This window comes from Brachypodium distachyon, chromosome 4 (assembly GCF_000005505.3).
Source record: "Brachypodium distachyon strain Bd21 chromosome 4, Brachypodium_distachyon_v3.0, whole genome shotgun sequence".
NCBI lineage: Eukaryota > Viridiplantae > Streptophyta > Magnoliopsida > Poales > Poaceae > Brachypodium > Brachypodium distachyon.
The window spans coordinates 7687912-7956412 of record NC_016134.3 but is presented as its reverse complement, the minus strand read 5'-3'; the positions used below and the strand labels follow the sequence as shown (position 1 = coordinate 7956412).

The 268501-nt window shown below is 43.7% G+C and overlaps 23 protein-coding genes, 3 long non-coding RNA genes, 3 other non-coding genes and 2 pseudogenes across 49 annotated transcripts; 17 read left to right on the top strand and 14 right to left on the bottom strand.

The window, feature by feature from the left end:
• Nucleotides 1-2208: 2208 nt before the first annotated feature.
• On the bottom strand, nucleotides 2209-3201 carry LOC100829841 (ribulose bisphosphate carboxylase small chain PWS4.3, chloroplastic). Its single transcript, XM_003577061.4, has 2 exons — nucleotides 2917-3201; nucleotides 2209-2797 (listed from the first exon to the last, which is right to left on the bottom strand). Exons 1-2 carry the CDS (start codon nucleotides 3058-3060, stop codon nucleotides 2417-2419), a joined length of 525 nt encoding a protein of 174 aa, XP_003577109.1. The 5' UTR covers nucleotides 3061-3201; the 3' UTR covers nucleotides 2209-2416.
• An 18806-nt stretch (nucleotides 3202-22007) lies between these two features.
• LOC112268868 lies at nucleotides 22008-22716 on the bottom strand. Its single transcript, XR_002960352.1, has 2 exons — nucleotides 22585-22716; nucleotides 22008-22467 (listed from the first exon to the last, which is right to left on the bottom strand). It is a non-coding gene; the product is annotated as an uncharacterized LOC112268868 (long non-coding RNA).
• Nucleotides 22717-27015: 4299 nt separating this feature from the next.
• LOC100833721 lies at nucleotides 27016-28395 on the bottom strand (annotated as a pseudogene).
• Nucleotides 28396-29133: 738 nt separating this feature from the next.
• Nucleotides 29134-37744, bottom strand: LOC100846752 (serine/threonine-protein phosphatase 2A 65 kDa regulatory subunit A beta isoform). 2 transcript variants are annotated; one of them, XM_003577037.4, is made up of 13 exons: nucleotides 37594-37744; nucleotides 36479-36891; nucleotides 35963-36209; nucleotides 35045-35157; nucleotides 34859-34938; nucleotides 34572-34713; nucleotides 34403-34483; nucleotides 33752-33856; nucleotides 33006-33188; nucleotides 31496-31588; nucleotides 29770-29909; nucleotides 29634-29700; nucleotides 29134-29538 (listed from the first exon to the last, which is right to left on the bottom strand). In XM_003577037.4, exons 2-13 carry the CDS (start codon nucleotides 36869-36871, stop codon nucleotides 29419-29421), a joined length of 1764 nt encoding a protein of 587 aa, XP_003577085.1. In that variant the 5' UTR covers nucleotides 36872-36891; nucleotides 37594-37744; the 3' UTR covers nucleotides 29134-29418. The 2 variants fall into 2 exon arrangements, with proteins under 2 accessions (XP_003577085.1, XP_010237336.1); XM_010239034.3 differs by having other exon boundaries at nucleotides 29134-29526.
• A 1555-nt stretch (nucleotides 37745-39299) lies between these two features.
• Nucleotides 39300-43309, bottom strand: LOC100844612 (FRIGIDA-like protein 3). Of its 2 annotated transcripts, XM_014902444.2 has the most exons (5): nucleotides 43102-43309; nucleotides 41714-42757; nucleotides 41431-41541; nucleotides 40679-40848; nucleotides 39300-39974 (listed from the first exon to the last, which is right to left on the bottom strand). In XM_014902444.2, the coding sequence occupies exons 2-5, from the start codon at nucleotides 42744-42746 to the stop codon at nucleotides 39561-39563; spliced, it is 1728 nt and encodes a 575-aa protein (XP_014757930.1). In that variant the 5' UTR covers nucleotides 42747-42757; nucleotides 43102-43309; the 3' UTR covers nucleotides 39300-39560. The 2 variants fall into 2 exon arrangements, with proteins under 2 accessions (XP_014757930.1, XP_003577079.1); XM_003577031.4 differs by lacking the exon at nucleotides 41431-41541 and having other exon boundaries at nucleotides 43102-43306.
• A 6898-nt stretch (nucleotides 43310-50207) lies between these two features.
• Nucleotides 50208-51219, top strand: LOC112272538. Its single transcript, XR_002966571.1, has 2 exons — nucleotides 50208-50702; nucleotides 50781-51219. It is a non-coding gene; the product is annotated as an uncharacterized LOC112272538 (long non-coding RNA).
• Nucleotides 51130-54891, bottom strand: LOC100840047 (coatomer subunit zeta-2). Its single transcript, XM_003577016.4, has 6 exons — nucleotides 54569-54891; nucleotides 53578-53737; nucleotides 52440-52587; nucleotides 52266-52343; nucleotides 51662-51746; nucleotides 51130-51560 (listed from the first exon to the last, which is right to left on the bottom strand). The coding sequence occupies exons 1-6, from the start codon at nucleotides 54584-54586 to the stop codon at nucleotides 51501-51503; spliced, it is 549 nt and encodes a 182-aa protein (XP_003577064.1). The 5' UTR covers nucleotides 54587-54891; the 3' UTR covers nucleotides 51130-51500.
• A 1676-nt stretch (nucleotides 54892-56567) lies between these two features.
• LOC100833418 (probable plastid-lipid-associated protein 2, chloroplastic) lies at nucleotides 56568-59954 on the top strand. Its single transcript, XM_003575540.4, has 3 exons — nucleotides 56568-57196; nucleotides 58262-58460; nucleotides 59409-59954. Exons 1-3 carry the CDS (start codon nucleotides 56733-56735, stop codon nucleotides 59718-59720), a joined length of 975 nt encoding a protein of 324 aa, XP_003575588.1. The 5' UTR covers nucleotides 56568-56732; the 3' UTR covers nucleotides 59721-59954.
• Nucleotides 59955-64637: 4683 nt separating this feature from the next.
• LOC100833105 (HSP-interacting protein) lies at nucleotides 64638-73129 on the top strand. 8 transcript variants are annotated; one of them, XR_002966568.1, is made up of 5 exons: nucleotides 64638-64939; nucleotides 65488-69881; nucleotides 71018-71091; nucleotides 71318-71389; nucleotides 71493-71527. XR_002966568.1 is itself a non-coding variant. In XM_010239031.3 (5 exons), the coding sequence occupies exons 3-5, from the start codon at nucleotides 67079-67081 to the stop codon at nucleotides 72850-72852; spliced, it is 3045 nt and encodes a 1014-aa protein (XP_010237333.1). In that variant the 5' UTR covers nucleotides 64638-64939; nucleotides 65488-65528; nucleotides 66999-67078; the 3' UTR covers nucleotides 72853-73129. The 8 variants fall into 8 exon arrangements, 5 of the variants coding, with proteins under 5 accessions (XP_010237333.1, XP_014757926.1, XP_014757928.1 ...); XM_010239031.3 differs by lacking the exons at nucleotides 71018-71091; nucleotides 71493-71527 and adding an exon at nucleotides 72683-73129 and having other exon boundaries at nucleotides 65488-65528; nucleotides 66999-69881; XM_014902440.2 differs by lacking the exons at nucleotides 71018-71091; nucleotides 71493-71527 and adding an exon at nucleotides 72683-73129 and having other exon boundaries at nucleotides 65488-65561; nucleotides 66999-69881.
• Nucleotides 73130-75889: 2760 nt separating this feature from the next.
• LOC104584877 (MLO-like protein 7) lies at nucleotides 75890-80561 on the top strand. Of its 3 annotated transcripts, none has more exons than XR_002966570.1 (14): nucleotides 75890-76074; nucleotides 76540-76755; nucleotides 76993-77109; nucleotides 77192-77252; nucleotides 77331-77419; nucleotides 77667-77741; nucleotides 78610-78698; nucleotides 78909-78961; nucleotides 79064-79104; nucleotides 79191-79325; nucleotides 79421-79456; nucleotides 79527-79608; nucleotides 79751-79811; nucleotides 79901-79973. XR_002966570.1 is itself a non-coding variant. In XM_024463656.1 (14 exons), exons 1-14 carry the CDS (start codon nucleotides 75937-75939, stop codon nucleotides 80078-80080), a joined length of 1359 nt encoding a protein of 452 aa, XP_024319424.1. In that variant the 5' UTR covers nucleotides 75890-75936; the 3' UTR covers nucleotides 80081-80561. The 3 variants fall into 3 exon arrangements, 2 of the variants coding, with proteins under 2 accessions (XP_024319424.1, XP_010238961.2); XM_024463656.1 differs by having other exon boundaries at nucleotides 78912-78961; nucleotides 79538-79608; nucleotides 79901-80561; XM_010240659.3 differs by having other exon boundaries at nucleotides 79538-79608; nucleotides 79901-80561.
• Nucleotides 80562-93442: 12881 nt separating this feature from the next.
• Nucleotides 93443-101893, top strand: LOC100836687 (flowering time control protein FCA). 3 transcript variants are annotated; one of them, XR_002966569.1, is made up of 18 exons: nucleotides 93443-93925; nucleotides 94639-94709; nucleotides 95219-95297; nucleotides 97521-97603; nucleotides 97684-97735; nucleotides 98025-98092; nucleotides 98274-98340; nucleotides 98423-98502; nucleotides 98575-98639; nucleotides 98767-98829; nucleotides 99160-99319; nucleotides 99399-99476; nucleotides 99567-100109; nucleotides 100314-100493; nucleotides 100576-100782; nucleotides 100993-101052; nucleotides 101138-101281; nucleotides 101388-101469. XR_002966569.1 is itself a non-coding variant. In XM_014902443.2 (18 exons), exons 1-17 carry the CDS (start codon nucleotides 93571-93573, stop codon nucleotides 101174-101176), a joined length of 2232 nt encoding a protein of 743 aa, XP_014757929.1. In that variant the 5' UTR covers nucleotides 93443-93570; the 3' UTR covers nucleotides 101177-101184; nucleotides 101567-101893. The 3 variants fall into 3 exon arrangements, 2 of the variants coding, with proteins under 2 accessions (XP_014757929.1, XP_003577055.1); XM_014902443.2 differs by lacking the exon at nucleotides 101388-101469 and adding an exon at nucleotides 101567-101893 and having other exon boundaries at nucleotides 99417-99476; nucleotides 101138-101184; XM_003577007.4 differs by lacking the exon at nucleotides 101388-101469 and adding an exon at nucleotides 101567-101893 and having other exon boundaries at nucleotides 93445-93925; nucleotides 101138-101184.
• Nucleotides 101894-103074: 1181 nt separating this feature from the next.
• On the top strand, nucleotides 103075-118805 carry LOC100832172 (annotated as a pseudogene).
• LOC100831472 (serine/threonine-protein phosphatase 2A 65 kDa regulatory subunit A beta isoform) lies at nucleotides 109513-117089 on the bottom strand. 2 transcript variants are annotated; one of them, XM_003576993.4, is made up of 13 exons: nucleotides 116936-117089; nucleotides 115789-116201; nucleotides 115340-115586; nucleotides 114465-114577; nucleotides 114280-114359; nucleotides 113989-114130; nucleotides 113823-113903; nucleotides 113221-113325; nucleotides 112411-112593; nucleotides 111542-111634; nucleotides 110119-110258; nucleotides 109980-110046; nucleotides 109527-109896 (listed from the first exon to the last, which is right to left on the bottom strand). In XM_003576993.4, exons 2-13 carry the CDS (start codon nucleotides 116179-116181, stop codon nucleotides 109777-109779), a joined length of 1764 nt encoding a protein of 587 aa, XP_003577041.1. In that variant the 5' UTR covers nucleotides 116182-116201; nucleotides 116936-117089; the 3' UTR covers nucleotides 109527-109776. The 2 variants fall into 2 exon arrangements, with proteins under 2 accessions (XP_024319423.1, XP_003577041.1); XM_024463655.1 differs by lacking the exon at nucleotides 116936-117089 and having other exon boundaries at nucleotides 109513-109884; nucleotides 115789-116181.
• A 238-nt stretch (nucleotides 118806-119043) lies between the features above and the next one.
• LOC100831875 lies at nucleotides 119044-125149 on the bottom strand. The gene is made up of 4 exons (XM_010239028.3): nucleotides 124056-125149; nucleotides 123728-123892; nucleotides 119686-122801; nucleotides 119044-119582 (listed from the first exon to the last, which is right to left on the bottom strand). Exons 2-4 carry the CDS (start codon nucleotides 123743-123745, stop codon nucleotides 119579-119581), a joined length of 3138 nt encoding a protein of 1045 aa, XP_010237330.1. The 5' UTR covers nucleotides 123746-123892; nucleotides 124056-125149; the 3' UTR covers nucleotides 119044-119578.
• A 6014-nt stretch (nucleotides 125150-131163) lies between these two features.
• Nucleotides 131164-139560, top strand: LOC112268743. 2 transcript variants are annotated; one of them, XR_002960166.1, is made up of 3 exons: nucleotides 131164-131175; nucleotides 132659-132660; nucleotides 139429-139560. It is a non-coding gene; the product is annotated as an uncharacterized LOC112268743 (long non-coding RNA). The 2 variants fall into 2 exon arrangements; XR_002960165.1 differs by lacking the exon at nucleotides 131164-131175 and adding an exon at nucleotides 131749-131765.
• A 947-nt stretch (nucleotides 139561-140507) lies between these two features.
• LOC100828828 (serine/threonine-protein kinase D6PK) lies at nucleotides 140508-145608 on the bottom strand. Its single transcript, XM_003576986.3, has 3 exons — nucleotides 145441-145608; nucleotides 144296-145250; nucleotides 140508-141610 (listed from the first exon to the last, which is right to left on the bottom strand). Exons 2-3 carry the CDS (start codon nucleotides 145147-145149, stop codon nucleotides 140761-140763), a joined length of 1704 nt encoding a protein of 567 aa, XP_003577034.1. The 5' UTR covers nucleotides 145150-145250; nucleotides 145441-145608; the 3' UTR covers nucleotides 140508-140760.
• A 4129-nt stretch (nucleotides 145609-149737) lies between these two features.
• Nucleotides 149738-157189, bottom strand: LOC100824530 (40S ribosomal protein S19). 2 transcript variants are annotated; one of them, XM_024454810.1, is made up of 4 exons: nucleotides 156967-157189; nucleotides 150212-150302; nucleotides 149924-150107; nucleotides 149738-149825 (listed from the first exon to the last, which is right to left on the bottom strand). In XM_024454810.1, the coding sequence occupies exons 1-4, from the start codon at nucleotides 157078-157080 to the stop codon at nucleotides 149753-149755; spliced, it is 462 nt and encodes a 153-aa protein (XP_024310578.1). In that variant the 5' UTR covers nucleotides 157081-157189; the 3' UTR covers nucleotides 149738-149752. The 2 variants fall into 2 exon arrangements, with proteins under 2 accessions (XP_024310578.1, XP_003577021.1); XM_003576973.4 differs by lacking the exons at nucleotides 149738-149825; nucleotides 149924-150107; nucleotides 150212-150302 and adding exons at nucleotides 155128-155486; nucleotides 155585-155768; nucleotides 155874-155964 and having other exon boundaries at nucleotides 156967-157184.
• Nucleotides 157190-157899: 710 nt separating this feature from the next.
• Nucleotides 157900-167268, bottom strand: LOC100831471 (SEC14 cytosolic factor). The gene is made up of 11 exons (XM_003576924.4): nucleotides 167046-167268; nucleotides 166876-166904; nucleotides 165383-165466; nucleotides 165247-165300; nucleotides 163238-163315; nucleotides 162896-162949; nucleotides 162623-162682; nucleotides 162439-162534; nucleotides 159421-159522; nucleotides 159194-159274; nucleotides 157900-158601 (listed from the first exon to the last, which is right to left on the bottom strand). Exons 1-11 carry the CDS (start codon nucleotides 167101-167103, stop codon nucleotides 158296-158298), a joined length of 1002 nt encoding a protein of 333 aa, XP_003576972.1. The 5' UTR covers nucleotides 167104-167268; the 3' UTR covers nucleotides 157900-158295.
• Nucleotides 167269-169307: 2039 nt separating this feature from the next.
• LOC100843393 (60S ribosomal protein L17-1) lies at nucleotides 169308-172310 on the top strand. The gene is made up of 7 exons (XM_010239026.2): nucleotides 169308-169427; nucleotides 169537-169573; nucleotides 169684-169724; nucleotides 171377-171607; nucleotides 171695-171797; nucleotides 171873-171940; nucleotides 172055-172310. Exons 1-7 carry the CDS (start codon nucleotides 169335-169337, stop codon nucleotides 172085-172087), a joined length of 606 nt encoding a protein of 201 aa, XP_010237328.2. The 5' UTR covers nucleotides 169308-169334; the 3' UTR covers nucleotides 172088-172310.
• Nucleotides 170373-170511, top strand: LOC112269071. Its single transcript, XR_002960658.1, has one exon. It is a non-coding gene; the product is annotated as a small nucleolar RNA snoR74 (small nucleolar RNA).
• Nucleotides 170639-170777, top strand: LOC112269072. Its single transcript, XR_002960659.1, has one exon. It is a non-coding gene; the product is annotated as a small nucleolar RNA snoR74 (small nucleolar RNA).
• On the top strand, nucleotides 170926-171064 carry LOC112269070. The gene has a single exon (XR_002960657.1). It is a non-coding gene; the product is annotated as a small nucleolar RNA snoR74 (small nucleolar RNA).
• Nucleotides 172311-177973: 5663 nt separating the features above from the next.
• Nucleotides 177974-185552, top strand: LOC100821242 (protein C2-DOMAIN ABA-RELATED 11). Its single transcript, XM_003576964.4, has 3 exons — nucleotides 177974-178297; nucleotides 179287-179382; nucleotides 184977-185552. The coding sequence occupies exons 1-3, from the start codon at nucleotides 178163-178165 to the stop codon at nucleotides 185262-185264; spliced, it is 519 nt and encodes a 172-aa protein (XP_003577012.1). The 5' UTR covers nucleotides 177974-178162; the 3' UTR covers nucleotides 185265-185552.
• A 2690-nt stretch (nucleotides 185553-188242) lies between these two features.
• On the top strand, nucleotides 188243-190874 carry LOC100831271 (cinnamoyl-CoA reductase 2). Its single transcript, XM_010239025.3, has 4 exons — nucleotides 188243-188639; nucleotides 188853-189007; nucleotides 189153-189338; nucleotides 190012-190874. The coding sequence occupies exons 1-4, from the start codon at nucleotides 188456-188458 to the stop codon at nucleotides 190558-190560; spliced, it is 1074 nt and encodes a 357-aa protein (XP_010237327.1). The 5' UTR covers nucleotides 188243-188455; the 3' UTR covers nucleotides 190561-190874.
• A 6785-nt stretch (nucleotides 190875-197659) lies between these two features.
• Nucleotides 197660-202039, bottom strand: LOC100845837. The gene is made up of 6 exons (XM_003576962.3): nucleotides 201693-202039; nucleotides 201031-201273; nucleotides 199709-199882; nucleotides 199389-199495; nucleotides 198810-199135; nucleotides 197660-198566 (listed from the first exon to the last, which is right to left on the bottom strand). The coding sequence occupies exons 1-6, from the start codon at nucleotides 201834-201836 to the stop codon at nucleotides 197986-197988; spliced, it is 1575 nt and encodes a 524-aa protein (XP_003577010.1). The 5' UTR covers nucleotides 201837-202039; the 3' UTR covers nucleotides 197660-197985.
• Nucleotides 202040-203493: 1454 nt separating this feature from the next.
• On the bottom strand, nucleotides 203494-209927 carry LOC100838511 (DNA-binding protein SMUBP-2). Of its 4 annotated transcripts, XM_024454997.1 has the most exons (8): nucleotides 209692-209927; nucleotides 208542-209554; nucleotides 207984-208267; nucleotides 206685-207279; nucleotides 206236-206603; nucleotides 205122-205290; nucleotides 204228-204385; nucleotides 203494-204056 (listed from the first exon to the last, which is right to left on the bottom strand). In XM_024454997.1, exons 1-8 carry the CDS (start codon nucleotides 209715-209717, stop codon nucleotides 203808-203810), a joined length of 2862 nt encoding a protein of 953 aa, XP_024310765.1. In that variant the 5' UTR covers nucleotides 209718-209927; the 3' UTR covers nucleotides 203494-203807. The 4 variants fall into 4 exon arrangements, with proteins under 4 accessions (XP_024310765.1, XP_010237324.1, XP_010237325.1 ...); XM_010239022.3 differs by having other exon boundaries at nucleotides 206236-207279; nucleotides 209692-209926; XM_010239023.3 differs by lacking the exon at nucleotides 209692-209927 and having other exon boundaries at nucleotides 206236-207279; nucleotides 208542-209353; nucleotides 209436-209554.
• A 2704-nt stretch (nucleotides 209928-212631) lies between these two features.
• LOC100823613 lies at nucleotides 212632-213397 on the bottom strand. The gene has a single exon (XM_003576971.3). The coding sequence runs from the start codon at nucleotides 213250-213252 to the stop codon at nucleotides 212869-212871; it is 384 nt and encodes a 127-aa protein (XP_003577019.1). The 5' UTR covers nucleotides 213253-213397; the 3' UTR covers nucleotides 212632-212868.
• Nucleotides 213398-219098: 5701 nt separating this feature from the next.
• On the top strand, nucleotides 219099-221891 carry LOC100830965 (GDSL esterase/lipase At4g26790). Its single transcript, XM_003575532.4, has 2 exons — nucleotides 219099-219547; nucleotides 221092-221891. The coding sequence occupies exons 1-2, from the start codon at nucleotides 219143-219145 to the stop codon at nucleotides 221767-221769; spliced, it is 1083 nt and encodes a 360-aa protein (XP_003575580.1). The 5' UTR covers nucleotides 219099-219142; the 3' UTR covers nucleotides 221770-221891.
• Nucleotides 221892-223851: 1960 nt separating this feature from the next.
• LOC100830654 (GDSL esterase/lipase At2g04570) lies at nucleotides 223852-230673 on the top strand. Its single transcript, XM_003575531.4, has 2 exons — nucleotides 223852-224911; nucleotides 230195-230673. Exons 1-2 carry the CDS (start codon nucleotides 223990-223992, stop codon nucleotides 230386-230388), a joined length of 1116 nt encoding a protein of 371 aa, XP_003575579.1. The 5' UTR covers nucleotides 223852-223989; the 3' UTR covers nucleotides 230389-230673.
• Nucleotides 230674-231515: 842 nt separating this feature from the next.
• Nucleotides 231516-240416, top strand: LOC100828729 (protein argonaute 16). Its single transcript, XM_003576917.4, has 23 exons — nucleotides 231516-231679; nucleotides 233509-233694; nucleotides 233796-233998; nucleotides 234727-234945; nucleotides 235026-235162; nucleotides 235245-235342; nucleotides 235477-235574; nucleotides 236033-236189; nucleotides 236294-236410; nucleotides 236487-236594; nucleotides 236670-236732; nucleotides 236817-236930; nucleotides 237036-237201; nucleotides 237276-237391; nucleotides 237495-237632; nucleotides 237789-237919; nucleotides 238051-238116; nucleotides 239025-239088; nucleotides 239168-239279; nucleotides 239354-239427; nucleotides 239703-239797; nucleotides 239886-239917; nucleotides 240012-240416. Exons 2-23 carry the CDS (start codon nucleotides 233509-233511, stop codon nucleotides 240182-240184), a joined length of 2667 nt encoding a protein of 888 aa, XP_003576965.2. The 5' UTR covers nucleotides 231516-231679; the 3' UTR covers nucleotides 240185-240416.
• Nucleotides 240417-243222: 2806 nt separating this feature from the next.
• Nucleotides 243223-268023, top strand: LOC100830348 (auxin transport protein BIG). 2 transcript variants are annotated; one of them, XM_010239020.3, is made up of 14 exons: nucleotides 243229-243584; nucleotides 245662-245768; nucleotides 246007-246172; nucleotides 246278-252318; nucleotides 252449-253066; nucleotides 253169-253349; nucleotides 254481-254715; nucleotides 254825-259363; nucleotides 259469-259691; nucleotides 259804-260202; nucleotides 262354-262497; nucleotides 262645-263670; nucleotides 263896-264399; nucleotides 267037-268023. In XM_010239020.3, exons 1-14 carry the CDS (start codon nucleotides 243368-243370, stop codon nucleotides 267829-267831), a joined length of 15195 nt encoding a protein of 5064 aa, XP_010237322.1. In that variant the 5' UTR covers nucleotides 243229-243367; the 3' UTR covers nucleotides 267832-268023. The 2 variants fall into 2 exon arrangements, with proteins under 2 accessions (XP_024318906.1, XP_010237322.1); XM_024463138.1 differs by lacking the exons at nucleotides 262354-262497; nucleotides 262645-263670; nucleotides 263896-264399; nucleotides 267037-268023 and adding an exon at nucleotides 261906-262267 and having other exon boundaries at nucleotides 243223-243584.
• The last annotated feature ends 478 nt before the right edge of the window (nucleotides 268024-268501 follow it).

Here is a 268501-nt window from a genome sequence, read left to right as displayed (position 1 = left end):
GCAGCCGGGCTTTCTTCAATCATATGAATGTGTTCTACGTGGGCCGCACCAAACACAGACTAGGGACCATCTCTTCTTCGAGTGTCCATTTGCACTATCATGCTGGAAATATATTTACCCAAATTATGCACCTCAAGTGTCCATTCACCATAACCTGGCTGAGATAAAGGACCATCTGCAATTACTGACGGCTGCAGCAGCTGGGATGCATACCCAAGGTGCAGTCCGCTGTTTGGTATCGCTGCATGGTAAAGCTGCAGCTGAGACATAGGGACGGCGACATGAGGTGGAAGAAGATGAGGAACGACGGAGGAGGAAGCCAAATTCTCGACGCTGCCCCCAAATTCCCCTTCTAGGGCCTCGGCAACGGAGGTGGCCACCCACGGATACGGCGGCGCTCAGCGCGCCAGACCTCATCTGCGTGTCCGCCTCAGCTGGAGCGGCGGCCGTAGAGCAGGGGCCGGCTGCCAGCTGAGGGGCGGAGCGGCGGCCGTAGAGCAGCGGGGAAATGGCCTGCGGCCGGCGGAGGGGCGGAGCGGTGGCCTGCGGCCGGCGGAATGGCGGCGCTCGAGAGACGAAAAAGAATCGATGGGAGAGAGGACGAGAAAGAGAGAGCGACGAGGCTGCAGCCAAAAGACGGCCGTTTCGGCCATAGCCCGCATGCAGCCAATTCGGCCCAATTTTGCAGCGCCGCTGCAGCCCACGGATGCGACCCAAGGAACCAAACGACCCAGCGTCTGCAGTTCGGGTGCGAGCCTACTGCACCCCAGGAACCAAACACGCCCATGGAAATCTCCACTCTGGTTGCATGGAGCATTTGGAAAATCAGGAATGACTACACCTTTTAAAATATTCAACCCAACCTCTGCAGAGATGCAGAAGGATCTTCAAGGATAAGATATATCGTATCTTTCACAGGGCAAAGAGAAAGACATACTGCAATTTTAAGACTTGGATTGATTCGTTAGATAGATTTTAGCTGCTTTCTCTTTCATTTTATGTGCATATTTTTTTGCTTAATATATTGACAGTAGGAAATTTGCCTACTGTATTTTCCTCAAAAAAAAGTTGCTTTGTGCCTGTGAATAACTTGCCAGAGCGTTGTAACCCAGAACAACTTGTCGGCTTATTCAATCAGTTTGGACCTCTGCGGATGTGGCTGGTCTCGTTGCATACTTCTGAGGCCTCTAGGGGCTTTAGGCACCGCGTGAAGACGCCAACGAAGCCATTGAAGCGCTCAATTGCTATATCCTCTGAGACTGTAAACTGCGAGTCGATTGGGCTTATCCTTCTGCCTAACAGATTCAGATTTACTGGTTTGTTTGTTCTTAATGCAAAATTTTGCATTTTTCTCGCAAATAAAGATAAATTTTCATTGCCTGCATTACAGTGGAGTACTGGAGTACAATTTTAACAAAAGTGCCTGCTCCTTATTGTCGATTACTGCCAGCTTGTTTGAGTCCAGCCATGGGAAATGTTTTTCTTTACTGAAAGGGCAGGAGCAATTGTTTTTGTTTTTTTATGCTAAGGTTTTACAACTCCTCTAAAATACAGTTTACAAATTTCGATTTGACGGTGGGGATTAGAATATACCCTTGTATATTAAAAAAGATACGGAGTAGTTTACTCTATTTACATGGTGAAAAGGGGGATAAATCTTGTAAGGTCTGGTTTACAGCACATCATGTGAGTGTGTGACTCACAAATCTCAAATTGCTTCTTCTGTGAAGCGTTGTTCCGTTCTCATCGATTTCTCGAAATCTCGAACCACATGTTTCAACAGAATTAGGAGCACCATGATTGGTAATAGCTTATTGTCATGCTAGCGGCAGAAGTTTCCGCAGTCAGAAGCGAGGCGTGCAACCTCGATCAGCGTCTTTGCGGATCCTGATGAGCCGCATCACCGGTTCATTCCTCTGCCACCGGCAAGATCGGATTTGTGCCGCATGATCTTAACGTTGAATTGTGGAAACGTGCCCTCCTCCGCGCATGGCGCCGCAGATTTCCCCATCTTGAACGTCAAGAGCTTTCCTGCAGTCTCGTTCGTCTTTGCACAACGTGGCAGGAGTCTGATCGGAGAGTCGACTATTTGTCTTTGAACAGGGCTACATGTGTGTTTGGGAAATGGGAAGACGAGTATGGAGAAGAACACAGTAATTGCCTAATGCTGTAGTGTTAATTTGCAGTATTTAGACAAAGTACTCTGTGTTATAAGAAAGAAAGTGATTTTCTCAACTCTTTCAAACTTTTAGGAATTCACATATGCAAGCTAGCTCCTCGATCGAGAGCCAGGTTGCTACACACAACAACAATCTTGGGGATGAAAAATAGAAAACTCAAAGCAATGTCAGAGTTGACAAAACTGAGCTGACACTTTATATATGGTCCATCTTAATACGGAGCTGTCCTTGGTTGTTTATGCCTTGCCGGATTCCTCGCAGCCCGGTGGCTTGAAGGCGATGAAGCTGATGCACTGCACCTGCCGGGTGTTGTCGAAGCCGATGATGCGGACGTAGGCGTCCGGGTACTCCTTCTTGACCTCCTCCAGCTCCTTGAGCACCTGCGTGGCGTCGGTGCACCCGAACATGGGCAGCTTCCACATTGTCCAGTACCTCCCGTCGTAGTACCCAGGAGAGCTGTTGTGCTCACGGAACACAAAGCCGACCTTGCTGAACTCAAGGCAAGGAACCCACTTGGAGCGGATCAGGTACTCGATCTGCTTCAGGAGAGACTCCACGGAGAGAGGGGGCAGGTACGAGAGGGTCTCGAACTTCTTGATGCCCTCGATCGGCCACACCTACAAATTAATTAAAACACATTTGCATTGACATTCATGTACACATTGATTACTGACGATATATGTAATTCTACATCTGCATGTAGTAATTTGGGGTTGTTTAATTAACATATACATACCTGCATGCAGCTGATCCTTCCGCCGTTGCTGACGCGGCCGAGGCTGTTGGAGGAGCGGCGGCTGAGGGGGAGGCCGGCGGTGGACTTGAGGCCCTGGAAAGGGGCCACGGAGGTGGCGGAGGAAGCCATCACGGTGGGTGCCATGGTTGCAAGCAGCAGGTAGAGCAAGCGAGAAGAGGCTGCTAGCTTATTGGGTTCGAGGCTGGGTCAGCATTGTGGGGTTATATAACGTACCCAAGCTTGGCTCTCCACCCAGTCCTGCTCTATCCTCCGCAAGATGTGGAAGGAGTGGCTGGTGTTGGCAGCTGCCGTCCTGATAAGGGCGAGAGCCACACATGAATGGCTGCCCTTATCCTTCCATACGACGAGCCTGGAATTGACGGCCGTACGTACGTGTGTCCCGTGCTTGTATCCTCATCCTGACTAGTAGCTAGCAGCATTTTCTCTTGATTGACTGGCTGTGCGTCTTGTGCCGTAAGCATGCTGAATTTACTCGGATGTTTTCCTCTTCATCAGCTATATAATATATCGTGTGATGTGCTGACATCGCTAAACATATATAGCTACTACTACCTCTCTGTTCCTAAATATACAGATGCTTTCTATAAACTTGATCGTACTTTAATTTTCTTTTTTTCTTAGATGAAACTATAACGAGTCGTTGCATTACTAAACATCCCTCTGACATTTTTGCACCCAAGACGTCTCAGACCTGCTTGTTCATTGACGCTTTTGCAAGTAAGAAGCGCAAGTGCTGGTAGACTTAGGACTAAAAAAAGTTCGTCACCAGTGACGTTTGTTTTTATCCAACGTCAGCCGCGAGAATGCTAATTTGTAATTTAGATCGTACTGAAACATATTGCAGCAATGAAAATTCATATTGATTTGCATACACGCTGCATACAATATCGAACTTCATCGCACTGCATACAAATCGGATACATTAATTTCATTGCACTAGATACAAGATCGAATACATTTCATTGCATTGCATACAAGATCGTGTACACGTAAAAAATGTCGCCAGCACCACGGAGCAGCTGAGGTGATGGATAAGAGAAGATCATCTGAAACGACGCACTACTACAAAACACAACATAAGTGGCGGGCGGGAAAGGCCCGTCACACTGATGAACATCATCAGCCCGTCACTAATGAACCTGAGTGACGGATGCATAAAACCCGTCACTGATGACCCCTCATCAGTGGCGGGCGTGGTACTCTCGTCACTGATGAACCCTCATCAGTGACGGGCGAGGAAAACCCGTCACTAATAGTTAGATCTGAAAAATCGCAAAATTCACTAAAACACACATCATTGGCGGGTTTTACATCTAGGCCCACCACGGATGACCCCTGGAGAGCTTTAAAGATTGAAAAAATCATAACTAATTAATAAAAAATCAGAAAAATGTCATTCTTTTTGCTAAAGTCTTATTTTTTTCTTGCTTATCATAGTGGAACAATAATATCATATGATAACATTGGAAAAATGATCTACATAGTACAATCTTGTTAGTTCTTATATTTGAACTTTAGGTTTTAAGCAAATGTAAGAAAAGTTAATTCTTTAGCATGGAGTCCTCTTATGTGTACTAGTTGCTAGGAAAATTGAAAAACTTGAATTTTGACAAATGTTAAAAAAAAACCTTCACAAAATGGACTATCATGTATGATGTTTATGTGTTCCAAGTCAAATGACCAAAATCACATGCCATGTGTATACCATAGTTCATGATAATGTATTCATTTTTCGTATATAGGTGGATCTTCTCATGTCAAACAATATTGCCAAAGAGATTTGTAAACTTGAATTTTGACAAATGTTCAAGAAACATCCTTCACAAAATGTACTATCATCTATGAAGGTTTGTGGTTTTCAATTCAAACGACCATAGTAATGGCCATTTGTATGACATAGTTTACGATATTGTATCCATTTTTGGCACAAAGGTGCATCTTGCCGTGATATACAATATTGCTAAAAAGATTTACAAATGTTTGGATAAAAAAGTTTATTTTCCATTTTTTAATGAAAAACCATTTTCAGTCCATCACTAGAGGGTTCCTAAAACAGAGCCCGTTATTGATGCTTTGTTGGGCCAAATAAACCATTTCAGGCCCAACCCACCTCTCTCCCTATAAAACCAAACCCTAATCCCTCCACGCCTATCTCTCTCCCTCCCTGTCTACCGCCGCCACCTCCCAGATCCCCCGATCTCCTCGGTCTCTCCCGATCTCCCCCCATCTCATCGATCTCCCCCGACCTCCCCCTTCTGTCCTCCACCCGCGCGCCCTCCTCTACGCGAGGCTTGGAGCACCCGCCCGCGGGGCCTGGAGCACCGGCGGCGGCGCCTGGAGCACCGGTCCACCTGGATCTGGCAACCGGAGGAGGATCTCCTCTCTCTCCCCCTGCCGCCGCCGGCGACGAGGATTGCGAGGAAGAGCCAGGCCTTGCCTCGCGCAGCGCCGCCTCCTCCCCTCGCGCGGATCCTCCTTGCCGCCACCGTCGGATTCCTCCCCTCGCATGGTTAGTTCTCTCCTCCTCTCTCCTTCTCTCCATCTTTTTCTCCCTCCCTCCTTTTCCCTAACTCTATCTCTCTCTCGCAGGTGCCGTCCCTGCCGTTGCCCGCGCGCGCGGTGGATGCCGTCTCCCATCCCCACCCCGACCCTGCCCTCATCCGGTCTGCCTCGATGCGCCCGCAGCGGATCCGCCGACCCAGCCGCCGGATCCCGGCGGGATCCGTCCTCCATCTACCCCACCGGTAAGTCTTTCTCTCTTCCTCTCTCTCACGCTCTCTCCCTCTCTTTCACTCTCTCTCCCTTTCTCTCTACTGCAACCATGGACAACGGCGACATCGAAGGTGAGCGGTGGTGGCGACATGAGCGGCGGCTGTGGATTTGACGACGGTGGTGCTATGTGGATTTGGGGCGGGCCAGGGGCCGGCCATGTTTTTTTTTCTCCAAATCAACATCAGTGTCGAGCGTTGTGGTGTGACCGTCACTGATGGAGCAAACATCACTCTCGGGCAGGCCGCCCGCCACTGATGAGGCGGACATCACTGGCAGGAAGTTAGTGACGGCGGCTTGCCCGCCAGTGATGTTGTTTCTTTGCTAGTGACGACCGCGGAGTAGCTGAGGTGACGATGGAGGAATAAGAAGAACACAAGATCCGTGGAAGAAGAGAAGCAAGCCGTGGAAGACGAAAGGAGGAGGAAGAAGCAGAAAAGATCCTTAGAAGAAAGAAAAGCAAGCTATGAAAGAAGAAAGCATGTCAAAGGAAAAAGAGTAAATTTCAAGGAACCACAGTTCTTCGGGTAGTTTTCTCAACGAACCACACATTTTTCTAATTTGCCCGGAAAACCACACTTCTTCAGGCTGATTGTCTCAAGTGGCCCAAAACCGTTGATTAAGCCCACTGTGAGTTGCAACGTCGGACGACAAACCTGACCTGACACTGTCGTACCAGTGGCCCACGGGGTCCCACTGATACGGGACGCGTGGGTCGCCAGTGACGAAGCCCCGTCAGGAAGGCCTCCCGGGAAGCGATGAGTCCGGGAAGCCTGCCTCAAGGAGACGGTCCTTGGTGAAGTTGAAGCTAAGGGCCAGGATATAAGAAGCCCCCGGGAACCCCGGTCTTGGAAAGCTGAGGAAACGCCTCCCGGCAACTAGCCGGGAAGGGGCACCCCAGCAACCCACGCTCGGGCATGCAGACGGGCCCCGCAGAACAGTGAAGACAGGACAAGACGACGGGTGCAGTGCATTTAATGCACCGACAAGAGTCTTATCAGCAGGCCTAGTCTTGCTTGCCAAGGCTAGGGCGACTACTCTACAAAGCATTTTTTTTCTACCGTGTGCAGTGGACCGGGCGCTGCATAGCGTCCAGCATGGATCAGCGGAAGTGTATTTCGTGTGGCTGTGACAGGCGTCTAGGAGACGTGTCACGCTGCATGCATTGGCACCTGTGGTATCCCCTTGTCTATAAAGGAGGACCGATGCCACCGATCAAAGGGTTTGATTCCGATCAGCCCTAGCTTGAGTCCTAGTTAGAGCCATCGCCAAGTATCTCACCGGGAACTCCCGGGACACCTTGTAAGCAACATATACAATCTTGAATACAACAAAAAGCAGGACGTAGGGTGTTACACCTCCGGGTGGCCCGAACCTGGGTAAATTCACGTGTCAGCGATCGCTTCGCCCTCCACCGAACCAAAAAGGGGGTGCTCGGCATCCTCGATGCCGGAGACCTGTGCTTTGACATCTGGCGCACCAGGTAGGGGGGCGTGTAGAGAGCTTCGGGTGACCACCGGCTTCTTCGTCTACGACATCTTCAACGACTAGCTCGCCATGCCGCCCAAGAAGGCAGACGAGCCCTGGGTCGACTTGCACGACACCCTCGCCATGCGCACTCGATCCCACGACGCCAGCACAAGGGGACCGAGGGTCGCCTCCACGGCAGCAGCAACAATCGCACCTGCCACCTCCGCCTCCTCGGCCGTCGGCGGACAACCGGCTGAGGGGGCTTGCGGTGCCTAGCGCCAGAGCCAGCCGCGCGAGCGACCACAACGTGGCGCGCGCCAACCAGCGAGTCCCCTCGTGGGCTAATGACGCGCAGCGACAGCTGCGCCACGACCACGGCGCATCATGCACGACGCCAGCGGAGTCTCGTCCCACACATCCGAGGGCACCGGGTGACAGGGTGGAGGGCAGCCGGTCGGAGAACGGGCAGCCTCCCGCCCAGACCTCGGCGGAAGCTATCATTGCTGCTTGTGTCATGGTGCACTACGAGCCACCGCAAGGTACGCCGGCGCATGACGCTTGGAGCGCGGAGCTGCACGCGCTCCTTGCGCTCGCTGCCCAGAAGCCGCAAGGCGAGGGCAGCCCGGCTGGTTCAGGCCGGGGACAGAACCAAGGACGCGGAGACGCGCCCCGCGTCTAAGATCACGGAGAACACCCTCCCCCGCCGAGAGGGCAAGGAGGCGAGGATCCCGTGGGGTCCTCGGACTCGTCACCGACCGTCACGAAGGTGACGCGCGAGGCGTCCTGAACGCCCGCCAGCAGGAAGACCTCCGCTAGCGCTTGCAGCGCCGGCGCCGGCGTGAGGCAGAATGCCAGCGCCCGGAGGAGCAGGAAGATGCTCCCATGGGCGTCGATGACGGCTGCGTCGTGTTCACTCGCGAGCTGCGCTGGATGACATGGTCCCGCAAGTGTCGAGCGCCGACGCTCGGGACATACGACGGGACTGTGAATCCCAAGGACTTCCTCCTGACCTACACGTTTGGCATGCACGCTATCGGTGCCGATGACAAGGTCAGGGCCAACTGGTTCCCGATGGTCCTAAAATGATCATCGACAACCTGGTTGCTCAACCTGCCCGCAGGGTCCATCGCCACCTGGGTTGACTTGGGCAAGCAGTTTGTGAACGCGTTTCAGGGTGGCTACAAGCGCCCGGGAACCATGACGGAGCTGCACACGGTGGTGCAGAAGCCGGGGGAGACATTGCGGGACTTCACCAACAGGTTCTCCAACCTCTCCTACTCCATCCCTGAGGCGGAAGCGGCCACCATCATCAACACGTACGCCATCAACGTCCGCGACCCGAAAATGCGTGAGAAGCTGAACATGCACCGGATCCAGTCCACGAGGGACCTCTACGCTCTCGTGCACAAGTGCGCGATGGCCGAGGAAGGGTGCTTGGCGCCCGAGCTTGCTGCCAAAGCAGCGGCAAACCCACCCGAGGGCTCCGAGAAGAAGGGCTCCCAGAAACGCGGAGGGAAGCAAGTGCTTGCCGCGGAGTCGGGGGCTCCCCAGAGGCCCACCAAGAAGGCAGCGTTGGCGGGAGCATCGGGGAGCTAGCCGGCAGTGGCCGCGCGCTGCCCCATCCACACCAACGCCACCCACGACATGCAAGACTGCCGCACTCTCCAGACCATCAAGGAGAAGCGCGAGCAGCGCCACGAGGAGCGCCGCACTGCCGGGGCTTGCTTCAACTGCGGGGACATCGGGCACCTCTCCCGGGACTGCCCGAACAACCCCCGCAGCGGAGCAGGCCGGGGCGCAGCCGGCAGCGACAAAGGAAAACCCGCGGGGGGTCGCGGTCAAGCCCGTGGCGGCAAGGACCGGCCTCCCCAGGGACGCGACAAGCCTCGCGCCGAACAGCGCGAGGATGACTGCAGCGACGACGCCGACGAGCGCGGCTTCCAGGAGCCTTACGACGTCGCCTGCATCCACGGGGGAGCGTACTCTCTCACGTCTCATGCTGTCGTGAAGCGGCTTACACATGAGGTCTGCACCCTCCTCCCCAGCGTGGAGGCGCAGCAGCCGTTGAGGTGGTCGCATGTGCCGATCACCTTCAACTCGGACGATCACCCGATTCGTCCCTTGGGGTCAGGGGTACTCCCCCTCGTGGTGTCGCCGATCATAGACAATGTGATGGTGACTAAGGTACTGGTGGAGAAGCTTCAGCTGCCCCTGGAGCAGATGAAGCCTGCCGACCCATTCCGGGGGATCAACCCCGGAGTGGTGCAGCCCATGGGGCGAATCACGCTCCCGGTGACCTTCGGTTCCCGGGAAGCGTTCCGGACTGAGCACATCATTTTCGATGTAGCTCACACCCCGTTGCCGTACAACGGGATCATTGGTCGGCCAGCGCTGATCAAATTCATGGCGGCAACCCATTGCGCCTATGGCGTGATGTCGATGCCGTCAACATACGGCGTACTCTCCATCAAGGGCGACCTGAAGGACGCTGCTTGGTGCGTGGGCGAGGTCGTGAAGACCTCCGCAGTGGCAGGTTCCGGCGACTATGACGTTGCCGGGAACGAGGATCCACTTGCGGGTGAGCACCCCGCACAGAAGAAGGCACGAGCCGCTCCCGGATAGGACGCCGGGGGCAGCTCCAGCTCCAGCCCGCGCGTTACCAAGGGCACGAAGCTAAAGGAGGAGGGCACCAAGGTCAAAAAGGTGTCCCTGCATGCTGGCAACGAGGCACACACCGTCTCCATTAGTGCGAGCCTCGGCGACAAATAGGAAAGCGTCCTCGTCGCCTTCCTCTGGGAGAACTCTGATGTGTTCGCTTGGGAGCTATCAGATCTTTCCGGAGTCCCCAGGGAGGTGATCGAGCATCGGCTGGCGGTGCGGCCAGACGCGGGCCTATCAAGCAGAAGGTTCGTCGGCAAGCACAAGAACGCAAAGACTTCATCCAGCAGGAAGTGGAGAAGCTCAAGAACGCCGGGGCGATCAGGGAAGTGTTGTACCCCACTTGGTTAGCAAACCCTGTTGTAGTCCCTAAGGCTGCAAATAAATTGCGCATGTGCATAGATTTTACTGATCTTAATCGTGCATGTCCTAAGGACCCCTTCCCTGTACCTCGAATCGATCAAATAGTAGATTCTACAGCAGGTTGTGAGTCTTTGTGCTTTTTGGATGCCTTCTCCGGCTACCATCAAATTAAGATGGCAGTCGAAGGCGAGGAGAAAACAGCGTTTATCACCCCGGTTGGCTGCTACTTTTACACGTGCATGCCTTTCGGACTGAAGAACGCAGGCTCGACATTTCAGCGTGCCCTGCGCGAGTGTCTGGGACCCCAACTAGGCCGGAATATCGAGGCCTACATGGACGATATCGTCATCAAGTCGCGGCGTAAGGACTCACTCGTCGGTGACCTACAGGAGACGTTCAACAACCTCCGCAGGATCAAGCTCAAGCTCAACCCCGAGAAGTGCACGTTCGGTGTGGACTCGGGGCACTTGCTGGCCTTCTTGGTCTCTCACAGGAGAATCGAAGCCAACCCACAGAAGATCGAAGCGATCGAGAAGATGGAGACACCCCGCAAGGTTAGAGACGTCCAGCGCCTCAATGGGTGCGTTGCGGCGCTTGGGCATTTCATCTCAAGGCGGGGCGAGCGAGCCCTGCCTTTCTTCAAGGTGATGAAGAAGAAGGGTCCAATCAATTGGACTCCTGAGGCGGAAGCGGCGTTCCAGGACTTGAAGCGATACCTGAAATCACCGCCAATCCTCCTCGCCGCCAAGCCGGGCGAGCCGTTACAGCTATACCTGGCAGCGACGGACCAGGTAGTGAGCTCCGTGCTCGTTGCCGAGAGTGAAGAGCAAGTCCCCGGGGCCGGGGGCTCCCAGCAAGCTGAAGGAACCCCAGGGTACCGCCTCTGCCCCTGAATCCGAGGGGCAGCCCATGCAGGCTGCACCCCGCAAGCGGCTAGTGCAGCACCCTGTGTATTTCGTCAGCACGGTGCTGCGCGATGCCCGGGTATGGTACCCGCAGGTCCACAAGCTTCTGCTTGGGATCCTGCTCGCTTCAAGGAAGCTACACCACTACTTTCAGGCACATAGCATCACGATGGTGACGGGGTTCTGCTTAGAGCGGGCCCTCACCAACCGCGAAGCCACCGGGAGGGTGGCCGAGTGGAGGATGGAGTTAGCGGAGTTCGGGCTGTGTTTCGCAAACACCAAGAGCGTTAAGAGCGCCGCTCTCGCTGACTTCGTCGCAGAGTGGACATCAACGGGCATAGAGGAAGAAGAGCCGGAAGCGAGCCTTCCCGGCAGATTGGATGAGGGGTACTGGGTCATGTACTTCGAAGGCGCCTTCTGCTTGCAGGGCGCCGGTTCCGGAGTGGTGATCGAGTCGCCCACTGGAGATCCGCTCAAATTTGTAATACAGCTTGACTTCGCCAACTCCACCAACAACACAGCAGAGTACGAGGGGCTGCTTGCCGGGCTGCGCGCGGCGATCGCCCTCGACATCAAGCGCTTGGTTGTTCGCGGGGACTCCCAACTCGTGATCAACCAGGTAAATAAGGACTACGACTGCCCTCAGATGGCAGCGTACGTAGAGGAAGTGCGAAAATTGGAGTCCAGGTTCAAGGGACTTCGGTTTGAGCACGTGAAGCGTAAGGACAACTTTGTTGCGGATGAACTGTCCAAATGGGCAGCAGAACGCAGCAAGGTGCATCCTGGGGTGTTCGTGCAGAGGCAGTCAAAGCCCTTTCTCGACCCCAAGACAGTTGCCGGGGAAGCTCCCCCGACAACTCAAGGTGACCCTGCAGCTGCGGGAGACCATGCCGCCAAGTTGGTGGCATACACTAGCCGGGAGACACCGCCTTGGGGGATGGATATTATTCGTTACCTCAGGGACGGGACCCTCCCGGAGGAAGACGTTGCCACGGAGCGAGTAGCCCGGCAAGCCAAGATGTACGCCCTGGTGGACGGGGAACTCTACCGGAGGCGTCCTAATGGAGTCATGCTCCTCTGCGTGCCCCGGGAAGAAGGGCGCACGTTGCTGGAGGATATACATCGAGGCACATGCTCGCACCATGTGGCCTCCAGGGCACTAGCTGGGAAAGCGTTCCGGCACGGCTTTTACTGGCCGACAGCACTAGCCGATGCCGAGCAATTAGTCAAGACCTGTGAAGCGTGCCAGTTTCACGCCAAGAAGAGCAACCAGCCAGCGCAAGCCCTGCAAGTCATCCCGTCCTCTTGGCAGTTCGCGGTCTGGGGGCTGGACATTATCGGCAAGTTGCCGAGAGCAATTGGCGGCTACGAGTACTTGCTCGTGGCCATCGACAAGTTCTCGAAGTGGATCAAGGTGGAGCCTGTCCGAGCCGTCACGGCGCAGGCAGCCATCAAGTTTTTCAAGAGCATTGTGTGCCGGTTTGGTGTGCCTAACGGCATCATCACCGACAATGGCATGCAATTCACTAGTGCGGTGTTCCATGCTTACTGCGAGGACATGGGCACTAAGATTCACTTTTCCTCTGTTGCTCATCCGAGGAGCAATGGGCAAGTTGAGCGAGCCAACGCAGAAGTGCTGCGGGGGCTGAAGACGAGAACCTTTGACAAGCTCAAGGGCTACGGGAAACACTGGGTTGAAGAACTCTAGCCCATGATGTGGTCGCTGCGGACCACACCAAGTCGGGCGACGGGTCAAACTCCGTTTACCCTCGTCTATGGGGCAGAAGTTGTGCTGCCCCTCGAGCTCAAGTATGGGTCACCTCGGATACGCGAGTACGGTGACAAGAGTCAATACACGCAGAGGATTGATGACCTTACCTTCATCGAGGAGATTCGATGCCGGGCTGTTGTGCGAGCTGCAGGCTACTAGCAGGGACTCCATCGTTATCATGACAGGAGAGTCCGTCCCCGGGGGCTCGAGGTTGGAGACCTCGTCCTGCGCCGGATACAAGGAACAAAGGCCGGGAACAAGTTGACTCCAATCTGGGAAGGCCCTTTCCGGGTAGTGCAGGTGACCAGACCGGGGGCTGTCCGGCTGGAAACCGAAGAAGGCTTGCCGGTGCCCAATAGTTGGAACATTGAGCACCTGTGCAAGTTCTACCCGTGAAACGGTGGTGCCTTACCCACAGGTGACGCTGCGGCAGCGTGCCTCTTTAAGCTAGTGTAGCCGGGCAAGGCCCAATTGTAATCTACTGGCACAAAGTTGAATAAAGATAAGTGTTGCTTCAATAAGTGTTGTGCTTTGCTTTTTAATGAGTGTTTTTGTCTCCTGCTCTAGGTGCACAGAATTGTCTCCTCGTCCTTGGCTGTGAGCAGGGGGCTGCCGGAACCCCGAAAACCAAGCTCGTTGCCGGGACGTCCCGGAAAGAGGCCTAGCAGTTGCCGGACCCGTCCGCAACGTGCTACGTGCCAGCAGGGCACCGTGGGCATATAAAGATGCTCACACCCAAGTCTGAGGTCGACTCTTCTATGCCCGGGGGTTGGAAGGCAGGAGGTTATCCGGTTTGAACTGTTTTTCGTGCATTTCGAATTTTTTCGCTATGCACCTTGGGCACTACAGGAATCTGACATGCAGGATAAAGATGAGGCGAAGGCACACTATGATGCTCGTGGGGTGGTTACGGGTGTCGTCGTCTTGTAAGTAAGTTGTACGTATATGGTAATTACTTCGAGGCTTGGTGCAGAAAACTGAGACAAGGCCAGTGCCTCCACGTGGCGACTGGTGGCCCCGCGCGTGTGGAGGCAAGGGCAGCGCTTCGGCTATTTAAGGAGGCCGGGGCAAGCGCAACACTAGCAACGGGCAAGGAAGCAAGAGATGTCGCAGAGAGGCGATGGTGGTGCATCCCTCTACGCTTGTCGCTGAGGGTGTTCCCACCATCGCGACCCTGCCACATCTCTTACGGAACGACACCAGAAATGGCGGTGCAGTGGGCGAGGGGCATCGCGAAGACGCTGTGGGGGTGCATGCCTCCGCGCATGCCGCTGGAGGGTGCACGGCCACAGCGTCCTTGCCACGGCTCTCAACGAGGTGCTACAAGACCAAAGAGAACGGAAAGCTAAGTACTTTGTCTTGGGTCCTTAGCTCTTCCTATAGTAACACTGGTTTGCTAAGGTAAGCTCAGTCTCTGTGTTGTCGGAGCGTAGGAAGGACGCTTGCGGGGTGAGGACGCCCCTCACACGTGGCTCGCGGGTCCGTCCCGGAGGCGTGTGCGCTGGGGTAGTTAACTCGCATGCGGAGTGACTAGCCGCTGCTGTTTGGTCCTAGGTTGGCACCGCAGGCCCATCCTGGGTCCCTAGTCTGGCCAAACATGTTGCTGGCGAGTCCCCGAATACGCAAGTCTAGAGCACAGGAGGAACAGAGCCCCTCCACGGCAAGCTGGTCTTAGACAAAGAAGCAAGTAAAAGTAGCATTGGATATATTGAAGCTTGAGCAAACGAGTTGACAAGTAACAACTTGCGATGATAAGAGAAAGCTAATATAAAAGGTTCTAAGGCGTCATGCGCCACTTGCAGGAAAATAAAAATAAAATAAAAACAAGCAGTTATGCAAGGGGTGCTCCCGGGGCGGCTGCGTCGGTGTCGGGTGCATCCTCGGCATCGGGGCTTCTCCGGCAACCTCCTCGTCAGCGGCTTCGGCTTCATCGACCTTGCCCTGCATCCGCGCCACCATCTCGTCCACAACGCCTCGCGCTGCTTCCCGGAGGGTCTTGGCCTCTTCCTCGTCCAACTAGGCGTCGAAGACCGACTCGAACGGGAAGTCGGGGCGGGCGGAGTGGACCCGGGTGAGAATTTGCCCGGCGACCTGCTCAGCTGCAAGGCCGACTTGCCGGTCCCCGAAGGCTGTAACGCAGTTCTGCAGGCCGCTCAGCCGGCCGACGAAGTCTGCGAAGAAGGAGGTGAAGCTGCCCATGTTCACCCCGTCGAAGGAATTCACCGGGATATCGAACCCCTGCAGCGCCTCCACCGCCGAGTCCGCCAGCTTCTTCAGCCTGGCCGCCTCCCCTGTCCTGCGGGCCCGCAGCTCGGTGCAAACACCGCAAGCCTCCTGGGCCTGCAGCTTGTGTTCGCGGCACTCGGACTTCAGCCTGCCGATCTCGGACGCCTTCTTGGTATTGTCGTCGTCGACCAGCCGGAGTTCCTGCCGCGCAATGTTGAGCTCGCCCTGAAGGGACGAGCTGGCATCTTGGGCGGCCTTGAGCTGCCCCACAAGCTCGCGCTCTCGGGAGCGAGCCTAGTCTTGCAGCTCCTTCTCCCGGCGCGCTGAGGCTTCGGCTGCTGTTGCAGCCGCCGTCTCCAGCTCTCCGACCTCGCGGCGGAGGCGTTGGATCTCTAGGGAGTAGTTGGACAGTAGGACCGTCTTCTCTCGGAGACGCCCCTGGAACGAGTCCAGCGCCGCCTGGTGCTCCTCCTCGCTCTTGGCGTGTGTGGCCTTCACCAGCTCAAGCTCCCGCTGGTGCTCTTGCTGGAGATCCCACAGCTGCTGGAGGACCTGTGCCTCCGGCGCCCCTTGCATAGCAGGCGTTGCCCCGGCTTGCCGCGCCTGCTGGAGCTCCTCCCGGAGCCGCTGCAGCTCGGTGAGCTGCTCCTCCGCCTCCCGTCGCGCTCCGCCCAGTTCCGCTACCACGCGGGCGTGGTGCTGCTGTGCGTCATTGAAGAAATCGACGAACATCCGCTGCTGCTGCTGGATGTTGTCGATCACTTGGTGTCCTTGCTGGAACACACTGGGGTCGAAAGTAATCCGACCCCATGTCCGCCCGACGAGCTCCCCTGCTCCCGAGCTGAAGGCGGCTCTGGCGGAGGAGGAGGAGGACCCCGCCGCAACCGTCTGTGATCCCGAGGGCGCGTCGGGATTTGACGACGCGCCCCCGGCCTGGCCAAGCCCTGCAGCCCCTTGCCCATCCAAAGGGGCGGGCTAGGGGCTCGGGGGATTCTCCAGAGCACCGCCGCCTGCTCCGGCTGGCGGAGGCTGCTCTGTGTCACCTGCCACAGATGGCGCCCCCTGCGTGGCATCGACTGCGGCAGCAGGCGCTATGGCCGATTGTTTAAGGGCTCCGGCGGAGGCAGTCTCTGCCGGAGCGTCATCGTCGACCTCACCGGTGAGGTCGATTACCCACACCTCGGTGGGCGTGAGCGCTGCCGGAACATCCCCGGCAACTGCACGAAGAGCACCTGCGTCAAGTATGGGAGATGGCGTGAATGTGTAAAAGAGATGTTGGGACTCGCACGTACCTGCCGCCGGGCCAGTGCCCCGTGGGCTCGAATCGAGGACCCTCGAGTCCCCAACGGCAGCTGCCGCCATCACAAACAGCCGCGTCAGCGGCATCTCGGTTGCCACCGTCCGATGCCGGGCGGGGCTTCTTGGTCGGGGCTGCCAGCGACGTGCTGGTCTGCCGCCCCCCTCTTCCTTGAAGAACTGGAGAACGCAAAAACAAGTTAGTCAGGCATGTGAAGAATTCACGAAATCTAAAGTGCTCAGAACAACATTGAACTCACCCTGCCGGTTTGAGCTTGAGCACCCTATCCGCCAGACTGCTCCTCGCCGGAGGGCCGCTCCGCGCGGGTGGGACTAGCGGAGCCACCGGCATAGTCGGGGCGGCTGTTGCGGCCGCATCGCTGCCGCCGGAGGCCCCAGCCCCCACGTCACCGTGAGGCTCCTATGGTTGCAGGCTGGCCTCCTGCCTGCTCACCCGCTCCTCCGCTGACTGCCTCACCAGGGGGACATCGTCTTCCTCGTCGTCCTCCTCTGGCGCGACCCCGCTGGCTGCCGGAGGAGCGTCGTCGTCGTCGTCATCGCCGTCGTCGCTGAGGTCTCCTTCGACGCCCAGCGAGGAGTCGTCGGAGTCCGAGTCCTCTGGCCTGGCGGAGGCCTGGCCTTGGCCCCCCTTCCCCGAGTCGGCAGCCGGATCCTTACCCCTGCGGGGCCTGGGCTGCTGGGGGGAAGGTTGCACCGAGGGGTCCTCCACGATCCCCCACTCGTCGCAGAGTAGGAGATCCCGGGCTCCCGGGTTCGGGATCCCGGCATGGAGCGGGTGCGCTCCAAGCGGGGGCAGCCGGTAGGCTTCGTCCTCGCCAGTGATGCCCTTCACCCAGAATTGCACTTCCTCCAGGAGGAGGTCTGTGCGCTGCAACCGGGTGCGGTCGCCGGACCCGGTGTACATCCATGCCGGATGTGAGCGCCGCTGCAGGGGAGCCCCGCGCCTCCCGATGAAGTGGCGTGCCACATTTGTGTCCGTGAGCCCAGCCTCACGGAGCGCCTTGATCTTGGCACAGATTGGGACCAGCTCCTCGTCCATCTGGTCGCAGAGCGTCCAGTCGTCAGAGCCCTTCGGAGGCCCGAGGGGCTCCTCGTGGAACTCCTGGAGCTCGTCGGTGCGCATTCAGCACTAGTCGCGGCGCCACTCGTGCTCCATCTTCTTCTTCCCCAGCTCGATGAACTCCGACTTGATCCTGTCGCGGAATCGGAACACCACTCCCGAGGATAGGGGAGCCTTCTTCTCCACCCTCGGGTAGTAGTAGTGGCGAAATAGAGCCACCGACGGCATCACCCCCACGAACGCTTCACAAAGGTGTTGGAAGACAGCCAATGTGAAAAACGACGTGGGGTGAAGTTGCGCCATGATGAGCCTGTCTCCATGATGGCTGAAAGGAAAAAAGAATGCGGCGGTACGAACCCGGCTAGGATTAATCTCCCGAAGATCCGGAAGTACTGCTGGTCGCGCTCCGTGCTGACGGGGAGAATCTACTTCGGCCTGTACTCGTTGTGCTTGGTGGCAAGCGCCAAGACCAGCTTGTCTACCCCCTCGCCGTTGTACCCGGGGGGAAAGAAGGCGAACTTAGCCCGCATTTTCTCATCCTTCCAGGCTCGGTCCGACAGCCCTTCTTGCTGACCTTCTCACGCTTTACCCCTTTGTTGGTGCTCCCCTTGGGACGGTTCTGGCTCTTGGAAGACATCGGCGAAGGTGGGGAGGTGATTTGGTTGGAGTTGGGGCGTGGGGAGCTTGGGAGGAGGCAATGGCAGGAGCAAGAGGCAGTGGGTAGTGCCCGCCACCAGCCTTGGGTATGTAACGGGGCTGGCGGGCTGCAACGGACACCCCCACGATCAGCAGTAAAGTGCCCTAAAGAATCGGAGATTAAGAGGAGGGTGCGCGACGTGGCCTTATCTCTCTGGTGATTAAGGGGGATAAGGCACGAAATCGTGCGCCCGACCGTTTCGCTCGGAGGAGTGGAACCGTAAATGCGGCCCGCGAGGCCGGGTGCCAGGTGGACTCCTCTTGGGACCCACGCGTCGGATAGGGCGTAGCTCGGCAACCGACCGAGGATAGAACTTGCTGGGAGCTTCAAGGCTGCCGGCCCATGCCCGGGGGCTACTGTCGTACCAGTGGCCCACGGGGTCCCACTGATACGGGACGCGTGGGTCGCCAGTGACGAAGCCCCGTCAGGAAGGCCTCCCGGGAAGCGATGAGTCCGGGAAGCCTGCCTCAAGGAGACGGTTCTTGGTGAAGGTGAAGTTAAGGGCCAGGATATAAGAAGCCCCCGGGAACCCCGGTCCCGGGAAGCGAGGAAACGTCTCCCGGCAACTAGCCAGGTGCGCTAGCCGGGAAGGAGCACCCCAGCAACCCACGCTCGGGCATGCAGGAGGGGCCCGCAGAACAATGAAGACAGGACAAGACGGTGGGCACAGTGCATATAATGCACCGACAGGAGTCTTATCAGCAGGCTTAGTCTTGCTTGCCAAGGCTAGGGCGACTACTCTACGAAGCATTTTTGTTACCGTGTACAGTGGACCGGGCGCTGCATGGCGTTCAGCATGGATCAGCGGAAGTGTATTTCGTGTAGCTGTGACACGCGTCTAGGAGACATGTCACGCTGCATGCATTGGCACTTGTAGTATCTCCTTATCTATAAAAGGATGACCGATGCCACCGGTCAAAGGGTTCGATTCCGATCAGTCCTAACTTGAGTCCTAGTTAGAGCCATCGTCAAGTAGCTCCCCGGGAACTCCCGGAACACCTTGTAAGCAACATATACAATTTTGAATACAACAAAAAGCATGACGTAGGGTGTTACACCTCCGGGTGGCCCGAACCGGGTTAAATTCACATGTCCACACTTCATGTCTATCGTCACGCCGGCGATCGGCGGAGCGATCGCTTCGCCCTCCACCAAACCAAAAAGGGGGTGCTCGGCATCCCCGGTGTCGGAGACCCGTGTTCCGACAGACACATCATCCCAAAAGTAAATGTTGACGCAAGTTTCATGGAAGACACACAACTTAGTGCCTCGGGGGCGATCTTGTGTGAAGAATCGCCAGAACCGCCTGGAGGAGTGGGATTCCTTGCTACGGTGTGGACATGGCGGAGGCCCAAGCTTCCTTCGAATGCCTCTCCACTTTGCGACACCTGATCAACAATCCTACCATCTTGGAAACCGACAGTCAGGAGGTAATTAACATGCTCCGAAACGACAACAACCACAGATCAGCGTTGGCCTCTGTTGCTGCTGACATCAAGGACCTCCTGCCTGCCCTCCCTAAGATGCTCTTCCTGAAAATTAGAAAGTGTAACAAAACTGCTCATGACCTTGCGAAGTTTGCAAGAACCTCAATGAGTGCGGGTGTTCTGATTGAGGCCACCACCTGCCTGCGTGCAGGCTGGCTGCCACAGTGATTGTAATGACTCTATGGTATCATGCGAGGACACCCATCTTAAAAAAAAGTTTTATTGTTTAAGTAGTTAATTAACATCATTTGTGAATATACAAGGGATTCGACCGAGGTGTGTTTTAGTCAAATAGGTGTACTTCCATTTGAGGTACATCTGCGGTAAGCACCTACAATAGTAGGTACCCAAGTTCTACTGCAATTATCATTTTCTAGAACAGGTATGTAGGCTATCTCTAAACATATATTGTTGCTAATGAAGTTTTAGTCATTCCTTTCGGTTTCAGTTGTAATCATCATCGAACTGCTCAGGTATAACTCGACTCTTGCGGGTAGACCATAGACCTCCTGTCATCCCTACGTGGCTACGTACAATCGTCATGCACAACAACACAGACTCACCAGTCACCTCACAAGTCCACTACTCCTGTCATCTCAGATCAAAATCATCATGTCACCAACTCCAACTCAAACTCCAACCAGTCTCGCAACACCCGGTTGCCAGGACTACTACTGACCGACACTCATTCAAATAGATTTAACCCTACAAGGGTGTACAACTTTACCCTCACGACTTAGTTACCCAGCTTCTCGCCGGGCCCAGCAACAACATTCGTGGGTGCATTTCTGAGCAACTAAGACAACCCCGTTCCGCCCAACTTGAATTAACGTGGGAAGCCACCGCTAAGAGTCTTACCCGGAACACCCCCGCCCCCAGGCACCTAGGTGGGATCCGGACTCGAAGCTTTCGTTCCCTAGTCGTGCCAGACACGCGAAACACGAGTGTACCTATCCTGTGGACCGCCTGTCCAAAATCCAAATCTCAAATCTCATGTCTCCATCTTGTGATCCAACAAACACTGCAACTAAACACCACAACTAAACACCTGTGACTTCCCCGTTAAGACAAGTAAGCGTACTAAGTCAGGATACCGCACATACAATACCATGAGGTTGTACGCTTGTGGCTTGGATCAACATTGCATGAATCTCGGTCCTTAACTGACCTAAACGGGATAAAGAACCAAATGACGGTACCCGCTCACTTCGGATTGATTTTAGTTGCCAATTTTAATTAGCCAACCCAAAATCGACCAATCGCACTAGTGGCACACTACCGACCCCACGTTCACTGGTGCTAGCCCTGACGCCCACTAGTCGATTACCTCAAGTGATACCGCGTACTTACCCCTGATGACTCATCGCCAACCTAACCGTCGGGTCTCAGCCTCGACCTAACCCTCGGGTCTAAGTCTCGACGCCCACTAGCTGATACTCCTAGACACCGATGTCTGATTGTCAACCCAACCCATTGCATACAGATGATCACAAGTGAAAAGTAGCAGCATCACAATTAATAACAGTAAACGTACGAATGACCAGGTTAAGTCGGGATCGACAGTAACCGAATCATACACCATGGCATACTAGAGTAAAGCAATAAACATGAACGATGTTGTTAAGCTGAAAACTACTCGATTGTGGTAACCAATTTGTCCACCATGACATATCAACAAAAATTATAAAGTTCATCCTGATCAGGGGTCTTCTCGGTTGACTGAGATATGTTGCAGGTACGCGCGAGAGGGTCCACGGGAAAGAACTCCTCGTAGGGTCGAGGGTCCTGCTGGTCGTTAACTACTTCGATCGACGTGGCACACAAGCAAACAATATAGATCATACAACCGGGCATGATGGCCAAAGAAGTAAACATGACATGCAAGTGTATATATTAAGAGCGTTGTCGTCATCTAAAGTATAATCGTTGGGGCTTAGGAAGGGGTTGCCCATTTTGCTTCTGGTAGGACATTTGAATATTTTGAAAACCCTCAAACCAAAACACACAAGTAAACCAACCTATGCATACATCTAATGGTGTTGGGATTGTCCCAAACCATATGCATGGAATTTTTGGTCTAACTATTTTCTCACACTTTAACTAATGATAGAAAGAGCTAGTAAATGAAATTAAATTCCTAAAGAAAAAATCCTAGCCGTTAGATAAGGAACAAGTGCGCCTCATATTTGCTCTATATATTTTGTAACCAATCTATCATGTTTGTTAAGGAGAAGGAAAAAATAATAATGAGAAGAAAAAATCATGCTGTGTGAGGCAGCACGGTGCCAAAAAAATTTGTCTCCTTTGTTCTTTAGCTTGTTATGTGAATCAGCTAGCTCCAACAATATATAGTTATACATATATTGTTTCATTTCTTATTGACATGTACAAAAGATTTTAGCATGACATCGTAACCTTGTATAAAAAGTCCACATCAAATAGTATATTCAGATTATCATTATCCAAGAGATAATAAATATACCGTGACACAACCGTCACTTTGGTTGACTCTAGAGCATATCAATATCCCAATTATAACAACTTAATCATGTGCAGTGGTAACTTGGTTCCTCAGGTTGTGGCCCTTGATTGTCTAGATCTAGTACAACAAGCGTCTAGCTAGCCCTTGTTGCATTCTTTAGGATAGCACTCGCAGTTGGCACCATAAAATAGTCTTTTGGCGCGGTTGCGACATTGTCCATCGTCCGCGCCATCTGCTATACAAGCATTCCTGCACCCTTCGTTGTTCACGCAACGATCGTTGCTATATTTCCAAAAGCAATTGTTCTCAACGGATAACACCTCATCTATAAATGTGTAGCACGGTTATAAATAAGAAGAAAACCTTAAATGTGCGAGCATACAAGTATACAACTACAAGACATGCACTAATAGCTAGGAGTTTAATAGATCATGATGCTTACATGAAGAAGCCGCAACCAAGACAAGAACTAGAAAGCCCACCGTGGTCTTCCTCCAAGCCTCCATGTTACAATATGAGAGGATATATACACCTCAACTGAATGAAAAATACTTTGAAATGCAACAATGACGATGGTGTCGTACTTGGTGTGGTTATTTGATTATATAGGTCGTGGGTCCCAAACGAAAGCAGGAGCCTGAAATAATTGAGGTCAAGCGGAGATATAGAGCTTGCGTCCACATAGATTATAGTGCTAGCTTAGACTTCCATTGGTTGGCTTTCGACATGAATAATCTAATATTAGCATGCCACCCTAAAAAAAGAAGCAAAAGATAGCGACCCAAAGCCAAGCCTAACCGCCGCCTGTTCCAAGCCACCCTTCCAGTCGGCCAATCGCTCAAAAGAACCACAAAATGTGTGACAAACACGACTTAAAACATACTCCCCCATTCTAAATTGTTGTCAAAACATTACATGTATCTAGACGCTTTTTAAGAATAGGTACATTCATATTTGGACAAATTTGAGTCAAGAATTTAGGATCGGAGGGAGTAGAAGGGTAGCATTGCCTGCCTAAACCACAAAGATGCCAGTGAATAGCCCAAGTACCAGGCTAGGGTTGTATATGCAAAAGACACAGAAAGTCAATAGGAACATTTTTAACTTCATCTTGTTGAGAAGTTGATGTTTGGGACTCCAAGCGTAGAGTGCGGCAGCAAGTAGAAGTTTTTCCCCACAAGGGTAATTTGGAGTTTAATATTGGAAGTCCTTGGGGAGATGTACTGTGAAGAATTAAACTTCTCACTCCTACGTCCAGTCAAAGATCTGCAAAAAAATTAAAAATATCTTGTGTCCCCAGCAAGATATCAAGGTGGTTGTCAGTCACAATGATACGAGACAAAAGAAATATAAAACTGAAATTAAACTAAAGTAAACATTCAAATAAATAACTAAAGTAATAGGGAAGCTAATAAGTAAATAATTGATAAATGATTTTTAATTTGGCTTTTGGATAATTGTAAAATCTGGACACAATATTATAATAGCAAAATAATTGTAAAAGTGATTGATAACAATGATTAAAGAGGTCCCAGGGTTAATAGGTTTGTTTGTCTACTCTCGCATAATTTTGGTGACACAAATTTAGCCTGAAGGATAGTTAAACTTAGCAACAAAAAGATGACTTTGATAATATTAAAATGGGCATCACGTTTCATAAATAGAGATTTATTAGCTACCCCCTAAAACTCAATTGGTAAAGTGAATTTATCTATCTAAACTGACATGAGTACAACATTAAGTTCTAAGCAACATGATGGTGAAAATCATCACAGTAACGGAGGGGCTTGGCATAAGTAATAAAGATTAACTTTATAAAGACGGAGGATAGTCAAAGTACAACACTTCCACCAACCGTCCGTCGGATATAACTAGCACACACACATCAGCACATATATCCAAGTAACAAAGGTAAACAAGGAAGAGGTAAACATGTGAATCTATTAATAATATCTAAGACAAATATGAGAATATGCAACTCATAAGGATCCACCAATAGATAATACAGAGATGATCTTAATCATGTCGGCAGCTAATTCCATGGACCCAAGGTCCAGAGGGGACTATTCCGTCCTCATCATGGAGATGATGGAGAGGGGCATGGCAATGATGGAGGCGGCCGGCGGCGACTCCGGCGAAGTTTTCCCCTCCAATTCTAGATCAATCTTTTGTTGTTTCTGTGTTTTTCCACTGCCGTGCTTCGGAAACGCGAAGGAGATTCAATTTATAAGCGTTTTTTAGGTCAGGAGGAAGGCTCTGGAAAAAAGATCTCGTGAAACAGAGCTCTGAGGCCCCAGGTTGGCCCCATGGCACGGCCTGCATGGGGACCCTCGCCATGGCCCCATCTGGCCCCTGGCAGCTCCACTCTTGGCGTCCTTTGCACACGGTCTTATTATAAAAATATTGACTGCCGTGAACTTTCAGGATTTCTGGAGTTATGGTGTTCCCTGCACGACAAAAACATTGAAAAGGGGATTTTCTGCCTCCTAGATCGAGTTAAATACAAATAAATGGGGATTATTAGGAAAATACACTAAATCATTAAAACATTGATAATAACATCCAAAGTGACACAAATATCGTGGAAATAAGGTAATAAACATCAAAGTTCATGTATGCTTTTTACATGCATCAACATCCCCAAGCTTAGTCTATGTTCGTCCTCGAGCATTTATAAGACGATAAAATAAACATGGACTTGTGTTTATTGCATTTAAGTTGCAGAGCTTAGTGATATGGTTGTTACTCAAAGTAAAGTAATGTTTTAAGTAAACAATCTCATGTAAAGCATTCAATAATACTGACTAAGCATATGAAGTCATAACATATCATGCACACTAATTTTTAAATGATAAATGAACAATGAAACAATTAAATGCAATATGCGAGATGCAAGCTCCTAAAGTTTTGTCTTATCATAGAATTTGACTCAAGTAGAGAGAGATAATCCTTCTTTGAAGGATGCATATATCAGATGCTTACCATCAATAACAGAGAATGAGAGTAAAAACTTGGTTTTATAAGAGAGGTGTAGCTCAGGTGTCGCTGATCCTGTCGTCTTGCGAGCAACGTGCTCATGCAGCCGACCGACGGCAAATGATTGCCGCGAGGCGGGCTTCCTAGACGGAAGCTTACGCCATTGAGTGCGGCCTGGAGGCAGCAAAGACACGGGAGGAGTGGGAACTCCAGACCGCGCTCCTGCACTCGAGTAGAGGAGCAAGGGAGGACGGCCGTCAGGGAGGACTGGGCTGCCGTTGATGCCATGCACACCGCCGAAGACGACGGCGCGGAGGATTCCAACGACGACGACGATGATGCATAACGCGCCGGCATTGTTTAGATATCAAGCTATTTAGCTTTTGTATATACTAATTACTAGCTAGCTATATTAGTTCTTTGTTTCTTTTATTTGTGCGGACGTGTTTTGTAATCAAAATTTGATCGCTCTTATGATCAATCAATATATGCTCTACAAAAGTGTCAGAGATCACCCCATGCACACCATTGACGCGTTCGTGGAGAAAAGTGTCAGATAAGTTAGATTCTTCTCTGACGCTTCTAGGACAACTACATGTCAGAGTTGTATCTTACGCTTTTTGTGCGAGTGTGTCAGAAATATGTTGTTGACGCGGTCTCCCTGTTGCTACCTTTGACATTCTTTATAAGGCGTATCAGAGGAGGGTAACTGGTCTGACGCGTTTTAGTCCAGCGTCAGTGGGAGTAACAAATTCTGTAGTAGTGAGATTACTTTTATATTTTACTTTATATTTCTTTTGCCTTATATCATTGTGAATGACAACCACTTGATATCTTACTGGGGGCACAAAATAGTTTTATTTGTTTTGCAGATCATTGACTTGACCTGGGAATGCGAAGTTTGATTTTCACACATCCCCGAAGAGCTAAATATTTAAATAAACCCTGAGTTACCCTTGTGAAGAAAAAACACTTGCTACATCACTCTACGTTTGAAGTCCCAACAAAGATACCCAATACAGATTGGTGCCATCAACACCTCTCGCCCTGCTTACTCCCCACAAAAATTTCTGGATGAGGGCATTGATACGACTGAACAATCCCCTTGACAGTTTGACGCAAGACAAAGAGTGGGATAGCTTGAACAACAGATTTGATTAACACTTCTTTTCCTCCTGCCGATAAACATTTTTTCCATCCATCCTTGAACCCTCTTTCAAAGTGTTTTAAATATTAGAACGAGCCGTTTTTTTATTTCCCAACATCCGAAGACAAACCAACATAGCGTTTTGTGAGAGACTCAATTGACACCTCGAGGATCTGTATAATTTCCTTACCAGTCACGCCGGGGATCTTCCTTCCAGGAAAAAATTGATGACTGTGCAAGATTCTCCCACTGCCCAGAAGCTTGGCAGTAGGTCTCTATCGTGTCCCGAATAATGCACCCCTCGAAAATTATCATCAAACTAGTAAGATGTCCGTGCATTGCTACGGAACAAAAAAAAATTGTCATGAACACAACAAACAAGGCACAGTGGTCATTGAAAGAGAATTATGTCATGTCAGCCACGATTTTGCCGCTTCCTCCTATGCATCACTATGTTTTTCTTTTCTTTTGTCATGCAATTTTCTCGACTATCGTCCTTGAATAAAAATCCGGATATTCTATTAACCAATAGATTGGGTGATAATTACTTACGTATTTTGGTAAACAAACCAGGCATTGCACACGGTTCTTTCTGTCATCCTAGAGGAGTTGTCTTTTCTCTCCTCAAAAAGTTATGTTAGCCGGGCACATCCGAATAAATCAAAACCGTGAGCACGCAGATATCAACTGTGGGAGTGGCACCAAGAATAAATCAATCTTTTTAAGTATTGTCACAAAACACTTGCCATGTTTGTCCTATTTTTTTCCTAGAATACATCCAAGCGGATGTATCATATATTGAAGGAGTACTGTAGAGCAGTTACAGAGCCCATTGGGTGTGGTTACAAGAAGATTACTCACGCCTACTCCACATATTACCCATTATACTATCATCCTCCTGACGCTAGAAGAGCCCGGCACTCCTCCAAAGACAAGTGCCGGGCTCAATTAGGAGTACATGCCGATGCTATGGCGTCGTCCTCCAAGCGGATGTATCATATATTGAAAGAGTACTCTAGAGCAGTTACAAAGCCCATTGGGTATGGTTACAAGAAGATTACTCACGCCTACTCCACATATTACCCACTATACTATCATCCTCCTGACGCTAGAAGAGACCGGCATTCCTCCTAATCACCATTTGACAAGTGCTACTCTCAATCACAAGATATATGAGTGTATCTCAGATTAATGCTATCTTGTCAGTCTCACTGCATCTAAACTGCATACTTAGCGAACAGTCAAACAGACCAAAGGGCAAACTCCAGAAAAAGAACAATCTTACCTCTTGTATGATCCGAAGCAGGGAAGCAACAATCTTCGACATCTCAAATAGTCAGTCAGTCTTCCCACTGCACGAGAAGCTTGTCGACCAGCTTCGGCAGCGGCATGGCGTCATCCAGGGCCCGTGCCTCATCGATCCTCGCATCTTGCAGCATCACGTCCCTCATCGCATCCCACATCTTCTCCGAGGGCCAAGCCCTGTTCGCCGCCATCTCCCGGAGCACGACGAGCGCACTCTCACTACTAGAAATCAAAGATAAGCCGGCGGTTTCTTTAAATTGCTGACAGACCGTTGGTAATTATCATGATGGCCGACTGTTCGATTTCACCACACGGTTATATAGATTTTTATAGCCGACGGTTTTAGTCATACCTGATAGTTTTTGTGTGGCCGTTAGCTATTCAACTTGACTGGCCAAAGGTTTCTAAACTACTATCGGTTATCAGATTATATGGCTAACGGTAGGATCTTGGGTACTCGAGCCTGAACACCTCGAATGAGATGTCGTAGGTGGCGCCGTCGGGGGGGCGCAGGGAGTTGGGGCTGCAGGGCCAGCGGAGCTCGGAGGCGGCGGCGCATGCACGTCGCATGGCTAGGAGGTAGCCGAGGAGCGGGGTGGCGAGGGGCATCGTCGATGGATGTACGGAGTGGTTGCGAAGAGTGGTGAGGAGGCGAAGGCCGAGGTGAGCATGGGCGGTGAAGCAAGATGGTCAGCGAGTGGGGAGAACGGGAAGTTGTCCAAGGAACCCGGCAGGAGGCGTCGCGGAGAGAAGGCCGCCGGTGGAGCCGAGGTCCTCAGAGACGAGGCGCGGAGAGGCTGGTGGGGTGAGAAGAAGAAAAAACATTTTGGAAGACGAAGGGGTACAGACAGTCCGTCCAACCGCTCTATCACCACCAACTGTAATTGCATAGATAAATACTTCTAACTCAAAACAGACACAAGAGAGACTCTCCGGTGCAACCAAAAGGAGATGCGGGGAGATAGGATCATCATGTGTGATTCCACGGGTGGGTTTTTACTCCTGTTGCTTGCCTCCATTAAAACAGAAAAGGAGATTGTTTAGACCCCATCAGTATCGCATCTGTAGAACTCTTGTTAATGACCAGCTTGATCATGATTGCATGTAAATAAATCCATTCTACCCGGTCATAATAGGTCTTCATCGTATCGAGCTTTAGAGCACAATAACCGTTCTTCTTGCTACAAGGTCGCTTCATAAAATCCATTTATGTGCACATATGCAGTTATAATATTGTCAGTTATTTGCCTGTCAAGACCGCCGGCTCTCAAGAAAGAACGCCAACTGCTCAATAATATCTGGATGAATAAGTTTTAACCAATTGCACAAACTAATTGGTCAAAACTGTCCGAGAGACGTTGCATTATTTACCTTATGGATTAGAACAATGGACGCACCAATCAAAAAATTGGGAGAATCTTCTCCTCGAATCAATCACGAAACCACCATGACCAAATCATCACCACAAATATCCCAGTTTCACTGGAAACAATGGCCGGTAAACCATTCAGCCCCGGTGCTTTTGTCAGGAAGATTTGAAAAACTTGCAAAAAACATTAACTCTGCGAATTGAAAGGGAGTCGCCCAACTCAACAGGCAATGGAAGCATTCAGTAAGATCACATGAGGTACATAACATCCTTGGACAGAAACAACGTCCAAACAACCTCGTAAATAAATACACAAAAGTACAGTATTAATAAAATAAATAGAAGAGAGTAATCCATTATCAGCATGGTAGCATAGGTCAGATACTGTGACTAGAAAGATCTCCAATCTAGAGGACAAACTACATGTACTCCATAACAGGACTAAGAAAGTAATAACTTCACAACAGGACAGTAGCCAGTTAGCTTGACATCATGATTTGATCACATGCCTGAAGGGCCTGGTTTGCGTAGTATCTTACATCGACATCAGGGTCCTCGCTAAGCTCGACAAGGCATGGTTTCACAGTCTTCTCGGCAACCTACAAAGTTAGTATTCATGATATTCCCCAAAACCCCATAACTAAACTATAGGACTAGAAAAATATGAGTACACAGAAAGAACTGAAGAACTCACAGATTGATCAATGATTGGTACAAGCGACTGCAGAACCTTTGCAACATTGAACTTGATGTTCGGCACTCTAAAATTAAGAAATACATCAAGAGATCTCCTGAAGAGATAAGTTTCAGTGATAAGTTATGTCACTCACCTGTCCTTTGAGGAATTTATGACGATTGGGAGCAGCTTTTGGCATGTTATTTCTGCACCCATGACAGGGGCTAGCAATGAGATAGCTTGCAGGATGGTCATGCGATACAGATAATGTGGGTTGTTTATCTTCTCCAGCACCTAGAAAATATAACTTGTACCTCTTAACATTGTTACTCGTTAATGAAGCCAGCCTTTTCCACTTAAAAAAAATAGAAATTAACATGACATCACAAGAGATATTGTACATACTACCACACCACTAAATTCTACCAAAGAAATTCAACCAACATAGCTATGGTAATTTGTTTCAATATGTACCTTCAGTAAGTCATATCATGTGCAAGTTAACTTCAGGAATTGTACATCCACAGCAAGCTAGTATGAACCAACATAGCTTAAGTGCAAAACGCTGCCACGCGGCACAACATGGCACAACATGCCCACTTCATTGCAATGTAGTAAAATTGTTTTTTTATGATTGGGCCCATAGTCGGTGTAATATATCTCCTAATATCACCAATCGCTGCCGCACCCAACCCAACAGTGGACTCCTAGAGTGGCTGAACACAAGCCTAGTCAACATTGGTACGTTGATCCCATCTCCAACATCACCAATGTTCAACCAAGACCACCTGCAGCAGCATCTGAAAGGTCATGTGCCCTCTCACAGTGCTGCTACGCAAGACCACCTTCCAGCAACTAAAAGACACCCACTACGGCATCCCCCTTTCGAGCTTGCGGGGTACATGATACTGCTGAAAGCACCATATACCAATCTAGTGTCATGCCGAGGTTGATAGCTTTGTTCTCTAGGAGAAGAGCATGGTCTGGTACTCTAAGCTCATGATAGCATGGTCTGGTACTCTAAGCTCAAGATAGCTGCTGGCACATCGAAGTGGACATAGCGGCTGGAAATTGAGTGCTCAGCCTAAGAGATCTATTTAATAGAAAAGAATTTCTCCACTTCGATGTGCCAAAGGATAAAACTGCAAAAGTGGGTTGGGCAAATCCATTGTGTGGGCTCAGGCTTGGCTTCAGTCTTGGGAGTTCTTGGATCCAATGTCAAGGTGTGCCGGCACAAGTTGGAGCATGCCTAATCAGGCTCGAGCAGTCAGTAGCAGGAAGTCGAAGTGGAGCCATGGAGGCGGACCAGCCAGTTGTGTGCAAGCAGCCCCCTGACCCTGAGGTGGAGGACGGGATGGCAGGCAAGCAAGCAACTGCAATAGGTGAAGGTAGTGAGCTCAGGCAAGCAGGACTAGAGATGGACATACAAGGAGACCTTTTTCTATGGCTTGTTGCCTCTTGCCACATTAATGTCAAGTGGATAGATTGTGCCACACTGGGATGTTTTGGACTAAAAAGGTAAAAAAAAAAAAAAAAAAAAAAAAAAAAAACTAGTGATACAGGTTTTGGTAGATAAAAATTTTATGCATTGTTACTACCTAGTTAACCGGACCAAACATGTTCAAGGATTATGGGTTCAATTTACTCAAATGATAATGTGTATTTCTTCACCTACACATTTTCTATCCAGGGTCTGAAACACGACATGTCTAATGCAAGTATTATTAGTATAAATCAATAGGCAATGATTCAAACTATCCTGACTGCATTGCCAATTACCAGAAACCATCATTGTCCACTGATAAACTGTCATTTTCACTGGCTTTAGTAGATGCAAAATAATGTCTTTAGTGTTTATATTTATATAGTAGATAAAGAACCTGAGGGATTATATACTGCATTGCCCAATCTGGACCAAACTCCTCCGCCAGGCGCTTCAAGTTGTTTGCAGCAGCTTCTCTTATAGAGAAAACCTGAAATCCATACTCTGGTTAACCAATACAATAATAGCAGTGAAATTTCATTAGAACTGTGGAATAAGTTTTTTTGTGAAAATAATGCAGCTCCTACATCAATTTTGAGCGAAATAAGTCCATTTTACCCCCCTGAACTTATCGCAAAGTCCAAAAAACACCCTAAACTCTGAGACCGGGTATTTAACCCCCTTGAACTTTCAAAACCATGCACCCAACCCCCCTCTGCCTGTTTGAGGCTGTTTTGCTGTGTTGAAGGTGGTTTTGACCCATTTGACCCAGCATCTTCTTCCTCTCCTTCCTCTTCTCTCTCCTGAGCCACCCTCCCCTTCTCTCACGCGCGCCCCCCTCTGCGCCTCCCTCTCGCGTGCCGCTCTGCTCCTCCTCTGGCGCCGCCACAGCTACTGCCTTTCGCGCAGCCCCCTCTGCTCCTCCCTCTCGCTCGCCCTCTGCTCCCCCTCTCGAGGAAGATCTGCCACGAGCCGCTGGAGGCGGCACCGGCCTAGAGGCGGGTCTTGACGACATCGATCAGGAACAGCCCGTGTAGGTGAAGGCCCTCGCCGTGGCGCCCGCCCTGATGGCCGCGGACGCGAGCGGGGTTGGCACCTGCTCCTCCGCCTGCGCAGAGCTGCAGGGATGTAGAGCGAGGAGGAGACGACTGCGTGGGAGGAGGAGGCAGGCGTGTGGTGGAGGAGGAGCGAGGTCCGGTCTGCGAAAAGGGGAAGTCCTGGAAGCAGCCGCCAGAGGAAGGGAGCACATGGTCAGCTTGGACGACGGCATCTCCGCTGGCCGCCGGTGCCGGCGCCGCCCGCATGCTAAGAGCAAGAGAGGAGTCAGGCTCGGGGAGGGGATACATGGACGACTTGCCAGCGTGGCAGTCGACAGGTCAAACCCACCTTCAACACAGCAAAACAGCCAGATACATGGCAGAGGGGGCTTGGGTGACCGGTTTTGGAAGTTCAGGGGACTAAAATGCCCGGTTTTAGAGTTCAGGGTGTTTTTTGGACTTCGCGATAAGTTCAGGGGGGTAAAATAGACTTATTTCATTTTGAGCAACAACTGGTATTACAGTTGCTCAATAAAATATTAAGTGCCTATAAACTAGGCATACTGCTATTTGAGAATAATAGTGGCAGCCTTTTCTTTATTACAGTATCAACCTTAACCAGAGAGAATACGCAAGCCAACTAAAGCATAGGGCACAAATGTGAAGCAAGGAATGACATGTATCGAGCTTTCACCAAAACTGAATATTAGGTTCATTGTATTCCTGGTAAATGGGAAAAATATGTACATGGGAGCTGCTTATTATCCAGTTCCTATCTGAACTTCATGGCCGGAATAGGATGTTTGAGATGATATGGCCAAATACTGATTTCCCACCAAAGAACTTGGATCTCATAATAATTGCACATACCTTATCTTCCAACCATTGCATACAAAGTGCCCCCAGCTTGTCATCAAAAAACCCAACACCTAACTGACTGGCCAGCAGAGGGATGTACTCAATTATTGCAAGGCGCACTCTCCAATGCCTATCCTCTGCAAGTTCTACAATGGCCGGCAATAGAGATTGAGACAGCAAATCAATTCCAATGACCTGAAACATCGTAATAGGGTCAGTCGCTAGGAGAAACCAACTTAAAGGATGGGGATAGTTGTTATTCTTACACTTCTGAATGCATGGTGTTTTAGAAAATACAAATCAATCAAGAGGCAGCTAAAAAGACTGTAATAGTATTATATGCCACTAAATACCTTTAAAGGTTGTGTGTTACTTCAGTCCATATTAATAAGTGGCATCAGAATAGCCAAAGGTAGGGACATTCAAGGGGGAAATCGGTGTAAAATTATCTCGAGAAGGTAGAATGATATGTATCTAAGAAAAAAAATCGAATGCCTGAATGACATGTATTCAGGAACGGAGGGCGTATTTGTTCCATTCTGAAGTGTTTAGACCAGTAGTAGTAAAGGTAAAGGCCTAGGGCAAGTGGAACAACACAGACTAATCCCACTTAATTGGTAGTTAATTTCTTGGACAGAGCCCTCGTATTTGTGGAAAAGGAAAGTGGTAAAATCCAACCAACTTACACTGCTGGTTAGTTTACTTGATCAAGTAACTGGGAGAGAAGGCAAAACAAAACAACAAAAACTAGCACTGACCTGATTGACTTGATCGAGTTTACTAATTATGTTGAGTCGAACATCAGGAAATTCATCCTTCAGCAAAGAAAGAAAAATAGGAAGAAGTTGTTCAATGGTAGCATCCTGTAGAAAGCAACAAGTCAAGCTCATCAGGTTTTCAATTGAACTTAACTGCTTATAGAAATTGCAATAAGGCCAGAAGCTAATGTCAACAGATAATTGCAGTATCGGTATCACACAGCTATATGAAACAATAAAATGGATTTGTAGCGAGAAGTGCAAATTGAAGGAAAAACAGTTGCATGCTGGGTCCAACATATCATCATCTCAAAATATCTACAGCAACTGGTAAATGGACAACTTCATATGGAACACAAAAAAAAAATCCAAATCTCACAGGAACCCCACCCTCTACATTGTTCAAGATGACATGATGAGTCTAGTAGAAAATTTTAAGTTATTAAGCATCAAGTCCCACTGATGTTTTAGTATAAATTAAGATAATGAACACAAATATTTATGGTATGTTGTGAAAAAATCATAGGACTAAAGCTGCTGAAACCCACCACATATATTCACTAGAGTGTAAAGAAAATTAACTTGTTTCTGTAAACATGTTTCAACACTGAAAGTAATTCATGAAAAATATGGTTGCATCATTGCTCGTACCTTCCCCAAAACAGGGGCCATTCCCATAATGACTGAAGCCAAAGCTGAGCGAACATGCTGAGACGAATCCGATGATAGTTCCTGCAGATGGAATAAGCAAGAGTTAACCTGTTGGCGATAACAGCAGCAAAACACAAATGATGTTCAATAACTGCTCTGCCCTCCCCACCTTGACACATGGAAGAATGTGCTGAATTGCAAGCTGCGGACTTAATATCCTACAGAACTTAGTAACTTTTCCGGCAGCTGCTATCCGCACTTCAGCCTCATTATCACGAAGAAGGCGGACATATGCAGGCACCAGGTCCGTTCTGTCACCAAATATATGAAGAAGTATGAATCAATCATGTCAAATATATGTATTGACATAGACATAAGACTCTGCCCCATGTATGTCTAAGTACCCTTTACAGATATGAAAGACAAGTATGCTGCAATTGTTTAAAGAGTACTAACCTAGTAGGCTCAGGGCCAACAGCCTCGCAGAGCTCATACAATTGATTGGCAACCATATAACGAACACGCCAAGATTTATCCTGGTAAAGGAGTTCAAGAAGCAATTCTAAGTAACCACGAACCTCTAACATTCACAAAATTATATCCCATTAACCTATAACACTTATAGAGATGGAGGTATCGTACCTGGGAGAAACTGACAATGACTGGAAGGATATGTCCTACACAATCTTGGGGTTCCAACAATTTTCCAAGAGCAGCACAGCCTTCAACAGCTAATAAACGTACTGAATCTTGATCTGAAAAATGAAGTCCAGCAACACTGTTAGAAAATATGTTATCAATATGCTTATAATGAGAAAAACATCGATATGGCAATATATGCAACTCTCAATTGGTTAATGTTGGACAAAAAAAACCAGGAGTCCATTTAGGGCATATATATTGACTTTTGTACATTTAAGCATAAAAAAATGGGCTGCAAGTTTTAAGAGTTCATTTCAATATCTTGAAGCATATATATGGGGTGGAGGAGGTCACTACACTGCCATCTGTTACTACTTAATACTATAATCCTGTATAAATAACCAGTTATAAGGAGAAATTGGAGGACTTCACCATAAGTCACACCAGAAACTGGCAACCTACTTCATGGTACTAATAAAAAAAATTAATATCTGCATTGAAGTTGGAAATAGGCCCCATGCAGTGGATAATAACTACGCCAAGTAAGCACTGAGAAGCAAGTTTAAAGCCATATGTAAAGGGGCACCACATTTATACAATATAACCATTGCACTTAGTTTAATCAACACAAGATGGTTTCATTTTAAATTATTTTTTCCCATGTTAAAGATTGTATCTAGATTGGTAATTCTAAAGTTCACTTAAATGGCTAAAGTTACTGGTTAATTGGATCGATCTCTTACACAGAACCCTTTGATGAGACATACCGTGGTTACAAACACAAGGCAAAAAATAATTGTGTGATAGCAAAATCAGCAATGTATATGTATTTATTCCACTTTTTGAACAGTTCAAACAGGGATTGATACATAACAACTGTTCCATTAAATAGTATGTCAAAGTTGCAAAAGAAAGTACCATCTTGGGTTAAATCATCAAATATCGACATGATTTCTGTCTTCAAATGGCTCTGTTCAACTGTCGCAGCAAACTTCCCAAGATTTGATGCAGCTGCCCTTCTGACCATAGGCATGTCATCTTGACATAACTGGCCATAAATGGTCCTAAGTTCTGCTTTCAACGGATCAGTGGCACTTGGATACGCTATATGGAAAAGACCACATGATGATACCCGAGCTGTAAACCATTCACCAGATGCTAGCCTCTGAAAAGAGTAAAGGAGTATGTTACTATATTTACTATATTCAGATGAGCATAGCATTATTTCTAGTGAACAATTGCATGGTGTTGGTTCGACACTACAAAACATAGTTAATTGAGAACCCAATAAATAGAAATGGCATGCAAATGTATATCCTACAAAAGAAAATATAATGATGAGGACAAGAAACACACCCACAGAAAAGAAGATAACCATACTACTGGCAAAAATGCATACTTCATAAAACTTTGCACTGCTTACAAATGGCTTACCTTTACAACTTGGATAAAGAAGTCAACAATGTCATTTTCCTTCATCTGTGCACCAATACGGCACAGCGACTCGACTGCTTTGTCTCGGACACAAGTTTCCTCCACCGTAGACAGTGTCTCCAATGGTGGGAGCAAAACATGAGCATGTTCTACACCCCCGACATAAGGAATGAACACGCCCAATTCTTCTGCCATTGCAAGAAGCACTTCATCTTCATCATCATTGTTTTCACTGAGAAAAGGAATCAGTTCCTTCCTGGTTCTTTCTTCCCCAAGTGCCCGTGCAATTGTGGAAAGTCTTCTGATGGAGTTCAGTCGCAATTGAATATCTTCATTTTTAAGCTCATCTATCAGTACAGCAATTGGATACAGAGGCTCATCGACCATAGCCATCAAGCTTTTCAAGAATACAACTGTAAAATCAGACAAAACATTAGGTGAATGTGGCTTATTACAAGTTTAGAACTAACATCACACCTTGTAATACAAAATTTGTTGTACAATCAAATTGATGAGCAAGTTAGAAAGGCAGACTACAGTTTCCATCAACCAGATCCCCACCTACTTTGAAATGTCAGACATATCAAAGATTGGTTTTAGAATTTCATATGACTGCAAATGTCTTCCTGGATATTAGCGTTCATGGTTTAGAAAGTTCTTTTCGAAACATAACCACCTTACTTTCTCGTCAACAGAGCTACAACCAATGCTTACAACATAGAACTTCTGCTGGTCTTGCCACTCATACAAACCACAATCGCATAATTTAACTGCTCAGGAATAAAAAGGGAGAGAGTAAATTCTACCATCTCACAGCGAACATATCCGGAAGCCAATAGTCTTCCCAATCATTCCAAAATCACACTCCGAAAAACGGAATCCACAAACCCGTCCCGATTTGAGCCGAAACCGGCGCATCCCGACATAAATAACGCAGATCTGAGCAGGGGAACCAAGGACACACCAAAACTAATCTTTCTGTAACTCCTGAAGGCGGTCGTCCAAATCCTAATTTCCCGGCAACCGCACCGGAATTTGTGATGGGATCGACTCGGCCCGCAGATCTAACAGCGGGATGGGAAAGAGGAGAGCCAGATGGGAGCGAGGGATGTCACCTGACGGGAGCAGATAGGCCAACGGAGGCTGCGCCGGCGCCGTATGGGGGACGAGGAACCAAAGATGTTGCCTGTAAATTGTTTATGGAACGGAAGAACCTGGAAGGCTCGTTTGGTCGTCCAAGACCCCTCCGGGATCCCCGTGAAATTACAGGGAGAATAAGCCATGGGCCAATCTGACCCCGGGTAGGCCTTCGGCCCATTTGGACGCCCTCGGTCCAGTGTTTTTCTGGCCCAATCCGCCACTTTTCCATGTGGAAACAATCCGGGCAAAAAAAATCCTGGTCCCTCTCTCGCAACATAGTGCCTCCGGGATAAAATGCAGTAACGGTCCTTGTACTTGGATGCATGACTTATTTTAATCTCTAAATTTGGGATTTGCATCTTTCAATCTTTATACTTGCCTAATGCGCTTACTTTAGTCCTTAACTACGCACGCGCGTGATTTCAACGCCATTGTCGGACGGTCAACGCCCACCATGGACAGAGAGAGGCGAGGGGATAGATGAAAATTTTCACTGAGAGGTCGAGTTGGCGCTGGACAAGTCTGGAGCGACGGTTCGGTATCCGCATGCCGAGCAAGCCCAAGGCAACCGGTGCCATTGCACGAGCTTGATCCTGCGTATGCGTATGCGTCAATGCGGCATGAGGTTGACTAGTGTGGAGAAATCACAATGACGACACGGCTAGAAAATAGCGGGCGAGGCGCATGGCGATGTAGGCGTTCTATTGGGTGATCTCCTTCAGGTGGTGTGGGTGGTATCCTGACAACGAGGATGAGGGCGCCCCGACACGGAGGAGAGCGATGGGTGGTCTCAGGCGAGGTGAGCGAGAGGTCGAGACCGCGTGTTGTGGAAGAACCTTAGGATGAGATGCAGCGACGGCACGGGCAGTCTAGGATCGTCGGTGCCATCAGTTCTGCCTCGTTCACAGCCATACCCTATGCCCCCAAACGAGCGATGATGCTGGTAGATCGTTTTCAACGTGGCACCTGATCTAACACCCTTAACAATGAGTTTTGGGCTACTTGAGAAGAGTTGCCTAAAAAACTATGGTTCGATGATAGAAATACCCTAAAAATTGTGGTTTTGTGAAATTTGATCTTTATAGCTAAATTAGACTGACATACCAAGTCTTGAAATGGTATTAATTTTGCACGAGCATGTAAAATTGATAGGAATAAAGAATAGCACTATTATGTGCCATTAGGATTGTGAAGTGTTTATTAACTTGGAATAATTAATGCTACAAGGTGCCTTATTTGTTTCGACTCGTTTTCAGAAGAAAAAAAATGTGTTTGTTTCGAATTTATGGGTGCACATTTGATTTCTGATTTTTCGGATTTTACTGTGATTTTTTCGTCAAAATTAGCTGTTTTCAGTAGAGAAAACGTGAGGCTTGGCGGTTGACCTCCCTCCCCTCGTTCCCTGCTAACCAAATCGACATTCCCGGCCGAGGAAAATCCTCCTCGTGGCCCTCGTCCCCTGCTAACCAAATCGACATTCCCGGCCGACGAAAATCCTCCTCGTGGGAGATGGGGATCCCAGGTGCTCCTCAAAATCCCTTTGTGGATTTTACACCCGGGATCTTTATTCCCTTGTTGCCAAATGAGCCCGATGGCAGAACCACCTATCTCTAGGGCGATGTCAGAAGCAGAAATAGAGCTTCATGTTAGTTGCAACCACGACCCAAACAGATTCATCATCTTGCAGAAAAGCATATATTCATCATGGGCAGAAGATACATAGATTCAACTAGACATTAGAATTAAAGTAATTGTCATAAGTCGTGACATAAAATTAACATATTTTCACAATAGCCACTCATAGCAAATACAAACACACAAGTGGTCCGACTATTTTCAGCTAGACAAACTAGCTAGGGAATGACTGATACAACTAAAACACAGCGGAAGGTTAAAAAGCTAGAGATAGTTAAGAAAGCGCGCATGCACCGAGCTCTCCCCATTAGTGGATATAAGGCACCTGGAACTGCATTGGATAGCCATTACCATAGTATGGTGTGTGGGCAGGAGTCATGGTGTAGGGAGCTGCGTTTATCATCGTGGGATGATGATGAGCTTCGGCGCTGTACACAAATTGCCTCTCATAAGGGTATGGGTGCCTCTCTGGGGTTGCCTGGTAGATGTTTTTATCACCGAAGCTGGTAACACGAGGTGCATAAACCGATCCATTGGCGCGAGGCCTCTTTGACTGTGGCTTTGCTGCTTCAACAGCCCGCCTCTTGTCTGCCTTCGCTTTCTCGAGCTGAATCACCCTTTTCTGAAGTGGATCCACAGGATATTGCTCCTCAAGTTTGTGCTCCTCGATACACTTGATCACAGCCTTGAGTGCAGACAGCTCACGCTCATTCATCTCATTCTGAAAAGGGAATGCCAGTAATCCAACAGAATATATCACATGTACCAGAAAGATGCATACCTTGCATACATGCACCATATGCAAGTCAATGAGTAACCTAACTGCTCTAGAATTTGGATCTTACTGTTTCTGAACAAACTAGCGAAAAAATCAGGCAACTAACTTCTCTATTGTTTGTAAGCTAGCATAGTCCTCTATTATTCTACTTCTCCACAACCTACCTCAAACTGCTGACATCAGCTGAACGGACTTACAATTTGGACCTATGTGATGACAGAAATCCAATACTGATGTATTTAAGGACTAAATAGAGATGGTAATTTGTAATCAGATATCTGACTGATACCAAGGGTGCTAGTGACTTAGTTCGTTATATAACAATTAGAGGATATGAAATCACAGCCTTCCAAATAAATTTAACCAGCTCGAAAAATGAGGCAGCACGATTTTTTGAAAAGGACTAACTGAATATCTGATTCTGCCAAAAAAATATTGAGGCCAGCAACATATGTAAGTTAGCAGAAGGGGTTAATTGGAGACTCCATGAAAGGAGAAGGCACTCAATAACCAGAAATGTTTACCCCGGTGTCTACTTTCAGTAATTGGTGATTTGGTGCAAGCATAGGCAGAGGTTTTTTTACTTAATGCAGCGAAAAAGTATAGCAGGCACCATATTTATTAAACTGAAGAGGCTAAAAATGCACCTGTGCTCCCGGAGACATTTTTCCATTCTTGGCATGTGACACCTTCCTGACCTCCCTCAGATATGCTTTCAATAATTGGACCGGCTCAAACTGTTCGGTGAGCCCGAACACGTAAGCCAAATTGATTGCGTCAATTGGTTTTGCGCTATCCACCAAAACTCCAATGACACCTGTCCCCAAGAAACTCCATCAGATGAGATTGTGAAGAAACAAAATCCTCAAACATGTGGAGAAACATAACATTGTAGAGATGGGAAATCACGATGAGATTGAACAATTAAAACAAGAGGAGAGAAACAAACATTGAACAGGTCAAAACAGAGATGTAGATGCAATATCAGCTTGCTCTTCACAACAGTTCCCAATCCAGTATAGAAAAATATTAAATGGGGAAATGCTTAATTCAACATAAATAATATCTCAAAATCTAAGAGGTAATCAAAGTGGGGCATAAAGACCTATCAGCTTCTTATATTTCTGCACATCAGACAAAAGTAAGGAATGTGCATTCTCAATAAAAGATGCTTTTGTTTACCTACAAAGTATAATAAACTGATATGATGATACCAAACCTAGAACTCAACAAAAAATTCAGAATACATGTCTTTTACGAGGATTTTTGAAGAATTAAGTAAAACACAACAACGTTGAAGTTTAAAGATCTCATAACCTGGCTAGACAATAACAGACATTCATTACAAGCAATAAGCATTTAATAATTAGTGGCTTAAGATGTAGCTCATGTGTAGTACTTGTAACTGCAAAAGTGAAGTGGCAAATCTGGATATCTGAAAAAACTTTTGGAGGTGGTGACAGTAAATCATTTTGCTTTGAGCTTGAGCACCTTCCGGCTTTCAGCACACCTACTAACCATCAATAGGTTATATACAAATTGGAAAACTAAGAGTTGTTCCAGTGAATACAATATATTCAACAAGCATTTCAATGTCTACAAAACAATCTCATCAACTGACAAGTGATAAACAACGTTTGTTAAAGCCTTACAGATAAATGCTTGATTAGCTCATAACTGACCTGGCATCTTCTGTGATAACCCAAGCAATCGGCAAAGCTCAGGTGTTTGACGACGTCGGCTGACAGATGGGAGTAGTTTGCATAGCTCATCTTCATTAAATTCAGCAAAAATACCAAAGGTAGCAAGCAGTTGAAGAAATGCGTGTGCTTCTAGGCAGTTCCCATTACTAGCATCAACGTCAAGGCTATCCAACTTGGATTTCCACTCAAAAGCAATTCTCTTAGCTCGTTCTTTGACATTTGGCGTACACATTTGCTCCTCAGATAACAATCCAGTTACGGCATCAGCTTGCAGCTGTACAAGAGATTCCATCAACATGAGGCACGTCCTTCTTACGCCCAGAAGGTCTCCATCCTTTTTCCCATCCAATACCAGGTTATCTCCATAATAGAAGTATTCCAAGGAATCCAACACCAGGACATACGGATGTGATGCTCTCTTCAGTGCACTCGGTATTTCCTCACGGATAGACGTCAAGTTCTTTCGGTTGTCTGATATGAACTTATGTAGCCCTTTAACATTCATCTCCTCACAGAGGATAGCAAGTTCAGAACGAGGCTTCAAAGAAGCACTGCTGTCTTGCATGTGCACATTATTTTCAGGACAATGTTTGGACCACTTCACAGCAAGAGTAGGCGAATAATTACTCAGTGGTTTGTTCATTTGGTTGATAACAGGCGCAGCTAGCGACAGCTTGGATTTCCCAAAGATCACAGCTAATGCAGCATCTCTTTTCTCCTGCAACCTTTCCAAGGAAGTAAGTTCCTTACCCACAACAACAGCCTCCTGTTGCTCCAAAATCTGCTCTGACTTTGCAACCGTCTCCTGGAACTCCTTCTCCTGCTTATTCAGCTCATCAAACTTTTTCTTCAGCGACTGCTCAAGGCCATGGAAATGATCCTCGAGTTGCTTCCACTTAAAGTTCATGGAAACAGCACTCTGGCTCTCAAGTTCAGCAAACGCCCTCTGGAGCTGCTGTATCTTCAAGCTTGTCGACTCCATAAGCGTAGCCACGGACTCCATGTCGGACATGGTGACAGATTCTGCATAGAAGGCAACGACACGAGTAGCTGACAACGTATTCCATCCAAACAGCAGATAAACCGAAAACAATAAAGAGAAAAAAGCTTAAAACTTCGCCCCCGAATTGAATCAGTTACTATCTTGTTATAGACAGCTTTGTTAGCAAGACAGTAAAGCATAGTTACGCCCAATCCCGTTTCTAGTATTCTGTTAGCAGGAACCGCAATTCGCCTTCCTTAGAGCCACAGTATGCCAGATAGTTGACGGTTGCCTTACCCCCACCGCAAAATACCAAGAACACAGGTAAAATTTGGTACTCCGGACTGCTGGATCTGAGGCTAAGAAAAGGAAATCGGCTTCTTACTTGTCACCGAGGGGGGCAGGCGTTGGACGAGCTCGCCGTCGCTGCTCGCCCCCACCCCCGCCTCCAACTTCGGCGGCTGGGGGAGGAGATCGAGGGGGTGACGGCGGATTGGGGAAGGAAAGGAGAGCAAACCCTAGGCCGGTCGCATGGAGTGTGGCTTTTCGGGAGAAGGGGGAGAGGAGACGAGGAGTACTAGGTGGTGCGATGCGGAGGAGAGGGCAGCAACAAACATTGGCCCTACCTGGCAGCGACTTCAGTGAGACCTGGACTACTGTGCAGTGCAGCAAAGCCAAAGGCTCGTCGGTCAGAGCAACTCTGCTAGACCGAAACGGGCGACGCGAACTCGTTTCTGGGTTTTTTTTTAAGAGCAATGATCTGCCGTTATTAATTCTTGAAACAAGCAATACAAAAGATCGATAGGAAAGCACACGAAACGATGAAGATACTCAAAATTAAAAGATCTATCGTAGTTTTTCGAAGTAAATTTTTATTTGATCTATCATTCGCATCTTCACGTATTCGTCGACAAAATTGCAGAATACCATGTTTGCACAAGCTGGACTAATCTCAAAGGTTTTGAAGAGCTGCATGAGCCGTCCATCTCAAACAGTGAAAACCTAAAACGCACCATGGTTAGGGACATACTGTTTGCAAGACAATCTGTAAAACTACTTCTCCGTCGAAGAATCAACAAGGAAATAGATCAAAAACACGAAAAAACGTGTCGTGAGAATCACTGACTCCATGTTATAGGTTACAATGCCTAAACCAGAACGAGAAAGGAACCAGGACAACAATCTTCTAGACGACGACGTCTCCATCGCCAAGATGCCATCGAGAAGCACACAAACCTAACAAAACAAGATGTCAGACGTGTGGTTCCTCTCGTCTCTCAATGCCAGATCGGCCGTGAGAGACGAGAGGAACCACCGGACATCAAAGCTTTCTCGAAGACGGCACAGGCTAGGGTTTTTTTCTTGGAAAAGACATACAGAACACACTCGCTTCTGGATTTTCGGCCAAAGATTGGCCCGACCAGATACCGCAAACGGGCCTGCCCGAAAAACTAGTTTGGAGATGCGAGCAACCCTTCAACACAGCCGGTTTTCTTGGCTTACTGAGCCATGTACCGATGCTTATATTCCTTTATCGATTGATTAACAAAGGTTGTGTTTTTCGCTAAAAATAATACGGCTCGTACGGGTTGTTCCGTTCCAAATCCAAAAAGTCTCCGCCGTCGCTCTACCATTTTCCGGCGACCCCGATGCTGTCGCACAAGTCCTCCTCTGCCCGACGTGCGGGCCGCGGCGGCCGTACCACGTCTCCGTTCAGTTGAGGAAACGCTAGCTGTGGCCGAAGTGGAGGGGCGGAAGCGAGGTGGCTTGCCTCCGCTCGCTGGACGCTCGGAGGCGTGCTACGCGCCGCTGAGGCCTCCACCAAGACCTCAGCCGGTACGCCGGTACAATGCATTCCTCTGGGAGGAGTCAGCCACGGCGGCAGGGAGCTCAAGCGGCACCAGCGCCGTGAGCACGTCGTTGCAGGAGGAAGCTGAGTCCTCCCGCGCGGCCGGGCGCCGCGCGCCCCGGCCTGCCATCTTGAGCTCCTCCTCCGACGAAGAAACTCTAGAGGCGGCACCGTCGTCTGGCTACGAGGAGGAGGACCCCGAGTACGCCGGCGTCGTCATCACCACCGACGCCAACGATGTACGCCGCCGCGAGAAGGAGGACAACGACCCGGATTTCGTCCACGCAGTTGAGTCCAAGAAGGGAAAGGCGTCGACGCCAGAGATCATCATCCTCTCAGATGATGAGTAGTCGTTGGCGGCGTGGAGCTTCTAGGCGGAGGCGAGAAGAAGCTTAAGCCAGACAAGGAGCAATTTTGTTTTTGTGATTTGTTCCTCCTCTAATTATTATTGCAGTAGAACTTATTATGTAGTAGAACTTGATGAACTTGACGAACTCTGTGATAACTTCCTATGGTGAATGCATGTCTATATTCTGCGCGAAGCTTTAAAAAAATCAGTTGTTTCTATTCTGCACGAAGCTGTTCTGAACTAAATTTCCGAGTTCAGCTCAACCGACTGCTAGAGTTACTCTTACCCTCAGTGCCATGTCCATATTTTCGATAGGCCATAGTTAACCGTGTGTGGGAGAAGTTGACTTGTAGAAAATAAAATAAGTCTATGACATATACAGCAAATGGATACAAAACACTTACTCCCTCCGTACAATAAAAGATGTCTCAAGTTTGTCAAAATTTAAATGTATCTAGACATGACTTAGTGTATAGATGCATTCAAATTTAGTCAAAGTTGAGACATCCTTTATTGGACGGATGGAGTATTAAATTTGTCATCGAATACAAAGAGGATGTCAAGACGCGAATGATGGACCTAAAAATTTGTCACCGAATACATAGAGGGACGTCAAGATGTGGACGATGGGTCTAAAGGAGTTGATATCAAAGAAGTAAGATGAAGCTTTTAGTTTTATCAAAGATCTTCGATGCTTTTGTTCCGTTTCCATTGTATTTTCTTTCATTAATCAATAAAGTCATATTGTTATTCTCGATAAAAAACAAAGCGTGGCTAAAAACCAAACATCCCGTAAAAGCGGCAATCTTGTCCATGGGTAAGATTTGTCCACAGGGTGCTCCAATTTATTTATTTTTGAGTAATCACCAAAGTCTCCCCACCTGAATAAATTTCTCAAAGGAATCCTGATGAACAATACACCTCACCAAACAAAGAAAACATAAAAGCTAAAGTAAAAACACTTATGTATAGGCTAAGCTGCCTCAAGGAGGCTTAGTGTGCAGCACAATTTATGGTATAATCAATGAATCAGGCAAATAGCAAAACGAGGTGGTTGCTGATGGACGCACAGATGCTTGAAAACAACACAGAAACCCTCCAAAACACAACATTTGAGCGGCTCCTAGCAACTCCAACAACTAGCATGCAACAATGCTACAATTATTTCCATCAAGACAACCGCACAATCGTCATCCCCTAGCCGTCAAGCTCCCACCGCCGGAAGGACTGAGGGTTGTGGTGAGAATGGACCAAGGTGAAGGTTTAATCTCATTGATCATGCACAAAAGGGCGTGCAATTTCACCACAGCAAGGGAGGTTAAAGCCCGTTGTGGGTGTGGAGAAAAGCAATATATTATCATTATCAAAGAGAGTACTACTAATGAAATCATGTCCGTAAAAGGTAGTTTTAGCCCAAAGAAAAGTGCAAATGGAGAGCACATGCGGCAACCAACAAAGATAAGAGGGAAGCAGAGCTACGGCACGGAGGAGCTTAGGAAAAGGCTCGTAGAGAGTGAAGAGGAGATCAACAGGGATCCACAGAAACGGCAGAGACCTTTCCCAAAAGAGCACGGAGGTGCCGACCAATAGCAAGGTCCAAATATGACGCATCCATGGAACACGACGCAAACCCAGTTGTCGCCTAGTCTGCAAACTGAACTTAGGGTTTCCCCTAGGACAAGAGGGGGGTTAGCACAACGCCGTCTAGGTGGGAAACGACACATTAGTTCTTCAAACATTGGTCGTTGAGTATGCTCCTTTTGTCTTTTTTAGAATTGAAACTTAATTTTTTTACCAGAAACCCTAGACTTTACTAATGAATTTCATTTAATTCGGTCGAGCCATCATATATTCATATCTGCTTCGTAATTATACATGATGAGATGCATATGACGTTATTCGTGTCTTTAGGAAAAACAGTAGATCAAAAGATCTAATGCAAATATATTAAACGGAATGAAAAGAACTGTACATAGCATAGGTTGTTACTAGCTGCGTACGCGTGCTTCTCCGCGCCATCAAATGTTTGGTGACAATTCTTTTTCTCTTCTTTTTCCAAAATGCACGGCAGCACGCACGCAAACCAAAATGGGACACCTTGCTCTCTCTTTTTTTCCTATTATGCAGCCCTAGATTTTTGTGCAACATGACTAAAAATTAATGCATATTTCTTATATACTTCACATTTCAAACATGAGATTTTTTTAATATTAATCACAAATATTTCAGCTTCCTGGATCGGATTAAAACGCGGTCATCATTTATTAAAAACAATCAATTTGGTACCATGCAAACTCATTGAACTTTCCAAGTTGATCAAGATTACATCCAGATACCAGGGCACCGAGACCTGATGTATCAATGAGACTCCAAGGAAGCCTCGGCCTTGATAGCCGAGATGATGCCGTGCGCAGGTCGATGAAGGTGGTTAAAAATTTGGTTGTTCCTCTCTTCCTAGATAGACCAAAGGGTAAGGATAAAGAGGGACGACGCAGCACGCGAAGACTTGCTATCCATCACCGCAAGCAACCTATCCGAGAAATGAACCCACCAATGTCTGATTCGAAGTGGGATGCACCCAGCCTGCCGGATTAAAGGCCATCACCTTGCACCAATTTGCAACCCCTGTCCAAACTTGCCTGGCGAAGCAGCAATGGATCCTCAAATCGAAAATGCAAAACAACCATATGAATCCACATTTTTCATACATGGATGCATATTCTTCCAACAAAATGTATTAAGAGTGCACCGCAGAAAGAAATTCAAAACACAATATCTGGAAGAAGTTAAAACAGAATGCATGATCTTCAACATGAAGAACTCAAAACACAAATTTGTTAACAGTACAGGTTCTCTGACATTTTTAACAAGATAAGTTAGCAACCAAAAGAAACAAAATGGTGCAATATCACCAAGTGAAGAACCTGTCACTACCTACAAACTGGTTTCATACATGGATGCATATACTTCCAACAAAATGAAACAACAATGACACTTGGAAGTATATAACAAACCCATCCGATATGAGTTTAGAGATTAACTGATCAAGCATGGTCTACACTGGCTGGGGCTGAATGCTAAAAGATTTTGAATCAAGATGATCAAGTCCACTTACGGGTTCCATCGGATGGTAGACACAAACAGTACCAAAATGGCAGGTGCTGCAAAAATCCCTTGTACCGTGTGAGAGTTGCTGCTGTATTTGCAAAGAACAGTTATGACTCAGGAGCTGAGGCAATTGATTTGTCCTAATAAAGTGCATGCACAATAGACAGCCCAAAATAACATAAGCCAAGTGATTGAATTCTTAGTGACAAGAAAGCACGCACAACACAGAATGGCCTGAGAACCTGCTGCTCGATGTTTTTCTGTTCAACATCCATAACCACGGAGATAGTAGACAATTTCCTTGCAGAAGTAGGTCACAGAAAGAACTGTAAGCTTGAGATTAATAAATAAGGAACACAAATCGCACGACTCCCACAACTTCGTAACGTACTTTGGGAGACAAGCAACTTTCTCCCAATTGGACCCTACAGAGGGATGCCGACTGCCAAGTACTTCAACAATAAATTATCAAGGCATCTCACCATGACCATGAATGCAACTTTAAGCGGAGAACTAAGAGTTGATTTTACATCCACATTTTTAAGGAACATAGCGGGAAAGAGGTCCCCAGGAGATGGCATGAAACATCATCCAAATCGGCGACAACCATCATTTGATATTGACTCAAACAAGACTGATACAAGCAAAGAATACAAATTGTTTGAGTACATTATAAAATCAAGTTTGACACCCCCGCAAAATAAATAAATCAAGTTTGGCATGTTAAAGCAGGGAAGCGGTTCAGATTGTGTTTATTTTTCAAAATGCACAAGTAGGGATTTACACAATTCCTTGGTTTGATTGCTCCAGTATGGGTGCTTTGATAAAAGAGGACATTTTTAGAAAAACAGGGACCCTCCCAGCTTCCATTTTATTGAAAGTAAAACCACCCAACCATGTCCAAATCCAAATTCAGATACAAGTGGCCAAAAAGGCTGCATGTAGTAAAACAACTACTGAGACCACTGCAATAACGGCTCCCCAAGCTATCCTATTACATTCACCACCAGTACAGCGATGGTATTTCCGCCGATTGTATCTGCGCCTCCCTCCCTCCCCTGATCGGGATGGAGAAGTGAAGTGTGTAGGCTCGATATCCATCGCCACCTCGAACTGATGGTCTTCGTCAATGCTCCGGGTCATGGTATTGGCGGAAGCAGGAAAGGAGTTGTCAACTCTTGTACAGTACAATCCAGCATATGTGAGCATTTCTTACAGTAACTGAAGTCAATCCTTCAGATTTCTCAAAATCTTCCCCCACACCTGATTCATGTTCAACCAGATAAAAGAGAACATTTCTGGAAGCTAGAAATATGCAGGATGATCCGCAAAAATAAAATAAACTATGCAGGATGGATTACTCCACACCATTTATGAATACAACTTCATGAACAACAATTCATTCAGAACAAGAGCAAAAGAGAAGTCCAAAAAAAGAGAATACAAGTTTCAGCCATTTCTGATATTTTCCTCTGTTTCGGTTCAATAGATGGGTATAGGTATGATTTAAAAGGCAATTGTAAGAATAAAATACCACTATGGATGAACTATTCTAACAGCTACTACTAATATCGTAATATCTAACACGATTATAAATAAAAGGACATTCCCTGGCCTCCGACACATGCAGAGCTGAGTACCACATGAGCTCTAACATATGGTTGCAAAATGCATATGACAAAGTATTACGGATCAACAAACCACCCAATAGTCCCCAAAAAATATATTGACAGATGCTTCCATCAAACCAATAGTATCCTAAGAATTTACAGAACTATAGAGCCACAAATAAAATGTGAGGATGGTACTTTACCATCAATCCATTATTTCACCCGAGTAAGGACAGAAGGAACCTAGACTCACAAAAATAAATGGTAACCTCAAGTGTTGTTGGGGCTTCATTGTTAACTCGGAAGGTATATATGTTCACCATTTTTTCAGAAATTAATGCAATCTGAGACCATCAAGCATCAGATTAATCGAATATCTTGAACCTGTCTATAGCGGCACACAGGCATGCTCCCGCCGGAACTGCTGAAGTGCAGCAAGTCCATGTCGTAGCTGCCGGCGCCCAGCTTCTTCTTGTCGAGGCAGCGTCCCTCCGCTCCCCTGCCCACAGCTCTCGCCAACCCTGTAAGCAAAACGGATCGATCGGCAAAACGGAAACAGATGATAAATCGTTGGCACGGCTTTCCCATCCCTACCTCGCACTCCGATGCAGTCGCCCAGCCGTCGCGCTGCCCGGCCCGGGCCTTGGGCCTCCATGCTCGCGACGCCGGCAAGGAGAAGATCCTCTTAGGAGCACCACCCGCTACGGCGCTACCTGGCCGGAGGTCGTCGTCCGATGTCTCCTCTCTGACCTCGCCGTGGGTATGCTCCTCGTCCCCCGTCTTCCTCCTACGACCGCGAAGGAAGAGAGCACACCGCCTTCCCGCTTCCGCCCGCCGCGCCGCGACGGATCCAGGGGAGCCGTGCAACGACCTCCCCGACAGCAGCTCTCGCTCGTTGCCAGGAATGGGGATGGAACCGGATGGAGGAGCTGAGGACGCGGGTGGAGCTTGGCGTGGCAGCGGAGAGAGGCAGATGCGAGGCCTACGGCCTACCCCGTAAGAGCATGTTCAGGGAGGTGCTTGCACGAAGAAAAACCGGGTGTGCTTGTGTTCTACAGGACACAGGACAGGTGCTTAATTAGGCACATCTAGTATAGAAATAAGCACCCGTGTTTGAGAATAAATCAGTTTAATTTTGCATTGAACAGGTTAAGAATGGTGAGAAAAGAAGCTACTGTACGAGAATCGTCTGTTGGAAACGCCAGCGCAAAAAACTCTAGAAAACACAACGGCTTCACGCGTGTCACTTCGCAAAACCATAGACGCTGACAGTGGCCCTTTGCAGGCAACCCACTGGCCTGCCGATATAACACGGAACTGAGCTGCGCCTCGGTGGAGCGAGGAGAGGCCGAAGAAACTTTCGGCTTTAGGATATGGATGTTATGTTATTTGTCCATGCATGTCAAATAATATAACTTATAAAAGAGTAGAGTAAAGATAAACCAGGACAGAACAACTCCGGCTTATGCTTGCTATACGAATGCTATTTCATGCCAATTACAAATTCAACGTTTACTTTTATTATACATCTGAAGATGCAAGATACAGAACACTACAGAAGGAAAAACAATTTAGGAGTACACAGCATTTTAAGAGAATCGTTACACATTTAGTTACCATAGTCTGTCACAGTTGCACTTCAAGATGAGTAACCACTACCAGGCAAAACATACAGCAGACCAACCTTGAAAACACACAAGTTGTAACAAGTGAATAAAGATATTTTCTTATTTGAGAATAGGGATGCAAGCGGACCCGCTTATCCCACTTAATTGACTTGCTAGTCCTTTTTTTTTTGCTTAAAAATTAACTTGAAGATTTGGAAGTTGGTCTAGGAGCAGGATATATGAAGGATCTCGTTTGCATCCCTATTTGAGAAGAGATCTTGCGAAGTGTTCCCTAGCTGTGGCCAGAGCTTGAGATATCGTCTGAGGAGAAAAAACAGATGTGGATAAGTATTATGAGATACTAATATGATAAGTAAAAGAGGAATGTGCAGGGAGCCAGGGATGTTGATACATAAAATTACCTGCTCGGAGAAAGGGACAGAACCATCAGCAGCATTGGTTGCAACCTTCCCAGCAATGGTGTTGGCATCCGTTTCAAGGATTATGCTGCACAAGTGCAGAAAAAATAGTACCAGTTACTTATTGAGTTTTGCCACGCACCAACATTGTAACTGTCAAACCAGAAGAAGACAATTTACTGCTCTAGAACGCTGGGGTCTTACGTAGATGAAATCAGAATTAAACATGCTTTGTTTTTCAATATTGCCGGTTAGTAGTAAGCTAGTTGCAATGATGCTCACTCATCTCAGGGCCTGTTTGTAAAACTGGAGTTTTTTTTTACTAATTCTCGTAGGGAACTGAACTGTATCCTATGGAACTCTTGCATGTCAAATGGGGCCTAAAGCTGCAAATTTAGCCAGTTCATTTTGTCCAAAAGTCCACGAGAGGAGCTCCAGGAAAATGAATACAGAAACAAGTCAAAAGTAAAATAGCAAAACAAATAATACTCTAAGACATACATGCAGCAGCATGTTGAAATGGCAAAAGAGTATAGTGCCCAACAACACTTCGTGTAGGCTGAGATTGAGAATACGAAACAGCATGTTTATCAAAAGAAATCTTTACCCGCCGTCAATTATCTCATCGATGCAGAGAAGTATCAAGTCCAAGTTCTCAAGTGCAGTCCTCTTCTCAACGTCGCCCCTGGAACACAGTAAGTTGCACCCTGAAGCAGCTGCCTTCCAAATTACCGGTAACAAAATACCAGTTTATGCAGTAACATTAGAACAAGTATACTACCTGAGTAGAAGACCAACAGAATCAGCAAAACCCTGTAGGACATTTGCTATAATTAGCTCATTCTCATCATCTCCAGCAGTGACGAAAAAGTGAAGGTCATGTACAAACTTGTAAACGACAATATAACCATCAAACAATGTTATCTCAGCTGCAGAGAAAAAAAAAGGCATCAAAGGTAAACCCATATTCTAATTATACAATAAATAACTGAGATTGCTCGAAATAACAATAATAATAATGAACATAAAACTGCAACTTTTCACTTAGCCAATAACTAGCATTTCACGGTCATTGGACACTCAGGTTTCCTCAGTCCAACTCATACTATGTGCCAGGAACAGAAAAATAACATGACCCTTCTATGGAATATCTTCTATTAAGCAAACAGCTCACATCTGGTAAATATGTAATGCTAATTACATCTAAAACAGCGAAGAACTGAATAATTGTCAATACAATCAAACAAGACATTCCTAATAAATAGCTTAGAAACATATAAAGGAACATTCACTTTAATTCACCAACATTGAACCAAGCATCCTATGGAGTATTACTGCATTATAAATTAATACTGAGCTTCAACTTAAGGAAAAGCGTAGATACATGTGTAATTCTATCTAAGATCTCAAATATGAATCATCTTTATCTTTACTATCTACTCCTTCACTAAAAAAAATTTAAGCCCTATCACATCTAATCTAATTTTTCTGATTTCAAAATTAAGACCCCCAAATATAATACTCCCTCCGTCCCATATTAAGTGACTCAAATTTGCCCAAATATGGATGTATCTATACCTAAAAAGTGTCTAGATACATGTAGTATTTTGGCACTTAATATGGGACGGAGGGAGTATAATAAACATATTCCTTAAGTATATACAATTAGCACCATACTTTCCAAAATTCGGATCAAATAAAGAAAAAAATCCCGAGGCATATTCCTAAAATAAAAATTATTTACTAGATTAAAAATTAAAATAGTACAATGAGCTACGTGGCAATCAGCGGGCACTTAGTTAGTTAGTGACAAGACCCAAGTAGTTATTTGAATCACAGATTACAATCTGTGTCTAATGTTGAAAGTGGCGAAGGCAACATGTGCTACAGTATTTAGGGATTTCACATTAATGAATTACCTTCGGATCGTGCATTTGTCTTCAGAGTTTTAGTAAAGATGGACTTTTCAAAGGTCAACTTTGATGAATTATTTGGCCAATCATCCGAGAAGTACTTCACAGCAACACGCTTCCCTTCAGAATCAAGTAGCAAAATGTTCTTCACAGAAGGGCAAGATTCCTGTGTAACGGTAATGGCCAATCATTGCAGGAGCTCCATTAGAGGCATAAGAATATTCATCAACACAAACACCATTTTTTTAGATATAGAAAAACAAAGTAACCACTGTGAAGAAGGGAATAAATATAAATGCTACGAAGTAGTAAAATAATGAAGAGTATAAATAGTAAATACAAAATGCATGATATGTCAACAATCAAAGTTTTACTTATTACAGACTAAATATACCATGGTTTTGTCACCTATTTCTTTTCTTTGACATTACTATCAATTGTAAATCTCCTTTTGGAATTAAAAGTTGTTAAATTATGATACATGAACTGGGAAGGTGGTTTTACAAAGACCATCCCCTAGTCTATGTGGATTGGACTTGTTTTACAGAAAGCGTTGTGCTAATCATAAATCATAATATAGTTTCAGTTTACACTCGCATAACCACAATTGGTTGCCCAATTTACACGATCTTCTAGTGCCATGATGTAAACGATGTAACAGCCAATTCACAAGACATCAGGGCAAAGCCTTCATAGACTTCCAGAACGACAGTAGTTTCAGCTCACTGGCTCTCATATTCTTTTTCAGTTATCATAGCTTCACCGCTGGTACATTAGACATCAGAAGCCAGACGATCCCAGTTTTTTTTTCTCGATTAGTGCAAGACTTAAACATTTCAATCTGACAGATCGATCGGTCCGGTATTGGGTTTGCGTACCCAAATTTAGTTGCGCAAGATGACACCCGTACAATGCAGGGGGCGTTCGAAGGTTAAATACATAGCCAACATGTATGGTATAAGAAGTAACAGAAGCAGGGGAAGAAGAATCCGCGTACCTTGGAGAATTCCCCCATGGCCTCCTCTCCACCTATTCTTCCAAGCTTCCGGCCGGGAAAGAAACGGGACAGCGAGGTAGGGCAGAGCGGCTCACCCAGATCTACAGCACTCGGGAGAGGGAAGACGAAAGGAAGGGTGGAAGAAGGACGAAGCTGCGCGTGCGGGAAAGTGCGACGACCCGACCCGATCCTGATTTGGGATCTGATCGCGCAGATTAGCGCGGATGAGATCTGAGAAGAGAGGAGCTTCGATCGATGGACACAGAGCGAGACACCTTTTTGTGATTTAACAGGAAAAAACCCGTTCAGGGATATACGCGGTGTTGCAAAAACGCTATATACTCGTTCGAACAAGTTTTAAACACTCGATCAGACCGACGGGGCCCTATGGCAGGCTGGGGGCACATCTGGTGGCCCTACGTCTAACTGCACTCACGTTCTCACGATGTTCCCTACATTTCACAACACATCTCATGTAAATTTGTACATTTGGATCAAAATAGCTATCGTTTATAGTGCTGGACCACTATTATTAGATTAATACTAAATGGATATGGATTGTTATTGGCTGGGTGCGGGATCCAAAAGAAAAACAAGCTATATTATGAAACAAACCAGAAAAATCTATTTGATTTGTCTTGTGGAATGTAGAGAACATGTTGTTTTACACTATATGGACTCACATCCCCGGTATGTTGGGTGGAAGAGACAAGTCCAAAACGTAGAAACATGATGATCATGGTGTTCCGTATAGATCATGAATCGGAGGTCTTATCTCACTTGCATCCCTTCTACTTCAAAGGTAGCATGGTTGGTGGAGTTTGTGTTACGTTTTGAGTAGAATATAATGCCTAAAATGGGTTACGGTGTAATGTACTAGGAAAATTTAAAAGATATATTATGATAAAATGAGCAAAATAAACAAAAATAATAATCTTAAAGTTTAATTGCACGTAGCAGACCAAACCACAAGTTGAATACTTGTGAAACGTTGATCTTGATTGTCATCGGTTGAGATTGCCTTGGAAAGGAGAAGAGAGAAATCCTAACCACCCAAGTTTAGTTAGGGCTGCCATTGTGAGCAAGAAAGAAGCGCAAAAAAACATTATTAACATGTGTGAAGAGATAAAAAAAAACAATAGTTGTTTTTTGTCTAAATCGGTTGCAAATTGGTGATTGGATGCTCAAGCATGTTTGATTGGTTCCAATCTTGGTGAGCTTGTTCCTTAACTTTAACCCTTCAATCCAGTTGTCAGCTTGGTTATTGCAGTATCATACCGGAGTAGTTTTGGTAGAGAACAATTTAGACGGGCAAATAATACTGAATTTTGGAAGGGTTGTTGGACACTTCTGTGCCTATCTTTCTGCCAAATTTCGTATAGGGTGGATCAGCTGAACTGTTAAAATATTATCACAACGAGATAAAAAACTACTATGTATGTTAACTTGTTTTGGTGTTATTATATCTCACATAGTTGTTGTGGTGGTTACTTGTCGGCAGTGTGTTAAACGTGTTGTATATCTCTAAATGTTTTAGAGAAAAATCTGTACCCAGTTGCTCATTGTGTGGATCGGTCGGTTCACAACCATGATATTTTACTTCTGATTTTGAGGTGCCGTTTTCTATGTTAGATCATTTTGTCATTTGTGCATGTTATTTGTGTTATTCCATAACATTTGTTAGTTAAAACTATTACCCTCTCCAATGTCGTACATGAGTATCTAGACAAATCCATGATAATTAATGATTCTAAATTCTTGACTTAAATTTGCCCAAATATGAATGTATCTTTTTAAAAACGTCTAAATACATGTAATATTTCGACAACAATTTAGAATCGAAGAAGGAAGTAGAAAAGAACATCAATGTTTACCGCAAAATCAATATTTCCTCACACAACACCTCCCAACACAACACTAGTCTCTCCTTGTTACGCATAGTTCGGCCGAACATTTTTGAGGTCCACATTCCTTGGGCTCGTCGGCACCCCAAACGTACTCCCAGTGCCAGGAAGCCACGCAACCCGGTCTTCTGCCGCGGACGAAGCTCACCGTTTGAACACGTCTCTCTCTCTCTCTCTCTCTCCACCTACTGCTGCTCGGACCCTGAGGTGCTGGCTACTACTGCGCCGCGCATCACCACCGAGAAGACGAGAGCCCAAGCATGGCGGGATTAGCGTCCCTCAACACCATCTCCCTCTCCGCGCCGTCGTCGCCGCCGGCCCCGGGGGGGTCCGCTGGCGGTGGTCGCCGCCTTGTCACGGCGGCGGCGGTCTCCGCCGCCTTCGCGAGGACCCGGCTGCGCTCCCCGTCGCTGCGCGCTGCGCCTGCGCCTGCGCGTCGCGTCGCGGCGCGGGCGGCCGCCCTGGACGACGAGTGGGGGAACGAGCCAGGGGAAAGAGGGTCGTCGGCGGCGGCGGTGGCGGAGGACGCTCCGCCGGCGGCGAGCGAGCTGGCGGCGCTCAAGGAGAAGCTCAGGGCGGCGCTGTACGGGACGGAGCGCGGCCTGCGCGCGTCGAGCGAGACGCGGGCGGAGGTGGTCGAGATCCTCTCGCAGCTCGAGGCGCGCAACCCCACGCCAGCGCCCACGGAGGCGCTCCCACTCCTCAACGGCAAGTGGATCCTCGCGTAAGCCTTCTTCCTACTACCGCTACTGCTACTCCGTTCTTGTTTATCATTGTACTATCTTTGAACCGAAAAATCCTTTTTAATTACTGTTTTACTTGTTATATGCTTCTAGTTTTCGTGATTGGTAGTTTCATCCAATTTGTCTAGCTAGGTTGGTGGAATTGATTGATGAGTTATTCATGCTTTGTTACTCTTTTGTGTATATGTTAATGGAAATTGGGTGATTTGACAAGTATGCCGTCGATGGTATGGTGTATGTACATTTATTTTGCAAATTTCGTTTAACTGTGTAAAAAGAAAAACAGTCATATACAGTTTTGAAGAATTGTACTAGTGTTTTAAGCAGGATGATATGGTCTAGCTGATCAATTGTTACACTTTAATATCTGATGTGGATGTCTTCTGTTTCCTTAACATCGTGGCTAGATGAAGTAGCATAAAAACATCTGTTGTATTGAAGACTTAGAATATAGTTCACATCTGTGATCCCTGGCTTAATTCACTTGGTAAAATTTTCCATTTTCACATGATGCGCCAGCCATGTGCTCATTTAGGTTTTTAGATTATTATTTTTATTCAGGTGATCACGAAACTTGATGTGTAGTTTTGGCAGTTTTTCCTCATTTGTTCTTTGGTATTTGAAGAGCTATATCTATTTCTAATATTTAATCTCGTACTTGTCGTAAACTAGTTGGCAACCTTTATATGACCATCAATCTAGACTGCTAAACATGGTTATCTTAAGGTCCTGAAACAGACTTTGCTAAGAACATACAGGCAAAGGACCAATAGAAACAAAATGTTCTGCTAGCTGTTGCTATCACTTGGTTGAGCCCATGCCTATCGGTTCATGAGCACATGAATTTTGCTAAGAACATACAGGCAAAGGACCAATAGAAACAAAATGTTCTGCTAGCTGTTGCTATCACTTGGTTGAGCCCATGCCTATCGGTTCATGAGCACTTCATGTGCTCTCAACATCATCAAAAACTGTTTCAGCATGCAAGCGAATTATTGCCTCATCATATAATTTGTGATATTGATTAATTAATTATGTCACTGCAGATACACATCATTTTCGCAATTGTTCCCACTTTTGGGTTCTGGAAGGCTACCAGCACTTGTCACGGTGGACGAAATATCACAGACTATCGATTCTGAGAACTTCACAGTGCAGAACTGCATCAAGTTTTCAGGACCTTTGGCAACAACTTCAGTGTCCACTAATGCGAGGTTTGAGATTAGGAGCCCCAAACGTGTACAGGTGTGATTCTCCTATTACTGAAAGCATTTTATCATGTATATCTTGGCATTCCCTTGCAATTGTGTTTTAGTATGTTTGATGATTTCCCTCAATAATATCATGCAACGAAACTCTAGTAAATCGGCAAAATTGAAAAATGACCGCTTGTCAAGGTTTAGGTATCAGGTACATGAACTTTTTAACTGCATAAATGGGCTGAAGCATTGCATTGGGGACTACAACATTTTGTTTCTCGACAAACACGATAAATTGTATGGGTAGGAGGAAAAGTTACGTACCAGCTGGGACTGGGCCCAGACAAAGAAAACAATTGCTAAGATAAAACTTATTGCAGTGTATTTTCATTCGCTGCCCAATCATCATATTGCCTACTTCTAGTGTGCAGAACCAAAAAACTATTCATTCTTACTGGTAATGATAAGAGGATTATTTCTCAATTGTGGATAACATTGGGAACATTTCTGGGTGTTCATGTGGCTGCTAAAGCCAGGAAAGTCCTTAGCATGTCCGTGGAGATTGGAAGAATGCTTGCCCTTGCTTACTAACTAATTATACATTGCATAGACACTAGTTGGGTTCTTGAGCACTGTTAGATTCATTGGTATTGTTATCTCAGAGCTGCTTATTTAGTTAATTTGATAGGTTCTGAATTCTGTGCAACTACAACCAGTAATTTACATGCGGTGCACTCGTAACAGTGATTTTGAGATTTTAAATTTTAAGGAATTTGAACTAGACTATTTTTATCTACTCCCTCCGATTGTACTAAATCTCCGACACTTATTATGGATCGGAGGAGTAATATTTTTGCTCAGATGGTTATCTGATGAATTAATATAAGTGTTTGTAGATGAACCTCTTCTTACACTTATCTGCACTCCTTACAGCCACAAATAAATTCGATTTTGTTAATGCTTGGGCATAATGCATAGTTTCTGTTGTGTACAGATCAAATTTGATGAAGGCATCATTGGCACTCCACAGTTGACTGATTCAATTGTACTACCAGAGAAGTTTGAATTCTTTGGACAGAACATTGATTTGAGCCCATTGAGCGGCATATTCACTTCCATCGAAAACGCGGCATCCTCTGTGGCCAAGACCATCTCAGGTCAGCCCCCACTGAAGGTACCAATCAGGAGTGATAATGCCCGGTCCTGGCTGCTCACAACCTACCTCGACGATGAACTGAGAATATCCAGAGGAGATGGTAGCAGCATCTTCGTGCTGTTCAAGGAAGGAAGCGGTCTTCTAATTTAGGACGAGGGTATCAATTCTCGGAGTAGAATTTGGTATCCAAGGAAGAATGTAGTAGGTAGCTGTGCCTATAGACTGTTCTTGTGGGTGTTGTGCATGTAATGTGTTTGTGTTCCTGAGCTACCTTATGCCTTGTGTTGAAGCTTAATTACTCGTACACTATTCCCTAAAAAAAATTACTTGTATACTACCGGTGTTTACTAGTGGAAATGCCCGTGCGTTGCCACGAACCACGAACGTGATGATCAGGGATGTTCCTTTTACGTTCGTTTAAAACATGTCAAATAAAAATTGGTTACTCAGTGCATAGCCATAGCCTTGTATGTGTGTTTTTTAATTTTTTAATTCACATGCTCGCTTGGATAATAAACACTTGGCTGACCTCAACTTTAACCGCAACCGCCGTAACCTGGTCAAAGTCTTTGTCAGCGGTAAGGCCGGTCCGTCCGAGTGGCATTAGCCAGCGAGCTGTGGCTGCCACAGCACAGAAATACGATGGTCGTCACGACCACTATGAAAGGTGATCGCGTGCATCACATTGCCGAATTCCGACAATTGCTGAGAAGGGCGTTGTCGTCGTCGTTTTGCTTTTGTGTTTGCAACGCCGTCATTTGCTACTGTTCCGACCTCCCCCAGTCGCGCGTCTCCTTTCTTTGATTCATCAGCTACAGTGCCCGTGCATTGTCACAGCCTCTTAGTTTCTTCGACTTTCACATGTAAACATAATACACACAAAAATTCATTTTATAGAAAATTTGATTTTTTATGCATATAACAAGTGTATAAGCACAACACACTATTTTGAACACTGATTTGAAGTAGAAGTTCTAGGGTGATATGCTCGCTACATTTCGCCGGTGATGCTTCTATTCTTTAACCGGAATTAGTAGTTAAAAGAACGCCTAGCTCGATAGTTTCGTACAGGAACAATGAGTTGCCCTCGTTTTGACACATTTTGAATACATTCTTATACATGCTCTGAAAATTAATCCTATACAAACAACGTACATATGTGAAATAACATAGTTAGGAGCATCCATCACGACCTCTTAATTTCTTTCGTTTTCACATGTAAACATAATGCACACAAAAATTCACCTTTACAGAAAACACAGCAACATAATTTGACACTGAATTGAAATGAATTTTCTTTTTAAACTTTCGAGAACAAATAGAACTAACGAACAGAGAAGCAGACATAAAAGCTTGTAAATATTTGAACCCAGTGCATCCGAACCCAAGAAATTTTCTGTTACAGACTTACAATTCAGGCAACCTATCCAAACAATTTAACTCCCCAGTTGCTCACCATGGTTGTCGAGCTGCGTGCTGGCGTTGCAGAGGAGCCAGGAATCGACGGCAAAGGGGCAGCAGGGAGGCGGCAGTGGCCCCTGCGAGGCAGCGGCGGGGTGGGAGCACTCGGCGCCTGCTGCTACAGTGAGGAGGTTGGAGGGAGACATGCTGTAGACATGTGTAAACAGTACGCAGAAGGTGAAGTGTGCCCAGCATTGGAGCAAGAGCAGCATCCTACAGCAATTGCTGGAGCAGCTAAACCTGTATAGTAAAGGAGAATATCAACCACCTGGGGCGCAGCCAATCGAAGAACTTTAAAGAACATGTTGTACTATCATTTGTTGTCTTAGATCATATAATCTGTACCCATTATTATCTCAATTATTTGTGTCAGATTAACTTGAGAATCTTCTTCGCTCAACAGCATCATTCCCAACTACCAAACTTCCAATGTTTTGCCAGCATATCTTATAATCTCGAGAACACCAAGAAAACTATTCTGGCTGGTGACTACTGACAGCATCTCATAAACTCAAACATAATTCCCGTAGCTGGCCTGAGAAACAAAATGCAGGTTTTTGTTGGTCTGAGCCTCTGACTAACTCTAATGGTTGCTAGCGGCCATCAAGCTCCTCCTAACCAAATCTAGCCCCATGTGATCTGATGAACTTGCGTAGACCAGTATCTGATGAACTATTCTGGCTGGTGACTACTGACAGCATCTCCTAACTCATTGACAAAGTTTCACCAAAAAACTACATGGAAGTAGATACATGAAGAAACGAAACTAAATTTCACTTTATTTATAAGTATGCTGCTCCAGCCTACAGAGGCTTAGTTTTACTAAAATTGATGCGCACTGTAGACTAATCATCTGGCGAGCAAATGGATAAGTGCAGAAAAATTAACACATATCTCTTCCTCTAGCTTGAGAACCCGCCATAGGAAGCCTTTAAACGAGTCCTTCCGACCATGGAAGCGCCTTTAAAGGAGTCCTTCCGACCATGGAAGCAGATCCAGGCACTGCTGCGGCACAAGCGGTTGAGCACCATGTGCCGTCGGCCGACGGGGACGATGCGTCGACGTGCAAGTCCGGCTGCCGGTTGGCGTTGACTTTGCTGCCCCACGAGGTTCTCGACGCCAGATGGGACGTGGTCTGTTGAAGGGGGGAGCAAGAGGATGGCAAGAAGAAGGCGGGAACACAAGTGAGAAGCGGGTTCGGATCGGGGGGCGGCGAGGAGGAGAGGAGGTGCTGGCGACGAGCGTGTTGGTGGGACGGGCGGCGAGGACGAGCCTCGCGTTGCTGTGGGCTGCAAAGGGGAAGGGGCCCTGCGGAATCGCTTGTTCCGGATCGGGAGAGGGAGGACGTACGGCGGCCGCCCGTTACCGCCGACTCTAATTTTAATCGATATAGTAATAGATAGCTGTGGGATACATAATACGGAGTAGATGAATTTCTTCTCTGAATATTTTTAAAAGTAACCTTGAAGTTTGTTTACCAAACAGTTGACCTTATTCTGCAAATAATATTTCCTCCGTTTCATAATTATTATTGAAATATTAGATGTATCTAGATATTTTTTAGGAATAGATACATCCATGTTTGGTCAAATTTGAGACAAGAATTAAGACAAGAATTATGGAATGGTGGGAGTACATAAATATCTGGTTTAGAGCAAGAATAATAGTGGGCTATAAGCTGGCTACGAGAATTTAAATACTATATTGGTGCTTAGTTGCAGGAAAGAGAGAAGGAGAGAAAAGAGAAGTGGGCTATTAACTAGTAGCCAGCTGCAACACGTGCTCCTATACACCATGTGAGACTGTAATGTGGGCCTGCTATTAATAAAATAGTGTTTCTTATAGCCAATTTATTATAAATGCTATCCATTATACTACTTAAAAATGACATGGCAAAACTTACAGCCAGCAGCAGGCTATAGCTATTAATCTTACTCTTAGCTGTATCACCAACTTACTACACTTGCTGGTATTTCTTTCCTTCATCCTGATCTGACACTTCTGTATTCTAGAGAGGAAGCAAAAACATGCGTCCAGCTCCGGACATGGATTTTTGGCTCCCGAGATCCAGTGCTCTTGGTAACGTGGACCAATCCCTATCTATCTTTTGGGCTAGATGATCACTGTGTACTGCAGATTTTTGGTCCAGTAGAGTGTATAGAACAGCGAGGAATACTGGGTCAGCACATGTTGTTCCGTCGTGTGAACTTGGGCCAGCACATGTTTGGATTTTGGTACGGGTAGAACATGGGCCATTTCAAATGGAGACTTGGACCAACCCAAAACCAAACAGCTTCATGGACCAGTGCCCCACCCGCCCCGTGAAAATATCACATCTCTCACCCAACCACCCCTCTTCCCTAATCCCCATCTCTGACCGATCCGGTCGACATCGCTGCCACATACGATCTCGCCAGCGCTAGCCTCCGAAGGCCTCCATCCGGCCAGATCTAGCCTGACGCCATCCGTCGACACACCCGGATTCTGCTGGGAAGATTCTGTCGCCTACGGTGGAGGCGAGCGCCGCCGCCGGAGCAGCAGCAGGCGCCGTCCTCGCCGCCGCAGGTGGACGCGCACGAGCCTCCCGAGGTGGAGTAGTTGAGGGGAGACGCCGGGCTGCCGTGGGCCCTCCTACTCCCCACCTTCGAAAATCCGGTGGCCGGCCTCGTGAAGTGCTCGGATCAGATAACGGCCGGTCGTCCGGAGAGAATATCCACGGGAGCAGCAAAGAAAGACTTACTGCTTGATTTAGCTTTTTTATTTCGCTTTGAAGCAACGAGGGAATTTCTACCTCCAGATCTGGCTTTGATTTAGGTTGTACAATTCTTCGTTCATCAATTCTTTGTAGCTTCGTTGTTTTTTTCGGACCAAATTTTGACTTGGGATCTGGATTTGGAATTTTGATTTACTAGATTCCATGTTGGACTGAAAATTAAACAGATTGGAATTAATGCAATATGTGAAACCAAAATATGTGACTCCCCATTTTTTTTAGAATTGTTATAATCCAAATTCTCTGCTTTTTCTCACACTGCAAATCATCGGTTAAAAATCTTGTTGCTTCCGGCTGCGTACACCCTGGTTTGGCTTATGGATTCCCTCGGGCATTAAGATGACCAAGTAGAGGTAGTTCGTAGGATGCCGGTGCTCGTACGAGCGCTAAAAACATGAGAAGGGACCCTCGAATTATGGAATCATGACCGTGCAAACTGCAAAAACAGTTGCCGACCCATCAAATTAGGAGGCTGATTAGTAAGTGATTTGAGAGTAAGAATTTTTGTTGCATGAGAAACGAGGCCTCAATAAATATTAGGACTAGTGTAAGATCTACTAATATAGTTTAATTGAAAAGCATGTGGTTATTGGCTTGTGACTTGTGAGTACCAAGTTGTATTTAGGGAAAAGTAAAGATGGGGTGAGCGTGGGTGTGAGTGCTGTCCTATACCAGCCCAGAATGGCCAGTGTGGGACACCCTGAAAAATGGCCTGTGCCAGTCCAGGACGATGACAATATAATTTGAGCCAAAATAGCGCATTAAATGCCAACTTGTGTCAGATATGTCACCGTGAATACCGCGGCCTACGAAAAGGATACTAATCCCGATACCGAGAGCCAAACAGCATTTTCGGTCCAGCTCCAAGCTACCTCCAAGCTCCAACATGGCAGGGCAAAGAGCGGAGATATCACGTTGCACGGAGAAGAGGGGAAATACCTCGATGCGCCGCCGCTGCCGCCAACCGCTACCTCACCAGTAACCCCTAGTCGTCAACTACCCGCCTCGAAACCCTCCTCGCCAACCGCCCCCTCGAAGCCCTCGTTGCCGCATCGACCATCGCCGCTTCCTCTTCCTCCGCAAGGTCGCCTCCATCTCGGGACAGCGCGCTCCCTCTCCTCCTCCGTGCGAGCAGGTGCATGCCCTCCTCCTCCTCCCCCTTCTCTCTGTCTCGGCGCTGTTGTGGCTAGCCCCTCTTGAATTTGGGTGACTATTCAGTTCTGATTCTGTTGCAATAGAAGTTGTTTGGTGCACAAATTGAAAGCATTTGGAAAATGTAGTACTCCAATAGAAGTTGTTTGGTGCACCTCAATGAGAATGCAAGAATTTCCTTGAAAATTTAGGTGTTTGCCATATATGGTAGTCATAGACATGGAAAATTTCCATGAGGTTGGGCATGGTGAATTTATCTTGAACACACTTATAAAATGTGTAATCCTGTGGCACAACACCTAAATGTGTAATTCTGTTGTAATACAAGTGTGTCATTTTGTATTAGAAGAAAACGCCTGGCACGGCAGTTACAAAATGCAAGAATTTCCATGAAAATTTAGATGTTGTACAGTTTCTGTTTCTGTTTTGGCCGTTGGCTACTCTTGTTGTTCCAAACTTTTCTTTTGCTTTCTTTTCCTTTTCGATATTGAATGTCCAGTAATTTGATAATCTATATATGGATGGATGCAGGTTTTGTTGTCCAACCTCATGGAAATCTATAACCACCAATGGTAGGTTATTGATGGACACGTCACTAATCATAGGTGATGGTTTAAGACCAATCAGTGTTGCACTGTTCTATAGTTGTGCATCTGCAGCAGAAAGCTGAACCAACTAGGAAGCGACACACAGTGTCGGAGCTGCAGTGTAAGCGTTGGGTTCAAATGAACCCGATAAAAAATGTTAATGTCATGTGGGGGCGCACGTATAGGCGCCGGCCACCTAGGGCAGAGAAGGACCCAATGTCTGGGTCAGCTTAATTTGAGTAATTAAGAGTCCAGATTGGAGATAGAAAGGTTTCGTCCCGTGGAAGGTTTTCCCTACCGTTTCCAATCTGATTAGGAGTCCTATTCCAATTCTGTAAGAGTCTAGCTTGATCCCCAAGTTTGTAAGGGCTATTTATAGTCACCCCTAGTCAATCAATAAAGCAAGCAATCAAAAACCCAAACCCTACTTTCCCCTGCGCCCTGGGCACTCCAATTCCCTGCCATGGGGCGACGAGGTTACAAGCCTCGTCCTCCCGTAGAGCACCCTTACTTCCTGCAATCTTCCTCTAATCCCCAAATTCCCCAAGCACGTGACAGTTAAATTCAATAGAATTTAGACCCAATGCTACACTTGCACCCGATAGTTGTAATAGCATGAACCCAATGCTTAGTTTTTCCAGCTCCGCCCCTGGCGACACATACAGACAGGTCTATAGCCATGTTCAACTGATCACATTCTGGCTTCACAAGGATTGAACAGTAAACACCCAATAGATACTTATGGCTTCAGGTAAGCATCGATAGTTCGATTTCGGACACACCAATGAGCATAGAAATAGATGATGGACTGGAACAAGCACAAAAGGTTACATGGTTTTGCCACAAACTCTGTTCCATGTGTAAGGTAAGAACTATTCTTAGGAAGCGTTAAACTTAGTAAAATTGGTTTTCCATGCGCACATAGATAGCACTCCATTGCCCCTAATGCTAACCAGAGAGTCAATAGGTTAAATATAGCAGTTCCAAACCAGCTGAATGAACTTCATTTCATACCTTTGAGAGACGACCCAAAAAAGGAACCATGCATGGCAGTGGTTGGGATGGCACCCTGATACTATCCAAAAAGTGTGTGGCTTCCCTTCTTCTCCCATCCCATCCAACCCTTGCTCCATTCTCGTAGCATGCTTCCTCACGCTTTGCTTTCCCATTTGCCCCGTTCCTTGTTCAAGCATTTTTGCTTCCTCCATACGTTTTGTTTCTTGGCAAATTTAGGACAAGTCTCGCCGATTCCCCATCCATGTCATGCATCATTCTACTTTGTGTATTCTCAATGGAGTTGCCAGGGTAGGGTAAGGTTTCCACTTCCAAGGGGAAGAGGGAGGAGCGAATCCTTGTTGCTCTACTCTCTTTCCCGTATTCCTTAATTTCATTCTTGTTGTTGTGGTTCCAACTCCATCTGAAAAGGAGCAAAAGGTCCTTTCTTGATTGATTCAGGAAGAAAAGAAAAGAAAAGGCGGCAATCATTCCAATGGTCCCTTGATTTGGGAAAAAGGGAAGGCTTGAAAATTTGAAGCATGGAGGAGGAGATGCCAGGCGAGAAGGAACTAAGCGAACCAGGATCAATTAATTGCGCAAGTAGTTCAAGCAACAGCCCGTGCAACTCAAGGATCAGCAGCCAAAACAATCCCAATTCACTGGTGGATAGAGATGATGATAACATCTCTACTGGGGTGGTTGTTGAGTTAAAGGAGGGGATGAGCACTTCTGAATTGAAGGAGGGGGCGACTATGGAATTGAAGGAGGAGGGGGCCAATATCGAAGTCTTGAAGGAGGAGGTTACAACTACCGAATTGAAGAAGGGGTCAGCTATTGACTTGATGGAGGAAGGGGTGGCGATTAACCCAGTCCTGGAGAAGGAGGGAGTGGCTATCGACCTGAAGAAGAAGGAGCATATGGATACTGATTTGAAGGAGAAGGGGGCGACATTCAAAGAATCCAAGGAAGAGGGGGCGCCGATCGAATTGGAGAAGAGGAGCAACCATGAGAAGGCTATCCAACTGAAGAGGGATGGGACAAGGCTATTCCAGCAGCGGGACTACGAGGGAGCAGCCTGTGCATTTGACAATGCAATAAAATTGTTGCCGAAGGAACACGATGATATCGCCTTCCTCCACTGCAATATTGCTGCTTGTTACATGCACATGAACCCTGAGGATTATGAGCGTGCCATTGATGAGTGCAACTCGGCACTGGAGGCATCACCCAAGTATACAAAGGCATTACTGAAAAGGGCACGATGCTTTGAAGCATTGGATAGGTTGGATCTAGCTTGTAAGGATGCGCAGAAGGTGCTGAGCTTGGAACCCAACAATATTACTGCATTGGAGCTCTTTGAGAGCATTAGGGAAGAGATGGAGGAGACAGAAATGCTTTTGGAGAATCAGCTGGCTGTGTCATTACCAGAGGAGCCTAAGTCCATTGTTTCTGCAAAAGAGAGGATCAAGAGGAAAGTATCTCGCAGATTTAGAAACAATTCTATAGTCGAGGAAGAGGTGTGGTTGATTCATGATGATGAGATGCAAGAGAATGACCAAGACAGCAAGGAAGAAGAGTGCGATGAAGAAAACGACCACCATATGACAAGTAATTTAAATAATGAAGAAAATGACAGTGAGGAGATGCGGTCAAAGCATGATGAGGATAACTGCAGGTACACTGAACAGCAGAACCATATGAAGCATAGCCAGTACAGACAAGGACCAGCAAACGATGAATGTCAGCTACTGCATCATGCTTCATGGGACATGGAAGAGATGCACCGCAAACAAACTCACAGTCAAAACAAGGCCCTCAAAGAGCTAGATGTGAGAAGCTGTCAGCAGCATCAGCAGGAGATGCATCCAAAGCAGGATCAAATCTCTGGTGTGAACAAACGTCAAAAGCAAATTGAGGAGGAGATTCGAAGAACTAGTCCTAGCAAAAACGAGAACCGTATTGAGATGTACGAAAGGCATATAAAAGAAAAACACTCAGAGCGGCATATTAGTCGTGGTGAGGAGGACAAGCAGGAAAAGCAGATGGGAATCAAAGTAGCAAGTCATGGGAAAGACCAGCAGTACCAACAACACATCAAGGAGAAGAAGGATTCAAATAAAGAAACAAGGACTGTAAAGTTTGTGTTGGGAGATGATATAAGGATTGCTCTGGTTCCAGAAAATTGTAGTCTGATACAATTGATAAACATAGCTCGGTGTAAGTACAGTCCCCACCTCAAGGCAATGCTTCTTAAATTTAAGGACATAGAAGGCGACTTGGTGACAATTACGTCGACTGAAGAACTAAGGTGGGTTGAGGACCTAAAACAAGGACCAGCTCGGTTGTACATAAAAGAAGTAAGTCCTGAGCGTGAGATCACAAGGGACATTGTTATGCCCAGTATTTCTATTGCAACATTACAAAAAAAGCATAGCATCTCCGAGTGTGGAAGCTCTAGGCATGCAGCAGAAGAAGAAAAGAACTCCTCATATGTTGATGACTGGATGGTACAGTTTGCTCGTCTATTCAAGAACCATGTTGGTTTTGATTCTGATGCATATGTGGATCTCCGTGACCTTGGTACACGGCTGTATTATGAAGCGATGGAAGACACCATCACCAGCGAAGAAGCTCAAGAGATATTCCATGCTGCAGAGGCGAAATTTCAAGAAATGGCAGCTCTAGCATTGTTTAATTGGGGCAACATCCACATGTCTCGTGCAAAGAAGAGATTAGTTTTATCTGAAGATGCTACCAAGGAATCTGTACTTTCTCAGGTTAAAAGTGCATATGAATGGGCATGCGCTGAATATGTCAAGGCTGGAAAGAAGTTTGAAGACACTGTGGATGTAAAACCGGACTTTTATGAAGGCCTCATTGCACTTGGACATCAGCAGTTTGAGCAAGCAAAGCTTTCTTGGCGTTATGCAGATGCATGTAAGGTAGACATGGGAACTGAAGTACTAGAACTATTTAACCGTGCTGAGGACAATATGGAAAAAGGAATGGAGATGTGGGAGGGAATAGAATATTTGCGGGTGAAAGGGATGTCTAAATCAAAAAAGGAGAAAATCCTACTGGATAAGTTGGGCTTGGATGGGCATCAACAAGATTTAACAGCAGATGAAGCGGTTGAGCAAGCTTCAAATATGCGATCACAGCTAAACATTTCATGGGGTACCATTCTTTATGAACGTTCAGTGGTAGAACTTAAATTAGGTCTTTCTAGCTGGGAGGAAAGTCTCACCGAAGCAATTGAAAAATTTAAGACTGGTGGAGCTTCTCTGGCAGATATCAGTGTAATGGTAAAGAACCATTGTATAAATGAGAAAACTCAAGAAGGTATGTTGTACTGATTTGTCCTTTTTTTTTGCAGTTTCTTTGTTTGTCTGTTCCTAAATCATCTATTCTAAAAGATTGAGAAAAGTCTATTTTGAACCATGATCTCGTAGAGGAAGTCTGAATCAGACCTTGACCTTTGAATCCCTGAATTTCAAACCCTAACTTTACTGATCCCGGTTAATTAGAACCTTTAATCCCAGAAATCACGTTTGGTAGACTGGTTTCATTGACTTATGGCCATGATTTCCAAATAAACTGAATGAGTCAGTTCCAAGACAAGGTTTTTTCCTTTCTCTCTTCTTTTTGGCATCGACGCCGTGATATTTATATTACCATTTCTCAAGTCAGTCCCGGCTATTTATATTACCATTTCTTTTTCTCGAGTCGATCGTAGGTTCGCTTTGCGGGTCTTCTGATATACTTTCGGATCCATGATATTCATGAACAGTATACTAAGTTGATGAGATGAACAGATAGGTACAATCGACAAAATGATACATGACATAACCTAAGTATTATTCATTACACTTGTTCCTTCTTCTATTCACTGTAGGTAGTACAATCGACAAAATGATACATGACATAAACCATTAGGGAGCAGCAGTGTCTTGATCTAGCTAGTACGCACGCATGCAGATGGTGTACATCAGCCGTGCATAATTGTTGTGTACTGCAACACACCATATTAAAACAATCGGCCATGATCGCTGGCTGTTTGCTTGGAAGTCGGACAAAACACGATTGGTCAAAAGCGTGCATCAACCGGTAAGCTCAGACGCTCTAAGAAAAATAGTAGCGGTTATTCTCGTTAGTTATTTCCTAAACATAGTTCAAAAATATCAAAATTAAAAAAGTAGGAGATGCAGAGCATCATTTGGGTCATTCCTCTAGTCCTTAGCCAGCAATCCAGGCACCACGTCAACAAAACCAGTCCGCCAAACACGATTACTGGGATTGAGGGGCTTAATTGACCGGGATTGGTAAGGTCTGGGTCCAGAATTCAGGGACTCAAAGGTTAAGGTCTGATTCAGACTTTGTCTACAAGATCAGGGTTGAAAATAGACTTTTCTCTAAAAGATTTATGTGCCATTATGTATGCCAGGTATGCTAATAGTAATGCTTATTATAATGATTAGGAAAATGTTAGGATCTGTTGAAGGCAGAGTGTAGCTTCCCACTATTCAAAGACAATCAGTTTCATCAGCAGATAGTAAGCTATGTCAAAACAAACCATTCTGCTACAATTTGTATTTTTACTCTGTAGATTTTTTCCTAGTAATGATCTTACAACTAGTAAAAAGTGCAATTAGTTTTGGTGCTAATTGTTGAACTGTAACTTCGCTAATCTGTTATGCTAGAAATTTTAAATTTTAGATCCTCTTAATAAGATTTAAGGGGGGACACAAGTTATTAATTTTTCCCCCTTTGTTCTACAGGATTGAGCTTCAAGATTGATGAGATAGTTCAAGCATGGAACGAAATGTATGATGCTAAAAAGTTGAAAAATGGTAGTTCTTCTTTTCGTCTTGAACCTTTGTTTCGAAGGCAACCTTCGAAGCTGCATAATATACTAGAGCACATAAAGTACACATGAGCTTGTATTTGATATAGGAGTTGGTGCTGTTGGCATGGATGCAAATTTTGATACTATTTAAAAAGGTATTTCATTCTTTATGAGAGATGTATTGTTCAGCTTATTCCTATACATATTTATTTGGTATATACTAACTAAAGCTAGAAAAGAACTGTGTGAACGTTTTTGCTGGGTTGAACTCTTAAATACAACCATAATAACGATTCTATAGCATACAAAAATGTGATGCAACAAATCGCAATATCCCTCATGCAATGATCAATGATTCAATGTAATAATAGCAAAACTGTATATTTCTCTTGATTAGAAAACGCCCAGTCCCGATGTGGTATACACTTATACACTTGCATTTATCTCCTCCACTACCAGCCATAGATGCATCCGATTATTGTTTGTTCCACTCCCCACTACCAGTTGTAGGATGGTGGTGGGAGTGTATGTAAAATATCTAATTTACATACCCATACAGTAGCCAATTCCATTATTTCAATATCAACTTCTACTAAAATAAATAGGAACATGTTAGCCTGAACCATGCTTTACATGCAACCATGCAAGTCAGCGCCAGACTGAAGTCGGAGAGCAGCTCCGTTAGGATGGGAACCAGGCCACCACCACTCAGGCGCCAAAACCGGTCACTAGGATGAATGATATCATACCACCCTTCTTCCTTCGTTGTTTTGTGTTTGCCTTTTTTCATTGACATGTTTTGGTCTGGAACAATTATTGGTCCGATCGATTATGTGCAAAACTTGCACATTGTTCCTAACTGTGATGTAGCACACTTGATCTATGACCCGTTAGGATGCCATGTCAGGCGAGGGGGAGTACAGCAGTGTTAGTTTGGTTGTAAATTTAATTAAAAGTTGCAAATTATATTGCAACAGGGTACCAAAAATAGACACTTCCTGTTTTAAAAGGTCCTTGGTTTTTCCTGGCATATATAGACTGAACTCATTGTTGGTGCTTGCTTCTGCTCATTCAAAGTTTTTACGTGTCAACTTTCAATATTATATCTAAAATAATAAAAAACATGAATTCTCAGCATATCTTCTCCATATGTAGGTGCTGTATCAATCATGAACTCTCTTTCTTTTTTTGCGGGGAATCATGAACTCATTTATGTCTACAATTTATCTATGATTTCTGTGAGGACATTAAGCCATATGCATGCTTAACATATAAATGATCCTGGCATATTTTGCAGGGTGGCAACTGCTTGGAACTGTCTACATTCAAGAATTCCAACGGGTGACATTTCCAATTCAAACTATAAGAGCTGCTAAGAATGCACTTGTAAAGTTAACAATACATTTCACAAGCTGGACATCCACTGACGTATTAAAATGTATCGACTGTGTATTATTAGATATATAGAAAAGCTCAAGTGTTGTAGAAACATAGTAGTTAAAGTTCAATATGAAAGTTCATAGTTTGGATTGTCTGAAAGGTATCTATTTCACTAGAAGGATTATCCATATGTCCGTGCTGAAAATAGTGTTAACATGCACTACTCATGTGCATGAACAGTGCTGCAGTTACATGAGCCCGGATAGAAGCTGGCAACACATTAGGGATAGGATCTCATCCAGTTTGAAATGTGTAATTATTAGAGAACTGTCAGTTTCTTTTCTAATCGAGATATGCTTCCTTAGATATATAATCCATCGGTCCACAAATAAATGTCATTTTACCTTTGTCCTAAGTCAAAGTTTTTAATGTTTGACCAACTTTGTAGGAAAAAGTAACAACATATATGGCACCAAATTGGTATCGCTAGATCCGTCTTCAAATATAGTTTCATAATATACAACTTTGATATCGTATATGTTGCTACTATTTTCTATAAAGTTAATCAAATTAAAAAAATTGACTTAAGACAAATTTAGAAGTACACTTATTTGTAGTGTTGCTACTATTTTCTATAAAGTTAATCAAATTAAAAAAATTGACTTAAGACAAATTTAGAAGTACACTTATTTGTAGACGGAGGAAACATATCTCAATTAGAAAAGAGATTGAAGCTCAACTTGGGTATTTGATGATAATTAGTCTCATCAAATCCCAAGTTGAGTTTCTATCTCTAAACTTAGCTATAGATATTCCGTGTGCTGAAGAGGCTGCTGAAACTGAGCATGCAAGGTAATGTGTTATATATTTGCAAAAGTCATTTTTCAAAGGTGAATCTAGCTATGAGTTATTTGATAAAGCAGTTTTCCAAGTGAGTGTGTGAGGGTTATTTGGAAAAGCCGCGTGTGGATCTATATATGACTGTTATCATAAACTGATAAACTCATCTCCCACCCACTGATAATGGAAGGTCAATCTAATACTTATTTTCAGTGGAATAAATAAAGGAACGAATCAAAAATCTATCATGACATATTTTGACTTTGAAAAATTCTCCAAAATTTTAGGACTGTCTTCATTTTATTTTTTGCGAGAATTATGACTGTCTTTCGATCACTCATTAAACCACTCAATGAAGTCCAATTCAAAAATCTGAATCCCATTCAAATTTTGAATTTCAGCCCCATTTGTTGAATTCATTGAAACATCCCATTTTTTCATCAGTTGGAAAAATCGCCAAAAATCACTCTGGACTGAGCTTGAGACGTACATAGAATCCATTTTCACGAGTTCTTGCAGCAGGGGAGACACAGAGCTGATCACCTTCGGAATTCGATGTTGATGAACATACGAAGGCGGGCTAATCCATCGTACCACGCGTTCGACTTACAGCCACGATGCCTTTCTCAGGTTCCTCAGTGTTTTGTGAATTTGTTTTGGGATCCGTAATTATGAGTCTCTAGTTTAAGGTTTACATGCATATACTTGTTACATGCGCACAATATTTGCTATTATTTATTTTTGCAAGATTATTTAATATTATAAGTTATTTAATTTGCATGACCTAATTAACAGGCTGGCAAGGCCAATAGAACAACCAATGGTGCGCTCAGTGGTTGTATCAGACTCACCGATGAGTCGCAGTCCGTATTCAACAAAGACAAGCATTCATTGCTGACCCAAATCTTTTATCATACATGACGGTTTATTTGTATTTTCTTTGAGAAAACACAATAGAGACGCGGACGCTCACAAACACGCACGCACACTCATTCTATGAAGGCACGCATGCACATCCTACCCATATGAACAACTCCAAGAGACTGGTTCGGCACATCATCTTGAGGTTGACGAAATCACTACAAGCGTCTCGTAGTTGACGGGTACGTCACTCCCACTAAAAACACAATGCCGGTTAAGCCTCGTAATAAATCTAAAAAAATACAAGCACTCATGCCAAGTCAGAAACTTGAATCTAGATGTGTTAGGTCCACCACAAGAAACCAACCACATGAGATAGACTCAGTTCGCATGCATGATAGTTTCTTACTGTCTCACCGAGTAGTTCAGGTTCGTCATGTACCTACTCAAGGCTCTTGAAAAGAGCTGCTAGCAGAGTTTTCTCTTGTAGGGTCTCTAGTGTAAGAACTAGTACCACAAAATGAGACCGGGTTTGCGAAACAAATTACTTTATTGAAAAAGACATGACCATTCGAAAAGATCCGAACTAATCTAGCCTCGCCCGGCTAGGCATGGCGTTTGGAACTGTCAAAATTTTCTAGCTTTCGGAGGCGAGCTAGCTTGAGCGGGCGAGCAATACTTTGCCCACGCGACAGAGCCGGATCGGTTCGCCTCCGAACGGCAATATACCGTGTGCGGAGATAAAAGCTGAAATCACAACTCACCCGGATTCTTCTCACGCGTCTCGTCTCAGGCTCTGGCTAGCGGCCGGCAATGAACCAAACGGTGCACGCATGGCAAGGTCAGCAAAGCCGAGCTAGGAGCGATGGGCCAGCTGAGCAAAGGAACCAAATGCACCCGGATGACCTCACCACCGGGACAGAAAAGTCGCAGTGTTTCTTACGTGGCACAACATGGTGTACCGGCAAGTATACCGGCGCAACATAATGGACTGACAGAGATATATAGAGCATGAATCTTGGATCGTTGCGGCAATGCATGGCTTAACGACTGAGGCTAATGGGCAGCAAACAAATGCTAAGCGGTAGCGGAGAACACATGCAATGCAATAATGGTGTGCTGGTTCGGGTCGATTGCAAAGCCGGCGTGCGTAGCTAGCTAGATCGATATAATTAAGCTACAAGTACGTAATTCAAGCACTCCAATTAATGGGAAGATATAACTACAAAGAGAGTATTTTTGACAAAGAGAGTACGTACATACCCGGCCATCGATCGTGCTAGCTAGCTAATACTAGCAGCTACGAGTAGTAAATAGTGGAGGCAGGGTTTGGCCGTTTTGCAGGTCACGGTGGCGATATGTATGGACATGTGGATCGATCGCTTTTAAACAGCGACCGCGAGGAGCTGCTGGCTGCAGGCCGTGTTGAGATTGTTGAGGAGCGATTAATTAGTTGGATCAATATTCGAAATGGGTGGGGGAGCTGCTGGCGCGAGCAACAAGCCGCTGGGGCTCGAAGTGACCCCGACGTGGGCAGTGGCCGCCATCTGCGGCGTCATGATCGGCATCTCACTTACGCTTGACGCCGGCCTGCACCACGCCACCAAGGTACGTAAGTACGGAGTAACCTTGTTTGCATTGCATGCTACTCCTTCCGTTGCTAAATAATTTGCACTAAAATCACGACAAATATTTAAAAACGGAGGCAGAAAAAAAAATAGGGAAGATCAGAATAAAAAAGATTATTTATTAGAAGGGGACAAAACATAAAAATATGAAACTCATGTGCTGAAATTGCAAATGTTAGACAAGGACTTGAGTAGAAAATCGAATTCTTAGGGGGGGCCAGGGCTGGCCTTGTCCCGGCCTCCACCACCGAACGGAGGGAGTAATTGAGTACTTCTTCTAATCTTAAATTGTTGTCAAAATATTACATGTATCTAGATGTTTTTTAAGAATAGATATATATCCATATTTGATAAATTTGAATCAAGAATTTAGGATCGGAGTATTGAACTAACCAGTTTTCGATCCATCGGTGCAACTAGCTAATGCGTGCACATATATAAGCAGTGGCTGCGAAAGAGGAGGAGCCTGGCGCTGTTCGACGCCCTGGACACGATGAAGTCTGAGCTCATTGCGCTTGGCTTCGTGTCTCTGCTGCTCACCTTCCTGGGCTTCTTCATGCCCTTCGTCTGCGTCCCACTCGGAGCAGCCAGCACCATGCTGCCCTGCGAGTGCACGGAGCAACTTGCTAAGCACCCCCCACCGCTCAACAGTTGCCGGCAAGTGAGTGCCACGTATGGTTTATTTAATTAACTACTCACTCCAATTTTAAATTGTTGTCGAAATATTACATGTATCGTTTTTAAGAATAGATACATTCATATTTGGACAAATTTGAGTGAGAATTTAGAATCAGAGAGAGTAATTAGCTACTTTACTTAATTAGTCTAGTGTTCATGGATGGATGCATGCATGGCGTGGTGTAACTAAGTAATTTCCATACGCATACAAAATGTGCAGGGCATGGTCCCTCTTGTGCCACCTGAGGCACTGCACCAGCTGCACCTCTTCCTCTTCTACTTGGCACTTCTCCACGTCGCATTCAAACTCCTCACATTATATCTGGCTAGAGCAAAGGTACGTATAGAAACTCTCACAGCTCGTTTGGTTTGGAGAGGTGCTAACTAAATTGCTGACATTTTTTCTTCTATATTTACAGATTTCTAAATGGAAGGAGTGGGAAAAGGAAGCCCGCTCCGCTTCAAATGACCTATTGCACCGTATAATACATAAACTCGCTTTGACTGTTTACTGCTTAATTTTCTCCTTTTCTTACAAGTGAAATTCATATCACGCAGAACCCTCCAATCTCAGGCTTTCTCATCAAACAACGTTTGTGATGCGGCTCACGAAAAATTGGAGCAAAAGCACCGTACTTCTCTACATTGTAAGTGACACATCTATCACTCCCAGTATGAAATCTGTAAAAAAACTTATGAGGATTCTTTTCTATCTGAAGAGTACCAAATTTCCATTCGAGAAACGCAAAAAATTAAACAATTGAACGATACAAGTTGTTGCGAACTTGGGCCACATGTTATTATCTGCATAATGTTCCTACATGTGAATTTACTAGCTAGCTCGACATGGGATTTTTATTTTATTAATTACTAGGTTTAAAATATATTTTGCAGGTGAGCTTCTTTAGGCAGTTTTTCAACTCTGTTGAGATGACAGACTATGTCCAACTACGGCATGGATTCATGACTGTGAGTACTATATCCATTCTAAATAGATGATGCCTTAAAATTATGCTGCAAAATTCCTTTTAATTTCATTATTAATATATGAGAGGTTACTAGATCAATGAAAATAAAAATAATGACTATGCTTGTCATGAAAATATTTCATAATTGTATAATTTTGAAGTTTTCTGCCAACATGTTCATATGAAAAGAAGGTCTCTCCTATTCTTCTGCATGAGGTCAACACAACACAAATTTATTTTAAGAGGTTCATCTCAGACTGAGATATAAAAGCATCCACACTCTTTAGAAATACTGCCTCTATAGATGCCTCTAAGGAGTAAGGATTAGAGGTAGCCTCTAAACATTGCAGCTCTCTGCCTCTAAGCTATAGAGGTAGAAAATGACTTCTTCCATGAAGGTAACCTCTAAGCAATGTAATGCATGTAAAATAAAAGAGAGACTCCAAATATTTTATCCTCAGACATGGGATCCATCTTGAAGGTAAAATTGCCTCTAAGGACTGCAACGTTTGGTGACAAGGCAAGAAGCAGGGGGTGGGTCCCAGCTTAGAGGTAAAACTACCTCTAAAGACTGTGGATGCCCTAAAGTGAAACAGACTAATCTCTTGCACTGTCAGACATTGTGGACAAAACATAGTCTTCAAAACAAATTTTGGATCGCCACTTCCATTTTGTACATTTCTAAAGCCAATATATAGAACTGTCCTTTAAAAACAAATCAACTCAGATGTGATTTCCAAATGTCCTAAACATTTTATAAAGTATAGGTGTGCATTCAAGAAAAAGGTGGACTAGAGGAGATGGTAGTGTTTACCTCTTTGGACTTACTGCACATATTTTTACACCGCTGATTCTTCATCTTTTCGTAGGCTCACTTATCACCGGGAACTAATTTTGATTTTGGAGCAAAAATTCAGAAATCACTTAGTGCTGATCTCAAAGCAATTTCAAGTTGTAGGTACGGAAACTTTATCCAGTATATATAAATAAGCATGTTGTAATTGAAAAAAAAAATTAATCTGTTGTATATACTTGAAGCTATCAATACACGATTTCTTTAAAAAAAAACACATATAATGTCATTTCTTTTGACCTGTGTGAATTTTCATTCTCTTTCAACCATCATATCCTAAATTATTTTTTGTTTTTACTGAATCCATTAATTTAGCAGTTCGCCGTTATGGGCCTCCGCCCTGGTTATGCTACTGATTAATGTTCGTGGTGAGTTGCTATATTACATACGTTTTGCTAGTCACCAACTTCCAAAGCGAGAATGTGTTGTGTTCAATTTATTTACGGAATTAACATGTCAATTTTTTTCAGGATGGGATGGAATGTTCTGGCTATCTATACTTCGTGTAGTGGTAATTAATAATGTGTGATGCTTTTGATTATTTGTTGCACGCCGGTTGCTCCAATATTTCCTTTGACCTGTGTATGTATATACTAGGTCATCTTTTTGGTCGGTACAGAGTTACAGACTATCATAACAGCAAGGATAGACATGGACAAGCTAAGCGATGAACATTTCTGGTTCAGAAAGCCTCGTCTGCTTCTTCATCTCATTATCCTGGCGTCATTCCAGGTCAGCATGCAAAATAATGCCATAAATCAAATAAAAAGGTGTTGGTCACGTACGCTCATGTAATTAATAACTCTTCTTTCTTTTCGGTCTTGAAGAATGCGTTCCAGATCAGTCATTTCCTTTGGATTTCGGTAATGGCTATATTTTTTCTGATACGCATCTGGTTTGTTTGACACAGCTTGTCTAATTTAATTAAGTCAGTGTTTGCGCAGGTCTACTTCGGATTGATGTCCTGCTTCCATCAAGGACACCTTGGCAAAGTTGTCGCTGGAGTGTGCCTGAGGTAATGTAGGAACATATGCAATTAGTTTTCAATTTAATTTCTAACCATACTTGAATTTTTTTTACTTTATGTTTTCCATGTACAGACACTTAACATGGCAGTACTACCCCTACTTACTTTTAATATTAATATGTGCGTGCAGCGGTCTACTGCAATTTATTTGCAGCTACATCACAATGCCTTTATATGGACTAGCCTCTCAGGTATATATATACATGTGCATACATACGTACGTACATACCCACTAACTAACAAATTAACCACTTTCGACCGATGAAATTAATCAACGCAGATAAAAAGAACTGTTTTGGACGTCGAAAGAGGCCAAGAAGATGGAGCAGACGCGAAAACAGCGACGAGCACCGCAAATGTAATCGAGACCATCATTGGGCCAGTGGAGAAGGTGCCCATAATTCCAGCACTCCGCCGGTGCAAAAGCGCTGGGTATGCGTCAGAGGGCCTTATTGTTTGAAGCATCAAGTCTTCAATGTATCAGTTATCCAAGGCTTCATTTTACTCTATCTTTTGCACCCTCAAGTGCCGGTCTAATAATTGCTAGCTAAGTACGTGCACTAGGATCCTAATCTTTTCCGAGGGCTGAACTATCGTCGGGTATTTATGATAACTCTCGGCTATTGCAATGACCGACAGAGCCCACTCGGCCATGTTTATTCGGCCATTACCCTAATACCAAAGTGTACCGTAGGACATGTGCCGTCGGTTTATGTTATATCCGAGTATATTCTAATACCGTCGGCATTAAGTATAACCGAGTGGTTTATTATACTGTCGGTCTAGGTAATTACCGCGAGGTTTGTACTACCGTCGGTTTATGTTATTACCGAGATGTTTGTACTATCGTCGATTTATGTTATTACCGAGAGGTTTGTACTACTGTCGATACTACTTATAACCAAGAGGTATGTACTGCCGTCGGTCTAAGTTATAACCGAGAGTTTTGCACTCCTGTTGGTGTTAATTATAACTGAGAGTTTCTATCCATGTCAGTTTTAAGGATAACTGAGAGCTAAGAAACTACCATCGACGATTAAATTTCATGACATTATAATACATGCATCCTATAGGCATAATGTACAAATAGGCTCACTTCTAGTCACATTTCAGATTGAGCAAAATATATAATTGAAGCACAAATAATTGAAGTACATATGTCTCACAAGTCTAATGAGAGTTGGTTTCATAATGAAAAACTACATAGAATCTTCAATCGTCTGTCTTGACAATATGGAAATGCAAAAGATAACGTAGCTGATTAAACAACAGTTCATCCTGAACAACTTGAAACATCAATCCCTTTGCAAGATGCACCATGATAAGATCAGTTTGTGCCAGCTTCGTCCAAGAAGTCGAAGAAATCTCCATCCTCAGTTCCACCTCCAGTGCCATCCTCACCACCACCTCCATTTCTTCTTCCAGTGCCCTAAGAAATGAAAATACCAGTTGTAAGAAATAAAATTCTGAAAATATTGAAGATATACATGATATATAGTGACGAGAAATTTGTTGTTTGCACACTTGAGAGAGAGAGAGAGAGAGAGAGTCACATTAAGGTGTGGCCAGCTCTGGTTTTTCCTACATGAAGGCTGAGAAAATAACTGAACAGAGCAAATATTCATGCATGTAACCATTCAAAAGGTCCTTGGTGCACCAGATTGACTAAGATGCAAATATCACTTTTACTAGCCATGTTATCTAGCAAAGCAAATTAAAGCCATTGCATGCATCTCTCTTTATTTCTCTGTATATGTGGAGTGGAGTGGACATGCATGTCTTAGTAGCTCTAGTGCTAAAGTTATAGTACACCAACTTTTGCAAATGAACACAAGGCTTTCCTTTTACCGCTGACACACGTTCGGTTAATTAATTACTAAAAGAAATGCACTTTTTTCTCACTTCTGTGAAGTTGCTGGATTACTTAGTTGCCTTCTGGGACTTTTATATTATTCTAAATATCTGAAACAATGTTCAACTACTCTTACCTGTTCAGTTCCATCATCATCATCATTATCATCGTCATCATCGTCGTCGTCGTCATGGTCGTCATCTCTATACAAATATTTTGAATCTGAAATGAACGGAAATCAAGCACAAAAGGAATAGTCAACAACAGAAGCACTGAAATTACTCCAAAATTAAAATTTCTCCATTTGAACTCATCAATAATTTGTCGCCGACGGTTGATTCTATGATAAGCTTACATATTCATGTTTTGCTTCCTCCATTAAGCCATCAAAGTCCAGTCCTCGGTCTGACGCAAGAGTCTATAAACATGAACACATAAGCACAATTTCATCGTTCCATGCTAGCTCAGATTTCAAAAACTAATAAAATTTACCCGTAGAACATGTTCCATGCATCGCATCTTCTTGTTGTCCTGCCGCAGATGGCGATTTTCATTCTCCAAACGGCACCGCTCAAGCTCACTGCTACCACATTCTACTGGTCGTGGTACGCTGATACTTTGACTTAATAATATATTTGTCGATTTTGTTAAATGTCTCATTGGCGACAATTCCAAGCTTACCATGGCATTTTTTCCTGTTGTTTCATAAATGATGGATCCATCAAATTCTGGATGCTCCTCTTGCCAATTTTCCCCCTAAGTATTTTCCATTACAGTCTCAAATCGTTCCTTTCCAAAGAAAAATATTATGTAAGTGATTGTACTGAACATAGCCATGTTTTTGTTATATCAGAGAACATTGCTATGTTAGGAGTAAAGTAACATGAACTTTAATTGGCAAAACAGTAATGAGGAATGGAATTGACATAATTAACCATATAACTAAATTAGTGGATAAAAATAAGTATGGTGAGTCGCAAAAGAAAGAGTACTTCTGGATTCTCTATGATTTTCTCCCAACGAACTTACATTGGTTCATGCAAACTAAATATTGCAATATTCATGACTCATGAACCATGACATTGAGTTGCATGAAACCATACTGGTGCTATTTTGGATACTCTTACCAAGTACATCGAAAACAAGTCAAACAGAACTTAAACACCATAATGCAAATGAACTGTGTAAGATTCATAGCTGCATATTCTCAAAGAGAATGCAGCATAAATTAGCTCAAGACTTACCCAAAGATTAGCAGTTTTTGTGCTAGATATCTGTCCACGATCATTCTCTTTCTTCAGTCTATGTGAGTGATGCGAAGCATGAGCAAGTCCCGGGTCTTGACCGGTTATTCGTTTCTACATAGGAGTTATAATATGATCAAATGTTATTCTAGTAGTATTTAAATACGGAAAGATGCTTCGGAAAAAATGTACCAGATATTGGCAGGTAGCAACTATTCTTCTTGCGCCAGCACTATGGTAAATTGTGTGGCCATGAGCTAGTCTATTATTCTTCCCACGTAAAGTTTTTTTTATGGACTCTGGCGTGCACCAATGTTCACATAGTAAACGCCAACCTTGGGGGGTACCAACGGCAACTGGCTTAGCAGAAATTAATGCGTCAACCGTTGGCCAGCGGTTACCATCCTCATCTTCTTCCTCTGCAACATTGCTGCCCTGTATAATCTTCTGATGGCTGCCTTCTTCTCCTCGTGTATCATTTGCCTTACTTTTTTAGTAAAGTTCTGCTCCAAGGCTTCATTCGCGTCACGTTGTTTCCCTGGATTGCACTTGAAACGCCACTGGCCACTGGCAATTATTAAGAGTACGATTTGAGAACCAAAGACTGTTCTAGAAAATCTGAAATAAAACATGGATTTAAATCATACATTACTACTAGGCTGCAGTCTTTTCTACTTGCTTAATTATTTCTTAATGCCTGACACGGTTAACTGTCCATGTTAGACTTTCAATCTTTGTTCAAATTTGGTTAGCTTTTTTTGCTCTCATTACTCGGCTATATTTACTTTCATGGGAAGCAAAAGGTCCAATTTCAATGCATCTTTATCCTACTGCACACCATACATTCCAGATTTTTGTTGTCAGATGAATATTCTCTATTTTGCAGTGTGTCCCCACTCATTAGAGTATGCTAGTATAAACTGAGATGCTTCTAGTTCTAGGTGTGGACACTGATGTGAAGTTTCTATGCCATGTTACTAAAATTGGGAAGTCAATGCATCTTTATCCGACTGCACACCATACAGTCCAGATTTTTGTTGTCAGATGAATATTCTCTATTTTGCAGTGTGTCCCCACTCATTAGAGTATGCTAGTATAAACTGAGATGCTTCTAGTTCTAGGTGTGGATACTGATGTGAAGTTTCTATGCCCTGTTACTAAAATTGGGAAATCAGAATATTTAGCTTGATGTTGCTCCTACAAACATTAAAGTATTCATATGCAGTAAGGTATTGGGACAGTTGCTCTGGCAGTTGTTCTAGCATCCATACTGAAAGTGTGTATGCTGTAACTAGCAGTGTTCATATGGCTTTAAGTTTGACCATTTGCCGTTTCGTCTTGCTATGAAAGAATCAGTAGAAATCATGCTAGCTAATGAAATTACCAAAAATTATGTTAAGATCTTGGAAGCTGCTGTTTGTGACGAAACCACTTGTAGTCAGCCCAAGTCAACACAGGTTTCTTACTATCAGGTTGATGAGGACATCCCTAGTCCTTTATCATCAACTACAATTGATGATGTTGCTGCACAAGACCAGTCCAATGAAGTTAGACTTGAGTCAATAACAAGAGCACGTGCAAAGCTATTTAAACAACATGTGAACTCACTCTTAATTGAATCTGATGTTTTAATTGATGTGCCTAAGTCTATGCATTTATGTATGATCAGATTTGAAGATAACTCAAGCATTACACGTAGAGAAGGAGAGTTGCAGTAAGATCCATTGCCATTGATTTTCAATATCAAGAAAAACGCAAGGGAGGAGAGGGAGGCCGGTACACCACATGAAGAGAAGGAAATCCAAGAGCAGTAGAAGTTGATATGGCTGATGCTAGGACAAGTCCCATGACACGTCAAACATGTCTAAGGTATCAATGCACGTTGAGGGAGAGTTGGGCTTACGTGCCCCTAGTTTGGGCTGACCAACGTTATGGGTCAGTTTGTATCAAGTTTGGGTTGAACCAAGTTCGAGTCTGAGTCCATCTAGGTTGCTAGACGTCCACCCCCCTATATAAGTTGAGGGGCGGCCAAGATTAGGGTTAGACCACGTTTAGATTATTTAGAACCTTTCGTTGAACTGCTGTTTTTGCTACTGAAGATTCAATCAGGAATTATATTCCTCTTTGATTCGATCAGGAATTTTACCTTCATCACTTTGTTTCAATCTGGTGTTTTTGCTACTAAAGATTCAAGTGTTATCTATGGTTTCATTGGGAATTGGTAGATTGCAGAACCGCTTCGTGGTCGGCGGCTACGTGCACAAGCGTGTGGAGTTACGAATATCAACTAGGGTTGAGAATTGTTGCATTGGCAATGAGGGAACATCCAGAGATTCGTGAGCGTCTCGCAGGTGGATCAATCGGCTCAACGAGAAGATCAGGCCTCCCCTTATCACAGGTGGACCAATCGGCTCTGGATAAAACTCGCGTACTAATGCACCTTGCACCGTCGATGGTTCACAGGCATTGTACGGGTACTTTTCCCATCGACTGTTATGAACACAGACAACAAACTGTTAGCGTTCGAGTTAGCATCAACAAGAAGTAAAGAGCCAACAGGTTCGATGAGATCACGCTACAAGAAATCTGGTGGTCCGTGACGTTTTCTTTATGACGCACAAGAATTTCGTCATAGATCTATGACGATTTTTTTCGAAACGTCATGGGTTGGTCCAAAACCTAATTGCCATATGACCCTGTGACAGAAACGAAATATCGTCATGAGCAAAAACGTCATGGATGACTAAAATTATACCTTTACCTCTCCATGATGTTCTTTGTGACATTCTAGTTAGACAAAAAAAAGTGCTTGCTGAATGTTTCCTAGTGCACTTTTTTTCTTTTCTGTTTTCCCATTTGCAGCGCTGGGCCAATATGGCTTGTGGCTATCGCTGGCTACCGGGCCGGTTTAACTATTTTCCTTTTCTTTACTCATTTATACCAGGAAATAGCACAGTTAAGTAAAAATAAGCAGGAAGCCGAAGTCGAACTCCCGACCACCAACACACACATACACAAACATGTCCACACCATCTGATCCATTGAGCTTTTGCGTCCACTTCTATTCGTTCCTATTTTTGTCTCTTGTTTGATGGAAAAGGATAAAAAAAGGCTCACCTGGGCTGCTGCTGGCGGTTGGCCTGTTAGGCTAACGGGCCGGGCCAGCCTTGGTGAAGGTGAGCCTAACACGCTTCTGGGCTGTGACGCAGTGCAGTTTTTTTTCTTTTTCCTATTTGTCGTGATTGGGCGTGCTGGGCCGATATGGGCCGCTTCACTGCTTCTGGGCGAAAAATAAAATAGTAGGGCGCGCTGGGACTGAAGATCGAATGTAGGGGAGCATATCGACCACAGGGCTACAGAGAAGGATACGTGTTAAACAAATAGTTAATGTAATTTTACCATATTGAGACTTAAATTGTTAAGTAGGTCTAACCTTTTTTTTTCAGGGGAAAGGGATTTCAAGTAAACATCAACCGATTTAGAATCATCGGCTAACACCGGACCAAGTTCTTCCGGCCAGCTGCAAGTAGGCCTGAGAATGGCCCAAGAACTGACTCATACCCAAACTAAAACCAAGCTATTGTTTTAGACCTGAACCAGTCCACGCTGCGCGGGAATTCAACCCAAACCAACCTGAACTTCCGGTTTTAAACCAGTAGGGAACTATGGGTTCAACCCAATTTCAGCTCACTAGAGCCGACGATGAATTGGTGCAACCTTCTGCTATACACACAAGGTTACTGTTAGTGTCTTAGGCACATAATCCCATCAAACAAACTTCTTTCCGAAACTCTCGATGCTAGCAAGCTTACAAAATTCTTACCACACGCCATGTGCTAAAGACAATTCAGAAATATTTTAAACGGGGTACAAAACTGCATACAAGTAGTAGTAGCAGTAACTCTTACTGCACCGTCTCCATCGAAATGAGCTCCAGACAAAATGAAAATAGGAATGAAGCTAGTTTTCTATGTAGGATCTTTTCACCACCATAGGCTTCAGGAAGTACCACTTGAAAGATTTTCTTTCCTAGTCAGAGCTGAAAATATTGGCAAACATGTATCAGTTGACAAACAACAATATACAAATTAACTACAAAAAATTCTATTTCGATATGCAAGATGGTCTGCAGCATAGACATGTATTGATCCATATGCCACTTTTATACACTGATATCATTACCACGTTTATACAAATTAACTACAAATCAGCTACGGAGTAGTTTTCTTTCAATTCTCAAGTCTTGCAGACTTTCATATGCCACGTTTATAAAGGCATATATAAATGACTGAAGATATCAAGCATGTCTTGTATATACATTGACATTATCTGATGTTCTTCCTTGGAAAAACAGGTTGGTTCTGTTTCATCTCCTTACCAGTTAACTCTAAATCATCTCCATTTCTCAGCAATCCATTCCAAGTATCAACATACCCAATCAACAAAAATAGTAGAATGATTGTTTTCCCAGTAACAAACTAGCTTCAGGCCATGTTTTAGCTTATGTACACATGCAGACTGATAATCTACAAGGTAAAAAACTCGCAGAACAATTCTCTTCAACTAACTTTACTTATCTAGAACAGTTTTCACAGAACTCTCATAAATCAGTCCTAATCCTAACAGAGCATATCATTGTTGTTTGAAGCACAAGTAGATTAGCACTCCCACAAATAAAACCCAAGAGATCATGCTCATACAGAAATAGATCTACCACATATGTGCATTTCTTGCCAAAAGCCATAACAAATTCAAGACCGGAATTAGATGACTAAACTGATTTGTTCTTTTTTAGGTTCAAAAATTTCTACTAGAGGCAAATAGCACGAAACCAAGATCAGTAGATCTGAATGAACAACAGTAATATAAACCAGTAGATTTAAAGTTTCTACCCGAGGCAAATAGCATGAAACCAACAACAGCAGATCTGAATGAAGGTACTATGAGATTTCCTATGTAGAAAACAGGACACATCAGTACATCACATATGGTATAGAAAATACATAATAAAAGGAACAGTATGTACAGATAAGTAGCAGTACTTCACTTCAGTTAGTCAATTATAATCAGAATTAGTCCATTATAATGCTTCAGTATGTACAGATAAGTAGCAGTACCTCACATATGGATTGCTGATATTAGTTCAACAGTAGACTGAAACATAATGGTATAGAAAAATGATTGTCACACATGGAAGGAGATAAAGAAAAGTGGGAACATAATTTGATGAAGTTGATAATAATGGTTGTATCAGGGGTTTAGCAAGTATTCGATCAAGTATTGGATTTGGTAGTGTTGTTAAGATTAATGGAAGATGTAGGCCTTTATAAACCATCTCGCCCACAAGAACAGTTGAGGTCCTTAATTCAAAAAAATACAAGAACAACAGGCAAATTTTCAATTGTACAGAACATCATTAATTTTCAGAACCAGTCCTCTACAGCAGTGTATCTGCTCAACACCAGGCAAATTATCTTCAAAACCAACAAGACTGTTTCAAAATGATTAGAATTAAACTTCAGAGAATAGAGCAGCAACACACACAAGTATTCGGACTTGCAGCATACATAGAGCAGCAGAGTAACTGAACAATGAGTAGAGTAGCAGCACACACAAGTCTTCAGACTTACATCATACATAGATGGTTATCACTAACTGGAGTATTGTTTGTTTGTATGTTAAGGCAAAACATTTTTATACAAAGCACTGAAGTGCAGATTTATTTACTCATAAAATGGCACTTATTTCTTAGAATCCAGTACTTATATGGCGCACTTCATTGCTGCGATTTTACATTCAGTTCTGCAGGAATCCAGTAAGATCTTTCCATGTTGAAAACAGGAGCCTATGTACATATTGTCTCAAAACTTGAGTAAAAGTACCGAAATACTTGTGTGTTCAGTTAGTTGAGTAACGAGTATACGTACTTCCAGTATTTGCATCATAACAATCCTTATATGGTGCACCTCAACATATATTCTTAGAACCTAATACTTATATGCAACATAAATTCTAAATGTTCTGATATGTTAAACTGAACTTCAGAAATGGAAGTTCAGTTTCTGTAATTTCAGAAATGCACTTCGCTCCTGTTTAGGCTAGGCTATGTTGATTGTGCCCCTACTCCACCCCCTCTCCCCGTCACTATTTTTGAATTCAGTATCTTCATCATTCACCTACTCCAGTTTGAAACAGAGCCATTGTGATGGCATGTGCTAATGCCATTGTGATTTTACACTCCAGATAGAGAAATAAATTCATATGAAACTATATCAAACTGAAGCACTGGACACCTCCCATTTTTATACAAATAGACCTCATTTGTATAAGTACTGGACTCTAAGAAAACTAAGTGGATGTTCAGAAAACTAACTTTCTGATCTTCCATCGTCACCTTCTTCTAGTATTATGTTCATTGAGTTATTCTCTGGTTATTTTGAAGCAGAAAGTTAAGTGGATGTAGTGGTCAAGTTATACTTTTAGTATTTGGGGCGAGGCTCCTTATCATAATGAAAATATGATGTTCTGATGTATCTTTTACATCACTATTTATTTTTGCGAAGGATACTTGTGCAAAGAACAAGGTGAGCCGATCAATGGTCAAGTACCAGTAAGCCACTGGTTCACGCAGTTATGAGGTGCAAGTACAAGAAGTGGTATGTCAATTCACAACAAATCACTAATAGCTTTGTTCATAATTAGGCCGTAATCAATATTTTTTGCAAAAACAGTTTCTGAGCAAGAAGTACAAAGATAAACGTCCAGATGCAGTTGACTTGTTCAAGGAGACCCACTTTAGTACAAAAAGAGAATTTAGTGAGAATGCGCAAGCTGCAATTGTAAGTCCTCCTTTTTTTGCCTTTGCCATTGTCTGAAGAGCCCAATCTACAATATATGATAACTTTGGGTTTTATTTCAATGTGATGGTTATCTGATTGTGCTTGACAAATAGTTTACTGAAACTGTTGTAATCTAAAGAACACTTTGCTGAAACTGTTGTCATATCAAGCTGCCATGCAATTACGTTCTGCTATGTATGTTGTTGTTTCACCGGAACATATCTGCTGTTTTCAAGTGTTTTCTATGCTGTTTTCAAGTGCTTTCCCTGCTGTTTTCGAAACTGGTACTAATCAGTACAGAATTTGAAGATGGAACTAATATGAAACTTGTAGATGATGTCGATATCTTTCAAATGATATATTGTTTGTGTAAATCCGATGATTGGTCTGAAATCTAGAGCATAAAAACCCTGCTGCTGCCGGTTCCAAGTGCTATCCCTGTTGTTTTTCAAACTGGTACTTATCTGTAAATAATTTGAAGATGTAACTAATATGAAACTTGTAGATGTTGTCGTTGACTTTCCAACAGTATATTGTTTGTCTAATTCCGATGATTGGTCTGAAATTTAGAGCAGAAAAACTCTACTGCTGTTTTTTAAATGTTATCCTTGTTATTTTTTAAACTGGTACTTATCAGTACAAAATTTGAAGATGTTACTAATATGAAAGTTGTAGATGTTGTTGATATCTTTCCAACAGTATTTTTTGTGTAATTTTGATGAGGTCATTTGTGTCACCAAACTTGTAGAAACTTATAAATGTTGTTTGTGTAACTAATATGAACCTTGTAGGCTACAACAAGTAACTTCCTGTAGGTAGTCGCCACATTTATTTCCCGTTGTTTCTACGTAGGAGTTAGTTACTACAGCCTTAAACGCCCCTCCCCCCTCCTCTTCTTTATTTTCAAATTATGCCATGTGAATGATTAATCTTGTTTGTGTTGTTGAATGAAAAATCATATTCCTGCAGCATCTTGTTGCCTCATTTTTACTTTGGTTATGATAAATCTGCTTTGGTGATAATTTCAAGGATTCTATGGAAAATATCATAACGAGAGAACCAAAATCTGTTGCTGAGGTCGTTTCCGAAGTGCTGAATGAGAGTACTAAGAATAACAGATTCTTGGAGCGTATTGGTTTTCCGCCAATCCCTTCGAGTAGAACATCCAAGAGTAGCCTTCTGGAGAAGCTAGAAGCTGAAAGAGATGGGAATGCTGAGTTGCGTAGTACCATTGAAGAGTTGAAAAAAGCACATGAAGAAGCTAAGGTGGCACAAGAAGAAACTAGGAAAGCAAAGGAAGAAGCAGATGCAGCAAGAGTAAAGAATGAGGAAGAGATTCAAGCAATGAAGAAGAAACTTGAAGCAGATGAAGCCCTACTTCGGCAAGTGATGAGAAGGTTACAAGCCTAGTAAAAACCTCTTGTGTGCGTGTGTGTTTGTTGAGAGTTCCTTTCAGTTCTGTTCTGGTCATGTGATGAGAAGGTTACAAAATTATTAGATGTTGTGCTTATAAGGGTAGTTTGCATATTGAGGGCACTTTGGTGCTTATGGCTTGTGGGCTGAATGTTATGTGATATGATCACTTTGATGCTTATGGTCCTATGGCCTGAATGGCTCGTGATATGGTTTGATGTTGGCTGATACTTCTATGCATTGTAATTTCTCTTTCCGTGTGGTATTTTAAAACATTTGGCCCAAGAGCACATGGGCGGTGTTGTATTTTAAAACAACAAAAAAGGCCTCCATACAGCTGGAAAAAAAAAGAAACAACCTGTAAAGAGCCTGGTGATTAAAAAGAAAACAGGCCTCAAGGAAAAAAAAACAAGCTCAAGCTGAAGAAATAAATTGGCCAAAAAAATAACCGGGCCTTTGGACGAGGCCCATGTTTTTGCCACGTCATATGAAAATCCACATCATCAATTTGTTCCACATGGACGCCATGCCAGCAAAATATACATGTGTCCGCCACGTCAACCCACCACGTGTCATGCATGCAAGCAAGCCCACGTGGCTGCCACGTAAGCATACATACACTCAACTATGACGAATTGTGACAGTTCCTCACTATGTAAGGGCTCATAACTCATGACGAATTGGGACAGTTTGTCATAGAACTTTATGACATTACACGGGGAAAAACGTCATGGAGAGATCTATGACGTGAGGTCCATGACGTTTTTTTTCCTGTCATAGATAACGTCATGGACCACACTCTATGACATTTTTACCACTTTCTATGACAATGGGCGAATGTCACCAAAAATGTTGTAGTGTCATGAGAGGGCGATCAGCCTCCGCAAGTCTACTACCCTCCGTAGTCTTACTCCTTGGGGTCCTGCACGTTCTGTTCTTCTCAATTGAGTGAGATTGTCCATAATTTCCAATAGAGGCAGCAGAAGATCTATTTGGCATAGATCTTGAGACAGGTCTGTGACTCCAGCGCCTAGTATTCCTGTTTGCAAGGTGAAAAAATGCATGCTCATTAGTCATTATTAGCTGTATAAAAATGAGAACTAAATAATTAGCAAAGCCATACATGCAAAATAAAATGGGATGAAACACTCTGTATCAAGTAAATTAATCATTACTAAAGGGCGCCCATAATTGAAAAACCAAAATGATAAAAACAATATGTAACATAACTGGTAATGTATAAATAAGAACTATATTTCAGTAGTCATTGTAGTCATATTCTAAATCCTTCTCGGATATGTTAAGCTCTGAAAGACCTGTTAGGTCTGAACTCGAGATGTCCTCGAAGGATTTCTCCCCAAGTGATTCGGAAAGACCTGTTCGGTCCGAACACACGGCCAACGACCTAGCATAGGATTAAGACCCTATTTGGTTATGATTAAATGCGGCTTTCGATTTTTGGCTTATAAGCCGCAAAAGCACCTAGTCATGCTCCAACGAGGCAACAACACCTATTAAAAAACCCTCACCATGTCAAGTTTGTCAAGCATATGACGACCGTCTCTCATAAGGTTGCCGTACATGCTCTACTTTACGCCTTCTACCATCAAGCATTGGTACCCCATATCTTAATTGTTGTTCGAGTACGAGTCGTCGACACACATGTTCCTCGACATCCTCTATCTTTGCTGGTGTCATGCACATTTGATGCCCCATGCCTTTGGCCATCTTCTCTACCACGACCTCTAACCTAGCCGCAGCCAGAAACCCTCGCTCAACCACGCCAAACAGGATCAGCATGGAGCCAATCTTGATAGGTCATCTCTTTTGTTTCATAGATTCCATCGCCACACTCATCATTGCGACAATTTTGTATCTTATGCTGACAATTTTGACCACACTGTGCAAACGGTTTTGACTAGTGTGTTGAGAACTTTCGTCCTACTTCATCAAAATACAACTTTGACTTCTCTGGTAGCAAATTCTGTGTGTACTACAAACAACTATGTCTCCTCTATATGAAACTTTCATTCCACCGTAGCATTGCTTTCCTTAATATAAAAATTGTTTAAAAAACATTGATCAAAACGGAGAGTCTGAAATCTATTCATTTGAAGATCTCGTCTGAACTACTGACTAAAAGATAACCAATTGAGCGTATGAGATCTTTTTTTTACGAACTCGTCATGAAAAATTCAAGCAGACGGATCGTAATTTTGACGTCCGTTTCAAAATTTATAGTTCTCCCTCCATCCGAAAATAAATGACTTGGGTTTGTATATGAACACTAACATTTTATTTTTTAATTAAATGGAAATAAATAGCTGAAAAGACGGCTTCGAGTAATTTTCCAGCCAACGCCGCCCGCAACTTTTTTGCTGTGAAAAGAACAAAGGTACGCCGTGGCAGAAGGCTCGCTGACCCGTCGGATCTGATCTGACCATCTCCTCATGGCCACAGGCTTGCTTGGCTCTTGACGAGGCGGAGTAGAAGAAATTCCACACGGCCTCTTCGCCTTTGCCTCCTTCCTGTCCTCGACCTCTCCCTCTACCCCTCGTGCTCGCGAGCCGCGTCAAAACCCTAGCCACCTTCTTCCCACCACATGCACCGTGGCAGCGACCGCACCGGCGACCTCCCCGGCCCCGCGGGCGGCGCTCGTAGCGGCGGGGACGGCAGATTCGCGCGTGGACCCTCGCGCTGGTCTGGCGGCGGCGGCGGCGGCGGCGGCGGCGGGGGTAGCCCACCCCACCGCTCTTCCTCCCGCGGCGGGGCCGGCGATGGCGGCGGAGGCGGGAGGTTCCATCCGTACCGTGGCCCGTCCGAGTACTCTGTTGGCACTGGTGGAAGTGGAGGGTACAGAGGCGGCGGCGGTGGCGGCGACTTCGGTGATACGGCTGGGGGCCCGAGAAACCGCTACGGAGGGGGAGGCGGTGGCGGAGGCCGTGGAGACCACTCAGGTTTGGTCTACTCTTTTTGGGTTGGGCGCTTTGTTTTTTAAGGTTTTCCTGTGCTGTGCTCTCTCTAGATTTGAAACTGAAGCTTGTTTACGAGTTCGAAAGGTTTTGGCCTTTTGGCATTCTAAGTAATAGGTGATGACATTGATCTTGCTTGTGTCTGGAACATTTTGTCTCAAGTTCAGTCAGCTGATGTGAACTTTGCATAACTGAGTATTCAATGTTGAGGTGTGACAAATTTGGTCGTCCACGTTTGTAGCTGAATACTATGGTGCTGCAGTAGAATTTATACCAAGATGGCAAAAAACCACCCAGCTTTTTCGGTTGAATTTTGGTTGGTTTTAGATGTACAAGGTCTAACTTCAATGACGCACGCAGTTTGGTTCTTCCTTTTGTGGTTAAATCATATAATGCTCTGGCCTACAAAATTATCTTGTTCTGAAGCCTCGGTACCCTCTTGTAATAACCTTACAGTTGCAGCTCAGTCAGATTTATTTACTCCAGATGTTTGCTTTCAAATACAGCCCGATCTAAATGCTTTGCCCCCTCCCCCCTGTATATCTAATTCAGTTTGCAATTCAAACCCATCCAGTTACATTGGTACCGGTAACCCACTACGGTAGAATTTATGTCTACAGCTAACTTCTTGTTGTACTGTTTTATCTCACCCTTTCATCACTGAATTAATTGATATTTCTGTTGATAATTTCCTGCAGATCATGATAACAAAAGTGGTTATGTTAAACTTTTTGTTGGATCAGTTCCAAGAACAGCAAATGAAGATGATGTGAGTATCGCTTTTGCACTTGATGTACTATCTGCCCTCTCTTAACTGTAGACTTGTTGGTGCCTCTATTCTATTTGTCACGTTGTTGATATAGTTCATAATCACGGAGCTCAGAAGTTTCTTGGTGGTACATTTACTTGAGGTTGTTTATTGTAGCTTATTGCTATTCATGATGTCTTGTCAAGGTTTATAGATAGAAGTCCTATTGATTATCTTAGGACATATAAGGGCTAACCGTTTCTTTTGTGAATAAAATCAAGTAACAACCTTTCTACATTTTTAAGAGAAAACTTGCAAAATAAATAAATAGCTAAAGCTGCCTTTATCCAGTTATGGCCTATTTCTCAACCCATTTTTTCTGATCTCTTCCTGACTGGGAGCATTGTATTTTAGCCTTAATGTTTGATCACAAAGTATTAAACTAGTCCAACCATTTATTTATTTTCCTGAGGATTAGCTTTTCTGTTGTATATTATTTTATTGGTTAAAGACCTTTCTCCTGTCTTTAGGTTCGTCCTTTATTCGCGGACCATGGGGATGTTCTTGAAGTTGCTTTGATCAGAGACAGGAAAACTGGTGAACAACAAGGTGAGCCAAAAGTATTTTTTATCTTATTTTATCAATATACCCCTCTCTTTCTTTTCAGGTTCTGAGAGTATTGCCAGCAACAAGATTGCATCTTCTTTCAATTAGATTTGGCGGTTGTTGATTTTTGTTGCCTGCGCTTTCATTCTATTTATCTCCTCTGGGTTAGTAGAAGACAAGAGTGGAAGCAACTAATTGTTGGCTGCTTACTGCAACCTAACTTGACTCGTCCTACTGCTAGACAAGGCAGCAGATTTGGACCAACAACATCATTAGGTCATAGGAATCTTGTGCATGTTCAATGTAGTTCAACCAGTAATAAACTAATGGTGCCATTTTACTGTTAATCTATATTTTTGAATGTGATGCAAAAGACCAGAGAATCGTCTGATGAATTAAGACCAACTTTTCATTATTGCCCGCTCATGGTTTCAATTGTTTCTTTAATGTTCATGTTATCATGAGTTGCACTGTATGGAATCCCGCGATGCAAGTGGTTGAATCTCTTAATACACAAGTGGTTGCATGGTTGGATGATGCTTTGTAGTGTTGTCCCGACTGATATTAATTGATGTGGTGTTATCATTTGTGTTGCGGTATTGTGATCGCATGTTATGTGCATCGCCAGTCTGGAACTGTGGTTTGATGGACAATAATACTCATGTGATGAGTGGCGCAGACTGCTTGTTTGCTCTGAAGACAATATATCTTATGAGTTCTGCTTGTTTGATTGTGCTACGCTGTGAAGAAGTGATGTGTTTGGATATTTGTATGTGACAGCCGAGAATTCTCGATCCGCTTAGCGGGGATTGTATGTTCTGAGACAGAATGGCATTGCTGGGCTCAATGAATATCACGGTGGCACTTTTAACCAGTTTGAAATATGAAACATATCATATATGTACTAATGCTGTTTCATGATCAACTTGTTCTCTTAGGGTTGAATGGCATGATTTTGGTCTTGTAATTCTGAGTTGATGGCACTGTTGTTATTATTTTCCGAAGTGTGGCATTTTCTTTGATATTAATGTCTTCTTCTTTCAACCTTATTTTGTGGCACACAAAAATCTTGGCAATTTTTTACAGTGATTGTTTTACGCACATGGAAATTCTGACCAGCATAATTTATGTATGTTATTCATGTTGAGACTTGCACACTTGCCCTCCAAGCTGTTTTGACTCGCAGATTCACACTGCATGTAACTGCTGTATGAAGGGGTTAGTATGTTCTTAATCAGCCATTGCATATGACAAGGCTATGGCCTATGTGAAAGTCCTTGTTCTAGACCTGAGGTGGTGGTGTTTTTTTTTTCTTGGAAATGATTGGTGAAGCATATGCCCAGCTATTTGAGTTTAAGGCTGAGCAAAAAGATATATCCTGATCTATATGATAGTGTTGATGTATTTTGATTGTGATGTATGATTTGGTTGCCATCTTGAGTGTCTCACATGGAAGTTATGAGGGCATAATTCCTACTCATGATTGCTAAATGTATTGTGGCATTGCTTTGGTGGACTTGTGTTTTAGCACTGAACATGTAGCATGCGGTGACTGGATCTTACTCCTGTGGTGATAGATTGTGAATGCTAATGGACTCTAGACCTTTCTCTAGTTTGGTGAATGTCCTTATCACATGGGCACTTGAGCTTCGTTATCGCTGCTACTGTCTCTGTGACTAGCCAAATTCTGGTGCACCAAGTTCTACTTTTAGGGTGGACTGCAGCGTAGTTATAAAAAATCATGAGTGATGGTTGTTATGGTGCTTTTTGTGAAGTACACATACATTTATTACTATTATATTGCGAGTAATGTGTTCGACATTTTGTTCTTGTATTCTGTTGATGGCATGCAACAGTAATGTTCCTCGCAATGTGATCCAGTTTGTCTCATGAAATTCCAGTGGAACTTGCCATCAGAAATTCTGCTTGTTGCGGACTGCAGGCATATTGATATATTTGATGCCTTGCATGTCATTGTATTATTATTTTTCTCTATTGAAAGCTTCTATGATTGTCTAGTTGATTGACTGGATATTGGAAATGGTGAAAGTTATCTTTCTTGATCAATCTGGGGTTCAACTTTTTTTACCTGTTTCAAATGAACTTGCCTCTGCTGTCCTGCTTGCTCCACTGGGTTTTCATTGAATCTGTGTTGTATCAAATTGAAATTGAAATACACAGAAAATTGCTTGTGTTGTGATGGAACCCATATGTTTGCATTTGCAGGCTGTTGTTTTGTTAAATATGCTACTTCTGAAGAGGCCGAGAGAGCTATCAGAGCTTTGCACAACCAGTGCACTATACCTGGGGTAACTATTCTTTTTGTTGGTCATTTGTTTAGTGTCAATCTTTTGTCTGCAAACTAGTAACTGTGCATCTGTTCCATCAGGCGATGGGCCCTGTTCAGGTTAGATATGCTGATGGCGAAAAGGAGCGGCATGGTAATATTTCTAAGTACCTTTGTTATATGCTGATAGGCTAGTTATGTGAAGATGACTTCTCATGTTCCTTTTTTTTTTCATTTGTTCAACATCTGCACATGTTTCCTATTCTAACAGATAGTACTCGCACTTCTAAGAATCTTTAATTGTTTTTGTTCCCACTTTGTCTAGATAAAACTATTGAGAGAACACAATTATGTTGACTTGTAAATGAAATCCATTTTCTTCATATCTTTTTTTATGTTCTTATTGATTGATTTATCATTTTTTTTCTCTATTAATTTGCTAGGATCTATTGAACACAAACTGTTTGTTGCATCACTGAATAAGCAGGCAACTGCAAAGGAGATTGAAGAGGTAAGGGACTGTTGGATCTTGCACTCAATATAAGTTCTCTTGATTGCAAGAATATTGTGGGCGGAGAAATTTCTCATCTATCTGTAACCAATGTATGTTTTTTATGAAGTGATGATAAAATCACTCTAGTTCAGAACCATGTATATTAAATTATATCTGTGTTTAATATATATTTTTGTAGATTTTTTCTCCATTTGGTCATGTGGAAGATGTTTACATTATGAAAGATGGAATGAGGCAGAGCCGAGGTTTGTTTATGTTCATTTTTTCTATGTTTCTTCAATCTACTCTTTTATTGAAACTTGTTGTAATACATGTAAAAATATGCAGGTTGTGGGTTTGTCAAATTCTCTTCAAAAGAACCTGCACTGGCAGCCATGAATTCTCTTAGCGGGACCTATGTAATGAGGGTAATTTTTGCTTCAACTGACTAGTTCTGCCTTTTGCTTTCTGAATACTTACTGTATCCATTGTGTTGATAGGGGTGTGAGCAACCACTAATAGTTCGATTCGCTGATCCTAAGAGGCCTAGACCTGGAGAATCAAGGTGTTTAAGAACTTGATTGTATTTTCATTTGCTTATTTTCTAACTCCGCACTAACTTAGGTTTATTTTACATTAGACAATTACTGTCATCACCATTACTGCAGTTTGATTTATCTTATTTTGGTTAGGGGTGGCCCTGCATTTGGAGGTCCTGGTGTCAGTCCTCGATCCGATGCAGCACTTGTTATCAGGTTTGGTTACCTCTTAGAACTGTTCAAGTTTTTACAACAGGACAGTTAATGATAGACTTTAAGCGAAAAAACTGCATATGGTTTGCTCCTGGCTCTGCACGTGCTGAGCTATAATTTTTATTGGAGATTCGTAAGGATTGATGGTTTTAAATGAAGCGCAATTGTCAACAGCATGAGTATGGATATGCAGTAATGGTATAGAGAACACAGTCTTTATGCTATAGAACAATTCATGTTTTTCTTTTTTTGGTTGACTCCGTAGTCAGTCTATTAAACTGAGCATCATCCTACTTAAACGAGTCCACTAATTGCTATTTTTCTTATACTTAGGCCGACAGCCAATCTTGATGAGCCAAGAGGTCGACATATGCCACCAGACTCTTGGCACCCATCAAGCCCGAACTCAATGGCACCTCATCAGTTTAATAATAACTTTGGATCTGACAATCATATGGGCCTGATGGGCGGCAGTGTTGCATCAGCAGATAATGTATGGTTCAAGCCAAGCCTTTACTGCAGTGTTACTTTTTCTCAGCCCATTTACTTACTTTGATTCTGCAACATCATAGGCTGCTTTTCGACCTCAGATGTTCCATGGGAATGGTTCTTTATCAACTCAGACTGCTCTGCCGACTTCATCTCATATGGTACACGGCCGTATTAGGATTTCTGATGTTCATGAATTGCCTTTGATTTAATTGTTTCATGCACTTAGTCATGATGCTTTTACTTTCTAGGGCATGAACCCTTCCATCTCACAAGGGCATCACCTAGGGGGGCAGCAGATCCTGCCCTTGCAAAAGGCACCTGGGCCACTGCACAATTTTCCTGTACAATTGCAGAATGCCCAGCAAGGACAGCTTCAACAAATCGGGCAGCATCATGTCCCACAATCCTTGGGACCTAGTTCTCTTAGCCAGCATATACCAGCTATGCCACTACCTGGCCAGCTTCCTGTATCACAGCCATTGACGCAGCAAAATACTTCTGCAGGCGCTCTACAGGCGCCTTCAGCTGTTCAGTCTAATCTCATGCAAGCTGTTCCTGGCCAACAGCAACTCACCTCTAATGTTGCACCACAGATGCTTCAACAGGCAATGCAGCAGATGCCTTCGCAAGCACCACAGTTGCTACTCCAACAGCAGGCAGCTTTGCAGTCCAGTTATCAATCTTCACAGCAGGCAATTTTCCAGCTTCAGCAACAGCTGCAGCTAATGCAGCAGCACCAGCAGCAACCTAACCTTAATCAGCAACCACATACGCAGGTTCCTAAACAACAGGTAAATTTCTGATCCAGCTATGCAATGAGAAGACACTTTCTTTTAATATCAAATTCAGATTCGCTATGCATGGCCTCTTTCGTTTGCTTCCTTCTCATAATTATGTTCTCAGTTTGTCCTTTGTTGTATGTTGTGATGTGTTTACATTTGACACTGATTCAATGTTTGTGTGTACTTTTTCACGGGCTCAATTACCATTTGCAGGGACAGCCTATGGTTCAATCCAGTACCCCTGGGGCTCTGGCTGCTGTTGTTCCGACAAACATTAATGCAATTCCACAGCAGGTCAATTCATCTGCAGTTTCTTTAACCTGCAATTGGACTGAACATACCTCTCCTGAAGGTTTTAAATATTACTACAATAGCATGACTCGAGAGAGTAAGGTGAAGAATCAATACTATATTGTCACATATCATCCTGTTTGAAATCTTTGGGGTTTCATTTTATTGAACTATTGTGTTGTAGTGGGAGAAGCCTGAAGAGTATCTACTGTACGAGCAGCAGCAGCAGCAGCAACATCAAAAACTTATTTTGCTTCAGCAGCACCAACAAAAGCTTGCTGCGCAGCAACTTCAGTCACCCCCGCAGGCTCAAACAATTCCAACTATGCAATCTATCCAACAACATCCTCAGCCGCTACAAGGACAAACACAAATGCAGATGAAACAGCAGGTTACCATTCAGTTTCTTCAGCCGTAATTTCAATTTATAGAGATAATAATGTGAACTTCTCTGGTGAATTGCATTTATGATCGTAGAGAACTTTATGATAACAATGGAGAGAAGTATATTCTGAAGATGGCAATGTTGCAATTCGGTCTTTCTAATTGTTTCAACCGTTGAATCTGTAAATTTTGTGAGATCTGAATTTTTAAATTACAGGAATTAAACTATACTCAGTTACAGGCCACTGGCTCTATTGATCCCAGTAGGATTCAGCAGGTAATCTATTGCATCAGATCTCAAATATCTTGAGCACAGATTAAGAATTTCACCCGGCATCACTTAATTTCGTGGCTTCATGCAGGGAATTCAAGCTGCTCAGGAGCGTTCTTGGAAAAATTGAGACTGCAGGTTAGCAAGATTACCTATGTTTCGTTACCTGATGTTTTTCACCTGTACCCGTGTTTTGAAACATCAAAAGCATGCATGTACCCTCCAAAATAGAAGGGTAAGCTAGTTAGTTGCTTTCTTTACTAACTATTGGATCTGAAACGTAACCACTAGAAGACCTGATTTGTTGTTCTGCCACTTGAAATGTAATCGGTGGTCAACAGGTTTAATTGGTGATTTACAATGAATCCTGATGCTATGTAAGCAAAACAGTTTGAACATAGAGAACTTGAGCTCTTTCACGCTGCTTTCTGAATGTGTGTTATGAGTAGCAATGGGATTGCGTTATTCACACCTTTACCGTCAGACGTTTACATGTTCCACTTATGTTCTACCATTTTAGGTGATGGAATGACGAAATATTGAAATGTCATCAAGACGGTACGCCATCAAGACTCCGGAATGAGCTCCAGCCAAATCTGCTCGTGAGACAGTTTTTGCCTTTGTGCTTGCGTTGTTCGGCTCGAGTCCGTTCCGGTCATTGTAACTGTGGATTTAGCTTAGATTAATGCCTAGGTCGTAGATCCTATGTGTAAAGTATTTGCAGTCTAGGCTTTGTATCGATGTAAAATTGTTGATTAGACGTTGTTCGTTTGTGCGAGATGTATCCCCAGCACCGTTGCAGCTCTTTGTTTTGCCTTTTCATTGTAACGGCCCCCTCTTGCTCCCTCTTTTTGTTTTGCCTTTTCCACCCTTACTCTCATCCATTTTTACTAGGTTGCCTTCTTTTTTCACCAATGCTCAAGCAATGTCACGCCCGCTCGACTTGCACCGTGCGTAACACTAAACGAAAAAGGATGGACTCATTCTCCTACTTCGAAAAAGTTCATTTACTCCCACCGTCGTCCGTTCATCCAGGTTCTGTGTAGGTTTAGCCTCTTTGGAAGGGGTAAGAGGTAAATACAACCGCGGTCTTACTTTTATTGTCAGTTTAGTCCTAAAACTGAACACTTTAGTACTAATTTTATGATAAGTGGTGCAAGCGAGGTCCTAAGCTCGCTCGGACTCATCTGGTAGGTATGTTGACCGCGTACACGTTGGCTCAGGGGCGTTTGGCAGAAATTTTGCTGACGCGGTGGTTGGGTTTTTTTTCAGAAAAAAAGAATCACGGTCACATGCATTTCACCGAGCAAGGGCAGCATCGGAGGAAAGCCTTGAATCTGATGCTAGAGGGGCTGAGTCCTCCTTCCCTTTCGCTGACACGGAGGAGCTGGCCATCGACCTCGTTGTCACGGCAGCGGCAGTGACGAGAGAGGACGAGGAAACAGACAGAAGAAGGTGACCACATTTTTATAGGAGGTTTTCTGCAAAAAATCCCAACCGTCGCATCGACAAAACTCCTGCCAAACGCCTCTGAGCTGATGTGTACGCGGTCAACGTGAGCGAGCTTAGGACCTCATGTGCATCACTTATCATAAAATTAGGACTAAGGTGTTCAGTTTTATAGTTTTAGTACTAAACTGACACCACGACAACAAAATTAGGAACACGGATGTATTTATCTCCGAGGGGCAGTATATCTAACGCCCCGTTTGGTCGTACGTATCGAGCCACGGAATTGAGAATCGATATTCGATGGCTCAATTCCACCGTTTGGATGTCGCTGGAATCAATGGCCGGAATGGGAACGAATTCCGAATCGTTTTTCTAGCGCATGGCTCGTCCGTCCCGCGATTCCGACCCCAGGAGCTCCGTATTTCCCAGAATTCATCCTGCATCCTTCCCGAAGCGTTTTCTTACGGCAGAGAAGAAATTGGGGAAAGAAGAGGGGCGAGCACACTGGGCGGGCGACTGCCGGCCGAGGGCGCGCGGCGGTCGACGGCAGCAACCGGCGCAGATCCACGCCACGCTATGCCAGACTGCCACCTGCGCCCGTTCTCCGGCAACCTCGCCCCCATCCCCGCCCCCTTCCCACCTACCGCATCCCTTCAGTCCCGGGTCCGGAGGTCCACGCCGCGCTCTGCCACGGCCGCCCGTTCTCCATCCACCGCGGCCCCTTCCCCTTCAAGATCCCCACAGCAGAATCCTGCTCTTCCCCCATTCCCTCCTCCCTCTCTGTTGCAGTTCTCCAGCCACCGTCGACCCTTTCCCTTTCCAGATCCTAGAGCAGAACCCCGCGCTCCTTCCCTCTCCAGGCACCAAGCTCCGCCTGCAACCATGCATGGCGTGCTCCCCGTCGCAGCAACCCCTTCCAAACGTCAGGGAGTATTCTGTGTGTTACGGTGCACCATGTCTGAATTTTCCCTCATAACTGAAGAAAACGAAGGAAGAGAAGAGACGAAGGATTTTTTGCCTTTTGTAATCGGTTCAGCCTGCTGCCAGGTTGGTGTATTTTTTGATTGCTCAAATTTGCTTGATGTACAACTCGATGCTACATGCATAATATATGCATATATTTTGTCCGTCCAAACAGGAATTGGAATTCATTTATATTTTGTCCGTCCAAACAGGAATTCTAGTCGGGCCTTTAATTTGATGCACTAAGAATTCATTTTCATTTTGATACATGTACAGCAAGGCAAAAGTTTCGTACTCGTATAAGTATACAATTCCAAACTTTGTCCATCCAAACAAAAATTGGAATTGGCGTTTCATTTCAATTCCATGTGCCAATTCAATGCGCAGCCAAACAACAGAATTCGAATTCAGGTCCAATTCAGTTTCCTGGGGAATTGGTATTCAGCTCAATTCAATTCCAAGCCTCTGAATATCTACGTCCAAAGGAAGCCTGAAGCCGAGTTGGTACTACCACCTTGCCGCCATCATGTCAGCCGTTGGATCTTGCCTAGAAGTCTGCTGAGACATGCATTACTTGATTAGGTTACCGTGTCTTGATTGGAGAGAGATTATTACCGAACATGGAGTACTATTTCGTGCTGGGCACAACTTTTTTCGATGTGACCCCTCACAGCTTTTCTTTCCACCGCTTCTCTCTCCTTTGTGTCAGTCTGGTACACACTTATTTTTTCTTTCTCAAACTTTTTCCTAAATTATTTTGTTTCCTTTGGCGCCGGATACATTAATGTACACATGTATCTTATCGGTTTTTAATTACCTCGTCAAAATATCAAGATTGTTTACATCAATCACATGTATCAAGAAGAAAATCAGAGTACGGACTTCTATCTTGTCAGTACTTAGTACTTCCTCTGTAAGTACATTATGTTACGTCATGTAACAGAAAAAGAAAATCATAGTAGAAGCATCGACAAAACTTAGTACCTCGTCATGTATCCATGGTACATGCTAATCTTATTGCGTATGTTAGCACATCAAACAAGATACTTGGCTAAAGCATCAAAAAATAATAAAAGTACGTAGATCAAACAAGTTTTAGAAGTTACCTAAAGCACTAAGGTTCTCAAAAAAATTCCTGTATTTTTCTTCTTGCCCATGCTCTCAATTCAAAGAAGGAACCACAAAATCCAAAAATAAAACTACATAATCTAGCCTTCCTCTTGATACCACGGATTGGAGAGGAGTACGAGGTGGAGGTTGGTTGCGACGGTGGAGGTCGGCCGAGGGAGACGGTGGAGATCTAGCCACCTTCATATCCCCTCCTTGTCCACGTCTGGGCTTCTCTCAAGGGCGGCGGCCGAACAACATGTGCAGCAGGATCTCTTCGCAAGGGGCTGCTTCACCAGCGTGAGGTACCGGAGAGAGAGAGAGAGAGGTGAGTAACGTGGTGTGGTGGCAGAGGGAGGGAGAAAGAAAGAGAGCTGAGGAACGTGGGTGCAGAGGGATTATTAACCAGTGGCATTGGTTGTTGGTGTTCAGTGAGGACCTCATCTTCATCTATCTGCTACCGCCCATCATTTTCAATGCAGGGTATGTGGTTTTTGCAATACTAGTATGAATAACGTCATCGTGTTTCTGTTATGTGATTACTCATAATATTTCTTCTGGAAAGTAACTGAGAGATAGTAATCAATGAACTGCACGATAATCTGCATGTGCTAATTTTATGGGAGTTCAGTGGAGCTGATCATGTAATTACTTTTTTGGCTCGCAATTAATTTTGCTAATTAATACGATTGTGGACATTTTCTGAAGTAGAAATTCAGTTCTCTTATCATTGGAAGTGACAGTATTTTTTTAGAGTAACAAGGGATACACTGATACTACATTATTCTCCAGTTACATTTCTGAATTTTTGTTTTTAAGTAGACAAGTGTTGCATGACTCATAATTCCTCTGTTTCCCCTCTCTGTAATCCAGGTTCCAAGTGAAGAAGAAAGAATTCTTCCGCAACTTCATGACTATTACATTGTTTGCTGTAGCTGGGACCTTGATCTCTTTCAGTATAATATCCCGCGGTCGGTTTTCTCCCTTTTCAAATTTTACTCAGCATGTTGCTCTGTGCTCAACTGTCTCACTGCTGCAATCTATTGCAGGTGCTATGGGGATAATATTAAAGCTGAACATAGGTGACCTTGAGCTTGGAGACTTCCTAGGTGAGTTTCTCTGACCTGAAGTATAAACATTTTGGTGGCCTATGTACAAGCATTTCCATTGCATATCTGTGGCTCTTGCTTTTTACTCCTTTTAGATGTTAACTTTTTCAGCACTTGGGGCAATATTCTCTGCTACGGACTCTGTATGCACCTTGCAGGTTTAAGCCAAGATGAGACACCCTTTATAGTTTGGTTTTTGGTGAAGTTCTTATCAACGATGCAACATCAGTTGTGTTGTTCGATGCAATCCAGAACTTTGACCTTGCAAATTTCAGTAGCTTCATATTCTTACAACTTGTTGGCAGTTTCCTTTATTTGTTCGGCACGAGCACCTTTCTCGGACTAGCTGTAAGTTCTGTCATGTTCCCACATTTTGCTTTGTCAAGTTTTTTTTCTTACTGAAGTGTGTTATAACTGCAGACTGGACTTCTCAATGCTTGTATCATCAAGAAACTGTAGTTCGGCAGGTTTGTACTTAACAGATCTAATTTCACCTATTACTTGTTCATCTAATTTGGCATTCTTTCCAGGCACTCGACTGATCGCGAAGTTTCTATTATGTTGCTCATGGCTTATTTTATCTTACATGCTGGCTGAAGTAAGCATCCAACATTATCAAATCATATTGATACAATGATATTACATGATTCAGCACTGTCAGCTAGCTCTAATTGTATCGACTGGTTCCTTTGTTTGGCAGTTGCCTGATTTAAGTGGTATTCTCACAGTTTTGTTTTTCTGTGGTATTGTAATGTCGCACTATACCTGGCACAATATGACAGAAAGTTCCAGGGTCACAACCAAGTAAGTGTATCTGCATGGTTTCTCTCAGAAAACATGTGCCTCCATAATTTGACCTTTGGTGATGCTTATGTAATTGTATGCACAACCGGCATGCCTTCGCCAAATTGTCATTCATATCTGAGACGTTTCTGTTTCTCTACATCGGCATGGATGCATTTGATATGGAGAAGTGGAAGATTGTTAGTGAAACATATAGGTATGCTCTCCATCTGCCTGCCCCGTTGTCTGTGTGTGTGTGTGTGTGTGTGTGTGTGATAATAATGTGTGATAATAATGCATATGTCCTCATAGAGGGTTATGAGCTAACAAATTTCCTGTGCCATGTAGCCCAATGAAATCTGTCGCCTTGAGCTCCATTATTGTAGCGTTGGTGCTGGTTGCAAGAGCAGCTTTTGTTTTCCCACTATCTTATCTATCCAATTTAACAAAAAAAAATCTCCAGGCGAGAAGATCTCTATTAGGCAGCAAGCGAGTGTCTTGTTTAGCAACAGTTACACGTGTTATGTCCTCTTAGAAATACAGGGGCGGAGCTGGAACAGACGTGAAACTGATGCACACTTCCTAGTCAACCTGATGCATTAGCCTTATTAAGCACATAGCTACCATTAAAAACTTTTTGTTAATGCAGCTCCGCCCCTGTAGAAATATATATGCCTATGCAGCTCGGCCCCTGTAGAAATATATTTTTGTTAATTACATGATGTTGGTCATTCATGTCATAATTTGGTGGGTGGATCTCATGAGAGGTGTTGTGTCCATTGCATTGGCCTACAATAAGGTAATGTCTTGCATCTGAACTATTTGATCTGTGCTTTGAGCACTCAGGTTTCTAGTCTTCATGTTTTAGCATGTACCACGCTCCTAATTGCTGGGTGATTTGAAAGTTAACACCTCATTCATTATTCGAACTTCGTCACTAGGAACATATATTAAAAAATTTATCAGCTTAACTTTTTTGAGAAAATTTTGTGTACTTAACTAGGAATTCAGACCAAATTTGTTAAAGTGCATCAACGGGAATGCAATCCGTGTGTGCAACTCTGTTTATTTACCTTCAACACCATTGTTAACAGTATATTTCTACCATTATTCCTTGCTACGTCCGTTAGGAGTTGCCTCTATTACTTTTAGAGATCCTTCGTTTTAGCCTTTTATCTTACATATTAACCTATGATGTTGTTAAGCTATGATGTTTCTGTTGCACACAGCCAACCCTTTTTTTCTTTTTGTAATTTCATGATTTTGACTGGGTGTAATTATAGCTTGTAGTTAGTGCAATTAGGCGATCTTGCAGTACTCAGCAACGAGAATTGCATAATTTGGGATGCTACAATTCTAGCTTCAACTTAGTGCAATAGTATATGCATCTTGTTCTAATGCCTGTTTGTGTGTTTTGGGATTTTTCTTAGCTTTTAAACTTGTAATTTAAGCTTGTTGTTTGGCTCAATCTACTAAGTTGATCTGTGTCCAGCTATCCTAATCTCCTAACATACCCATTTCCTAAGTCAATTTTTGTAAATTTGGGATTTGTATAGGTGTAATTACAGCGTATAGTTAGTGCAATTAGGAGGTTTTTGCACACCCACATCAACCGCAATTGCATTGGTTTGGAACTTTGGATGGTGTAATTGTAGCTACCAGAATATGGCAATCCCGTAGCTTATGTCAATCTGTCCAAATGCTTATATGTGTGTACTTTAGGATGTTTGATAGCTTTTGTAAAATAAACTTGTTATTGGGCTCATTTTTTACTCATTTTATATGTGTCTAGCTACCCAGTTTCTAAATTCATTCCCAAGGCAATCTTTTGTTAATTTGGGATTTTCTATGGGTGTAATTATAGCTCGTAGTTATTGCAATCAGACGATTTTGCACTACACAACAACCAAAATTGCATGATTTGGGATGGCGCAATTCTAGATCCAACCTCCTGCAATCCTGTAGCTTATGCAAATCTGCCCCCGATGCCTTATGCGTGTACTTGGGATGTTTCATGAGTTCTAAATTGTAAAATGAGATTGTTATGTTCTGGGTGCAATTATAGCAGCAGCTAGGAATGTACGATCTGGGATGGCGCAATTCTAGCTTCAAGCTACTGCAATTTTTGTACTCCCCGCACTCCGTTCCAACGCCTTATTTTTGGGGGTTTGGAATATTTGATAGTTTTCAAAGCTTTAAGTGCACAATTCCAGCTTCAATCTAGTAAGTTTCCTTTGTGTTCAGCCTGCTACCTCTATTTTGATTTTCCTTTCTTTTGTAAATTTGGGATTTGTATGGGTGTAATTGTAGCTTTTACTTATTGCAATTAGGAGGTTTTTGCACACCCACATCAAACGCAATTGCATTGGTTTGGATGGTGTCACTGTAGCTCCCAGATAGGGCAATCCCATAGCTTATGCCAATCTGTCCAAAATGCCAATCTATAGGTAAGTCCTAGATAGACCAGAACCACAATTCTGCATCATGATTTGAACCATGCTCTGGTCCCTTTTGTGTTGTCACCGTTTGTTGGTCGTTTGGCTACAGTAAGGCCTGGTTTTTTTAGCGCCAAAGCTATCAGTTTGCAAAAGGTAGCTCCTGGGTTCAAGGCATCAAACAGGCTTTGTTATTGTTCTTTTTTGGAGGGAAATTCACAAGATGCTCTCATTTTGTTTTAGTCCATTAGATGTTAGATCAATGGCCTAGAAGAAGTGCCTGCTTTTGTAACAAAAAACAGGCGCCTGTTTTTTTTATCACCAAAACAGGTGCCTGTTTAGAACACAAAAACCAGTTTATATTCCCAAAACAGACGCCTGCCTGTTCTGAACACAAAAATCAGGCGCCTGTGGAATAGACGGACCTTAAACTTTGAATAAATTAATAAAAAAACCTACCAACATTTACAACTCTAAATTAGTTTTATTAATACCATGAAATATGTCAAACTTAAGGACTTGTGTTTAGGACCAGAGGTAGTAGTACTTTATACTTCTTACTCCGTATTAAATCTACTATAGCTACTCGAACTGCCAAGATAAAATAACATAGCAAATTGCGTGGCCAAAATCAACGGCAAATTGTTGCATTCAGCAAGATCACACGAGGTACATTACATCCAGTGGCAAAGCACAAACTACCATGTAAACACACAATATTATAACATTAGTAACAACATAAATAGAAGAGAATAATCCCTTATCAACATGGAAGCATAGGTCAGTTACTCTGGCTAGAAAGAACTCTCCAACCTAGAAGACAAACTACATGTATTCCAAAACTGGACTAAGATAGTAATAGATTCACACCGGACAGCTAGTTAGCTTGACATCATGATTTGGTCACATGCCTGAAGGGCCTGGTTTGCATAGTATCTTACATCGACATCAGGGTCCTCGCTGAGCTCGACAAGGCAAGGTTTCACAGTCTTCTCGGCAACCTACAAAGTTAGTATTCATGATATTCCCCAAAAACCCATAACTGAACTATAGACTAGAAAATTGAAGTACGCATATAACTCACAGATTGATCGATGATTGGTACAAGCGACTGCAGAACTTTTGCAACATTGAACTTGATGTTCGGCACTCTAAAAAAATTTAAGAAATACATCAGCAAGTGCTTCAAGTGATTTGTTTTGTCCATAAGTTGTGTCAGTCACCTGTCCTTTGAGGAATTAATGACAACAGGGAGCAGCTTTTGACATGTTATTTCTACCCCCATGACAGGGGCTAGCAATGAGATAGCTTGCAGGATGGTCATGCGATACAGATAATGTGGGTTGTTTATCTTCTCCAGCACCTAGAAAATGGAACATGTAAGCTTTGAGGGCTAACAGAAATTGCATGTCATCTTGTGTGGTTCTTGGAATCCCCTAATAACATTGTTACTTGTTAATAAAGCCGACCTTCTCCACTAATAAAAATACAAATTGCACGCCTACACAACAGATATTGTACATGCTACTACACCACTAAATTCTACTACCTCTGTTCCTAAATATAAAAAGTGCTAGCTTTTTCGTAAGTCAAACCTTTTAAACTTTGACCAAATTTATAGAAAAATGTATCAACATCTAGAATGTCAAATAAGTACACTATGAAAATATATATCATGAGGATTTAATAAAACTAATTTAGAGTCGTAAATGTTGGTAGGTTTTTCTATAAATTTGGTCAAAGTTTAAGAAGTTTGACTTACAAAAAAACTAGGACTTCTTCCATTTAGGAATGGAGGGAGTAATTAAGTATTAACATGTATAGAATTTGGAAGAACAAAGAGAGCGCTCAACCAACATACTATGGTGATTTATTTCAATATGCCTTCATTAAGCCATATCTTGCAGCAAAATTGTTTTTCTATGATTGGGCACATGTCAGTGTAATATATCACCGATCGCTGCCACACCCGTACCCAGTGGAGTTCTAGAGTGACTGCACAGGCAAGTCAACATTGGAAATGATCAACTGATGTTGATACATAGTGCATTGACCCCTTCTCCTACATCATCAATGTTCAGCCTGAGAGCAAGTAATGGCAAGGCATGCCGGCACAAGTTGGAGCAAGTCTAGTCAGGCTCGGGCTGTCGGGCAGTGGGTAGCAGGAGTTCAAAATGGAGCCATGGAGGCAGGCCAGTAGGTTGGTGTTGCAAGCAGTCTCCTGAGGTGGAGGGTAGGACGGCAGGCAAGCAGGCAACTGCAGTAGGTGAAGGTGGTGATGGTGCTCACACAAGTACAACCAGAGAGTGCCACACTGGGATGTTTTGGACTAAAAAGGTAAAAAAGAAATAACTACTTATGCATGTCTTCATTGGTAGATATACAGTCTATGCATTGTTTCTACCCAGTTAACTGGGCCAAACATGCTTAAGAATTATGGGTTCAATTTACTCAAAAGAATAACTATATTTCTTCACCTCTACAAAAAGTACGCATTTTATAGCCAGGGTCTAAGACAACAAAATAATGCAAATAATATTAGCATAAACCAATAGGCAATAATTGAAATTTGAAACTGTCCACCACCTTTACTGCTTTAGTAGATGCAAAAATAATGTCTGAGTGATTATGTAGTAGATAAAGAACCTGAGGAATAATATGCTGCATTGCCCACTCTGGACCGAACTCCTCCGCCAGGCGCTTCAAGTTGTTCGCAGCAGCCTCTCTTATAGAAAAAACCTGAAATCCAAACTCTGGTTAACAAATACTCCATCTCATTTTATATGTCATCTTAGGTTTTTATTTTATTTTTTCCATTTTATGTGTCGTACTAGTGCTGGCTGATGTGCCCATTGATTTCTTAGATGAGGGGTAGCTCAAATGTTGCCTTGGGAGAGGCTGCATGCAGGCGATTAGTGGTCATGAGCGATTAGTGGGCCTGCATGAATTGATTAAGCGCTGCATGCGTGCTTGGAGGAGGCACAGGAAAAGTGCACACGGCCGAAGCGATTTTTGCCACACAATTAATACCTAAGATGCCAATTTTCTAGTGTTTCATATAGATTACTGGTATTTGTGATTTTACTAAAACGACATGTAAATTGGGAAGGAGGGCGTACTACATTATTAGCAGCGAATTTTTCATAACTGTGGAATAACTTCTTTCGTGAAACTAGTGCAACTAAAGTTCCTATAAGGATCTCCCTGTGTCAGTCAGTGTAATACCTGGGCATACTGCTATTTGAAAGAAAAAATTCCTTTTGTTTACTAGTAATTTAGTATCAATCCAGGCAAAATATGCAAGCCAACTAAAAGGCAGGAGGCAAATGTTTAGGAATGAAATTGGGGTTTTCACTAAAACTGAATATCAGGTTCATTGTATTCCTGGTAAAATAAGGAAAAACATGTACAGGAAACCTGCTAATTATGAAGCTCCTATCTCATCTTCATGGCTGGAGTAGTATGTTTGAGATGATGATATTTGCCAAAGAACCTAAGCTCAGGATAGCACATACCTTATCTTCCAACCATTGCATGCAAAGTGCCCCAAGCTTGTCATCAAAAAACCCAACACCTAACTGACTGGCCAACAGAGGGATGTACTCAATTATTGCAAGGCGAACCCTCCAATGCCTATCCTCTGCAAGTTCTACAATGGCCGGCAATAGAGATTGAGACAGCAAATCAATTCCAATGACCTGAAAGATTGCAATAGTATCAGTCGATATGAGAAACAAACTTAACGGAGGGGCATAGTTGTTATTCCTCCATTTCTGAATGCATGATGTTTTAGAAAAATACAAATCAACCAAGACACGGGTAAAAGACTTTAATACTATTTATATCCCACTAAATACCTTTGGAAGCTGTGTGTTACATTTACTCCATATTAATAAATGGCATCGGAATAGACAAAGAGAGGGTATGCAAGAGGGGAATCAGTGTAAAGTTGTCTCAAAAAGGTAGAATGATATATATTTACAAACAAAATTTGAATGCTTAAATGACATGTATTCAAGAACCGAGTACGTATTATTCTATTCCGATGTGTTTGTTTAGACCAGTAATGGTGAAGGTAAAAGGCCTAGGGCAAGTGGAAGACAACACTGACTCATCCCACTTAATTAGTACTACGTAGTTAACTTCTTGCAGAGAGCCATCGTATTTGTGGAAAAGCAACATGGTCAGATCCAACCTACTTACACTGGTGGCAAGGGAAAAAAAGATCACGAGGGAAGCCCACTTTAGAAAAAAATAATAGCACTGACCTTATTGAGGAACATGGAGAGAAGGCAAAATAAAACAATGAAAAAGCTGGTACTGACCTGATTCACTTGATCAAGTTTACTAATTATGTTGAGTCGAACATCAGGAAATTCATCCTTCAGCAAAGAAAGAAAAATAGGAAGAAGTTGTTCAATGGTAGCATCCTGTAGAAAGCAACAAGTCAAGTTCATCAGATTCCCAATGGTGATGAATTGCTTATAGTAATTTTAAAAAGACCAGAAGCTATTGTCAACAGATAATTGCAGTAGCAGTATCACACAGCTGTGTGGAACAATAAGTTGGATTTGTCACAAGAAGTGTAAAGGGAAGGAAAAATGTAACTGGCAAATGAACCAGTGCATATGGAACACAAAGCAAGATCTGAATTCCTCACAGGAACCCCATCTACATTGTTCAAGCTAACTTGCTGATTCTGGCATAACAATTTAAGTTAAGCGTGCCTCACTAGAGTTTTAGTAGAAATTAAGACAATGGAAACAGATATCTATGATATTCTGTGAAAAGAATCGTAAGACTAAAAGCTCTTGAAAACAAAAAAAAAAATTCAAGTGTAAAAAGAAAATTAACTTGTTTGTGTAAACATGTTTGCAACACTGAAAAGGCAATTCAAGAAAAAAGATAGTTGCATTATTGCTCGTACCTTCCCCAAGACAGGGGCCATTCCCATAATCACTGAAGCCAAAGCTGAGCGAACATGCTGAGATGAATCCGATGACAATTCCTGCAGATAGGATTGGAAAGAGTTAGTCTGATGACAATAACAGCAGCAAAATACAAATCATGTTCAGTAACTGTTCTGCCCCAACCTTGACACATGGAAGAATGTGCTGAACTGCAAGCTGAGGACTTAATATCCTGCAGAACTTGGTAACTTTTCCGGCAGCTGCTATACGCACTTCAGCCTCATTATCACGAAGAAGGCGAACATATGCAGGCACCAGGTCCACTCTATCACCAACCATATGAAGACATGAATCAACCAGGTTAAAATCTATCTATTTATATATACACAACAACTTGCCCCATGTATGTCGAAGTGTCCTTTACAAATATAAAAAAGACTTGCCCCATGTTGCAACTGATGAAAGACTACTAACCTTGTAGGCTCAGGGCCAACAGCCTCGCATAGCTCATACAATTGATTGGCAACCATATAGCGAACACGCCAAGATTTATCCTACCAAAGGAGATAATGAAGCAATTCTAAGTAACCATGATTCTCAAGGATTCACAAAATTTTATTCCATTCCAATAACACTTATAGAGATGGGAGATACTGTACCTGGGAGAAGTTGACAATGACTGGAAGGATATGTGCTACACAGTCTTGGGGTTCCAACAATTTTCCAAGAGCAGCACAGCCTTCAACAGCTAGTAAACGTACTGAATCTTGATCTGCAAAATGAAATCCAGCAACCCTGTTAGACAATATGTAATCAAAATGTTTATGATGAACAAAACATGTATATGACAATATATGCAATTAATGTCTCGATTGGTTAATGTTAAACAAAAAAAATCAGGAGTTCATTTAGGGCTTAAACATTGACCTTTTTGTATATTGAAGCATAAAAGAATGGGCTACAAGTTTGAAGAGTTTATTTTGATATCTTGAAGCACAGATTAAATAACATCATGTTAACATTGAAGAAGGTACAACAAAGCATGTTAATTTTGGTTTCAGGCCTCTAGTCTCTCAAAATCATAAGTAGCCTTGTGAAAAAAAATGGAACTACCAAAAATAATTTAAATTAATATCTACAATGAAGTTGGAAATAAGCCACTTGCATCAGATTATAACTACACGTATTAAGCAGTGAGAAGCCACGCCAAAGCCAAATGTGAAGTGGCACAACACCCATACACTTATAACCATTGCACTTGGTTTAATCAATGCAAGATGGTATCATTTCTAAAGGTCAGTTAATCAGCTATTTGTACTGATTAATTGAATCGATCTATCACACAGAACCCCTTGATGATCATCTCCAATATAGTTTGATGAAGACACATCTTGATTAAAAACACAAGGAACCAAAATAGACGGCAAAATCAGCAATGCATATATTTTATTCTACTTTTTGAACTGTTCAAGCAGGGATTGATACACAACTACTATTCAATTAAATAGTACATCAAAGATGCATAAGAAAGTACCATCTCGTGTTAAATCATCAAATATCGACATTATTTCTGTCTTCAAATGGCTCTGTTCCACTGTGGCAGCAAACTTCCCAAGATTTGATGCAGCTGCCCTTCTGACCATAGGCATGTCATCTTGGCATAACTGGCCATAAATGGTCCTAAGTTCTGCTTTCAACGGATCAGTGGCACTTGGATACGCTATATGGAAGAGACCACATGATGATACTCTAGCTGTAAACCATTCACCAGACGCTAGCCTCTGAAAAGAGTGAAGCCCGGTTAATTGAACACAAATAGATACCCATATTTAAAAGAAGTACTAGAAATATCATGCAAATATATGTCCTATTAAAGAAAATATAATAATGAGGGCAAGGAGCACACCCACAGAACGCAAGATACATCACTAATGGCAGAACTGCATACTTGATAAAAATTTGCACCGTTTATAAATGTCTTACCTTTACTACTTGGATAAAGAAGTCAACAATGTCATTTTCCTTCATCTGTGCACCAATACGGCACAGCGACTCGACTGCTTTGTCTCGGACACATGTTTCCTCCACCGTAGACAACGTCTCCAATGGTGAGAGCAAAACATGAGCATGCTCTACACCACCAACATAAGGAATGAACACACCCAATTCTTCTGCCATTGCAAGAAGCACTTCATCTTCATCATCGTTGTTTTCACTGAGAAAGGGAATCAGTTCCTTCCTGGTTCTTTCTTCCCCAAGTGCCCGTGCAATTGTGGAAAGTCTTCTGATGGAGTTCAGGCGCAATTGAATATCTTCATTTTTAAGCTCATCTATCAGTACAGCAATTGGATATAGAGGCTCATCGGCCATAGCCATCAAGCTTAGCGAGAATACAACTGTATAATTAGACAGAACGTTAGGACAATGTGGTTATCAGAACTGAACATCACACTCTGTGCGTGCATGTGTAGAGAGACTGAGAGAATTATTTCCTATAATACAAAATTTGCTGCGCGATCAAACCGATGAGCAGTTTATAAAGGTAGTAAATCAACCAGATCTCCAACCGCTTTCAGATGCTACACATATCAAATATTACTACCTTGGTTCGGACATATATTTGGACAATGAAACTGCTCCAAATGCAAACATATGAGATATGACCATTACTTTCTCCCGCAAAAGAAAGACCATTACTTCCACAGCAATATATCAAAACTGATAGATGTAAAATTATAAGAGAAACAAAATGATGGGAGTACTTTTGATGGAATCAACCAATATTTCATATGAATGCAAATATCTTCATGCATATTAGCGGTCAAAATTTAGAAAGTTCTTTGATACAGAACCACCATCCTTTCCCATCAACAGATCTACAACCAATGCTTAGACCATATAACTTCTGCTGGTTGTGCCAGTGGATTAGATAAACTAATACGAACTAACATAATCACTACCACGGGCGGAGGACCCAGTAGGGCAAGGTAGGGTGGCCGCCCTACCTTGATTTTTGCCTCAGTTACGAATTGGGGAAGATTATGAAACGGGGATCTAAAGGGCGGAATCCGTTCGTGGGGTGATGGGAGGAGAAACGGTCGGGAGCGAGAGAATCGAAGGGGAGATTAACCTGCGGTGGAGGCGCTCGAGCGAGGAGGAAGACGAGCTAGGGGGCTCGGGCGCTCGCGCGAGGAGGAAGAAGATCCGCGGAGCGAGGGGGCTGGCTCGGAGATGGGGAGGGCTGGGCAAACTAACCAAGCAGCAAATCTACCCCTAATAATAAATGGAAGAAGGCTACCCTTTTGCACTTTAGCCCTTCAGGTTTTGCTAATTCAACCTGCAGCCCAAGTTGCGGAGGGAACTGAAGTTTTCTAAAAAAAAAAACTAGGCCTTTCTGCAATTTCCACGTCTTTCCTGCCGGCTGCCGCCCCGTGCTCGCGTCCTCCCATCCCGCACCGCAGCGCCACCTCTCGCTTCGCCTCCGCCTCCGCCAAGCCGCCACCCCGAATTCTCTCCCGACCCCACCGTCGTTGATATCCTCCCGGTCACGTCGCGTCCTCCTCCTTCCCACGCGCCGCTCGCCATGATGGGATCGCTCCCGCGGCAGGTCTCCTGCTCCGCCCCCGGGTCCCCCCCATGGATGGGTTGTGGATCCCACCCGCAAGGACATGCTCTCGCCCTTGCTTGCACTCCTCACCCTCCTCCAACCGCGGAGGCACAGTCGTTGGTAACCCGGGCGACGATGGCGGCTAGGACGGAGCCGGCGGCAAGCGAAGGGAAGGTAGATGCTGAGGAGTGGGTCACTGTATTCGGGTGAGCAAATGATGCGCAGTTCGGTAGTTCGTCTGTGGTGGTTTTCCTGCTGTAGAGGTGTGTGTACATGGTTGATTCAGTTCCTGCGGCAGGCGAGGCAAGAAGCGGGCGGGGGCGGCCGGCTCTCTTGGGGCGCTGGTGCTGTTCGTTTGCGGGGACGGCCCCCCGCTCTGTCTCCGCTTCTCTCGATTTCTGCCCGTTTGTCCTCATTTGCCGATTTCTGCCAATTTATGCTGTTCGTGTGCGGGAACGGCGACCTGTTCGTCTACTGCTCTCGATCTGTGCTGATTTGCCGATTTGGCTAGTGGATGCAGCCTGTATGCCGTCATGTGGCTGGCCGCTGGCGGGGAAGTGAGGAAAAATAACCTGAGCTAAGGGTCAGGGGAAGCTAGGAAAACACAGGGGATAAAAAATTGGGTTACCTGCTGGCTAGTCGAATTGGGATTCAGTTGTACTTGTTGTATTGCTGGAGCTAGGAACTCATGGCCACGATCTCCGTCATAACTTGTGGTAACAAGTTGCTCACGCCACTTGTTAAAGTTCCTTGAATTCATACAGTTACTCGTCAGAGCTATTGGTCAGATCACTGGGCATATATTCTTCTGGTTAACTCAATACCTAGGCTGCATAAAGTTCCTTGGACTCATACAACCTATCATTCTATGTCACTCTCACTCCACGTACAGCAAAACAATTCACACAAAAAAAAGACAAACATGCAATGCAAATTCTCTTCTGAATTACATGAGGGAGCAAAAGAGTGATTCAAAATTGCATAACCTGTTTCAGGTCCAGGTTGCGATTTAAGCTGCTGGCTAGCGGAAACCTACACCATTCTACTGATCATCATACGGCAGGGACATCGCTATAGGCCTATAGATCACATTTGGGGTACAGTTCTAGGTGTGGCCAATGTCAAAAATATAGTGATTCACATCCATCTCACATCGAGGGCTTGGATACACCTACTCTTAATACCTTGATTCTTGATTAAGTTTATTTACATTAAGAAATTTTCCTTTTGCCAAATGATGGATACGCTGTGGTGAAAAGCAAGTTCCATTATCTGTAGTTCTAGAGTCCTTGTCGTCCTGTAACTAGAATTTCTATCCAGTGAGGTTGATGATCACTGCTCTTGTATGCTGCCTACAGTTGAGCCAATCGGAATGCTTGCTATGTTTCTCTTTGGCAGACTAGCCTGCAAGTGTCATCGTTCATGCGCATGCCTGTAGCCTGTTTCGTCCCCTTGGAGAAGCAAATATTCAGCTGGAAAACCTGTTGTTTCTTCACTCCAGACTGACAGATAACAGCGTAATTCCACATAGCAGACATATACTATTACCAAACAGTAGTACTGGCTATGTCAGTAAACAAACTTCGCAAGCACCACAACAATTCAAACACAGCCAAGTAAATGCAACGACCGGCAAACAAGTACATCCGCTGCTTATTTCAAAAGCATATGTAACAAGCACGCAGGCAGAACCAGCTACATTTTCCTTCAAATACATCACAAATACGTTCTCGTAAGAGAATCACACCCATACACAGGCTGCTGGCGCCTAATTACTCACCAAAAGCACAATAATCACTCACCAAAGCCACACACGAATGCAGTCAGGTGGGTGCCCGCAGGCACACCTAGCTGCTTCAATCACAAGCAGCACTTCATCGGCACGGTCTGTGCACTCAGGCTCAGACCTGGCCGCCTTTTTAATTCACTGGCGCAAAAGTAGGAACCACCACAAGCTCATACCTCACACAAGGACAGCAGTGAGAGGCGATCGATCCGTCCATCCATCACCAATACACCTGCAAATCTTCCTTCCATAGTTGCACCTTGCAAGCAACCCACAGGCTAGCACAATCCACGCAAGCGCACAAACAAACCAAACATATTCGGCAGCATGCAGCACGACCTGGAGCATCCATCACTCACACGTCTTGAGGGAAGAAGCATTCACCTACGTGATGCGAGAGAGACAGAGAAGCAAAGCATGGGGAGGAATCGGTGTTAAGTGGTAGCATACAACTTGAGCATGATGGAATGATTAGCACGCGTAGTACCTGAGCACGGAGACCCGAGGCAGTTTCTTCTTGTAGTAGCTCGAGTGCACGGGCGCCTCAAAGAGGCAGGGGTGGTGGCCAGCCTCCACCCCATCCCACTCTAGCGCGTCCCAGATATCCTTCTCGATCTCAATTGTACGCTTCTTCTCGAGTTGGCTCCGGGCCGCCACAGCTGGCAGCCGGCGCAAGCCTGAACATCCCCTGATCTTGATGGACTCAAGTGCAGGTGCCACCATCTTGACTTGGCATATCTGCTGCAGCTTCAGGAGGTTGTGCAGGTAGATGGTTCTCAGCTTCGGGAATGCCACACCATAGGCGGCTATTTCCTCCGGGCACTTCTCATCCAGTATGAAGACGTGCTTGAGGTCACCACAGTGGATGATATGGAGGGTCTCCAAGCTGGGGAAGGAGAACATTGCCGGTAGCCCGAACTGGAGGCTCGGGCAAGAGCTCACGTGTAAGTGCTGCAGATTTCTGAACAAGGAGCGGTAGCGTGAAATTGGTTTACTGCAAATCCAGCGGGCAATTAGGAGGTCCGACACCCACAAGGTCTCCAGACTATCAAATGCAGAGTAGGAAGGGAAGACAGGATCCAACTTCGGACACCTCTCCACGCAGCAGTGCTTAAGGGCGCGCCCCCAATGTAATTCAGGCATAATAGCACTTACTGAGACATCGTGCACATGCAGGGATTCAGTAAAGTAATCAATCAGTTGACCTAAACAACCATCCAGTTCACTCTCCACACAGCGGCTCCCTTGAGCAATCTCAATATGTCGATCCAACATCACAGTCGGAGGCTGCGTGAAGGTCTGCGTCGGGGCACTGATTGGGGGATCGCCAACCATGCTAAGGACGTCATCATAGCAACCTGCTGGAACCAGCTGCTGCATGCTCACTTGATCACTGGCACCAATCTTACCCTTGCAGCTTGCTTCAAGTTGAGAAACCCCAGCATACATAGGTGAGGAGTTGATATGGATATTAAAATAAACATCCTCACAGTCGCCCATAAAATCCATCAGAAACTCAAGGGACCGAGCAAGCCTTGCATCTTCAACAACAGCATGCACCTGCAAACTGAAGGATTTGTTCTTGTTGATAGATGGCCGAGAACACCCAATTCCAGCTCGTGTATCTATGCACAACAACTCCAGGTTGGGCAGCATTTCAGAGTTACCCCGCTTGCACCAAGGTTTTATAGCATGAAGGTGCACACATCCTATTAGAAACAGTCGCTTGAGCCTTGGGACGTGCACCACCATAGTTTCAAAGTCAAGCACTTTAATTGCAGTTCCAGAAAGGTCTAGCTCCACGAGATTGGGTAGCCCACGCAGGAACAGGTTCTCCAATTGTGTGCAACCTGCGAGGGAGATCTTGGAAACACTGATATCCTTCTCATTATCTACTGCAGTAGGCAGACGACAATGGTTTGGAGGTAGCTCAATAGTCTGTGTCCATTGGGAAGCTGGTCCATAGCCATCAAAGCTGAAGGTATTGAGTGAGGGGGGGAGCCCATCAGGCAGAACAACTTTTTCCAACTCATCACAACCATCAAGCACAAGCATCTGAAGGCTACCTGCCTTTGCTAGGCTTCTTGGAAGAATTTTCATGTCACTGTTGCCTGACAAATCAAGTATTTCCATCCTTGTCTTATCTACAAAGGAATTGTCAACATCCTTTGAGATCTGCCTTTTGCATCTTGGTTTGATTATCCGGAGCCTTTGAAGGTTAGGCAGACACCCTTGTAGGTGAGCTGCATACTGCCAACAGTCGACTCCCTCGATATTTAGCTCTCTGATGTCTGTCATGAGAACCATCCTTTCTTGTGATAAGATTTCATTCCAGTCTGTGTAACGTAGGTCCAGCACCTGTAGTCTATACAAACATGCCCAGTCTATATGATCCTCTCCCTCATCTGTATTTCCATCTTCACATCGGTCCACTCCAAGGAACCTAAGGCTATGACACTTCAGGAAAGGAGGTGATGCAAAATTGAAGACACTACAATAGAGAACTAACACACCAAGTTTGCTGGCATGTTCAAACAAACCATTTTGCAATGTTGATGGGTAATAAGGTCCTTCAAATGCCAAGAAGAAAGATGATGTGTCTGCAGGTATAGTTTGTAGGCCACATACTTTTGTATTCCTTGATGTGACTGAAATCCAGTGGTATGTCCCTTCTTCATAGACATCATCATCTTTAAGTACCAAAAAGGGAGGACTTAATTGTTTCATGAACTTCTGAAGCACATCATCAAGCAAAGAACTATCACACTTCCAATTTATCTCTCTATGCAATGCATGAATAATATCCCTTGCTATGTCCCATTGCATGATGCGGTCGCATATCCAATAGTTGGAAGCATGAGCAACCCAATCAAATCTAGTGGCGGGGTGGAAATTACAGTGCAGAAATAACTTGTAGAGGCAACATTCCATGACCATTGTTGGATCGATGCCCAGCATAGATGGATTGCGGGCAACTATAGTAGCAGCCTCTTCACCAAGTATTGCTTGAAACTGTGAACTTGTTACTAATATGGAGTAGAGGAAAAATGTAGTGTGTCTGAGCTTATCTTCTATCTCATATTGGTGGCGGTGCATGGTCAGGAAGCTTCTTTTGAAGGTCCATATCATTGTGTTGTTGCTGAATTTTGTAAATGGAGGAATACCAAAGGCACCCATGTCAACCTCATCATCACTTCCATTAATAAATATCATCATAAACTTGCTGTTCTTCAAGGCTTGATATATCACTTGTCCAACAGTGTCTATCTCATACCTCGAGCCTGTATCAACTCCGCCAAAATCATCATCTTCATCTTGCCTATCTAGAATGCCCACTACTGAGCTGTCAAGTTTCAGTTCCTCTGCAATTGCCCTCTGAATTGCTCTTCTATTTTTGCACTCTGAGCAATCTATGTAAATTACTCTGTCAAAGCATAGTTCTGGAGTGGTTCTCCTAGATGGAAGCACTTCTGCTATGGATCTAAGGACAACAGATGCCCCAAATCCATTCCAACCATCAAAATATATGGCCTTGTGGGGCATTCTCCGAACACATTGAAATATATGCTCTCTAGCTTCATCAACATCTGTAGCATAAATTTTCTGAAGCAAAAACAAGAAAGCAAGTCATTAACCTGCGGCATAGTTACAGTGAGAAATATTCAGGCATTTAATTATTGTCTATTGGTCTATCGTCTTGCTAGTTATGTCTGGTCTGTTCATTTACAAGTCTACAAATTTAGTTTGTTGAACCAACTGACAACATGTGGATAAGTTACTAGGCGAAGTATCCACTGAAAAACCCCACTCGGTGCAAACCGTGCAAACTTCATAAAAACCATGTTTAAAAGTTTAAAAAAAATTCTACAAAACTACCATATGTTGGGAGTGTGATGTTCTACAAACCTGCCAAATTTCAAGTTCAACATCAAAAGCATTTGGAAGGAATTAAAAAGAGAAATTTACAATGAATAGTGTCAAACACTGAAAGACCACTATTCTTGCAGAATTTGTTTTTTTCGCTGCTACCAAACGAAATTCAGTTTGGACTTGAAATTTTACACATATATAAAACATCACTTTTCTAACATATGTAATTTTTTTGAGAATTGTTTGAACTTTTTCGATGGAGTTTTCACAGTTTAAACCGTAGAGGTGGTTTTCACCGGATACTTTGCATTTCTTCTGTTCCAGTTGGGGGTTGCTTTTGAAGAAATGAACTTAGTTTCTGAGCTAATATTTGGTGAGTTGCATCAGATGAACTTGTAGGCATAGAAAAACAACTGAGAAACACACTGTCAATTCGTTTTCTGTACAGGAAATTATCAAATGCAATTGGAAAGTGGAAACAAAAAAACCAACTAGGAGTACGAGATGTGACATCATTAATTGTACATGACTTCACAGGCGAAAATAATTATAGTGGTCTAGCGTTCTTCTAGTCTTCTGACATATATGACTCAAACTAGCATACACAATCATGAAATGCACAACAGAATGCATCAACGTAAAATGCACAAGAGTATTACCAATGAATGACGACTCATGTTGAATCCCTTTATCGAAGACAGAGATAGAACAGCAGCAGCATAATCAAGCTAAACCATAATATGAAGATAATGGTAGACGGAGAGAGGACGACAGCAGCATAACCAATCTAACCCATCATATGAAAATACCTCGCCGCCATGTTCCTACATACACAACAACAATGTAATTATGTAAACATGCTATATTTATGCTTCACAATGGTAAATCAATAGTGCTGGTTATGCAAACTTTTGCTACAACAGTAAGAGGCACATTGAAAGGAAGCTAGGAGATGCTTGTGTTTGTTAGTAGATAGTGAGTGCATACCTCGACAGTAGATGAGACCAGATTGAAAGAGTAGATCGTTTTGAAATCTGTACTGCTAGCGCATTCCCTGAATTAGAGAAGAAATGCAAGCTATGCAGCAGTAAATGGTTTCCCTCTGAAACTGCACGCACGCTTTGAAAACTTAGGCTGTGAACACATCAATTTGCTTCCTCTCTCATTCCAAATGGCACATGGTCCATTTGCTTGGTGCCTCCATACAGGATGATCCTTTAATTTGATTATCTCTGCCACCTTTTCCCTTTCTCTTTATTCATTACCGAAACATGAAGCAATGTGCTGCTATTTTTGCTTTCTCCAAAGATTGATTATAAAAAACTAAAGATTTCCATAGTAGTTCGTGCTAAAGATAACACGATGATGTTTGGCAGTGTGGTGGTGCCCTACACCATGTAGTAAAGCAGCAACAGAAAAACTAGCTCAGGAGTAAACTATTACCCCTCCCTTGATTTCAATATTCATACTTGCAGTTTTCTACAAACAATATTCTTGGTGGGAAATACTTTCATGTCCTAATGACATAGTAATAGTACTAACAACGTAAAAGCAACCGAAAGTTAAAATCTAGTATATCTGTAAACAAAACAAAGAAGTAGGATCACTTATAAAGCATGAGGCAAGGAAATCAGAACTCCTACCCAGACCAATCTGAAGCACAGGGCAACAATGTCGACAATACATACCAAGGTAACTAAATTAAGCAAACATTGGAGGCCCAAGCGTCCAACAACTACAGAGCTGGAAGAATAACCAGACGGTGAAGCTGGAGCCGGAGGGGAGCGCGCCCCGCCCCTCCGGGCGCAGGACACATAGGAGGGAAACCGCCTCGGAGCTCGCCGGCGTACGTGGACGCCTCCGGGCGAACCCGAGCTAGGTTTGGGTCCCGGCCGGAGGAGGAGACGGAATCACGAGGGTCAGGGGAGAAGCATGCGGCGATAGAATTTGCGGCCGTCGGCATCGAGTCCGGCGCCGGAGGCGGATTTGGACGGCTGGCCTGGGAAACGAAGAAGCGCAGCATCGTTTAAAAACAAATGAAAATCGCAGAACACAGAAAATCGGTGTACTTCGTAGGGTTTTTTTTTTATCAAAACACGGCCTTTATTAATCAACTAGCAAAAAAACACCAAAGGGTTGCTACGGAATTTTAAAGTTTGACGTTTCATGAACACACCTGCTTAGAACAAATAACATGCGTATATCTACCGTGAGGCTATGCTATATGCTATCGCAAGTGTCCACCCCATCTCTCTAACTCTCTCCCTCTGGCTCATCTCTTGGCCGAGCGCTGCACAACCCAGCACAAGGCTTCTCTTCGTCTTCCTCCTGGCATACGATCACGAACAGAGAAGGGCACGCAGACGCAAGTGCAGCCATGGCGCTATGGGTTTGAATCCCACCAATTCGGTCGTTTCTCTCCGAATTAAACTTGGAAAACTAATCCTCACTGATTGACGAACGGATACTGCCCATAAATTCTTCGTTTGCCATCATCTTGATCTTCCTTTGAAAACCGCTGCCATTAATTAATGCCCGACAAGACCCCTTTAGCCCCTTACCGTTTTGGTATCAAGGAGAGGAGGTTGGTTTGGTGATGGATGTGTTTTGGGGTCGTGGAGGGGAGGTTGGTTTGGAGATGGATGCGATCTGATCCAAGAGGGGTGGAGGAGGCACATCCTTGTGCGTAGGTGGGGGACTTTTTTTCCGATCTAGAGTAAAGAACGGGACTGAACGAACTCGTTGAGGGAAACAAATAGTGACGACAGCGGGGGATGAGCAACATGAGTGCGGTGAGCCGGAGGAGAGGCGCCGGTCGGCGGACGGAGGTGGCGCCAGAACAGGCCAACGAGGTGCGATGCGGCGAGAGTTCGGTCTAGTGGCCGACGTGGGAGATGACATCGGTGGAGACAATGAGGAGGTGGCTGGGCAAAGGAAGAGGGAGCTAGGGAGATGAGGCGGTGGGCGGGGGAGGCAAGTCGGGGAAGGGTGCCATGGGAACCGACAGGAGGCTTGCCGGGTCGATGTCGGTCAGGATTTTTGTTCGGGCTGATTTTTGGTCGTGAGCGGTGGAATATCCGTAATTTTGGTAAAGTGACGTACGACACCGACGCCCATACCATCACCACCAACTCCAATTTAATATATTCGTATAGATAAAAAGTGTTACACCAGAATCTCCCCAAGGGCGTAGAAGCCAAGGGTGCGTTTGGTTCGTAGCTGGACCAAGCTATTGCTTAGCAACTCTATCCTAACTTTGCTGGGCTAGCTGAGCTTGTTGTTTTGATTCACCAGAAATATTCTAGTTTTTGCAAGTCAGTTCAAATTATTTAGAGAAGTTCGCGTAGAAACTAGCAGCAGTTACCACCAGGTAGACCGTGCGTGCGAATTCTTGTCGATGAGAGCAAGTTATGACCACTCGGGTCCTCATCTTTGGCATACCCACTATGGCACACCATGAAGCCCACTCGGGAGCCTACTACGACTACAGGAGTCCTGATGCCTAATCTTGCGAGTCAAGATAAGTAAACTTAAACATAGTATATCTCCATGATGTAACCGACTTGGACTCTACCCGAGACCTGGCCTCCTGCATATATAAAGGACCAAGAGGGAGAGCCAAGGAGGACAACTCCCTCTCCCCCGAGAGACACAGTCCCTCGTAGAAGCCGCCTAGACGCACTCGCGAGATCTCATCTACACACCATAGCCTCCGCGGCATACTTGTAATCTCTCCATCAATACCAGATCAGACAAGCAGGACGTAGGGGTATTACCTCATCGAGGGCCCCGAACCTGGGTAAATCGTGTCCCCTGTGTCCTTGTTAGCAGACGGGATCGCCAACACACACGCATGTCGCTCTCCCTAAACACAAAGCTCCTCAACATGGGCATTGCCGAAGTGGAACTTCGTCATTGGCGCCGTTTGTGGGAATCGACGTGTGCTGGAATCACGATTTCGTCGGCCTCATTATCATGGATCGGCAACTCAGCGATCTACATCAACAACATCGCGATCTACCACGGCATAGCGGCAGCTCCGACGTGGTGTGTGGAATTTGTCCATCGCGAAGCGAATCCAAGCTGCATCAACCGAAGTCTCCATCGTTGCGCTCCCAGCGTCATCCTCCATACCTGTGATTTTACCAGATCCGTCACGAACAGAAGAGGCCGAGTCGTCCCTGGGCGAATCAACTTCGAGCAAGTCGAACCTCGGCTCGTGCCGGGTCCCCAGCCGGTCCCACGCGCGAACCGCTTGGCATCACAAGACTCCGTGCGTGCGCCATGTGGTCCGGCCCGAAGCAAGAGACTCCCATCGCTGAACGAAAAAGAAGTCCGGGTCAAACACACTCCATCAAGGCCTCTGCATCTCTGTGACGAACTTTTTACTCAACTGGCCCCTTGGACAATGAAATTGTCAAAAATGACCCCCTGCGAAACGAAATGACAAAACTGGCCTGGCGAAATGCCCGAAAGGCGACACGTAGCATTTTCCGTCATCTAAACGCCGGACCCAAGCTTCATGACAATGCAAAATGCGGAAAGCACCTAGGTCCAATGTCATGGGCGGAAGGGCTATGCATGGCCGCTTTACGTCAGGATGGGCCCATTTTCTTCTCACCCGGTGGGTACATAGGAAGACAACGCACCCGCCAATGCAGAAGGCGGAAAGGAATCCTGCATATTAATTATGCATGCATGGATGTTATGCATGCAGCAGCATGCATGTCGTCTCAACTTATCAATGTACAGAACAAGGAATAATACATGGATGCTAATTAATTAACACCTCATTTCTGGCATGGGGACATGCATATAATATATACTGCCATAGCTACACAACACCATTGATCGACGGTGACACGAGAAATTAGGTGTGCAGATCGATGCTTTGCATTTGCACTGCACGTGATTCCAACATGTGGTGGATTACTGGCTTTATTCCGCGTGCACACAGTAGCCGGTGATGTCATCGCATATTTGCACTGTGATTAAGATTAATCAGCGCGCAGTCTCTTTCCGCCTTCCATCGACGGAAGGTGCCTTGTCTCTCCATGAAAACGGAACCATCCCGTCCTAAAGCGCCATGCATAGCCCTTCCGTCCATGTCATTGGACCTAGGGGCTTTCCGTCTTTAGTATTGTCACGAAGCTTGGGTCAGACATTTAGATGGCGAAAAAGACTACGTGTCACCTTTCGGTCACATTTAGATGGCGAAAAAAACTACGTGTCACCTTTCGGCCACATTTAGATGACGAAAAAGACTACGTGTCACCTTTCGGCAATTCCGACAGACCAGTTTTGGCATTTGGTTTCGCAAGCGACCCTTTCTAGCAACTCCTTCGTCCGGTTCCTCTGCGACTGCATCTACACGGTAACACATGCGGGGGGGCCGGTCAGCTCCTGCCACGCAGGGCAGCAGCCGCGAGGCCATGTACCGCCAAACAAAGCAGTGGAGCCTCAGGCCGGATCAAATGCCAAAGCCATGCACAGATTTGCTTCCTCCCCACGTGAAAAGGAAATAGCAGCAGCCAGCGCGATGCACGATCAAGGCTCCGATCGATTAATCACATGAGGCAAGGTCAACGTGCACGTATGTACGTCCAGCTAGGACAAATCCAAGTCCAGCATGTATACGTACGTATCCAATTCAGTCCAAGAATTGTACGTATATCTGCTGTATTTTGCCTACCGCTACGCGACAAGCAAATCAGCAGCAAACTCCAAGCAACCTCGGGCTGCAAACAACGAAGGACCGAAGCAACTCTGGAAATCAACCTAGCCGCGAGTAGTCCGCGTGAGGCACAACATCCAGATCGTCTACACGAAAGACATCAACCGCCTGCACGACTCCAGCGGCGACCACGCGTCTCGCCGACTTGTCGTCACGTCGACTCCCTACGCGGCGTCAACTCCGTCCGGCTCACACAAAGTGTCGGGGGCTGCGCCACACAGGTCAAACTGCTTCGGTCGCACCCAACACTCGGGGCTGCGCTCCGCTGGCGATACGATTTTCGCCGCACCCGACGCTCGGGGGCTGCACTGCGGAAAACTACACTGTTACAACTACACCCAGCAAATAAGTATTGTTATTTATTTGTTTATTTCAAGCATGACACATTCTGGTCACAGTTTCCATCGACTACGAATAGTCGAAACACCTTCAATTCCACGTGCTAACAAACATGCTGCATGAGTAGCTGATTCAGCCTACGAAGTCGAACCCATGAACTCAACCCAGTTGCGGCCCACCTGACAGGTTGGCATAGGACAGAGACGACGGGCGTCAGGCTAACGAAAGGGTCTGCATACTAGATAGCACGTCGAGTTCAGTCAAATGACAAAATCACTGCTACAAATAAGCTGATAAGATATTCTGTCAGCACTGTATACTTTAAATTGTTTTGCAATGACTGGAGCTTACATCAAGTCAGGCACGAACGCCACGAAAATTTGAGCCTATGATCGACTGGCAACAGTCAAACATAACCTCAGGGACTACTCCCACCGGGAGTACTCATCGCCGACTCGACGACTCATCGACGCCATCTGCACCGTGTCGACTCCGTACGACCCTGCGTCCGACGCAACCATGTCGTCACACCGACTACACTATGGGTCGCAACTTTGAGTCTCTACCCGAGTCTACGACTCGGCTAGACACTCGGGGGATACTCCCACCGGGAGCGATGGCCGTGCACCCGGTACTTCGGCTACATCGCTTTTCGGGTCCGTCGACCCCGCTACACTTCGGGTCCGCCAGCTTCACCGTCCTTCAGGTCCTCAACAGAGTTGACCACGATTATTTGCGCCAACTTGTGCCTAGCCCAAGTCGTGTCCTCTCCTTGGTCGGCCATACCAGCCTACAGCACGCTAAAACTATACTCGACTACAAAAAAGTTGATTATTTCCGAGTCGCATCTACTGCGGAAATATACCCGAAGCCACGTCCATGACGTGAAGGTCGACTGATGACAATCGAATATTTTCGGGTCGCATCTACTGCAGAAATATACCCGAAGCCACGTCCATGACGTGAAGGTCGACTGACGACAGTCGAATTCTGGGTCGCATCTTCTGCGGAAATATACCCGAAGCGGCAAGGATGGAAATAACCGCCTTCTTCATGGGCGCGGGGATCAATGAGATCATCATTGTGTCTTGTTTTCTGCGCGAAATATGATCGTTTCTCCACTGACGCACGCCAACAATGCATCTAGCTGTCAGGCTAGACTGTGCACCAAGTCACATCGGCTGACCAAACGGCTCTTCACTTTTAACAGACTTCGCACAGTCAGCTTTTGGTTATCTTTACCTAGACAAGTAAAACCAGGTCAACAATCTTGACATAAACAGTCGATTTCGTATAGTCGACACAACTGGGTCGCACCAGCTGCGTCACCTCAGTTATGTATGCTTATTGCATGACAGTAAGCCTCATGGATTTCATCAATAGAGCCTAAAGCCGCACCGGCTGCGTCGCCCTAGTTGATCCATCCATTGCATGAAGATAAGTCTCGTGGATCTTTCCACAGAGCTTAGAGTCGCACCAGCTGCGTTACTCTAGCTGATCCATGCTCATTGCATAAAGATAAGACCCATAGACCATCTATCGGGCCTGGAATCGCACCAGCTGCATTATTCTAGTTGAACCACGTTCATTACGTGAAGATAAGACCTGCTATTAGGCCTGGATATGCATCAACTGCACTCATCCAGTAAAACATCAACTCAAGGGTCGCTCCCTAATCCACGTTCATTATGTGAAGATAAGACTCGTAGGCTTCCTACTGGGCCTGGAGTCGCACCAGTTGCGCCATTCCAGTTCAAATTCATGCTCATAAGCATAAACTCATACTCTTGACAAGCAAGTCAAGTACTTGAAAACTGGAGTTCGACTCGGTAAGACCCCAGCAGGCTAAGTCGAATTTCGCCAGTTGCCAGGTTCGAGCTCGAGGACTCGAATACTGATGTAAGCTAATGTTGTTTTTGCCCTAGAGCAATTAACTGGACTCAACTCATTGAGTATTCCGGGCGCATTATGCAACTATCCCTATGACTATAAACTAGCCATACTCGGCAGGGCATTGACTCGATGCACTTCCGAGTCAGTGACATCCCGATCGCTCGCTGTTACAAACTGTAACCTGACATGAGCGACTCTCGAGCCGATCACTTCTCATTCGAAGTACAAGCCTCGACTCGATGCACTCCTGAGTCGATGGTCCTTACATTCAACATTATCAACTGCATCAGTCATGTTGAACACGTGCCCATGGCATGACAAAATCCCGACGGACACGTCGGGTACCCATACTTTGTACTGGAGTTCAACTCTATAAGACCCTAGTAGGCTAAGTCGAACTATGCTAGCTGTCAGGTTCGAGCCCGGGAACTCGAATACTAATGGCATCCATTTGAGCATTGCTGCTTACTGTAACTTGATTCGAGCAACTCTCGAGTCAATCACTTCTCATTCGAAGTACAATCCTCGACTCAATGCACTCCCGAGTTGACGGTCTTTACACTCAACATTATCAGCTGCAACTGGCTAAAATTAGCAGGGCATTAATTCGATGCACTTCCGAGTCAATGGCACCCCTTCATTTGATGTTACAAACTGTAGCTGGACTCGACGAATTCTTGAGTCGATGACTTCTCATTTGAAGCCGAAACCTCGACTCGACGCACTTCCGAGTTGACGGTTCTTTTTATTCAAGATTGTCGACTATGACCAGTTCAATGATGACGAACAAAGATTTCGGCTTTGAGTCTCTACCCGAGTCTACATCTCGGCTAGACACTCGAGGACTACTGACGTGGTTATGACCACTCGGGTCCTCATCTTTGACATACCCACTACGGCCCAGCATGAAGCCCACTCGGGAGCCTACTACGACTACAGGAGTCATGATGCCTAATCTTGCGACTCAAGATAAGTAAACTTAAACATAGTATATCTCCATGATGTAACCGACTTGGACTCTACCCGAGACCTGGCCTCCTGCATATATAAAGGATCAGGAGGGAGAGCCAAGGAGGACAACTCCCTCTCCCCCGAGAGACACAGTCCCTCGTAGAAGCCGCCTAGACACACTCGCGAGATCTCATCTGCGCACCATAGCCTCCGCGGCACACTTGTAATCTCTCCATCAATACCAGATCAGACAAGCAGGACGTAGGGGTATTACCTCATCGAGGGCCCCGAACCTGGGTAAATCGTGTCCCCTGTGTCTTTGTTAGCCGATGGGATCGCCAACACGCACGCATGTCGCTCTCCCTAAACACAAAGCTCCTCAACATGGGCATTGCCGAAGTGGAACTTCGTCATTGGCGCCGTCTGTGGGAATCGACGTGTGCTGGAATCACGATTTTGTCGGCCTCATTATCATGGATCGGCAACTCAGCGATCTACATCAACAACATCGCGATCTACCACGGCATAGCGGCAGCTCCGACGTGGTGTGTGGAATTTGTCCATCGCGAAGCGAATCCAAGCTGCATCAACCGAAGTCTCCATCGTTGCGCTCCCAGCGTCATCCTCCATACCTGTGATTTTACCAGATCCGTCACGAACAGAAGAGGCCGAGTCGTCCCTGGGCGAATCAACTTCGAGCAAGTCGAACCTCGGCTCGTGCCGGATCGCCAACACACACGCACGTCGCTCTCCCTAAACACAAAACCCCTCAACATGGGCATTGCCGAAGTGAAACTTCGTCAGTTCCAAAAGCAGAACCTTGCTAGGCAAGGCTAGGGGACTTTTTGCTTGAGATCCAAACATACCCCAAGTGTACCGTCCGTGCTGAAATGACAGACCACTGGATTATGAGCATCTCTATTAGACGATCTATTCTCATAAACAAAAATGGCATCAAGAAATTTTTTACTACGAGCTGCAATCCCTCGAAGGATAGCACTGTAACCGCACCGGTTACCTTCTAGTAGACTTTGATCACCACCTGTGCATTTGAGGCAATGCATATTCTCTTGAGATTTAGATCCTTCACTAACGCTAGCGCCTCACAGCACGCCATAGCTTCCTGTGTTGTTGGAAGATCAGTCAGGTGATCAAAGATTCTGGCCGGAGATCCCACATAGGTGCCCGTTTCATCGTGACACACAGCCGCCGAAGCGCCCGTATTTTGCTCTTTGAGATGCCGCCGTAGATGTTGATCTTCATCATCCCTGCTGAAGGCGGGATCCAGCGCCGTGTCGGTGGAGACGGCCACGGCCTCGCACTTGTTGGTGGACGCTCCTGCTGCAGCTCAGCTAGCAGCTTGGCAACGAATCCATGAATCAGCACCGGGCTCTGGAAAACAGCTTCATGAATAGCTTTCCTTCTTGCCAACCAGATTGCCCACAAAGTCAGCAAAATCTCCGTGAACTCGGCATGAGAAGTGGTGTCAATCAAGTGGAAGATCCACTCCTGAGCATTTGGGCATCAAGATGCACATACATGCTCAACCAGCTGCTCATCCACAAGATTCCCAACACCCCTGGCCATTGTACAATCAAGCAAATAGTGGCGCCATGCCTGATGCGCCAGTATAGTAGCGATAGGTTAAAAATCTCAATGTCGCAGAAGCCGAGTCCGCCCATATATTTAGGTAAGGTCATCGTCCCAGTGGGTTTTCCGCTTCCCTCGCTTACTACCCCAATAAAAGCCACGAATCATAGCATTAATCTTCAGACATAACCCGCGAGGAAGCTTAAAACATGCCATTGAGTAGGTAGGAACTGCTTGAGCTACAGATTTTATGAGTACCTCCTTACCCCTAGCCGACAGTGTTTGGTCCATCCATCCTTGGACTTCACCCTAGACGCGATCACTTAAGTACTTGAAAGCTCCGTTCTTATAGTTGCCCGCATCGGTCGGCATACCCAAACATTTAGCACTAAGTGATTCATTTGGAGCACTTAGTACCTCCATGATAGCGTGTTTGACATCATGAGGACATTCCTTACTAAAGTGAATTGACCTCTTTTGGCGATTAACCCGTTGTCCCGAAGCATTGCAGTAAACCTTGATAACCTCCGTCAGAGCTGCTGCTCCCTCCATGCTAGCTTTTGTAAATAGCAAATTGTCATCTGCGAATAAAAGGTGATTGGGCGGGGGTGCTGTGGGCGCCACGACGATGCCCGACAAATTTTCTGAATCCCCTCTGCTCCTTAAAAGGTAAGACAAATCTACAACTGCTAACAAAAACAAGTATGGTGAAATAGGATCACCCTGACGAATTCCCCTGTTGGGTTGGAACACTCCTGTGTGCTCGCCATTAAACAACACCGAAAAAGAAACTGAGACCCATTGAGAACTGAAACCAAGGTTTAGCATGATCACCTGCAGAAACGACCACTCATCATGTCCAATGTGAGAGCACAAAAATTGAGATGCCTTCGCTTGCTTCTTCATAAAGTGAAGGCATTCATAAGTCGTTATAGTATTATCTGTGACAAAACGGCCTGGAACAAAATCTGACTGCTCCTTTGAGATGATCTCGGGAAGAATCTCCTTTAGTCTATTTGCTTGGACCTTCAACACCATTTTAAGCACAACGTTACATAAGCTTATAGGACGGTATTGGGAAAGAGAAGAGGCACCTGGCACTTTTGGAATAAGCACAATGAGTGTCTGGTTCATATCATGTGGCTCCTCGGTGCCGTTAAGAACGCTCAACACGGCCGTTGTAACCTCCTTGCACAGAGATCCCACTGCCGCTGGAAAAAATGCGCCGGGAACCCAGCCGGTCCTGGCGCCTTTGTCAGGAATATTTGAAATAATGCCTTCTTCACCTCCTCCGCTAGGTACGGACGATCAAGACACTCGCACATAGCAGTCGTGACCTTTCTTGGAACACGGGCCAACACCTCCTCCATGCCCGACACGCCCTCGGACCTATATAGGTTCTGATAGAAATCTTCCGTATGTGTCATCATCACCTGATAATCCTCAATGATACTTCCATCCAGCAAACAAAGACGTTCGATTCGATTTTTCTTTCTATGTCCACTAGCCTTCTGATGAAAAAACTTAGTATTTTTATCTCCTTCGGCAAGCCACTGCACCTGAGACCGCTGCCTCCACATTATTTCTTCCTGTTGGTTCCACTCGGTGTGCTTATTAATGATCTGGAGCTCCGCATCCGAAGGACCAACACGATCTGGTAGAGAGCGAAGTCTGTCAAGCTCGGACGATAGCTCTCGGGTCTTCTTTCTAACACTCCCGAACACCACATCGTTCCAGGCTGCAAGGATTTCCACCAACTGCATTAAGTTTGCTTTGCAAATCTCTCATGGACATACATCGGCCATGCTGCTTCCATTTATCGGTCACAAAAGAAGAGAAATTCTCATGAGTCTCCCACATCTTCTCATATCAAAAACATCTTGCTCTCCTTTCCGTCTCATACGAAGGTTCAGACACGCGGAGAAGGAGTGGACAGTGATCGGATTTAGCAGTTGTAAGATGGAAGACTGCAGCGAACGGGAACCTCGCCCACCATGACGTTGCGGCTAGGGGACGGTCAAGCCGAACCCTAGTAAAGGAGACACCACACACTTTCTTCTCAAACGTCCATGCATTGCCATTGAACCAAGTCACATAGGCCACACAAATCCACTACCTCTTGAAAGCCTCTCATCTGTGCCGGATCACGACCACTGACACCAAAGTGCTCATTCTGATGAAGAACTTTCATTAAAATCCCCAACACAAACCCATGGGAGATCAGACTCACTCCGTAAAAAACGAAGGAGCTCCCATGTTTTATGCCTTTCTCGAACATTAGCTTCACCATAAATGCACGTGAGTTGCCATGGATCTTCACCATCTGAACGAACAGGCATGTCAATGTGATACTACGAATAGTGTATCAAATCCATAGATAAATCATTATTACTGTACATAGCCAAACCACCGCTGCGGCCATTACTACTCTGATAAGGGGTGGCCCGACCTTCTCGTTGAGTTCGTAGTAGAGAGATGATAACTCGTGAGACGCTGACGAATCTCTGGCTGGTCCCTTGCTGCCAATGCAACAATTCCCAACCCTATTTGATATTCGCAACACCACACGCTTGCGCACGTAGCCGCCGACCACGAAGCGGTTCTGCAATCTACCAATTCCCAGTGGAACAATAGATAGCACTTGAATCTTCAGTAGCAAAAACACCAGATCGCAACAAAGTGGTGAAAGTAAAATTCCTGAAGGAAGCAAAGAGGAATATAATTTCAGATGAATGCTTGTAGCAGTTCAACGAAAGGTTCTGAATAATCTAAACGTGGTCTCCCCATAAACCTAGGCGTACCCCTTGTTTATATAGATGAGGAGTAGCCCAAACTCAATACAGACTCCGACTCAAACTCAAACTAGAATTCGACTCGGACTCAAACTAGAACTAGAATTCGACTCAGACTCAAACATGGACTCGCAGATCCGGGCGCTCCTTAGATGTGTCGGACTCGTCGTAGACTGTCCTAGTGCGCCTCATATTCGTACTCGACTTGTAGTGCATCATGGGCATATCATCCTTGTCGTTGTCTGCCCCTTGCACACAAGACATTCTTCTAACTTGTATCCTTCCACTTCACTTTTGGTGCGCCTGCCTCCCTCGCGCATATCTTGATGTTGGATATAAGCTCTTGAGGATCTATGCCCTCATCATACTCACTGCAAAACAATTCTGAAAACCTAGAGTAAAAAGATAAATTTTGAGCCCTCGTACTTGCCACTTGTGTCTCCTGCAGACACAATACCGAAGGAGCAAAACGCCGCACCAAGGTGCGGAGCTCCCGGACTGTCGCATCATTGCCGATCCCGCGACAATTCCAACTGAGAACACTCATTGCAAATCTTTGAAAAAGCAGATCGGTCTCACCGGAACCCTAGAAAACCTGCACAGAACCAAGGCCGGGCAGATGCGCAAAGGCGTCCCCTTAATCATCTTGAGAACCTAGCAGGAGATCCAATCAAGTTCGGAGAGAAAGTAATGGAAAACTCGACACCGGAGATTGAATCGCCGGTGGAGTAGAGAAACCCTAGTTTCCTAGGGTACAGTCGCCGACATTGAAGTCGCCAGAAAATCGGTGTAGGTGACACTTTGAGGAGTGATGATTGTGTTGGGCTTGGTGAAGGGTTCGTTGCATAGAAAACAAAAAATTTCCTACGGTTGAAACCCCAAACGGGCCAAGATCATATCTAGGAGATGAAAGCAACGGGTAAACCGTAGTCTTAGAAGGACTCACCCTCAAAGACCAAAAGCTTTGTTAACGAGAACGGTTCTCGTGGATGATGTAGACGATCACTTGCCGATCTCAAGATCGCGAAGATGAGCGGTGCAAACGGGCAGCGCTTCCGCACTAGGTCACACGTATGGCTCGACGACGACCTCCGATCCCTCAGCAGGGCAGCGGAAGTAGTGGATCCACCGGGAACTCCAGCAGCACTACGTCGTGGTGGTGGTGGAGAAACTATTTGAGCAGGGCTTCGCCTAAGCCATGGCTCGTGAGGTGGAGCAGCGGGAGGAAGGGACCAAGAGGTGCAAATGAGTGTGTAAGGGAGAGAGGAGCACCACCCCTCTATATATATAGGAGTGGAAGGGTAGCAGCCCAAGGGGTGCCCCCACCTCTCCCCTCTTCATGTGAGTGGACATTCCACTCAAACTCAAAAGTCCTCATAATGGGTGTAAAACTCCACTCAAAATGAAGGGGGTTTTCTCCCATAAATGAATAAAACATTTTAATTCTTTTATTTAATATTTGTCAATTCATTTAATCAACAAACATTAACACTTATCCCCTTGAACTATTCCGATATCCCCAAACAATTTCGGTGCTCCTCGAAAACAATCACCGCGCTGTCCAATCTTTTCTCTGGTGTTCCGTATCCACTCAAAAGCGTCGATGAACCTTAAGTGTGTCACCCTACGGTTCGTGAATGATGTGGACATGATCGAGACATATCTCCGATCAATAATCATCAGCGGGATCTGGAGATCCTTAATGACTCCCACTCATTCAACGATGAATCTCACGTGAACCATAAACGTCGTAACCAATTCCTTTTGTGTCGTGATATTTTACTTGTCCGAGATCCGATCATCGGTATCAACTATACCTAGTTCGATCTCGTTACCGACAAGTACTCTTTACTCGTTCCGTGATATGACATCCTTGTGACCTAGTCACGTGCTTGCAAGCGGTGTCGATGTGATATCACTGAGAGGGCCCAGAGTATATCTCTCCGTCATTTGGATGGACAAATCCCACTCTTGATCCAAACTGCTTCCTGCGCTGCTTCTGAAGCAGCAATATATTCCGCCTCTGTTGAAGATCCCGCCACTACGGACTGCTTGGAGCTCCTCCAACGCACCGCTGCTCCATTCATGAGAAATACGTACCCGGATTGTGACTTAGAGTCATCCGGATTGGTGTCGAAGCAGCATCGACGTAACATTTCGTGACGAGCTCTTCTTCACCGCCATACACGAGAAGCATATCCTTAGTCCTTCTGAGGTACTTCAAGATATTCTTGACCGCCATCCAGTGTTCCAAACCTGGATCAGATTGGTATCTGCTAGTCAAACTAATAGCATGTGCCACATCCGGTCTTGTACACAACATAGCATACATAATAGAGCCTATGGCTGAGGCATAAGGAATCTTATTCATCATTTCTCTATCTTACGTACGTGGAGTATATCTTTATCATAGTAGATAATCATTATGTTCCCCTAAAAAAAGTAGATAATCATTATGTTTTATGAAAATATAGATGCCTCATTCTATTTTATGAAAATATAGATTACATGCGAACTGAGTGTAGTTCAGGTAGTTAGTTTCTTGTGGTGAAATCAGACCACCCAGGTTCAAGTTTCAGACTTGGCATGGGTGCTCGCATTTTCCTGAATTTATTTTTGTACTTCACCGCCGTTGTACTTTTAGTCGGAGTGACGTACTCGTCAACTATAAGGCGTGTGTCATCAATATCAAGATGATGTGCCGGGCCAGTCTCTCGGAGGTGTTCATATGGGTAGGATGTGCGTGCGTGCTTTCAAAAGGGTGAGTGTAGGTGCGTGTTTGTACTGTGTTTCATCAAAAAAAAATAGATTACCTTATTAAAATTTTGAATGGAGCATCTTACGACTTTGCGGAGACATGTGTTTTTGGTAAACAGTCGCCCGGGCCTGGTCACTGCGACCCCCTTTTGTGAGGGGGCACCACTTCTCCCGAAGTTAGGGGGCTATTTTGCCGAGTTCCTTAGAGAGAGTTGTCTCGCGCCCCTAGGTATTCTCTACCTACCCACCTGTGTCGGTTTCGGGTACAGGTACCCTTTTGTTGAAGGTCGTTCGAGCTTTTCAGTGTTACATACTTCAGTGCCGTAGCGCCTGGTATGAGCCTCGTGGAGAAGCAATCGCTAGTCCACGGGGCTCATACTTCAGCGCTGCAGCGCTTGGTACTCGGACCTCGGCTCGAGGCATTTTCTCTATCCCTTCTTACCCTGAAAACCCCTTCTTACCCCGAAAAACAGGGTCACCTTGTGTCCTTAAACCTATAAGTAAATGGATCATTTCTCTTTAGCTGTTCTCTATCTCTGTTCATATGAGGGAAATTCATATGTGATTTTCTGAATAAGGGAATCCAAATGAAACTTTTTTTGCTCAGTCTATCTGGACTACTTTTGTATAATAAGAATTAATTCGAAATAGGTACAGAACGTAAAAAATTTCCTTTACTTGAATAAAATCTGGAGTTGTGTTGTATAAGTCCGCATGAATTTCTTATCATTCAATGAGCATCTTGTATTTCATAGAAATTGGGGGTTATATAGTCCTTATGTAAGGGCCAGCCTACCCAACTTTCAGGCATTAGGATAACCTTTGGAATCTGGTTGACAACGACACGAGCCTAGCCAGATTATATTTTCTAAAAGTGTTGTTTTGTATAAAATATGAATATATCACAAACGGTGATACCATGCATGGACTGCTCAAGTATCGTGTTTGCAATCACAGCCATGTGCAATGTATAATGATCAACCTAACAAATCATCAACATAATCAGTAATATTTTATCATTTTATTGCTGACGAGTGATTAGCAAAAACATCTCAAAAGTGTATTACAATCACAATCCGGATTGATATTACTACTTCGATCCACCATTTACCCAGTAATCCAATCTGAAGATTACTATTGACTATTGAGCATTGACATTGCAACTGCAGAATTTAGGTTTCAATCTGGTTCAAACACCAGTAACGAGTTCCTTACCTGGCACAATACATAGTAAGTTGGCGCCTAGTAAGTTGACCTCACCAGCTAATGAACTATTGAGACAAACCAGACAAATTCGAGGGGATATATGCAACTGCTACTACTGACGTCAAGGTGATCAATTTCAAGTACACCATGCATATATACCTGTGGAACAAAAGCTAGTTGCAGATGGAACCAAAAATATTTATTTGTTATTGAAGAGAGCCTACTTCTCAGTAATTGATGAAGGATTACAACTTCGACCTGGTAGATGCTCCCATCCAATGTGATGAATGGAGATGAAATGAACTGCAAATGGAAGACTTAAGAACAGCAATAATATGCCATCTACAAATCAAGTTATTAGGATCCAGAAAATGTCTTGCAAAGAGAAAAACTTTACAGACTGCACATAAGACGATCTTAGAAGATTGCACTAAAAGAAATCGAATTCAAGATAGTTATCTGAACCCTTGTCGGCTGATGGTGTTGCCTTTTGACTTGTGGAGGCTACCGGCCGAGGGATCTCAACTGGCTTGGGGATATCTGGAGGAGTAGCACACCTTATCAATGCCCAGTTAACACCTTCAAAGAACGGGTGCTGCTTTATTTCGGTGGCTCCACGCTTATACGCCAATCGATGCTGTGGCTCCTTAATGAGTAATCCCCTTATAAGATCCCTTGCAGCAAAACCCACAACAGGTGATTCTGGGAACCTAAGGGGCTGTCCAACGACATTGAATAGTGTTGCCCTGTTTCCCGAACCTTTGAATGGAGTCTTGCCGAAAAGAAGTTCATACAAGAATATGCCAAAAGTCCACCAGTCCACAGCACTCCCATGTCCCTCGCCCTTTATGATCTCAGGTGCCAAGTACTCATGGGTGCCAACAAATGACATGGACCTTGCATCTGTGGGCTCTGCAACAAGCTCAGGGAGAGGCCTGACCTGACTTGCAATGTCTGCCTTTGCCTTCTTCTCCTTCTTCTCCCTCTTGGACTTGGAAGAGAAAAGGCGAGGAGAGAAGCATGTGGTTGTTGTAACACAAGAAGGCTGGATACAGGCTGGCTCAATGCACACAGGATTGCCCTTTTGGTTAGGATCTACACCAGGGTTGGAAGATTTGAGAAGGGTAGGGTTCACATCACAACGAAGGGACAAATCAAAATCAGACAGCATGATGTGGCCATCTTCTCTCACAAGAACATTCTCTGGCTTAAGGTCTCGATATATGATACCGAGCATGTGTAGGTATTCTAGAGCAAGGAGTACCTCTGCTACATAAAACCTGCAGTAAAAAAATAACATGAGTTCTTAGTTTCTTACACTTAAACAGTGTTCGCGAATTAGTACAACAATTGCTACTCCCTCCAATCCATAATAAGTGTCTCAGATTTTGTACTAACTTAGTACAAAGTTGTACTAAACCTGAGACAATTATTATGGATCGGAGGGAGTACATGATAAAGAATGCAATAAACTGAGCTAGAGGTATTCTTTATCTCTACTTTAGTGGTTTCCTTCCATTTACTGATCGGTTATTCGGTTTTGTGTTGTTAGGAAGGATTTGGTATGATTTAGCCTCTCCCTTCAAATCCTCCTAGCCACTATCCTATGCAATAATTCTCGCTAAGGGACTTCGCCATGAGGAATAGAACAATCAATCAAGAACTAGTACAGCAGATCAGCACAGTCTCTAATCTCTCCTATCCCTAGCAGCCAGCAGAAACGTTACACTAGCTAACACTATGAACTGGATACAAAAACAAAGTAACCTATATTACGCATCAAGAATAGCATATGCTGCATATCTATCTTTATAGAAATGAATCAGTAAAACAACTCTAGCCACATCAAGAAAAAAATGAAGAGATAAATATTCAAAAGAGCCATTTCAAGAAAAAAAAACAAATTCGGTATAAACCACATCAACCTAAGAGCAGATAACAGTAAAAAACAGAGAGAAAATCATAAGAACACCAACACTAATAGGAAACAATATTAATACACTGCATGTACTAGTGGGGGAAGGAACCACAGCACCAGCAGAAGTACATGTGCATTTGTAGTTTATAATGTTTTGTAAGGATCAACCACAAAGCATGGTATTAATAGGACAGGCAGCTAGTACTTTGTATAAATGCAAAGATACAATAAGATTTGATATTGGACATGATATGTTGCCCTAGGACCAAGAAAAATGAAGACTGAAACTGAATTAGACACTACATACACAAATTTACAACTGTGAAAAAAATTAAATAGCATGGTTAAACTACAGTAAAATAATCTAAGTGCATTTATCTGGGTACAGAAAGTAATTTCCCAAACAGTAGAACAAAATGAACGCGGTGATATCAGCATTCCATTTGTGTTTTTTATTCCCATAATCATGTTTGCCCCACCTGCTTTTGCCTATTTTAATGTTTGGCTAACCAACTTCTTCCTGCTTTCTTGTGTATTTCTCCAGAGGATTAAAAATAAGTTTGGAGCAGCATAGTTCAGCAACCGCAATTTGAGACTTAATAGACCAAACAATTGATGTCTAAACCATAAAAGGCAAGTTAAGAATGGACTGAAACTAAAAAACCATAGTCAAAGCTCCAAAACCTAGATGCTGAAGTAGACTCCACAGTCCACACACTCAAACACTGAAATGAACAAAACACCCAACTGATAATATTCACTTGAAATACATTGACAAAAGTAAACTTGCCCTGATTCACATTCATGTCACAAAAATAGTACTTACAGATGATATAGAAAAATAGTACTTACACATATGCATCCCAAGGACTATGTCACTATATACTGGACAAGTGGACATGGATGTGTGAATGACTTTTTCAATAGATCAGTGATCCAAATCGATCATATAATTTGTTATGACTTAAAAAGCATTACAGCTGCCATCATTTCCACAGAAAAAGGATTGAATCGGCATGGTACAAGTTACAACTTGCCAGGGCAAACAAACCATGCTCAGAAGCAATAAATTATAGTCTTAAGGCGTAATTAGGTTCAGTTCAGTAACCAGATAAATCAAGCATGGGAAGAGTAGACAAAGGACAAATCATTACACCCTCATCACATGAGTCCAAGAACCTTGAAGTCGGTAAAATTTATAGAAGCACGATGCACCCTCAAAATTTTAGTTTAACAACAGCATCATTGCCAGTTTGCCACTTCAAGTGTCGATACGTCTACTGCCAACCACAAACTATACTTGACTACTGAGCTACAGTTTTTTCATTCTATTGTGATCCCCAAGATGTCACACTTACCAAATCATTCTGAAATTTTGGATCTTGTAATTCTAGATGACACTTAATCCAGCAATGACAAAAATTCAAGTTCAAGCAACCTTTGCTAACAGAAACCACCCCAAGAAGAGAAAAGCAAAGATAGTTGTTAACAATAGAAAGGCCAAACCGAAATGCACGACATTGTTAAAATTGATATAAAAAATATTGGAGCACCATATGATTCATGAAAAACAATATTTACACAAGATTTGAATGAGATGTTTAACATCTAATGAGTCAAGAATAGCAACAGGAACAAGAAAGTAATCTGATTTTGCAATCTAAAAGGTTAATATCAATGCTATCAAAATAGTAGCTAAAAACTAGAAGGCCAGCAAACATATGAGAGATGATGGTGATATTTTATGTCAAAAATTAGATTAATGATATAACTTGAAACCAGACCTCGAAAGTTGATGGCTCGAGAACCGCTAAAGCCACATTACAAGGAATAGGACCTGGAATTACTACTGGAAAGATATATAAAAGATCATTGGACCACGCAACTTCAGTATATCCAAATTCCAAATTACTAAACCAGTTATTTTGGTACAACAACTATGCCTTTATCAAAATTAATAAAAACAAAATTCGTCGATAGGAATGTAACACAATCTTTTTTTAACCTATCAGTAAGAATGTAAAATAAAGATCAAAACAACACTTACTTGGCAGCTTGTTCGGGGAAATACTTTCCGGGTTGCTTTTGCCTTAGGGTATGCAGGTCTCCTCCAGGGCAAAACTCCATCACCAAGCATGAGAATTTATCCGTCTCAAAGTGAGTGTACAAAGTTGGAAGAAAAGGATGGTCCAAGCACTGCAATATCTCCCTTTCAGTCTGGGCTCTCAGAAGCTTTTTGCGACCAGCTAGGGATGCCTTGTCCATAATCTTCATAGCGAAGCAGCATTTTGAGCCACTAAGCTCTGATAAATAAACACTGCCAATGTCGCCACAGCCAAGCCTCTTAAGTAGTCTGAAATGACTCAGTCCTAATGAACCTTCTTTGGTTCGTATCATCTGAATCGCTTCCCATCTTGAATCATTCGACTTGTGAGGTTTGCTGGCACTACTGCATATACTGCTGCAAGTGCTGTCATCACTCACATCACTGCCAGCACTGGCTCGATAGACACTACTCTTCCCGCTCTGGACCAGATCAGCATGGCCACTGACCTTCGTGCTCCCAGACGCCTTTGTCAGACTACTTGTTCTGTCACTGAATTTAGCAGAAACCGAGCTATCCTTAACGCTTCCCCGCGTTGAATTTTTCTCGGTATCTCCATCGTCATCCAACTTCACAGAACCATCAACAGAATTGATATCCTTATGTTGCTCTTTCACTCCACTGGATGTAGCTAAATCAACTGGCGTAATTGTTCTTGGTGAAGCAGGGCCCGATTTGCTTACTCCCTCGATTTGCTCTCCGGACTGCCTCCTAGAAAGCACGGCTTCAGAGGATTCGGCAATGTTTTTCTTACATTGCTTGTCGGCGACTATTTCACTAACAGCCTTTGAAGCCATCGCAAAAAGGAGCCAGTGAAGAAATCCCTAAGGACCCCGCCGTAACCTTCCTCCCATCGCCACGATCGGACAACCAAGAATCGGGAAGACGAAATCGAGACCTATCAAGACGTATTGCCCCAAATTAGGTTCAGGAAAGAGATACGGATCGGCCGGCTAACCAACCCATGAATCGAGAATAACGAATTGTAGAATTATTATCCGGATGGATCTGAGTGAGATCGAGAGGATCCCCTCCCCGCAGAAGAGATCGAGAGGAAAGCAGGGAGGAGGAGGATGCTATTTGCTTACTGACTACGTTGTCGCGGCCGCACGAGCTCGCAGCCGCCGCCGGTGGACTGGGAGGAGATCAAGACGGGCGCTTCCTTCGGGAGAGGTGGCAGGCAGCGGAAGGGGAGGACGAAATGAAATACTGACAGAACTCTAACAAAAACAATGAAATAAATGAGAGAAATCCTCAAGAAAATGAGGAATAGGGTTAAGCGACCACTTGCTGCCGGCCTCAAGTCAAGAGTTTTCCTTTCCAGATCTTTGACGCTTTTCGCATCCGAATATACCTTTTCAATTTCACCGGTGATGCAAACAAGATCTCCTGAATATCTTGTTTTGATCTTCAAATATGTCGACTTTGAGCAAATTTTGAAGTATCAAATCTCTGACTCCTTATCTGTTTCGAGTGTGGCGAATGTTGCTTTACCAATTTTTTTGTCATAACTACTCCATCAATAGTTACTCCCTCCGTCTCATATTAAATGTCTCAAATTTGTCCAAATATGAATGTATTTATATCTAAAATGCGTCTATATACATGCAATATTTCGACACTCAATATGGGACGGATGGAGCAGTTTTTTGTTTGAATACTTGTGTTTTTTACATACCAAACTCTCTTTGCATTCTAAGGTGTGTTTAAATGGTAACCAAAGTTCACCCTACAAAATTTTTTGGGCGTGAACAAATTTTGGTCTTTGTCTAGATAGCCAAGTTTTTGACAAAACAATGCATCATTACTAATTCTACTTTATTAATTTTTTATCAACTTTGCAAACTTATGGGCTAACAAAACTGCATAAAAAATTGTAGGCCCATAAAAGGACACAAACATCTAGGTTAAAAAAATTCATAATTTGTTGATATATGAAAGATCATCTATTGTTAACTATAACCATCTATTGTTGCATATAACCATCCTTGAGTGGAAATGAGACAGTAGAAAATGGGTAACTTTTCACTTTCAAAATCCAGATGCATATCGTTTATGGAGGGGACATTAGCAATGAGCTGATTTAAGGCGAGAGTCCTTTCCGAACAAATACCAGTATCAGTGAGGCCTAACTTTGAAGCCGTGGTACAAAACCAAAATGCATCGGATTTAAAAAGGAGAACCAATTATGTGAGCTCATTTGTCTGAAATTTCAACTAGTCTCTCAAGCTCAACAAGAGGCGAGCTATACATTGCGTCCACGGTGACCGCTTTTGTTTTTCATGGCTGGTCGGCCGGATCAACAACTTCCCACTAGATAGTTTCATGACAATTGCTGGCTGCACCCAATGTGGTCGACGAGCACCAAATCCTCCTCTATTTTTCTAGGCCGAAGCAACAAATCGTACTAATACCCGTCTCTCCTCCAAAAAGGGAGGAGATTGGAGGATTCCCAACGGACTGCGACTTTGTAAGCCACGGACTAAACCAAAATACCTACTTTTGGAATCTCTTTCCAATGCAAACCAAAAGTCTTCATGGTCGTGATTGTAGAAGAAAATCAACTCAGAAGGCGGACGGCGGGGGCACAGATTTTGGCCAGCTTCAGAGGGCCGGATAGCGTGGGGGCGGAAGATGGTGGCGACGATATTATCATACACACAAGCAACTCCTTTCACACAAAGATAGGCAAGAGCAGTATTCAATCAATCCGTCGGCAAGATCAAATCGGCAAGGGCTCTCTTTTTTACGAAAACGGAAATAATTCTTGGCCTCTGCATTACCATAATTGGCAAGGGCTCTAACATGATTCGGGCCGATGCAGATCGATGGAGATGTGCTGTTCGTCCACACCCGCACGGATATATTCAAGTGATATCCACAAACAAATGGACAGCTCTTGTCCTTGATGGACATCTCCAATCCTTTTTTATCCCATGAAAAACAAGCGCCGAAGATAAATACGGAGTAATAGTTATGTTCGAGAGTAGAAAAAATTTCTATCTAAACAGCAACGCTTGCGCTTAAGACCGGGCTAACAAATTTCTGGCAGAGCATAACTTATGTAGACGAAGTAGCACTGGTACTGATGGGTACACATCTTATAGTAAGATTATTACTAAAATTGGTTTTCTCCAATGGAAACAAAGGTAACTACACGACGGAGAACAATCATGCACAAAAATCTTAACGTTCATAAGAAAATTCAAACTTCAATTATTGAAGCAATTATGCTACCAATCCACATTCATGACTAAAGACTTGCATAAGCCAAAAGACTCCAATACAAGGGTTCACAAGCATAATATAGACCCATTCAACTAAGTGCACCCTGAGGGATACGTGACATAGGCTGCCTACGACATGTTATTTTGCCTAAGTGTGTGCACGATGAGAGTTGGGCCTGCGTGCCCCTAGTTTGGGCTGAATCCAACGTTTTGGGTCAGTTTGTATCAAGTTTGGGTTGAACCAAGTTCGAGTCCGAGTCCAATTAGGCTGCTGGACGTCCACCCTCCTATATAAGTTGGGGGATGCCCACGATTAGGGTTAGACCACGTTTAGATTATTCAGAACCTTTCGTTGAACTGCTGCAAGCATTCATCTAAAATTATATTCCTGTTTGATTCGATCAGCAATTTTACCTTCACCACTTTGTTTCGATCTGGTGTGTTTGCTACTGAAGATTCAAGTGTTATCTATTATTCCATTGGAAATTGCTAGATTGCAAAACCGCTTCGTGGTCGGCGACTACGTGCGCAAGCGTGTCGTGTTGCGAATATCAACTAGGGTTGAGAATTGTTGCATTGCAACGAGGGAACAGCCAGAGATTCGTCAGCGTCTCGCGAGTTGTCATCCATCCACAACAAGCTCAACGAGAAGATCGGGCCACCCCTTATCAGACCGCTTTTGTTTTTCATGGCAGGTCGGTCGGATCAACAACTTTCCCTGAGATAGCTTCATGACAATCGCTAGCTGCACCCAATGTGGTCGACGAGCACCAAATCCTCCTCTATTTTTCTAGGCCGGCGCAACAAATCGTACTAATACCCGTCTCTCCTCCAAAAAGGGAGGAGATTGGAGGATTCCCACCGGACTACAACTTTGCAAGCCACGGACTAAACAAAATACCTCCTTTTGGAATCTCCTTCCAATGCAAACCAAAAGCCTTCATGGTCCTGATTGTAGAAGAAAATCAACAGAGAAGGCGGACGGCGAGGGCGCAGATTTTGCCAGTTGCAGAACAGCAAAAGGCCGGATACGGTGGGGGCGGAAGATGGTGGTGACGATATTATCATACACACAAGCAACTCCTTTCACACAAAGATAGGCAAGAGCAGTAATCAATCAATCCATCGGCAAGAGCAAATCGGCAAGGGCTCTCTTTTTTATGAAAACGGGAAATGATTCTTGGCCTCTGCACTACCATAATCGGCAAGGGCTCTAACATGATTCGGGCCTAAATCTTGATCTAGGGATGCAGATCAACGGAGATGTGCCATTCGTCCACACCCGCACAGTCTCTCCCTGTTCCTTTTCACGCTGCCATCACTTGTTGGAGCTCACCCACGAGCCGTGCCGCTAAATGGCCGCGCCACGACGACCCATGCTTCAACTAGCCGCCGGTGTTCGGTTTTTTTAAGGGACGTGGGACATGTGAGAAGAAACGGTGAAATGAAGAGATGGATGTTTGCTCTGGACGGGCAAGATCATCAGGAGGAGGTTCCACCAATTTCCAACTTATTTGCCCAATTTTGGTTGTCCCAGATCTGCATGGAATATTCTCCAAAATGGATATATTCAAGTGATATCCACAAACAAATGGACAGCTCTTGTCCTTGGATGGACATCTCCAATCCTTTTTGATCCCATGAAAAACAAGCGCCGAAGATTAATACTAAGTAATAGTTATGTTCGAGAGTAGAACAAATTTCTATCTAAACAGCAACGCTTGCAATTAAGACCGAGCTAACAAATTTCTGGCAGAGCATAACTTATGTAGACGAAGTAGCACTGGTACTGATGGGTACACATCTTATAGTAAGATTATTACTAAAATTGGTTTTCTCCAATGGAAACAAAGGTAACTACACGACGAAGAACAATCATGCACAAAAATCATAACGTTCATAAGAAAATTCAAACTTCAATTATCGAAGTAATTATGCTACCAATCCACATTCGTGACTAAAGACTTGCATAAGCCAGAAGACTCCAAAACAAGGGTTCACAAGCATAATATAGACCCAGATGGTCTGTCGGTTAACTTAGAAGCTCAGAAAATATCTCATGGCAACATAATTGGAGACATCCCAGCTTAAGATCTTTGAGTAACAAACGCATGGGTATCTGGATTCAAAATTGTAGCCAAATTCTACTAAACATGAAGATAGTTTCAATTGATCAGACTTCAGGAGCAATTGTTCCAGCAACCTGGTCAAGATCACGCCTTCCTTGGGAGGTGATGATCCTTCCATTGCAACAGACCATCAAGACAGAGCATAAGCAAATAACAAGGTTATTCATAAAGTTAACTATGGCTAAGCTCAGAAAGCACAAATGCAGCAACATTACCCCTTGGGATCAACGTCAATGATCCCCATCTTCTGCAACTCCTGCAGGATGTTGCGGGAAATAGCACCACTGCTCTTGCAGAAGTGCGGGGGGCGTGAACCATTCCTCTGTCGTCCACCGTATATCGTCTGGAAGCCACCGATCCCAATACCCTGCCTCAGGTAGATCTTCCTTGCAATTGAAGCTACAAATGAAATCCAAAATATAAATTAGCATGTGCCAAGCAAATTCGTTATACCTGTGGATAAAGAGGCTATACATTGGAAATGGTAGAACACGTTCGCTTACCGGCTCTGATGTAGTACCAATCAGGATCATTGGGAGGAAGCTCCTTGAACCTTGCAGTCTTCACAATATCAACCCACTCAGGAAGCTCCATCTGTAAGGACATATAAATACAAAATTTTAGTTCCCCAAAGTCTGGCACCTGATCTACTTGCAGTTCACCGATGTATGTAGCAACACAAATCACTGCAATAAGTAAACTACCATTAATAAAGATGCATTATCCATCAGAAGAACTAGTGATACCATCGAAATGCAGTGATTAGTATTCCGTAGTAGTGTAGGTCAGAAAAGTTGTAAGTTGTTCCCATTTTACACCAGGCTCAAACATTAGATCAGATAGGCATCTAGCTTCCATTTACAGTAACCATCAGTTGACACACATACCAACAGAAACAACACTAGGCAATAACAGAGATAAAATGCTTATTTGCAGGTTAAGTGAGACGATTATTGGTTGCTTATTTGCGGGTTAAGTGAGACGGTTATTGACTAATTAAATGATTTACATCCCCGAGAAGTGGACAGACAAAAACATCATGATATAATTGCTACAGAGAATAAACCGGCAGCAGGGACCAAAAACAAAAATCAAAACAAGCAGCATTAGGCCCTTGCCCCTTGGCAATCTAAAGGAGAGCCAACAACATAGTGCATGAGATCTAGAAATAGTAAACCGATTTCGCACAATTCTACATGGACAACTGGAATATTGTAAAAGAAATAATCCGTGATCCACAAATACTAGACTAATGGCAACCATTCCGAAGCAGCTCCTACACGGTAAGAAAGTTCCTAAAGGGACAGGCTCTGTTCGCCTACGAAGCAATCCGATTCAAAAGATTCACAAGGAAATTAGCATATTAGACGCTTGGTCACCAATAGACCGAGATACAACACTCCCCTACTCGAATCTAACCTAGCGACAGATCTGAAAGAAGGGGCGTGTTACCTTGCCCGAGCACTTGAGGTGCGCGGCGTATTTCTTGTTGAAGTCGTGGGGGGCGACATCCTTCACCGTGAGCGTCGAGGAGGCCAAGGCTGCGGTCTCGGTAGTGGTAGCCATCCTGCCGCCTCTCGCCGAAGACACCGCTGTCAAGGAGGAAGTGGGATGCACGCCGCTGCGGCTGAGAGGGCTAGGGTTTTTGAGGGAGGCTGGGGTGCGTGGGCGGACGAGGGAGGAAATTTATACTGGGGCAGAGTTGGATTATGGGCCGCATCCCGCATCATGAAGCAGTGGGCCGGGTGGGAATCCAAGGTCTAGACCAGGCCGAAGACAAAACTCTTCCATACCCAAAATATTCCCTGCCCAAGAAAAGTCAAAGCTCCTCTCTCAAAAAAAAAGTGAAAGCTTCTAAAAAAATTCAAAGACAGAAAATTGGCGGCGGTGTCTGCTGGATTTCTAGTTCGTATGTGGGCTCATACGCCACACTAAAGGTGTATGTTTGCGGAAACCGCAAAAGGGATAAGATAAACTGTTCGAACATAGGTGGTGTTTATTCCGTCGAAATGGAGATAGGGTGAAGTGGGGAGGTATTGGTCATGTGAAGGGGAACTGGCTCAGGGCCCAACACTTGTTTTGGAAGATGGAGGAGAGGACAAGGGAGCTTGGCCTTGAGCCGCGAAAGGTTCGCAAGAAAAGAGAAATCCACACCATGCAGAGAGGTTGAAATAACAAGCCCATTAAAGGTAAGAAAGATTTGTCGAGTGGGCACAATATCATGTGGTGATGGATATCCTTGCTTGACCGTCTCGGTGTTACTTTTTTCTCTTGAGCTATCATTTGCAATCCCTGTTGGTAATTGTTATAATGTTGTACTTTTTTTTATTTGTTTTTCTTTCCAATGTACTTACTTCGGAAAGAAGTAGAGCCCATCACCTAAGAAAAAATGATCTAATGGTAGCTCTCGATTCCTGGTGTGTCTGCCTATCACCGCAACTCATGAACTATGAAAATTTTCAATTTGAGTAATGCTATTCAGGTGAGGAACCCCCCCCCCCCCCCCCCCCACACACACACACCCAGTTTGATTCCGGAAGGAAGAAATGTTACTCTTCGCATCATCCATCATTTGTCTGTAAATTAGCTTGCTCCGTGTGCAACAGATCCAATCCCTTGTGCTATGCATTACACATATTCTTGTGGAAATTATCAACTGCTAGCAAACAAAAATACAAGACAATGGACAAGCAAATGTTTTCAATACTATGTATTTCACAACCCTGAAAAATGACAGTAGAGCATACCTTTAACATGAAAAAACATAGAGAAAAGGTTCACTCTATGAGAACTAACATACAAAATCATTGTCTTCGGAGGTTACCATGGAACATGGCAACTTTAAGATTTTACACACCAAGGATCCAACTACACAAGTATGGCAAAAGGTACAACAGTAAGACTTACAAGACCAACCATCCAATTATGCTATACTTACCTTTAAGAAAGAACTACAACTACCATCTCATTATGCCACAGTTACCTTGATAAAAACTGCAACTACCATATAATTATGCTAGGGTTACCACTATCAAAGAATTGGACATGCTCTCTACTTATGCTATAGTTACCTCCATCAAGAACTAGACCTACCATCTGACCTACCATCTGCTTATGTTACGTTAACCATTGTAAAGAAATGCAGCTGACATCTATCTATGTTACAATTACATATGCGATGAACAAAAACTACCATCTAGTTAGGCTATATTTCCCCTAGGTAAGAAATGCAGATACCACCTTATTATATTACAATTAGTACCGGACTAGTTGTCATGTGTCCCAGCCAAGTCTTACGGTGCGGCGTTCAACACTTCACCACACATGTACACGAGCATATGCCATTGTGAACCTAACAATTTTTTTTTGGAAAAGAACTAGTAGCCACGCTTAGATAAAGCGATGGCTACAACTACCATTTTATGGCTAATAAACAACTCCCTATGTTCCAAAATATATGGTGTATAACTCCCGTTGATTATCAAACTTTCTAAAATTTGACCAACCATATAACAAAAGATGTCAACATGTACGATGCCAAATGTGGATCATTAGATCCATTGTGAGATACATTTTTATAGTATCTTGATTTGGCATTCTATATGTCGATATTTTTTGCTATAAGCTTGTTCGTCAAACTTTAAAAAGAGTTGACACTTAACAAAAGTTATACGTCCTACATTTTGGAACGAAAGGAGTACATTAGTAACTTAAAATTGTGGTAACTTCATACTAAATAAATCGGCAACTACAACTAAATAAACCGATGATAGGGATATCTTAAAATACAGTGACGTAATTATGCAATACACAACCTGGAAATCAGACTTACATAAATTGATGACAAGTGCCTACAATTATACTCTGATGGCTTGAAGAAAGGTACTCCCACGAGCAGCATGACTTGTCAATCTTATCCTAGACTATTATCAATGCCAAAATAACCTTTCTCGATCTGTTTTTTTTTACCGAGCCTTGGAATATTTAACTTGGCCTAGAACTATAAAGATCCAATGCAAACAAATATTGCTGCAAAAAAATTTTACATTTAATTCTAACATTCATTTTTCGATTACTTTTGAATGTGTTGATGATGAAACTTGAACACACAAACATTAATGTGGCCACGGAAGAGATGTTGCAGAAATGGACCAAATTTCTAGTCTAGAATGTGAACCAAAATACATTTTTTTTTGTCAGTTCACTAAATTAATAACACCAAAATACCTGAACAACAGGAATGTAAGAAACCTAAATCGTTAGTCCTTTGTAAACTTTGGATCAGAACCGTGCAAAATTATTAGAACTCAAAATCCTGTATGTCCTTTGAATTTGGCCCATGGAAATTATAAGAACCAGACTACCAGAGCCAAAGTAAGACCACTGGATTTGGACCATAAACCTAGAAATGGAAAACAAACCGATGAAACATAAAGAACAACGCAAATAAATTAAGAGCATCCCATGCATCTTCCGTTTTCTAAACCAAAAAGTAAATTAGGACACCTTGTATTATTTCAACTCCCAACAAACACTGGCACTGCAATGTATACTATTGATCATTTTTTGTATGTGACAGATGAAACTGCCGAAGTCACATTGGGAACCAAAGGTTAATTCTAGTGCAGGCAAAAATTGACCTTAGTCGGGATATCAAGTAAGCATGGGTCAAGCACACCAAATTGGGACATTTCTTGCCAATAGCAGAGAGCCTAGACAGCCGACTTGCGCACCTTCTGACTGCAGTGCAAGGACAGCGACTCGCCGAGTTCAGACAAGGATACACAAATGGAGGCATGAAGCTAGACGCGAGCAGATCTGAGGTGAATTTGTGTTCTTTCTGCAAATGGACTTTAGCTTTTGCTCTCATGCTCTGATTGATTATTGGTGGCATCGAGCTTGTTCCACCATCACACCACCCATCTCCTTGCAGCACCTAATGGGCCAGCGCTGCAGCTAGTAGATCGCCGTTGCAGGATGTGCACACACCGGCCAGAACTCCCTAGTCCTTACTTATGACATCCTCACAGGGATTGGGGGAAATTTGAGCTGAACTCTCGTCAATCCTTCCAAATCCAAACCGGGATGGGGTTAACTATGACATCCTCACAGGGATTGGAGGAAATTTGAGCGGGGATTGGAGGAAATTTGAGAGCTAAACTCTCATCAATCCTTCCAAATCAAAACCAGGATGGGGTCAAGAGTGTGAGGCCCTGCAAGTGTGAGGGAAGACGCCTACTGCGGCCATCAGTTTCAAGAGTGCCGCCTTTGGGGCGTTCGTACATGCAAGAACGAAAAATTCAGGACCAGGAAATCTAAGAAGCGCCGCACATGATGACTAAACGGGGCACATGTGGCAGATAAAACTTTCCTATAAATAATGGTAACTACACAACAGAATAATCATGCATTAAAATCATATACAAAAACTTCAATAATTGAAAAAATGCAACCAATCCACATTCATGACCAAAGACTTGCATAATATACCCACAAAATAAAAGACTTGCATACGCCAAGAGACTCCAATACAAGGGTTCACAAACATAGATGGTCTGGCGGTTAACCTAGAAGCTCCGAAAATATTCATCCCAACATAATTGGACACATCCCACGTTAAAATCTTTCAGGAACAAACACATGGGTATCTGGATTCAAAACTGTAGCCAAATTCTACTACCAAACATTAAGATAGTTTCCATTGATCAGATTTCAGGAGCAACTGTTCCAGCAACCTGGTCAAGATCACGCCTTCCCTGGGAGGTGATGATCCTTCCACTGCAACAGACCATCAAGACAGAGCATAAGCAAATAACAAGGTTATTCATAAAGTTAACTATGGCTAAGCTCAGAAAGCACAAATGCAGCAACATTACCCCTTGGGATCAACGTCAATGATCCCCATCTTCTGCAACTCCTGCAGGATGTTGCGGGAAATAGCACCACTGCTCTTGCAGAAGTGCGGGGGGCGTGAACCATTCCTCTGTCGTCCACCGTAGATCTTCTGGAAGCCACCGATCCCAATACCCTGCCTCAGGTAGATCTTCCTTGCAATTGAAGCTATAAATGAAATCCAAAATAAAAATCAGTGTTGCCCAGCCAAATCATTTTACCTGTGGATAAAATCAGGCTATATATTGGAAATGATAGAACAGGTTTCCTCACCCGCTCTGATGTAATACCAATCGGGATCATTGGGAGGAAGCTCCTTGAACCTTGCAGTCTTGACAATATCAACCCACTCGGGAAGCTCCATCTGCAATACATATGAAATTTTATTTTCCCAAAATTCTGGTACCTGATCTATTTGCCGTTCACCAATGTATGTAGCAACACAAGTCACTGAAGTAAATTTCCATTAATAAAAATGCATTATTAGTTGGAAGAACTAGTGATACCATTGAAATGCAATGATTAGTTGATTAGTACTCCCTCCATCCAACAAAAGATGTCTCAAGTTTGACAAAATTTGGATGTATCTAGACGTGACTTAGTATGTAGATGCATTCAAATTTGGTCAAAGTTGAGACATCCTTTGTTGGACGGAGGGAGTATTAGCGTAGGTCACAAAAGTTGTACATTGTTCCATTTGTACAGCAGGCTCAAACATTAGATGACAATGTCATAGTGCTTCCATTTCGTGCTTCCATTTCCATCAATCATCAGTTGACACATAACCAACAGGAACAACCGTAGGCAATAAAAGAGTTAAAATGCTTATATGCAGGTTAAGTGAGACATAATTCGTTAAATGATTTATTTTCCCAAACAAAACAAGCACCATTAGGCCCTTACAATCAAAAAGGAGAGCCACCGACATATTGCATGAGACTTATTCGTTAAATGATTTACATTCACAGAGAAGTGGCCAGACAAAAAAAAATAGCATGATCAGCATATATAATTGCAACGGGTAATCAACCGGCAGCAGGGACAAAATGACGAAAACAAAACAAGCACCATTAGGCCCTTGACAATCAAATAGCTACTCGATTTCGCACTACATGCACAGTTGCGATATTGTTAAAGAAATCATCCGTGATCCACAAATATTAGGCTAGGGACAACCATTCCGAAGCAACTCCTACAAGGTAAGAATGTTCCTACATGGGACAGGCACTGTTAGCCTACGAAGCAATCCGATTCAAAAGATTCACAGGGAAATTAACAGATTATACGCTTTGTCACCCATACCGGATACAACACTCCCCTACTCGAATCGACCCTAGCGACAGATCTGAAAGAAGGGGCGTGTTACCTTGCCCGAGCGCTTGAGGTGCGCGGCGTATTTCTTGTTGAAGTCGTGGGGGGCGACATCCTTCACCGTGAGCGCCGAGGAGGCCGCGGCTGCGGTCTCAGTAGGGGTAGCCATCCTGCCGCCTGTCGCCGACGACACCGCTGTCAAGGAGGAGGTGGGGTGCGCGCCGCTGCGGCTGCCGGGGGCTAGGGTTTTGTGAAGGGTGGGTGCGTGAGCGGAGGAGGGAGGGAATTTATACTGGGGCTGAGTTGGATTATGGGCCGCAGGTGGGCCGAGTGGGAACCCTAGGTTTAGGCCAGGCCGAAAACAACATTCTTCTGTATCCAAAAAACTCTTTTGGCCAGTTCAAGAAAAAAAAACTACAGAGCCTTATCGCACAACACTTCGGATTATGATCCAAATTATCCCTGTCATGATTCTCGAGTTAAAAATAAAAACTACTCCTCCGTCTCATATTAAGTTTTATTACATGTGTGTAGACGTTTTTTAAACATAGATATATTTATATTTGGCAAATTTGAGTCACTTAATATGATAATATGAGACGGATGGAATATCAGGTCTGTATCGGGAAGCATGTTGCGGTATACTATAACATGATTGCTCCATGGTTGGGCAGCGTATGCGAGCGAACATTCAGCTTGACATTAGTGTATCACTCCGGAGAGAGAGATCACCATCGTAGCAGACAAACAGATTATGATGCAGAATTTGGGGCTGACGAGAGTCCCGGACCCAGAGTATTTGAGGATGCCAGCTTATGTGGGGAGGTCAAGAACTAAGACTTTAGGTCATTTGAAAGATCAGGGTGTGGCAGAGAATCCAATGGTGGAAGGAGAAAATGATGGGAAACATATCCTGATAAAAGCTTGTGCTCAAAGCCATACCTTTCGCCATGTTATCTGACACAAGATACAAATGTAGGCATAGCGGTTAGTACTTATGTTGATCTTTATACGATGCCCCAACATCAGAGGGCAGTTATACTTATATATACATATGTTGATACATCAGAGGACTGGTTGATACATCAGACGGAAGCATCTCATTTCCCTGCCATAAGCATGAAAACAGTAACACGCTAATGATACATTCGCTGTGTTAATTAGAGCTAACTACTACAGTACAATCTTCGAAAGTACAGGCTCGGTTATTAGAACAGCATTTTACTACCTTCTCTAGTGATCCTAGCCATTTAGCCAAGCTTTGCATCCAGCGATTGCAAGCAAGAACTGCTATATATATAACCCCATAACAATTTTCAGAAAGCAAATGCCGCCGCTGCCGCATAGTTTATTTCGGGGCACTCCGATAGTCTCATCGCACCGGTCAAGGACCTTCGATGTTGATCCTGTTGAATGAGCGAGACAGCCCATTACCTTCCCTCAATTTATGGAGCTCTGATTCGATCGTCTCCGCAATCTTTGCGTCCTCGATGTCTGGCACGGGGACATGGACATGCATCGAACCTTGCTTCAAGGGACCAACAATATCCTGGCTCAGGGCTTGTTGTTTCACGAAGTTATACAGCTGCTGGTGAAAAGGATGATCATAGGAGTAGCAGTCAACTCCATCTGACAATGAACCAGATCCTTCTCTGTTACAGAAGTGCGGAAGTGCCTCATGGTCCATGACCTGCAGGTGACAGAAAAGAAGAATTACTCAGAAACTTGCCTACATGGGGTGTATCAGCTATCAGATCAACTGGACCACCTCGATGTCATCAAGGCAGAATTTGTGCAAAAGAAATCACTTCTTCCCGATCAGTTTTTTTGCATCAATAAAGTGGTTCTCAATCAAAGAATGTAAGCGCAATGCCGTGCCCACTACCATATGGATTCCTTTGTAGGCAGGTAAACCTGTCATTTGTTTCCCGAATGCAAGGCTAAGATGCACTTGTGTGCTCCGGCACTTGTCCCTCCCAACCAATTTCATGCCCCTTACAAAATTAGCTAAATTCACATAGAATTCATCAAATTTAGTTATTTCGTAAGAGATTTGCCCCCTCCATGATCAAATTCGCCCCTCTTAAAGTTGAGTCCTGGATCCGTCCCTGGTCAGTGTAGATAACTTTTGCTCGCATGCTAACAAAATGAATTCCAAGGAACTCAAGTTTGAAGCTCATGAAAGGGATGTAAAACCAGGCAAAGAGAACATGCAAGCTAGCACGTTGATTCTGGAGAAACATTGCGGACAACCGGAAATAGTATAAATTAAGTATATTTACCTTTAATAACTCATCTCTTCCAGGGCCATATAAGACTTTAATCTTCTTTTTAGTCCTTTCTTGTAAAAGAGGCTTCACAACCTGGTCATGGGTGAACAGAAACTCCAATTAATCTACTACAGAGATGAACTTGTGGCCAGATTGAAAATGTGTAACCCATATGAAAATAAGGAGAAGGAAATAAATTGACAATAAGGCAGTTCATTAAATCAACTACGTGAACTGACCTTCCAACATGCCGAAAAAACATATGGAGCGTTCACAATGTAATAGGTCTCAGTTTTCTCAGGATAATTAAGGTCATCAACAGCTGTTATCGTGCTCAACATCTGCATTATATAGAAAATATTGATAAGCACATTGCAATGTCTATTTTCCTTGAAAACTGGCTGGCAAAAAATTCAATGCATATACAAAAGCAGGACCATAATTACTAGATCAATGCAATAGTGTAACTGGCATCCAACATAAATGTAGGCCTCAGTATAATTTAAATTAGGTAATCGACATCCAAGAAAACTGTATGTCTCAGACTCCCATAGATATAAATCGGTGTTATTAATATTTGACATGCATATATGGTATGGGCAATACATGAGACTCAATTTTGTATTAGAGGTCTGTCCTGGCTCCTGAGCTCAAGATATATGGCGGGACCGTTCGCAACGGTGAGCCAAAAGGACAGAGGCGACTTTGAGAAAAAATGGAGGAGCACACTGGCTCCAGCAGATAAAAGTTAAGGTGGCTGGAAATTGTAGAACACGTGACTAATCCTAAATCTACTAGGAGTCTAGGATTCAAACATTATATGGAAATCCTAGAGGAATCCTACCAAGATTAGAAGCCCTGGTTTGGAGAAGTGGGAACCTATATAAACCCATTAGGCCATGGACCAAGCAGTTAAGCAATAGAAGAGGAAGATGCAGGGTAAAAAGGGCTCGAGGCTAGATATTATTAGCACTGGATTATTGTACAGGGAAAAAGGTCTGAAGGTACCAAAAGGTGTTGAGAGAGCAATAATTTCTTGTATTTGTTTAGACCATGCTTAAAGAATTTGGGGCCATGTTTTTTGTCGTACCCCACAAAGTCTAATCGGACCAGTGATTGCCACACATAAGCAGGGGTATCAGAGTGTAACATAAACAACCCGCTTATATAATTTGGGGGCAGTAGTATTATTATTTTAATAAAACTCAGCAGGCAATGTAGTTCACGTATCAAGCTGCACTGATAAATAAAGAAAAGATGCCTCGCATACTCGCATGTAGCTCCATCCTTATAAGATCCAGTACATTCGGTAAAAGAAGATGCAGTGACATGATTAATTAGCCATACACAGTTAACGTCGACCTCATGCTCTAAATGAAATAGTTGGATTACTCTTCTCCAGTTGGACGCTTCCACGGCGCTCTGACTGGGCGGGCGGGACGGCGGCTAGGATGCCGAAGACAATCGCAGAGCCGCCGGAAGAAATCGACGACTGGCTGGATCCGTGACAGCAACACGAAGATCGGGCCGAGCACACCGCCAGTCACCGTCATGATGGCCATGGGCTCCATTGTGCGTCCTTCCTGCTATATCCCACACGCCTGACGAAGAATTGGCACTTGATATCGCAAAACCGAATCGCTGAAAGATGCGTTTCTTTTGGCTAGGCCAATGAAGGTGAAAGGAGGGGGTCAACTTATAAGAGAGGATGCTACTCCTCTCCCCTCGACTCGGTGTTAATAGCCACTCAGTAACCGCGGGCCTGCCTCCATGCCAACCAAAACGGCTATTTTTGGACAGAGCAGTTAATGGTGCTTGGCTAACATCTCACTGAATGCTAAGGCAGATACAAAGCAGAACCATGAATTAATAGATCAGTGCAACAGTTTAACTGGCAACCAACATAAATGCATGCCTTGCTCTAATTAAAACAAGGTAATTATCATCCAAGAAAACTGTAGGCCTCAGACTCTTTATTTTGATTAACAGGAGGACCGAGAGCCCCCCGTTCCTATTTTATTCATGAACCCAAGTGATACAGAGTTCAATAGGCCTCAGCCCTCAGGACTCTTAGGGATATAAATTCATGTGATTAATATCTGACATGCATATACGGTATAACAATGCATGAAACTCGATATAGTATTAGAGAAGTCAGTCCTGACTCCTGAGCTCAAGATCTATAAAACACATTCCTCACACAACTAAAATCATATATGGCTACACCAATCAATGTTCTAATTCAAAAATGCATTTATTAAAATTTAAGGTTGTGTGTATGTCTTGATCCAAATATCCTGATTGCCATTAGGTACTCCCTCCAATCCTAAATTGTTGTCAAAATATTACATGTATCTAGACGCTTTTTAAGAATAGATACATCCATATTTGGACAAATTTGAGTCAAGAATTTAGGATCAGAGGGAGTAGTAAATATCATGCCATTCCATGGCACCAATGATCTACTAATCGAAACGAGAACCCCATCATGGTCCAGGAACAATCCTTAAGTAGTCCAAGACTATCCCAGTCCCCATTTAGCAATATCATATCCGAAAAAACTTCTGTCCAGTTGACACCTCCACTGGGAATAGATAACTCTTGCGCCAAGATTCATGAAAGGATGGAAACCAATAAGCACATAAGGGAAGAAAAGTACGAGAAATGTTAATCTAAATGACTTGATAGCCATTATTTACTCAGTGATATGTAGACTTCTTCACAAATCATTAATGTGAGCAGTACATCAGTATTTATGACCCAGGTACCTTTTTTTAGTACAACAATTAGGCTGCTAGTTCCAATCGAGATGATTGAATCAAAAATTTTAACTTCCAGTCATCCCACTAGTGTCGCAGTTTGGCAGCACTATAAGAGGTACTATTGATTTTCCGGTTTCAGTTTCTGACTAGCAGAACATGAGGCCTATTGCCTTGTTAAAAGGTCATACCATTGCAAATTCTAGACATGATTGTGTATTCACGATTCTATGTCACTTCAACACCTAATATACCACATAGAAGTGCATACCATGGTGAATTCTATACAGGACCGTGTATCCTTAAATCTCTTTCCCTCCAGCACCTACTACATCCGACACATTGACATATATGCATTCTAGGACTGACAAAGTGTATATGTTCAGATTTGTATAAACAAAAAAGCATCGCAGATGCACATATGACCAGTTCACATCCAGTCCTTCCCCAATTTATAGAAAAATGATTAAAAAAAATACAATGCTAGAAAAAGCCCACCTTTATTTGGTTCAAGGCAGAAAGCTTCAGGCCAGTCATATCCATTATTTTCAAACAGGTGTTAACCTGTTTCCCGAACATGTTAGATGCACCTGGCTAATGAAGAGAAACAAATATACTCAGTATATGTTTACGTAAATTCTTGCTATGAAATAGTATGAATAATGAAACAAAAGTCACTCACCAGGACAACACGATCTCTATATTCATTCATCTGTATGTGAGACTGCAAATAGTAGTGAACCTGCAGCAAATGAATGTGACAATTTAGAAGGAAAAAAAGGAATATACTATGATCATGCATGTCAAGAAATAATATTCAATTTAGCTTTTCAGTTATCTTATTGGTACTTGATTTTAACTCCACGAATCAAACTCGGAACTAATAGTGCAATCTCTCACATTATCTTGACTTTAGTGCCAAAGATTATAAATTTTCAAGACAGTTAACACTTACTGATGCCTTATCAAAGGTACTGAGCCCAACACCAAATGCATAGACAGGTTGTCCCTACAGAAGGGAGAAACCATAGAAACTTCAAAACACATCACAATGGTTATTATTCAATACAGACAAAGCAAACTGATGGGAGATGAAAAGAATGGTTTATGCACATCTTGAACATACAGTACTATATTAAATTATTAACAGTAGTGAATATAACCAGAGATGTACTATTGTTCAGAACCATCCAGTTTAAATGTTCGAATTGCCGATTGGATCATAAGACTCTGATGGATGGACCACAGGAAGCGATAAAACGGTCCTAAAGAATAAAAATGGGACTGATCGTTGTACCTGCTTAGAGTATCCTGTTAATCCAACAAGTAGTGTTTCACGAATAGATCTATACAGATCAGATGGCACTATTGGTTTCTGCATCAAAAGTAAATGGGATTGTTGGTCAGATGAATAGCATATGCTAAAAAAATGAGTAGATTCAGTAACTGATAACAAAGAAGTGATATTTGAATAGCTGTTGTTGCTACCAATCGTAACATCATGCAGACCGAGAATTGATGTTTTGCTTTATCATCTTGTCCATCTTTTGCAGTCATTTAGCGACATATTTTGAGTCACGAATCAAGGAAAAACACCCGACCTGTCTCGTGAGCCATCCCAGGCAACTCACAGTCACAGTGCGACCCCCACACCCACTACCCTAACCGTAGGCGCCGCCTCCCTCCTTCCGCCCCTCGCTGCCGTTGCCGGCTGTCTGGCAGCGGCGGCGGGACCTCTCCCACGCCCTCATCCCTCGCGCTGCTCCACCTCGCGGTCGGGACTGAAGTCGGACGGAGGAAGCGCATCTCGGCGGTGAGCGGCAGCAGGCCTCTCGCCACTTCCTGCTCCTCCCCTACCTTGAGGTCTCGTGCCCCTCTCGCTATGGATCTTGGCGCCGCGCGGGTGCTCGTTGCGGGCTGTCAATGGCGTGGCTGTGGGCTTGGCGGCCCGCGGGTCAGCAGGCTCCGGCTGCCTGTGGCCGGCACGCCTGTGCGGTGCTCTGGATGTGCTGCTGCGTTGTCCGGCGTTGGTGGTCCAGCTTCATGCGCTTGAGAGTAGGGTCCCTTGTGGTCGTCAACAAAGGCGCTAGTTTTGGCCTCGCTGGCTGTGCTTGTTTTTTTTTTTTTTTTTTACCAGGTCGCCGGCTGTGCTTGTTCCTTTGGAGGCTGGCGAGATGCGGGTATTGGCAGGGGTGTCGTTTGGTGGTCTGATGCTGGAAGCGGCGGCTTCTCACTGGCTTCTGTTGGCAGGATGGCGAGCCCTTCTCTAGCGCGGTTGCACATAATACTATGAGCTTGCTCCTGGGTCTTTGCGGGAAGGTCGTTGGTCATGGTGCTCCGGGTGAAGACCCTGCCCGACTTATGTCAGTGCTGGCGACGACAGCACCCTTGGCCGTCGTCGAGGAGCACCAATTCAGCCCAAGTCCCCAACTAATCCCCAAGTGAAAACCCAGATCTGGGAAGATCAGATAATGGCACGGCATCGACGACGCAACCCTCCCTAGAGCCGTTGTTCTTGGTGGTCTGATCCTCGGTTGGCATTGCATCGACAACATGCTACTGCGACTGCCTTACTAGCATGGGTGGAGGAACACGAAGGATCCTATGCGGCGGCGTCTTGGTGGCATGGGCGCACTCGACGAGTATCGGCTAGTGGTTGCAGGCTTACGTTGCTACTGGCAAAGAGTGCCGCGATGTGTGGCAGTGCAGATTTCAGGGCGGAAACGGCGATTTGCGGTTTCAGGGCTTCTACACCATGTTGTGTTGAGGCCCGCGATCCACATCACCATCGACTTGCTGTGTTTTTCAAAGCGGGAACGGCCCAACTCTGCCTCTTTCCAGAGTTGGTATGTTTGTTGTGTCCTGCACTCGTGTGGTTGGCATCTAGGTCGGGGGTTGTTAGGTTGCGTCGGTGGGCGGAGCTAGAGGAAAAAGCACCCGAGTGCCCTCTTTAAAGTTCAACACTGCCTGGGACGCCTAGACAGCTTGGCAATTCCTAATAATCCCTAGTGCACTAGCTAATTGCAGGGTATAATTAGCATTAGAAATTTTGTTTGACCCTGGTGCATGTGACCTAGGGAGCCAACAAGTAGCTCCGCCCTATCCGAGGACCGTTGGTCGTGGGTGGTCTTGTCTTGAGTGCTCGGTTAGTTTGGCCTTGTCTTGGGCTTGTAATTATGTTCTTTTTATCAATGCATTGAGGCGCAAGCTTTGCGTTTTCTCAACAACAAAAAAAAAATTGAGACACTTGGTAGTCAGTCCTGTCTAAAGAAAAACAAGAGTTTGTCCACTGAAAAAGGCACTTACAGCAAGAACACTGTCAATCTCATTCTGAAGCCTCCAATTTAAGCAATCCATTAGCTGCAACAGATGAATCAATGATAAATAAATAAGTTACTTCACCACAATGTTATACTGTTAACCCTTGTGCAGAAAACTTTACCATTTTATGAGCTTTGGGAACATTCCATTCTCTGGCCTTGAGAAAACGCATCACAGTTCCTCTTGGATACCCTTGGTGCACATGCTGTACAAATAACACTGACAGTAATTAAGCACTAATAATTTCCTCCTGCAAAAGTCCTTTGTTTCACGACACCCGTATAAAAAACTAACAGTAATACAGCACTATTTGGTAAAAAAAACCATGTCACTCATGTACCATAAAATACAAAAGGAACGAAGAAGTTAGATGGAGACAGAAGCCAACAAACAAACATCAAGCATCATAACGAGGAGGGAAGGGAAAAGCAGCCTTAGATATGTTGTAATTTTAATAGTTTTTATAAACAAAGATAGGCGAAAGGAAACTGTTTGTTTCTCGGTGGACATATCAAATCGCGATCCATGTACGCTTGTGTCATGCGCCACCGAACACTTCCTCCAAGACTCCCAATTTATTTGACTTTCATTTCATTTGGTCCACAAACGTGATCGGACTTATCGGGACCAAATAAAAGTCCAATTCGAACAGTCAAGGCCACACAAGTTCAGGGAACACGCATACATATCACCGCAGCTTCTCGGCCACTAATTCGCTCTTCCTGATTCAGCGTGCAGCTCCTACCGATGTGATCACGGCAGAGACGGCTGGGTTCAGCGACCACTTGAGTAAGAAAAACAGAATTTGGGCTCCAAATAACGAACTTGGAAGGCACCGACAACACAGCTGTGCTGTACCAAAACCGGCTTTTTGTTTTTCTTCCATCCCAGACAAGTACCAAAATTTCAATATTTTTGTACCTAATGAATACTGTAGTGCTTCAAACATCTCATGAGATCTTTATTGTGGAAAATAGTACTGCTGAGTTGTAACCGAAAGCATGGTTTGGCGAGGAATCTCTGTCATGATAACGAAGTGCAAAGCATCGCGAAACAGGCTTTATGGGTGGTGGGGAAAAAGAGTTCTTATTCGTAAAGAACCCAGCTGTCCAGGTGATAGCATAGAATTTGAAGCACGGAACACAGATCAAAACCACAACTAAGCTCAAATCGCACAGTAAGCTGTTGAAGATCCTCACCACCTAACAGGTGCACCGACAAATTTTAGGAGCGGGAACAACGGAATGAGCAAAAACGAAACGATGCCAAGAAAACGCCGATTCGAGCTAAGAGCCCAGAAGAGTTGAGCTCCGGAGAAGGAATAATTTCCAAGATCCAAACATTACCCGGTTAACCAGGCAACAAATCCCCAAGACAGGAACCAGGCAAACTAAAAGGCCACGGCAACCCCCAAAATCCACCAAAAATGTAAAGCAGGAAACGGAACCAGAGGCAAAATCTAGGCAGAATTGAACTAAAACCATCGCGTAGCAAACAGGAACATCGCGAAAACCAAAGATTTGAACCGGCGAAAGCACGGGAAGGAGATACGCAGCAACCAGCAAGGAAGCAGAGAGATCCAGCTCAAAGTTGGAAGCTAGAGCAGATCGGCACCTGGAATGTGGTCTTGAGGGGCTCCTCCACTGCAGGAAGCAAAGAAAGCAAGCCGCATCTCAGCAAAACAAACAAACAAACACGGAGAGAAGAATTAAAGCTCTGCTTTTCCTTTTTCTTTCTTTGTTTCCTGTTTGGTAGCTGAAGTGAAGAGGAGATCGATCACTCACGCTGCTCCATAAGCGCGGAGAACTGCTTGATGGCCTCCTCCGAGACGACGGCCGCCATTGCCAGCGACGGTGGGAGGGACCTTCCGGGGCTTGGAAAGGTCAAACGGGGAGAAAGTTGAGTCTTGTTTGGCTTTTGAGCTCCCTGCCCCTTCTTTCTCTCTGCTTCTGGTCTCTATGACGCGATTCTGCTCCCGCACCGCGTCACCGTGTTTATTGTGAAGAACGTGTGTTTTTTTTTATACCGTGGTCTCCGGGTTAAGGAGAGGACCACGAGGGAGAAACGAAAACGACACCAGACCGCTTGTTTGTTGTTCATTTTATTATTCCCTCGTTCTACATGAAATTTTATGTCCTATAATTTGACCAACTACTACACTAATATAGTATGAAGTCATTTCCAATGGTCGTGATTCTATAGTACAGTAGGATATTTATGTAAAAAAGAAGTAGTCCATCCATTCCGAATTAATTAACGTGGATTTGTATATATTTTATGCAAATTCATGTCAGTTAATTCGGGACGAAGAGACTATTACAATGCATTATGAATAACATCAGTTAAGTTTTTCTCCCGCGACTCAATTAGATGGTAATAAGCTTAGATATTTCATTGGAATTATATATCTAAACCCATGGTTAGTGTTTTAGATACTACCTTAAAATATGACTCATTCCTAATGACTTAGTAGTATCTTAATTAAAAGGAGTATATTTTTTTCCGTAAGGTTGAGCTCGAGTTAAATATGAGTGGGTGAGGAATAAAAACCGAAAGAGTTGGTACTTTCATGCTCTTGGGATCTTTATGGTACGACAAATAGTGCATAGAATGATCTGCACTCTAACCACAACCAAACCGACCTTGCTTGTCATGGCACTTATAGGAGGTAAACCATGTCGGACACCCATGGATCTCCGCCTGGACCCTTTTGTGGTCTGAGGTCTAGATCGCATCTCGGAGGTCTAGTGCAGCCGTCATTGGAGTGAGATTGCCATCCCCGTCATTGTTGCTCTCCTCGACCCCCGTGTCCTCTAGTAGGACGGTACGGGGACATGTCTTGTAAAGACCCTAGAAATCAATAAGGTTAAGTAAACATGATTAGGCATCAATGAACACATTTATGCATTGTGATTTAGCTGAGAAATAAGAAACTAAGTAATAAATATAACCCTAAGTACCGCTAGTTAATTAAAACTCTTGTGGTAAACCTAACCAATAACCTTGAGAATTTTCATGCATGTTCGCATAATTACAAGATGAGCACCTGCAAAATTTTAAGATTTTTTAGTTTGTGTGATTGCCCAAATAGGTTCTCCTGTTTTAAACTATATATGAAAGGAATTAAAAAATGGTAAACTTATCTCCAAATTATGAAAAATTGTATTTGCGAGTTGGATGTTTTAGAAAACTCGAATTTAACTTTTAGTAATTTCATCAATTTTTCCTTTTGGGAGCGGAGCGGCTTTGGAGTGTATTGCATTGGATGGTGAGGAGAAGATCGCTCTATGTATGCCAGAAGGACATTGATGCTCCTGGAGGTTTCCCCTTGCCTCGCGTGCTTCGTCTCGTGGCTGCCGGTGGAGAGTCTTGTGATCAAAGTATTGCTTGCCCCGAAATGAATGATACAATGGTCTGGGGATCTTGAGTCACAATAAATTTGCAGTGTACATCCGGTCAGCCGCAGACAAACGATTTGAAGTGGTTTTGCCAAAGACGGCGTTGAGGGATCTTGACATGTTCACTACATAGAAGCATATGAGCTTAGTTTTATGGTTTATAGCGTCGGCAAACGTCATGAGAAGCTCAATTTGTCCAAAAGAGATGGAATGGTTTTGTCGGGCAGAAAACCAGTGAGTGAGTAAAGCCTCTCTTATAGTTCTCCTCGAGACTTCATCAACTTTTTTAGCGTGTGTTGAGGTAAAGTATGCCGGCAATGATTCCATCGTCGACAAAATCTTCCTAAGCTCACGGTTGGCAACGACAAAAAGCACATCACGACGAAGAAACAAATTTCGACATATCTCTCTCCTTTGGTGCGTGGTTAGCGAAATCGTGTGTGCAAGGAAGAAAAGAAAAAATCATGTGTACAGGCGTGCAAGGAGGGAAGAAAGGGAAAGCTTACTTAACCGACCGCGAATTCCCCCAAAAAGAAAAAAAACATTAACGGACAGCGAGCCTGGTTGGTTTTCAGCCCACGGTTTCGTATTGGGCTCATCTTTGCCCCTTTCAAGTAACCGGCCCATTCCAAGCCCGATAGGGTTTTGCTTCGATGTCTCGATGCTCCTATATAAATGACATCTTCCTCTTCCCTTCTTCATCCCTCGCTGCCGCCGCCGCCGCTGCTCCCATCACACCGCAACTGCTCCGCTCCGGCCGCAGCCATGGTTCGCTCTCGCCCTCTCTTGCTCCCTCAACATCCTTCTGCAGCATCCCTGTTGTTTGGCTTTGCTCTGACTCGTGTTGTTCGTTTTGTTTCTCGTTCTTTGTTTCCAGGTGAAGTACTCCACGGATCCCGCTAATCCCACCAAGTGTAAGTTCTTTGCTAGAGCACACGGGTGGATTCGTTGTTGCAGTATTCTATTATGATCTGTGCAAATCTGTGGGTTTCTGATCTGCGCATTTCCCTTTTGATTCTTGCAGCCGCGAAGGCCATGGGACGGGACTTGCGTGTGCACTTTAAGGTGAGCTACCATGTCTAATCTTAAGAATGCATTGTAAGAGATCTCATAGAGAGGGATTTTCTCGTTTTGCGGTTATTTTTGCTATAAACTCTAGTTTTAAATCATGGATTCAGTAGGATTAGGAGTCCTCCAATATTATTTCGTAGCATACCCACGCCATAAATGTTCAGACAATTGCAGCTGTTTTTGTCGTTAGCTAATGTAATCGTCTGTTGCAAACGTGAAACCTTGATAGCGTAATTTCTTGGCCTGATTGGGTGATGAACTCCTTTTTGAACTTAACAGTCGAATGTTAGCTCGTTGTCTAGCTTATCTGTTTTCTGGAGAGCAGATTGTTTCCAATTTTGTTGTACTTAAAGTTTGAACTGTAGTCATAGTATGCTAAGCGAAAAGGCAAGATACATTGCTCTCTATAAATACTGTCCATGTAGCATTTGCTCCATTTTTATTGAGTGAACTGTTGAATGCGGTGCTATGTATATTGATTTACTAAATGATGGCAAAATCTAGGACAATTTTGTGTTCTGGTTTAATGTGGGTCCTTCTGTACAAATTAATCAAATCTTGTTCTGTTAGATTGAGCTTTGCAGTTAATCAGTAACATTCTGTTTAGTGCCAGACATTCTTTTGTTGTAGCACCCTAAAGAAAAAAAAGCAGGATGCTTTGCTCTTGATAAGCAGTGTCCTCGTAATCTTTAGGAATATCATATCCATTGTTTTTGGGTGAACCATTGGTCACAGTACTATGTGTTTTATGTCTATTGGTTCAGTAAATGATGGCAAATTTTTGTTAAAGTTTGCTCTTCTGTCAGTGTTCTGTTATAGTTGTTGGTTACAGTTGTCAGCTCCTGTTTTGTCATGTGATTAATCTGCACCATTCTGTACTGCTGGAGCTTTTGTTAGGATCCTAAAGTCAAAAAGCAGGATGCTTTGCTCTCTATAAGCAGTGTCCCCGTAATCTTTAGGAATATCACATCCATCGTTATTGGGTGAACCATTGGACACAGTACTATGTGTTTTATGTCTATTGGTTCAGTAAATGATGTCACATTTTTCTTAATTTGTGCTTTTCAGTGTTTTGTTATGGTTGTTTGTAGGATATGCCACCACTTTTAGTGATCACAAGTACAAAGTTATGAACTTGTAATTAATCAGCATCCTTCTGATTGTACTTCTTGAGCTTCTCTCAGGATCCTAAAGTAAAAAAGCAGGATGCTTTGCTCTCTATAAGCAGTGTCCCCGTAAACTTTAGGAACATCAAACACATCGTTATTGGGTGAACCATTGGACACAGTACTATGTGTTTTATGTCCATTGGTTCAGTAAATGATGGCACATTCTGGATCCTTTAATGTTTTGAATTTGTGCAACTTTCTGAGTTCCCTGTAAACTTATGGAACGTCTAACAAGACTGAGTAATCCTTTTCAGTTAAATTGGGCTTTGCAATTGCTCCTCTTTAGGATCGTAAAGAAAAAAGCTGTATGCTCATTGTTATAGTTTGGACTGTCGGTCACAGTGCTACTTTTCCTGTTCTCTTGTTCCCGCTTCTAATACGAGTGTCACTATTTGAATGAAAATATTTGTAGCAACTTATTAACATTCTTTTATAAAGTTATCCATGTTGAGTTTTCTTGATTTTTTTTAATTGCAGAACACACGGGAGACAGCGTTTGCCCTGAGGAAGATGCCACTGGGCAAGGCTAAAAGGTACCTTGAGGATGTGTTAGCCCACAAGCAAGCGATCCCTTTCCGTAGGTACTGCCGTGGTGTTGGACGCACTGCCCAAGCTAAGAATCGCCAGTCAAATGGTCAGGGACGCTGGCCTGCCAAGTCCGCTAAATTTGTTCTGGATCTTCTCAAGAATGCTGAGAGCAATGCTGAGGTCTGTAATCTTACTCTGTTTCTTGAAAGTTCTTAGTGCCATGTCAACAGTTTGAGCCTAATCATTCCAATTTCTGCTGCTCCATAGGTGAAGGGTCTGGATGTTGATGCTCTCTACATATCACACATTCAAGTGAACCAAGCCCAGAAACAGCGGCGTCGGACCTACCGTGCTCATGGACGCATCAACCGTAAGTTTGTCAGGACTTCATCTTTATTTTGTTTTGGTAGTCTGTTTGGGTCATTTAACCTCATATATATTGCAGCCTACATGTCTAACCCGTGCCACATTGAGCTGATCCTGTCCGAGAAGGAAGAGCCTGTGAAGAAAGAGGTATGCTGTGCTGTGCATTAACAATTCTGAACCTGATGGGACTTACTTTGTTTGCATTGTTCTTGTGGACCAACTTTGCCATTACTCTTAATTGTTTGATCGTTGTTTCTGCAGCCGGAGTCCCAGATTGCATCCAGGAAGGCTTAGAGAAGGAAGCTTCTCATACTTCTCCACCTGTTAGAGATAATTGTAGCGTCTGGTTTGGCTGAGTGAAAATTTTGGCTGGTTATCTGTCGTCTAAATACTGCTAGTTCATACTTGTTGAACCTTTGATGATCACCCACCTGTATCTCATCGAATCTGGTTCTGTTCTTGAATATTTTCCGTAGCATCAACCATCTGGTATGCAATTCAGCTCGCGTTTGAGATATTCAGTAGCTGTGAACCATTCTTTGTTTCCTGTGGTCATGGCGAAGCAAAAATGCAAAATAGTAAAAGTCAACAATAATCCCAGCGTCACGTGACAGGGCACGTCTTCTCTCTGCATTACTGGTGATACTTTTCCCCATGAGAATGTAGGTTTCCCCTTTACGAAAGGTGCCAAGATATTTAGTGCAACTGTGCAACTCGTACCTAGAAGAATTACGTAGTGAAAAAGTGCATCATCGGCTACCCCAGTTTAACTGGAAAGATGAAGCGATCGCCCCTTCCAGGGTTCGATCTCGTCCTTGAATCGACTCACTAGCACGCACAGTTTCATGATGTATTATCATATATAAAGTTCTTAATATTACAATGCATCATTGAGAATTTAAAAGTACTTACAAGTTCGCATGATCTCATGGGTTAGCTGAAAATAAAACAATTGTTTAGCAGCGGAAAAAAAAAATAGAAGGACTACATCAACACCACGGTGAGAGCGTGTTGGAATATAGACCTGTAACCCAAACAAGCAGAACGTACTCTTACTCTTTGTCGGAACTTCCTGCATCATTAAACGATGCAGTCACTAGGGTCAATACATTGAATGTATTGGCAAGATCACTAAGGGTTATATCAGAACCTACCAAGTATATGCATAATGTGGCAAAGTGGGGTTCAAGGCTATTTGCATAAAATCTTAGTTGTATTGTATTATTTTTTAATCAAATAGAATTTTCTCACTATTGGACATGGGGTAGACACACCCATGCTCCTATTAAACTAAGGATATTGAGTAGACACATCAATGCTTGTAAACCCAAGTTCAAACCATTCATTTTATTTGGAAATTAGAATGAGTGAGACTTTCCTTACAGCTCCACATCCAGTTGCTCAAAATTTGTCCATTACCGGGGACACAGCTAAGTACTTACTTTTGATGCTCTCGAGAGTTTGTACACATTCCCCACAAGAAACCGACGGGTTAATCCCTTGCTGTCCTCAGGGTAGGGTAGCAACGACGTCGATTATGAGATTTTCAGAAATAATTCCCTAAACGAGAGAATCACGCTCCCCCTACACATTCTACCTCAGTACAATTCATCGGGTCTAAGTTCATACAACTTACTCTTGTCTCACCAGAGCCTATATAGCATTGTGGTTGTACTGGAAGCTACTAAATAGGAAATTAGTCCAGTCTCGATTACCCCAGGCGGCATTCCACAGTTGCAACGTAGGCGCTCCCCGAATCCACGGGAGAGACGTCCATGGACGATCCCTTCTCGAATCCACGGGAAGTCGACTTAGAGGGACCCATAGAAATGGACCTGACGCCGCTAATCCTCAAAATCCTCAAAGCCGCCCACCCAGGATGGTTCATTGAATTAATTGTTTTGCCTTACTCTAGTAAAACATTTCTTTTCTCCATAGGCATAACAATATCATAATGTAGTAATTTCCACCACGATACTACCATAGCCTAGCATTCAACTACAATCGATGGCAATTTGGTAGCAAGGTAATGGCAAGGGTAAACTATACTACATGAGATTTATAGCTAGCATAAATGTACGAGTAATATTCCTAATGCATCTAATAAAACAACTAGTGCATAGTAAAAATATTTGGGAGATGATCAAAGTGAACTTGCCTTGTCCAAGGGTTGTGGTAGTTCTCGCACTCTTCGCAACAACAAGGTTCACAATCCACACAATCTAAAATAAAAGAAAGCACACACACAATAAACATGCCATTCAATACAAAAACATGCTATGTTGCATATGTCATGACGATGCACACATAGGTTGCTTCTAAATGTGACTTGTTTAGTTTTCTGTTTTGAAAAACTTCACAAAAGATTTGGACAGATTATACAATAACGAAGAGGTACTTACTTTGTATGAAACAAGGATGGGCTTTAATTAAAAGCTTATATGATTTTTGTAAAGCATGGAGCAAGATTAAATTTGTGTGGCCATATCATTTACAAAATAATTTTCCTTCTGGTCCTAATGGACAGAGAACATACTCAAATTATTTTTCAGCAAGCTAACATGCTCAAAACTAGTTTGAAATAATTCATTTGAATATTAAACCATAATTAAGCATTCTGTAATTTGTTCCTGGTAAAGTTGTTCAAAGTTAAAATTAGACTATGCCAAAAGATTCTTCAGGTTGTGAGGATTCCAGAAAGGTTATAACTTCAAATTTGGCCAAACGGTTTGAGAGATATGATGGTTTGAAGTTTCAGGGGCTTTTCTACAAAGTTACTTTTTAATCCGGCCGAGAAATAAATTTTAATTTTATATGGGACAAGTGGCGCTATCCTATAGGCTGGTACCGGTTCGGTTAGGGTTTTAATCTCAGCCGTTCATGGAGATCCGACGGCAGAGAGGGGAGACAGCTCACCGAGCGGCACTAGGGTTCGCCGGAGACGAGGAAGACTGCGGCGTCGGCTTCGGGTGGCGACGGCACGGTGACTCGGGCGGCGGTTCGGCTCAGGGAAGTAGGGGAACGGGTGCGGCTCGGCGAAGCGGTCCCGGCGGGGGTCGCGGCTTCGCTTGGGGAGCTCGGACGCGACGTCAAGGACGACGAAGGGCGGCGGCCGGCGGCGACGGGCTCGGGCGGCGACGGCCTCTGGTCTGCGGCAGTCCAAAACAGAAAACGACCACGTCACACGGTGCGCGAGAGAGAGGAGAAGGAAGAGGGGGTCGGCCATGCGAAAAGCTCACCGGGACGACGGCAACGGCGAGGAAACGGCGGCGGCAGAGAGCTTTCTCCGGCGAGGAATTGCGATGAAGCGAGGGCAAAATTGAGCGTGGGAGTTGGGGGGAAAGTGAGAGAAAAGAGGGGGCTTCGAGGTGACTTGCACAGGTTTGAGGAAGGGGGCTCGTGCGCGGAAGAAACGGCGCGGAGTCGTGGGCGTGCTCGCGGGTTGTGGCCGGAGATTTCAGCTGGGCGGTTGGAGAAGATGACGGGCGGGCCCCGCATGACAGCGGCACAGGCAACTCGGGCGCGCGAGGCTGGGCCGGTTTGGTCGGTTAGCAGGCATGTTCGGCCCATTTGGCCGGGCGGGCCGCGGTTTTCTTTTTTTCTTCGTCTTTTCTTTTTTCTTTTTCTATTTTCTGTTTTTGAACACCAAAATTGATTCAAATCTCCAAATCACTCCAAATAAATTGCAACAAAATTTGTAAAATCATATTTTCATATGATCTAACTTTTGGGACAAGAAAAAATACCTTTGCCTGTAATATTAGCCTTAAGGCCTTTTAGACTATCAAAATAATTTGTTTTTCAAAACAATTTCAAAAACCAAATTATGGGATAGCTATATATATGCATTAAATCCCTTTTTACGCCAAAACCCTCATGGGTTAAAATGCAATTATTAAAAACCAAGAAGAAGGGCCAAATTCAAATAAAAGTACTTTTGTAAAAGGGTTTTTTGGTTTAATTTTAGGGTTTTAAATGTGGTTAAATGTAAGGGTGGCATGATGCTTATGAAATGCAATGCATATGGAGAGTTTTGAAAATTGGGATGTTACAAAAGAACATCAGGATGTCCATCGCTTGCTGCAGCAAATAATTCACATGTTCTCGAAGAGCGGAGGTAAACAACTGCCCAGTTTAACTGGAAAGAACATACCAGGAGTAGGCCTGGACGAAAAGATTGAAATTCGACAATCTTATTGAACGCTCGCTATCTCGGTTCGTTAAGGGCTCGGTTCGTTAACTAAAGAACCAAACATGACTTCTTTTTCAGATCGTTAAGCTTAACGATCTTAAAGAGCGAGCTCGCCAGCGCTCGTTAAGTTCGTTAGCGAGCTCGTCTCGTACATCACTTTGTGAGTGGTTACTGGAACTTATTTTGATGTCGGTATTGTGTTGTTATTTCTCTTTTGTTGTGTTATTTCCAATCTTTATAGCGTTGTACAGCTTTTGATATATTTTGTTTGCTGCCAAAATTATCCCAAGCAAACAGGTAATGCCAAAAGAATTAGATCAACATGACATCTATTTTTCTTAACGAGTTTCTAACGAGCTTAACGAGCGCTCGCGAGTTCTTAACGAATCGAGCCAAACAATGGTCTCAGATCGTTAACGATAACGATCTTAACGATCCGAACTCTTAACGAACCGAGCTTGACGAACTGAGCATGCTCGTTAGCCAGCCCTGATTCAGGAGGTCCATCGCTTGCTATACCCGTGAGAAAACTAAAATGCCTCCTGTACATGGACAGAGGGAGCAGCACACCAATACCTTCTGTCAACATTCTCCAGCAATGGCGCCACTAAAAATGATGCGATTGTTGCGCCTTGCAGGGTCCTGTCCCTATGACAGCAAATCAACGGGCTGCGTAAACATAATCTGAACAGTTGGAGTGGCTTAGCACTCTTAGGGCTTGATCCATAGCGCTGGCGTACTTCGCAAAGACACACCTGAAACTAACTTGCAAAGGATACAAACCCATTGATGCCGGTCGGTGAAGGTGTCGTGGATAGGATGCAACCCATCACGGGACATGTGGCGGTACCGAGCTGTGCACATGATATCTCCAATCGGAAGCAAGGTGCCAACACATGACAAACTGCCAGGCGCGAGGTGTCGAGCGATAATCTGGAATGAAGTGTCGGAAGCCAGCTAGATCCATCATGGCTTGAGGTCGGAGTTTTTTTTTTTAACAAACAACGGCACATAATTGAATTGTAACAGGGTTTACATCAGAAACAAGTAACTAAATAATATGAGGAGGTGGATCATCATTCCAGATTCTTGGCCGTGCTGACTTTGATATGGCTTGAGGTCGGAGGGTTGGTGGCCTGGTGGGGGACTCAAAGCAAACACATAACATTTAGAAAATGTAAGAAACAATGAGACAAAGAAGTCGAATGGCCCGAGAAACAATGTCACCGATGCGTCCGACAGAGCAAACGAGTAAGCATGTCCTTACACACGATGGTGCGTGTGGTGCGCACATAAGATATTCCATAAAAATGCCATATATTTTGAAACGTTATTATCTTCATTTGTTTAAAGGAAAAAAAAGTACCTTATCCCTCCGACAAGAACTCCTCCGAAAACTGTCCGGCTACTTCAGAGCAAATAGCACAGAACCACCACCTATGAGACTATTGCTGCGAAAACCACCGATTTTTGTTAATTTTCGCGCAAAACCATTCAAGCAAGTTTGTTTGCGCGATTCAGTGATGTATGTAACAACTTGCCTGAATCGCGGTGGTTTTGCGCGAAAATTAACAAAACCCGTGCAACAACTGTGTTCAATGTGGTGGTTCTGCGCTATTTACTTGCTACTTTGTTATGTACTTCCTTTGTCCCAAATATTATATTCTTTTGAATATCAAACTTTCTAAAGTTTGATCAATCTTGTTACAACAAAATAAGAGTACATTGCTAAATCATGATCATCAGATCGAACATGCAATATGTTTTAACAATATATTGATTCAGTATAGTACAGTAGTTGTTAATATTTTTACCTATGCGTTTAATCAAACTTGAAAAGATAAAGTAAAATCCCGAATCACTTGTGGGAACAGAAGGTTAATCTTTTTCTGAAGGTTCTGCCGCGGATTTGACCGAAGTTGTGCTGGGTCCGCTCCGTGAACTGACCGAGTCGTCGTACCACTCACTCGGCGTTGGTGGCCAGCCTACATTAAACGCCGTTCTTCGTCTCCAACAGCAAACACATCCAGCATCCGCTTTGCCCATATTCCCCTCCTCCAAGCACAAGCCTCCCTCTCCCTGCGCAAACTAGCAGGCGAATTCTTCTCCAATCGGGCGAAGCTAATTGATTTTCAGTACGGAAGAGAGGGAGTGACTCGAAAGATTCGATTTGGAAGATGGAGGAGCAGGAGGCGGAGGGGAGGGCGGCGAGGCTTGGCGTGCTCAAGGTAGTGGTGGCGCAGGGGACCAACCTCGCCATCAGGGACTTCACCTCCAGCGACCCTTACGTCGTCGTCCGCCTCGCAGATAGGGTCAGTAACTAGCCTGAATCTTGGCCGAGTACATTTAATTTTTATACGCACTCCTCCTGCTTCTTGAGTTGATAGCCTGCTAGGATTCCTTCCAGTGGCTGCTGATTTTGGGTTGGTTCCAGGTCTGGGGAGACGTTTCTCTTCCATTATCTGAAAAAAAAGTGGCTGCTGTTTCTTTGTGATTCAGCCTTTTCACATGTGCAAGCAACTGTGTTTTGGTCCCAAATTGAACATTTTTCTTGGCATGTAGGCATCTACATATTATGTACAGTTGTGTTAAACCATTCGTAGGTATAATTAGTTGACCTATTTACTACGGAAAGGAAATGATTTTTCCATCCGTGCTCTTGGTTACAGCTTCCTGAGGAGGGAGCAAGTGTTTGTCAATTCTAAGCAGAGCACCTGCCTGAAACATTCCGTCAAAGATGACATGGAGCACTAAAGCTGTTTACGACCTGGTCCTTTTTTCTATACCCATTATGCTTTTGATTTTCATAGTGGGTTGCCAAATCTACTCCCTCATTTTTTTTTATCATGTCATGATGAGAGTCAGTCTTGTTTCTTTATCAATGGGAGCACCATTGGAATATTCTCTAAGCCCCTCCTGGAGGTTAATTTCATCATTCCTTACCGATAATTAGTTGTCTATTCCTTCAACTCCTGGAGCAATTTGACCTCAACTTGGGTCCCCTTTTGGGATAATCCATACTTCTCATATTGAGATGCTAGCAAACACAAAAATTCTCAATTTCATCAGGAAATCATAGTTTTATACTTTTATATATATCTTTCGCTGCCGGTTGGAAAACTGAGAGCTCTCAATCTTATACTTGATAGTGTTGTATTTTCAGAAAACATTTCTCACTTTGACCTAGCAATTTGATTTGGTTGAAATCTGTCAAGCTCATGTGCATTTGTTTATGGGCGGAGAAGTTCTTCACTGAAGGCTAACGCTATTCGTTGTTCGTTATTTTTTCTTCACCTGACAGAACGCAAAAACAAAAGTAATCAACAGTTGCCTCAATCCAGTTTGGAACGAAGAGATGGTCTTCTCCATCAAGGAGCCAGTAGGGGTCATCAAATTTGTAAGTTACCCTGTTTCTTCTACCCAGTGATTCTATTTTGAAAAGCCTAGTTTTTTACTCCCTCCGATCCATAATAAATGTCTCAGATTTTGCACTAACTTAGCACAAAGTTGTACTAAGTCTGAGACACTTATTATCTATGTTACATGGTATGGGGATACGAATACGGCGATACGTATACGGGGATACGGGAAAACGGCACTTTTTAAAAATACACTTACGGGGATACGGCTATTATAAGGTATAAATACATAGAAAATGGAAAAGCAGGGCTCTGCCACAGAAAACTGATATAGGTCATGGCGAGAGGAGTCAATGCGTACGTGATATTCTTTTAGTCCAGTCAATTTCCATCGAGCACGTCTTCTAAGAGCATGTACAATGCAAGATGCCTAGTTGGATGCTTAGAAAAATTAACCGGTTTTTGTTAAGCACTGATGCTTATTTAGACTAAGTAGATGCCTAACTTGGCACCTCCTCTGTACAAATAAGCGCTGGTGCTTAAAAAAGTGCTTGGTTTATTTTCGTAAGCACCTGTCTTAGCACCTTGCATTGTACATGCTCTAATGGGCCACCGATCAAGTCTAACAGGCCTTTATGTATCCCTGAGTATCTCCCGTGCATACCCCAGCTAGCCTTTTCCTATTTTCTAAAATTAAAAAACGGGCTAACTGAGGACATGCGTCTCCTAGCCGTTCTGTGCGTATCCCCGTTCTGAGTACGTTTTCTGCACTGATACGGCAGGTCTTTACCGTATCCATGCAACATAGCTTATTATGGATCGGAGGGAGTAATATGATTGTGTTCGACAAACCTTCAGTTTGAAATATGTTTCATCTCTCAATAAACCTCACACTTCTGTGGATGTTGCGACCACAACTAATGCTCATATGAAAAAAATCAATGATCTTTTGTGGTTATGTCGATGGACACAACCGGTCTATTGTATATTGCTTGTATAAAACACATCACCCATGAATATAGAGAGACCAGTATGGCCTGCTGTTCTCCCGTAAGTTAATCAATTTTCTTGTGCACTTCTCCACTTATAAGCTGAGACTGTAGTGTAAGAACATTTGTCTTGAGACTGTACCAACTTTTGACCCTAGTTTTGAGCTATGATTTGTTCGTCTCTGTAGAATTGATGGAACTACATGTACTTTGATCAATTGTCACAAAACTAAATGTCCAGACCTATTGCAAACATGCACTCCTAGCAAATTCCGCTCCCAATATATGGATTCTTGGTATATTGGTACAACTCATTATGTATGAAACCACTGCAAGAATTATGGAACGGGGGGAGTAGTTAGCTAGTAATTGGGCTGGAAGAAACAGAACGGAGGGAGTAGTTAGCCAGTAATTGGGCTGGAAGAAACAGAACGGAAGAAGGGTGTATCTGTTGGGTAATTCCTACCTGCTATATGTCAGGCCCAATAGAAGTGCACCGTAGGCCTAATAGCTGTCATGTGTCATGTTTGCTGGACGAGGCATATAGGCCATCAGGGATATATTACAGTTCCCTTTATTCTTTCAAGCTTTGATTCTTCAGATGCCATCAGGCACCAGGATTGTCTCCACTGAATGAGATCACTGCCGCCGCTCACCAGCTCTGTTAGTGCTAGGTTGTGTCTCACTGCCATCCAACTGCTGCTCCATAAATCCTGCCCTAGTGTCGTCATCCAGTGAGCAACACTGCTGGACCTAACAAATAAAACTCAAGTCGATCTGAAGTACACCTATATAAAGACTACTACAAGTAATCTGCAGACATTTTTAGATCAGTTTTCCTGTCTGGTGAGTGTACAATTTACTTACCTAGAAAGCAAGAGATTAATTCATTTGTTAGATGTGGTGATATTAGAAATCTAGCTAGTTCGTTAATTTTTTATGGGCTTGGTAGTCCTAGAACTGCATGTAAAGTGGAAAGAAATCTTTCTTTTGATTTGCAAAACATATGTGGTTGTGCTTTGATATCAATGCTTAGGCTTGGTTAACAAACCATTTCGAGACTAAACCAATGAAGCAAACTAAGGGTGTGTTTGGTTCACAGGATCGGGCCGCCCCGCGCAGTGCTAACTGACCCAAAACAATTTTTTCTCGTGTTTGGCTTAGGGGCGTGGTCGGCTTGGACCGAAAAAAGGGCCAAAATGCTGGTCCGTGTGAGCCGGCCAAATCGGTCGACCCACGCGGCTCACGAGCGGGGCGACCTCTTCTCATCCACGCGAAGTGCCCTTTCTCTCGCTCGTCTTCTTCCTCACGCCCTTTCTCTCGCTCGTCTTCTTCTCTCTCGCTCGTCTCGACTTCACGCCGTTGCTGCTCCGACCTCGCTGCCGTCGCCTGCGAGCCCCGCCGCCGCCGCCGCCGTCAACGAGGAGCCTGCCGTCGTCGCGAGCCCCGCCGCCGCCGCCGCTGCTGTCCACTCCGCCGTCTCCTGACCCCTCGCTGCCTGAGAAGGTGCGGCTGGTGGAGGTCGTGGTGACGGCAGACCCGCTGCTCGCTGCCGGCCCGCTCCCGCCGCTGAGCTCGACTTCCTCTGCCCCTCCCTCTTCTTCCTCTGCCCCCTTCCTCTTCAATCCCGACATGGACGTATCTTGTCCTTCCTCCGGCCGCCTCCGGCGCAGCCGCGCAGGCCCCTTGCTCGCCTTCGACCCTTCCTCTAGCCGCCTCCAGCGCGAGCCCTTCCGCTGCTCCCTCCGTGTTCTTCCTCTGCCCCCTCCCCCTCGACATGTATGCAGGGATAAGAAAGACCAGAAGTTATTGACTTGCTCCTAACAATTTTGATCCGAAAATAAGAAAGATTAAGGAGATAAAACGCAAAATTGATTCGAAGAATGATAGAGAATAATTCCAGGGCTTCAATTTGAGGAAAGACCGCCGGTAGTCTGGGAATTGAAGGGGAGATAAAGCGATGGTGGTGGAGGTGGGCTAATGGAGTTATGACAGATTATGACAGAGGAGGAAGAAGAGCCACACGAAAAAAAAACTAGACAACCAAACGCCAAACTGGGCCGACCCATTCAGTCTGACTAAGACAACCAAACACGAATTTGGGTTCACCCCACCCACACAACCAAACACTCAGGTGGTTGGCCCCAACCAGAAAAAAGTGGTTGGCCCCAACCCGCCCAACTTGGCCGCCCAACCAAACACACCCTAAGCTGCCAGAAAGCTAAACTTGAGACTTGATATATTGTTGTGTTGGATCTCTTGTATGGTTATTGTCCTCTTTGCCCCTCATACCTAAATCTCGGCTGTGCCCCTGTATGTGAGCAGAATGTGATATTTTTTTCTCAATGTATATGCCACACGGATAGTGCCCCGTTTTATGAAATGTCTCCAAAGAGACAGTCAGGTAATGCCCCATTGTTTTGGTAGCATGCCTCCCACGCTCCAGAGCTAACTAAAGGCCTTGTTATCTCAATAGTGTAGGAAGAAGGGCAACTAATGGCATCCATAGTTTCTGAGAAAGCTACATCTATAGATGCCTCTAATGCTTAGAGGCGTCCTCTAATCACCACATCTCCTTGCCTCTAAGCTTAAGAGGTATGAAGTCTCTCTTCCTTTGGAGGCAACCTCTAAATAACATGACACCAATAAAAAAAGAGAGACAAGAGATCATGAGAGAGGTCAGAGATGCCATATACTTCATACTCAATGTGGGATCTAGCTTAGAGGTGAAACTAGCTCTAAAGATTGTAGCATTTGGTGATAAGATTAGAGACATGAGGTGGGTCCTAGCGTAGAGGTAGAGTTACCTCTAAAGGTTGTGGATGCCCTGAAGGCCTTGGGGTCCTGCAGCCTACCTTCACCACGTTGGCCATTACGTAATTTACGTTGATGCATCTAGTGCAAGAAATTAACATGTGTCTTGTCCAATTAGACCTAGCTGGTCATTGTTTGTTAACTAGAAGAAGTGGAGCTAGGTAACGTAATTGCAGTAACACATTGCAAAATCCTAGGCAGTGATAATTGCTATTCTTGAGTAAGAGGATACTTGTTGAGGGATAAAATATCTGTGCCTCGTAACAATACGGTTTCGTACATCATTTCTTTGGTCGTGGGGTTACACATGGGGTACCAGGGATCACTAGACACATATTTACCCAGGTTCTGGCCCCAGTGGGATGGATAACAACTTTGCTGCTACTTGGATTGGATGATCTCATGTTCACAGATTATACTTGCCTTTAAAAATAGCGGTACCGGCTAATTGGGAGGCAACTCGATGATGGCTAGGGTTTTTGAACTTCAATCGGCTTCTATGGCTCTGGTGGAACTTGAACTTTTGCTTGGTTCTCTTATGGAGTCTTGGCCTTCCTTATATTGGTGCGATATGGTGGTTGCCTCCTCCTTGCCTATGCATAGGACTCCATAACGTGTATGGGTAGAACTGCATGTCGTACTTGAGTAGAACTTGTGTCCCCCTTTCCCAGTATCGGCAAGGCTTAGGAACCTTGGGTGTATCCCGCCTAGGTTGGTGGAACCCTGTGTCATATGTATATGCAGTGTATTCAAATTGTAGCATATCTACCTTCTGATAAGCCCCCAATCAGCATTCAAATGAAGTTGTGACAGAAGTCAAGTCGCGTGAGGAACTCGGGGGTGAAGCGGCTTGCCACAACCCAAATACACCTGCCTCGACACTTTGTCGAGCAACTTGACATAGCATCCCTCCTTTTCCCTTAACTCGCAACTCGAGCAAATGTGAAAGAGCGTTAGCCGTGGCCCGGGTTAACATGGCCATTCCGGGTTCCCAACGGCTAGTTTTCTGACATGGCAGTTGAGAAGTATTAGCTCGTTCTCATCCCTGACAGCGTTGTTCTCCGACCGACGCTCAAGGAGGACGTCCAATGCCAGACGTGCACGTGATTGTGGTTTTGCTTGACCACATCCAGTGCGGTCTGACTTCTAGCTCTCTGAGTTCATCACTGAGCTCCTTGGGTACTAACGGGTCCAGTTGGTGCATCGCCATCTCCACAGACATGTGCAAGGCGTTCCTGGGCATCCTGGCTAGTCTCAATCTTCTGCTTCACTTCTTCGCTTTGAAGAGGTTTGTGAAGGACAAACTTCAAGTCGTCTGTAGCTACAGCTTGCGGCTGGCCAACAAGAAGGGGTGTGAGCACCTTGACGTTCTCTTGCAGGACTCATGGGAAGCCCCAATGCCGGACGAGAATGAGAGTTGGAGAGTGTGTGCGCTGGTTAGAAAATATTGGGCATGGGAGTTTGAGACCCACTTTCACCATTTTTAATAAGGGGAGGTGGGTATTTGGAGGGAATTTTTTGCTAGAGATGATCTAGCCGTTCATCCTAACTTATGTTTTTTTCCTAAGCTATTTCCTCATGAACTCTCACCAACTAAACACAAGAATAGACTGTCCTCTTTCTATGTATACTTTCCATCACATTTAATGATTGAGATTAAAAATCAATTCCCTATATCAATATCAACTGTAACCGTTAAGAGAGACCCCCTATAGTTTTAAGAACCGAAATTCGCATACTGGAGAAGTCTGAGAGGGAGCACTACCAGCACAACTTTGTTTGTCCGGATCAACTGAACAATCTCTGTTCCATTCCGTTGCTATTGGCAGGAGGTATTCGATCGGGACCGGTTCAAGCAGGACGACAAGATGGGCCACGCCTTCCTGGACCTGCAGCCGGTGGCCGCGGCGACGAAGCTGCGGCGCGCGCTCCAGCTGACGACAGGGGAGACCAAGCTCCGGAAGGTGGCCCCCGGCGCCGACAACTGCCTCATCTCCGACACCTTCGTGACGTACTCCGGTGGGGAGGTCGTGCTCGACTGCCGGCTGCGCCTGCGGGATGTCGAGTCCGGCGAGCTCTTTGTCACCATCAAGTGGATCGAAGCCGTCGCCAGATGAGATGCAGTTCTTGCAGGTTAGATGAGATGACCTGTGGAGTAGGGATCTTTGCGTGCCAGCGTGTGCTATTGATCGACTGTCTGATATATGTATCTCAAGTTTTCAGTCAGTTCGAGCAATGTTCTTGTGATGTTTTGTGGATTCTATTTTTCGTTTGGTAATTACGGGAAACCTCGGTGCTTTCACCTTAGCGTAGGGACCCAGTCCAGTACTGTAATGTCCAGAGTATCTTCAGGCGGCAGCCTCCAAGTTTTCAATAGAGCTTGGGCCTTGGTACATCGCATAACAGCATGGTACCCGTCTTCTCCTGCCCACAGATGGAGCAAGTCTATCTTTGATCCGACGACATGTTCTGTTGCACTGTCAATGAGTGGGTCGCCAACTTTCAAGTAAAAACAGCAGTCTTATCTTGACTGCTTCCCGGGAGATTCTGAAGGGATGTACTATCCGTTACCAAACGGTAGGCTCTTTTAACAGTCTGACAGGCTACGAATTCCTCTCTGGGAGTCCGGGGTTAGAAGGCAGTCTTATCTTGACAATTTCAGCAGCTCATGTGGAAGGAAAATTTCGTTAATGAGATCTTCTTTTCATGTGTGAGAGTCCTGGACTCCTGGTAAATGAGGTCAGAAACCCAACCCAACCCAACTTTCAAGATCCCCTAGGGATCCAGTTATCACGCCCAAATCCGGATCTTTGAGGGAGAGTTAACTCGCCAAACTAGCTAGGCCCTTCTTCAAGAGTTCAAACCACGGGAGATGGCCTGCCATCCAGGTGATGTATGCTGAAAATGCCTGTCAGTTAACACACTATGCGGGTTCGCTTTCACATGATGGCCACATAAACTTTCTGGATTTGCAGCAAGTCTCCAAGCTTGCCGCGCTAGCAAGGCCTAGTTGAACAAGCAGAGGCCTCCGAACCCAATGCCACCAAAGCCGTTAGGTCTAATCTAGCTTGGTATCCCATGCTAGCCTATTATCATCGCCCCACCGGAAATCCCGGGTGATTTTGTAAAGCTCATCTCAGAGTCTTGTCGAAAACTTGAAGACGCTTCCCTGCCCCCAAAAAAACTTGAAGACGCTCATTGCATACGTGGGAATTGCCTGCGACACTGACTTAACCATAACTTCTTTACCTCCGCTGGACAGATATTTCTCCATCCACGCTGAGTAGTTCTTACTCATCTTCTCTTTTATGGACTGAAACTTATCATTCTACTTTCAGGACTGGGAGGCCAAGGTATTTTTTGTCGAAGCTCACATTTCCTTATATTGAGAATTGCAATTACTGTTGCACCATCCGCATTGTAACTTCCCCCCCTAGCATTAAGGGGAACTTGTTTGGGCTTACGAGCTGCCTGGTGCCGAGCTCATACTTGTCAAAAATTGATTTCACCCTAGTGGATTGATCAACATTTGCCCAAAAGAACAGATCATTGCCGAAAAGAAGATGCAAAATTTCGTGAGCTGTGCAACATATACTCAACTCTTGCAAGGCCTCGAGACGGCTCAAACCGTTGCAATATTTTCTCATTTAACTAGACCGAGTAGCCAACCAATCCATTATTTGTTCAGCAAAACGAATTCCGTAATGCGCTTTACAGGAACCTCCAATCAACTCTGTCGTAGGCATTTGCAACGTCGTCAAGTTTATAGGCACATAATTTCCCTTTAGTATCTAAACTTACTCTACATGATTTGTTAGCATAGAGTGAGTATTATTAACCTACACGTCACGTAGAATCGACTGTGTGTTTAAAGATGCTCTAGATGATTTTTTTAGTATTAAATGTGACCGTGTACAATAGTAAAAGGACCGACTGTTAGCTGAAGTTGTCTAACAATGTGTGTGCCAGTTCTCTTCTTTGTTCCATTTCTTTTTCCTCCACGTCACCAAGTTTCAATTAAGAAGTAGTGAACGTTTACGAATGCCTAATACACTTGTGGGATTGTTTCTTACAAGGTTCAATCATGTGCAGACAAGATTAGCAGTTCAGGTAGGGTAAAAATAACAAACCAAGAAAACGATATAAAATAGTTTTTTGAATGTTTGCAGATCCATGTTTCCTGCAATTTGAAATGGTCGCCAAGTTGATATAATAAGTATGCATATAAGAAATGTAGCTACATGCATGTGGAAATTGGCGGGTCACGACTCATGCGGTTGGTGACTTATATATAAAACTAATTACTTAGAGAAAAACGTTGGTACATATACTTTTCTTGAGCTAGGTCTCTCTCTCACGCGCCTCACACGACCACTTACCATATGCTGAGTTGCTGACCACCAACTCCAAATATTGCTGCTGGTCTAAGTACGCGCCTCGATCGTACCAACCGCGCGCGTATATTAATTAATTACCCCAGCATACAGCCTTCTGGATCATGAGTAAGTAATTAAGTAATAAAGCGCTAGCTGCAGCGCCAGCGCAGCAAATAGAATCACAAAATTCCCATCAACTAGCTCTGGTACTACTCCCTCCGTCCATATTTGAGCAAATATTGATGTTTTTTAATATAGATACATTCATATATGTTTGATCAAATTCGAGTCACTCGACGGAGGGAGTAGTGTACTGTGGTGTGGGGGCGTTCGATCTGTTCCTGTACAATGTGGGTCACACGTTTTTCCAACCGCTCTCGGTGCGTGTACTCTGGGGCCGGCCTTGTCTATAAATACGGCGAAAGAGGCCTTGCCGTAATGGTTAAGGAACAACTCTAATAACACTCCTCAGGTTTTGAGTTCGGCTTCCCGTGGGAGCGAATTTCAGGCTGGGGTTAAAAAAAATCTCGTCTGCCCCACGCCTTAAGCACAGACCTAAGGCCCGTCCGCTCTCACACAGGCTTCGGTGCCGCTGTGTATGGTGTGGGGCAAGAGTTCGGGGGTTTCTCAACCTGCGTGAGGTCTTCTTCTTAATGCAAATGACCGGGGCTGGCTTACCTCCTTTGCAGGTCGAGTTTTTTTTTCCTATAAATAGAACAACAAATGCGTAGTGCCTCTTCCACTCTCGCATAGCATTCAGCAGTTGCCCCCGGAGCACACAACGTACTAGCTAGCTTCTACTGGCTAAGCTAAGCTAGCGGACGACATTGCTGCTAAGCTTTAGGCACCGGCGGCAACCTGGTAGTAGCAACAGTAGTCAGATATTACCGAAAGAGGATCCTTCGGAGAGTAAGTAAGTGATCGAAAGAGAGATGCCGATGATCGAGACGACGACGACAGGCGGCGATGTGCCGCCGGTGCCGGAGGCGGCGGCGAGCCTCCCGGGGCACGGGCGGACGGTGTGCGTCACCGGCGCCGGGGGCTTCATCGCGTCGTGGCTCGTCAAGCGCCTCCTCCAGAAGGGATACACCGTGCGCGGCACCGTCCGCAACCCTGGTACGTGTAAATTAAGACGACGTGACTCCTCAACGAAGATAGCTAAGCTCGGATGCATATATCTTGCTTCCAAGATTTCCGATTACTTCCTCCGTTCCATAAAGATTGTCACGGGTTTAAACTACACGGCTAGTTTAAAACCGTAACAATTTTTATAGAACGGAGGGAGTACTTGCTAATTAAGTAACTCGATCATGAATTGGGGTGATGCAGTTGATCCGAAGAACGACCACCTGAGAGCCTTGGAGGGCGCGGCGGAGCGGCTCGTGCTCGTCCGTGCCGACCTCCTCGACCCGGAGAGCCTCGTCGCCGCCTTCCAGGGCTGCGAGGGCGTCTTCCACGCCGCTTCCCCCGTCACCGACGACCCCGTAAGCAGCTAGCTATTTTTTCTTCGATTTTAAATTCTTGTCGTGGTTTTAGTTCAAATTCATGACCCGCACCATTGCACCCACCGTCAAAAACTCCTCGATCGATAAATATTCACAATGGATATATGTACTGAATGAAACTCAGGAGAAGATGATCGAGCCGGCCATCCGTGGCACTCGGTACGTGCTGTCGGCGGCGGCCGACATGGGCATCAAGCGCGTGGTCTTCACATCCACCATCGGCACCGTGTACATGAACCCCTACAGAGACGCCGACAAGCCCGTCGACGACACTTGCTGGAGCGACCTCGACTACTGCAAGAAGACCGCGGTATATAATACTACTATATTTTCTTCTTTATCTAATACGACTACTAATCTGATCGAATTAAGAAGTCTGGCACATAAAAATTTGTATTATTACTCCGGCGGGTAATCATTATCCTTGAAACTAACCTCGGGTCCGGATTAATTGGAGTATATATCAGTTACGCGTACATGCATGGTTAATTTGCTCATGATCACTACGCGTAGTAGTAGTGCTTTTGATGACGACGCCTACACACATGTCAAACCTCACCAAACGTATATATGGACAGAAAGGCGGACGTTGATTTCTGAACTGCACCCCCTCTGCATGCATGGTAATTAATACTACATGAGGTGTCGTGCACTCTAGCTAGCTTGATTTGGTCAGTGCGTCCGTCTTGAAACATCAACCTAGGCCACTATTTTCCCTAACCACTCCACATACTTTTCACTCTACCTAACTGCCGCACATATATAGACCACACTCACCCGCGGATAGGATATATTCCTATCTAACCTTTCCAGTCCAGACCAAACCATGAAATATTTTATGCACATTTATAGCTCCACGGTTTGGGACCGTCCGGTCACTCACTGTCGTCAAATTCTTTGGAACTATATTCAGTCAACATTAGCACACGACTTTTTTCAAACAAAACAACAAACACTGACCGATATATGGCAAAAAAATGCAGAACTGGTACTGCTACGCGAAGACGGTGGCGGAGCAGGCGGCGTGGGAGCTGGCGGAGCAGCGCGGGGTGTCGCTGCTGGTGGTGAACCCGGTGCTGGTGCTGGGCCCGCTTCTGCAGCCCACGGTGAACGCGAGCGCGGAGCACGTCATGAAGTACCTGACGGGCTCCGCCAAGACGTACGCCAACGCGGCCCAGGCCTACGTGCACGTCCGGGACGTCGCCGAGGCCCACGTCCGCGTCTACGAGCGGCCCACGGCCCGCGGCCGCTACATCTGCGCCGAGGGCACCACGCTCCACAGAGGGGAGCTCTGCCGCGTCCTCGCCAAGCTCTTTCCCGAGTACCCCGTGCCCACGGAATGCAAGGACCGAGTGAACCCGCCCGTGAAAGGGTACAGGTTCACGAACCAGAGGCTCAAGGATTTGGGGATGGAGTTCGTGCCCGTGCTGCAGAGCATCTACGAGACCGTCCGGAGCCTGCAGGAGAAAGGGTTGCTGCCCGTGCTCCCCACCACCACCAACAACAACGACAACAACCTGCTGCTCTCATGAGCTCATTCAGCTGGAAGCTTAGAGCTGCCACGGCCAGTTGTTGCTTGCTACTACTACCTAATTATTGGATTAATATGATATGCATGGATGGTGATCATCATCTGGCTGCAGGATAATGATGTTAATTACGTGACCGGTTTTTCTATTGTGTATGTGTACGCGCATGCATGCGTGCATGCGTGTGCGCGGGTGGGTTGGTGAAGTGCTTGTATGACGCACATACAAACAAATGCTACATGCACTGGTGTATAATGCAAATTATCCATGGGTTGGTCCCAGATATATATGAGCCGAGAGCACTGTGTACATCTTTAGCTTCTACATATAATACCCCATGTGGATAAAAGATTTGTTGTCACAATCAACACACGGACAGAAGATCAACCGTTCCCCTTGCTTGTTCCCCCATATGTCGGCGTACAATCTCCTCCTGCCTATCTGCCTTAATTAGCCTCTTATCACTGCATCTCCGCCACCTTCGCCCTCCGTCTAGCTCTGATCTCTCCTCACCTGGCCTCTTCCTCGGCCATCCACACGACCTGCGGCTAACTCTTGACAATAGCCCGTGCACACCTTCCTGCAGCCAACCGGCCCCTCCCCGCGCCACTTGATCCCCAAACCGTGAGCACCTCAATTATTGTATAGGGTTTACATAATGGGAGTGTCTATTTCTCAGTCGCTTAACAAATACTCCAGTTATTTTTCAGTCAACAATCATAACCATCCAATCAAGATTTTCTCATCCATCGGACTTACAGAAATCTCAATGATTGGATCAAAAGGTTGTTATCATCGACTAAAAAAAGTTATTTCTCAGTCGCCCGTGAAATAGCAAAACCGTTACATAATGCACTTGACTGGAGACACATTGAGAGATCGGTGCACTCATCGCACAAGTTTATGCGGGATAAACCGTGTACTTCACATCGCACATGGTTGGGATTTACTCAATGTGTGCATTCGTTTAAGAGGTAATAACATTTGCAGTACATAAACTTGAAGCGCCTGAGCAATTTCATACAAGAACTTGAAAAATGGGCCTGATGGTCCAAAACTTGTACTACGGATTCACTTTTAGTCAGATGCGTTCTGAAGCCGTCATGTGTCTTGCCAGCGTGGCGGCTTAACCCTAAATCGACGAATCCCCGACGCGGCAAGGACAGGGCAACGAATCCCCGACGCGGGATAGCAGTCCCATCGCCGAAGCTGGGTTTTCGGCATCATCCTCGCCACGTGTAGGTTGCGTCGCCACCGTGGAGCTCGAGGTGAAAGGGTTTCGGGACTAGACGAACCGGCGCCACGACCGAAAAGGAGATGATTTCGGCATATGAAGAAGTATGGGCTGGAATGGAAAATAGGATGAATCTGTATTTGTCTTGCTTTGCCTGGGGATGAGACATAAATTGTTCGCAGGGGCTAAAACGAAAAAAATGCAAACAACCTAAACAACCAACATGGCTAATTCGGACTAATCTGGGCACTAATCACCAGCCTAAACAAGTTTTGGACCATTTGACCCCATTTCTCAAGTTCTTTTATGAAATTACTCACGCACCTCAAGTTTATGCAGTGCGGGCGTTATTTCCTCTTCGTTTAAACATGACACAAGGTTATACATAGCCGGTGCACACGGTGTAGTATTATAACTGTGTTTGCGATTATGCACATCACGTGTGGTTGACTTCTTTCATGTACAAGGAGGCTTAAAAGCCGGATTTATACTATTGTTAACTGAATGAACTACCTTCCAGAAAGACCGCTTCCGCTGCCCTCCGAGCACCTACCTGCCATCGATCGAACTTTCTGGTTCCATTTCAATCAGTGGCAGGATACAAAACAAAATCATTGGGTTCAGACCCTTTTTTATTGTGTATTTTTCAGTAACAAGCAGGCACAAGGACCAAATTAGTTAAGTGTTTAGCTATTTCATTGGGTTCATTTGAACCCAATGGTGTATGGCAGCTCCGCCACTGATTTCAATGGAATGGTACAAAAGCAACAACAGCCAATTGATGTTTTAAAAATATCAATTTCATTGATTTTTAACATCAACCATGGTCTACGGCACTGCCCAGACCACGAGAAAAATGCTTCAATAGCAATTTTTCCATAACAAGGAACGACACGCCTGCGCCGTTCGAACCGGACCCAATCATGGAGAACTGTACGCTTAATATAATTTTTGGGGGAACTGAAGACTGCATCTGCATTTCAACAACCACAAGTCTCTGCGGAGGCTACCTGTCCATCTTCCTTTGGAAAAAGAAAGAATAGCCAGTGTTTTCAACATGTTCCAATGTTTCCGACTTTCGGAGGCATTGTCTCCTTTGAAGTCAGTTCAATTCAATGGCGGTTATATATAACTATTCAACTAGATTCAGATTCCACCGGCCGTGCGTTTTCATACCTGCAACTTGTGTGTGTTTCGCATGATGAAGGCAAAAGAGTCCATAGGCTGCATGCCCACTGTCCAGTGTGGGTCTATATATTTCCTATTAATTTCGTATATACTAATACTATCTGGTCGAGACTAGTCCTGACAGATGAAGTTGGGTTAATTTGGCTGCTCGCTTCAACGATTGGGTGAACTAGGAGTAGGAAGCAGCAGTGGTTGGTGGCTTCTCCAAGGCCCTGCCGGCGGTTGTGTTTGCACTTTGCACATTTAAAATGACAAGCACAATCGCTGCCTTCATTCTCGTCAAACAAAAAAGACATTCAGAAGCCAGTCAGTGATACCGTACACACAGCAGCTGAGCCGATCGGGGAAGGATAGCTGCTTCTAGAAAAGTAGTACTGCCTCCGTCTCAGAACAGTGACGTATTAGCTTTCTCTTGATCAATACTTTAACCACAAATTACTTTATTAATATATAATTATATGACATAAATGCATATCCATAATATTCTTATTTAAAGATATTTGTTTATGGTTATGATTTTGATCGCATTAGTCACATATCCATGAAGTAATTTGTGGTCAAAATTTTGGTCAACCGAACACTAATATGTCCCTTACGGAGTGAGTACATCCCAAAGATTAGCAGCAGCAGTAGTAATAAGCTCGAAAATGGCTTTTGGAGCTTTCTTGGTCTGTGTGAACGTGGCGACGGAGATTCGGATGCTTTGCCTTTGTCCTTGAGCAACCTTTTACTAGGAGCTGCACCAAGCTCGATTTTCCTTGTTTCCTGGACGTCTTTTTGACAACATCCTGATGCAGGTCCCTTCCGGCCGGTCGAATATAGTGGCTGGCCGGCTGCTCTTTCGGCCGATCAACGCTTGGCTGACTACAGGAAGAAAGCAAAGGAAGGCAGAAATACGGAGACAACAGGCGGAAAGCAAGTAAAGTTAAAGATCGTGCGCGCCTCACGCGCGCGAGCAATCTCACGATGGAACCAATTGCAATTAAACCGGCATACGCACTTGAATTGCATGTGTAAGAATACATTATATAAATATTTACGGATTTGCTAGGAATCAGTTGTCTGAGAAATGGCTTTTCTCAGTCGACACGGAAACGTGCAAATGATAAATAGACTCATAACTGATGCTTTACACAAATTGTTAGGTGGTGTGGTGGTTTGTTATTGTTATGCCCTAGGATAGGTCGTGGGTTTGAATCTCCTGCCCTCATATTCTTGTTTTTCTTTTCTGATTATAACTTGTTTCGTTTTTGTTTGTAATTTTTATTTCTCTTTAATTTTTTTTTTCAAGTTTATATATGTGCACTAACGGAAAATAGAAGTAAATTTATTTTATTTTCTCGAGTTCCGATTTTTTTTTGGGTGCAATTTAAAAAATTTCACCCGCAATTTTAGTTTCATCTGCAATTTTAAAATCGTGCATATTTTTCACCTACAATTTTTATAATGATGCATAAAATTTCACCTGCAACTTTTAGAATCGCGCTTAAAGTTTCACCTGCAATTTCAAAATCGCGCATAAAGTTTTACCTGCAATTTTTAAATTTTGATTGTTATTATTTGTGTAGCCTTTTTCCTTTCTCCGTGCCGTTGGCTGCACTGTGCAAGTGTGGTTTCGTTAGGATCGGTCATTTTTCAAATTTCAAGTTTTAGTACTGTTTTAAAAATTGTAGCAATATACATGAGAACCATATAAATGGGTACTGGATTTATGTTAATATAAGAACGAATGCTTTTTGTTGTGATCTCAAACTCCAAAACACACACGAGCTCGCATATACTGATAGGGACGTCAGACCCACACACGATCACACACTCATGTAATTTTGTTGTGTGGCAACCTTGCCGTCTAAATCACAATCTTAATATTTATTAAGATCTACTGCACTGCACGCGCGCCGTAAGAAAAGATCTTAGGCAATGGCCGCTCGGAATAGAATAGGTCTTTTACGTCTCTTTTTCGTCAAAGACAACAATATCAAATTTGTTCTTTTTACCGGTGCAACGTACGACAGCCATAAGATAGCCATGTTTTGTTTTGCACCACATGAACATGCTCCGCAGATTTTGTCACTGAAAACAGAAATTTAGAGGAATATCATGCAATAAACTTTTACACAAATTACTTCCTCCGTTTCTAAATGTAAAAAGTCGTATATTTGTCTTAAGTTAAACTTTCCAAACTTTAACCAAGTTTATAAGAAAACCTATCAACATCTATGATTGAATACATCATGATATATATTTTCATATAGTACATTTGTGTGATATTTTAGATGGTGATACATTTTTTTAGTAAATTTGATCAACTTTAACAAGTTTGACTTAGAACGAAGCCATCACTTCTTATAATATTTAGTAAGAGGTAGTAGTAATTACATAGTACTAACATCAGAGAGACATTACCTGGATGTACCTCAGACTCTAAATTGATTGATGCACACACACATAAATCTAAATTGTTTGGATCGTTCCGATATAAGATTACAATAGATCACAGACCCGATGCAACCCATCTCTAGCCAGTGGCACTTGGAGGCCCTGGAATCCCAGTTGGGACCAAGGGAGTGAAAACTACAAAGAATATAATTTGTTGTGAAAACTAGCTGGGCTGCTGAGATTCATCGCAAAGGTAGGAGTACAAACGCTCGAGGGGAGCAAGGTTCACAGAAAAGAAAAGTAACAAAGGAAAGAAGACGGAACGGGCCAAGCAGCCCAGCCCGAAAGGAAGGAAGGAAGAACTAGGACCAGAAGCCAAAAAATCTCACGTCACAGGTGATCTTCGCGAAGCCAACGTCCAGAGCTGGATCGAGTCCGACATTCTATAGACCAAGCGATCTTGAGAGAGATGAAAACTATTCCTGATTCTAAATTCTTGACTTAAATTTGTCCAAATATAAATGTATATATTCTTAAAAATGTTTAGATACATGTAATATTTTAACAATAATTTAGAATGAGAGGAAGTAACTTTGACTAGAGGGAATTAATACAAGATATACTAGGCCAGATCAACCGAAGGTTTTGCCAGCAACGAGTACTAAACTCACATTGAATTAATCCTAGAAGAAATGATCTATATGTAGTTCCTTCCTCTCCGGAAGGACACAAAGAGCAGGAGATAACATTATTGTTGACTTGAAAATGTCTCCTCTTAAGCTTTACGAGTGATCGCAAGAAGCAACCAAGTGTGGTCAGCAGTGGCGCGGGCCCTGGGCCCAGCCGGTTAGCAATCTCCTTACAAAGCAGGTCAGCAATCTTCTTACACATGATTTTATTATTTTACGCAGGTAAGGAATATCCTTGGTACTTGGTAGTATCTCCAAAGCACAAGAACTCTTAATAAATTCGATCGGGAAAATGAAGATACAAATAATGCCATGTCACAAGCTGGATTCACTAGAAGCCTTTACAATGAAGTCTTCAAAATAGACTCTAATGGCTCCTTCTGCTAATCATTCTTAAATAATTATTTTACTTGAAGCATCACAAGATACTAATGGCTTCCCATAATGATTGGTCACGTTCAAAATCACGTACTCCCTCCGACCCATATTACTTGTCTTAAATTTGCCCAAATATGGATGTATCTATGTTTAAAAAGCATCTAGATACATGTAATATTTCGACAAGTAATTTCGACTGGAGGGAGTTAAGATGCATCAAAATCATACGCAAAAAATATGATTCATCAAAATCATCCACCATTGTCTATCAAGATAATACCACTTATATTGCTGAAATGCGTACGAGTTATATTAAGAGCAATATCACAAACACATTGTTCCTAATTTATTTATCCTCATGAAATACAATAATGTGAGGAGTCAATTTGCAAATAAAATATTGCAAAAATCTAGCAAACTTTTTTCATTATCTTTACCAACTTCCATAGTGGTACAAGACAACCTTGAGATTTGCAAAGTTGAGGGGGGAGTAAACTTCCAAATTATATTCCATTAATGATCATCAGATCACACAATGTAATATTTTTCTTTGAAGTTTTCCCTAATGATTTCTCATCGGGTTTATAAATACACTTGTTTATACTTTCATATATGCCCATATAGGTTTCTATTAAAGAAAATCCACTAGATTTTAGAGGCGTTCCAATATGGCATGTTTCTCCGCAATTGTCCCCACGGGGCTTTTAGAGGAGTTTTCAGTAACATATAATTATCATACTCCGTCCGGCCGAAATTACTTGTCGGAATTTTACATGTATCTAGACGCTTTTTACACATAGATACATCTATATTTGGACAAATTTGAGACGGGGCTTTTAGAGGAGTTTTCAGTAACATATAATTATCATACTCCGTCCGGCCGGAATTACTTGTCGAAATTTTACATGTATCTAGACGCTTTTTACACATAGGTACATCCGTATTTGGGCAAATTTGAGACAAGTAATACCGGCTGAAGGTAGTACTATATTTTTCCATAGGGTTTTTGGGGGAGGTTCCCTCAAGATAATATATACACAGGATGTCTCAAAGCGAATGATGAATATACAATAACTCTCGGATGATGTATTATTCAAGAAGCGTTGTTGTACAAAGGGGGTGTTAGAAATAAAGTTAACACATGTAAATTACATTAGCAACTGCCATTAGCACTGGGGTTTTGTCGACACCATAGCAACTGTCTCTCTCTCTCTCACACACACACACACACACAAAGTTGTAACTGCTCCTTTAGATATAATCTCAATCACCATCAATACAATACACACTTGATTCATTAATTGACAACACATATATCACAGAACCTAGGGAACATGGCGCCAAGAGGGCTTGCCTACAATTATCCTACCTGTCTATGTACATAAAACAAACAGAACATAGTGTTTCCCGGCAAAAATTGTACACCCAAAGGGTCCATCGAACCTACATGCCCCCCTGCAATTTGCCTCCTGATGTCAAACTCACAAGAAGTGAGGAAACGATGGGATGCTCAAACCTACATGCGCTACCCCCCATGCAATTTGCCTCTTGGTATCAAACTCACAAGAAGTGAGGAAACGATGAGATGCGTGGGAGATGCGTAAGGAGATCCCCAAATGACCGTTGCCTCGACAGCAATGAGCTATCGCCACCGTCCCCTCCAACCGGCCGGGTATAAGGTTGGAGCTTTCTCTCATGCATCTCATTGTCCCCCTGAAGGGTAGGGTTTGTATGTCCTGTGCCTGAATCTCTGTGGATCAATGAGCACAGAGAGTTAACCCTTGACATGAGCATCCTCTCATCAGCAGCGACAGTGATTTGGGAGTCGTTCAGAAGTTGCCGGGTCAGCTCATCGAATGTTACTTTACCCGTTGAGCCATCACCGCTGTCAACGATCTGGGAGTCGCTCAGGAGGTACCGGGTTATGTCGTCTAAGGCCTTACTTGATGTGCCTTCGCTACCATCAACTGCAGGCTGGTTCCCTGGATACATTTGTCTGTACATTTGGTTCCCAATGTGGTTTGCAAGCTCACTCTTGGACATGGAGCGTCGGATCCCTGACAACTTAAAACCGTTCCAGCTAATGTTTGTTTGTGGTTCGCCGGAAGCACCATCTTGTTTAGTAGATTGATTGCCAGTAACTGGAAGGAAAAAAAATGGTGAGCAAAGTCCTTTACAAATATGCCATGTTACAATTGTCCTTGTGGTAATTTATGAAACATATAAAACAAATTCAAATTGGATTGCATTGGAGATTATACAGGAAGTAAAGACTTATTTGTTTCTGAACAGTGACCACAGACCAGGTGTGTCTGGAATACTCAAGAAGTTCAACACGGTTAGGTATACAGTATAAATTCAACAACATAATATGCTAAACCCACCTGAATCAGGGAAATGCCGAGGAAAGCCATCTGATGTTCCAGCTTGCAGTCTTCCTTCGGCATCTATCCTACCCAATGCAGGACGAGGCAATAATGGCTCCCTAAATCTTACAGGGCCAAAATGATCATCTTCATCTTTATTAAGTTCAAAATCTTGGCACTTTACATCCTCTGGGTGTTCAAATATGGAACATCTTGATTCAAAGTAAGGATTCTCCAATTTGATGTCAGTTTGCTGTCTTAGCGAGCGTAGACGTGGGTCACAGTGAACAAGCTTCTCCACATGCTTATTCATCATTCCAGGCGCACACTGAAGAAAGTGCCTCCTGAAACCAATGATCTTCAGAAGTTAAGGCACCAGGCATATTAGGAACTAGTACTTGATTGTGGTGAAGGTCTGAATTTTGTTTTACAATGGTTTCTCAATAAATAGGGGAAATATCCACTCTGCCATGTCATACAAGGTGCCAAAAAAGGCAGGTGACGAAGTGTAGCATATTTATTATTTAATGTGAAGTTCACTGGGTATTCTAAGATAGAAAAAATATCTCGCAAAAGACTTGACTTTACATTTAGTACCTGTGCATGCTTGCCTGTCCAGCTGTAAAATCAGGGGTTGCCTGCCACAAAGTGTGCTTCCTTGGCTGTGGGTTTGTTTCTCTGAAGAAAAGTGGTTGTCTAGACAACTGAACAAAACAAGAAAGAGATAATTAAGCAGCAGAAAGGATATGTAACAACTAAAAACACCCCAAAAGAGGACAAAGTAGACAGGAATTTCTACATTCTAGTAAATCTTTAACCCTCCTATTGGTATATAATGTGACTCCTTGTGTACATAATAAATAATTAAATTTTGCAGTAAGTTGCACTACAAATTTGGTGTATTTGCAAGTACTTACAGCAATCTCCATGATCCCAGGTTCAGTTTCAGAACAGACCAACTTAAGTGCACAGATATCAGACCACTGAATCTCAATTTTGCTCTTGAGGCCGCCATCCAGTACTTCCCACACAAGTTTGTGCTTCGCAAAATAGCATTTCACAACCAGATCTCCTTCGTACCTCGATACCCACTGTTCTTGCACCATGTTTAAAGTAACATAAATGAATAAGTTGAAAACACTGATAAACAAAGCAAGTAATGAATATGTACAAAAACTAAATAATTATATATTATGCACACGCTTGCTGTATTACTGACACACTGTTCACCCAAGTCTCCTAATCCATAAATTCTGTTCGGTCTTCCTTGACTGGCTACTCTAGATCTATCCCTTCAAATAGGCACTATTCTGACCTCTCTCTCTGACAGATAACACCCGTTATGAGCTAGGCTCAACACTCGCACTCACAGAGGTTGGAAACAGTAGTTCATATTCACTTGGGCTTCTATTTCGGATTCAACAAGAACTCCATCATAAACAATGAGGAGAGCTTGTTTGGAAGGTACGAGAAAGGAAGCATCGGGCACCCAAAACATAAAAGCAGTATCACAGAGAATAGAGCCCCACAGTCAGTCACACATGACAAAGACAACCGGGTAAATTAGCACCATGCTTCTATCTATCCATCTTCAGCCTGATGTGACATGATTTCCAGACTCGATACTTGCATGACGCTATCAATATTTGGACTTCGGTTGTTTATTCATTTTACTGCCGTTGAGTCTTCAAATGCAACGCCATTTCCATAGATTGACTTGTATTATATATTTATCCTTTTATATTTGTACTTTGATCTATCAATAAACTCAAGTCATGGAGATCAGGCTCGAACCCCTAAAGTTAATGCCCTAGGTCGCTAGCGTTGCCACCATGGCAACCGGAAACCAAAGGTCACCCTTATCATGAAACCAACTACTACCTTCATAACCTTGCATGTGATACTTACATTGAACAGACCACCAGAACTTCACAAATAACACTAGCTAACAGTAATAAAACAGAGGTAGAGACAATGGCTCAACCTGAATGTCAACAATAGAAGCAACAAGGGACTGTTATCACAATTAGATGTCTCATGTCTGCACTTATAACTAGTCAACTGTTTTAGCATTTAATTTGTAGTACACAAGAGTGCGCAATATGGGGTTCTTGTCATGAGCAAAGATGACTACTGTTACAACTAGTCAATCATAGGAAGATGCATCACTTGGGGACCACTGAATGCTATTCTATGTGCAATGCAGAAACATGAATGAGCACATGAAGAAGCTACTGACCTCCCAAGATCCAATTCTTAGAATAGAACCAGGGAAATTGGAAGCTTTCAATTTCTCCGATGCACTAGCAGTGCCACAGTGGAGGGATTCTTTGGCCTTACCGGCCTGCAGAAGCTTCATTTGGATCAAATCCACCAGAGAGGGGCTTTTCTTAAGCCGCAGGCCGAGTGGGCTAGGCTCTTCGAGGAAATCATGCTGTGATGACTGCTGATTGGACACACTGGCGCCACAAGAGGTCCATTGCTGCATGACATGCCGTGAAACACAACGAATTAAATAAAGAAGAGTAAAACAAGATATTAACAATTACCTTCGATTCACAAATGCAATTTGTATTATCTCACTTATGTGGACTTTCTATGATATACTTGTAACCATTCATATCTACGGAGTATAAGACTGTAACAGGGTGATTTTTAGGATGCGAATTTCTGTAACTAGGAGTCTGGTATGATTAGATGGGATTATAACAAGCGTTGACTAATACTAAAGTTTCAGGTGATTGTGGATCATAGAATCATTAGATTCCAGAATTCCGTCTTGTTCATCTCTAATAGCCACAACAAAAATAAAAAATGGATTATCACCTTCTAAATTACTTGAAAACAAATTATCTGCTTCCCAAGTGAAGCAAAAAACAAGGAGGAATCAGGAAACCCCACCTGCGGCTGCTGCTGCAGTTGCGCGAGGCGTGACCTCTTCTGGAACGGCGACGCCTCGGCCCCCGCGGCTGCGTCGTCCGCGTCGTCCACCACCTCCTTCTTCACCCCGCGCCGCGGCTTGCCCATGTGCGGCAAGTGAACCATCCCTCTGAGCAGGCCGGCAGGCGGGCGGCGCTTCAGGTCTCGCGGGTTCCTAGCTAGTCCAGGAGGCAGGAGAGAGGGATGGGGCTGATCGAGGAGGACGACGGCGAGAGTCGAGAGAGAGAGAGAATATTTTGGTCAGGTGGATGTTCGTACGGCAGGGAGAGCGAGAGAGCTGGTTGAAGAAGCAAGCGAGGAAGCGGATGAGGAGCGAAATAAATATCTCGGGGCGAGGAGGAGAAAGCAGGATTAGATCTCCTCGTCGTTTACTTGGAGCACGTGCCAACTGGATCTGGATTAGAGCCGGCGAAGAAGATTTTACCAATTTACCCCTGGCCGGCCGTGAGCCACTTTCGGTTTGAGTGGTGGCAGAATCGTCAGTCGGCAGCGGCGCACGAGCAGCAGCACCCTGGCTGGCGGCGTAGGAGGGAGCGACACGTGGTGTGGGTCCCGGGAGGAGAAAGGACTAAAGGAGGGGCGGCATGACGTGGTTGGTGCGCGTGTGAGCTGGATGCCGCCGACCCGTCCCCGTCTACTGTTGCCGGCGCTATCCGGCCGCATCAGCATCAGCCCTTCTGCTGCTGGCTAGCCTTTGTGGATAAGGTCGCACAGGGCAGCACCCAAGAAGTAAAGCGACAAAATTTAGGGAAACGATTCCTGTCTGGCGTCCGACGACGACGGATCCATTGATCGGATTTTCTTCTCGTTTTCTTTTAATGTTTATCCGTCCCACGTGACTTTCTATTACATGTATCTAAACATTTTTTATGTATAGATATATTAATATTTGAATAAATTTGTCAGTTAATATGGGACAGGAAAGTGTTTTCTATCGCGTGTCTTTTGCTGTCTTTACTTTCTCAACGCTCATAAGCCTGTACAGTTTGTTCCCTAAAAATACTACTCTGTGTTGTAAAAAAAAAGCATGTACAACTTGTTTATCCGGTGTACATAACACATTGATAGAGTAGTGGTATGTCATGCATAAGTTTATATATGCATGACGGACACGAGGTAAGGCGAAATGCCATGAACTCGATCTCGGTATCAGTCTCCTCTCCAATACATGTTGTTGCTGATCAACGCAAAGAAATTTTTGGAAGTTCTAACTTTGTCTTGAATCAAACTTTCTAAACTTCCACCAATTTTATGAAAAAAGTTATCAACATTATGACTATAGATTAGTTTCATTAAATCTATTGTGATATATATTTTCGTACTACACTTATTTGATACTGTAGATGTTAATACATTTTTCTATAACCTGGTCAAACTTTAAAAAGCTTAATTTAGTTAGGACAAGGCTAGAACTTCTTATGTTCAGTACCCCTCCGTCCCATATTAAGTGATTTTTTTATTACATGTATTTAGATGCTTTTTAAGCATTAATACATCCATATTTAGATAAATTTGATTCACTTAATATGGGACCGAGGGAGTAACATAAGGAATACATGCAGTGCCTTTTTGCATGGCCTCAAAAAAGGAATGTAGTGAAGATATGCTCATCAAATAAAGGCAACAAATTAGTAAAAGTAAATTGGAATTAGCAAAGGAAAATGAATACTACTAATTTCCTTTAGCACTTGACAACTACTGCAGCAACGTATTTGAATTAACAGAAGAAATTGTTGCAGCAATATTAATATGAAAAAAAAACTGACCATGCAAAATAAGTTATTTACTAATTTCATGTTAGTGTACATCTTTGTAACAGAATATTCCAATTATGCAACATTTATATGTACAGGCAAAAATTGCCAATCGTCGGGTAGGCAATATAGTTGTATGAACCCAGGGCACCGAACTCAAGTTGGTAAGCCACACAGGTCATTCAGGATTTCAGGAGAGCGAATCGAGACATTTGAGAACCAACAAACTGCCAGTCTCAGAACCATTGTACCGCGGTTACATATATGCTTGCAGAAACAGAACACTGAAGCATAATATTTTTCTTGGCAAGTGAGCGGAGCACTAACTGATGGAGGGCAAGGCAGGGGGGCTGAAACCAAGACCAGAATCACCTCCATAGGAACCAGGTTCAACATGTCTTACTTGGCCATTGAGACGGATATGGCGAAGGAGTCTGGCCAGGAAAGCATTGTTACAAATAGTAGAACTATCACACACAAGCACGACATGCCGCCGTGCCCTAGTAATGGCTACATTCATGCGCCTGCTGTCACCAAGGAATCCTACGGCTCCCAAGGAGTTCGACCGAACCTGGCAGGATTGACAAACAAACATCCTTTTAGCCTTCAATATATATCCTCAAGTTGGAATAAGCAAAGGAGTGTATTATTATTTATTTACATATAATTTATAAAAGTTCGAGAGCAACAATGTCACCTTAACGAATCAGAAAGAAAAGAAAACAAAGCTGCTTTTTTTTACCATTGATATGACCACTGCGTCTGCCTCTCTCCCCTGGAAACTATCTATGGTTGAAACCTCAACCCCATAAGCCTCTGGATACTCTTCTAGTGTATCTCTTAGCAGTTGTACCTGCGCAATGTAAGGAGATTGAACTGCAATGGCAGTTGGAGAGACCCCTGCAACAGATTGCTTTCAGCTGTCATGACAATCAAGATTCTTTAAGCACCAATAACTATAGTGATGAAATGGTTCAATGGATGAAAGAAATGCTGGATTGTCCTGAATCAGAAATGAAGGCCTCATCTAAGGCCAAGCTATCTGCACAACTTGCAATTAATATAGAAAAAAGATACTATTACTAATATGCCGTAGTAAATACCGAAGATGTAAGTTATTTTGTTTACATCATTAATTTCCATTTTTACAACTAGATTGAATAAGATCATGTTAGCTACAACTATTGATTTGGATAAGATGGCGTCCGCCCCATCCGTGCGGCACCTCGTGAGAGTGAGATATTAGGTACTGCCACAAACTGGTTTACATCCCTACCAGCTGCCGCAAACTCTTGAACTAAACTGTATCAGAAAACCCCTAATTTGGCTATCAGCTCGGCTAACAACGACTGCAGGTCCCACCCGTCGGCCTCAGAATCATAAAAGGGCTTAGGTTTAGGCGGTCTGGTCCGGTTCTTGGCCAGTTCAGAACGGTTTGAAGTTAAATAAAAGCATTGTATAGTATATGCACAGGACAAATTCTTGGAACTTTTATTAATGAACTTCTTATCTACTATTTTTATGTGAAGCAGTGTACTACCAAAAATAGTAAATAAAGAAATATGCAGAAGTTAAAATATAAAAATAGGGCAGCAGTATATTATTGGAAGCGGATTGAAGGAACACTGGCACATACCGCATAGTACAAGATTGAGTACATGCTGCACAACTATATCTGCCTCACCGTTGTTATAAAATGATCCTGTACCAGCAAAATCTAGATGCTCCTCGCAGTCGATATTTAAACTTCCATATGGCATACGAGTATCAAGTAAAAGCAACGCACACCGAGTTATCCAAGTTTCCTGAAACAAGCCAAGATAATTTTTCACCACTTACAAAGAATTTAAGCGACCTTGAAATACAGAGTCAAACAAAAATTGCAATGGTAGCAGGATTAGTAATAATTCCAAATGAATTGCATTCTAGGAAGGAGGCTTTATAGCTCTGTTCTTTTGGGAGCTTTTGGGGGAGAAGACTAAAAAACATTACCCTTGCTTCATTAGTAAAGGATACCTGATATCCCCTATTATAGGGAAGACTTGACATTTGATAAACAATCTCTCTAATGAAATTTATTTCTAACACATGTAATATGTATAACCAACTAACGGAGTATCACGCAAGCTAACTAAACTTATATCTATTATACAATGCCCCTTCGCTGTATTTCAGTGAGCTGTAACAGGTTGCTGAGGGAATTTCTTGTTAGTTTTACGTGTGCTGTATTTCGGATTCGTCCGCCCCCTTCACAATAACAAAAGGCATCTTATATATAGATTTTTTTAAAGATATGTACATGCACGATTCTTAAAAATAATAATTTCAGAGTAGTTTTCTTGTTAGTATTTCAGTGTGCTGTCTTGCACGATTCTTAAAAGAAAGATAAAAAAAAACAGCAGTTTCAAGTTAATTCAACGCTTAACCTGACCGTCATTTCCACTACTCCCCATCTTATATATAGATGTGTACATGCAGAGTCACATGCTATGCAGATTTCCACAATTGTCTTGAACAAGTGAAAACCTACAATGAATCCTCTGCCATGAAGTTCACAAGCATATTGACCAGCTAGAAGATTGAAACTAGAAGGAAATGTAGTACAAAACAAGGCAATGCAATTTCTTATGAGGGTGGCAACTTGTGGCATGGCACACAGTGGGGCAGAACATATACGAGCAGAAAGATCAATATCTTTGTGTAAGAAACTTGGTTATAGGTTCACAGCTAGAGGAGCAGAGCAACTATACCTGGATAAATGGATAGTCAACAAGAAGGCGAGAAGCGACTGATGGTGAGGATTTGAGCAACCCAGAATACATCTCGTTCGATGCCCAACTGGCTATTGATTCATGCATTCTGTATTGCATTGTTAACTGTGTAGTCAGTAGCCCATCGTGCAATGATGAAGCCCTCTGCAGTAAAGATATTCCTAGCCCACCTTCCATAGCCTCTCTGGATAATATTACAGGTGCAAGCTGGTGCTGATCACCAGCAAGAATGCATCGCTTTCCCTGTAGTATAGGGATCCAGCATGAGGGTTCAATTGCTTGTCCAGCTTCATCTATAATGACGAGGTCAAAGAAACCAATACCCTTGATAAGTGGGTCGGCTGCCCCTATATTAGTTGAGAGAACAACCTCAGCATTTGAAAGTATCTCCTTGATTGTTTCATTTTCCTTCTTTCTGAAGTTCTTACCAAGTTTTTTTAGTCGTTGACGTATTCCTGCAGCTAAGGAATCGTCCTGTATGCAATGATTTAAGTCCTTTCTTAAGTTGGATTTTTTCATCTGAAACTCTTGTGTGAACTTCTCGAGACTCCTCTTCACAATCTCCCCCAAGGATTTTGATGAAACAGATGGAGATATCCTAGAGGGATTTCCAACCCGTACAATGTTAAGCCCTGTACCTGACAACTTCTCCACCATGTTATCGACTGCTGCATTGCTTGGAGCTGTTACAAGAACACGTTCACGCTGTTGGACAGCACATCTAATGAGATTGCTAAGCAAACCAGTCTTGCCTGTACCAGGAGGCCCTTGGATAACTACGATAGGCCTTTTCTTGTTCAAGCCTAGTGCAATAGCATGTGACTGCGAGGCATCAAAATCATAGTTGTACTTCTCCAATAAACCATCAACAGGCATTGCTGATTCACCCCAATCAGCCATATTATTATTCTCCAGCATCTTCATGTCTTCCTTGTCCCCGAACAAAGTGGCTACTGCCCCAATGGAAGCATTTGTTTTCTGCAGACCTTTCCTCTGCAGAAGCATCAGTGCTTCACAATTGCGCTGCCAAATCATTAGAATAAATGAATGAGCTAAACTTCTGAACCATGTAGTAAAACCTGACTTTACGATTAAGGTCCAATAAACTGAAAACACTGCCACACTGGTAAGCATTTGGCAAAAACTAGACCATCTGGTCAGTATTTTGCGATTCAGGTCCTTTATTACACCTGCAACTTCTTGGTCTTCAAGTCTACGACTTCAGCACGACTAAGCAAAGGAATCCTAGGTCAGGGGTGGATCTAAGAGTTTCCTATTTAGACTTACCACATCTTCCCCAAGTAAGTACCCATCTAACACAACAATGCGTGGGTCCAACGATGGCCCTAGGCCTCATGGAAATGGCAAACGCATGAATGTTGCCCATATGTTGATACAGTCATCTTATGTCATCATCTATATGGTATACCATGTAGTAGTTTCTAGCCCTCCACACCGACAGGCATGGATATGGCAAACACCTGAACATGTATGTGATACTGATATCAGAAATTATAGGTGTTGCGTTAAATTATTGCATATGTATGATATGGCTAGTAATTATGTTAGAGGTGTATATAGTGATATGACGTGTTTTCGGCATATTTATCACACCTTTGCGTGTGTGTATACTGGGCTATGGCCTCATGGAAATACAAGTTGCATATTTCCTCACAAACTATATTTGCCACAGAATACTATCAGGTGCATGAGCAACATTGCATTACCTCATATGTGAGTCCATCAGCCAACGCTTGTATCCTATCAATCCGCACACTTTTACCAGAAAATTTGGAGAAGGTAGGATCACCACCACGAGATTTGAAAGCAACAGTAATACTGAAACCATCCTCGCCAAGATTATGTACAAATCCTTGCATACAAGAGGCACCAACCTCACCCCGGTTATTGCATGTCCTCACACAAACCATGTTCCCAGGAGAGAGTGTGGATGGAGGTAGTTTATGGGTGCCTTCCACTCTAAATAGAACCAAACGCAAGCCTCCCAACCCTGCACATAATATGATATGAAACAAGTTGAGCATTGTCTTATTAATAGAACAAGACGACATGGTTTTCTTCATTAGCAAAATTTCAAGTCGCAGAATTTTTTAAGCCTAAATATGCATTCTTTATCTGTATCTGCATGCTTAAGTACATGTAGACTTTCAAAATAATACCTTACTTCATTGTAACCAAAAAGGGAAACACTCCTTTGGACAACATCATGGCCCTATGCAATTACTAAACGATAAAACAACATAACAAGGAGCAGGCACACTAACCATTTGAGCTACTGATAACATTCAAATTGCAAACAGTGTCACACTGCTCTTGTTCTGCCTGACCATGGTTCACCAAGTATTCAACTGGTTTGAGTGGCTGCTTCAACCGACTATCCGTTTTTGGGGTGGCATTCAACTCTTCCTGGGTGAACTCCAGCTCTGCATCTCGCTCAATGTGTAGAAGGTCAGACATTTTCTTGACAAAGTCATCAATTTTTGTCTGCATCAACCTTGTCTTGTCGAGGCTTACCCCAAGGGTACTGTGCATAGCTGGAGATTTAGGTTTGCGGGTACCTTTCCGATGCTGGGACGAGTTAGGCAATTCTTTCAGAATCATCCAGGATTGTGTGGAACGCCAATCAGAAATAAGGCCCTGATTTTGCTGTTTCAATAGAACATCACGGAGTTCCCGTTGGAAGTGATCAAAGAGGGTGGGGTAGTGGGTGGACGCTTTGAGGCAGAGAGCTTCCTGCCCCTTGGGCATGGGAGTGGCAGCGAGGTAAGGCTGTGCCAGATTTATAAACCCCAGGTTGCCTTCAAATGACGCCTCCATTGAGAATGCTGCTCCATCATTCTGCACTTCTGTGGAAGCAAATGCGGAGGCCATTGAGTGCATGCCCAGCTTTAGCCATTGCACCACACACCGGCCCAGCTCCTTCCGCCCAAGGGGGTCACCACTTTCATAGAGTGCACCTATTCTAGTGAACACTTCCTCTGCAGATGGCACACACTCCCTTTCTTGATTTGCTGTCTCCTTCCTCTTTCTCCCGCTTCTCCTCCTTCCCTTGTTTCGGTTTTCATTGTTACTGGTGCTATGAGGGGTAGTTGAATGAGAATCAGTTGGTAATAATACTTGTTCACTAGGGCCTGCAAACAGGACCAATCGAAAATAACCTTCCGGTACAGAAGAGATAGGAGCAGAACTAGTGCTGGACAGGAAATATGGCGATGGAAGTAGCTTCAATTTCCTCCTCCTTACATGTAGCACCGTAGCACAAGAAGAAAACAAGAACCTAAAAGACAGAATATGAGGAGACATGCTGAGTGCAGGAAAGCTAGCAATGGAGGAAATAGGGAAGGGGCAAAAAAATAGCCAGCAAAAGAATTGATTATGCAAACAACTACGAGGTCAGAAGACTCGATTGCTCACTGATATTTTGCATGCTTCATGGCCATGCTAAAGACTTGCGAGCTGTGGTGAAGGAAGTGCTACGTTACTTCCATGGTTTCAAACCATAAATATGTCAGGCTATTGATCCTGATTTTAACCACTTATGTATCTACTACTCCCTCTGCTAGGCTGCACATCTCTGCTGTACATGTTGTATCACGCTGCTCCTTATGTGCACATATTACTCCTGTGGTCTCTGAAGCACCCAAGAGTTTAGTTCTGAACCACCAGCTTCCCCATCTTTTTTTCATTTATCCCCTTCTACTCAAATGGAACCAGCACCACATGTTACCGGATCAGAAATATCCTACTTCGTAGTATACATGTTGAATTCAACAATCACAATGAGTCCACGGCACAGCCTTCTCAGTTCTCACCATGAAGCCAGGCATACTTTCCAGGAACTACTAAGCACGCCAAACCATGGCAGGTCAAGAAGGCAGGGCAATTGCTTACCTGGCACGCCCCAGCTTGGCGGAGCAACGCTCGGGTTGTCAGCAACGCAGTTCCGTCCTCGAAAGGTCAGCAAGGGGAGAGCCTAGCGTACCGACGGTCGGCACGCAAAAACGTGGTTGCCCGGCGCAGGCATTTCGTCGAGCGGGCGGGGGGTGCGGAGCCGGTGAAGGCATTGGCGCACGCCCGCCCGCCCGCCCAAAGCAGGGACGGACGCACTTCGAGGTCGCCGCCAAGACGTGCTGCTTGCTGGAGGAACGCATGGACCCTTCAGGGCCTGGAAGTGGTGGAGCCGTTGGCGCACTGGGCAGTGACGGCTCGTCAGCCGCCGGTCGAGCAGGTGGTGGCCATGGAATGCGTTGTGCTGTCGCGGGATGCGGCGTTAGAGGAGGAGTCGACGGAACGGTGGGCGGTAGGGGGGGGGGGGGGGGGGGTCCGAACATGGTCAAGCGGCGGTTCCGAGGATGGATGCTTCCTCCAGGTCGTCATCGAGGAGTATGTTGTGTAATATGCGCAAGTATGTGTTGGCGCCGCAGAGATGGCCAGGCGTTTTGTGTTGTATGCTGGCGGCGGCGATCTCGTGCGGCGGCGGCGGCGGCCCTCTCCTCCCTGCCTGCCGACTCCTTTTCTTCCCCCTTCTCTGTACCGAGCGGCCGTGGAGACGAGAAAATCTGACTTGTGGGCCCCTCCTCCGCCTGCCTCCTCGCCGCCGCTGGAGGAAAATTGTCCAGGAAAATCTGACTTGTGGGTCCAGATTGAAAAGGTGCCTAAAAATGCTACAAATTCATGTCACAGCCAAACGTGAATTTTGAATCTGTAATTCAAATTCAATCGATGACGTCATATTAAAAATAAAATGAAATGAGAGATACCAAACCGGTTGTATGTCCTAATCAAACCTATTAATATTTGACCACGAGTATAAGAAAACATATCAAAGTATCTACGACTCTAAGTTAGTTTTGTTAAATTTGTCATGATTATACTCCCTCGAGTATTTGGTTTCGTTCCGACAAAACATTGACCGATAATAATTTTATTAATATGCAATTTATACGATAGGAAACCACAATTATCAGCAAAAATTTTGAAGACGAATTTACTGATACAAATTTCAAGTTTTAAAAAAACAAATATTAATAAAGAAATTTCTGCTCAAAGACTTTTCTTAACGAAATTAAATACGCCAATCTTTCTGAAAAAAGAGGAGTATTGTCTAGTATATTTATTTGATGATGTACTCCCTCCAATCCTAAATTGTTGTCGAAATATTACATGTATATAGACGATTTCAAAGAATAAATACATCCATATTTGGGCAAATTTCAGTCAAGAATTTAGAATCTTAGGGAGTACATATTAGTATATTTTTCTATAAATTTGGTAAAATTGTAAAACAAATTTACTTGGAATAAAACTAAAACATCATATATTTAAGAAAAATGGTATTAGATTCAAAAACATAATGCGCGGTAATTTGTAAGGTGAGTGTGAAATTACTGTATACAATTGGCGGACACACTCACTCTGTCGAGAAACTATGAACCAATCTTAGATGAAAACATGCAAACCAAAATATTAGCCCTTGATCAAAGATATGTGGCTTAAGATGAGCATTCGCAACTTTCATTTGAACCCCTAAATTTGTTTTGAATCACTACATCTTCCTTCCTAGGATATGTGGGCTGCGGGGTGGATTTTAACAAAACTAAAGGGTGTGAAGAGTTCGTGTTCTCTTTTTCATTCAGACCCAAGTCGCGTTTGTGGTAGTTTTAAGCTTGTAATTGTGGTAGTTTTAGACTTGTAAGAGTCACACACTGAGGAGTGTGATGAAGTATAAGTTTATTGCCTTTTTTTCATCAGTTTGAACTTTTGTAAAAGTCCACGTGAGGAGTATGTTGATGTATAAGTTGATTGCCCACCTTTTTCCATCAGAACTAGTTCAGAGAACTAGTTCAGACATGAAACACACTTTGTCTTAAAATTCTCATAGACGGTCAATAATTCGTCTTCAAATTTCTCTTGTCCATTTTCGGTGGCGGAGGGAGTATGTAAATGTGCCTACTGCGTTCCTTCAAGAAAGATTACTGCGTTCTCTTTTGGGTGTCACGTCCAACGGTAAGATGGTGTCGCGACTCGAGTCCTCTCTTTGGCTTCCTCTCGATGGGGCGTTTCCTAGCCGCGTGTCGGCCCTAGAAAGTACGCGAGGTCGTGCCCTCCCTGGCTGGCGGCTTCTTTCGCTTTCCTTGTGCTTCGTCTGTGCTTCACCTTTTCTTTTCTTTTTCCCTTGTTGTCTTCGATGTCTTGTTTGCTGGGCTTTTAAAGGCGGACGCAACACCGTTCATCAAAGGGTATTGTGTTCCGCGTGACAGTACTTGCCAACCGCGATCTCGTTCGTAGAAACGCACGAACCATGCACATAAGAAATTGCACTGCAACTTGATCAGCTACTGACTCACATATACATTAGCAACACCATAATTTATTCCTACGCTGTCATTTCAGATAGAAAATCGCACGACGCATCCGTGCTTGATCCACCGCAAAACGCGACCAAGCTTTGAAGCAAAAAGACGAAGCATAAAACAGAGTTTGAACTCGAAACAAGATCGAGCAGCAGCACAAACCCTTCCAACCCTTTTAGCACCGCGTTTTTATTTTATTCAGCTAACCAACTTACTAATCGACTAGCTAGAGAGCTCCCTACTTCCCTTGGCGTGGCGGCGGCGGCGGCGGCGCGTCTTGTCGCTTCTCGGCGGCCGCATCGTCGCGGCGGGCTATGGCAGGGTCGCCATGGCCGACGGCCACCTTGGCGACCTCGGTGGCCGGTGTGCCGGGCCTGGCCTTCTGGTACAGCACCATGTAGCCGATGACGCCGACGATGCCGAACCCGAGCAGGGCCATGGTGCCCGGCCCATACGGCAGCCTGCCGCCGCGCTGGTGCAGGACCTCCCCTGGGCCGCCGCCGCCGCCGGCCCGGCCCGGCGGGCGCATGGACGCCTCCACGCCCGCCGCCCTCACCTCCTCCGGGCTCATCTTGTGCGTGTCCGCGTTGCGCCGCCACTCCTCCGTCCCGCTCTTCGCCATCGATTATCGATCCCGGACGGCCTCTGCTCGTATATACGTGCGTTTGCTAGCTCTTCTACTACTCCGCTTAACTGTTGTGAGGATCCTCCGTACAGTGCAGCGTAATTTGCTGGGTTTAGTTGTTTTTAAGTAAGGCAGCGAGAGTTGTGAGGTGGTGGAAACAGTGCGGCACACGTAGAGCCGAAGGGGGCAGGTGTTGGAACTGGAAGCTCCTGGACGAGGCCGAACGAGGCGGCCGGCGCCAGCTGCTGCCGCCGCGTGTTGTGCACGCGGATGCACACATGTAAATCTTGCCTTCGCTTGGGAATTACCAAATCGCAATGCACAGGTACAGCGCACAGACTCGGCTCTTACGTGCCTATAGAAACAAGCCACCGGGAAACTGCAGTTCGCTTTTTTTGTTTTGTGAGATTTTTAGGGCTCGTTCGGTTAAAAAAAAATCAAAATATGAAAACATAGCAAAACTCAGGATTGTCGTAGAGTTGTCATCCTAACGAATTGATCTAACTTCATTTCTATGAAAAAAAAAGGTTGGACTTAATGTTCATTTTGTTTGGTTCCTATGAAACGAATGCAGATACAATGAATTTTCTTATGAAATCCTGAATCCTTTGAGTTTACTGTGAAATTCCTGTGGAACGAATGAGGCCCTAATGAAAAGTCTAAAATAACGTGGACTGAAAATATTGTTTGGAGCGTGATATGATTCGTGCTATGTATATTAAGATGCTTGTGCGTGTCCGTTGTCTTGTTTGAAGATTAATTTTCGTAAGATTGAATCATTTGTTTTGGGCGGAAGAAGGAGGCAGAGGCCAAATATATACAGTTGTTTGGTTGTGGTGTTGGTTCCTTTCCTTTTCGGTATCTTGAAATTCGGATGTACTATTGTAAGTTTTTTTTTTTGAGGTCTACTATTCTAAGTTCATGGATAAAGAATAGGAAAGGTTGACGACCGTTGTGAAAAGAGTCAGAGCAGTTGGTAAGGTAAAACGCTTACTAGCTAGAGGTAGTAGATCGGTCCTCCTCAATTCCGTCCTTCTAGCATATTTAATATTTATGTTTATGATATCCTTTTTTTAGGATCCTAAAGGTGTAGCCAAGAGGTAGGATTTTTATCTGTCTATGTTCTTCTAACAATGTGATGAGCAGAAATGAAAATAGACTGACTAAATGTGATATTATTTGTCGACACGGGGACCATGAAGGTTTAGGGGTCAAAAATTTGGAGATTAAGAATATCCCCCTGTTGGGAAAGTGGCTTTTAGATTTTAGATGAAGATGGTTGCGGTTTGACTTACTATGTAATAAGTACCTCGGAAGCGGTTAACGCCCGTGAGGCGGTTTTTCTTCCTTTTTTCCTTTCCCTATTAACATAACAACGGTTTGGGAGTTCGTTTTTGGAAGGACATGTGGATTGGTTCTATTCCTCTCAAAGAACAGTTTCCGACCCTCTTTAGAATTGCGCTCAAACGACAAATTACAGTTGCGGACATGTGGAACTTTGATCCTCTAAATATTGTCTTTAGCAAGGCTATTGTTGGTGCAAGGTTGATAGCCCGGGAGAAATTATGTGCCAAGCTCTCTTCTTGGCATCTTGTTGATAATCCAGATTCATTTTTTTGGGTGTTATCTACATCAAGGGTGATTTTAGTGAAACCTTTTATCAGACTTTGATTAATACCAACTATCAGCCCTAACATATAAGAAATTAAGAATAAGCTTTTTGCACATTATGATCACTCGATTGCACTAGTTACCTTTGTACTTTACATTAAATTTTCACAAATACTACATCTATTTCTAAATATAAAAAGGCATATATTTGTCCTAAGTCAAACTTTTTAAGTTTGACCAATATATAGAAAAAAAACTACCAACATCTAGGTGTCCAAATTAGTTTTATTAAATATGCCATTATCTATATTTTCATTGTCAACTCATTTGATATCTAATATCTAATTAAAGTAGCAGAAATTCTATGATGTATATTGTTTCAAAGTTATCGTAGGACTGAAAAAAATAGAATATGGAAATCTACGTGCGGCCGGAAGAAAAAAGAAATTACCAATTGGAATCCGGTTCCAATTGCTTCAACAGAAGCTACGTCGGCCGGCAGAAGAAGTTTTATGTGCCCAATTGGAATTCGGTTTCAATACGTGGGCTTCGTGATCTTTCGGCTCCTACAGACAAGTCCCTCTGTCTGCTCTATAAATTTAATTAGTATGCTTTCGTGCGTATGTAGACACGGTGTATATACTATCTCTAGACAAAACTAAATGTGTATGTGTGTTGTATTTGCTTCCCTATGCAAAATATATACCATGTACACATATTTTATCATTTGCAGCACGTTAAGATTCTCTCGCCTCAGTACTGCCGCACCACCGCCTGCTACGAACCTGCCGCCTCAGCCGACTTGACCTCAGCCACCCGTCTTCCCCAAATGCCACTGCGGCCACGACCGAGCCGTCCTCTCTTATTCTGTCGGAGCCGTCGCCTGCCCTCGACGTTGTCCATGTAAGTGTTTTTTAATGAGCTCTTATATGGCATCCGCAGGTTAATATGGGCCGTCAATTTTCATTGATCCTAGGGTCCAGAACGATCTATACTACTTATCAAACGCGAACAGTATACCCTGTTCCAAGGGCAAAACCGAAAGAAAAATCCATGCTTGGACCGTGGTTCGTGGATTCTCGGCTTGACCCAGTTGGCCCAATAGAAAAGAGAAGAGCATGGTTGGGAGATCGGGACAGGACCAAATGAAACCTAGGTTTTCCAGTCACTACCGTTGAGCTTCCCGGCTTCTTACTTGCCGACCTTGTGGTCTTCCTTAGCTCGCTCACGGCGATATAATTAAAGTACTAGAAATTCTATGGTGTAGATTGTTTCAAAGTTATCGTATGACTGAGAATAAATCAAACCCATCCATTGAACCCAATTTTACATAAGACACCTTACTCAACCCCCGATTGGCAACGATTTACGGCAAAGAAAAACAAATCGCCAGCAAAATAGAAAAAAAAACCTATTTGTCTAAATTATTTAATCCATTGATTGTGCGGAGTCCCTTGGTTGTATAGATGATTTCGATTAGAACTGCTCAAATTAAAACAAGCGTACCGTTCTAAAATGGTGCCGATACAGATGCTATGACACTAACTGGGTAGAACCGAAGGGATCGGTATACGAATTTGCATTCGACGACGTCACTATGACATCATGTTGATGCCATCAAGTCAACAAATTTGCAATTGCTTACCTAGGATCTTATCATTCCGAAGATATATATCAACAAAAACAGGTAAAGAACTATATATTTTGGTAGGTAAAAAATATAAAACAAATTTTTCAATAAAAATCAATGAACAGTTCCAAACACAATAGGTCTAGATTGAATGTCTTAGAGAATGAAAACATAAAACATAACATTATACAAATCTAGCCGCGCAATCTGCGCAGGTCACCCCCCTAGTTGTAGATATTAGTATATTTCTCCATAACTTTGGTCAAACTTGATTTTTTTCAACTTAGTACAAATATAAGACTTCTTGCGTTTATTTAGGAAATTTGTCATGTGTATGAAGTTCACCGTACTCTCCAAGTTCCATTTATAGCTTGTATGGTCGTGCACGCATGTCTCTTGATTGTTTATATAAGTACATATCTCATATGAAACTTCCTTTTCATTTCGATTGTAAATGTTAATAGGAGTACATTTTTTGAGTGATATAAATGGGTCAAACGTGGATATATATAATACGTATACGATTGCTAGCTCAGCTGGAGTTACAATCACGACGAATACAGCTCGAGAAGACTGTCAAAATTAAGCCACAGGCCGCTACCAACTACAAGATCAGCAACTACTGCCATTTACGTATATATTGCACACGTGCAACACATCATAGATAGGGGAGTACATCAGTACTTCACGGCCGGTTGGCGACTTGGAGTAGGACTGCACCACCGTAGCTGAGCTTACACGCTAAATACTGATAGAGACTTGGTTAGGAGTTGCCTTTGCTCATGCACACTAGTTTGACCTATGCTTTTAGCGTTGATACCAAAACAGTACTGTACCAGGCATAGTGCTCGCTGCCATCCATCTCCGAATTAAGTGTAATTTTTAAAAAGGGATTATATAACACTGCAGACACACACACACAAAAAGACCTAGGTTTCTAACGGGGCCTAAAGCAATGGCAGAACGACGAGTTGGAAATCGGAAGCGATCCGTGAGGCCGGAACCAACATGCAGTTTTGGGCGGGCGGCACTTTTCAGGGCGGTTCGCGTTAAGCGCCTCAAAATCGGATATATAATCAGATCAGAGGCTCAGAGCAGAGGAGAGCAGCTGTCAGCTCTCATTCTCGGGAGCGTTGCCTTTACGTGTACTACCGTTATGTGGCCACCCTATAGAAGCAACAGATTATTAAAAAGAAGTGGGCGCCAATTAATATGGCACTCCTTTCTCCCTTCTCTGTACAGCATTACGGACTGATTTCTTGCTCTGCTCACTCCACGTCGTTCGCATAAACCTGCGACCTTCCCTTTGGCCAACAAGAATCGGACCGTAGTGCATTTAGCCCGTGCCTGCACGGCCGCCTCCATTTCAGCATAAATAAGTTGCTCCGAGATACATCAAGACACCCTAGATTTTTCATACTCTACGGTACACGGTTTGTGTCGAGAGACAGAGTATGGTTTGCCTCGTAATGGTACGGCTCTCCTCGTGATTTTATTTTGATGTGAGAATGCACTCGGTTTACCAAAAGCCTCTAGGCTACATTTTTGCCAGAGGCGAAGGGCCGGTGTGACCAGCTGCTGTGCCGCCTGCCTCACCTGATGCGTGGTTAGATAGCCCTTCCTAATTTCTATTTTCGAGGTCAACCTATCTCATTTCATTTCGTTGAGGAGTGGATGTACAATCTCATCATCTGGATTCAAATTTTCACGGATGCGAATTTAGTTTTCTATTTATATTTATATTGCGAGTGTCTTTCTTAAAAAAAAATTCAAAGTAGAAGATGATGACTCCTTGGGTCTATGGAATTTGGGTGGGTAGTGCGTATACCGATCAATTCCACGATTCATGTTGATGTAGGCCAACTTTTTCGCCTTCCTCCGCACATTCTTCTCGGCCGTCCTCTATCCCCACAGCCCACGACCAACGACGACCAATCAGAACAAAATCGCATCAGCATACTCAAGAATATAAACATTTATTAAAAAAAAGACCAATGTGTTATTTCTTGTATATTTATAAGAAGGAACATAGAGAACTGGTTAGAATTTCCGTAAACCTGGGTGAAGGAAATTTGGGAGATAAATGAAAATTTCATAATATTGGACCACATATTTATTTCTGCCAAAAGACTCCGTGGAATGAACCGTTGGATAAGAATTTCATAAGAATGTCAGCGTGTTTTAAATAAACACAGTGCAAACGTAGACTCTCACAACATGCGTGCACACTCACCCTATGAACGCACACACGCACATCCTACCCTACGAACAACCCCGCAAGACTGAGTCGACAGATCTTGAGAGATTGACGAAATCACCGCTAGCATCTCGCTGTTAACGGATACGTCACCTACCATTAAAAATATAGCGCGGGTTAAATCCTTGAATAAATTCGGCAAATTTGTCACCACCACAAAGAACCAGACACAGTGTAGTGTTATTTTTTTAGCTATGCACTGCAAAATGTGCACAAATTCCACATGTTTCCTCCTTTTCCGAACTCATGGGCAACAACCCATCAACGGAGTTATGGTCCCAACTCGCAACCAGATACGTACGGTCCCACACATGCAGCCACCACTTTAGTATATAAATAAACTTTCCAAACGCAAACCACAAACTATCTGGCGCGCGGCCCCTGCAAAAATGTCTTCCCAGAGCCTGCAACAGTCCAGCCCAGTACTGGCAAAGATCCTGACGTATTTCCTGCTGCTGCTGTCGTCGTCGGCAACAAGCGTGGCCGCGGCCGGGAAGAAGGTCACGGCGATCATCGTGTTTGGGGACTCGACGGTGGATCCGGGCAACAACGACTACATCCCGACCGTGGCCAGGGGCAACTTCCCGCCGTACGGGCGCGACTTCGACGGCGGCGTCGCCACCGGCCGCTTCTCCAACGGCCGCCTCGTCACCGACTTCTTCTCGGAGGCGTTCGGGCTGGCGCCCACCGTGCCGGCATACCTCGACGGCAGCTACACCATCGACCAGCTCGCCCGCGGCGTCAGCTTCGCCTCCGGAGGCACCGGGCTCGACCCTTTGACTGCACAAATCGCAGTAAGTGATGTAATATCACTCGTCAATCCTGTTTATTCTACCACGCAAATTCGATGCACCTGTTGACAGTGGGATATGATCCACTGAAAGAGGACGGCCCGGGGATGTAAAGTTGCAGTAAATTTATTCGATGTCGTTGTCGATAATCCATTTGCTGTGTTTTTCACACCTCTTGACACTATTGCACTGTGCTGCAACAATCTTCTCCAGGGGGCAATGCTACTTTCGACTTTGATTGATAGATAATAACTGCTCGTTTCTTTAATTCGACTGCTATGCTGTACGTACGCATATGTTGGCAAGTAATTAAGTTCGGAAAAGAATAGCTGAAAAGTCAAACAGTTTGGAAAGGAGACTGCATGTGGTAATATTTTCCGAATTTATATCTGTTTAAATAATTTTCAGATTTTGCTATTTCTCGGTCCCCGCACGAAAACGCCAGCTCACGCAACTTCTCTGGACCTAGGGCTGCATGTAATGATTTATGAATTCAATTCCTTAGTACCTATAAGTTAGATGAGGAATCAATATCTAAGATCATCAACTTGGAGTCTTGGACACGACTATTTCTCGATCGACTGAGAAATAGAAACTCTGATAAAGATTGTTTTAAGTGCGAAATGAGCCGAATGGTTTTTGTACCTGTTGCCCATGTGTCCTGTCTCTCTAAACGACTCTTCAAAGCGACTTTTTTGAGCAATGTATAGAGAACATTTTTTTTTCTAGGAAGACGTATATATGCTTGAATTATTTTGAAATTTTATAAAGATCGCTACGATAAACTCCTTCGGTTTAAGATTTCTAGTTTTGCCTTAACTCAAACCTTTTAAACTTTGACCAATCTACCAACATCTATAACTCTAAATTAACTTTACCAAATATGTCCTGACATATATTGTAGATAGGGATATCATTAAAGTTCTCCATGAACTTTTGACTTAGAACAACCGAGAACGTTTTACATTTAGGAGTAAATGAGTAGCGTGTGTGATGGTGCTAGATATTGAACTACTCTGGAATATTTGCTGTAAAATCTTTTGTTCCATTTGCATGTCGAGTTCTTGATTTCAGAAACTTCACCTGTAAAATACTGAATGTTAATGTCACCCGAAATTTTTGAAAGATCATCTTATGTTCTAAAGGTTTATCTATTTGTGTTCGAGAAATTCACCATTTAAAATTCGTAAGCTCATCCTAAAATTTCTCAAAGTTCACCCAAAATTCTTCACATTGGTTGTTCGCACACTTAAGACAAAGGAAAAAGGTTGTTGACACTGGTCATTTTGAAAACCAACCGCAAATTAAGCACTGCTTAAAAATAGTTGTTTCCTGAGTGGTCCCAGTTCCTTAAGTCAGGCAGCCACACGCTAATGGCACACATGCATGTATGTATGTATCCCCATTAACAAGCCTACGATCGGGACCGTTGGAACGTCAACAGAGACCCTCTCGCTCATGTGTTTTTCAAACGATTATTTTTACAGGTCCCAATCCAACTTTGATCCAACTAACTATCCTCGTTCCACTCAATCAAAATTTTACAGTCAGTGATACCGTTGAGCCAACAGCTGGAGTACTTCAAGGAGTACAAGGAGCGTCTCAAGGAGGCCAAGGGGGAGGCCGCGGCGGAGGAGATCGTCGCCGGGGCGCTCTACCTCTTCAGCATCGGCACCAACGACTTCCTCGTCAACTACTTCGTGCTGCCTCTCCGTCGCGCCCACTACACGCCCTCGGAGTACGTCGCGTTCCTGGCGGGCCTCGCGGGCGCCGCCGTGCGCGAGACGTACGGGCTCGGCGCCCGCAATATCGTCTTCAGCGGGCTCGCGCCGTTCGGGTGCATGCCCGCTGCCAGGACGATGAACCGCGTGAACCCCGGTGAGTGCAACGAGGAGTACAACCGGGCTGCGCTGGAGTTCAACGCCGCGGTCCGGGACGCCGTCGTGGGCGCTGAGCTTCCGGGAGCGAGGGTGGTGTACTCGGAGCTGTACGGTGTGGTGTCTGACATGGTGGGCAGCCCGGAGGAGCACGGGTTCGAGAACGCGGCGGAGGGGTGCTGCGGCACGGGGTACATCGAGACGTCGGTCCTGTGCGGCATGGACCAGGCGTTCACGTGCCGGGACGCCGACAAGTACGTCTTCTTCGACTCGGTGCATCCTTCGGAGCGGGCGTACGAGATTGTTGCGGACCATGTTTTGAGTACCGCGTTGCACGTGTTCCTGTGACGTTTTTTTCTTTTTCGGAAAAGCTGTGTACGTGTCGAGGTTGATGTAATACTGTACATGACTTAATTAGCCTACTTATTAACAATAGTGCCCATCACCGGTGAAAACTACTTGACCACTACTGTAGTATGCTTAACAATAGTGTCACTGATTAATCCCGGCGTCTCTTTTCTCAGTTGTCAGTACCCAGCTTCCCATCCATCTGTCCTCTCTCTCGGTCTCTCCACAAGGTAGATGACTGAAGAGAGGAGGCGAATTGGGCCACAAAGGAGAGATGGGCTGGGCTGATGCGGGAGAGGAGAGACTAAAAAGATGTCTGAGCCTAGATGATTGAAAAAGAATCCCCTAAAAACAGATGGTTAAAAAAAAACTAGTTGATTCTAAAAAAATCCATAAAATCCAGATAATCGAATATATATACTATTAAAATAACAAATTAACTCTAAAAATGAGTGTGTATTTTAACTTAAAAAAGAGTGTATTATTTTAACTCTAAAAAGTTATCATTCTACTCCCTCCATTTCGCAAAGCCTTGTCAAGTATAGTAATCATTGGTCAAAACCTTGTCTTAACGAAACAAAATACGCCAACCTTTGTGAAATGGAGGGAGTATTATCGATGGATCCTAAATTAGGTAGTTCATTCCATTTATTTTTATTAGATGTCCTATAGTTTTGTCCTAATTAAATCTTTTAGCGTACCATGTACAACTTTCAGCTAGTTTTAAATCCATCATGGTATATATCTTCATAGAATAATAATTTGATATTGTATATATTAGTATATTTTTTCTACAAACTTAGTAGAACTTTAAGAAGTTTGAGTTCGAACAAAGCCACCACAGGCTCTCGGTCTCCTAAGGTGACGCCTTCAACAATGGAACGCTGTCGTAGTCCACATAGAGAATCCAGATCTAGAGATTTCACCCGGAGAGCAACACCAGTTCTCCACTTCCGAGCCTCGAAGGACGAAACACGACACCTGAAGGTATTACCGTCGCCCAGCCCGACCCAAGTCAGACAGAGGATTTTCCAGTCGGAGCCATTTAGGCACACCCTCCCACCACGAGCCCTAGTCCCACAACGGAGCGTTGACCACATTTGACCACCATGGAAAAAGAGACGGAAAGGCTTCTCATCAAAGTTGAAGACGGGGACCGAAAATCACCATGGCTGCTAACCGGAGTGGAAGACGAAGGGCAAGATGGTGGAGCGGAGACGGAGAGAGCCCGCAGATCAAGCGGACGAAGCTGCTAGCAAGACCTCCCGTCTGGCAATCGACATCGGTCTGACCACCATGCGTCGTGACAGGAACCAGCCCAGCCCGGAGGAAGAAGAAGAAGAACGAGGAAGTGGAGGCCGTTAGATCCGCCCAAGAGGCTGCTAGATCCGCCTGAGAGGCCGTCGGTTTGGCCGGATGCACCGGTCCTGACACGAGGCAGCACGGCTGCCACTGTTAAATGCGAGCCTATGACGCCACCACAAAGTCGGATGGCCCCGCCGGTGCCGTCACTGTGCAGCTTTGCTCGGCGGCAACGACAAAAGGAAGGGGGGGGGGGGGGGGGGTGTGAAAGGATGTCTAGGGGGTTCGCCGGAGAAGATTTAGATGTTGTCCGAGACATCCCTAGGGGAGTGGCGCGGACGCTTTTTTTTTTGTTTACTCCAAGTGAGACACCGTATCTTAATGTGCCAACATATTTGGAGATTTCACTTCATCATTTATTGTTGGATGTGAATTGAACGGTGCAATTTTAGTGTTATGACGGAACTTGCGGTTTCTTGGTCAAATTAATGATAAAAAACAACCTTGAAATGAACTTGTAAAGTTTGTTGAAGCACCACGAAGGAATCGACCGATATACAGGACACTCGGAAATGGGAATGGGAGGCCATAAATTTGTAGCCACGCATTGCAGGTCACAGTAGCTGCTCGCACAGTTGCATAAAGGCACAGAAAGGATGGATCGATTTGAATGCGGCCTTAATTAAGCGCCTCACATGCAGCTGAGCCGAAACCTCTCGATCGCTCTCAGGAGCGTTGTTGCCTAATCGCGTCGGGTCGTGCGAACACACAAAAACAGTACAATCACGTATGCTGTTGCGCCTCCCTATCTGCTGATATATTTGGTACTGCAGGAGTACCTTAATCTCCTCACACACAACACAACACAACAACACAAAGCAAGCGCGCCGATCGATCTCTCTCACCAAATTAACATCGATGTCGTCGCTCCAGATATACCTGCAGCTGGCGTGGCTGCTGATCTTGTCGGCGCTGCTGCTGGCCGGCACCGGAATAATGGCCGGCGGGTCGTCGTCGGCCGCCAAGAAGAAGAAGGTTCCGGCGATCATCGTGTTCGGCGACTCGTCGGTGGACACGGGCAACAACAACTTCATCCCGACCGTGGCGCGGAGCAACTTCTGGCCGTACGGCCGGGACTTCGGCCCAGCAGGCGCCGGCGGGCTCCCCACGGGCCGCTTCTCCAACGGCCGCCTGGCCACGGACTTCATCTCCGAGGCCTTCGGCCTGCCCGCCACGATCCCGGCCTACCTCGACACCAGCCTCACCATCGACGACCTCGCCACGGGGGTCTCCTTCGCGTCCGCCGCCACGGGGCTCGACAACGCCACGGCCGGCGTCCTCTCCGTGATCACCATCGCCCAGCAGCTGCGCTACTTCAAGGAGTACAAGGAACGGCTCAGGCTCTCAAAATTAGGCGAGGCGGGAGCGGAGGAGATCGTGTCCGGGGCGCTCTACGTCTGGAGCGTCGGCACCAACGACTTCATCGAGAACTACTACGCCATGCCGGGCCGGAGGGCGCAGGACGGCACGGTGGGGGAGTACGAGAAGTACTTGCTGGGACTCGCCGAGGCGGCCATCCGGGAGGTGCACGCGCTGGGGGGCAGGAAGATGGACTTCACGGGGCTCACGCCCATGGGGTGCCTCCCCGCGGAGCGCGTCGGGAACCGGGACGACCCCGGGGAGTGCAACGAGGAGTACAACGCCGTCGCGAAGAGCTTCAACGGACACCTCCGGGACACGGTTGTTCCCAGGCTCAACAAGGAGCTCCCCGGACTGCGCCTCGTCTACGCCGACACTTACGACCTCCTCGACGCCGTCGTACGCAACCCCGCCGACTACGGTACGTTATATTAGTATTGCTGCTCTCTCTCCGACCCACGTTACTTGTTACTTGTCGTTGATTCAGTACAACTTTATACTAAATCTGCGACAAGTAATCTCAGAAGATCGATTCACCGGAAAAAAACTGTACGTACCGAGAGCTTCGGGTGCACCGGTGCATACGAACTCACAGATACAGTACAGTACATTGGGCGAGTAGCTAGCGGGGGGCATTCATGTCGTTCGATCGTTTCGATCGATTAATGCTGCACTGCTAGCTGCACCGCTGCATATGTATATCGACAAGTATGGCAAATTAAGGCATGGGCGCCACATGCCCTGTGCTAGCAAACTTGCAGCGGCGGATGCTGTTGCATGCAGAATTGGCACAGTACGTGTGCCCTCGTGTGCATTAACATTTGGACATCTCACCCTATGTTTCTTTCCTGAGTCGCCATGCCAGATAATATTAAGTCACGATTTTTGGAACATGGTACATATATTCGAACCTACTTTTCATGACTTGACAAAATACATACCTTTAAGTTTTAGAAAGAAAATCATGCGAGTAATTTATGGGTCAGAACTTAGCGTTGTAATTCTTTTTAATGATGATTTGAGAGCTGTACAAAAATCAGAAAACGAAATAATCAAATAAATCCATTTGAAATTATTTTGTGAATTTTATTTTTCTGTAATTTTGTTCTGTGAATTTTGTACTACTCACAAATAATCAAATTATTTTACGAAATCTACAAATCTAACTTTGTACTAATGCACTAGTTGCATGCTTTTTTGAAATGAAACTTAAAATAGGAATTTATGCAAAGTTTGTAGAAATACGGTTCATATGAACCCATGATCATTAGCCCTTATAGCATTTTTCATGTTAGATGGAATTGCCATCATACATTTCACTTTTAGTAGAAGACTGTAGATATATTTTAAAAGAAAAACAATTCTATATGTTATTTGTCTAGATTTCTTCGAATAAAAAATTGAACAACTGAACTTTCGGATGAGGAGCGGGACAAGAGAAAGAAAAGGGAAGCGGGAGGACAAATTGGAATGGGTGACAGACCGGTGAGCTCCATCGTGGTGAGACAGTGATCATACACCTCCACGGGCTCATTGGTCTCGACATGGGCAGGATCTAGCCATATAGGGAGAAAGCGAGAGCATTTCAACTTGATATGCTCGACGGCTTTTCTTCTTCAGTATACCGATAACTCTACTCTCTCGGAAAAAAGATGGGTATGTGGTCTCTGCTGGGTGAAATTAGTGTCCATGGGTTTATTATGATGCATGTCTCAGCAACTATGGTAGACACCTGTGGTGAGATGGCAAGGCGAGAGGAGCAGGGAAGGTAGAAAAGGTGATTGGAAGATGAAGTGGAGGAGAGGAGGAACATCGATGGATGGGAGAAGAGATGGACCGTTGGGGGCAGTGAGAGGAGGCAGTGGTAGCCTGGCAGTGAGAATACTGTCACAGATGTGCGGGTAACTTAGAGCATCTCTAACAGTTCCTTTATATATTGCCGATTTTTATATAATTTTTTTGAATGATTTTGGTGTGAAAACCTTAAAAAAAATTATAAGGATTTTGGTAATCCACACGCTATATTCCACTTTTCACGTTGGATTTTCAAAAAACCATTGTCTACTCAAAAAATTCAAAAACCGTGGGCTGAAATTTCAGCAGCTTTTTTCATTCCCAAATCCCAACCAAGAAGCCATCGCGTCCTCCTCCTCTGGACACCGGCGACGACGCCGCCCCCTCCCATGGCCGCTGCCGCCGCTTCCTCCTCCCCCTCTGTTGCCGCTCACCACGGCCCCCTCTTCTTACCCCGAAGGAGAGCATCTCCAGCCCATCCCACCGCAGCCAAATCCTCGCTCCCGGACGACGATGGCTGCCACGACGGGGAAGACGGTCGAGGAGATCCGCCGCGAGAAATCTGGCTGCTCGGCAGGAGAAGCTTGCTGGTTTAGCCGAGAAGCCACAGGAATCCGCCCAGGAGGCCCCCAACGCTCCCCCCCCCCCCCCCCCCCCCCCCCCCGATGAAGTAATACCGAGATCCAAATTCGCATGCTTCAAATTCTAAAAAGTTGAGTTAAAAAATTGGCTCGTCACCTCCCTGCCACCTGTTGATTTCTTGTCGCCCGAAAGAGGATTTGCTGGAGGAAGACGGCGAGGTGGAAGGAGTATATTTAAAAAAAAACGGAGACGAGGAGATTAGTGAGTGTTCTTGTTGTGTTTGAGTTGTCGTTTACGGTGGGAAAAGAGAAACGCATTCCTTGTTCAAAATATCAAACTAAATGGTTTCCACTATTCCCATGGGCGGACCGAGCAAAAATTTGAGTGGGGTCAAAGATCTATAGGCAGCGTAAATTAAAGAGTAAATTCCACAAAACTATTTCAGGACAATTTTCTCACACATCCCTCATTTTTGTTAATTTGTCCAGAAAAACCCCACAATTTTTTAGTCACATTGTAACAACAAGCCCGAAATGACGTGTTTAGGCAACTTGAAAGTTTTCTTACATACCGGGCCCACCTGTCAGGTGACGGATCGGACTAGTTCAGGAGACTAGGCAACTTAAAAAAATATCAACAAATACCTGCAGCCTTGCTAAAGCAAACTAAACTAGTTCAGGAATCTTTGATGTAGATTTAAATAAAACCCAACCATTAATTAGTCTCCTGCAAGTGGCAAAAATTGAAAGTTGAAATCATGCATTGCTTCAGTCTGCGTCTACGTGTGCTGTGTGCATGTCTGCATGACTGCATGAACACTAATTCACTGAATATTGAACAGTAGTGCTTCGCCAAGAGGCGCAGGCGCGGGCGTGTGCCGATCTTTCGAGAATCTGTGACCGTTCGCCTAATCAGGGGCCGCTAATGATCCTGATTAAGCCAAGGAACTGGGTAGGGATGGCAATAGGTACCCATTACCCGCGCACCCGGCGGGTAAATCCCCATTAGGGTACGGGTTTGGGCAGGAATTTTGACCCGCGGGTACGTAAATGGGAAATACTTTATACCCATCGGGTACTGCGGGTCCGGGTATGAGAATATATAACCCATACCCTTGTACCCGTTTACCCGTATAATAAACTCTCATACACGTGTGATGTGATGTCGTTTACTATTTCAAAGGATAGTATTATTTTTTATGTGTGGTTTGTTATTTATAGTTTGTTAATATAGTGTTGTTTATGACAAAATTGATGTGGTTTTGACAAATATGATGCCGTTTCTAAGGAACATGTTGTTGTTGATCAAATTTTATTAAGAGTATTTTTACCCGCGGATACCCATCAACCCTGACGGGTGACGGGTATGGGAAAATGTTATAACCATTGCCGGGTATGGGTATGGGTAACGGGTAAGCTCAAAAAGAACGGGTAAGAGTATGGGAAGGCTCAACCCGTACCCATACCCTGCGGGTGCCATCCCTAGAACTGGGCGGAGTGGGGGCACAGAACTGGGCTTGAGTGGGGGCACAAGTCCTGTACCATGGAATAGTACAAGGAGATGAAAAAATCGAGCTGCCAACACTGCCTCCAACGTGTGTCCGCCCATGACTATTCTTCCCATTCTAAATTCTTGTCGTTGTTAGCACAAATTTGAATTTAAAAAAGACAACAATTTAGGATCGAAGGGGGTGCTATCTATTCAGTTACGAGTGTCCACGACTATGATTACACTTTTGGAATGAAGAGTAATAAGATATCATCTCAGGGTTTTGCTCCATATGGTTGTGAAATTATTGATGTAATCTAGATTATTGTTGTTGAAATCCATTTGCGTAGATGCCTAAATTTACGGTTTCATGCTGCGTCGGGCAGAACAATTTTGATGTATATCATATATGACATTTAAGGGTAAGGTTTTTAATACATCTGCTAGAGATGTTCTTAGATCAACTCCACCGGTCCTCCAAACCCACCCCTATCGTCGAATTTAGACCCAAATTTTTTTTTAGCCAAACCCGCAAATCTCTCTCGGGCTCCCAAACTCGGTCGCCGGATCGGGACTCCCCATCCCAATAGCTCGAGCGGAATCTCCCTCCTGCCAAGGCACCTCCCGCCCCCTCTCTCCCCTACCTTCTGTCTGGCGCCCGTCTTGTGCCGTCGAGTTGGTGGCGGAGCTTACATCTCCAGCCGATGGAGGTGGGGATCACGCCATAAAGGCAGGCGCCGGCTACGGTCGAGGCTGGCGCGACGGTCACGACTGAAGCAGGCGGCGACGATGGTTCAGGCAAGCGACAGCGGCGGGGTTTGGGATGGGGAGAGGCGGCACCGGCATTGGGGATGGGGAGATGTGGTTGGCGCTGTGAAGAAGGGGTGAGGAGGAAAGGCGGTGCCGTGAGGAGGATAGGGAGAGGATTTCGGAGTTCACGGGAGAGGAAGAAACACCGAGGGAAATTAGAGGTGAGTGATACTAGCTTTTATACAAATCCAGATGCAAATTTGGTAGGTCTTTTTTGTTGTTGTTTCATGTGGTCAGATCATATAGCCGTTGTAAAAGAGCCGTTGTGAAAGAGTTGTTGCAACATATTCAGCAATAACAAACTCTGATAATTAAATTATAACATTATAGTTCATTTAAATAATATATAAAAAATAAAAAATGTTCTGATTTAAATTATAAGCGTGTCAAATATATAATTTCGAGTCAAGTTGTTTGAAATATAGATGTTCACAAAAACGGTTGGAAGATATGAATAAAATATAGATGAACGAATTATTAGGGGTGAGATTTGGAAGTCTGTTAGGACAATGGTAAATTTGGGGAGAAAATCTTTTATAGGACTCTCCACATAGAGATTTGGGGGCTCAAATTTTCGGACGATGGAGTTGCTCTTAGAGCAATATAGGAGTGGTGCGCAAAAGTTACACTCAGTGATCATGTTAGTTTTTTTGACACCTCACAGGATATGTAACATTTCGGAAATTGACAATTGCATTACCATTTTACGAAATGCACACACTTTATTTTATTGTAGTTTTGAGGTAGGTAGTGTGCAAATTTTAGATAACTATCATATGAAATTTTAAAAAACTGGGAATTAGCACACCCCAGATATATAAAGGGAGTGTCTACTTCTCAGTCGAATTAGAAATAGTTATTTCTCAGTCGACGATCATAACCATCAAATTAAGATTTCTCATCAGTCTATATAGTTGTTATCGTTGATTTACAAATAGTTATTTCTCAGTCATTTTAAAAATAGCAAAACCGATATATAAAACACTGTACGATTTTACCTGGGTTCATATATCTCTTTGGTGATGAGCAGGTTTCGAGAACGCTGTGCAAGGATGCTGCGGGACAGGTCTTTTCGAGGCCGGCTACTTTTGCAGCCTGAGCACCTCGTTTCTGTGCACAAACGCAAACAAGTACGTCTTCTTCGACGCCATCCATCCGACGGAGAGGATGTACAACATCATTGCCGATACAGTCATGAACACCACGTTGCATGTCTTCCTCTGAATCTAGCTAGTTTTTCTAAGTTGAAGTGTGGGACAAACATAATCGAGGGACGCCCTGAATGTATATATGTACTATGAAAAAGAGACATAACGTTGTTTATCACGTTACCCACATCGGTCTAGCATATATTGCTGCCATTAAAAGAGAGGAAATTTACTTGGAAAAATATGCAAGATAATCCTTTGTTGTAAAAGCTTGATTGTTGTTTTACCTCTCATAACTGGGGCCCTCTTATGATGACAAGACGAGGAGTGAATAGAAGATTACAAAAATTTGCAGCTTAAAGCAGATTCAAAGAGAACGCATAACATAAAGTGAAATAAGCAAGTACTCTCTCTGTTTCATAATTCTTGTCGAAATATTACATGTATCTAGATGTTTTTTAAGAATAGATACAACAATTTTTGGACAAATTTGAGACAAGAATTATGGAGCGGAGGGAGTACATAGACAGAACACGAATGAAGCATAATAGGTTGATTCAAGAACAGTAACAAAGATATGAAGTCACCGAGACACAAGATTGGTTCTCGGGGTTCGAACTGCACGTCTCTGTTGGAGACCTTTTGAAATTTTGAAGGGTCAAACTTACTTCAAATTTTCTGAATATTTTTATGAGGCTTCACCGTGTCATTCTAGGTCCGAATAAAATATTTACAGAATGTATTTAATTCATATTATGTGATTTCCAATTCCCAAAATTACGAGGATTTTTCTATAGCATCCTTATATTAGTGAAAGGATAGAAGCAAATTTGCAAGAAATTTAACCAAGGTTAAGTCCCTCAATTTAGTAGATCTTGGATATGTCAATTATCCTTTTAAGGGTTAAATATTTTTAGTTTGAGTTTTGTCTACCAAATTTCATGAAACTTTGCAGGGACCATTATGTCATATATGAGAAGGTTATCAAATAGGAGTAAGTCATGGAGGACATTTATTTGTGGATTGATTTTCTGGAGCGTTTTAGTGAGTTCTTCTGGTTTTAATTTCCCTCGTTTTAAAATCTAAAAACCAAAAACAGATTATTATTTTGAAATATACGACGAAGGAGGAAATTGCACGGCACCTCTTTCTGCACCCCCCGGGGCCGGAGCCCATCTATATATCTCCCTTTTTCTTCTTTTCCTTCTTGTGCAGCACCCCTCCTTTCCCGTCTGGCTGCCGAGCGCCCTAAACCCCTCCCCTCGCTCGTCTTCCTCCTCGCGCGAGCACCGCCACCCCTCCCTCTTTCTGGCCCATTCCGCTCCCCCTCTCTCGTCTTTCTCCTCGCGCGAGCGCTACCACCGCAGGTTGGTCTCCCCTTCGACTCTCTCGCTCCCGACCGCTTCTCCTCACATCACCACGCGAACCGATTCCGCCCTTTAGCTCCCCGTTTCATCTCCTTATTTTTCTCCAATTCGTAACTGAGGCCCTACTGGGTCCTCCGCTTGTGCGTAGCAGCATTGGGTTGGAATTGGTACTAGTTTATTGCGGCTTCATCATTTCTTCGCATGTTACGGATTTGGATTCGGGTTCAATCTCCCCTGTCTTCTTTGTTTTCTTGGACTGATGTCTCCTGTTTTTTTTTTCCTGGGAATAGTTGTGTTTATTCTGTTCCTTCGTGTTTGTGCTTTGTGATAGATGCTTCTTCGAAGTTGTTTCTAGTCTGTATGTAGAGTTCGGATGTAGTCATTGATATTTCTGAAGTTGTTTCTGTTTCTTCGTGTTTGTGCTTTCTGATAGATGCTTCTTCGAAGTCATTTCTGAAGTTGTTTCTAGTCTGTATGTAGAGTTCGGATGTAGTCGGCTTCGAAGTTTTTTCTCGAGTTGTTTTTAGTTCCTCATTTAATTTATTTTGCATGTTACACTACTGCAGAGGCAAACAATATTTTGTTAATACTGAGAATATTTCTGTTTTTACTTTTGTATTACTGACGTTTTCTTGATGTACTTCTCGGAGTGGAGCGCAACTTTCAGATCCTAGGAGTGTGTTTTTAGAACCCTTTTTGCAAGTTTTTTTTTATGTAGTACCTTTTTCCAAGGTTCAAACACCGCATCGGTTGAGGTGTTTTATTGGGCTGGAGTTTTCTGGAACATTGCTTTTGCTTCAGTGCCATTCGATCATCTATTTTAGGCGTTTGCACGTTCCTTCTTTTTACTGTGTGTCCTGCCAAATGTCGCTGCAAATTGTCCCAAACTGTAGATTGCTACTTGGCCAGAAGTTTATGTCTAAATGCCGTTATAATGATTTTTTTAAGTTGAGCTGTATTAATTTCATTATCCTTTTGGATGCTAATACATTTGATGTGCCAGTTAGAAAAATACCTTAATGTTGGTTTCAATGTTAAAGTAAAAGACCACTGCAAGTTAGTACTAACATTAGCAGTTACTATGCATTTTTTAGTGTAATTTAGTAGATTTGATGGGTTATTCTTTATATGAACGCCAATATCCAAATCTCTATTCCGTGTGTTGGTAGCACAACATTCTGATTTTGGAGCACTGTTGCTTGGTAGAGCTCTTGTGTCAGTTATGGTTTGTTTTGCTTTCATTTTTGTCAAGCTACTTCTAGTTGTATTACTCCTTTGCATCATTTGATTGTTCTCTAAGGCTTAGAGGAACCTGTCACTGCAATGGTATCCCTTTTAAATTGAAAAATCATCATAATCAAGAAGCTTATGTGCTTGTTGTCCTGGTATTTACTTATTTGCTTTTGTCTTGTTTCTGGTACTCCATTTCCCCATTATTTTACCAAAGATATTACTGCAAATATTGAAAGAGCAATTTAGCACTCGCTAACATACTTCTTCAATATGTGGCTTACTTTTCATCAAGATGTGTGAATATTTCTAAAATATTAATTTGTGTGCACTAGGTTACTGATGCCTATCTAGTATTTTTCCTTGTCTAGAACACCAGCCGTTTTACTTCCTCACATAATATTTGTGTATTGGTGTCCTGTAATTTCTCCTTGTCCTAGTCATACTTTGTTGTTGCTTTTTTGGTTGCTTTATTGTCCTGTTTGTATAATTTACATGACCAGCATTTAATTTTTTTTGCAAGAAAGACTTGTTTATTGCTGTATATTCTGCTTCTTTTTTGCTTCATATTCTTCCTCTGTAACACTTACTCCATCCAGATGCCTGATAGTATCAGTATGGCGGTTAAAGAGGGTGGGGCTGCCCAAGTGCATAAGGATGACACTGTTAAACGCACAGCAATGGCACGGCCTGGCTTTGGCCGTGAAGGAAAGCCCATTAGGTTGATGTCAAACCACTTTGCTGTGAAGCTTAGCAGGACTGATGCTGTTTTCTACCAATACAGTGTAATGAACAATTCTGAATTTCTGCATTATTATTGTTTGTTCATGTATTTCGTAGTGAAAGTTCAATATCTGTTCTGAAATTATTTGTGATTATGCTGTAGGTGTCCATAAAATCTGATGATGATAAGGTGGTTGATGGAAAGGGTATTGGACGAAAGGTCATTGATAAAATGTTGCAAACATACAGTTCTGAGCTTGCTGGGAAGGAATTTGCGTACGATGGTGAGAAATGTCTATTTACAGTGGGGCCTCTTCCGCAGAACAACTTCGAGTTCACTGTTATCTTGGAGGAAACTTCTTCAAGGTATGAACGTATCTTCAATCATAGCAACTATGCGAGCTGGCAAATTTTACCAATTGCCAAGTAATTGAACACTGACTCATTCTTAGTTTGTCCAATTTCCCCTTTTGTCATTTCCTGAACTGTTTTGGTCAAAATTCATATATCCATGATTGGGCTGATCCTTTTTCTGTTTTTCATTTGGGGCTGTATGCTGTTAATCCTACTTTGTTTTTTAACCTTAGCAATTAAGGAAAACCTGTGCCGTTTGTTAGATGCATAGTTTCTTTACATTTCTACACCGTACAGTCTCGTTTGAAATTAAGGAGCCTGGTATGTCAGCTCCAACGTTTGAGATCGTGAAAACATTTGACAGTTGTAGCCAACTGCTTTCATCTATTTAGGGCTTGGTTGTTTTGCTGTATGTGTTCTAGTACACTGAAATACTGGTTATAAGCAAAACGTGGAAATCGTCCTATATTTAACCCAAAGTCATACTTGAAATGGTCAACTCACATAGGATTGCTGTGTTGAAAGTCTAGTTATATTGGTCAAGCCACAGAGGGTTGTTACGTAGTTGGAAATTTTATGTGTGATATTTTTTATAGTTTCTACTCATTTAAGATCCAGCAGTTTTCAGCAGCAGCATGGATAATACAGTTTGTTAATGCTTGAGACATGTACATTATGTAAAAATGAATGCCAATATCAAACTCGGAAAAATGTAAACTCAAAGGTTATCAATTTTTCAGGGCTGTTGGTAGGAGTCCAGAACATGGAAGTCCTGGTCTGGGCGACAAGAAACGAGCAAAGCGGTCACATCTTCCGAAACAATTTGTAGTGGGTATTAGTTATGCAGCAAAGATTCCCCTCAGAGCAGTTGCTTTAGCGCTTCGAGGAAGTGACTCTGATCATGCTCAGGATGCTCTGAGAGTACTTGACATTGTTTTAAGGCAACAACAGGCTAAGCAGTATGGAGAATGTAGCTCTGTTACTCTGTTTACCTCTTCACTGTGCCCTTCTGATTGTAATTATTGTTTGTTGTGTCCAGAGGTTGCCTGCTTGTAAGACAATCATTTTTCAGCGATGACAATAGGAACTTAGTTGATTTAACTGGTGGTGTCAGTGGATGTCGTGGACTTCACTCTAGTTTCCGTACTACTATGGGTGGTTTGTCTTTAAATATGGGTATGCGGTTCTTCTGTGACCTTTGGATTTTAATTAGCATTGCTAATCTTGATAATGTGATATATCACATTTATGTTAACAGATGTTTCAACTACGATGATTGTGACTCCTGGACCTGTTGTTCACTTCCTCCTTACAAATCAAAATGTTAGAGATGTTCAAGATCTTGACTGGCCCAAGGTTCATAATATTATGTCACTCCCTGAAATCCCAGTTCTTTTTTTCTAGTGCAGCAACATAATGTTTTGCTCATTTGTTTTCTCATGCTGCAGATTTGTAGAACTTGTCACAAAATTCTAGTTACTTTTTTGCAGGCCAAAAAAATGTTGAAGAATCTGAGAGTTAAAGCTACGCACAACAACATGGAATTCAAGATCATTGGTCTTAGTGATCAACCATGTTCTAGACAGACGTATGGCTCTATTCCTGCATAATGTTATTAGTTTTTTTCTTTCTCAGAAACAGTTTCCTGTTCATCCCATATCTCTTGACAATTTTGTATTATACTGTAATCTATCCTTATTTCTGTCTCTACATACTTGGTTGTCCAACATGCCTTGATTTCCCCTCCAGTTAGAAGACCATACTCCTGTAGCATCCACACAGGTACCTGTGTAGACTTTTAGCACTATGTTGTCGCAGACATAAAGAGTGAAGTCATAATATAAAATATAGGACTTGTCACATTAAATATTTGTGTAATGTTGTAATTTAATAACTTCTCCACATACTGTAAAGCAAAAACTAATGTTCAGAGCCACATTTTGGAGATCATGACAAAGGTGATTTAGCTGAAGATAGTAGTTTATTGATAGTTAATAGTTACTACTCAGCTTCTTTACTCATGCTTAAATCTACAATGATGCACAGATTTCCAATGAAAGTTCGGAATGGATGCACTGAAAGTCAGACTGTTGATATTACTGTTGAGGAATATTTTAAATCCAAGGAGGTATTTTTGGCAAAGCCTTATCTGCCATGTCTTGATGTGGGAAAACCAAAACGCCCGAATTATCTCCCAATTGAGGTTGCACCCTTGTCTGTTTATTCATTTCATACATGTCCAGCAGTTGTAGTTTCTTGCTGCACACAAAGTCCAAGTTGTGACATGTCTTCTTGTTTCTGGCACAGCTAGCGAACATGGTATCACTTCAACGTTATACGAAGGCACTGTCTTCTCAGCAAAGAGCAACGTTGGTTGAAAAATCACGACAGAAACCTCAGGATCGCATAAGAGTTATCACCGATGTGGGTTTGTTGAATTCTATTGAGATAATTACTGCTTCCAGTCGATTTTCTTTGGTTACTGACATGCAGTTTACAGGCAGTTAAAAGTAATAAGTATGATGATGATCCAATTTTTTCTACTTGTGGCATTAAAATTGAGAAGCAACTCACCCATGTGGATGGTCGTGTTCTGTCTGCACCAATGGTTAGACCTAATCTATTTTTTCATTTTGCTCGTTTCATATACAACTCATGTAAGTGTTTTATTATGTTATTCCAGTTGGTTGTGGGAAATAGTGAAGATTGTATTCCAAACAGAGGCAGGTGGAATTATAATAACAAGGTTGTTACTCGGCTACTTGTAATGGAGCATACTTTGCAAAAGCATTTTGTGCTGAACTTACGCTTCCTTTCGTCACTGTTGCAGAAGCTATTTGAGCCAGTCAGGATTGAGCGTTGGGCAATTGTTAATTTCTCTGCTCGTTGTGATATGAGCCGGATATCAAGAGATCTGATAAACTGTGGACGGAGCAAAGGCATTGTAAGTTCTGGGGTTTGTTTCTTTTTCATAAAGCTTGATCATATGTAGCTTGTCTTGTAATGATGTAAGTTGACCATGTAATTTGTACCATCCTGTCCTGCATAGATTATTGAAGGCCCTCACAGCTTGGTGGATGAAGATAGTCAAGCTAGGAGATGTGCTCCTATTGTAAGAGTTGAAAGGATGTTCGAAAAAGTTAAAGCAAACCTTCCTGGTCCTCCGGAATTTCTGCTGTGTGTTTTACCAGAGAGGAAGAATTGTGATATATACGGTATTATGTTAAACAAAAAATATTTTTGTCCCTCATGCATTTTCCACGTAACCAACTTCTTTACTGTCTTGAAGGCCCTTGGAAGAAGAAAAATCTTCATGAGATGGGTATTGTCACTCAATGCATTGTTCCTAGTAATAAGATGAATGATCAATACTTCACCAATGTTCTTCTAAAGATCAATGCTAAGGTATGGATACTTATCTCTTTTATCTACTTGTGCCTTTAAAGTTTAACCTACTGTCCTATTTACTTATGTGTTACTTTTATAATATGTTTTTTCCTTTTAATAGCTGGGCGGAATGAACTCCAAACTGGCACTGGAACATAGCCATATGATTCCAATTGTCAATAAGAAACCGACATTAATTTTGGGAATGGATGTTTCACATGGTTCTCCAGGTCGATCAGATATACCATCAATTGCTGCTGTATGTCTTGTTATCTCTCTACATTACTTGCATCAAGCAAAGATCTTGTGTTTCCATCCCTTCAGTACTCTTGCACAGTTTAGATGAATAGCTAGAACAAGATTTAGCTTGTGTATATGATAAAACTTCCTGTATTTTGCGATGCACATGCTGCAGGTTGTTGGGTCTAGATGTTGGCCACTGATATCACGGTACAGGGCATCTGTCCGGACCCAGTCTCCGAAGGTAGAGATGATTGATTCACTTTTTAAGCCACTGGAGGATGGAAAGGATGATGGTATAATAAGGTGTTTTAAACTAACCTTCTCATATATATTATGTCTGTTCACACTTGATGTTCTTTCTATTGTACTGTAATTGCATGTTCTTTTAAGCCCTAAGCCTGAGATACACATTTTACTCTAATATTGCATTGCAGGGAACTTCTGTTAGACTTCTACCAAACCAGTCAACAAAGAAAGCCAACACAGATAATCATTTTCAGGTCTCTATTATTATTATTATTATTATTATTATTATTATTATTATTATTATTATTATTATTATTATTGCTGATTTAACATAACAGTATTTTATAGATCCTTTGGAATTTTTGTTTTCATAGTTATGCTGATGCCTTGTGTACGTCCTGATTTGTCCAAGAATATTTCCTTTTATTATCGAAGTTTTCTTTAACCTGTTACACAAGGAAAGCTTGAGGATTACTTTATGTTCTAATTTATGAATTTATAAAAATGAGAGATGTGGGCTCAACAAGCCTTCAATTAGGGAGATACTGGACAAGGCGGGTTTTGGACCGACCGACACCCCCCCCCCCCCTCCTTGCCTCTTCCCCTCCCTTTTATTGTACAATGGAGTAAAGTTGTTTAGTGGTAATGTGGCACCCATGAAACATATCAAATGACAGTTATGTTCACTTAGGAGTTCAACAACGATTTTGCTTTTCATTATTATTTCCTTTTTAATGGTAAAATGGATAAGCACACTGATTATTTTGTGTTTCTGGATTTATGTTTTCTTTTTCACAAGAACACCTATGTTATGTTAAAAGCTGAACCAAGCAGTTTACACTTCACAGTTCACAACTGATTATTGACTTCTACAGAGGTTGCACTAAGTAACCTATTTTAATGTTTGAACTTGTGTATATAGCTTCTTGATTTCAACAACTTATCTGCCTCTACAGCTGTTGTGATTGAATTATGACCTAGGCATGCAAAAGTCAAAGCTGAGCTTGTTCTTTGCATGCAGAAACGATAACATTGTCTAATGCATTGATATCATAAATAAGCATGTTACCTCCATTGTTTCAGCAGCATGCTTTTTTATGCTAAAGTATAATCCCAGTATCCTGCAATCTTATAATTTTCCTTACATGATTTAAACATGCAGGGATGGTGTGAGCGAGTCTCAATTTAGCCAAGTACTGAATCTTGAGGTTAATCAAATAATAAAGGTTGTCCTTAGCATTTATTTAGCTTGGGAAACTCTTGGTTTTCTTGAAATATCTTGTTAACATAATTTTGACATGACAGGCTTACCAGAATATGGGTCAGGGGGATCCTCCAAAGGTTACAGTTATCATTGCTCAAAAGAATCATCACACAAAACTCTTCCAAGCTGAAGCATCAGATAATGTTCCACCTGGTATGCAATTGTCCTCTGTTAACACCTCCATTTTTTTATGCGCGTGACTAACTTGTATTCTGCTTTGTGAACAGGGACTGTTGTGGACTCTGGTATTGTTCATCCAAAACAGTATGATTTCTACATGTGTGCTCATGCGGGACCTATAGTAAGTCTTCTTGCTTCTTGGCCCAAGAATCCAAGATTGTGGAAATTGTAGATTTCTTGAATTCTATTGGTTTCAACCAGTTGTGGATGTTACCGTCAATTGCCTAGTTATGTGTCAGATTTTTCGTGTCTTCTGTATATTTAGCATCCTAAATACTGTAAAGCGTGTGACCATTTTTTCATGTTACAATCAATTGCCTAATTATATCTGTCAGATTTTTCATGGTTGCGTATATTTGGCATCCTAAATGCCGTGAACTGTATGTTGTCTTATAGGGTACCTCAAGGCCCACCCATTATCATGTCTTGCTTGATGAGATTGGCTTCTCACCAGATGACCTCCAGAAGCTAGTTCTTTCGCTTTCATATGTGTAAGTACACAAATATTCAAAGTACATTGGGTAATCCTTTTGCTTTCTTATGAGTTTGGAAGAGAATGATTATTTTATGCTTGTGCAGGTACCAGAGGAGCACTACTGCGATATCTGTCGGTATGTTGATATCTTCATAGAAATTTCCTTCTTTATCACAATTTCCTTCTGTAATTGAGAACATTTCCTGACGTTTGCCTTTCTTATTCCCCAGTGGCACCTATCTGTTATGCTCACCTTGCAGCAGCGCAGATGAGCCAGTTCATGAAATTTGAGGAGTTTGCTGATACTTCATCTGGGTCTGGTGTCCCTTCGGCATCGACAGCAACAGTCCCTGAGCTGCCCCGGTTGCATGCTGATGTCTGCAGTTCTATGTTCTTTTGTTGAGGTGGTTTTAGTGGACCGCTGTGCATCAGGATTGACTCTTTTGTTGAGGTTGGTAGTAAATGATAGTAGGTTTGGCTGGGAGCAGTTTTTGAGTTGTTTTCTTTGGTTGGTAGTAAATGATAGTAAGTAACAGTTGTGACTTATCAGTGGAAGGCTATATGAACTCCAGATGGTAACTTTGGCATTGTTTGCTACTCTAATATTTCGTATAAATATATGTACCATTAGAGCATCTACGTCTTTGAAAAAACTGTATATATGGCTCAAAGGGATGGACTACCGATAAATAAATTCCATAAATTTGTCTGCTCGAAAAGACAAAGTTTGAGTTTAGTTAGGTTTAAACGGTGTTTAAATTCAAATAGGGCTATTGGCTTAATTCTAACTATAAGTGTCATTTAAAAAAATCATAAATTATAAGAAATAATATTTGAGTTATAAGGATATATTAGCTTCAATACAAAATTTGGGGTCCAGACGATAAAGAATAAATCTTTTGAAAAATTGTTTTCAAATCTAGGTACAGAAAAGGCCAATATTTCTGGATTCAAATAAGCTCTATGATTTCAGAGACTTAACATAGGCTCGTTTGTGTATATAAAATTGTCAATGTCATTGGATGAAGTTTTAAACATCAAGTTTCAAACGGTGATATTTACTGTTTAAGGTAACTGTAGGAAAAAAGTTTTGTTTTATCATCTATAATTCTAGAAAAAGTTTTGTTTGTTACTAGCTATTTTCATAGGGAAAATTATATTTTCTGTCACTTAACTTGTCGAAAATTAAGCAAAACGTCCATCAACTCTTTTTCGTATAATTTTGGTCCTTCAACTGTTGAAACCAGACACAGTTGATCCCTCTTTCGGGCCGAAGCGGTTTATGCACACAAACGTGTCATGGTTTTGCCTTTCCACTTGCCACACCATCGTTTCATTGACTTCATCAGTTGGATCCATTACCTCCGTGCTCCATCTCAACTCAATCATTCCCCATCACCACTTCTACCCAAACCCTAGCCAGCGAAAGGAAAGGTGCTGCCACTGGCGGTCGATTGACCTCATCTAGGACGGCGACACGGGAGACGAGTGGAGACCACATGTCATCATCTTCTATCCCCCTAGCATCTCCTTGCCCCTCATGTTTAGTGAAGTCGATTCATAATCCAAAATTCATTCACATCCCGAAACATCGTGCTATAGACTTCAAGAAGCAAGAGACAAATAAGCGAACTCAATTACTTACCAGATGGAGGTGTGGCCTATCAAAGCCGTTTGTGCTATTCACATCTAGAAGCAAGAGGCAAAGAGAGATTGATACCAGATGGAGCTTTGGCCTGTCGCCGCCGTGGACCTGATCGGGTCGGGTGTCGCCCCGGTCGTTGCAATCCTCGCCAAGGTGGCCCCGGTCGTTAAAATCAGCTCGAAGGAAAGAGGGGAATGAACTTATCACCGACGTGGCAAGTGGAAGGACAAAACCATGATAGGTATGCGCCGAAACTGCTCCAGCCGGGGAGAGGGACCAGTTTGCGTCTGATTTTAACCGTTGGAGAATCAAAAGTATACAAAAAAAGTTGAGTGATATTTTGCGTACTTTTTAACAAGTTGAAGGACAAAAATATACTTTTCTCATTGTCATAATGCACGAGTCATGTAATTAATGATGCTTAATTAAGAATGCATAATCATAAGTCCTTACAAATAAATTGTTCTAAAAACATATGGTCCTCGAAATTACCTTGGAAGAACAAAAGAAATTCTGATCCAAGGTGTGGTGAGGGTGACAATCCTTGGTGCAAAATTAATATGGGATTTGTGTCATTGTGTGAGGTCAATCAATTCATACAACCCATCGGGCAAGACAAAGATTAATTATATAAGCTTTGAGCTACTTTATTGTTGATCCTATAGATGGTGTCGCGTATGCAGATTGCAATGCCTGTGATGAGTTCTCGAGGTTGCTATGTTTTTTTTTATGTATATGAGATTAGTTACTGATTGGGTGATCCCTACCCGCCTTATATGGATAGCCGAGAGTAGGGTTATAAAAGCCCAGATCGGTTTTATGGAGATATGCTTTCTAGTCGGTTACAACTAGCCTTGTGGTATTTCGGGTTGTCTATATTCATCTTCTACTCCAAGATGAGGCGCCTCTGTGTAGTAACCCGACTCAGTGTAGTCGCCTTGGCCCATCTTATGATGAGCCGACTTTGTCATCCTTAACGACTACCAGTACCTATGTTATGGTTAATCAACGCTTACAGGAGGTGAATTTGTGGATAAATGATTAGAGGGGCTAATCTCCTCCATACCTAGCAGGATCGTGGGAATCTCGACGAATACATTGGCAAAATCTGTGATTCCATGGATCGAACAATTCTCTAGATGCCAATTGTTACCTGCGTGATTCACTTGTGCACACGTAGAGTTGGTATCGGGGTTACGCATCAAGCAAGGAGGATTGTGGATCGAGAGCCGGGATTCGGATAGAAGGTTATGGCAATTGGTATGTTACAACTCAATCAACCATTACAACGATTGCCAACATTGCCTTAAGTAGCGCATCTTAAACGTTCGTCGCCTAACTGCCATTGTTGTGAGTCATACTTGGGTTGGACTTTGAGCCCCGCCTATGCCTGACAAGAGTTGGTTTAGTAGATGGTCCAACCCTTTCCATATCCCCTCCTCTTTCGAGGGACATACATGCCTCCGTCTTCCTCTGTTTCATGCAATCGGGTCGCGGTGACAGAAAAATATATGGAGACGTGTCGTGGGAGAAAAGAAAATATCGGACAAAAAACTATTGGTTGAATGGACCGCATGTTAAAAATACCGTGCTCGAACATAAACTAACAGCATCCACTATGCCATAATAACAATATAAAGAGATTTTCCCTTAGATATTTAATCTATCAGCTTCCACTATATACGATTAAACAACGTAAAAGAGATTTTTCACGAGGAATGGCCCGAAGATACTCACCTAGTCACCTCCCGAAATAAAAGCCCCTGACATCGTTCCATGGTCGCCTACCTCCCCTTCTCACCCCCTTCACACACAAACTCCCCCTCTCTAGAACAGACAACACAGTGAACAAAAACCCTTGCCGTCTCCTCGGCGATCGATCCGACCCCGCGCTACGCTCGTCTCTCTAGGGCTCCGCTGCCGATCGGAGATCCCTCGGAGATGGCGGCGGAGATCTCGGTGGTTCTCGACCTCCTCCGCCCCGCCGCCGCCGGGGACCGGGACCCGCCAGCCCACCGCCTCTGCACTCGCGCGGCCCGCGCGGGTCTCGAGGAGCTCGCGGGGGCCCTGGCTGCTGGCCCACCGCCCGAACGAGCTCCCGCCGGCGCCGTGCTCGCTGCCGCCCGCGCCGTTGTCTCCACAGTACTCTTCTCTTCCGGTGAGCTCACCCGATCTCCCGAACCCTGGGGCGTTTAGGTTTTCTCCGAGGTGGCTATGGTTTTGGGTTTCCTGTGTAGGTTGTGCGATCTTGCAGCTGTAAGCTTGGCGGGTGCAAGATGCGCTGCTCCTAGGCCTCTAGCTGCTCCCGCCACTGCATTGGCTTGTGAATCGTGATCACTTTCCCAGAGTAGGATTTACTTCGCTGGAGGAATGGTTGGATGACTTAGGGTCAAGTTTTAGATTGTTCGAGTGAAATCATAGCTGGTTATCTCTGTTGGGTCGATCAAGTGTTAGGTTTCCCGTTTCATTGCTTTATGCAGCTGTGAATCTTTACTGCTATAGTTCATTGTTTTGCTTCTCTTTTTTGCATGATTGTAGGGTACGAGTCCAGATTTGGTGCTTAGTAATTTGGTCTCCGTTACTCTGGACCTTTGTTTGTCTTGTTTCCTTTGCGTTGTAGTTTGGGCTTTCTGCTACTTGGTTGCTTGCATGCATGTGCCAGTTTTGTACTCCCTCCGCCCATATTAAGTGACTCAAATTTGCCCAAATATGGATGTATTTATGCCTAAAAAGTGTCTAGAGAAATGTAAGAAAGTCACTTAATATATGACGGAGGGAGTATATTGACTTGCTTTATAGCCTAGTGATGTAGTCTTACATCCTGTGGTGGATCCAGGATTGTATCACAAGGGGCGCAACGTTTCACACATACAATTCAGTTGTTATGAACGACATCACAAATTCAACGCATCAGTTCAAATTTTTTCAAAAAAAACACTAGCTGTCAAATAGAGTCTCTTAGTGGGGTAATCCTGATTAATAGGCTCGAGATTTAAAAGTAAATTACAAATAGTTCTAGTTCTAGTAAGATCCCATATCCATAAAAGATTACAAAAGTATTTCAAATCAGTTATGAAATGTCAATTTAACACTTCACAAAGCCTTTCTAAAAGCATAAAACCCTGTTTGCAGGAGTATTCAAGGCTTGACGTACAATTTTTATCATTACGTGGTATAAAATTGCATTTCCTTGGGAGTGCCATGGCACTCCCATTCGATCCGCCCATGATCGCATCCGCTTTTGATATTTGCTGTTGTTCTGGCTGTTGGTTGGTGGCTAACGTAGGTTTTGGGAGCTGACATTCTGATTGACTGATAGGATGACTGGCATTTGGCAGTCAATGGGAATAGGCTAGATGTAGACTGCTCTGACTGATTTGGTAGATTAAACAAGGTATTTGTATTTAACAAGAAAAATAGCAAGGTATGTAAGGGCCATTCATATCTTGCCTGACCTGCAGCACAAACCCTAATGTGTATTTTCTAAATGTTCTGGTTCTGTTGTAATCATCTTGTTCTTGTTAGGTCTACGAATGGTACATCAAATACCAGATTTATGTTTCGATATGCTGTTGCTTCCATGACTGCGCAGAAATTTGCTACTCCCTCATTCTGATCTGATGTTTGATGCTATTTTTTTAGTGTATGGCTTTCTTCTTTCTGTGCTGAGTGCCTGAGTGTTATCCATATAAATAGATAGGTGTTTATTAGATATTTGTTTCTGTCTTAAGCAGGATCCATCTGTGTTACATTTGGTATCCTTGTTTTGAGCATCTAGGTGGCAGCCTTACTAATTTTCCTTTAGTAAGTTAGGAGTATACTGCTGCTTCTGATGTTACTTTACAATTATCCTTTTTATTCCTGTGTTATACTTAGCAGTGACTTTTTACTCAGACTAGGCTCTAGGCTATAAGGGTCAGTTAAGCAGATTGGTATGGCATTGGCATGATGGCTGCCATTGGAAGTATGATAGCTTCAACTTGTTTGATTGTTTCTGATGCCGGTCATATAAAAAGCTGCTACTAAAATTTCCTTGCAATTTATGTACTGTCGTAATTGAAACCTTGGTTTTCAGTTATTTAATTTTTATTAATACCTTTTCGCGAATGTTATTCCCCTTATCTAGTGCTTCCTGTGTTTTTTCTTAGTTACGAACATGACTAATGTGTCTCTGAAAACATGTATACCAAATATTTGATCTGTTTCTCACTTCTTTGTTTTATTTCGGTTACCAGTGGAGCAACTGGAGCCAATAGTAGCAGAGATTGTTGAGAGATCTTTGGAATTCTCTCTCTTGTATCTTGAAAAATCATCATATGGATGTGATGACTTTGGCTTACTGGTAAGTTCTTCTGGCATGGTTTTAATTCGGATGTTCGTTCTGACCTCGCAAAGTTAACTTCGCTGTGATCTTATCATGGATTATCTTGAGATATTGCAATACTGTTCCATAACTTCTAGTTTAGTCATTATTTATTCTTACGTGGGGAGTTCCCTTAACTTTGCAATATTGTGAATTATGTTACTGCGTCTTTTCAGCAGCATTCTTTCTATGTTAATTATGTTCTGCATCTTTTCAGAATGAAGTTGCCTTTTTCATGGAATCTGTGCTGCTTAATGGAACTCCCAGCAAGGTTTACACGTTGGAGCCTAGCATCATAAATGATGTTATCGAGCATTGGGCATCTGTCCCTGCCGAATCTGAGCGCTTGAGCCCGCCAGAGAAATACTTTTGCTATTTAAAAGGTAAACTCTTTTAGGCCTTCTCCATCCATATGGTATTCGAGGTTTTATGCGCTGTTGGGGCTTCATTTGCTGATGTTTCTACTTTCTTTGATGATTATTGACCAGGCTTTAACTGCTCTAAGAGTGGAGATGATCTGCAGCGGTTTCGTTTGACCTTATCACCAGAGTGTTTACAACAAAGTTATGTTATTCCAGAGAACAATGAATCACTTCATGCAGCATCTCCAAGTGCCATGGTGTCAATAGCACAACATTTTGCAGTTGTTCATCTACGTTGTGTACCTCGCCTTATTACATTGGTTCAGAAGCTTTGTCAATCTTCAGCTTTGGAAGTGATAGAAGATATCAATTTTAGCATGAGGTTGTCTTTTACCCAAAGGATTTTGAAATTAGCCCATGGTCTGTCTATGCAATTTCCTTGCGATGTTTCTGATACCATGATGTTATTCTCCATAGCAAGATGTGCTGACAGTCTGCCAGTCTTGTTTGGACTGAAGTTCAAGTTCTCTAACCATGACAGAGTGTTTTCTGGGGATGGTGTTGGAATTGTCTTGCTGCAATTACTTGAAGAATTTCTACAGCTGATTCAAATTGTCTTCTGCAATAGTGACATTTGTTGTACTGTACATGTATGCGTACTTGCTTCACTGTTGGACATATTCAGTACAAAGACATGGAGATGTGAAAAATCTGGTGCTTGCTTAGTGCCCCCTTTAGCTTACTCTCCTCAGGTTGTGCAATATGTGCTGAAGCTTCTTAAGAGTACCCAACGGTGGACAAGCTGTGTTGCCAGGGAGAAACCTGGTCATGTTCTGGATTACTCACGCAATTCTGAGGTAGATGGTTTGTCTTGTCGAGCCCGTTCTGTGGTGGTACCATTGCTGAAGAAATACACATGTGAGGTGTATCTGCAGCTTATCTTCCCTTCAGAAGAGCAATGGTTGGATGATTTGGTGCATCTCATATCTTTTCTCCATGAAGAAGGAGTAAAATCAGTCACTGCACTTGAGAAAGCGCAGTTAAGTTGCACAAAACAAGCTGTTGTTTCAGAGTTGGAGTCTGTGACTAGTCATGAGGAAGAAGCACTCTTCGGAAATCTCTTTGCCGAAGCCCGTTCTACAGGAGTAGCTGATAGTGTTGAACAGCCAACTTCTCTTGCTAGTGTTTCTTCAAGCAGCCAGCATGGGCCTATTCAATTAGCTGCTGATTTGATATGCTTTATGAAAACGTGCATCTTCTCTCCTGAATGGTGCAATGCTACGTTTATGGATGCTTGCAGGAAGTTTCACACAGATCATTTGGAACAATTTCTGTCAATACTCAAGTTCCAAGTTTGTCTCTCTGATCAAAGCAGTGCTGAAAGCACATCTTCAAACCATAAGGAGACTAACCTACTGCACGTAAATACAGCCTGTTTTGAGTTTCTACAAATGTTTCTTGTTTCTGATGAGTGTCCTGCTTCTTTAAGAGAAGATCTTGTGGAGAAAGTGCTTAAAGTTGAGAATGGGAAGTACACTTACAACCACTATACGCTTGCTCTAGTTGCGCGTGCCATTATCTCTGGAACAAACTCAGCATATAATCTGGGAAGAAAAGTTTTTGTTCAATACTTTGGTTATCTTTTGGAAAAGGCAAATGACCAATCATCCAGCACCTTGGATTTCAATGATTTTTGTGAAACTCTTCCTTGTGCCTTCCATGTGGAAATTCTTTTGGTGGCGTTCCATTCAGCTACCTTGTCAGAAAAGTCCGAGTTGACTAACATTGTGCTTTCTTCCCTAGAAAAGTTGAAACATTCTCCATCAGTAAAAAGTGCATCTGGACTCACAAAATGGGCTTTAGTCCTTTCAAGACTTCTGGTCGTTCTGCGGCATATTTTGTTGTATCCGCAAACACGTCCATCATGGTTGTTTCTGAGGTTAAGATCCAGGATGCGGGATATCCAAGTGAAGGAAGAGCAACTACGTTCCATGAATGATTGCTTGCCATCCTTTGCAACTATTGTTGTGGAGGGCATACTTGCAGATACTGTCAAGGAGTATGCTACAACTAGTAGATTGCTATCGCAATTGATTGATCTGACTCCAGCTCATGCTGAGTTCTACTTTGATAAGTCTGCTGTTGGAACTTTAGGCTTGAACTTGGCTGATTTGGGCGCAACAATTTCAGAAATACTTGGTTGTTGGAGGGATATGAAAGCCGAAGTGGCGGATGATCTCATTGTTGAAAGATATTTATTTTTCATTTGCTTGAGCACCCTTGCTGGTATAGGTTATCATCACAATTATAGTCTTCTGAATGATGGTCTTTCGAACCCTGACTTTGCAGATGTCCGCTTTTTCCTTGCATTTTCTCTCAGTGTAAATGACGATGCTTTGTCTCTTGTGGGTGACAGTCTGCCTGCTGTAATTTTTGGATTCCTGAAGTTATTGCATTCTGAGATTCTACTTGGTTCAAGTGTGCTGGAAACTTGGGATTTTTCCAGGAAAGGAGCATGGCTTTCTTTGATTCTCTCTCTCATCAGTACTGGTGTTTTGAGGCACCAAACAAGTAAAAAAACTGAGGTGGAATCATATGGAAAGCATCTGGTCCAAGATAGAGAGCAATTTGTTATCGGGAAGAGTTTGGTTACATACATAAGTGAAAATACTGGACATTGTTTTAGTGTTTTATCATCTCTTTTGGAGACCTATCTTCATACTTTCAGGGAAGCATATCTCACCCTTGTTGATAGAGGAAGAACTTCTGGGGATCATTGGTATCCTTCCTTGCTGCTTAAGCACTCTGCATTTGACAAATCAAAGCATCATCTCCTTTTTGAGAAAGTTGGTTCGAACATAGAAATGCTGGAACGCATATGTGATCTTCCATCAAGGATAGATGGAGTTGCAACAAAACTAGGTGAAGGGCAGAAAGATTGTTTTCTGTTGAAATGTTTGTTACATGGATTTCCATCAGATTACACTTCTAGCAACAGTGCTCTCCTTTCTTGTATTCTTGTAATAAAGGAGATCATACACACCTTCCATGGATACTTGAAGATCATGCAACCAGGAGACAGAGATCAAGTTGATGTGTGCACTATTTCCAAATTGCTCGATATGGTGATGGCTGTAAGATCGGATCGATTATTCAGAACCATTCATGGACAGTGTGATTCTATATTTATGAGTCTAATCAACTACAGGGATGATCTCGCTAGATACATCGATGTATTTATCCTGAAGCAGTTAGAAGGATTTCTGGCTGACATCAACTCGGAAGAGAGTGTCCACAATGAGGCAGAGGAGATTCTCGTTTCTACCATTGTTGATCTAGTGGAGGACCTTCGGTCTAAGACAGATGTATTTAAATTCTTCCTTGGTAATGCGGAAGGTGCACCTGAAGGAGCAAGCAGTCTTTTTGCTCCTGAACATGCTGAAATGTCAGTTTTTATGAATATGTTGGACAAATGCCAATCTGAGCAGGTCAATATGAAGATTCTTCACTTGTTCACTGATATTTTAGGCGATGGCTTTTGTCCTGCTCTTAAGTTGAAATTGCAAAAAAAGTTTGTTGGGATGGATGTGTCCAGTTTGTCTTCTTGGTTAGCGTTCAGAATACTTGGTCATCCTTTGAAAACTGAAAGCATGAATCATACTATGGTAGGTTCGACAACCCTAAGAGAATCAGCAGTGGATTTTCTTATGCGTCTTATCTGCCCTTCATCTGAAACATTGGCCATAGACCTTCAAAATCACCTCTTTGGTGCAATGCTACTATTACTTGATAGAGCATTTTTGTCATGTGATCTCCAGACTGCCAAAGCATATTTTCATTTTCTCGTTCAACTATCAACCGAGGAATCACATTTTAAGCAGCTATTTGAAAGGATGCTGATGCTGATGGAGACAGTGGTTGATAATGAGGGTTTGCTTCATACTTTGAAGTTTCTTTTTACAGTTGTAGAGTCAGTATTTGGTGATGCTGGACTAAATAGGACTGCCCTTAAGAGGCTTTCATCTAACAATTCTGGCAACAATTGTGGTTCACGGTCTTTCGTACCAAAGCAATTGAAGAATTCAGACAGCCTTGTTCTTTGCGCCAATCAAGAAAGTAACTCTGCGGTTGATTGTGATGGTAGTTCAGGTGAAGAAGATGAAGACGATGGAACATCTGATGGTGAATTGGGTAGCATGGATAGAGATGATGAAGAGGATGGAAACAGTGAAAGGACACTAGCATCCAAAGTGTGCACATTTACATCCAGCGGCAGTAATTTTATGGAACAGCATTGGTACTTCTGCTATACGTGTGATTTGACTGTTTCCAAAGGTTGCTGTTCTGTATGTGCCAAGGTGTGCCATCGGGGTCATCGTGTTATCTATTCCCGTTCAAGCCGTTTCTTTTGTGACTGTGGAGCTGGCGGCGTGAGAGGAAGCAACTGCCAGTGCTTGAAACCTCGAAAATTTACTAGAACGTCTGTGCCACCACCTACCGCTTGCAGCTTTCAGCCCATGTTGCCTTATCACGATGATCTGGAACAGGTTGCAGATAGTGGCTCTGATTTTGAAGATGACATCTCAATTGACACAGATAATTCTCTCAAGTTATCTGTGCCAAAAGGCTTCACTGCTGGACTCCCTGTATTTCTGAGAAACCTTGATATTGAAGTTCGAATGCTTGAAATCTGCAAGAAATTGCTTCCGACAATACTTAGCCAAAGAGAGTTAAACCTTTTGAGAGATATGAAAGTTATATTAGGAGGTGATATGCTGGTGTCACGGGCTTCTGATGTTTTCCAACTAAAGAAAGTTTTCAAAAGTGGATCACTTGACCTGAAGATAAAAGCAGATTATCCAAATTCAAGGGAACTTAAGTCACACCTTGCTAATGGTTCTCTTACAAAATCATTGCTGACTGTCGGCGTTCGAGGCAAGCTTGCTGTTGGAGAAGGGGATAAAGTAGCTATATTTGATGCAGGACAAATTATTGGACAGCCTACTGCAGCCCCTATCACAGCAGACAAAACAAATGTGAAACCTCTCTCCAGAAACATTGTTCGCTTTGAAATTGTTCATCTGATTTTCAATCCATTACTGGATCATTACCTTGCAGTTGCTGGATATGGGGATTGCCAAGTACTGACTTTAAATAATCGTGGTGAAGTAACAGATCGTCTTGCCATAGAACTTGCATTGCAAGGAGCTTATATTCGTCGTGTGGAATGGGTCCCAGGTTCTCAGGTACAGCTCATGGTGGTAACAAACATGTTTGTGAAAATATACGATCTCTCACAGGACAATATAAGCCCATTGCATTATTTTACTGTTGCTGATGATATTATTGTTGATGCCACCCTTGTTCCCTCATCAATGGGCAAGTTGGTGCTTCTTGTTCTTTCCGAAGGGGGCCTTCTTTATAGACTTAATGTTGTATTGGCGGGTGATGTTGGTGCCAAAACATTGACCGACACAGTCTTGGTCAAAGATGCAGTGTCTATGCATAAGGGATTATCATTGTACTTCTCATCAACCTACAGGCTTATATTCGTGTCTCATCAAGATGGCACTACTTTCATCGGGCGCTTAGATGCTGCATCTTCATCGGTTACTGAATTTTCATATGTAGTCGAGGAAGATCAAGATGCTAAATCTAAGCCAGCTGGGCTTTACCGCTGGAGAGAACTAATAGCTGGCAGTGGGACTCTTACCTGTCTATCCAAATTTAAATCAAATGCTCCTCTTGCTGTGTCTTTGGGTCCTCATGAGTGTTTTGCACAAAACCTGAGATATGGCGCCGGTTCAAATGCTCCAATGGTGGGTGTTGCGGCATATAAGCCTTTATCCAAAGATAAAACACATTGTCTTCTTTTATATGATGATGGAAGCCTTCATATTTACTCACATACACCTAGCGGAGGTGATAGTTCGCCGAGCCTTACTGCAGAACAAACGAAGAAGCTGGGCAGCAGCATCCTCAACAGCAGAGCTTACGCTAGCACCAAACCAGAATTTCCACTTGATTTTTTTGAGAAGACGACTTGCATCACATGTGATGTGAAATTTAGTAGTGACACAACCAAAAGCAGTGATTCTGAAAGTATCAAGCAGAGATTGACCTCAGATGATGGGTATTTAGAGAGTCTGACATCCGCTGCCTTCAAGGTAGGAAGTACTGACCTTCCCGTGGTCATTACTATCATTTTTTCACCCGTGTGGAGCTATTGCTTATATTTTGCTGCTACCCTCTAATAGATGTTGAATTACTTATGCACACTTTATTATTTGGCTGCAGGTATCTATTTCAAATCCAAATCCTGATATTGTCATGGTTGGTTGTCGAATCCACGTGGGTAACACATCTGCTAGCAATATCCCTTCGGAAATCACGATATTCCAGAGGGTTGTCAAGCTAGATGAAGGCATGCGATCATGGTATGATATTCCGTTTACTACTGCCGAGTCACTTCTGGCTGATGAAGAATTCACAATTACAGTTGGCCGAACATTCGATGGTTCATCAGTTCCTAGAATAGATTTCATTGAAGTTTATGGTCGAGCCAAAGATGAATTTGGGTGGAAAGAGAAAATGGATGCTGCGCTTGATATGGAAGCACATGTCATGGGTGGTACTACTGCTGGCGGAAAATCAGCAAAGAGGCCCCAAGTGATGCAAGCTACTCCTATCCAGGAGCAGGTTTTGGCAGATGCTCTCAGGATCCTCTCACGGATATATCTGCTCTGCCAACCAAGCTACTGTTCTGACATTGTTGATGCAGACTTGGAACTTAAGAATCTAAAATGCAGATCTTTGTTAGAAACAATCTTTCAAAGTGACAGGGAGCCTCTGCTACATTCTGCGGCATGCCGAGTCCTTCAGGCTGTGTTCCCAAAGAAGGAAATATACTATCATGTAAATTTGAAGTATCTTTATCCAATAGTGCTAATATTTATGAGCTGTTGTTCCCCCTTCCTTTGCTGTTACTATTTTAATTTATTCCTAATCTTTGCACAGGTTAAGGACACTATGCGTCTTCTGGGGGTAGTAAAGTCACTGCCAGCAATTACTTCAAGAATAGGAGTTGGGGGTTCTGCATCTAGCTGGGTGATAAAAGAGTTTATTGCCCAGATCCATACAGTGTCGAAAGTTGCTTTGCACAGGAAATTTAACTTGGTCTCTTTTCTTGAAAATCATGGTATTCTACTTTCACACTTCTTAATAGAGGGCTAGTTGTCTGATATTTGTAACTTTTGTCAGTCTCACTAGTGCAAAAGAAGACGTTCTTTTCTTACCCCTTCCAGTCAACCTTTTTGATGCCTGTACAAGGATCAATATATTTATTTTAAAACGGGGTACTGTTGTAGTGTAATGCTTATAAATGTTGCTAATACCTAGCAAGAAAATTAGACACCAAAGTTGTATATTGAAGTCTGGACCAGAGCAAAAAAATGGCACTCTTAGTGTACTGAGTAGGTATGACGAACAATTTTATAACTTTTTATTGCTGAATTATAGCATGTTAATTTGCTGGTTCAGTTGGGCCCAAATGGCCAATATGCATAGTACAAAAGACACAAACCCCAGGCCTAAACATTCTCAAATATCCATCGTTGTATTGTTTTTATTTGATGCTAAAATATTTCTCTTCGAAAGCCAGTTTGCTTTTGCTATGCTGTCGGTTGAAATCAAGTTGGTTTTAGAGTATTTCCCAACCTGGGTGAAACAACAGTTAGAATTCTAAAAGACGTCTCGCTTGGTTTGGTACGTTAAAAAATGGTAATATAAGTGTTCTTGAACAAGCATGGCAATGTTGAATGCTTTGATAGGAAGAAATTTACTGCCAGGAGTAAGAAAAGTTCCCTTGGTTCTCGTTAATTGATCTGTATATCCGTATACTCATTGAATCTTCGATTGCTGTTGACCACATGTGGAAATTGGTATAACGGGCAGTACATGCACATTAATAATGTGGGAAGCCATTGATTTTTCTTCTACGCTGCGAAACATCTTTCGTTTTCTTGACTCTCTTCTGCCTTCTTTACTTTTGTTCTGGGCATAAGATGTGTTCTTCTAAATGTCACTAACAGCCTGCTTGGAATGTTGTATTTTAGAGTTGATCCAATTGACAATATGAGTAGACACACAGTTTGAATCATGTGTAATTGTAAAGTTGTTTCAGAAGTCTGCGGCTGTCTGTTTTCTTTGATGAAATGCAAAAGCCTAGTATTAGGAGTGTGCATTATAATATATTGCATTCAGCTATGGCCTGTAGGAGTGGCATATTTTTAAAATGTTGAAATTAATATCATAACTTTGTCCTCTGCAGGTACGGAATTAGTTGATGGTCTTATGCAAGTTTTTTGGGATATTTTGGATTTAGACAGGCCAGATACCCAAATGATAAATAGTCTTGTTATACCTTGTGTGGAATTTATTTATAGCTATGCTGAATGCCTAGCCTTGCATGCAAATGAAAAATCTGGTGTTTCAGTGGCACCTGCTGTTGCTCTGTTAAAGAAGCTGCTATTTGCACCATATGAAGCTGTTCAGACATCAAGCAGGTGATCTTTCTCTATTTGCCTCTACGACCACATTTCCCAATTCTATTTTGTTGCTATCAGCTCTCATAGTTCTTTCCTGTTTCGCTTAAATTTTGTTGCTGGTTTTCAGTTTGGCTATTTCATCACGATTTCTACAAGTCCCTTTCCCAAAGCAGACAATGATAGCCACTGACGACGGACCTGATAATCAAGCGAAAACAAGTGCTTCTGCTATGAATCCCACTAGTGGAAATGCTGAAGTTATGATCGAAGAAGATCCTGCCACATCATCAGTGCAGTACTGTTGTGATGGCTGTTCGACAGTTCCAATACTTAGGCAAAGGTGGCACTGCAACATATGTCCGGACTTTGACTTGTGTCAAACCTGTTATGAGATACTTGATGCAGATGGTCTTCCTGCACCGCATGCAAAAGATCATCCCATGTCATCAATTCCGATTGAACTTGATACATTTGGAGGTGAGGGCAGTGATATTCATTTCTCTGTTGATGAGCTAACAAATACCAGTGTTCTTCATCCTCCTCCCGTTGATAGAAGTGTCCAGACCTCACCATCATCAGTTAATCTATTGGATGCAAGTGGATCTATGGACTTCCCTGCATCCATGACAGACCAAAGGACAGTTTCAATTTCTGCATCTAAACGAGCCATTAACTCTCTGCTACTCAGTTGTCTAATTGAAGAGCTCAGAGGCTGGATGGGGACCACAGCTGGCACTCAAGCCATACCTATAATGCAGTTGTTCTACAGACTTTCATCTGCAGTTGGTGGACCTTTCATGGATAGCTCAAAGCCAGAACATTTTAATTTGCAAAAATTTGTTATGTGGCTCATGGATGAAATCAATATAAATAAACCATTTCCTGCCAAAACACGGTGTTCTTTTGGTGAAGTATCAATCCTTATTTTCATGTTTTTCACACTTATGTTCCGTAACTGGCATCAGCCTGGGAATGATAGCTCTCATTCGAAGTCAGGTGGGATTTCTGATTTGACAGAGAAACAAGTTTTAGTGTCAAGCACAACACTTCTATCCTCCAGTGGTGACCAGGATAAAAATGAGTTTGCTTCTCAGTTGATCTGTGCTTGTTCTGCCCTCAGGCAGCAATCATTTCTGAATTATTTAATGGATATACTGCAGCAACTTGTTCATGTTTTCAAGTCGTCGTCCATAAATGGTGAAGGTGGTTCTTCTGGTTCAGGATGCGGTTCCCTATTGACTGTCAGGAGAGAACTACCATCTGGGAACTTTGCTCCCTTTTTTTCTGATTCATACGCCAAATCTCATCCTACCGATCTTTTCATGGACTACAACAAATTGTTGTTGGAGAATACTTTTCGGCTAGTATATAGCATGGTTCGACCAGAAAAGGAGAAGTCAGCTGAAAAGGATAGAAGTTACAATGTTCCCAACACAAAGGATTTGAAGTTGGATGGATATCAGGATATCCTTTGCAGCTATATTAGCAATCCTCGTACTACATTTGTTCGTAGATATGCGAGGAGGCTATTCCTTCATTTGTGTGGCAGCAAGACTCACTATTACAGTGTTAGGGATTCATGGCAATATTCCCATGAAGTCAAGAAGCTTCATAAAATTGTAAACAAGTCTGGAGGTTTTCGTAATCCTGTGCCGTATGAGAGGAGTGTTAAGCTCATAAAATGTTTATCTACTCTTTGCGATGTGGCTGCATCAAGGCCCAGAAATTGGCAGAAGTTCTGCTTGAAGCACATGGATCTTCTTCCTTTTCTGATGGACAACTTTTACTATTTCAGTGAAGAGTGTATCATTCAGACCCTGAAGCTTCTAAATTTGGCCTTCTATTCAGGAAAAGATGTAAATCAGAGTGCACACAAAACAGAGAGTGGGGATCTTGGAGGTTCTACAAGAACTAGTTCACAATCTTCAGATTCAAAGAAGAAGCGCAAGGGCGATGATGGTTCGGAAGGTGCCTCGGACAAATCCTGCATGGACATGGAGCAGGCTGTGGAAGGGTTCAATGACAAGGAAGGGGATGTGTTGAAGCGTTTTGTTAATACATTTTTGCTAGAATGGAACTCAGCAAGCGTCCGCCATGAGGCTAAATGTGTTTTATTTGGACTGTGGTACCATGCAAAGAACATGTTCAAGGAAACAATGTTAAAAGTTCTATTGCAGAAGGTTCAATATCTTCCTATGTATGGCCAGAACATCATCGAGTACACTGACCTCATGACCTGTTTACTAGGAAAAGCAAATGATTCTAGTGCGAAGCAGAATGAAGCTGAACTGCTGAATAAATGTTTAACGTCTGATGTAATAAGCTGCATTTTTGACACCTTACATTCGCAGAATGAGCTGTTGGCAAATCATCCTAATTCCCGTATATACAATACGCTGAGTTGCTTAGTAGAGTTTGATGGCTATTATCTGGAGAGTGAGCCTTGTGTTACCTGCAGTTGTCCAGATGTTCCGTCCTCAAGAATGAAGCTTGAAAGCCTCAAGTCTGAGACTAAATTTACTGACAATAGGATAATTGTAAAATGTACTGGAAGCTTTACTATACAATCAGTGACGATGAATGTTTATGATGCTCGTAAGTCGAAGTCAGTGAAAGTACTGAACCTATATTACAACAACAGGCCTGTAACAGACTTGTCAGAACTGAAGAATAACTGGTCTTTGTGGAAGCGTGCCAAAAGCTGCCATCTTACTTTTAATCAGACTGAATTGAAGGTTGAATTCCCCATTCCAATTACAGCATGCAATTTCATGATTGAGCTTGATTCATTTTATGAAAATCTTCAAGCTTCTTCCCTCGAGTCACTGCAGTGTCCACGGTGTAGCAGGTCTGTCACTGATAAGCATGGAATTTGTAGCAACTGCCATGAAAATGCATATCAGTGTAGGCAATGTAGAAATATCAATTATGAAAATCTTGACTCTTTTCTCTGCAATGAGTGTGGATACAGCAAATATGGCCGTTTTGAATTTCATTTCATGGCGAAACCAAGCTTCTCGTTTGATAACATGGAAAATGATGATGATATGAGAAAAGGATTGGCAGCAATAGAGTCAGAGTCAGAAAATGCCCATAGGAGATACCAGCAACTGATGGGATTTAAGAAGCCACTCATCAAACTTGTATCCAGCATAGGTGAACAGGAGATAGATTCACAACAGAAAGATGCTGTCCAGCAGATGATGGTTTCCTTGCCTGGGCCCACTTGCAAGGTAAATCGTAAGATTGCACTTCTTGGTGTGTTATATGGTGAGAAATGCAAAGCAGCTTTTGATTCAGTGAGCAAAAGTGTCCAGACACTACAAGGGCTGCGCCGTGTTCTAATGACATATCTGCACCAGAAAAATTCTAGTGAGACCAATGCATTGCCTGTCTTCTCAATACCAAGGTCTCCAAGTAGTTGCTATGGATGCAGTACTATGTTTGTTACACAATGCCTAGAGTTATTACAAGTGCTATCCAAACATGCAAACTGCAGGAAGCAACTTGTCAGTGCTGGTATTTTACCAGAGTTATTTGAAAACAACATTCATCAGGGCCCTAGAACTGCACGCACTCTTGCAAGGGCTGTGTTGTCTTCCTTCTCTGAAGGTGATGCAGATGCAGTCCAGGAACTGGACAAGTTGATTCAGAAGAAAGTAATGTATTGTCTGGAGCACCATCGCTCCACGGATATTGCACAATCAACACGGGAAGAGTTACAGCTACTTTCAGAGACATGTGCCCTTGTAGATGAGTTCTGGGAGGCAAGGCTACGTGTCGCCTTTCAGCTGTTGTTCTCTTCTATTAAAGTTGGTGCCAGGCATCCTGCAATTTCGGAGCATATTATTCTTCCTTGCCTGAGAATAATTTCTCAGGCTTGCACACCTCCAAAATCTGATGCTGGGGACAAAGAGGCAGGTGCGGGAAAATCTAGCTTGATGTTGCAGTCGAAGAATGATGACACCATAAGTCAACCGGCATCTAACTTATCCACTTTCAAGATTCAATCGGATGTATCTGGAAAAAGTCCTGATGGAAGTCGAAGAAGTCAGGATATGCCACTTCTGAGCTATTCAGAGTGGGAGAGTGGTGCATCATATCTGGATTTCGTGAGGAGGCAATATAAAGTATCACAGGCAGCAAAAGGAATACAGAAAGCACGGCAAGATACACAGAAATCTGATTACCTTGTTTTAAAGTATGGGCTCAGATGGAAGCGTCGTGCATGTCGGAAGTCATCAAAAAGTGACTTCTCAAAATTTGCCTTGGGCTCCTGGGTTTCAGACTTGATTTTAAGTTCATGTTCTCAGTCGATAAGATTTGAGATATGCACTCTCATAAGCTTGCTATGCCCATCGAACTCGTCCAGACAGTTTCAGCTATTGAACTTGCTCATGTCTTTACTTCCCCGGACACTGTCAGCTGGTGAAAGTGCAGCAGAGTACTTTGAATTACTTGGGACAATGATTGATTCAGAGGCTTCACGTCTTTTTTTAACTGTTCGTGGTTGTTTAACTACATTGTGTTCTTTGATAACAAAAGAGGTGTACAATGTTGAATCGGAGGAGAGAAGCCTTAGCATCGACATATCACAAGGATTCATTCTTCATAAGCTTGTTGAGCTCCTAAACAAATTTCTTGATATTCCTAATATTAGAGCAAGGTAAATCTCAGTATACCCCCATTCCAACCGCAGTCCTCTCTGTTTGCATATACTTGGCTCTGTCCACTTGTTCCTCTATGTCTTTACATTTTCGCCATGTTGCAGATTTATGAGTGATAAATTACTCTCTGAGGTGCTGGAGGCATTTCTCGTTATCCGTGGGCTAGTGGTGCAGAAGACAAAGTTAATCAATGACTGCAATCGGCTTTTGAAAGATCTTCTTGATAGTTTGCTCATCGAAAGTATTGCCAACAAACGCCAATTTATTCGTGCTTGCATCTCTGGATTGCAGAAGCATGTGAAGGAGAAAAAGAGACGGACATCTCTGGTACATGCACAAACTTCTTTTGGTTTGGATGTTGTGCGTAACTTCCTTCCCTATGAATGCTAACAGTAAAATGTAACTTATGTGTGATCTTGTCTGGAATTACCTTTTGCAGTTTATTTTGGAGCAACTGTGCGATTTGATTTGCCCAGTGAAACCAGAGCCTGTTTACCTTCTGATTCTAAACAAAGCACATACTCAAGAAGAGTTTATCAGGGGTTCTATGACAAAAAATCCATACTCCAGTGTGGAGGTTGGCCCGCTAATGAGAGATGTGAAAAACAAAATATGTCACCAGCTTGATTTGATTGGTCTCTTAGAGGACGACTATGGTATGGAATTACTGGTTGCTGGGAACATAATCTCACTTGACCTTAGCATCTCCCAAGTCTATGAGCAGGTATGGAGAAAGCACCATGGCCAAACTCATCATTCTTTGTCCAATTCGAGTGCACTCTCTGCTGCTTCCTCTGTCAGAGACTGTCCGCCAATGACAGTAACCTACAGACTGCAGGTATGTTTTGAGGGTTTGGCTTTCTTTTGTTGCCCAAGATTCTTACTTCCGTATTTAGGGCCTTGCTAGTTGTAAGAGTATTTTACAAGTTGATGCCTTTTTTTGCTAGTTGTAAGAGTATTTTACAAGTTGATGCCTTTTTTCTTCTCTTGAACGCACACCTAATCATGTCATTTTGTATTTGAAGAGAATGCCAAGATGGCACAAGTGTCACGATTGTTTCATTTGTGCCCAAATTGATTTTAGTCTTTACATGCTTGTTTGCCAAAAAAAAATTGTATGCCTACGGAATCTTGCCCACCCACCTCACACCCCCTTCACAAACTCTTGCCAGAATTTAGGCCAACAAGGGGCCAAGGAATCTGGCCAGGCAATTGTTGGTAAGAATCCTAAATTGGCATGAACTAAACATACCCTTACAACCAAAAGCAAAGAAACACTGCAAAAGGCTAGAAACTGTGAGGAAATAGGCAACTTGTATTTCAAGGAGGCCATATGCCCAGATATACACACAAGTACAGGTGTTGAAACTATGCAGAAAACCCCTTATATGATGGGGAAACTACAAAGCTAATATAATAGAACTCAACAGAAACAAGGGAAAAAACCTAGAAAGGAAAACTAAATGCTGTACAGCTACACTACTGATCAGGGGAGCTGGTTGTGTGGCTGAGCATGGGGTGGCAGCCCCTTAGCGCCAGTGAGCATCCAGAGCTTGGCCTCCAAGAGGATCCGGTCTACCAGAGCTCGTGGGTCAGGCGTAGCTTTGTCAAAGATGCAATCGTTGTGCACCTGCCATAAACGCCACATTGTTAGAATGATAAGTGGCCACGCTGTTAGTACTAATCTTGTCATAATTAAGTTGTGGTGTCTAGAACAATCTAGTTGGTTGTTAGTAGATGGAGCTAGCTTATTCTAGAAGTATCCAGGGTATGTCGGAGTCTTACTAGAAGTAAGAGTAGCAGCGTTCAAGTCAGTTTTGAATAGGTCAATGAGCAGGTTGTAGTAGTTTCTAGAAGTTACTGTTCTGTGAACAGTAACAGACCTACCAAGCCTAAATAAGGATGTATCCCCCTTGTAAGAAAGCGAAGCTTGTGCTGCATTGAGAAGAAGATTTGTAGCTTCATATTTTGTGTGTGTGTGTGTGTGTGAGACACCAACATACCAAAGAGAGGAAGGTGCCTGCTTGTGTTGTCTGCACCTACTCGCTTGACTGCTGCCTTTGAACAAGCTGTTGAAGGCGTCTCTGGTCTCGGGCAGAGAGATAGCAGCGACAAGCTCTGGAGAACCTAGTGGCAAACTTGCCGTGCGAAGACGCATTCGTGATGATATGGGAGATTAAATGAGCAGTCTGATCTCACAAGCAGGCACACCTCAGGTTGCTGTAGTCCTCGACATGCCAGCCAGTCTGCAGTCCAGCATCTGTTCGCTGCCGCAAGCCAGGCAAAGATCTTGTATGAGGAGCCCAACCATCCCACATAGCACGCCATTGTGGGGACTCAACCGTCAGGCAAAAATAGCATCGTAGTACGACTTCATGGGGTGCTTGGCCAGATCTCAACAGTCAGAACCATAGGGTGAGCTCTGCGATTGATTGGTCGTTTAGCCAGTGATCTGTCCAGAACAATGCATGCATTCCGTCGTCAACGTGCACCTTGAAACTGTGTTAGCGAGACCGATAACATGTGGATTCACTTTGACAGGGAACCGAACCACGGCTGGGAGGTGTCAGAGTGCTGGACCATGGGCAGCTGAGCCTGTAGCACCCAGCCCATCTTCCTAAGATCCTTGAACCCTTGACCACCAAATCCAATTGGCCAACATCTTGATGCTTCTTTCTATGCATTGTATAATCGTGTCTACTGTTAAGTACCAAATCTCTCTTTTTCTTTTAAAAACTATGAAGCACAAAACCTTTTATCTGGTTTTTCTTTGCACATTACAATTTCATACAGATTCCTCGTATCCCAACTTAGCTCTTATTGGTAAAGCACATTGCTGTACAGGAATTGACTAACCTGTGAATAGTCCATCTATCTGAAAATTAAAGCATTGTGCATGATTATTTTTTTCTGCTTCCTGTTTTATTAATATATGTCCTGATTTTTTCACATCATTCTGGTTAATAGATTTTTTTAATTTTCTAATCAGGGTTTAGATGGTGAAGCAACTGAGCCTATGATTAAAGAGTTGGAAGAGGAAAGAGAGGAATCACAAGATCCTGAAATTGAGTTTGCTATAGCAGGCGCTGTTAGGGAATGTGGAGGTCTGGAAATTATATTAAGCATGATTCAGGTATGTTTTGTCAACACATTGAGCTGGTTTTCTCATCCCTTCAGCAGTGTTGCATCATGAATTTGAACAAATTTCATTAATTTTCCTGTTATGCTCCAGTTCTTTGCTTGTTAAGATTTGACGATCTTAGTATCTTTTTTTTGTCAGAGTTTACGTGATGATGAGTTAAGATCCAACCAGGAAGATTTGGCTTCAGTTCTTAACCTTCTTAAGTATTGTTGCAAAATCCGTGAAAATAGATGTGCTTTACTACGTCTGGGTGCCCTTGGTATGTTACTTGATACAGCCAGACGTGCATTCTCAGTAGATGCAATGGAACCAGCTGAGGGTATTCTGTTAATTGTAGAAAGTCTTACATTGGAAGCTAATGAGAGTGACATAAGTATCGCACAAAGTGTTTTTACAACTAGTATTGAGGAGACTGGTGCTTGTGAGCAGGCCAAGAAAATTGTTCTCATGTTTTTGGAGAGGTTATGTCATCCTTTAGGTACCAAAAAATCAAACAAGCAACAAAGGAATGAGGAGATGGTGGCCAGAATCTTGCCCTACTTGACCTATGGGGAGCCAGAAGCTATGGAAGTTCTGGTTGAACATTTTGAGCCCTATCTTAGGGACTGGAGTGAGTTTGACCAGTTGCAGAAACAACACGAAGAGAATAGGAAAGATGATAATTTAAGCCAAAGGGCATCAATGCAGAGATCTGCTGTTGAAAACTTTGTTCGAGTCTCAGAGTCACTCAAGACTAGTTCGTGCGGTGAGAGACTCAAAGAGATTATTCTAGAGAAGGGCATTACAAAGGCTGCTCTTGGGCATCTGAGGGAAAGATTTGCTTCTGCAGGGATGACTGGCTCTAGAACTAGTGCAGAATGGATAGCTGGACTAAAACTACCATCTATTCCATTCATCCTGTCAATGTTGAAGGGGCTTGCCAAGGGCCATTTGCCTACACAGAAGTGTGTTGATGAAGAAGGCATATTACCACTTCTTCATGCATTAGAAGGGGTGCCTGGTGAAAACGAAATTGGTGCGAGAGCAGAAAATCTTTTGGACACCCTAGCCAACAAAGAAAAGAATGGTGACGGCTTCCTAGGAGAGAAGATTCAAGAATTGCGGCATGCTACAAGGGATGAGATGCGCCGCCGTGCTCTTCAGAAAAGAGAAATGCTACTTCAGGTAACCATGAAGACATAGTTTTTCATCAGTTGTTTTGTTTCAACTGATTGTTTTTTTATCCTTTTCAAAGAATCTTTTGCAAATACTTATACAGGAACTGTCATGTGCAAAGTCGTCTCGAATCCTGAATTGAAAATATAGGCTATTGTTTTATGCTTTGTTGTTTGACCTTGGAATCAGCATGTGGACCCCAAAGTAACTTTTGCTGCCTTTCTCTCTCTCCAGGGACTTGGAATGCGACAAGAATTTGGTTCAGATGGAGGTAGACGTATAGTTGTGTCTCAGCCTATAATTGAAGGTTTTGATGATGTGGAAGAAGAGGAGGAAGGGTTAGCATGTATGGTTTGTAGGGAAGGGTATACCTTAAGACCAACAGACATGTTAGGAGTGTATGCGTTCAGTAAACGGGTGAACTTGGGTGCAACAAGCTCTGGTAGTGGCCGTGGGGACTGTGTCTTCACTACTGTTAGCCACTTCAATATCATACACTACCAATGTCATCAGGAAGCCAAACGAGCTGATGCTGCACTGAAGACCCCTAAAAAGGAATGGGATGGTGCTACCCTGAGAAATAACGAGACATTGTGTAACTGTATCTTTCCGCTGAAGGGACCATCTGTTTCACTTGGGCAGTACAACCGATGTGTTGATCAATATTGGGATCAATTGAATTCTCAAGGACGAGCAGATGGGAGTCGTCTTCGGTTGTTGACATATGACATTGTTCTGGTAAGTGACTATGTTGTATTGAAATCTTTGTTCAATACTCCCTCTGATCCATAATAAGTGTCTTGGATTTAGTACAAAGCTAGTACAACTTTGTGCTAGATCCAAGACATTTATTATGGATCCGAGGGAGTATGAAAGTGTGCCGTACTACCGGGCGTGGTTGCATATACTACCATGTGATACTATATGCACTACTTTATCGTTTTTAACCCCCTTGGCTGTTTCTCAGTGGAAAGAGTAGGTTTGACATACAATAGAGCATAATATTCAAAAGATATAACTGTACAATACTCCCTCCGATCCATAACAAGTGTCTCAGACTTAGTACAAAGCGTCTGAGACACTTATTATGTGTCGGAGGGAGTAGTATATATACTACAGTACATACTCCCTATATAATCACATATAGGTTACCCGATATACTATCAAAATTGTTTGAAATATATGTGGGAGTAACTGCACCCGGTAGAATACACCGTGCAACCGGATGTAGTCCCACGTCTCAAACACTACCATGTGGTACTGCCTCTGTTCCTAAATATAAGATGTTCTAGGTTTGTCCTACTCCTAAGTCAAACCTCTTCAAGTTTGACCAAGTTTACAAAACAATATACTCATAATTACAACATCAAATAAATATACTATGAAAATATATATTATGACAGATTTAACACAACAAGTTTGGAGTTTTAGATGTTGATAAATCTTGCTACAAACTTGGTCAAACTTTAAGAAGTTCGACTTAGGATAAAGCTAGAACATCTTATATTTAGGAACGGAGGGGATTGCAAATATTCTATTTTATCATTTTTACTATACTCATATACCCTCTCCCCAATTTAATAGGTCGTATTAGCTCAATTCAAGATTCTATGCATAATACTTCCTCCGTCCGAAAATAAGTGACTTGGATTTGTATTGGACGGAAATTAGTGACTTGGATTTGTATAAGAATCTATACAAATCCACACTTATTTCCGGACGGAGGGAGTACAAATCTACATAAAATACACATATTAGGTAATGCGGCAGCTCTTTTGGATACCAAGGTCTACCAGAGCGCTTCTTCCTTTAATTGGCTGCATGCGTAGCTGCCTGCCATTTATTGCTGCCCACTAACTGCTGCATGCATAGCTGACTGCCGCTAATTTGCTGGATGTAGTCTGCACGCAGGGGCCGAGTTCTGCGCCTAAGCCTCAAAGGAATTAATGAGTTTCGGCCGGTGCTAATACGATACTTAATTTGGAAAAAAAATAAAACCTTATACGACCTGTAAATTGGGAAGGGGTAGTATTACTTTTATGATACTCTGAAGTGAATTACATGAAAAGATTGCAAGTTGGTCCATTGTTTTATATATATTATATACACCTTCAAATTTGTACTCCCTCTGATCCTTAATTCTTGACTCAAATTTGCCCAAATATGGATGTATCTATTCTTAAAAAGCGTCTAGATACATGTAATATTTCGACAACAATTTAGGATCGGAGGGAGTACATATATTAGAATATGTTCAAAAACTGCATGTGCTACCTCAAAAACATATTATACACATACCATCTACATACTACCTGTGTACTCTTTCTGTCGCTTGATAGAGGGCATATCAGAGATGAAAACACATATGAAGGAAGCAATTCAGGATGTTTTTAGACGATTTTGCCCCGTCTGGAATTAAATTCTTAAGCACTGGCAAATTGTGTTTTAGCTAGCTTGGGCTGGGACTATTAATAACACTTGTATAGCATGCAGTGCCCCCAAGGGTCAAGTTCTGTGCGTAAGCTTCAAGGAATAGAGGGAGTACTTCGTACTATGTACTACATACTCCCTAATTTGTGTGAAAGAGGTGTGATCATAACTACACCTGGTAGTGTAGTACGAAAAAATCACTACTCCCTCCATTCCATAATTCTTGTCGAAATATTACATGTATCTAGATACTTTTTAGGAATAGATACATCCATTTTTGGGCAAATTTGAGACAAGAATTAAGGAACGGAGGAAGTACCATATACTCTTTGCAATATACCCTTTTGCACATCCAAAGTGACAAATGAAGTATAAGAACGTTCTTTAAGTGGTATATGGGTATGTACACCCAAGTGTACGGAAGGGAAATCCTATATATATATATTTACATATTATTAGGAAAAGGGTGGGAAAAAGCAACAAAATACAAAATTCTATACCGAGTCAACAAAAGCAAGTCATGAAAAATCAAATACGGGCAATCAACTCCAAAAATGACAAAATAGGTAGAAAATATTCTGGGCGAACAGGTTTTAGTTCATGTTACGTCAAAGAAAAGCTGAAACTTGTACTGTAATCTACACTTTCTTTTGATCTTTTGATCTTTTGATTGCAGTCTGGCACATTTGATGCTTTTGATTGCAATCTGGCACTGAAATCACGGTCATATTGTTATTACAAGGATACAAAACTGGTTGCTCAAAGTTATTTTACTCTAATTGGCCTTTGCTATGGTACCTAAGAGGAGAGACAAACACTAGGGGAACATAATTTGGCCTGGCAGTTCAGTGAACTGTTATTTATCCGCATTTTCTTTGATAGATATTGTTTTCCATCATCTGACACATGACTAATCGGCGAAAAAAATTCTGTTGTCTTCACTAGATGTTGGCCAGGTTTGCCACGGGCGCTTCTTTCAGCACTGATTGCAAAGGCGGGGGGAGGGAGAGCAATTCACGGTTTCTTCCTTTCATGATCCAGATGGCCTCTCATCTTGTTGATGGAAGTGCCAACCAGCAACGTCATGTGATGGTGAAGGCTATCTCTACTTACCTGTCCAATTCTTCCTCAACTCCAGAATCTCCCAGTCGGGTTTCAGCTTCTGTCCCTGGCGCTCGTGCTAGCCCAGGGTCATCAGAGGAAACTGTGCAGTTTATGATGGTCAATTCTCTGCTGTCCGAGTCTTATGAGAGCTGGATGCAACACCGCCCTGCTTTCCTGCAGAGGGGCATCTACCATGCTTACATGCAACACAAGCATGGGAGATCCACCCTTAAGCTTTCCCCTGAACCATCGTCCTCTGCTGTCCGGCCTGATGAAGGCTCATCCGCTGATCCAAACGACAGCAAGAGGCTCTTTGCCATTGTCCAGTCGATGCTGGTGTACACTGGCTTGATTGAGCAGCTGCAGCAATTCTTCAAGAAGGGCAAGTCAGGTGAGAAAGACCAACTGAGCGGTAACCTTGGAAACTGGGAGTCTAAGATGAAAGAAAAGCTGAGCAACATGAAGGAGATGGTGGGATTATCAAAAGATCTGCTCTCGTGGCTCGAAGACATGACCTCGTCTGAAGATTTGCAGGAGGCCTTCGATGTCATGGGAGTGCTGACTGATGTATTCTCCAGCGGTTGCACGAATTGTGAAGATTTTGTCAGGGCAGCTATACATGCCGGAAGGAACTGAGCCGCAACTTCAGAATTTGTGTTAATATATATGTCACCAGCCTTTTTGTTTCGTACGAATAGGCAACTTTTGTGTAACACAATATATCAACTTGGTTGAAGTTGTATAATAGTACGACGCAATTGCCCTGTGTACTTGCAGCATTTGGACCCCTTATTTTTTGGGTCTCTTATCTCAGTCGTCTCTCCCTTAGCGTTGTGTTTTAATCATCCTCCTTTAATCATTGTGTTAAACTTACATAGTTACATGCCTTCGCTGATATGCTCCATCACATTTTTCCTTGAAGAATAATCATCTATCCCAACTTTTTGGCTCAATCGGGCGCACGCTGCTGCAGTCGTCCAGTTAATGTACATCCTTATCTCTTTGGTCCTATAAGCTGTAGCTTCTCATTCCTATCGAGATCACGGAATCTTCTCGTCTAGGTGTTGGCCGTCATGGCGTCCATCTCCATCGAGCAGCACCGCGCGGGAAGGAGCAAGAAACATAAAGATCTTTCCTCGCCGGCCGCCTTAGCTGCCTCGTGGTCGTAGCCAGCGGCAGCGGCGGTGTGCAAGGGCGTGCGGGAGCTGCCATCCGGCGTCAGGACGAAGGACGAGAAGGTGGCCTGGAGTAACTATGATGAGCTAGCCGATCGATATTGCAAGAACTGCAGGCGAAATCACGTGAG

Coding starts and splice junctions, on each gene's coding strand:
- LOC100844612 (XM_014902444.2), bottom strand. CDS start 42,746: ATGTCCGACATGGAGTCCGTGGCTACGCTTATGGAGTCGACAAGCTTG. Junction 40,849..41,430: donor CTTCACTTTTGCAGTTACAA/GTACTACACATG, acceptor TCTTGGGGACAG/GTGTCATTGGAGTTTTGGTG. Junction 39,975..40,678: donor AAATGTCTCCGGGAGCACAG/GTGCATTTTTAG, acceptor TTCCCTTTTCAG/AATGAGATGAATGAGCGTGA.
- LOC100828828 (XM_003576986.3), bottom strand. CDS start 145,149: ATGGCTTCAAAGGCTGTTAGTGAAATAGTCGCCGACAAGCAATGTAAG. Junction 141,611..144,295: donor TTCCCCGAACAAGCTGCCAA/GTAAGTGTTGTT, acceptor TTTTTACTGCAG/GTTTTATGTAGCAGAGGTAC.
- LOC100833418 (XM_003575540.4), top strand. CDS start 56,733: ATGGCGGGATTAGCGTCCCTCAACACCATCTCCCTCTCCGCGCCGTCG. Junction 57,197..58,261: donor AACGGCAAGTGGATCCTCGC/GTAAGCCTTCTT, acceptor ATGTCACTGCAG/ATACACATCATTTTCGCAAT. Junction 58,461..59,408: donor GGAGCCCCAAACGTGTACAG/GTGTGATTCTCC, acceptor TGTTGTGTACAG/ATCAAATTTGATGAAGGCAT.
- LOC100845837 (XM_003576962.3), bottom strand. CDS start 201,836: ATGGTTCACTTGCCGCACATGGGCAAGCCGCGGCGCGGGGTGAAGAAG. Junction 199,496..199,708: donor CTGGGATCATGGAGATTGCT/GTAAGTACTTGC, acceptor TGTTTTGTTCAG/TTGTCTAGACAACCACTTTT. Junction 199,136..199,388: donor GGACAGGCAAGCATGCACAG/GTACTAAATGTA, acceptor CATTGGTTTCAG/GAGGCACTTTCTTCAGTGTG.
- LOC100830965 (XM_003575532.4), top strand. CDS start 219,143: ATGTCTTCCCAGAGCCTGCAACAGTCCAGCCCAGTACTGGCAAAGATC. Junction 219,548..221,091: donor CTTTGACTGCACAAATCGCA/GTAAGTGATGTA, acceptor AAAATTTTACAG/TCAGTGATACCGTTGAGCCA.
- LOC100830654 (XM_003575531.4), top strand. CDS start 223,990: ATGTCGTCGCTCCAGATATACCTGCAGCTGGCGTGGCTGCTGATCTTG. Junction 224,912..230,194: donor ACGCAACCCCGCCGACTACG/GTACGTTATATT, acceptor GGTGATGAGCAG/GTTTCGAGAACGCTGTGCAA.
- LOC104584877 (XM_010240659.3), top strand. CDS start 75,937: ATGGGTGGGGGAGCTGCTGGCGCGAGCAACAAGCCGCTGGGGCTCGAA. Junction 77,253..77,330: donor TTCAAATGACCTATTGCACC/GTATAATACATA, acceptor CATATCACGCAG/AACCCTCCAATCTCAGGCTT. Junction 79,326..79,420: donor TTATCCTGGCGTCATTCCAG/GTCAGCATGCAA, acceptor TCGGTCTTGAAG/AATGCGTTCCAGATCAGTCA.
- LOC100824530 (XM_024454810.1), bottom strand. CDS start 157,080: ATGGCTACCCCTACTGAGACCGCAGCCGCGGCCTCCTCGGCGCTCACG. Junction 150,303..156,966: donor ACCTCAAGCGCTCGGGCAAG/GTAACACGCCCC, acceptor ATGTCCTTACAG/ATGGAGCTTCCTGAGTGGGT. Junction 150,108..150,211: donor TTGGTACTACATCAGAGCCG/GTAAGCGAACGT, acceptor TTTCATTTGTAG/CTTCAATTGCAAGGAAGATC.
- LOC100846752 (XM_003577037.4), bottom strand. CDS start 36,871: ATGGCTATGGTCGATGAGCCTCTGTATCCAATTGCTGTACTGATAGAT. Junction 29,910..31,495: donor TGCAGTATATAATCCCTCAG/GTTCTTTATCTA, acceptor TATATTTTCTAG/GTGCTGGAGAAGATAAACAA. Junction 29,701..29,769: donor ATAAATTCCTCAAAGGACAG/GTGAGTGACATA, acceptor TCTTAATTTTAG/AGTGCCGAACATCAAGTTCA.
- LOC100833105 (XM_010239031.3), top strand. CDS start 67,079: ATGGAGGAGGAGATGCCAGGCGAGAAGGAACTAAGCGAACCAGGATCA. Junction 69,882..71,317: donor AAATGAGAAAACTCAAGAAG/GTATGTTGTACT, acceptor TTTGTTCTACAG/GATTGAGCTTCAAGATTGAT. Junction 71,390..72,682: donor TGCTAAAAAGTTGAAAAATG/GTAGTTCTTCTT, acceptor CATATTTTGCAG/GGTGGCAACTGCTTGGAACT.
- LOC100840047 (XM_003577016.4), bottom strand. Junction 52,344..52,439: donor TCTGTTGGTCTTCTACTCAG/GTAGTATACTTG, acceptor ACTGTGTTCCAG/GGGCGACGTTGAGAAGAGGA. Junction 51,747..52,265: donor GATGAGATAATTGACGGCGG/GTAAAGATTTCT, acceptor GCACTTGTGCAG/CATAATCCTTGAAACGGATG.
- LOC100831271 (XM_010239025.3), top strand. CDS start 188,456: ATGCCGATGATCGAGACGACGACGACAGGCGGCGATGTGCCGCCGGTG. Junction 189,008..189,152: donor CCCCCGTCACCGACGACCCC/GTAAGCAGCTAG, acceptor AATGAAACTCAG/GAGAAGATGATCGAGCCGGC. Junction 189,339..190,011: donor ACTACTGCAAGAAGACCGCG/GTATATAATACT, acceptor AAAAAAATGCAG/AACTGGTACTGCTACGCGAA.
- LOC100823613 (XM_003576971.3), bottom strand. CDS start 213,252: ATGGCGAAGAGCGGGACGGAGGAGTGGCGGCGCAACGCGGACACGCAC.
- LOC100836687 (XM_003577007.4), top strand. CDS start 93,571: ATGCACCGTGGCAGCGACCGCACCGGCGACCTCCCCGGCCCCGCGGGC. Junction 99,477..99,566: donor TGCCGACTTCATCTCATATG/GTACACGGCCGT, acceptor TTTACTTTCTAG/GGCATGAACCCTTCCATCTC. Junction 100,783..100,992: donor AAATGCAGATGAAACAGCAG/GTTACCATTCAG, acceptor TTTAAATTACAG/GAATTAAACTATACTCAGTT.
- LOC100831472 (XM_003576993.4), bottom strand. CDS start 116,181: ATGGCTATGGCCGATGAGCCTCTATATCCAATTGCTGTACTGATAGAT. Junction 113,326..113,822: donor TGGCCCCTGTCTTGGGGAAG/GTACGAGCAATA, acceptor TGCTTTCTACAG/GATGCTACCATTGAACAACT. Junction 111,635..112,410: donor TGCAATGGTTGGAAGATAAG/GTATGTGCTATC, acceptor TTTGGATTTCAG/GTTTTTTCTATAAGAGAGGC.
- LOC100828729 (XM_003576917.4), top strand. CDS start 233,509: ATGCCTGATAGTATCAGTATGGCGGTTAAAGAGGGTGGGGCTGCCCAA. Junction 235,163..235,244: donor TGGTTTGTCTTTAAATATGG/GTATGCGGTTCT, acceptor TTATGTTAACAG/ATGTTTCAACTACGATGATT. Junction 239,428..239,702: donor GTGCTCATGCGGGACCTATA/GTAAGTCTTCTT, acceptor GTTGTCTTATAG/GGTACCTCAAGGCCCACCCA.
- LOC100830348 (XM_010239020.3), top strand. CDS start 243,368: ATGGCGGCGGAGATCTCGGTGGTTCTCGACCTCCTCCGCCCCGCCGCC. Junction 245,769..246,006: donor GTGATGACTTTGGCTTACTG/GTAAGTTCTTCT, acceptor GCATCTTTTCAG/AATGAAGTTGCCTTTTTCAT. Junction 246,173..246,277: donor ATACTTTTGCTATTTAAAAG/GTAAACTCTTTT, acceptor ATTATTGACCAG/GCTTTAACTGCTCTAAGAGT.
- LOC100829841 (XM_003577061.4), bottom strand. CDS start 3,060: ATGGCACCCACCGTGATGGCTTCCTCCGCCACCTCCGTGGCCCCTTTC. Junction 2,798..2,916: donor GAAGGATCAGCTGCATGCAG/GTATGTATATGT, acceptor ATTAATTTGTAG/GTGTGGCCGATCGAGGGCAT.
- LOC100821242 (XM_003576964.4), top strand. CDS start 178,163: ATGGAGGAGCAGGAGGCGGAGGGGAGGGCGGCGAGGCTTGGCGTGCTC. Junction 178,298..179,286: donor TCGTCCGCCTCGCAGATAGG/GTCAGTAACTAG, acceptor TTCACCTGACAG/AACGCAAAAACAAAAGTAAT. Junction 179,383..184,976: donor CAGTAGGGGTCATCAAATTT/GTAAGTTACCCT, acceptor TGCTATTGGCAG/GAGGTATTCGATCGGGACCG.
- LOC100843393 (XM_010239026.2), top strand. CDS start 169,335: ATGACATCTTCCTCTTCCCTTCTTCATCCCTCGCTGCCGCCGCCGCCG. Junction 171,798..171,872: donor TGCTCATGGACGCATCAACC/GTAAGTTTGTCA, acceptor TATATATTGCAG/CCTACATGTCTAACCCGTGC. Junction 171,941..172,054: donor AAGAGCCTGTGAAGAAAGAG/GTATGCTGTGCT, acceptor TTGTTTCTGCAG/CCGGAGTCCCAGATTGCATC.
- LOC100838511 (XM_010239022.3), bottom strand. CDS start 209,717: ATGGCCATGAAGCATGCAAAATATCA. Junction 209,555..209,691: donor ATGAAGCATGCAAAATATCA/GTGAGCAATCGA, acceptor TCTGTCTTTTAG/GTTCTTGTTTTCTTCTTGTG. Junction 208,268..208,541: donor TGTTATCAGTAGCTCAAATG/GTTAGTGTGCCT, acceptor TATTATGTGCAG/GGTTGGGAGGCTTGCGTTTG.
- LOC100831471 (XM_003576924.4), bottom strand. CDS start 167,103: ATGGCGGCCGTCGTCTCGGAGGAGGCCATCAAGCAGTTCTCCGCGCTT. Junction 163,316..165,246: donor AGATTGACAGTGTTCTTGCT/GTAAGTGCCTTT, acceptor CTTTTGATGCAG/AAACCAATAGTGCCATCTGA. Junction 158,602..159,193: donor GAAGAGATGAGTTATTAAAG/GTAAATATACTT, acceptor TGTCACCTGCAG/GTCATGGACCATGAGGCACT.